The sequence below is a fragment of the Chanodichthys erythropterus genome, chromosome 12 (genome assembly GCF_024489055.1).
Source record: "Chanodichthys erythropterus isolate Z2021 chromosome 12, ASM2448905v1, whole genome shotgun sequence".
Classification (NCBI taxonomy): domain Eukaryota; kingdom Metazoa; phylum Chordata; class Actinopteri; order Cypriniformes; family Xenocyprididae; genus Chanodichthys; species Chanodichthys erythropterus.
The window spans coordinates 47,175,436-47,427,271 of record NC_090232.1 but is presented as its reverse complement, the minus strand read 5'-3'; the positions used below and the strand labels follow the sequence as shown (position 1 = coordinate 47,427,271).

Sequence of the window (251,836 nt, the reverse complement as noted above, 5' to 3'; positions counted from 1 at the left end):
GGTTTAGGAATTCCAGCCGCTCATGCTGAAATCAGCGGTGGATCAGTCACACTGGAACGCAACCTTCTCCGCTCGCGGACTGATCTAAAGACTCTGGGCGATCAGCGGCGACGTGACTTTGATCTGGGCGATCAGCGAAGGCGTGACGTTGCTCTGGGCGATCAGCGAAGGCGTGACGTTGCTCTGGGCGATCAGCGGAGACATGACTAGGTTCAGGGTAAGTAGTGCTGACCTGACTTGGTGTTGTTATAGTGGTGACCGCCATTTTGTGTGTCATCTGGTGCGGCGGCCATTACACAACCAGACGAGGGGTCGCATTCCTCCGCAACACCCACAGTAAACGGAGAGCCAATAGTCAATAAAGCAAAATCCATAAAGTTACTGAGTGATGAACGCAGTCCCTCTTGACGTAGTTTGTTCTGGAGTGGTTGGTTAACGCCATCACAGAAAAAGTCTATTAATGCACAGTCCGGCAGATCAGAATAGTAAGCAATGTCTAGATATTCACCAATATATTCCTCCAGGGAACGTGTACCCTGCGTACTCCACAACAACAGTTGAGTAATGTCCATACCGTGCAGATGCTCTCCGGGGAAGCTGCTGGATCGTAGTGGCGGCGAAGTATTCTGTAACGAAGCGGGACTGAGGCAGAGATCCATTTGCAGCTTTATTTAAAGTGAGAGTGGTCGTACAGACAGGGTCAAACAGGAGCAAAGAGGAACAGCAAGGGACAGGCAGAATCGTGGTCAAGGAACAAGCAAAGATCAGGACAGGCAGATATCACTCACAGGTCAGTATGCAAAGCAAGGATCAGGACAGGCAGCAACGGATCAAAAACAGGAACAGACAAGGTCGAGAACAGACAGGCAAACAGGGAATAAACGCTCGGAATTGTACACTGGGGAAACAATACTTCGCGGTGAGGTGATGTGTGTGGAAGTCCTTTATAGTCCAGGTAATGAGCTGCAGCTGGGTGTGGTGATCAGTGATTAGTGTGAAGTGTGTGCAGGTGAGTGACAGAGAGGATGATGGGAGATGTAGTCCAGGAACAGTGACAGGAACAGACGGTGATCATGACAATAAGTATATGATTGGAGAAAACATATATGTTGGTATTGAACATTGATGGAGCAACAGATTTTGTGATAATTCATACAAGTGGTTCATTTTGTTTAAAAAAGATTTTTAATGTTGTTTATGTGTATGTAGTGTTTTTAATATGCTTTAAGACAAACCATGTGCAAATTCATGAGTCAGCACCATTGCTGAGTATTTTATGTTTAAAACTGCAGTGAACCAAAGACAGTCTAAAACCCGCAGTTTGAAATCGTGGGTGTTTGTGACATCACAGACTACCTTGTAACCAATGACAACAATGTGGCGGCAGGCTTATCACATTCACTATTGCCAAAATGGAATAAACAATATATGAAGTCCAGGGACTTTTAATTGGAATGTACACACACACATATGTAACCACCCGTGCGGCTCGCTTATGCCCAGCGTGATGTGCGGCCAGCGATACCGGGTATTAAAACTTGGTCTGCGTTGTGTTACGTTGTGTTGAATGAAGAGACAGACACGGGACAGCAAGCAGCCGATTCACTGGATCTTTTTACTGTATCAATAGAGACAAATAAGCAGCCTCAAGTCAAAGTCAAGTCAAATTTATTTATATAGCGCTTTTACAATTGGTAATTGTTTCAAAGCAGCTTTACATATTAGAAGCACAGAAAAAAAGGGAAGTGGTTAAAACTGTACAAACAAGCGTGGTAATATGTAACATATACAAGATGGTGCTACATTAAGCCAATGTCGGCTGACTTCCAGGGGTGGAAAAAACCCCCTAGGAGAAAAACCCAGCGTGCTAGCACTGGGAAAAAAGTCCTAGGAGGGAAAAAACCCCTTGGAAGATATATATATGTAAATGTATATGGAGATCAAAATCTGAATTGTACATTTTTATTATAGAGATTAAAAATCGATTATATATAAATATATGTAAGCGGATACGGGGATCCTGGGCTACGTTGTAGTCAGGTCCAGACGCAGGTTCTCCATCTGACCTGGATACGGCCTGGATCCAGCACCCGGCAAACCTCAGGATAAGCAGAGAGACAGATATTAGCGTAGATGCCATTCTTGTTCTGATGTACAGGTATATCTAGTGTTATAGGAAATGTTCTCGGTTCCGGCCGACCTAATTATTGCAGCGTAACAATCCTTTAACGGATTTGAAAAATGTTAATGTATTGATAATGTGTTATGTGTATGCAAGAGCAAAGAGATGTGTTTTTAGTCTAGATTTAAACTGACAGAGTGTGTCTGCTTCCCGAACAATGCTAGGAAGATTGTTCCAGAGTTTAGGTGCTAAATAGGAAAATGATCTGCCGCCTTCAGTTGATTTTGATATTCTGGGTATTATCAACTGGCCTAAATTCTGAGATCGCAATAAACGTGAAGGACTATAATGCATTAAGAGCTCACTTAGGTACGGGGGAGCTAAACCATTTAGAGCTTTATAAGTAAGTAGCAAGATTTTAAAATCTATACGATGTTTAATAGGGAGCCAATGTAATGTTGACAGAACTGGGCTAATATGGTCATACTTTCTGGTTCTAGTAAGAACTCTAGCTGCCGCATTTTGAACCAACTGTAGTTTGTTTAAAAGCCGAGCAGAACAACCACCCAGTAGAGCGTTACAATAATCTAGTCTTGAGGTCATGAATGCATGAACCAACTGTTCCGCATTTGTCATTGAGAGCATATGTCGTAATTTAGATATATTTTTTAGATGGAAGAAGGCGGTTTTACAGATACTAGAAACATGACTTTCAAATGAAAGATTGGTATCAAAGAGCACACCCAGGTTCCTAACTGAGGACGAAGGTTTAATGGAGCACCCGTCAAGTGTTAGAGAGTATTCAAGGTTTTTTCGTGAGGAAGTTTTTGGTCCAAAGATTAGGAAATCAGTTTTTTCTGAATTTAATAATAAGAAATTTCTTGTCATCCAGTTTTTAATGTCAGCTATGCATTCTGTTAGTTTTGTGAATTTGTAGGTTTCGTCAGGGCGCGAGGAAATATAGAGCTGAGTATCGTCAGCGTAGCAGTGAAAACTAACACCATGCTTCCTAATTATCTCTCCTAAGGGCAGCATGTACAGAGTGAAAAGCAACGGTCCTAATACTGAGCCTTGTGGTACCCCATATTTAACCTGTGATCGATACGACATCTCTTCATTAACTACCACAGACTGATAACGGTCAGATAAGTATGATTTGAACCATGCCAAAGCAATTCCACTAATGCCAATATAGTTTTCAAGTCTTTTTAAAAGAATGTTATGATCGATAGTGTCAAAAGCAGCACTGAGATCTAATAACACTAATAGAGAAATACAGCCACGATCGGATGATAGGAGTAGATCGTTTGTAACTCTAACGAGAGCAGTCTCAGTACTATGGTATGGTCTAAATCCTGACTGGAAATCCTCACAGATTCCATTTCTTTCTAAAAAGGAACACAGTTGTGTTGAAACTGCCTTTTCTAGTATCTTTGACAGAAAAGGTAGATTCGAGATTGGCCTGTAATTTACTAAATCTCTCGGATCTAGTTGAGGTTTTTTAATAAGAGGTTTGATAATAGCCTGCTTAAAGGTTTTTGGCACGTGTCCTAGTGTTAAAGATGAATTAATTATATCAAGAAGTGGACCTACGACCTCTGGAAGCATTTCTTTCAGTAGTTTAGTCGGCATTGGGTCTAACATACATGTCGTTGATTTTGATGATTTGATAAGTTTAGATAATTCTTCCTCTCCTATAGCGGCGAATGATTCTAGTTTTACCTCAGGGACACTACAGTGCACTGTCTGAAGAGAAACTGTAGACGGTTGCATGTTTATAATTTTCTCTCTAATATTATCAATCTTGCAAGTAAAGAAGTTCATAAAGTCATTACTGCTGTGCTCTATGGAAACGTCAGCAGTTGAATCTCTGTTTCTAGTTAATTTAGCCACTGTGTCAAATAAATACCTAGGATTATGTTTGTTTTCTATTAAGAGATTTGAAAAATAAGTAGATCTAGCATTTCTTATGGCTGTTCTGTACTCAATCATTTTTTCTTTCCACGAAAGGCGAAAAACTTCTAGTTTTGTTTTCTTCCAACTACGTTCAGCTTTTCTAACAGCTCGTTTTAGAGCCCGAGTGTGCTCATCATACCACGGCGTTGGATTAGTTTCCTTAATCTTCTTTAGACGTAAAGGAGCGACCGCATCTAATGTGCTGGAAAAGAGAGAGCCAATAGTTTCTGTTGCAGCATCGAGTTCTTCTATGTTGTCAGGTATACTAAGGCGATGAAACTGCTCGGGGAGATTATTTATAAAGCAATCTTTAGTGGCAGACGTGATTTTTCTACAATATTTATGGCTGGGTGGTGGTTTTGTAGCCTTGGCTAATTGTATTATACACGAGACTAAATAATGATCTGATATATCATCGCTCTGCTGTAGAATTTCAACAGCATCAATATCTATTCCATGCGACAGTATTAGATCTAGGGTATGATTACGACAATGAGTGGGTCCTGACACGTGTTGTTTAACTCCAATAGAGTTTAAAATATCTGCAAATGCCAATCCAAATGCGTCTTTATTATTATCTACATGGATATTAAAATCACCAACAACAAGGACTTTATCCGCAGCCAGTACTAACTCTGATAGAAACTCAGCAAATTCTTTGATAAAGTCAGTATGGTGCCCTGGTGGCCTGTATACAGTAGCCAGCACAAATGTCAACTTACATAATGTTACATAAAGCACCATCACTTCAAAGGAATTATATTTGAAATTCTTTTGAATGATTCTGAATATATTACTATAAATTACAGCAACACCTCCCCCTTTGCCTTTCTGTCGAGGATTGTGTCGATAATCATAACCTTGAGGACTAGATTCATTTAAAGTAATGTAATCTGTAGCAAATTAGCTCAAAATAAATATGAATAATTAATCATAACTAGTTATAATTAATTATTAATATTTTAATCAGTCAATAAAATTAACTTAATGTAATAAAATTAATATTACAATCAATTAACCTGTTGTTCAATGAACACACAGTGTTAATTGTTTATTAACTAAGAAATGTTCATTTCCAGGTTATAGGAAATAACAATCTTATTCTACTAAAAGCCTGTAGTCAGGACCGACATGAATAGGGACTCCCGTACATGAGCGCAAAACACGGACAACCTTACGTGTGACATGAACAAGACTTTATTAACTAGACTAAACACTTAAACTACTCTAACATTCACACACATACATGCATACAGTTTACCAAGAGAGAGAGAGAAAGCAGAGTACAGGAAGCAAGAAGTTACAGCATTGTTGGACATTCAGCAGATCAACAGCCTTGAGCAAACCATCAGTTTAGTTTTAACAGGCCCTTCTTTAAAAGGGGTAAGGATATTCAATGTATCCGATAATGAGACTAAGTTTGATACTTGCATGTCTCTCCAAGTTGAATTAAAACTGTCCTGATGCAATTTGTGGAGGCTCCCGTTGAATCTTTGCTGATATTTTCTTGACGAAAGAGAACCGGCTGGATTCAGAGGATCTTTGGTGAATGGAAGGTCTAGGCCGAGGCCTGGCACAAGCTTGGGGTTCCTTAGAAGCTTCTAGCTTCTTAAAGCATCATCTTGACGTCAGCATTCATCAGTAAAAGAGAAGAAGAGGAGGAAGAGCAGGAAGAGAGGGGGTTCCTTGTGATCAGTGAATATAAGGGGTGAAGATGTCACACCCTCTTGAGGTGTCTGAGCCAATAAGGAGTTCCCCTTTCAGAGGGAAGTTTTACGAGTCTTTGTTCTGTAGCAAGATATTAGCATAAGACACTGGATTGGATGAATGAGAGAATAACCTTCTAGATTCTTATAATACTAATGTGTCACAGAGTTAGTAACATGTGACATAAATTACCAAATAGGAAATGAAAGTTGGAGTCCGTAGATACCAAGCATGCTGCCAATGTGATCTCAGTTAACTATACATTTGCAACTATGGAACATTAATACCAAAATAGTTCAAAAGAGAGAATTAATACATAGAATAAAGCCTATAAAAGGAAAGTCATGAGATGGGAAACTTGGATACATGTTTATACATTTCCCAAGTGGTTATATAGAGAATACATAGGATTAAGAGAGTTTATTTGTCCTTCTCAGGAAGAATGAGTCACTAGTCTCTCCAGAATTCTTCTGGATCATAAAAGTACCATATAACTGTAACAGGACACCTAGGTTGGCCTGTGTGCTAGCAACATTGGGATGCTGGTTACAGTTTTAGGGGGATGAGTTCAGAGAACTTTGATAGGGAGAGTGAGTTTATGGGTAATTCATTAAATACAATGAATAATTGTGTGGCTGATTGGTCCAGACGTTACAAATCGTCTGGTTTTAGCCAGGTTTCTGTCAAACACAGCAAGTCTAGTTTATTGTCTGTGATAATTTCATTTACAATAAGTGCTTTTGAAGAAATAGATCTAATATTCAGTAACCCAAGCTTTATCATTTGTTTATCTGATTTATCTGTGATTTTCATTTTTTGAACATCAATTAAATTTTTACCCTTAAAAGGTTTTGGAAGTTTTTTGTATTTACTAGTTCGAGGTACAGACACAGTCTCTATGTGATAATATCTAGGTGAAAGTGTTTCTATGTGCTGTGAATTATCTGAGTTCTGTGACGTGAGGCGGCTAGCAGACGGTCGGTTTAGCCAGTTTGTCTGCGTCCTGATCTGGGCCCTGGTTTGTCATGTTTCAGCTCTAAGACTATTTGCCAAATTTCTAGAGAGAAGAGCAGCACCATCCCGGGAGGGATGAATACCATCTCTTTTCAACAGATCAGGTCTGCCCCAAAAGCTTTTCCAATTGTCTATGAAACCTATATTATTCTGCGCACACCACTTAGACAGCCAGCCATTGAGTGATGATAACCTGCTAACTATCTCATCACTCCGACGAACAGGAAGAGGGCCAGAACAAATTACTTTTGCTGACATTGAATTTGCGAGTTCACACACCTCTTTAATGTTAATTTTAGTGATCTCCGACTGGCGAAGTCGAACATCATTTGTGCCGACGTGGATAATGATTTTAGAATATTTACGTTTAGCATTAGCCAGCACTTTTAAATTTGCTTTGATGTCAGGTGCTCTGGCCCCCGGCAAACATGTGACTATGGTGGCTGGTGTCTCTATTTTCACGTTCCGTGTAATAGAATCGCCAATTACTAGGGCACTTTCAACAGGATTCTCAGTGGGTGCGTCACTGAGTGGGGAGAACCTGTTTGATGTTCTAATCGGAACGGAAGAATGGTGTTTGTTCTTGCCATTATGCCGCCTCACAGTCACACAGTTAGCCTGCTGCGTGGCTTCTACAACCGGAACCGAATGTGTAGTGTTTACTAGGCTAGTCGCATCCAAAGCAGTATCTAAGGCCCTTTCATTCTCACTATCCTCAATTAAAGTTTGGATGCGTGTCTCTAATTCTGAGATTCTCTCTGTCAGCCTGACAATATCCCTGCATTTATCACATGTGTAAGTCTCACTGCTGACAGAAAGAGCTAAGCTGTACATGTTGCATTTACTACACATGATAATCGTCGGACATGACTGACCGTGTGTTTGATGAACGCCGTCCGAAAAACTGCAACGCACACGGGACTCGCTGGCTGGATGTCTCGGTCGCTTGCCGGTGCCTGGGGCGAGGGTGATGTGCGGGACGCTGTACCTCGCGGTGGATCGATGAATGCCGGGCAGCAACGTCTCCACAGCTTCCCGATCTGGCGAGGACAGATCAGAATAACATACATCGGATAAATCCGCCATTCAATCGACAAGGAAGGTTGGTTTAGAGGAAAAAAAGAAAGTAGACGGTAGCTAGCAGGCTATGGCTAACACTAGGTGATTACGCTGGTGGATTGCTAGTAATAAATCGTTCCGTTTAGTAATACTATGCAATAGGTTAAGTAATCTGGTGAAAAATAAGAAAGTTATATTATGCGAATAGGAATAAAGAGAAGGATTTAGGATAATCTCCACGAAGCTCCGAGCGTAGATCAGACAGCTGGCAGGCAGCAGCGTTGAGCAGCGTTGAACCGGAAACCGGAAACAGACCAATGAAATCAGATTGAGTGGCCCTTATAACACTCTCTTCCACTGAATCAGTTCAAAAGGGACGGAAGAAAACATGAACATAAAGGAAAATATATACAGAAAAACATACCTGTATCAATAGAGACAAATAAGCAGCCTCAGATTGAGTGGCCCTTATAACACTCTATAAAACAAATATGGTGTGCCTCCATTACCATGTGCTTGTTTCACATAAAAGACAGAAATATACCTCAAAGAATGTAAAATAACAAAAATAATCCCAAGGATAGATAAAACAGTACTTTACACATAAGTTTGGGTGGAAATACAGATATAAAAGATATAATTAACATAAGGATTAAATAAAATTAACAGGATGACAAAAGAAACCTACCTCTTCCACTGAATCACAGTTCAAAAGGGAAGAGGAGGAGACGGGACAGGAAATTAGGTCATACTGTGACCTCGCATCACTTAAAGGAGAAGCGCACCTTTAGATCAGGTATCATAAAACGTATAAAAGAACTATTTTGTGTGAATTATAACAATATTTAGTAGTATACTTTGTATACCTGTTACACACACACACACACATATATATATATATATATAGAGTATACTATAGTGTTAAGTCCCGACCTATCATGGACTCTCTCCATGTACGGCAACTGCCTACATATTTCTCACAATTTCCATACACTGCACTGCACTGAAGTTGTGCTGGCCACTGGAGCTAAATGCAGACACAATTTGCATTAAAGGTCATAAAGAAGTATAAGGAGAAAAGCTGTCAAACTTTCAAATAATAACTTTCTGTCCCTGTTTGTAGTTGTCAACTGGACATGACAGGCTGATTGAGAAGTTTGAGATGAACAAGCAGCTTTCAGAGCGAGGATCCCTCATCATCTACCTGGACAAGGTCTCTGTGTCAGTTTTACTCTGAAAACTACGGCTGTCAGTATAGTAAATATTTTTTTCTAGTCGACTTGTAGTCACTCATTAAAACTATTAGTCAACTAATTGCACATTTATATTAATTTTATTACTTAAATATTACAACACTTTGGTACATCAAGAGGCTCAAACAGTACTAAAGGTACTTGAATCTGTCTTAACACAACAGTGTTATAGCGACGTCTTGTGGACAACACAATATACTTTATATACCTTATATAGATAAAGCAAATACTCACTATACTCCTAATTACAAGAGGAAGAAAAAAAAAACTTGCTCAAACTGGGTGTGTGACAAGTATGGCTGTGGAATGGGGTTTGGCTGAGGAAAATTTTCAGTGAAAATATTATTATTATTATTATTATTATTATTATTATTATTATTATTATTTTTTTTTTGCTTTAGAGTCTATAATGTAATTAATATAGGCGTAATAAATAGCCTTTTCTGCTTAAAACACTGGCAAAAGTAATGATTATGAATGTGTCAGAAAATAAACAGCAAGGAGATTTAATTATTCATTAATAAACTAGTGTTTTTCTCACCATCTCCACAGTGCAGTGGATGTGCCTAAAGGGAGAAATTACACAATCAAAGAGTATTTGTTTTCGATGTTGTTTTTTAGACATATCAAGCTTTCTATATATGTATTTGACAGTAACATACTTTACCATTGCTATACAGCAAAATCCCCAGTATTAAATTAACACCCAAAGTGTACATACGAGTCGATCTTACCGGGTGTTAAAGCGGAACTCAGTAAGATTTGCGGAGCTCCCCCTACAGTTTCCTTTAGTGAATCACACACTGTCATAAATACTCCAGGCGCAGCTCTGGACTACAAGAAAGAGGAGGTTGGTAATTTGCAAATACAGTACACTCGATGGAAGTGGGTAATTTTCGAAATTGTCTTATAAAGTCATAATATTTTTAATTACTGTAAAGCATTCTGTCACTCTCGCGTGAACGTGAACATGAGGCGAGATTGTTTCGGGTCAATGCAGCTCAACTTGCAAGTGCTGTATTCTGGCGTAGACGTGCCAGAGGGGGTTAGTGCTCGCCTCAAACAAATCACTACAAGTCAATTAACCATCGTAAGGACTTAGAAAACTATTTATGAAGGTAAAAAAGTTACTTAGTTCTGCTTTAAAAAGTAACACTGAAGCAGTGTTAAAGTTAATGAGATAATTGATTGATGATTGAGTGATGATTGACAATTAGTGGAGACACCTGATGATAATAAGCAGAATCACTGAAGGAAAGAGAGAAAAAAGGTGTTAATTAATGATTTATGAATGTTTCATTTCAAGTCACCATGAAAGAGGTCAGCGTTTGCTTTAGTTGGGCTCTTGACTCTTTACCTTTTATTATTAATTATTCTCTTGCTGCTCCAACTTTGTGTTTGTAAAGCACATTTGTTATGGTCAGCGAAAATAGGGTCTGGTCACAATTATAATTTAATGATTACATAATCATCATGTGATGGCCTGATGTCATTTAGAGTCTAAATCTCTGACTGTGTGTTTGATGTGTAGCTTTAGTATTAATGATTGTAGTCCTGTGATTTTACAGCTTGAGATCCAACAAGAGTATGTTTCGTTTTTTTTTTTTTGTTTTTGTTTTTTCTTTTAAGAATAATACATTATGCACTGAAGCTTCAGCGTTTAAACACACACAGACATCAAGAATCAGCATCTGATTCTCAAGAACGGTGACGATAAATAAATACAAAATACTGACAAACAGATCAACTCTGAACATCACAAAACAAGCTACTGTCACAACAAAACAACAGAAAAATAAAAGCAAACATGAACAATCTACGAAAATTACAGGACAATTCAGCTGCATAATTTATTCATGCAGCAATGCATGATGGGAGCCATGGATGAGTTTTGATTGGTGGCTCCCATCATGCACTGCAACATGAAGCACTTTGTTTGATTGTCACCATTGTTGAGGGTCATATGCTGATTCTTGATGTCTGTGTGTGTTTCAAAACCCTTCAGATTATAAAAGCTCTGCTGGATTTCAAGCACAAACAGAGATTTACTATAGAAATAATATAACATCTATATCACCAGTTAATACTGGATGTTAGCAATAGTGATGTCTGGTTCGTGAATGAATCGTTCTTTTTAACTGGTTCACCAAATCGGTCTGAATCGTTCCAAACAGTTCGCATCTCCAGTAAGCAAACCTGAATCCACAAATTACTAAAGTGACTCACTTTTTGACTTGCCTGACACTACGTCTCGAAATAAACCAACATCCTGGAGTTATACAATTACTCCAACAGTACAGTGACTTAACCTGCTGTGAAGAGAGAACTGATGATGATGAGCACGAGCTGCAGAGCAGCTGATATGAGTGCGCATGCGCGGTGCACACGAACGAACATACACGGCCTGTCACCGTTCTTGTTCTCGAGTCAAGAAAGATTGAAAACAATTAGATCTATCAAACTAAACCTTTATTTGTTTCATAAATAATCCATGGACAGCTTATTTAATTTCTAAACAAGGTGATATAAAGATAAAAAAAATGACGTAATCAAACTACAGCGAGAGCAAACAGGCGACTCCTTTTGAATCGCTCTCGCGGTTCTCGAATCTCAATCTCGAGTAGAATCGGTTGCAACGGTTTTCGGATCATCAGTACACAACCGAAGAACCGCTTCTTTCGGACGTGTCTGATTTGAGAACCGGTGAGCTGATGATACTGATTACTGATGTCATTACATCAGAGCGTAAAAGAACCGGTGAACCGTTTTTTTCAACCGTTTATTGAATCGAACTTCTTGGAAAAGAAACCGAACTTCCCATCACTAGTCAGCAATGAATCTGGCCATTTCACAATGAGAAAACACAACCACTATGACTATGCTTCCCAAAGCATTGTAAACCTAAATTGATCAACTTCGGCTTGCAGCACTTTTGGGAAACACAGCTCAGATCAGAGTTTCTCTGGCCATAACAAATGTGCTCTACAAACACAAAGTTGGAGCAGCCAGAGATAAATTAATGTTAATAAATAGAGTCAAGAGCCCAACTAAAGGAAATGCTTTTCACCATCATGGTGACTTCAAACTAAACTTTCATTAAAACATTAACATCTAAACATCTGTTAATTCTCAATAAGAACTTTTGTTGATGGATGACAGAAATCAAATCAAACTGGTTAAAGGTGCCCTAGAACTTTTTTAAAGATGTAATATAAGTCTAAGGTGACACATCCCTGAATGTGTCTGTGAAGTTTCAGCTCAAAATACCCCATATATATATATATATATATATATACATACAGCTATGGATTTTTTTCCATAGCTGTATATATATATATATATATATATATATATATATATATATATATATATTGCCTTAAAGGAACACTCCACTTTTTTTGAAAGTTAAACAGTTGAGTTAAACAGTTGAGTTTTCGAATCCATTCAGCCGATCTCCGGTTCTGGCGGTACCACTTTTAGCATAGCTTAGCATAGTTAATTGAATCTGATTAGACCGTTAGCATCGCGCTTAAAAATGACCAAAGAGTTTTGATATTTTTCCTATTTAAAACTTGACTCTTCTGTAGTTAAATCGTGTACTAAGACCGACAGAAAATTAAAAGTTGTGATTTTCTAGGCTGATATGGCTAGGAACTATACTCTCATTCAGGCGTAATAATCAAGGAACTTTGCTGCCGTATCATGGCTGCAGCAGGCGCAATGATATTACGCAGCATCTCTCACATACGTCTCCATGGTTGCAAGGCACGTTCCCTGTGCAAGCAGGGGCTCACGGGCGCTGCGTAATATCATTGCACTGCTGCAGCCATGGAACAAAACCTTTTGTCCAGATTTCAATTCTCGGGCGTGTTGGTCGTACCATGTCTTCTGTGCCTTTTGTGCCTGTCTGAGGTTTTCTTGGGCTTGCCCCCTGTAGCTCTCCAGGCGGTCTCTCATCTCAAGGATGTACTGGACAATGCCCTTCTCAGACTTAGTTACCTCTCCAGACGAAGCGGTCTCCCAACTTTTACGTAGGAGATCCAGTGGCCCTTGAACCCGCCATCCATACAAGAGCTTGAACGGAGAGAAGCCCGTCGATGCTTGTGGTACCTCCCTGTAGGCGAACAGCATGAATGGTAGCCATTTGTCCCAGTCCCTTCCAGTGTCTGACACAAACTTGCGAAGCATGTTCTTGAGCGTCTGGTTAAAACGCTCCACCATCCCATCGGCCTGTGGATGGTATGGACTAGTCTTTATGGCGGTGATGCCCAGCTGTCGTTGCAGTAGCTTCATCACGAGAGCCTTGATGACCTTCGGTGTAGTGATGGAACGGAGAGGGAAAGCTTCGGGATACCTTGTCGCGTAGTCACTGACGACCAGGATATATTGGTTCCCTGCATTGCTTCTTTCCAGTGGCCCAACAATGTCCATGGCGATGCGCTGAAAGGGGACAGATATCACAGGCAGAGGATGTAACGGTGCCCTATCTCGTTGGCGTACAGCACTGGTCTTTTGACATGTATGGCATGTGGTGCAGTATGTTTGTACATCAGTGTACATGGAGGGCCAAACAAATTGCGAGCTAATGCGTGCATTGGGTCTTTTGCAGTGCCATGTGCCCTGCCCATGGAACACTGTGTGCTAGGTGTAACACAAGGGGGCGACAACATGTAGGGACAACCAAACGGGTAGAATCAGGTGTTTGCATGTACAATATATCATTGACAACAACATATTTTTCCCCACACAAGTCAGCTTGTTTTCCCTCCAACACTTTAGTAAACAGAGGTTTCAAAGACTTGTCAGCTTTTGCAGTTTTGCAATATTCTCTGGGACCTGCCAATCATGAATTCCCAGACCCTCGGTTTGGATCTTAGGAGCTGGTGTACCCAGGCCTTTTTCCAGTCGCCGTTGGCGACGTGTCTTCCTGGGGCCCTTGGTCCCGCCTTGCAGCAGACTATGATGAAAGTCTGGCAATGGCTGCAGACCTGTTTTAACCCGGGCTCGTGTCATTACCGGACAAGCAACTTTGACAGCATTCGAGGTGGACACACAAGTTTCAACAGAATGCAACAATTCAGTGAGCACTGGTAAGTCTCTTCCCAAAATCATATCAGCAGGTAAGTCATCTACAACTGCTACATTCAACAGGTAAGTTTGGTCTTGCACACATACATTAACTTCTGTTTGGGGGTACTGCTTGACATCCCCGTGAACACATTGTACATTGACCAAATTATCAAATGGAACATGTGACATATGACTCTTTTTTAGTAGTGACAAGGAGCTTCCAGTGTCCAACAAAGCATTCATACATTTTCCATTTACAGTCACTTGCACATTCTGGGTTTTGCGCACATTGTTCATACTGTCCTCTTCTCTTGGGACATAACAAAAGCCAGTCAGTTTAGCTTTATGCACTGGACACACTGTTGCTTTGTGACCCAGTTGTTGGCAGTAAAAGCAAACAAGTTTTTTCTCAGGAGCCACTTTCTGTGCCTGAGTAACATTAGAGTCTGTATTAGGTTCCCTATAACTACTGGGAGGGGTTTTAAAGTTACCTTTCATTGGTTGAGAGCGCTGACTGGCACGGTGAGCGTTGATGTACTGCTGAGCCAGTTTAGCAGCATCCAGTCCAGTTGCCGGCTCATGTTCCTTGACCCAGACTCAAATCTCATAGGGTAGAACACGCAGAAACTGTTCCAGGACTATTGTCTCACCGATCTCCTCCTTTGTGCGCAGCTCAGGTCTCACCCAGCGTCGGTACAAATTCTGCAGTCGATTGTACGTTTCCGTCGGTGACTCTCCAGCTGGAGTAGAAGTGGCCCGGAACGACTGGCGGTAATTCTCTGGCGAGATATTAAACTTTTCCAACAGTGCCTCCTTCAGGTCGTTGTAAACCTCCGCTCGGTCCTCGTCCATGGCCAAATAGACCTCCAGTGCTTGCCCAGACAGCAGTGGAACCAGATGATAACTCCATTCATCCTCTGGCCACCTCCAGGTTCTGGCCAGACGCTCGAAGCGGCGCAAGAAGTTCTCAATGTCCTCCCCCTGCTGGAGGACTGGCAACCTCGGCTCCGTTCGCGGTGTCGGCTGGCGGTCGGTGAGTCTCGATCTCTTTGAAAAGCGGTGCTTCTACGTTGAGCTGGTGTCGGAAGCTCCATCCATGGACTTTCAGCCTCACTCGACACCTCAGCTGGCCGGACAGCTTGCATAATCGACTCACACAGACTCCGTGGCTCCATTACATACCGCTGCTCTCTCTGCTCCTGTGCGCTCAGGAAGTAGCGCATCACTGCAAACATCCCACCACTAGATGTTGGAGCAGAAGAGATGGACTCTTGAGGCGATGTGGACTTGGGACAAACTGGTGGAGGGTTCTCCTCTCTCTCCTCCTCTGTCGACTCAGCAGTGTCCCAGGCCACATCCGACTCAGCGACAGCTTGGTTCTGGGACCGAAGCCCTGTCCTAGGCTTCCTGCCTCTCGGCACAGTTTTGCGAGTAGCCATCCCACTTCTGACACCATATGTGGGACAACGGGTCTTCGCAGGCCCGCTGTCAGGCGAAACTGGGTTTGCCCAAAAAAAAGTAATAATCCAAAAAAAAAAATATGGCAATACTCGCAGAGATGTAAGCGTAAAGAGATGTTTATTTACAGTGCTCAAGAGGTGAAACAGTCCCAGTAGACAAACAACCAAAGCTATTTACAAAAGTAACAAAAAACAAAAAAAAAAACAAATAGAAAAAAAAATGCACAAAATAACAAAGAAAGAAAAATATATGTATATAAATATATACACGCAAACTACATCAATGTCAAAGTGTCAAATAAATCGCTCACGGCACCACACTTGCTCACTTGCTCGCTTGCTCGCCAGGTTAACTGACCACATTTTCTTATTTGGGCTCCTTTTTATAGTCCAAACCCCGCCCATTTTGTTAAAACCATCTTCAACATGAGTGGGTAAGTATTCAGGTGAGTACACATTTTCACACCACATAATTATATATATACACATAAAGTAACTAAATATATATAAACCAAAAAAATAAAGTCAAAATAACAAATACACATGTAGACATAAATAATAATAAACACATAATAATAGTGCAACTTTGAAATAGTGCAACAGAAATAAAGTCAGTCTGGTTAGTAATAAGTGAAGCTGGTAATGCTGTTTGTGGAGTTGTTTAATCAGATCTTCAGAGATTTAATGTCTTTTATCTTCAGTTCATCTATGGCTGAAGAAAGTTATAGTTTGTGTTCTTATTTCTCTTCCTTTCAGTGGTTGTTCTCAGCAGGTGTTTGAATGATTGAAATCATACTAACCTTTAAAATCATGCTAACCTTTAAATAACATTCTACTAACATTAAGGAAACTGAACATGTTCATGTTCTTGGAATGTTACAAATCAACGTTCCTACAATGTTGAATTTTAGATCAAAATTAAGTTGAAGGAATGTTTGAGGAACATTATACCTTACAAAAACGTTCCTCTAATGTCAAGAAATCTGGACATTTTTTACGTTCCCAGAATCAACACTGAATATTTACAGAATGTTCTTATAACAAAATTATGTTAGCTAGGTATGTGAGTATGTGTGAGCCTTCTATTTGAGTACTTTTAAACTATTGTAAATAAGTAAATACTTAAAATAAAAAACTAATTTTGCCATGTGCATTTGTTGGCACTTTTCAAAAAAATAGACTACTGTACAAATAAGTGTTCCATCTTTTTTGCCTTTATTTTAATCTCATGTCCGTTAGACTGAGGACTGTTCAATATGTTGAATATTTATTTTGAAGGTAGACCAAATCAATTTCAAACCTCATTTAAAATATAATATATCATATGATAATATAATTGTCTGAAGAGTAGGCACTTTTTCACTGACCGTTTTTTGAAAATTTTTGTTCACTTTTTGTGGAAAGTACCAGTTAGCTTTTAATAAGATTGTAAAATGACAAATAATGACATTTAAATGTTTATCAGCCCAGGGATGTGGAAACTTATGGCGTGGCACCAGAACAGCCCACAGATGAACTTCTCCAGTGAGTTTGAAGTCAAGAAATACAGTAGGTGTCCTTTGAGAGCTATTATGAAACAACATTACACTGGATTGCAAATATCATAGGTGTATTGTGTAATCAACTCAGGTTCTTCCTTTTCTACTTGCAGTCCTGGTCAGCTTCGAGGTCTCTTTGAGACCACAGAAAGTCTTCTTCTATGTGAATGATGACAGTCTAGCAGTCGATATTGAAGCCAAGTACAGTGCACCAGTCCATATCCCAGCTAAGAGAATTTTGTTATAAGAACGTTCTCTAAATATTCAGTGTTGGTTCTGAGAACATTACAAACGTCCAGTTTTCTTGATGTTAGAGGAACATTTTTATAAGGTATAATGTTCCTTAAAACAGTTTGAGTCAGTTTTAAAACATCCTTTCTAAAAGTGTATACATACATTCACAGAATGGGTTACAACAGACTTCTACAAAGTAAAATCCCCAGAGTTAAATCAGCTCTGCTCAGAGAACATTTGGTCCCTCTCTAAATAGTGTTAAAATAACACTTAAACAGAGTTAATGTTAATGAGATAATTAAGCTATTAATTAAGTGATGATTGAACATTAATGATGAACACCTGCTGTTAACACGCAGAATAACTGAAGAAAAGAGGTGCTGAAGGAGAAGTGGGTGTCAGTAATACACCATGTTACCAACCGGCATGACTGGCCAGGTAACAGACATTAACACAGATGTGCTCATGAGCCCCCTTGATGAACTGAGCGAGAGAAGGAAGCTTTGGTTAAGTCCAGAATCTGAAGCCCACAAAGCACTGGTGAGGACAGTTAAAGACAAGCAACTTTTGAAAGACCTGGACCACTTGATGAATTGCATCCACACTACAACACTAGATGTATGTTTAGTTATAAACAGTGTTAGATCTAAAAATAATTTAGTAGTATTTTTCACACTCAATTTAATATTTTTAAATATTTGTTTTAGATGTACCACTCAATGTACCTCAAATACCTTCCAAAGAGAATACATTTTGGATATGATGTGATGGTCCATGCATGTTTGCTTCTCTGGATCATAACAACAATGCAAACAGCGAACAGGTGAGTGTTCTATTGACACAGCTCTCCCTTTTAAGCACTACAATCCAGCTAGTGATGTTAAAGGGTTAGTTCACCCAAAAATAAAGTTTCTGTCATTAATTACTTATCCTCATGTCATTCCACATGTTTTTGTGCACAAAAAGTATTCTCATCACTCATAACATTACAGGAAACCCTGGGTATCAAGACCTGTATGGCTTAAAATAAATTAAATGATGTCTCTTACTGAAATTTCTAGTAGAAAATTGAGACACCATGAATATGAACTAGGGGTGTCGCAGTATACCGGTATTGACGATAATCATGATATTCAAAGCGTGAAATATTGACATCATGTTAATTTAGGGTGTGACAAAATAACGGTACTGGCGATAACCAGAATGTTTAAAATGAATTGGACTCTTATGATATCATGACACGTAAATACTCCAGTGCCAATACCTGGTTGACCTCTCAGGTGGCAGTATTGCACCTAATGCTGACATTTGTCAAACAATAAGAAGACGCAGGTCACGCAACTATTCCGAGAAGAGTGTCGTCCAAGAGGGAGAATGAGAGGATCTGTCCACACCCGAATAAAGTAAGCTCAGCAGTATGGGAGTTTTGCAGCTTCAAAGAAAACACTCTGCAGGATTTGCCTAGCTACAGTCAGTGCGAAGGGTGGCAACACCACCAACCTTTTAGTCATACATTTAAATAAAGGGTGATTCTTTTAATAAGTACCGCGTTTTCTTTACTTGTCTTACTCAGTGTGATGTTATGCATGCAGTTCTATGCCCTCAAAATTTAAGATACATGGGCATTTATGCAGACGATTTTTTGTTATTAACTTATATAATATGATATGATGTACAATATCACACGAGCAAGAGTGAATCCGCGTTTTGAACGAATCAACTTAATTAATGATTAAATGACCCATTCAATAAAGACGGTCACTTGCTTCCTTCCTGAATGAATCAGTCATTTGAACAAATCGGTTGAATGAATGAATGAATGAATGAATGGATGGATGACAGTAACTTGCTGCCACCTACTGGCAGTTTAGTTTCATATTTAAAGTACATTATAATTAAAAAGTTAAAATATAAATAATTCCATATTTAAATATTGAATTAAATTTATGTAAATTTATTGTAAATGCTGTGTAAATATATTAATGCCACTTCTCATTCTGTGTCACCTCTGTATTGCAAAGATGGATTTTGTTGATAATGATTTCATTTGATTGGTAACAGCCATAATTTTTATTTCTTCAGGTCTTAAAAAGCCTTAAATTTGACTTTAATTTGTCTCATTAGCACAGTTGAGTACACTTAGATGTTCTTAAGTATATTAACTGCATGAAAATATAGCACTTTAAGTGCATTATGGAAGTGTACTTTTTTCACCTGGGTTGGTCGGGACTCGGTTGTGAAACATTTTGCGACACAGTGCTTTAACTCTTTTTCACCAGAAAAGGTCATTGTTGAGCTTTTTGAAAAGCTTTTGAATAATGAACCTTTTTCCTATACAATTGTTTTAAAAGCTTCACTTTACATCTTCTTGTGTCTCTGAATCCTCAAACTTCCTGACTATTTTTAAGTTTACAAGATAATATAACAGCTTTTATAGAATATTTTATAGCAATCTGCTCCTCTAACTTTTCAATTAATGTATATTTATATGTTCTATTTTAAATAGGCAGTGTTTAAAGATGGGGAGACTTTTGGTGAACCTAAGTTCAAAATCTCCTATAGCAAGGTTCAGAGCGGTTAAGGACTATGACTACATGACGGCAATGGTGGCAGATGATTTCTCCTCTGTGACAGATTTGAAGCAGAGCATGGACATGAGACTGGACAGAACACACATCATGGCTCCACAACAAAGACCATCCTGATCACAGATCATATTTCAGACACAACAATTGTCACGTTTCAAGTAGCTACATCTATACACATTGCATACTCACACTAGCATTCTTCTCTGTAGGGCTGTTTAACAATTAATCATGATTAATCATTTCCAAAATAAAAGTTTGTTTTTACATAATATGTGTGTACTGTGTGTGTTTATTTTGTATTTTTGTATTTATAGACCTGGGGCCCATTTCAATAAGGAGGTTCAACCAACTGTGAGTTAAAACTTGAACTCTGAGTTGACTCACCCTGAAATGGGAAACTCTGAGTTTTCTGTTTCAGAACAGTTGAATTGAGTTAGTTCAATCGACTCAGAGTAGGTTGACTCTGAATTAAGCGTGTGCACCATGACTATGAAAAGCCATCAATGGAGCTCCGATATTATGATTCACCATGGCAACAGCACATGACAAAAGGATGTCAGCGTTCTTCTGAGTCAATGCAAGTTTCATTTTTATAATTTTTATTCATTTTTATTTATGTTATAATATCAAAAGTGAAAACTGGCAGAACGGAAAGTTATTGAACTAATATTCATTTTCATGGTATCCCACATGAAAAAACTAAGAAGAAAAAAATAATAATTTAAAAGTATGCAATAATAACAGTGTAAAAGATTTTATCATTATTAAACACTCGTTAGGCAATTTACTTCCACTTTTAGAACATGTTCTTCATTTTTATTGAAAAAAGCCTTTCTGATGTGATATGTGATGGGAAAAGGGAAAGCTTGGCAGAAGGCAAATTTGAACCCAGTCATTCACATCACAAGTTAGTTCTCCATGCCCAACACGCTACTGCCTGCACCACTGCAGCCTAAAGAAAGTGCATTACTTTTAACCTGGTCCGACATTGGTGGGCGGAGCTACTGTAAATTTGCACTTAGTAATAGACACTCCAAATAATATTGTTTTCTGTTTGCATTAAAGGTGCCCTAGAATTAAAAATTTAATTTATCTTGGCATAGTTGAATAACAAGAGTTCAGTACATGGAAATGACATACAGTGAGTCTCAAACTCCATTGTTTCCTCCTTCTTATATAAATCTCATTTGTTTAAAAGACCTCCGAAGAACAAACGAATCTCAACATAACACCCACTGTCACGTAACAGTCGGGCTCATTAATATGTATGACCCCAATATTTGCATATGCAATGTTCAATGTTACATATATCATGTTCAAGGCATTAGACAAGGGCAGCCAGTATTAATGTCTGGATCTGTGCACAGCTGAATCATCAGACTAGGTAAGCAAGCAAGAACAATAGCAAAAAATGGCAGATGGAGCAATAATAACTGACATGATCCATGATATCATGATATTTTTAGTGATATTTGTAAGCTGTCTTTCTAAATGTTTCGTTAGCATGTTGCTAATGTACTGTTAAATGTGGTTAAAGTTTCCATCGTTTCTTACTGTATTCATGGAGACAAGAGCTGTCATTATTTTCATTAATAAACACTTGCAGTCTGTGTAATAAAAAAAAAAAAAACAACTTCATTCTTTATAAATCTCTCCAACAGAGCGCGAGCATTTAAAGGGGCCGCAGCCCTGAATCGGCGCATTTCTAATTATGCCCCAAAATAGATAAATTAATTTAAAAAAAAATCTATGGGGTAATTTGAGCTGAAACTTCACAGACACATTCAGGGGACACCTTAGACTTATATTACATCTTGTGAAAAAATGTTTGATGGCACCTTTAAGAGAATTTTTATTACCACACTGGCAGATATTGATAATTTTACTTAAATAAAATGCACTTAATTTAGATCCCCCCAGGAAACAAGACTAAATATCTTATATTATTTTCTTATATGCAAAAGCCATCTTGATTTAAGAATTTTTAGATATTTGTACTCGAAATAGGACAAAAAAATACTCAGTAAGAAAAGCATTTTTGGTAGCATGAACGAATGAATAAACTATTTAAACATTACTAACACTTTAAAAAGAGGGTGAAGACCGGAGGAAACTCTGGGTTTACCGAAGAAAACCTGCTCCTGACCAGGTTAGGTTCACAGAGTAAGTTACTAATGTAACTCACTCTGAGTATAAGTTACCTCTCTTTCAGAAACAGGCTTGACTTACCCTGCTTTCTGGGGTTCGACATACTTCCCATTCTGAAATGGAAAACCCAGAGTTTCCCTCATTTCAGGGTTAACATACTCAGAGTTTTCACTTAACCTCCTTTCTGAAACAGGCCCCTGGCATGGAGAGACCGGTAGCTCTTGTATTGTTCAGGTTAACAAAGCATTTCATCAACAGAAAGAATTATGTACAGGCATTAGATCAAAAAACTCATGTAAAAAAAAAAAAAAAAAAAAAAAAAAAAGTTTCTTTGTCAGATTTTTCACCTTTGAAAGTTTGATCTACAATTCAAAATAAAAGTTGATTAAAGTGGATTTGAAGAATGCTGGTTTGTGAAGATTCTCAATCATCCAGGTACAGTAATCTGGTAGTTGAGTCATGTCAACTGGACTTTTTCCATGTTGGATTGTTAGGGTTAGAGAGAAGTCCTGTTGACGTGACTCAACTACCGCTGTTTAATGATTAATCACATCCAGAAAGTTTGTTTACCCATAATATATGTGTGTACTGCGTATATTGATTTTGTATTTATAAACACATACATGTACATGTACATGTTATTTAATATAATATTTCATGTACATGTACAAGAAATATTAAAATGTTAATTTAATTAATATAATCTTAAATAATAAGTAAGTAATAAGTAAAACATTCTCAATTTTAAACTAGTGCTTCTCACCAGGGCTCTGATAAGTCAACATGCCAACATACTTGTTACACAGCTATGCAATGAATTGAGTGCAGACAGGAAGAGCTTTTTTTTTTTTCTTTTAGCTCAATTTGTTCCTTTGTTGTTTTGCTACATAAGATATTAATTGATCAGGATGTGCATTCATTACATTTGGACTTTCCAAATGATTGCAATCTTTTATTTTCATTATAAGCATCTACAAATCTCATTTTGTGTGTGTGTTTGTTTTGGTTCTGCTTAATAAAGGCAGTTGTGCACATCTGGGATAGCACCAGGGTAAATGAATTAAAGTGATAATTTAATGCAAGTGCTATTTTCTCTAGTTCACCCCAAAATGAAAATTCTGTCATCATTTACTCACCCTCATGTTGTCCCACACCCGTAAGACCTTTGTTCATCTTCAGAACACAAATTAAGATATTTCTGATGACAGAATTCTGTCAGATTTCCTTCCACTAACTGCCTTTATAACTACCACTTTGATGCTTCAAAAACCTTATAAAGAGATCAGAAAACTAATCCAGGTACTACATTTTTTTTTTTACCTTGTGTTACTTGTTACATTGAAAGTCATTGTTTGTTGTTACATTTAGATGGACTGCATTCTTTTGTTCTGTATCTTCCTTAGCTCTTTGTGTTACTTAGTTCTTCATTTTTTGTTTGTTATAATAAACCCTGCGTATACGCTCTACCCCTGCCGTCTGTTTTGTTCCTGCCAGTGTTACAAAAGTTAAATCTTGAGCAAAACATATTCATCAACAAACTTCATTCCAGTCCATCTTACATCTTTGGCACATTTCGACCATTAAAAGATCAATAGAGCAGCTGCCAGTTTACCAAAGGTTGTATTTACACACCAAGCACAACGATTTACGGGAAATGCGAAATGCACTGCTAAGAAACATCCAAACTCTTTATAAGTCTACTGTCTGATGCACAAAACTTCACTCAGTTCCACAACAGTTTGACCACAGCTCTGTTTCTACAGCTTTCTATGCAGAAAGGATGAGCACATGGAAATATGCTTTTTTCAGAGTACCATGAGTAAAGTGCATTTTCAGACTCACGAACACATAATGTCATAGTTGACACTTTGCCTAATAAATATTTTTATTTGGGACTTTTGAAATGTAGTCTACCAAGTATCTTTTTTAAGGGAGACAATTATGTCTATATTTAGAGGGTTCATGAATTGCAACCATATTATTCTGGGTATGTCGTTTCTTTGGTTTGAGTTTGCAGGGGATATATGTAAACATGTTTAAAAAATAAATAATGGTAGGTGACAAATGTGCATGATATTTAGGCACACAGCATCATCATAATATTTTTTAATACGTTTTCCTCACACACAAATACTAATAAACATATTTTAAGTGCAATTGTTGGAGCGTTTTTTTTTTATTTTGCAAATCCTGCAAAAAAATCTTTCCAAGATCCTCCCCTTCCCAAATGTGTTGCCTAATCACCATGGGGTGTCAGAGAGAGAGAGAGAGAAATAGCAGTTTGGACTCTGAGGGTCGCAGAGGCGGGTATAAATGTGAGCTGCTGCAGGTTCACAGACGCTCACAGGAAGAGACACACAGACAGACAGGATGGACGTGAAGCTGCTGTGGCTGACTGTTGTTCTTCTCTCCTCACCCCTCCTCACACTGTGTGACCCGCTGTGAGTATTAAACACACCGTTTGCTCATAGAGTTTCTTATAGATCTGTTTTTGATCTGACTTGATCTCCTCAGGTTTGTTCTGTCAGCTCCTAATTTGCTGAGAGTGGGTTCCTCAGAGAACGTGTTTGTAGAGGCTCAGGATTATTCTGGAGGGGCTTTTGATGTAAAGATCACAGTGAAGAACCACCCAAAGAAAGACAAGGAAATTCTGTCCAAAACAGTGACACTGACGGCAGACAACAATTACCAGATCCTTACCGATATAAAGGTGATGCGTTTTTTTTTTTTTTTTTTGCTTGTGTGAGCTCATCTGTGTGATTTATCATCTAAACTTGTACAATTTAGTTTGTAAATTATCTTTTTTTTCTATCTTTTTCTTTTTTCAAATTTGCAAAGGTCTAATTAATTTTCTGTTCTTTAGATTCCTGATGATCAGAACTTCTTCTCTGATGATCCTCTGGAGAAGCAGTATGTGTTTCTTCAAGCTCAATTTAAATCCAGCACTCTGGAGAAAATGGTCATGGTCTCATTCCAGTCTGGATATATATTTGTACAGACAGACAAGCCCATCTACACGCCTGCTAGCACAGGTAAGATTAAAATAATAAATTGCATTTTGCCTCAAGTCATCTCAAGCTAAATAAAAAAAAAAAACATATGTATATGTTGGAATATAAGCCATGCCGTCATAAAAATGTTACAAACCAATTGAATTTTGTTGCTATCATAGCTATAGGAAAATGCTAGTAATGCTTAGTAAAAAGTTATTTATGGTGTCATTTTTTAACACACTGAATGGCAAGGGTCTCAGATACGTATAATGAAACAATCAATTAAAACTTTCAAACAAAGTATTTCAGTTTTTGCTTTGACCTTTTTTGCAGTTCAGTACAGGATTTTCTCTCTGACACCCAACCTGAAACCCCTCAGTCAGTCTGGAGTCACGGTGGAAATCATGGTACACATTTATATAATTGCACACACACACATACACTTCCATACATCCATCCATCCATCCATTCAGTGTAAAAAATTGTCCTGTGAATTTACAGTAATATACTGGCAAAAAAATTGCAATAATTTAGTGTTAATTTTACAGTTACAATCTACATTACAGTATGTTGCTGTAAAAATGCCATGCACTCAATTAAAACTCGAGTCAACTAATTTCATTTGCAGAAATCAACTGCCTTAAATTGGCTGACTGCCATTTAAATTTATAAACTACTATTTATAACTACATGAACAATATTTCATTTGAGTCCACTAGAAATAATATTGATAAAAAAATAACCAAATTAAACAAAATAATTAAAACTAGAAACATCAAGTCAGCTTAAATCTCCTGCAGATAACTGCTAGCTAACAGCATGTGCAACTGAAATTAGCTAAGAGATTGTCACTGCATCAGCAACTACACACTTACTGCCTTTAAATAAAGCAACATGCAGCATAACATCAGTTTTTCTCAGCTCATCACTGACTGAAGCACAAGCTCTACTCATTACATTGCTATTTTTTCATGATTACGGTATCTACTGGCAACTCTGTTACATGTTAAATTACAATTTTTCTGCAGTTAATTTATTTTATTTATTTTTCTGCAGCAACTTAATTTTCAGTTTATTACTGTAAAAAAAAAAAAAAAAAGTTTTACTATGGGTGCTTATTCATCTTACACCTTTAAACCTTTAAACCCCACAACAAAATCTCCAGTGTTTAATGAACACTTATATGTGTCCACACAGACTAACACTGAAGCACTGTTGAAGTTAATAAGATAATTCAGTGATTAATTAAGTGATGATTGAGCATCATTGATGAACACCTGCTATTAACAAGTAGAATCTCTGAAGGGAAGAGATAGAACAAAAATAGAAAAAAAGAGACGAGACCAACAGAAACACAAGAACTACAACTACTTCAGCCACAGCCTTAAATGAAACCAACTGACGATAAAACATTAAATCTCTCAAGATCTGATTACTCCACAAGCAGCATTACCAGTTTTACTTATTACTAACAAGTTTGACTTTATTTGTTAAACATCTACCAAAGTTCCTATTGAGATTTAACAGAGGTTTAGATGTTGTTTTATTGTTTCATTTGACATTACCATGATGGAGATCAGTGCTTGCTTTAGTTGGGCTCTTGTCCCTTGACTTTTTGACTTTAGTTTTTATTTGGCTGATGTAACTGTGTGTTCTTTAAGATACATTTGTTATGGTAAAAAAGCCAAGAAAGTGATCAGTTGTTGTTAATTATGTTTTGATTATGACATAATCATGTAATGTTTGATTCAGAGAATTCATCCAGTGTCTAATCTCTCATCAATCATGTGTTATATTTATACACCTTAATTTTACATTACCACCAACTACAGCAAAAAAATCAAGCAATGCTGAGTCAATTATGAAAAATCTTTAAACTCATCATTTGCAAAAAAAGGTTTGATCTACAGCAGCAACTGGACATATGAATCTCAATGTTGACAATCAACAAAAAAGAAACGGATCAACTCTGAGCATTACAAAACGTCTCAGGTTACGTATGTAACCATAGTTCCCTGAGAACAGGGAACGAGACTCTGCGTTGCCACACTTTGGGGAACGTTACACGTGACTCGGTGTCTGAAAAACCAACTATCCAACAACGCCAATGCTCATTGGCCGGCGACAGCCTATGACGTCATAGGGGCGCGACCCGGATGTATAAAAGCGCGCCCGCGGGAGCAGTCATTATCCATCGTCTTGAAGGGACTGCCCAGCAGGCCGCCTGAAGCATGGCAAAGGAACGCAGAGTCTCGTTCCCTGTTCTCAGGGAACTATGGTTACATACGTAACCTGAGACGTTCCCTTTCGAAGGGAACTCAACTCTGCGTTGCCACGCTTTGGGGAACGATATACCAACGCCGCCATGATTAAGGAGAGTGCCTGCCAAAAAATATGGCTGAGGCAAAGACCTCAAGGCAGTTCTCAAACTGCCCAGCAACTCCCCCTCGGGTCACACCAGGCTGTCAGTGACAGCATTCCCTTTGGCCAACAGCCCAAGCTGAACTTCCAAAAGACTACTACCTTTTTCTTTCAACAAATAGAGCCTAAAGAAATCGCTAAGGCGTCCGGGACCCACTTTCCTGAGGGAAAAAGTGGTCCCTTTAAGGGAATGTGGCCAAGGAACCAAAGGGAACCTCGGCCAGCCACTCTTGAGGGGAACGGGGTCACCCTCATTGCCACCAGGGAGGCCGACCTGGTCTTCTATGGGAACAGACTTAGTCCAGGCCAACCCTGTCTGAATACAGAGCCTCTAGAATGCATTCTTGAAGAAGAAAATAGGTAAGAGTGACTGCAGAAAGGCAGAAACCAGCTCAGACCCACGCGTAGAGACGGGCATCCTGGAGAGCAGAACTCAGCTGAATGCTATGAACCCTCATATCGAGGGGAGATAATCCGCTCACCTAGGATCTACCCAGTGCTTAATTAACGCACTGAGGAGGCTGTGTGCTGAAAACCCTGAAAGGGGAGCACAAACCAGCCTAGGGCTGATTCTTAAGATGGGGCCTGATGAAGGCCTAACCATCATAACCAGCTTAGGGAGCTAAGCACTATTACCAAAACCAACCCCAAGGGGGAAGCGCAGAGCTCACCTAACAGGTAGACTATGCCAAGAGCACATAATCATGGAGGCCCGGGAGGGATTTACAACATGACAACAGAAGTACACTCCAGAAACGACCTGATTTAGTAAAACGCCTTTCTGAACACCTGTCTAACGTACAGAGACAGAAAACTTCCATGGCAGCCGTGGGAAAGCTGCACAGTGCTCCTTAATAATCCACCCAACACAATCCGACAAGCAGTGTACTCAGTAGAAAACACTTTTTACTCTTTAAACAAGAGGAGTACAGCGTACGCCAACACGTATTAAGGAAGGCCTGGAAGGCCTATAACCTCAACAAACACGTGGCATCAGCTCGTGGTAGTGTTTAGGTCCCAAGCCAGGTAAACAACCCGCAAAAGAGGGGGTTGAATCTACCACTTGGGCCCCTGGCCAGCGAAAGTGTATATGACTAGTTCTCAGAGAGAAATACACCCAAAACAAACACCAGTATGTCCAATAAAGGCGGCCCGCAGGCTTAGCATCCTTCAGGACACACGGCGTAAGTCTCGTGGCCGTTTCCAGGAGCACACAGATCCAGCCTAAGCGCTAGGTGGCTCTTAGCTCAACTAGAATAATCGACTCAGAGGCAACAATAGGTTAAACCAAACCTCAGTAAGGTTTCACTACTGACATCTCATCCAGAGCCGCACAGAAAAACACAATCTGTGCCAACATGTAAACTAAAAAGGAGGCCTGAAGGTGCCTGCCGATTCAATGACACGTGGCTTCAGTTCGTGAATTTTCAGGGAACCAAGCTACAGGGAACCAGCTCAAACCCAATTAACTACGGGAAGCTAACTGCTACCTGTGCTAGGCTACACTTTCCAAACAGGCAAAGTACCCTAAGTTCTGTGACTAAAGGGAACCATACACAACCAACATGGCTTAAGGGAGGCTAGTTGAGCCTGCTACCTCAAACAAACATGCTGCAGGGCCTGAAGCAGTGTAAAAACCAAAAACAGTATGTGAGCAGACTGAAATCTATTACACAGCAGTATAAAACTATTGCTAACTAGAAGGAGGCTGAACAGTCTAGCCTACAATCACCGTTATATGCAATATAGCTGAAAAACAGATAACTGAAAAGGGAGCTGACAGATACTAACTTTTCTCAAAAAGCGATCTAGCTACCCTGAGTATGCAATCCAACAGGTGATGCACTCAGTAACACTGGGGAAAGGATTCACCAGCACTTACATAGAGGCCGCTTTCAAGAAGGCCTACTATCATAAGCGGGTGCCAACCTGTGGCAGCATATCAAGCTCACATACCAAATGTAGGGCAACCATCTAGAACTCAAAGGAAACTATTGAAATACATGCCATTTGACAGAGAGAAAAAATAAAATCATTGCTACAGATTCTCAAATCTGTTCCAAGCCTTAGAGGACAGAGCCAAAATGCTGGCATAGTCAACTCAAACTTGAAAATATCAAGTGGCTCGGAAGAAAATATATATATATATAAATTTTTTTTTTTTTTTCTCTCAGCATGAATGTTCTAGAGAGTGGGGCCTAGCAACATTAATAGCATAAACTTATCTACGCAAAGATAAGGTCCTACCACCTGAGAAACAGCATCAGGTCTCTAACAGAGCAGTCTAAAAACCTAGCTGTTACACTCATCGTTGCACCTACATAAGCAATGGGATAATCTGGGCAAAAAATTCAGCCACTCCCTCAGGAGAAGGCCAAAAACTAAAATACATATGGGAAAAATTTTATGCATACACCATACATACACTTAGTTCTAGCCTGGCCAAAAACATACAGGCCTATTCAAAATAACAGGCGCTATAATAAGCCTGATCTCTACCTAGAAATTTCAGATAAGAAATACAGCAAAGATCACAGCCATCGCGCTGGGCGGCCAGTTAGGATCGCCACAAACGCATAAACTGAAGTGATGAGCGCCAGCTCAAACTATACTGACAACAGTCGAACGGCAGAACATACAGAGAGAAAACTGAACAGCAGCCATTCTGTGGCTCGCTCAGTCAGTCTCAACACTCCAGATTTTGCCCAAAAAACACCTATTACATATTTACTGTTACACATTCAGGAAACAATACAGGAATAAAAACAAGGTCGAACATTTAAGCGATTAAATCAGACCTTGTCTTACCTTCCCACGGCTTGAAGACCAGAGATTCCTTCCACGTTCTTTCATCATAGAAGAATGATATCCCCGGTTCCATAAGCCTACGAACCTTTTCACTATCAAGCCAGAAGGCGGGCCTTCAGAAAAAGTTTCATCATGGGCCGGCCACCGGCCTGACTGTTCCAAGGTGTTATCCTGAACATGCACAGATTAGAATTAAAAACATATCCCGGGAGGACGAAGAAAAGGGGCGAAGGAAAGTACCAAATCTTCCCTCGCCCAGAGAGGAGAGCAATCAGCGGCGTTGATCACGCCGCCGATTGATCACCTCCCTCAGATCACCTCTCCTTTTCTTCGCATCCCGAGGCGAAGTCGAGGCGGACCAGAGCCTCCCGGTTGTCTGGGCCCAGAATCGGACCTGAGCGGTATAAAACTCTTAAACGCTGCTGAGCGCGCCCTCGCCTCCCTAAACTTTCCAACGACCGTCTCAACGGAACCGCCGAAAAGTTCAGATGGCGAGACCGGGGCATCGAGGAGAGAGCCCTTCTCTTTCTCCCCGATGTCCGCCATGGTCAACCAAAGGTGCCTCTCCGTAGCCACCATAGCCGCCATCGATCTCCCAATCGAGGCGGCTGTTTGCTTAGTGGCACGGAGAGCCAAATCCGTGGTTTGGCGCAGCTCAGCCACCGCATCAGGGGACAAACCCTGCCCCTGATCCAGATCCTTCAGCAGGTCAGCCTGGTACGCTTGCAACACTGCCATAGTGTGCAAAGCAGCACCAGCCTGGCCCGCAGCAGCATATGCTCTGCCGTTCAAACGAGATGTCATCTTAAGGGGTTTGGACGGCAGAACCGGAGCCTTCAGTGTCGGCGCGCTACCCGTGACGAGATAGTTAGCAAACGTCTCGTCAATAGGGGGCATCGACACATACCCATGCTGGCCCAATTCCTCCACATCAGCGAAATTACCCCGCTGATGCAAATGAATCCTAGCCGAGTATGGGTTCTTCCATGCCTTCCCCACCTCAACATGTAGGTCGGGAAGGAATGGAAGGCTCGCAGGAATTATAGGGTTGTGGTCGGAGAGAAACCGTTCGTCCAATCTGCCACGAACGGGCTCTTTCCTGACGCGCTGCCACGGCAGCTGCAGCCTGCCTGCAGCGTGTTCCACAACCTCCAATAATTCCACATATGCTGGACAGGGAGGCTTGGAAGGGAAAGAAGCAACCTCAGTCACTTCTCCCTCTTCCAAAGCCATCTCCTGCTCTCGGGGGCTCTCAGCCAGAAGAGCACTCGCTCCTGGATCCGATGATGTCAAGGAGATGGCATCATCGTCATCCAGAAGCTCATCCCCGCCAGCCGCCGCTTGAGGTTGAGAGACCGTGACACCTCTCTCAAACTTAGCGGCGAGCTCCACCTGCGACCCCCAAGAATGCAGCCGCCGCTCGGCCTCAGCACGAGCAGGACCAGATCCTCCGGGCACAGGTGTAGACGTCTCTCCCCTCGAGAAGAGCGTCAGCTCAAACTATACTGACAACAGTCGAACGGCAGAACATACAGAGAGAAAACTGAACAGCAGCCATTCTGTGGCTCGCTCAGTCAGTCTCAACACTCCAGATTTTGCCCAAAAAACCCCTATTACATATTTACTGTTACACATTCAGGAAACAATACAGGAATAAAAACAAGGTCGAACATTTAAGCGATTAAATCAGACCTTGTCTTACCTTCCCACGGCTTGAAGACCAGAGATTCCTTCCACGTTCTTTCATCATAGAAGAATGATATCCCCGGTTCCATAAGCCTACGAACCTTTTCACTATCAAGCCAGAAGGCGGGCCTTCAGAAAAAGTTTCATCATGGGCCGGCCACCGGCCTGACTGTTCCAAGGTGTTATCCTGAACATGCACAGATTAGAATTAAAAACATATCCCGGGAGGACGAAGAAAAGGGGCGAAGGAAAGTACCAAATCTTCCCTCGCCCAGAGAGGAGAGCAATCAGCGGCGTTGATCACGCCGCCGATTGATCACCTCCCTCAGATCACCTCTCCTTTTCTTCGCATCCCGAGGCGAAGTCGAGGCGGACCAGAGCCTCCCGGTTGTCTGGGCCCAGAATCGTACCTGAGCGGTATAAAACTCTTAAACGCTGCTGAGCGCGCCCTCGCCTCCCTAAACTTTCCAACGACCGTCTCAACGGAACCGCCGAAAAGTTCAGATGGCGAGACCGGGGCATCGAGGAGAGAGCCCTTCTCTTTCTCCCCGATGTCCGCCATGGTCAACCAAAGGTGCCTCTCCGTAGCCACCATAGCCGCCATCGATCTCCCAATCGAGGCGGCTGTTTGCTTAGTGGCACGGAGAGCCAAATCCGTGGTTTGGCGCAGCTCAGCCACCGCATCAGGGGACAAACCCTGCCCCTGATCCAGGTCCTTCAGCAGGTCAGCCTGGTACGCTTGCAACACTGCCATAGTGTGCAAAGCAGCACCAGCCTGGCCCGCAGCAGCATATGCTCTGCCGTTCAAACGAGATGTCATCTTAAGGGGTTTGGACGGCAGAACCGGAGCCTTCAGTGTCGGCGCGCTACCCGTGACGAGATAGTTAGCAAACGTCTCGTCAATAGGGGGCATCGACACATACCCATGCTGGCCCAATTCCTCCACATCAGCGAAATTACCCCGCTGATGCAAATGAATCCTAGCCGAGTATGGGTTCTTCCATGCCTTCCCCACCTCAACATGTAGGTCGGGAAGGAATGGAAGGCTCGCAGGAATTATAGGGTTGTGGTCGGAGAGAAACCGTTTGTCCAATCTGCCACGAACGGGCTCTTTCCTGACGCGCTGCCACGGCAGCTGCAGCCTGCCTGCAGCGTGTTCCACAACCTCCAATAATTCCACATATGCTGGACAGGGAGGCTTGGAAGGGAAAGAAGCAACCTCAGTCACTTCTCCCTCTTCCAAAGCCATCTCCTGCTCTCGGGGGCTCTCAGCCAGAAGAGCACTCGCTCCTGGATCCGATGATGTCAAGGAGATGGCATCATCGTCATCCAGAAGCTCATCCCCGCCAGCCGCCGCTAGAGGTTGAGAGACCGTGACACTTCTCTCAAACTTAGCGGCGAGCTCCACCTGCGACCCCCAAGAATGCAGCCGCCGCTCGGCCTCAGCACGAGCAGGACCAGATCCTCCGGGCACAGGTGTAGACGTCTCTCCCCTCGAGAAGAGCGTCAGCTCAAACTATACTGACAACAGTCGAACGGCAGAACATTCAGAGAGAAAACTGAACAGCAGCCATTCTGTGGCTCGCTCAGTCAGTCTCAACACTCCAGATTTTGCCCAAAAAACCCCTATTACATATTTACTGTTACACATTCAGGAAACAATACAGGAATAAAAACAAGGTCGAACATTTAAGCGATTAAATCAGACCTTGTCTTACCTTCCCACGGCTTGAAGACCAGAGATTCCTTCCACGTTCTTTCATCATAGAAGAATGATATCCCCGGTTCCATAAGCCTACGAACCTTTTCACTATCAAGCCAGAAGGCGGGCCTTCAGAAAAAGTTTCATCATGGGCCGGCCACCGGCCTGACTGTTCCAAGGTGTTATCCTGAACATGCACAGATTAGAATTAAAAACATATCCCGGGAGGACGAAGAAAAGGGGCGAAGGAAAGTACCAAATCTTCCCTCGCCCAGAGAGGAGAGCAATCAGCGGCGTTGATCACGCCGCCGATTGATCACCTCCCTCAGATCACCTCTCCTTTTCTTCGCATCCCGAGGCGAAGTCGAGGCGGACCAGAGCCTCCCGGTTGTCTGGGCCCAGAATCGGACCTGAGCGGTATAAAACTCTTAAACGCTGCTGAGCGCGCCCTCGCCTCCCTAAACTTTCCAACGACCGTCTCAACGGAACCGCCGAAAAGTTCAGATGGCGAGACCGGGGCATTGAGGAGAGAGCCCTTCTCTTTCTCCCCGATGTCCGCCATGGTCAACCAAAGGTGCCTCTCCGTAGCCACCATAGCCGCCATCGATCTCCCAATCGAGGCGGCTGTTTGCTTAGTGGCACGGAGAGCCAAATCCGTGGTTTGGCGCAGCTCAGCCACCGCATCAGGGGACAAACCCTGCCCCTGATCCAGGTCCTTCAGCAGGTCAGCCTGGTACGCTTGCAACACTGCCATAGTGTGCAAAGCAGCACCAGCCTGGCCCGCAGCAGCATATGCTCTGCCGTTCAAACGAGATGTCATCTTAAGGGGTTTGGACGGCAGAACCGGAGCCTTCAGTGTCGGCGCGCTACCCGTGACGAGATAGTTAGCAAACGTCTCGTCAATAGGGGGCATCGACACATACCCATGCTGGCCCAATTCCTCCACATCAGCGAAATTACCCCGTTGATGCAAATGAATCCTAGCCGAGTATGGGTTCTTCCATGCCTTCCCCACCTCAACATGTAGGTCGGGAAGGAATGGAAGGCTCGCAGGAATTATAGGGTTGTGGTCGGAGAGAAACCGTTCGTCCAATCTGCCACGAACGGGCTCTTTCCTGACGCGCTGCCACGGCAGCTGCAGCCTGCCTGCAGCGTGTTCCACAACCTCCAATAATTCCACATATGCTGGACAGGGAGGCTTGGAAGGGAAAGAAGCAACCTCAGTCACTTCTCCCTCTTCCAAAGCCATCTCCTGCTCTCGGGGGCTCTCAGCCAGAAGAGCACTCGCTCCTGGATCCGATGATGTCAAGGAGATGGCATCATCGTCATCCAGAAGCTCATCCCCGCCAGCCGCCGCTTGAGGTTGAGAGACCGTGACACCTCTCTCAAACTTAGCGGCGAGCTCCACCTGCGACCCCCAAGAATGCAGCCGCCGCTCGGCCTCAGCACGAGCAGGACCAGATCCTCCGGGCACAGGTGTAGACGTCTCTCCCCTCGAGAAGAGCGTCAGGCGGGAACGGAGCGTTCTCATGGGAAAACGCTCACACAGCTCACAGCCAGTGTCCTCAAACGCTGACCGTGCGTGCTCTTCTCCCAGACATAATACACATAGGGTGTGAGGATCCTCCGGGGTCAGAAACCTCGGGCAAGGATCCGCACACTTCCTAAAACTTTTGCCCTCAGACATAGTCTTTAGATACTCACAGTTTCGAATTAGAGAAATCGGACAGTGGCAAGACACAGGCAGTCCCTGAAAGACGAAAAGATAATGACTGCTCCCGCGGGCGCGCTTTTATACATCCGGGTCGCGCCCCTATGACGTCATAGGCTGTCGCCGGCCAATGAGCATTGGCGTTGTTGGATAGTTGGTTTTTCAGACACCGAGTCACGTGTGACGTTCCCCAAAGCGTGGCAACGCAGAGTTGAGTTCCCTTCGAAAGGGAACACACTACTAAAAGTCAACACAAAAACAACTGCAAAAATTAAAGCAAATAGTAAAGAGAAAAATAACAGACAATTCAGCTGCATAATTTATTTGTGCTGCAATGCATGCTGGGAGTCATGGATGAGACTTGTATTATGATGGTACCGAGCATGCATTGCGGCATGAAGCTTTTGATCATCACCATTATTGAGATTCATTTAAATTCTTTAAAGTAGAATGTAGATTTGCGAAGCTCCCCCTACAGGTTCCTTCAGTGAATCACACTGTCCTAAAAACTCCAAGCGCAACTCTGGACTACAACTACAACACTCACCAGCACAGTAGTTTTGCAAATACAGTACAAGAAATCTCGATGGAAGTGGGTAATTTTCGAAATTGTCTTATAAAGTCATAATATATACATTGTTTTTGAATTACCGTAAAGCAATTTGTCACTCTCGCGTGAACGTGAACATGAGTCGAGATTGTGTCGGGTCGGTGCAGTGCTGTTTTCTGGTGTAGATGTGCCAGAGGGGGTTAGTGCTCACTACAAGTCAATTAACCATCATGAGGACTATTTATGAAGGTAAAAAAAGTTACTTAGTTCTGCTTTAAGTGTCTGTGTGAGTCTGAATGACATTAGCACAAACTGTTTTCAAAATCCTTAATATTTTCTGGTTGCCACTTCACTGATAGATCTTATTCTATAAAATCACTGGGTTACCATAATTAAAAATATAATAAATCACCCATATAATCATAGATTAGACTCTGAATAAGACTTGTGCACTAGGACAATAAATGATGATTGTGGCCGTTAATAAACAGCCAACATCATCTAATCACATTTTCTTTTTGCTTCTTTCTTTCTTTTCTATTTTTAATTTTTTAATTTTATTTTATTTTTTGCCATAACAAGTGTATTTTTAAGACACAGTTACAGCAGCAAAAGAAAAAAACAGTGTTCTAAAGTCAAGGGTCAAGAACCCAACTAAAGCAAACACTGATTTCCAACATGGCAAACATCAAACGAAACAATAAATCATCAACATCTAAACCTCTGTAACTTTTTAATAAGAACTTCTGTAGACAAGTCAATCTGGTTAGTAATAAGTGAATCTGGTAATGCTGTTTGTGGAGATCTTGAGAGATTTTATATTTTCTTTTAACTTAATTTGATTTAATGTTTTTTTTTTTCTGTTCTTCTTGTTTCTCTTTCCTTCATTGATTCTGCTTGTTAACAGCAGGTGTTCATCAGTGTCTGAATTCACACACCTGTTTTCATTCACTCTGTCAAGTGGACTATATTAGTGAACTAATGTAGGGAATAGTGAACAAGGGTATAGGTTGTGATTTGGAACACAGCCTCGGAGTGTAGACTTTGAGTGCTGTTAATTCACATTGTATTGCAGTAAGCTACTTTCTCGAAAAATGTCAAATATTACCCAAAATGCAAGGTATATTACTGTTTTAATGGAAAGCAGCATGTTACTGTTGAAATGTGGCTGTTTTTTTACAGGAATTTTTCACAAGTGTTCATTCATTCATTCATTCATTCATTCATTCATTCGTGACCGCTGTATTGAGCATCATTGCACTGATCTCAGTAGACACATTGGTAACAGTGATTTCTGTGTTTTTTTAAGAATCCACATGGCATCACAGTTTCATCAGAAAAGATTTATCCAACGAAAGGGATGAAGTCCGGACAATACGCCATTCCTGAGGTTTCCAGGTGTGTAAAACACTGATAGATGTATAAGACCTGAGTGTACAGATCAAACATTTTTATCTGTCTATGGTAGGGTTCCTCAATAGGCGACCCACAAGAGACAAATGTTTGGTCTGAGGGCCTGTGCTGAAGCTAAATGTTTCTGTTAATGTAACGTTACTGTAATCATGTTGCTTGTGCGAAATCACTGAAATTCTTAAGCAGTGTCATTGACAACTTGCAACACATCTACACCAAATGCGAACAGCACTACACGATGGGTCAAAAGCAAATATAACAAACAAAAATTAGTGACATTCTTCACATTGGATGTGGCACGGCGTGATTTGACGAGTTGCCAAGAGTAAACAAATACCCCGTTCTATTTCTGATGTACTCATCATGTTTGTGCTACTTTGTTCATTTGTTTTAATGCCTCCAGTGTAGAAAGCCGACAACAGTTGAGCCTGGTGTCAAATTTTAATTCGAAATTCGATTTGATTAATTTGGATGAATATCAGGTACAGTACATGGCAAAAATTCTCGCTAAAAAAAAAAAAAAAATCTCTCAGCTAATGCTGTAAACTATACAGGGAGTCAGTTGGTGCTACATTAGTAATATTGAAGGTTAAAATTAAACTGATAAATTAACAACTTACACACAAAGAAGTTTTTTATAATAATAAAGATATAATAATTACATAATTATTTTTCTATTCTAATTAGTTTTTTTTTAAATAAACTTTTAAATGTGGCTTTCATAAAAACTTGACAGATTTATTTAAAAATACATTAAATACTGAACAATAAAAAACTTTTCCACATTTTCGAGCTGACTAATGAGTTTATGGTCACTGAATGGCTTTTCTGAGGTAAAATTAAACATATTGTACTTTTTTATTGATGTCTTTTCATGGTTAAAAGATTAATTGAGTGAGTACATAAGACATGATATGGATTTCGGTAAGTTGTACTGTGTCTTTTAACATACCCACGGATGTAAATTCATGTTTATTTCACACTGTAACTAGTAGTAAAGCGGAAGAGATGATCCTTTCATGTGTTTTGTGCGCTGCCATTTCACTTGATCTGAGGAGGCAACTGTGATCTCCACATTAAACCATATCAAAGAGCAACAAAAAGGTATTTATTGTTTGAATTTCATAATAAACAGGGACAGAATTTGACAGCTGAGACTTTGTTTCATATCAAAAATAATAAAGCACAAAGCTTAATGTAATTTATTGGAAGAGAGACACACTATAAATTTCTGCTCATTCATCAGCTGTAAACAGCATAGACTAAAATAATTATTTTAAAACACATTATAGTTCCCATGCTAGTTTCTGATTGGTTGACAACCAATCAGAATCCACCCTGCTTTAAAGATCTAATTTAAAGTGGAAGAAGACATTATTATTGTTGTCACAGTTCCCGTCCGTGTTTGGACTCAATTTCCCATCATCCACCTTGGCTGGCTCACTGTGCACCCTGTCACATGACTTCAATCACACACACCTGCATCTGATCAGCACTCATCACCAACAGTATAAAGGACTCTTACTCAGACACACTCATTGTCTGGTCCCTTTAACATGTCAGCATTGTACCTGTATGCTCACCTCAAGGACCTCACTGTAATACTTCCCTGCTTCCCCGTTTGTCTCCAGTCTTTTACCTGTTACCTCGTTGGATGTGTGTGAAGTCCCTCAGCATTCTACTTTTGGAATCCTGCCTTCATCCACCATTTCATCCTCTGCAAAACAAAGGACAGTATTCCCATTCCATTTTCAACTGAATTTCTATTCAACTGAAGATTTGCCATATGCTCACCTGCTTGCTGTTGTTTTATCTGGTTGTGAAAATAAACACCGTACCTTTATACATCCTGTGTCTGCCCTTCTGTGATTGTAACAGAAGACCGGACCAAAACTGAATCATGCCAGAGTAACAACACGGACCTATTCAGAGTCAAACATGGGAATCTTCCTTGTCCCTAACTCCCTGGCTGGCCAACCATGATTTGCTTCACCGGTGGACTGTCTTTGTGGGCTTCGGCAGGACGGTCGGCCGTTGGAGAGGTATGTGGAAGAATTCGCCGAGCTTTATTGCTTGCTGGGCTGGCCGGATGCCTCTCTTAGCGCCTGTTATCTGATGGGCTTGGCGAGGACACGATTCGCTTTAGTGAACCTGCATGTTTTGTTTATTCATCCACAGAGCAGTCCAAGTCTCTGGTGAATTCTGCCATGATTGAAACACTCACAACAATGCCAAGTCAAGTCACAGTTGATCTTCGTGAGTCAAGTCATAATGGTCTTCGTGAACCCAGTCAAGTCACAGTTGATCTTCGTGAGTCAAGTCAAGTGACAGTGGACCTCCTAAAGTCACGTCACGTCTCCACTGATCGCCCAGAGTCATGTCACATCTCCGCTGATCGCCCAGAGTCATGTCACGTCTCTGTTGATCACCCAGATTCATACCACATCCCTGGATCCATCTGAGAGCAAAGAGGATTGTTTTCCAGTGTGGAAGATCAATCAATCAATCAATCAATCTTTATTTCTATAGCACCTTCCAACAACCGAAGCTGAACCAAAGTGCTGTACAACATTAAAAACAAGATAAAAAAATAATAATGATAATAACAAATAATAATAAAAGTACAAATGGGTCAGCAGAGCACATTCCAACATTAAGATAAAGAGAAGTGTCACAGGGACACTAAGTGTTAAAAGCTATTCTAAATAAGTGGGTTTTAAGTTTGGATTTAAACAAAGGCAGGTCAGTGATGGAACGTAAGTCAATGGGCAGAGAGTTCCAGAGTTTTGGACCGGCCACTGCAAAAGAACAGTCACCCCACTGTTTGCACCGGGACCGGGGGACCTCCAGCAAATGATGCCCATCAGATCGTAGAGCTTTGCTGGATCGGTGAGGGCTCAAAATCTCACACAAATAGGAAGGTGCAAGGCCATTGACTGCATTAAAAACAAATGTCAAAATTTTAAAATGAATTCTGAACTGGACAGGGAGCCAGTGCAGGGAGTATAGGACAGGTGTGATGTGCTTGTGTTTCCGACTGTTAGTGAGCAGGCGGGCTGCAGCATTTTGCACAAGCTGCAAACGGTGAAGACCAGCTTGGTTAACTCCCACATAGAGTGCATTACAGTAGTCTATGCAGGAACTAACAAAAGCATGGATAGCTTTCTCCAGGTCACAATGGCTCAAGAAGGGTTTAACCTTTGCAAGGAGGCGGAGCTGAAAGAAGCTTTCCCTGACCACAGAATTTTAGACTGCTGTCTAATTTCACCCCCAAATTTTTCACAACGTGGTTAAAACGGGGGGTCAATGCAACAAGACCAGGAGCTGAAACGCTGGGCAGGTTGGATGTGCCAAAAACAATACATTCTCTGATCCACCTCTGACGTCAGCACGAGCAGCTGGCATTCCAAGGCCGCCATGCACTTAAGCCCACCGGCTGCTAAGCACTCAAGCCCGCCGGTTGTTACGCACTCAAGCCTGCCAGTATCTATGGACAAGATGCAGCTCCAGAGCCCAAGTCATCTCCAAACTACACCCCAGAGCCCGAGTCGGCTCCAGACAGACCCTCCATGGCTGCCCACGGCCCCTGACCCGCCATGGCTGCCCAAGGCTCCGGATCTGCCCTGGAGACCTCTGTATCTGCCTTCACTTCCTTCACTCAGGGTTAGGTCTCCAGGGCGCCCACCCCCCCTCCCTGGTTGTTCCATCTATGGCGTGGCCTATGGGAGGGGGAGGTAATGTCACAGTTCCCTTCCATGTTTGGACTCAATTTCCCATCATCCACCTTGGCTCACTGTGCACCCTGTCACATGACTTCAATCACACACACCTGCATCTGATCAGCACTCGTCACCAACAGTATAAAGGACTCGCACTCAGTCACAGTCATTAGCCGGTCCCATTAACAACTTCCTGTTAACACGTCAGCATTGGACCCATATGCTCACCTCAAGGACCTCACTGGAATACTTCCCTGCTTCCCCATTTGTCTCCAGTCTTTTACCTGTTACCTTGTTGGATGTGTGTGAAGTCCCTCAGCATTCTGCTGAGTTTGGAATCCTGCCTTCATCTGCCATTTCATCCTCTGCAAAACAAACGACAGTATTACCATTCCATTTATCTCTATTCAACTGAAGATTTGCCATATACTCACCTGCTTGCTGTTGTTTCATCTGGTTGTGAAAATAAACACCATACTTTTATACATCCTGTGTCTGCCCTTCTGTGATTGTAACAACTGTAGTGTGCGCTTAAAAATAAACAGAATGTTATTGTATGTTGGTATGGACGCCAATAATAATAATAATAATAATAATAATAACAACTTATGCTGTTACTGTTATGATCACCGTCTGTTCCTGTCAGTTCCCGGACTACATTACCCATAATCCTCTCTGCCAATCACCTGCACTCACTCCACCAATCACTATCACTAATCAACACACCCAGCTGCAGTACATTAACAGCACTATAAAGGACTTTCACTCACACCACCTCACCGCGAGGTCTTGTTTACAATTGTAGCATTTCTGAGCGTTTCCCTGTCTGTTCTGCCTATTACCGTTTGGACTGTTACCCTGTTTATCCCGTTACCCTGTTTATCCCTGTCTGCCGCCAGCCTCGACCTCTTGCTTGTATCCTGACTACGATTCTGCCTGTCCCTTGCTATTCCTGTTTATTCCTGTTTAACCTTGCCTGTACGACCATGCTCACATTTGATAAAGCTTGCAAATGGATCTTACCATGAGTCCGCATCCGTTACAGTTACTACCGGTATGAATAACGGGGGCGCTTGAGGAACACGTCATCCTCTTCTTTGCATCTTATAAGCATATCCAGCTTGCTGGATAAGTCATTCCAATTACTACTGAAAGTGACTTGTAAGAAGCATTGTGCTTCTTTTATTCTTTCTTGAGGGATAGTAGTCAATGTTTGCACCAGTGCATTTGGCTTTCAAGGGAGTTAAAGACACTCATAGCAATGCATTTATAGCAGCAGACCCTGTTTTCACTTATTTCTTGATAGAGCGATAAGAATCTAGTGTTGAACGGAGCATGTTTGGCTCTTGAGGGAGTTGAATGCATGCTTTGTGATGTGGTCACAGTGAGAAGCTCCACCCTTGTTAGCATTTTTATGAGCTGAATGAATTCTGTGGAATTAGATGCAGAGTGAGATGAGGCAGATGTTATTAATAAACCTGCCCCCTCTGCTGTCCATACACAGGTGAAGGTTATACTATCTCCTAAAGAGTTTAGAGTTCCTTTCTAGTTGAGCTCTCTTAAGTCTAGCATGATTTATACTCCCCTTGCTTAAGAGGGTCGTTATACTGAGTACTCAGCTCCCTAGAATTTGGTGTACTTTTGTATTTAGTACGGCTCTTTGCAAGCCTCCTTGATAAGTCTAGAGAGTTTGCTTAGGGGGTCATTATGCAGAATACTACGCAGTATACAGTACCCTACCTTAGGCTTTCGGTAAGCCTCCTTGACATACAACTGTAGGTTGAGTTTGCCACTCCCCTCGTTTTAGAGAATGTCTTGCTCCCTAGAGCCCTTACAGCAATATTATCAAGTGACTGGATTTATGTCCTGGAGAATCCTTTATCAGACTGAGTTACTCCCCACATTAGAGGGTTGATATGTTGAGTCTCTGCTTTCTAGGACTTCCGTCTCAGGAATTCTGTATGAAGTGCTTATTGCCTGTTGCATTACCTTCTCATAGGAGGCCTCTGTGAAAGTGCTGAATCTAGAAATTCTGCTTAGGCAGACAGATTGTTGGCTTCTTCTGCTAGGATAGCGGAAGTCAGCCTCCCTGGTGATTTCTAGGGGTTGATGCTCTTATGTCTCCCTGAGGTGACAGGCCATTGTCTCTTTTATGCCTGACCATATTCCCTTAAATGAATCTTTTAATTAGGTAAATGATTCCCAGCTTTTGCACTCAGCCCTTGGGCCAAGCTCTACTGCTTGGGGACTTTCCTCATTTAGGGTATGTAGCTTGGCCAGTGGCCAACTTGCTGGTGCGTACCTTTGGGAAATATGACTCTGACAGTGAGGTCAAGAGAGTCAGATTTTCGAGTGCTTAGTCACCGTCAATAAGGCATGCATTCCACTTGGCCTGGCAGAGTGGGTATTTGTTCTTTATAGCGTCTTGTTGGCATGCTTCTGGGATGCCTGCCACATCGCCTTTATAGTTATCCTAATAGTTTTTGTTCTAGGTTTGAACAGGCCTTTAATCTGACAGCAAAAGCATTGCAATTGCGAAGAAAATAAAAGTAGACACTAAAAATAGACAATTCAAAAGTGGATGGACTGTACAATTTTGTTTTATCTTGCCTGGCCATCACAACATAAAGCGAATGTGTTGTTCATGCAGCCAGACCGTGACTGTAAAACTGATAACATCAAATGGCATTTCTTAACATTGAGGTTTGTGGCCCTTGGCTATGCAATGCTGAAAAAATTTGGCCCTTTGGTAAAAACTAATTGAGGAACCCTGGTCCTTAAGTACATACCACAGACATTACTTACTAATTTATCAATAAACATCAGCAAAACCCTGTTCATGGTCTATTATCATCTGTTTTGATGTCATGAATTCAGACGTGTATGTTCCTGGATGTGTTTTGTATTTTTCAGTCTTGGGATCTGGAAGGTGGTCACATGGTTCACAAACACTCCTCAGAAGCAGTTTACTGCTGACTTTGAGGTCAAAGAATATGGTAAGTGTAACATAGTCCACTGGAGAAGAGCATATAGAGAACCCAAGTGCAGTTTATTATAAGCCAAAACATGAACAGAATACAAAAACAAAGACATGATTTTTGACTTGACGTAAACTTACTCACCGAACAGCAGGTTATGCAAACAAAGCTAAACAAGAAAACAATGAAGCATGAGGACTATCTATATAGGACTAATGACAAACAAGGAACACCTGTGAACAATCAAGACAAAGACCCAATCACAAAACAGAACTGATTAACCACTTGACTAAATCAATAGGCTTGTTCAACTTGATGCAGCGCCGCACAGACGGATCAGTGGCTGTCTTGAAGCAGTGCATGCTGGTAATAAATTTTGTCCGACTTGAGGTAGCTCCAACGCCATGTGACTGTGATCTGTGGCATCAATGTACCACAAAAGCGATTCGAGATCAGCTGCCTGAGTCAGTCATTGTAGTTTATCAAGAGGAGCTGCATGCACGAGCATGTGTGTTTCGTGTTTATTGTCACTCCTTCAGTTCTACTAATGCTCACAAATCTGTATTTTTAGAACAGTTAAAGCTCTTTTCATGTAGTCACGATGTTTTGTTGTCATGTTTATCAAAATAAAACTGATAAAAAACGTAAACCCCACTACATTGGTATTTAAATAATATATGCTTATGTTGAACTTTATTCTTGTACAGACGCTGTTAGCAGTACATAAAGTATTGAATGAAAATGTCTCTGAAACATCTGTGTATTAGTCAAATATTAGTCATGAAACACATGATTGTTGTCATGCGGTGAATAACTCAGGTGGCTGTTGTCGAACACACCTATTTACAAAGGGAGCACATGGCAAGATCACATGAGGAGCAAGGAAATGACATGACAACAGGAAGCACATGAAAAACAAAACAAGCACAGCAATGAAACAAGAAGAATTCACATCAAAATAAAACATGAAACATGAACCAAAACAAGACATGACAATAAGATGTGTATCAGAAAACTGAATGTTGTGTAAAAAATGTGATAACTAAAATAATGTATTTATATATTTGTGTGTCTGTCTTGGTTTTAGTGCTTCCAACATTTGAAGTGAAATTAAAACCCAGTCAGTCGTTCTTCTATGTGGATGAACAGAGTCTGACAGTCGACATTGAAGCCAAGTAAGACAACATATGTTCTGCTTCACTGTATTGAAAATAAATATATGATGTGTGAATTTTAGATAATTATTATGAATAAAATATATATATATGAGAGAGAGAGAGTGTATTTATTTATCCTGCTTTATTTTAATACTTAAATACAATTATATAGTGCTATAGTATATAGTAATATATTATCCAGAATGTGCATAACCTGTGTTAACTTTGAAATGTATTGTGTTATTACCACATGTGTCATTACGTGTCACGTGTCATTACCGATCAGTTTTTACAGCAGAAATTGTATGTGTTTTTATAGGTACCTGTTTGGACAGGAGGTAGAAGGAAACGCATTTGTGATGTTTGGTGCGATTAACGGTGAGAAGAAAACAAGTATTCCTGCATCTCTTCAAAGAGTTCAGGTGAGAGAAATTAAACAGTTTACAAGTTGGGATCAATCTAATTTATCTTCACCTAGAGGATGATGTTAATAAAACGTTAAATAGATTTTTACTGCGTCTTGTAGATTGATGTCTTTCTCATATATGAATAGATAATGAAAGGTGAAGGTACTGCAGAACTGACCAGGGAGATGATCACTAAGACCTATCCAGACATTAACCAGCTGGTTGGACAATCAATCTATGTTTCAGTCAGTCTTTTAACAGAAAGTGGTAAGACTCAACAGATACTGTACATCTGTATACACATTTACATGCATATATGTGAGTGTATATGAGAGGCTGAACATGTGTGTGTGTGTGTGTGTGTGTGTTTCAGGCAGTGAAATGGTGGAAGCAGAAAGGAGAGGCATTCAGATTGTGACGTCACCGTACACCATCCACTTCAAAAAAACACCACAATTCTTCAAACCTGGAATGCCCTTCGATATATCGGTAAAAAAAAAAAAAAACATTGGCTTTAAGAACCTGAAGGGTTATAGGAACTGAGGATCAATTTTACCAATATATTAATAGACATGATGATGGCTAATGTTTTTTTTTTTCTTTTTTTTTTTTTTTTTTCTTGGTCTTGGTTTTATAAAAGGTATATGTAACAAATCCTGATCAGACCCCTGCTGAAAATGTGGAAGTGGAGGTCAATCCTGGAATAGTCAAAGGTCATACAACAGCCAATGGCATTGCAAAAGTAACTGTCAACTCTGTAGGAGGATCTTCCAGTCTGGAGATCACTGTAAGACATAGAATGCATGATGTAGAACAAGATATTTGTTTACAGTTATTTGTAGATGCTATGAATCAGCAGGAATATGTATTTATTTATTTCAGGCTAAAACCAAAGATCCACAATTAAGAGCTGGACAGCAGGCAGTGAAGACGATGACAGCTCTGGCCTACGTTCCAAAAGGCAACTCCAAGAATTACTTGCACATCGGCATTGATGCAGCAGAGCTTGAGATCGGTGATCAAATGAAAGTCAATCTGAACACTGGACAAAGTCCAGGAGTTAAAGATCAAGATTATACATACATGGTAAATATTATGGTTATTTGTTATTCATTGGTACCACCAATGCATCAATTACATCAGTATTTATTTTCTACAACAGCTTTTGTTTGAAGCTGTACAAAGTGCTTATCTTTTTTACTTGTTACTTTTTTACTTCTCATTTTCAGATCTTGAGTAAAGGTCAGATCGTTCAAGTAGACAGGTTTAAGAGGAGAGGACAATCTCTGGTGACTCTGTCTCTACCTGTAACCAAAGACATGGTGCCGTCCTTCCGCTTCGTGGCTTATTACCATGTGGGCTCATCTGAGGTGGTGTCTGATTCAGTCTGGGTCGACGTGAAGGACACATGCATGGGAACGGTGGGTCAACTATCACAAGAAATGGTTGACATACCAGTCAACTAGGTCTGATTCAGTGTCTTTCATTTTTAACAGCTCAAGCTTCAGGTGAAGAACAAGTTCAATACCTATGGCACAGGAGATGAGGTCAAGCTGCAGATAACTGGAGATCCAGGAGCTCGAGTTGGGCTGGTGGTGGTTGACAAGGCTGTGCATGTCCTTAACAAGAACAGACTCACTCAGACTCAGGTGAAGTATGTTCCTCAGACATAATGGCACAATGAGCTCTGATTTAAAATGCATGTAACTAGTGTATTTTTGTTCCTCTAGATCTGGGACAGAATAGAGAAACATGACACCGGCTGTACGGCAGGAGGTGGAAGGGACAGTATGGGGGTTTTCAGTGATGCAGGTCTGATGTTTGAGTCCAGCACTGCAGGAGGAACCAACACCAGAACAAGTATTTTTTTTCCCCCATTTCTTATTCTACAGTTTAATTTACTGAACAAACAGATTCATTAGGGTTTCTGTCGTTGGTCTGATCTTGAATGTTGTACAATGAATTTCTTGAGTTGTTTGGTTCCTTGTGCCATGGTTCCACATTTTCCTTACTTGATTTAATAATAAAAGGTTCTTTAACATCATTTAACATCATTTTTACAATATATACTAATTCATTCAAATTAATTGTCCTCTAGTGCCTGAGTGTCCCGTCCTTCCGAAGAGAAAACGAAGAGCTGAGAGTATCCTGCAGGTCACTGGTACACTGGGTGAGATTTTACTATTGCTATTCAAATCAGAAAGTTTCTTCTGGACTTTTTATTACTGTGTTAAAGATCCAGAGCCCTTCTAGTTTAGTTCATGATTTATGTTTTAGGGAATCAGAATCAGAAAGATCTTTATTGCCAGGTATGTTGTTTACACATACTAGGAATTTGTTTTAGTGACAGAAGCTCCACAGTGCAACAGAGTAACAGCGACAAGACAAGACACATAATAAAAAAGAATAAAATAATAATATACAAGTTTACAAAAAAGACAAAGTGCAAAAAAAGCAAAAAACAATATATATTATAGACAACTGTATGTACAATTATGTGTGCAAATTGAGATATAAATAAGTGTTCATGAGATGGATTGCTTGAGGGAAGAAACTGTTCCTGTGTCTGGTCGTTCTGGTGCTCAGGGCTCTGTAGCATCGACCGGATGGCAACAGTTCAAAGAGGGAGTGTGCTGGATGTGAGGGGTCCAGAGTGATCTTCTTTGCCCTTTTTCTCACTCTGAATAAGGACAGTTCTTGGAGAGTGGGGAGGGGGTTGTGCCAATGATTCGCTCAGCAGACCGGACTACCCTCTGTAGTCTTCTGAGATCAGATTTGGTAGCTGAGCTGAACCAGACGGTAATTGAAGTGCAGAGGATGGATTCGATGATGGAAGAGTAGAACTGTTTCAGCAGGTCCTGTGGCAGGTTGAACTTCCTCAGCTGGCGAAGGAAGTACAACCTCTGCTGGGCCTTTTTCACAATGGACTCAATGTGGTTGTATCACTTCAGGTCCTGGGAGATGGTGGTGCCCAGGAACCTGATTGACTCCACTGCAGTCACAATGCTGTTCATGATGGTGAGTGGGGGAAGAGCAGGGGCGTTTCTCCTGAAGTCCATGGTCATCTCCACTGTCTGCACCAGACAGCCAGCTGTTCAACCTCCAGTCTGTAGGCAGACTTGTCACCGTCCTGGATGAGGCCGATCAGTGTGGTGTCATCTGCAAACTTCAGGAGCTTGACAGAGGGGTCTTTAGAGGTGCAGTCTGTTGGTGTACAGGGAGAAGAGCAGTGGGGAGAGAACACAGCCCTGAGGGGTGCCGGTGCTGATGGTGCAGGTGCTGGATGAGAATTTTCCCAGCCTCACTAGCTGCTGCCTGTCTGTCAGGAAGCTGGTGATCCACTGACAGACAGAAGTGGGCACGGAGAGCTGAGTTAGTTTGGGCTGGAGGAGTTATGGGATGATGGTGTTAAAAGCAGAGGTGAAGTCCACAAACAGGATCTTCACATAAGACCCTGGTCTGTCCAGATGCTGGAGAACATAATGCAGTCCCATATTGACTGCATCATCCACAGACCTGTTTGCTCGGTAAGCAAACTGCAGGGGGTCCAGTAAGGGTCCAGTGATGTCCTTCAGATAAGCCAGAACCAGTCTTTCAAATGACTTCATGGCCACAGACGTTAGAGCCACAGGTCTGTAGTCATTTAGTCCAGTAATTTTGGGTTTCTTTGGGACGGGGATGATGGTGGAGCATTTGAAGCATGAGGGGACTTCACACAGCTCCAGTGATCTCCAGTGACCACAGCTTTGCCACTCGGATCTCCTTAATCAGAGTGGCATTTCGTCTTTCCCCCAGTAGTTCTCCTACTCACCTCATTGTTCTACACTATCATTGTCTTTTCAGCTGGTAAATACTCTGGTGAACAGAAGCAGTGCTGCATTGATGGGATGAGAGATAATAAACTCGGCTACACCTGTGAACGAAGAGCCACCTACATTATAGATGGGCCAGAGTGTGTCAAGGCCTTCCTGCACTGCTGCAATGAGATGAAAACCCGCAAAAACATGAAAACAGAAGAGGAGGAGCTGATTCTGGCTCGAAGTAAGCATTAACTGTTTAAGGTTGTTCCAATATCTTAAGCTGCTGGATGGCTCCACCATCTTGTGCAGTGCTCTGTGGCAAAATGTGAAGGTTTTACAGTGTTTTTACCTCAACTGTAAGTAGCACTTTTAAAACTACCATGTCCATTTTTCCACATTTAAGTCAATTCAGTAGTGCTTTATACAATAAAGATTGTTTCAAAACAGCTTCATTACTCTGAAGCTGCTTTGAAACAATCTTCATTGTATAAAGAAGGAAAATAAGTGCAAAGTTCATCAGTTTTGAAATGACTTAAAGGATAAGTGTATATGACTTTCTTCTTTCTGATAAACACAAACGGAGATATATATATTAATAAATATCCTGTGTCTGACACATCCGAGCTTTATAATGGCAATGAACAAGACCAACGAGTATGAGCTGAAGAAAATGCTTCCATCCGCATCCATCCATCATACAGCCAGACCTCCTTCTGTATTCAAAATTCAACTTATGAACAAAGTGTAAACTGACATTTAGCCAGTTTAACTTGGCGTTTTAAACTGTCTGTTAAGCTTTTTCTGTAAGTTGAATAGGGAAGGCGTAGGAAGTAGCGTATGGTTTTTTAAGTGTGAGAGTTTTATGCTGTGTTCACACCAAACGCGAATAGAGCGTCTGGCGCGAATGATTTCAATGTTAAGTCAATGTAAAGACGCGTTTACGCGCATCTGGAGGTCTCGCGGCGCGAATGAGGCGTTTAGCGCGGCGCGGAAGACGCGAATTCGCCTCATTCGACGCGAATGTTACGCGCGAATGGTGCTTTTTGTGCATTTATGCTGTGTTCACACCAGACGCGACTTGCGCGAATAAATCGTGCTATTCGCGCGTAGTTGGACGCTTGAACATTTTGAGTTTACTCGATTCATTCGCGCGTGAAAATCCCTTCACAACAGACGCGAATTCGCGTCATGAGAGGGGCTCTCCCGCTCCTTTATGTGTCCCAGACTCTCCAACTGCTTTCTGCACACTTCCTCTGAATAAACACAACTTGTCAGTCGGGAAATAATTGTAAATTACAGCGAATAAGCTCAATTGGTCGTCTTTAGTTGGCTTGTAGTCTTAATATGTATGTATATATATGTATATATAGCTCAAATTGAGTAAAGACCGTTTTTTACAACTTATCAGATTGTCCGACCTCCTCACTCACTTTCTTTCAAACACGATCCTTTTTATTTCTGTTTCTATAAATGTATGAAGATGTACAGCGACGATGATTTTGTCCTCCGTTGTTGTTTCGAATTTCTGCCTCAGCTCGCTACGTCACGTCACTACTAGAGCAAGCTCCTGATTGGTTAACGCGGCGCGGAAATTCGCCAAAGTTCAGATTTTTCAACTTGCGCGATTCGCGCGAATCGCTCAATTCGCGCCGCGTCATTTGCGCCGCTTCATTCGCGCGAATCGCGCCGCAGGATGTCAATTCGCGTCTTTGCATTGACTTAACATGTAAATCACTCGCGCTTACTGCTTCATTCGCGTCCGGTGTGAACGCACCATTAGCGTTTGACGCGAATTCGCGTCTGACGCCCGAGTTGAAAAATTTGAACTTTGGCGTAAATTTGCGCCGCGTTAACCAATCAGGAGCCTGCTTGCTGCTGTGGCGGCAGGCCCGCCCGGAGTCACTCATTCAAAATGGAGGAACGACTGATATTATCAGTGAGCAGTCACCCAGAGATTTATGACACAAGTTCATACTTCAGACAGGAATAAAAAGGAGCTCGCTTGGAAGAGTGTCGGTGAGGAGATTGGGCTACCTGGTAAGTTGTAAATACACATTTCACTATTAAATCACGTTACACGTTTATCGACCCGCGGCCTTCCCGCGACGCTGACTCCTACGCCGCTGTTCTGCTCTCCAGAGCAAATACAAAGTGGTAGCTCTCTCGATGAACGCACGATCAACATCAGCCATCTTGCAAACAGACAACCGCCTAGCACTTGCCCCTCCCACTCGCCTCGGACGCGCGTCAATTTCGCTTCAAACTCTTGTTTTTTACGCGCGTCTATTTCGCTCTAGACGCGCGAATGCATTCAAAATATTCAAGCGGCAAACTAGACGCGGTAGACGCGAATTTGACGCTCTATTCGCGTTTGGTGTGAACGCAGCATTACACTTTAGGTGGTCTGGCGAAAGCTAGATATTTTAATTAATTATTTTTAATTTATTTATTTATTTATTTTTTACACAAATGCATCGCTTCTGTAGGCCTTTATTAACCCAGATGTACAAAAGACAATAATATAATTATATCTGTGTTTGGTGGTTATATTTCATGGATTACACATTTAAATTCGTTAAAAACTATAATGTCTGGTTTCTGCAGAGGATAATCTGTAAGCTTTTATTTTTCTGGATTCATTAAGATAAAGCTGACTTAATTCAATAAGCACAGAATGAAGAAGTCACAAAGTCACAAAAAAAATTTTGATGAAATTTATTTGATTATCATTATCTGATGTGCTATTGTTTTTATCTATTACAACAGGTGATGATGATGATGATGATGACTATTATACAGACTCGGATGAGATTGTTTCACGTACTCAGTTCCCTGAGAGTTGGCTTTGGGAAGAGATTGATCTATGCGAGAATTGGTGAGTATTGTAAGAGACTTTTGGAAAAAGGCTTTAAATTAAGCCTTATTCACAAAACAAAAAACAATTATTCTTAATATTCTGCATTTTATGCACTGATCCCCACTAGAAAGTTTAGTTTTAGCTGCAAGGAAACAAATTGCATCCACTAGTATCGTTCATAAATGTTAAAGGAAAATAGGGCTGGGTATTGACACAATTTTCACAATTCGATTCCGATTACAATTTCAATTTGATATTGATTATTTTGGATGTAGTATTTCAGTTACAGTACATGGCAAATTTTCTAGAGGAAAAAAATCTCTCAACTAATGCTGTAAACTACACATGTAAGTCAGTTGGTACTACTATAATAATATTGAAGGTTAAATTAACTTATTTATATACAAACACTTAAATTACACTCAATGAACTTTTTATTATAAAGTTTAGAATTACATAATCATATTTCTACTCTAATTCATTTTTTATTTTTAAATATAAACATTTAAATCATGGCTGTCATAACTGATTTATTCAAACATGCATTAAATATTGAAGAACATTAAAAATTATAATGAATATGTAACGGTGCATAGCTATATTTATCAGAATGCTGCTTTCTAGAGTTCATTTTTCTAGCTGACTAATGAGTTTATGGTCACTGAATATGTTTTTCTGAGGTAAATGTGACGCTACGTGAAATTGTTTACAAGATGTCTTTCATTGTTTAAAACCTCGTCTTTCCGAGGTTGAAACACAGATTGAGCGATTACACGAGATGTGATACTGATTTCGGTAAGTTGTACTGTATATCTTAACATACCTTCAGATGTTTATTCATGTTTATATTGCACTGTAACTGGTATTAAAGCGGAGGAGAGGATGTTCACATGCTTCTCTTTAACTGAGGCGCTACAGCAATCTGTGAAATACATTAAGCAGCGCCAAAACGGTATTAATTTTTTGAATCTCATAATAAGATGGACGTCATTTGAAATCTGAGACTTTGCTTCATATCAAAAGTAACAAAGCACAAAGATTATTGCGATTTAATGGGAGGCACTATACATATTCTGCTTTTTCATCAACTGAAAACAGACTAATCGAATCTTGGGAATTAAGAATCGATATTGGTTCGTAAAAATGAGAATCAATTAAAATCAAGAAATCGATATTTTTTACCCAGCCCTAATAGAAAACCAGTAATGGGAACTTCTAGACCAGTGAGGAGTTTAGAGTCTGACTAAATATTAGAGCTGGAGACAGTTTCAAAGTAATGAAAATAAGTGCATAATACAATTTTTTTTTTTTTTTTAAAGACAACAGTATTTAATGTGCTTTCTTTATTTAGAAAACACCTGAATCTTGTTTTCCTGGTACGACATACATGGAATGCTTTTAGGTTGCCCGGCTCATGAAGCTTTTTAGCCTGATATGGATTTAAATGGTAAACAACCATTAGAAGAGTACTTCAAAATTTCTCATTTTAAAACGTAATTTTCTCATATTCCAGTCCAGCACCAGTCACAGAAAAAAGGCTCTACCTGAAAGACTCTATTACTACATGGCAGATCTTGGCTGTCAGTCTGTCACCAACACTTGGTAAGGAGTTACCAAGAAGCTGCAAATGCAGAATACATGGTCTGAAAAAACATCATTATCATCATCATTATCACTGTTGTTTTAAATCCTTCTGTGTTTCTCCTCAAAGGCATCTGTGTGGCAGAACCTGAGGAGATTATCGTTTTTAAACAACTTTTCATTGACCTCAAGATGCCTTATTCAGCTGTGCGCGGAGAACAACTGGAAATCAAGGCCATTATTCACAACTATACACCAAACAAGCAGAGGGTAGATCAGATTTGATATTAAATACAGTCAGATTTATGGTATATATTAAAACCATGTGCATAATAATAACCATTTTGATTGAATCACATAATTTACTAATGACAGCATACATCGGTTCTGGGAGTCATTTCATTTTTTTACGCTGCTTGTGACCAAAAAAATTGTAGGATACTAATCATTGCTAAAACACAAATGTCCTACATTACACTTTTCATATTTGATTTACTTTGGAGGAAGTTTCTTCTAGATGTTGAAGTGATTTGTGTCTCTGTCTCCTGTTTTCTCCAGGTGCGAGTGGAGTTTATGGAGGCACCAGATGTTTGCAGTTTTGCCAGTAAGAAAGGCAAATACAGAACAACAGTAAACGTTGGTGAAGGCTCCAGCATAGCAGTTTCATATGTGATTATTCCCATGACACTGGGAAATCACATGATTGAGGTGAAAGCTTCAGCATATGATTCTGTTCACACTGATGGAGTGAGAAAGAGCCTGAAGGTGGTGGTACGTCTGATGGGAATACTTTTTCATTTGGCCGTTTGTTACAAATAATTATCAATAGGTGATTGTCATATTTTGAAACTAGAGCATTACAGTTAGTTAACTTACTCTCTCTCTTTCTCTCTCTCAGTCGGAGGGTGTGCTGGTTCCATTACATACCAAAAACGTGGAGCTCAATCCTGTTAAGAATGGTGAGATTTACTGTGAACCATGGAAACTTTATTCTTCATCATAAAATAATTTAATTAATGTCAGTTTACCTCTGTCTAGTCAAGACAAAAACATCTACGAATATCATTATAACTCCAGCCAATCACCTGATCTTCTTCTTGCTTAATACTCACCAGAAGTGTGAAAATCTGATCAGCACATGACCCATAACCCTTCCTTCATCCTGTTCTTCTCTGTTTCTCATCCCAAATGAAACAGGGGAAAAACCTATAGTCGTTAAAGCAGAAATACCATCTGATTGGATTCCAGGCACACCTGCTAACACATTCATCCAAATTACTGGTAAGGAAAAAGACGCTTTCATTAATGTTTAATGACTATTTCTTAAAAGTTGTTTGCATGTTTTGTTTAACTAGAGTTAAAAAGCCTTATATCTACAATCATTTGGGTACATCTGTGTATTCCTCAGTACACAACAAATGTTGTATTATTTGTTGTCAGTGTTGGGTAAGTTACTTCAAAAAAGTAATGAATTACTAATTAGTAATCATCAATGTTGTATTTAAAATACTTTTCTAATTACTCTGTCCGAAAAGTAATTTAATTACTCAATAAGTAACTTACTAATTCTAAAATCCCTATAAACCTTGACTGGATAGACAATGGAAAGGAAACTCTTTTAACAATTTAAGCTGGGTTCACACTGTGCTATTCTAGCCGCGATTTGGTCGTCTGAGACAAATTTTGAGAATCCTAAAAGATTCCTGTAATCCTAGGCTAAAATCTGTAGTCTTCGACAGACAGCCGATTAATGACCACTGCAATCAGATTTTACCTCAGACGAAATTCTGGCACAGTCCTGCAGTGTGACTTCTCCTACAACGAATGTCAAATTGTCTTCGCTTTTCAAGATAAGCCATGATCAAAATCAACGCTGGAGATATCTTTGTTAGCCACCATTTCAGTCCCGTGTGTAATGCAGCTCACAGTCACCGAACATGTATGTGAAATTTTCATGCCTGCGTCCGTTTTAACATGTCTTGTCTGTCGTACAGTCTGACATAAATGACAGCTGAGATCCCACAGTGTGACATGAGGATAATGTTCGTACAGTCTGACAAGCCTTAATCGCAAAGGACTATTATAAATCGCAGAGTGTGCACCCGGCTTTAGTCAAACAAATATACTATAATTTTATTTACTTTATAATACTTTTTTTTTTTTTACACAAATGGGGATGTCACTATACAAAAAATCTAGTAATCGGTACTGATACCACCAAAAGTGCACAATCCTCGATACCACAGTAAAAAATATATAAAAATACAAATAAAACAATGCTATATAGTTGTTTTTGTTTTTCCCCAGGCAGGTCTAATAGTAGTAAGTAAAAATAACACAGAAATTGAATAATCAAATATAAAATAACTCATAAGTCATAACTGTATAAATTAAATATAGATTAATCCTTATTAAAGCTTTTCTTTTGTTGTGTGGTTATCATTTATAATACAGACAGCCAATAGTAAACAGTAGCCTAGCATGTTTTAAAGGCTGCTGTCACCTAATGGACGGAGACAATATGATGTTACACATGCTGTTCAGTGTTCACATTCACATAACATGTACACCAAGATGGGTATTTTGACATAAAGGTCATAGCTTACATTTTACCGTCATTTTCTTGCCTACCTGTGTCAAAAGTGAAGTAATTGGAATATTTTCCATTTGATTCTGCCGACATTTTCAGACAGCAGCCAACTGGTGCGAAGTTGTGAACTCATGTGCAACTGCACAGCTAATGAATTTAAAGAGGCAGCATTCACTTTTATCTTTAGAAGACAAATTTAGATTTTAAATTCAATATTGATTTAAACAGAACTGGAACTAATTTACCGTACATTATAAGTAACTGTAATTAAATTACCTAAAAATGAACAGTAATCCTTTATTTTACTTTTTCAGTAGATAAGTAGGCCTAATATAATTACAGTAACGAGTTACACCCAACACTGCTTGTCGTGTATAAGGATTATATCGCAGTACGGCATGCTGAGGCTGGTTTGTAATAATTGAAATGTGCCTCATCCGATTGAGTTTGCATGTTCCACTTACGTAAATGCGTCTCCACAAAACAACTTCTTCAGTCTCCAAGCTATAAGGAAATTCAAAGAAAAAAAGCAAAAAGCTGTAGTTGTGCATTTTATGTATCATTCATTAGCTTAATTCAAGCTGCTTTCTATCAATTTTGCAGATTGCTAAAAACTTCACTTCTGATTCCCATAAACACATTTCACTGTGGGACGTGGTTTTAAAGTAGGGTTTTACATTACTCATTTGAAAAACTTTTATATTTAGCTAGTGACAGAGTATGTTTTGTAAAGGCAACATCTGTTTAAAACATTTTAATTCGGCGTAACCGTTCCTTCATTTTCTTTTTTGTATTTCTTAAGTCCTGCCGATTGAAATGCGTCGATCTTGAAATATGACTTCAGTCATTTGTTTTGGACAACTGTTTAAAATGGCGATTCAGTAATACAATATTTAAAAATATGGAGTATTAATGGAAACACTGCTCTGCCTAACATGGCACTGCACTTCTTTATCTTTATAAAGATAAATTCTTTATCTTTATATTTTAGCTAGCTCTCCCTCACATGAGCTGCGTCCCAATTCAGAGGCTGCATCCTTCGAAGGCCGCATCAAAAAGCTGATTGCGTAACCACAGCGTGACGACACTGTAGAAACCTTTCAAAATTAGAATTCCTGCCCTGTCATGTCTCCCTGTAGAAGCTGAATAGGACGAAACTCTGATTAACATGGAAAAGATAGCCTGCCTTTTATCGTGTGTCGCGTCTGGTTGGGACATGTTGTGGGCAGAGGTGTAAAGTCCAGGGGTCAGAAAGTAAAAGTCCTGCCATATTTTTTATTCCACCCACTGAAGCAGTGTTAAAGTTAATGAGATAATGAAGTGATTAATTGAGTGATGATTGACCATTATTGAAGACACCTGATGATAACAAGCAGAATCACTAAAGGAGAAAATCCTAAATATTTAAGTCATCATCATGGAGATGAGTGTTTGCTTTAGTTGAGCTCTTGACCCTTGCCTTTATAACATTAGATTTTGTTTGGGCTGTTGTAAAAGCTAGTCAAGCAAACAGAAAAGATGATCAGGTGTTGGTTATGTTTTCACATAATCATTATTTGATCTGAACTCATTTAGAGCCCAATCTCTGTGTTAGATTTACATTATTGATTACAGCAGCACTGTGATTCAACCGCAGAAGTTTTTTCCATATAATCTGGGAAAAAAAAAAGCTTAATTGAGAGACACAGACATCAAGAATCAGCCTGTGAATCTCAACAGTGGTGACCATCAGAAGCATGTTGCAGTGCATTCTGGGAGCCACCAATCAAAATTCATCCTTGGCTTCCATCATGCATTGCTGCATGAATAAATTATGAGCTGAAATTGTCTTAGTAATTTCCTTCATTGTCACTATTTTTTCTGTTTTTCTGTGACTTTTTAGTAGCTTGTTTTCTAATGTATGAGTTGATCTGTTGATCAGAATATGTCGCTTGCCACCGTTGTTGAGATTGACAGGCTGATTCTTGATTTCTGTGTGTGTCTAAACTATATATTTTTTTTGTTTTATTCAGAACAACTTTTGTGAAATCCTTCAGATTATATCAATAAAGCTGATTTTCTACTGTAGAATCACAGTGCTGCTGTAATCAATAATGTAAATCTAACTCAGAGATTGGGCTCTAAATGAGTTCATGTAAAAGTATAATTATGTGACAACGTAAGAAACACCTGATCACACAACTCAGTTAACAGTTGAAATAAAAACAAACATTAAATAGTCAAGGGTCAAGAGCTCAACTAAAGCAAACACTCATCTCCACGATGGTGGCTTAAAAATTGTGATTTTCTCTTTTGGTGATTCTGCTTGTTATCATCAGGTGTCTTCAATAATGGTCAATCATCACTCAGTTAATCACTTCATTATCTCATTAACTATAACACCGCTTCAGTGGGTGGAATGAAAAATATGGCAGGACTTCTACTTTCTGACCCCTGGACTATACACCTCTGGTTGTGGGTCTGCTGATCTCTCCTCAGGACGAGCACTGTCCCGTGGCCACTACTGAAATAAAACAAGGAAATATGACAGAATTTCAATTGGGCTTCCTGACTAGTTTATGATTTTTGATTTTTTTTTTTTTTTAATGGAACACACTATAAATGTGTTACATGTAATGAATTTCCAGATCCACTATAGGGGATGTTAAAAGTTAAATTTTTCCTCTATGGAATATTGCAGTATTTAGTGTAAATTATTTATCTGTGCTGATCATTATTGTTTTAAATTAATATGCCCTCATAATCTTTAAAGGTCCCCAAGAACGTTCTTTCACAAGATGTAATATAAGTCTAAGGTGTCTCCTGAATGTGTCTGTGAAGTTTCAGCTCAAAATACCCCATAGATTTTTTTTAATTAATTTTTTTAACTGCCTATTTTGGGGCACCATTAACAATGCACTGATTTACACTCAGCGCCGCCCCTTTAAGACGCGAGCTTCCTGCCACACGAGGTGTCGACTATATTACAGTGCATTTACAAAGTTCACACAGCTAATATAACCCTCAAATGGATCTTTACAAGATGTTTGTCATGCATGCTGCATGCATGCTTCGAATTATGTGAGTAAAGTATTTATTTGGATGTTAAAAGTTTTATTCTGAGTGAATTTGAGGCTGTCCTCCGTGGCTAACGGCTAATCCTACACTGTTGGAGAGATTTATAAAGAATGAAGTTGTGTTTATGAATTATACAGACTGCAAGTGTTTAAAAAATTAAAATAGTGATGGCTCTTGTCTCCGTGAATACAATAAGAAACTATGGTAACTTTAACCTCATTTAACAGTACATTAGCAACATGCTAACGAAACTTTTAGAAAGACAATTTACAAATATGACTAAAAATATCATGATATCATGGATCATGTCAGTTATTATTGCTCCATCTGCCATTTTCCGCTGTTGTTCTTGCTTACATAGTCTGATGATTCGGCTGTGTGCAGATCCAGACGTTAACTGGCTGCCCTTGTCTAATGCCTTTTCATAATGTTGGGAACATGGGCTGGCATTATGCAAATATTGGGGCGTACACCCCGACTGTCACGTAACAGTTGGTGTTATGTTGAGATTCGCCTGTTCTTCGAAGGATGTTTAAACAAATTAGATTTATATAAGAAGGAGGAAACAATGGAGTTTGAGACTCACTGTATGTCTTTACATTGTACTGAACTCTTGTTATTCAACTATGCCAAGATAAATTCTATTTTTGAATCTATATCAGTATTTAGTGTAAATTATTTATCTGTGCTGATCATTATTGTTTTAAATTAATATGCCCTCATAATCATTAATCAAATTAAATTGCATCCTTCTTGCAATGCATCTCTGATGACGTGTTACGGCAGGACAACCTGTCACTCACATGAGATCGACCAATAGCAAACCACAATGATCCAATCAGTTCAGCTCATCATAACAACAACAACAAAATCTCAGCCTGAATTTCCTCTTTTATCCTTTCAGGTGAAGAGGTCTCTCAGACAGTCGAGAAGGCCATCAGTGGAGACTTAATGGGTAATCTTATTTTCCAGCCCTGGGGATGTGGAGAGCAGAACATGTACCGTATGACTCTACCTCTCATTGCTACTCATTATCTGGACAGCACCAATCAGTGGGAGGCTGTTGGCATAAACCGCCGTAATGATGCCATTAACCATATCAAAACAGGTCAACAGAATAACAGATTTAAAGAATTTGACTATGATTTGAAATAAAAGAAAAAATAGAAAAACAAATAATAATCAAATAAATCTATTTTTTCTTTATCTTTGTTGTATTAAGGTTATCAAACGCAGCTGAAGTACCGTAAATCAGATGGATCCTATGCTATTTGGATAAATACGCCGAGCAGCACATGGTATTTTCATTTCAGTCAATTTCATTTATTTTTATTTATTTTCATGCCCAGTTTCTCCTCTCATATATATTTTTTAATGTTTTTATGATTATTAGTAACAAATTAATATTTGCAAACAATTTGCATTTGTTTCTGTCTATTAAAGGCTGACAGCGTATGTGGCTAAAGTCTTCGCCATAGCCAATAACTTTGTTGCTTTAGAAGACAATGTGATCTGCAGTGCCCTCAAGTGGCTGGTTCTCAACAAACAACTGCCAGACGGCTCCTTTAAAGAGGATTCAGCTGTATCTTCAAGTCATATGGTGGTAAGTTGAACATCACTATGACTGGAGTTGGGATCAAATGAAAATTTCGATTCTGCTAATTGATTTCTGTGTGCGCAATTGACAGTTTTTCTCAATAGTTTTGACACATTTCTCTGTAAACTCGGATCACTGTTCTTAAAACAGTTAACTCAGAGATCTGAACACTTTGTAATTGTCCTAAACAGATTGTACGTTTTCATTTATTTCAGACAAATTGCAGATCATGTGACTAATTTTCTCAAAACACTACGCACAAAGTTCTCAAATGTTTTCAGAATAGTTAATGCATCCAACCAAAACTTAATCAGGAAAAAACAATCACAGCTTCTTTTTTTATTATTATTGGCTTCACACAATTCACAAACATATATACAGTATATATACCATTTGTCCAAACACAATAAACAAAACTCTGGAATTTGTCATATTATCAAATGCACTTGGTATGTTTTCAAATGACCCCAAAATTATAACTGCTTGGTTAATAATAGACACGACACAAGAAATGCAGTTTACACATTTATCACAATCTAACAGGGAAAGTATGAAAGGGAAATTATACATAGAGAAAGAAAAGAATAAGCATAAAGGTGGTGGTGTGGGTAGAGGAAGGGGTGTAATGAGAAGGAAAGGAGGAGTGAAACATATAGAAGGAGAACATATGAGGAGAGAGGAGGATGTAAAAAAGGAGGAGAGGAGAAGAGCTGAGAACAGTGAAGGACACTGGCATAGTGGAAAGAGCAGAGTTTAACATTGTTTGATGTTGATGTTGCTATGTGGGTAACTCTTTAACTGTTAAACTCTTAAGTGAATGTAAACAAAATGCATATGTAATAGTATATTGGATCTGTGCATTAGATCTTAAACTGAAAGCAGTATTTTTGCTGTACTTTATTCCAGGGTGGCATACGAGGCAAAGATGCTGATACCTCTCTGACTGCCTTTGTTGTGATTGCCATGCAAGAGGGCAGAGAGATCTGTGCTGGAGCAGTTGGTGTAAGTATATCTCTTCCACTGTTTTTCATCAAAAATATTAAATTATAAATTAACAGCAGATTTTTTTTCTCTTGGGTTTAACCTGTCACACACACTTTTATAGAGTCTGCATGAAAGTATCAGGAGGGCTGTTGTCTTCTTAGAAGGTCGACTTCCAAAACTGACCAATCCTTACGCTGTTGCGATGACGTCCTACGCCCTGGCCAATGCTGACAAACTCAATAAAGACATCTTGATGAAACATTCCACCCAAGGAGAAGGTCAGTGACAAGTCATCAAAAAGTGTTGTACTTTAATTCTAACCCAAACCCAAGTGTAAATAATGGAAGAATTATCAAAGTTTTGTGGTGTAATGATAGCTGCCTGTGTGTCAATAACAGTAATGGAACGAATAGAGAGGCAACAGCAACACACTCCTGTTTCTATTCCTGATTTGTGTTTGAATCAGCCGGCAGGTTTTGGACTGTCGCTGGACAGCATTATCACTCACTAGAGGCGACGGCCTATGCTGTGCTGGCGCTTGTGAAGGCCAAAGACTTCGATAAAGCAGGAGAGGCAGTGCGCTGGCTGGGCAGACAACAGTCTCATTATGGCGATCATGGCACCACACAGGTACACTAACATCTCATCATTTTACCGTGGTAAACAGGTGTAGATCTTGTCTTTGAAAGCTCTTCTGTGCTTTCTAGGCGACCATCATGGTGTTCCAGGCCGTGGCAGAGTATCGCACACAAGTGAAGGACCAACAAAACTTCAATCTGGACGTGGAGCTGGCAGTGGCAGGAAGAAGCAAACCTTCCAGATGGACGATTGTCAGAAAAAATGCACATCTTACACGATCAGACAAGGCAAGGAATAACTCATCTACCTGCTTCAAACTGTGTGCTGCTCATGTCAGTTGGATGATTTTGTTGTATCATAATAAGTGAGGAATTTTTGGATTCTGTCAATAGTGTCGTTTGGTCAATAAATCAAGTGGTGATCACTGCAGAGCCAAATGATGTCCATCTCGAGCTCTATCAACATAATGGGTGGAGCTTCACCTAGTCCAGCTCCACTTATGTGAACTGAATGAGTAGAGCTTAATGTAATTAGGTTTAGGGACAGGATAAAGTTAGAGTTAGGGTGTGAATGGACCTTCAACCCAGAAAGCAAAATTGTGTCCTTGTGAGATCTGGCCTACATCTGGCACATGTGGCATGATGATCTGGCCCACATGCTGCAATGAATTACGGCCCTTGTGTGGACCGCTTCTGCTTGCCAGATCTTGGCCACAAGCAGGCCACAGCAATGCCAAGAGCAAAGAAATAAACCTAAACCAGTCAGTCATCTGAGCCTTAATAAGCCTGTTAACAAGCAGAATCACTGAAGGAAAGAAGAGAACAGAAAAAGAGACGAGCAGAAACACAAGAACTACAACTGACTTCAGTCACAGCCTTAGATGAAATCAACTGAAGATGAAAGACATTAAGGCCCAATCCCAATTCTATTTTATACCCCTTGCCCTTACGCCTTCCCCTTGCCCCTTCGAACAGAGTGTCAAGGGGTAGGGCTGAAAATATTCCTCAAAGAAATGGGACACCACTACTAGACCGTTACACGTCATCATAAGTCGTCGCTAGCTCCTATGTCATAGATGCGGCGATGTTTATCACACACTTCTAAAGGCCAATTCACACCGCACCGACAACAGCCAACAAGCGCCAACAAACTCGTCTGTTGGAGTTTGTTGGATCGGTGTGATACCCCTGTTGGCATTGGTCGGAGTCGATTTTCACCCGACTGAACATATTTAATCGGCGTTTGTCAGGTCGTGGAATGTCTTCGCGGTGTGAACAGTTTTCCAACAGACGGCAACAAACTCTGACGTAATCTGACCTGGCCACGAACCGTTGCCATGACGATGAGGCAAGTCCCCTGCAAAGACAGCTGTTTGATCGCGCCCGCACCTCACACACACACAACAAAGCAGTGGAAACGTGACATCGCATCTTGTTCATTATAAAAAATAAAATACTGTAAAAAAAAAAAAAATATATATATATATATATACATATACAAAAGGTACAATAGTCCATAGTGCAATCCGTGCCATTCAGCAAGGGCAGCTGCTCCACTTCACCAAAAGAGAGAGGTAACGTTAACCACTGAAGGTTTACCTTCAGTTTTGTTTTTAATAATTCGTTTTGGCTTGTTTAGCTACATGGTTGTATATGCTTATGGGTCTCGTTAATAAAAAGGGTCGCGCTAAAAAAAATGTTTGTTGGTGCGGTGTGAATTGGCCTTTTAAGATGCCCTCGATAGCTGTAGTGATCTCTGTTGCTTGGGCGACAGCTATTTTTTTGCATTTGTCTTCAGTTCTTCGCATAAGACAAAGGAGACGAGCCTGCGTGTTTCCTCAGGAGTCCCTGGTTGATACAGAACATACAATACTGATGAATAAGCACGCAAACTGATTGCACTTTTTGTTTATATCATGTAACGTACACGTATTTATGGACGTAACCACAACAAACAATAGCCTACATTAATCAGGCATGCGGCAAAAAGACAAGTTAGCTGCCACCGGATTTGAATTTATGTTGTCAAATTAACGCGGGTTTCAATAAAATATAAAAAAAATATGCTGTGGAACTATCATAAAGTAAAAAACATTAGCGAACTGTTTTCATACCGATTTTAACAAATCTTTTTTTCGGAGAACATAACCGTATACATGAACACAAGATTAAAGGCAACATAAAACAAGTGGTTATTTATTACTAAAATACTGTTTACCATAAAAAAAATACTTACATTTATGGGTCTCTCTGCTCGCTTGGTCGGCCATGTTGGAAATTTATCATACCCCTTCGTCTGAAGTGTGGTCCCGAAAAATCTTCGTTTGAAGGGCTACCTGGCCCTTCCCCTCCAACCAAATGAGAATTAAGACACCCCTACCCCTTCACGTGAACGCGGGAAACAGAGGGGAAGGGGAAAGGGGAAGGGGTAAGGGGTAGAATTGGGATTGGGCCGTATTACTAACCAGATTGAATTTATTTATATTAAAAATCTACAAAAGTTGTTATTGAGAATTAACAGAGGTTTAACTCTGTGTTTCAAGAAGAAACAAGAAGAATGAACGAAGGAAAGAAACACAAGAACAGAAAAAATTTAAAACACTAGAACTACAACTGACTTCAGCCGCAGCCTTAGATAAAAGAAGCCTTTAAATCTCTCCAGATCTCAGCAGAGGATTAAACAACTCCATATACAGAAGCTCTTATTGAGAATTAAGAGATAGTTTTTTTGTTGATGTTTTATTGAAATTTGTTTGAGGGTTTTTATGTTACCATCATAGTGATCAGTGTGTTCTTTCGTTGGGTAGTTTGACTTGTCTTTGTAATGTTAGAGTTTCTCTGGCTGTTGTAGCTGAATTAGTTATAGCAAGAAAAACAAGAGAAAACATAATCTGATGTTGTGACTGCTTCATGATATGAATATAATGATTGTGTAGTGGCTTAATTCACTGATCTTATGACTGAATTTAATATGAACAAAGTCTTACTAAGATTGTTTTATTGTGATTTGTGTAAAAACCCAGCACAGTTTTAATCAGAAAATCTGAGTTTTAAAACAGATTGTACACTAAACACTTTTAACTACTGTGAGATTTACTCACAAACATACATCAAGAATCAGCGTATGAATCTCAACAATGGTGACATGCTTAATGCTGCAATGCTGCTTTTTTTTTTTTCATTATGCACCCAGAATGCATTGTGGCATGAAGCATGTGTTTAGTGTGTAAATTGTTTAGTGTACAAAGTGTTTTAAAATTCAGCTTTTCTGATTAAAACTGTTCCCTTTCGTGGGAACTATCGACGCTACGTCAATGACGTGATGGGAATCCTCTGCATTTTTGTGTTCGTGAAGCACTATTGTATCCAACCAATGAGAGAACGTGACGCCAGAGGCGGGCGACGTCGCGGACCGGAACCTATAAAGCATGCCCAGAAACAAAGAACGCTAGCTTCTGTTGTCTTCAGTAAGCGCTATTTGTATCTTGTCTGTCTTATTTATTGTTGTCTGTCTACCATCTCGCCAGAAAGTGATCTCTTTGTCTGTGGACAAGAGTTTCCAAACAAGTGAAATAAGCATAGACATATATATATATAAAATGACGGAGAAAGGCCAGCGTTTCACTAAGTGTGCACCTCCTTGTCCGCGATTCATCGTGGAGGGAGATACACACGAGATGTGTGTGAAATGCCTGGGAGTTGAGCACGCACAGGCAGCTCTTGAGGGGGCTGTCTGTGTGCACTGTGAGCGGCTCACTCTCAGGGCGCTGCGCTCACGCCGGGCGCTCTTTGAGGAGGGCGCCGCGGCGAGTGTTCCCCGCGGGTCTGGTCCCGCTGCTGCTGAGGCACAGCGAAGGCTGCACTCGTGGGGTTCACAGATGGATCTAGCAGAGGGGGGAGAGACGGGCTCTGCCTTATCGCTTCCCTTACCTGCTAGATCTAGTGTCTCTCCTTTGGTGGTGGAAGCACGCGCTGCGGTTTCTTCCCCGCAAAGGGAGGCACCGACACTGAATATATCTTCCTCCGAGGAGGTTGATGTTGAAGGTGTCGAGGGTGGTGATGAGGGACCGTCATCCTCATCTCCAGCCCATGAGGAGCTTATGGAGGTAGTGACCCGGGCAGTAGAAAAACTGAAAATAAGCTGGCCCGCGGAGGAGAGCGTTCCTAAAATAAAAAGCAAGTTAGATGAACGCTTCCTCCCAGATAGGTCACTACCCCAGCGTCGGGGACTGCCGTTCTTTCCCGACCTCCACACCGAGGTGTCGAGGTCGTGGAATAGACCCGTGCAGTACCGTGTCTTCAGCCCACAAACGACAATGTATAGTAATATTATGGGGCTGAAGCAACACGGTTATGGGGCGATGCCTCGGGTTGAGGAGACGCTTGCGAGCTATCTCTCGCCCGAGTCTGCATCGTCCCTGAAATCCCCGACGTTGCCCACCAAACCACTAAAACAAACATCGAGTTTGGTGGGCAAGGCTTATTCGGCAGCGGGTCAGGCTGCGGCATGTCTGCACACAATGTCTATACTGCAGGCATACCAAGCTGATCTGCTGGGGGAGATTGAGGAGTCTGGGGAAGCGACTTTTGATACAATTCAGGAGTTGAGAAAAGCCGCAGATTTAGCTCTCCGTGCCACCAAGGAGACGGCCAAGTCAGTAGGCCGTTCTATGGCAGCCATGGTGGCCACGGAGAGACATCTGTGGCTCAATCTCGCAGATATTAAGGATAAAGACAAACATATCCTTATGGATGCGCCGCTTTCCTCCGAGGGCCTGTTCGCTGACGCAGTTGCTACTGTCGTCGACAGGTTCGAGGAGGCGAAAAAACAGAAAGCGGCGTTCCAAAGATTCCTTCCCCGGAAATCTCATCCCCCTGAGGCTGCTGGGCGGGAGCAGCCTCAGCCGATAGCCGGCTCCTCGGGATACAGGTCCCAGCAGAAAGCTAGTGTGGCCGCCCGTGCTCCCCCGCGGAAAGCTTGGGGACCGGTGCGCGCTGTACAGCAGAAGCCTTCTGGGGGTAGGGCGGATCTGAGGACCGTCATTATTTCCCGGAAGGCTTCCCAAAAGAAATCCTGACGGTCATGGGTCAGGGTTTCTGAGGGCAGTCCCCTCCGAAGGGGTTCGACGATTAACATCTATCGTTCCCCATCGGTGCCCTCAGGGGGCTGTTCTGCCAACCCTGCCACCCAGTGTGCGACAGGGCGCAGCAGTCCCCGTCGATCCTTCGAGGAGGGTCGGCCAGCACATGATTCGCTTATCTGCCGGTGCGCCGTGCCAGATAAACGAGCCAAGTGCTCAAAAAACACCAGAGACCAGTCTCGAGAGGCTGGTTCCCTTAGTAGAATTTTTGGGGGAATGGAAACTTCTTCCGAATATTTCGAAATGGGTGCTGCTCATGGTAGAACAGGGTTACAGAATTCAGTTCGGTTCTCTTCCGCCCAGGTTCAGTGGAGTGATTCACACAGTGGTAGCTCCAGAGCAGTCTCTGGTAATGGAACAGGAGGTTACGACGCTTTTGCAAAAAGGGGCTATAGAACGGGTTCCCTCTCCCAGCAAAATGTCGGGCTTTTACAGCCGCTACTTCATTGTTCCAAAGAAGGATGGGGGGTTGCGTCCGATCATAGATCTTCGTATACTAAATCGATCTGTAAAGAAGTTGAAGTTCAAGATGCTTACACTCAAACAGATTATTCCACAGATCAGATCCGAGGACTGGTTTGTGGCGATAGATCTAAAGGACGCATATTTTCACATTTCCATCCATCCTTCTCACAGGAAGTTCCTCAGGTTTGCTTTCGGGGGCGAAGCATACCAATACAAGGTTCTTCCCTTCGGCCTATCACTATCACCCCGCACGTTCACGAAGTGCGTGGATGCAGCCTTGGCTCCGCTGAGACTCCAAGGCATCCGCGTGCTGAACTATATCGACGATTGGTTGATTTTAGCTCAAACAGAACGTCTGGCAGCTCAACATCGAGATGTTGTGTTGTCGCACATGAAGAAGCTTGGGCTGAGGCTCAACGCCAAGAAAAGTGTGCTGGTTCCGAGTCAGGTTGCCAACTATCTTGGGGTAATCTGGGATTCCATCACGATGCGGGCGCAATTGACTCCCGCTCGTGTGACTTCCATTCTCGGGGCCGTGAATGGGGTGAAGTTAGGCCGGTCACTCACTGTAAAACAGTTTCAGAGACTGTTGGGTCTGATGGCAGCTGCGTCCAACGTTGTTACTTTTGGCCTTCTGCACATGAGACCCTTACAGTGGTGGCTCAGGACCAAGGGATTTTCTCCGAGGGGAAATCCTTTCCGCATGATCAAAGTCACGCGGCGGTGCCTTCGTGCTCTGGTCATGTGGAAAAAGCCTTGGTTCCTGTCCCAGGGACCCGTGTTGGGAACTTCATGTCGTCGCGTAATGCTTACGACAGATGCGTCCCTCACGGGCTGGGGAGCGATCATGAGTGGTCGCTCAGCTCAAGGTCACTGGGAGGTACACCAGCTCTCCTGGCACATAAATCGGCTGGAGATGCTGGCAGTGTTTCAGGCTCTGAAGCACTTCCTCCCCGACCTGAGGGGCCACCATGTGTTGGTTCAGACAGACAACACTACGGTGGTCTCCTACATAAATCACCAAGGGGGACTGCGGTCTCGGCCACTATGCAAACTGGTCAGTCACATTCTCCTGTGGACCCAGGGGAAATTACTCTCGCTAAAGGCGTCGTATATTCCGGGGTATTTGAATATGGGGGCGGACGCTCTGTCGAGGCAGAGCGCGAGTCCGGGGGAATGGAAGCTTCACTCAGAGGCAGTGGAGCTCATATGGAAAACATTCGGTCGAGCGGAAGTCGATCTCTTTGCCACAGAGGAGTCAACTCAATGCCCTCTGTGGTACTCTCTGAGGCACCCAGCTCCTCTGGGGTTGGATGCCATGATACAGACGTGGCCGAGGCGACGTCTGTATGCTTTTCCCCCAGTCTCTCTGCTCCCGGGAGTTCTGGACAAAGTCCGTCAGGAAGGGGTAAACCTGATATTGGTGGCTCCTTTCTGGCCAACAAGAATATGGTTTGCGGACCTAGTTTCGCTTCTTCACGGCTCTCCTCTGGAGCTTCCAGTCAGACAGGATCTCCTGTCCCAAGCGGACGGCATGGTTTTACATCCCCGTCCAGAAATGTGGAAACTGTGGGCCTGGCCCCTGAGGGGGCAAGGCTCATAGAATCTGGTCTCCCAACCGAGGTTGTGGAGACCATCCTTCAGTCCAGAGCTCCATCTACAAGGAAGCTTTATATGTATAAGTGGAAGGTTTTCGCTACATGGTGTAGCCATCATAGGGTGGACCCGGTCCACTCATCTGTCAGCTATGTGCTTCAATTCCTCCAAGAAAAGCTTTCAGAAGGCTTAACTCACTCCACATTAAAAGTGTATGTGGCTGCGATTTCAGCCTATCATGTTCCTATGGGTGGTGTCTCGGTAGGTCGAGACCCCTTAGTTGTTCGCTTCCTTCGTGGCGCACTGAGGCTCAGGCCTTCAGTACGCCCAAAATCTCTGACCTGGGACTTAGCCATCGTGTTACAAGGGTTGGCTGAGGCGCCCTTTGAACCTTTGGAAGATGTGTCAGATAAAATGCTCACATTGAAGACTGTGTTTTTACTGGCCATCTCATCCTTGAAAAGGATAGGTGACCTTCAAGCTCTTTCGGTTTCACCATCATGTTTAGAGTTTGCACCAGGGATGGTTAAGGCCTTTCTACATACAAGGCCTGGTTACATTCCTAAGGTCCCCACTAGGGTCCCAGGTCCTATCGTTCTGGAGGCTTTTTATCCCCCTCCGTTTACTGATCCGGATCAGGAAAAACTTAATCTGCTGTGTCCTGTGAGGGCGTTGGACGCTTATGTTCACAGAGCTGCCCTGTGGAGAAAATCAGACCAACTATTTGTATGTTATGGGTCCCCGAATCGAGGGGGCCCAGCGTCCAAGCAGAGGATGAGTAAATGGGTGGTTGAGGCCATCTCATTATCGTATAAAGCTCTGGGGCGTCCATGCCCCTTGGATGTTAGGGCACACTCAACTAGAGGTATGGCTGCTTCAAGAGCTCACATGTCAGGAGTTTCCTTGGCGGATATTTGTGGTGCTGCTGGATGGTCATCCCAGCACACCTTCATCAGATTTTATAATCTTAATGTGAGTAGTACTCCGGGTGCTTTGGTGTTACAAGATAGCAGCCAGGCACTCAGAGGCACGGCGTAGTGGGGACAGCGTTCCCATCACGTCATTGACGTAGCGTCGATAGTTCCCACGAAAGGGAACGTCTTGGGTTACGAGTGTAACCCTTGTTCCCTGAGTAAGGAAACGAGACGCTACGTCACGTTGCCGTACCTCCAGCATGCCTGGAGCGCTTACTTCAGACATATCACAGAAGCTAGCGTTCTTTGTTTCTGGGCATGCTTTATAGGTTCCGGTCCGCGACGTCGCCCGCCTCTGACGTCACGTTCTCTCATTGGTTGGATACAATAGTGCTTCACGAACACAAAAATGCAGAGGATTCCCATCACGTCATTGACGTAGCGTCTCGTTCCCTTACTCAGGGAACAAGGGTTACACTCGTAACCCAAGACGTTTTATCATTGTATTTCTAGAAGAGGTTCAACACAAACTTAATATTTTATTCATATAACGCTCAGTCATTAGATCAGTGAATTAAGCCACTACGTGATGATTATATTCTTATCATAAAGCAGCTGATCATATTTTCTCTTGTCATTATTGCCATAACAAACAGCTACAACAGCCATAGAAAAAATAACACTAAAAAAGTCAAGAGTAAAACTGCCTAACTAAAGCAAAGACTGCCCTCGATCACGGTGACATCAAACAATATTATTATTTTCAACAAATCATCAACATCTAATCCTCTGGTAATTCTCAATAACAACCTTTGTAAATGTGTGTCAGAAATAAAGTCAATCTGGTTAGTAATAAGTGAAGCTGGTAATGCTGTTTGTGGAGTTGTTTGATCAGATCTTGAGAGATTTAATGTCTTTTATCTTCAGTTGATTTCATCGAAGGCTGTGGCTGAAGTCAGTTGTAGTTCTTGTGTTTCTGCTCGTCTCTTTTTCTGGTCTGTTCTTTCCTTTCCTTTAGTGCTTTTGCTTGTTAACAGCTTATTAAGGCTGAGATGACAGCAGAAGTGGCCCACACAAGAACCGTAATTCATTGCAGCATGTGGGCCAGATCGTCATGCAACTTGTGCCAGATGTGGGCCGGATCTGGGCAGACACAATGTTGCTATCTCGGAAGCTCTACCCATGTTCAGAGAGGGGGAGCTCTGCAGTGAGCAGCCTCTCCAATAAAGACCTCAGGTATCTTTGTTACATCATGGATTTGATTATTCTGATGATATTCACTCAACAGGTGGACATAAACAAGGACTTCAATGTGACGGCTAGAGGAACTGGATCAGCCACTCTCTCTGTGAGTGTTCATGAGTGTTTTTACGGTCAACAGCGAGATTAAAACAAGGGTATAAACATCTGATCTGCTGATTATGTTATGGCAAATTCGATGTTCCTTCAGTTTTGGTCTCAAAGAAAACTCTCAGAGTCTAATCTCTAGGTCCCAGATGGTTAATATGCTTAAAATATGCTTAGTGGCCAAAATAACCTCTCAGATACATCTGACCCTTGTAATCACAGGCCATAAGGCCTCAAAACACTTCTGGCTTTTATAGTAAGCAAACTAATTCTACAATTGTTTTCTATAGGATAGATAAAATACTTTGTCATTTTCAGGTTTTGACGCTATACTACGCCAGACCTGTTGAGAAGAAGTCTGACTGTACATTCTTTGATCTGACTGTTAAAATGGAAAAAGACTCTGAAAGTAAGATTGACAAAGAGTTCATGGACTTTCCATACATTCAGAGCTAAAATGAAATCTGCAAGATACCCAAATGTGTGTTGTTGTTTTATTTTAATTATCTTTTTTTTTTCACTTTAGCAAAACAACAAGGAGCCCTTGAAACTTACAAGCTCACTATGGATTTCTTGTACGTGAACCAATTTCCAGTAACACTTTATTTCACAGTGTCATTGTTACATGTGTTACATGAAGTTACTATATTAATAACTATAAATTATGCATAATTACAAGCAACTAAAGGCTGATTTATACTTCTGTGTCGAGTGTACTGTGTGTAGCACACATAACCTGATGTGCACTTTTTCCAAAATGTAACAACGCGTCAATTCCACGTGGACCTCAAGCACTGCGATTGGTCTGATAGAACCCCTCCCCCAGGTTAAAAAACTGTCGTGGAGCAATCGGAGAAGAGCGAGCGTTTTCAACTTCCATAGGAATGAAAAAATGCTGTTTCAGGGGACACATGAAGTCAAACTGCAACAAAAATCGTTACCTGTTTGCTGCATCTCTGCCGCTTCTATTTGTAAGCTTCTCTGACAACGTACATGACAAGCTGCTTCTTCTTCGGCTTTTGCCTCCTTGATACTCAACATGACCATGGACACTGCCTACTAGTGGTCTGCAGAAGTATGAATGAAATCAGACGCATAGCCTATAGTATAAATTAGCCTTAACCCTGACCCAAACCAAAATAAACCCTACTCTTGACCCTATAGTGAGTTCATGTAGTTAATTTATATTACTCAGTACTTACATTGATACTTACAGTGTAACAAAGACACCTTAAAATAACCAAAATTTCCTAATATGTTAATTTTTATGTCAAGAAACTATTTTTATTTGTAATTAATCAGCATGTGCTCATTTAGGCTGTTTTCACACTTGGTTTGTTTGATCCTGTGCCACATTTTCCCATAATGCAGATGCAACTTGTTCTTCAAAGACAGATCATTCAGAGACAAGCAGCTCTGCGTTATGCTACAATATAATAATTCTGGCATCAAATGGACTCGGATTCGCACCAAGAGCTCTAGTGTGAAAACAGCCTTAAACGCAGAATCAGTAGATGAAACAAACCTGAAGACCTACAAAACCTGTTAATAAAATCTGCTCTTGATCTGTCTATTTTTACAGCTACAAAAGAGATGAAACCGATGCCACCATGACTATTCTGGACATTGGCATACCGACGGGATTTACAGTGGAAAGCAGAGATCTTGTAGAGGTATCATGATGATAAACTGATGCAGTGTTACCTCACATTTACAGTATTTAGCAATGAATAATTATTCCATTCTAGAAACAAAAACTCACAAGCCTTGTGGAGCGTCTCAGTTCTAATAGCATAAATGTAAATAGAAGAGGAATCTAATAAACATCTACAGACATTTTGATCATATCATGTATTGATTTTTACTTCTTGTTTTCTTGTCCTCAGTTGTCCACAGGGAAGGAGAGATACATTCAGAAATTTGAGATGGACAAAGTGCTGTCAGAGCGAGGATCCCTCATCCTCTACTTAGATAAGGTATTTCACCAGACTGAGTTGACTGATCATTTCATCTCATTTTCTTTTGTCCTGCTGGAAAACATGAACTTTGCTTTATATGTCTATAAGGTATTGTTGAATTCTTGATTCTGATTGGCTGACAGATGTTCCAAAGTGCTCATTAATATCCAATAACTGCATGATCATGTGGTTCTTTTTCAATGTTTACAAAAAAAAAAAAATAATAATAATAAGATTTGCATATAAAATAAGATTTGCATTGCATATAAAATTTTCATCAATTTGAGTTACACAGTTTTAACATAAATTAATAAACCGAATGTGATTAATATCTGTCAGTTATACATAAATGAAACAGGTAAGATGTATGTAATATTGCACAGCAAAATGCCCATGATAAATTAGCACTGCTCACTTAATGATCTCATTAACTTCAACACTGCTTCAATGGTACATTAACTCTGTAGTGTGCACACACATGAACACTAGGCAGTGTTAATTTAACATGGACATTTTGCTGTACTATTACATGAATCTTACCTGTTTCATTTGTGTATAACTGACAAATATTAATCACATTCAGTTTATTAATTTATGTTAAAACTATCTAACCCAAATATTGTACACAGCTTCACTGTACAATATATGTAATATCATACATTTGCTTTGGTTTCTGTATTTTTAGGTTTTGCGTAAAGAATCACAAAGAATTGCCTTCAGAATGCACAAGATTCTTGATGTGGGTCTGCTTCAACCTGCTGCAGTCACAATATATGAATATTACTCACCCAGTAAGTTTTTGGTGCACGTGAATTAACGCATACATATACTTTTATTTAATTAAACTGGAGCTCTCAAATTAACTTAATTTTTCAGTTCCAAAGTCTGTCCAATAATTTAGTCATCTGCCGCAATAATTCTTTTGAATAATCTTCATTTGGGAGCTTTTCTCAGAAAATATTGTAACCTATCACTGTATTTTCCAGAAAATAATTCACACCAGCTCAAAATTTGCATTTGCATATCATGAAATTAATTAAACCCATGTATGTTTTTTTTCTTCTTTTTCAGATGCACGCTGTACAAAGTACTTCCACCCTGAACGGAAAGAGGCTGTTATATACAGACTGTGTAAGGGAGACCTGTGCCAGTGTGCAGAAGGTATTATCACAAACACACATAAGAACACTGCTTCAGGATATGATCTCTTTACACTGTTCCTGCATTGTAGCATTGTATTTTAAACTCTGTCCACTTGTACTGTTAGTCAAAGTGTCAGATTTAGTACTAAATTTAGTACTTAAAACAGGCCTGAACAGACTCCTGAGGTTGGAGTGAAATCTTCTCCTTCACATCTAGATTTAACCCTCTGAAAAATTTTAACGTTCAGTAATGATTTACTGTTGAATTTGAATGAGGGGGGAAAAACAACAACTGATGAACTGTCAAATTCTCTTAACACAGAAAACTGCAGTTTCCAGAAGAAAAATGGCGTCGACGAGGATGAGCGTTTGGTTAAAGCCTGTGAAGCTGGCATGGATTATGGTGAATGCATTCAATTATCTGTGTTAATTCATGCTCATGAATGTCATACTTCAAGAAATTAAGATTCATTATTTACACATTCTCATGTTGTATAAATGCAATTTTGAAAAGTTTGACCTGAGCCTTACAGCTCTACATGTAGATAACAATATAACATGTATATTTGACAGTTTATAAAGTCTCAGTGGTGGGGATGGATCTGGCACAGGACTCTGACATCTATCACTTGAAGGTGGACCTGGTGCTGAAAGAAGGTACGGTTCAATACTTTCTCCACTGATCATGAAATGCATTTGAAATGTGTCTGATTCCAGTTAAATGATGTTTCTCCTCTCAAACACATGTTCAACATGAGGCTACATTGCATAATGAAAGTGTTTCCTAAACACTGTTCTGTCCTGTAGGCACTGATGAGGATGTTGAAGGGAAAGTCAGACCATTTTTGGCTCGTCCCAGTTGCAGGGAAGATTTGGGATTGGTTAAAGACAAGTCATACCTCATTATGGGCAAATCCACTGACCTGCCAAAGCTAGGAGGGAGGTAAGTGTCCACTATGTGTCTGTAAATAACAGCATTTGCCTGAGCATTTTGTATTTAAAGTATGTACAATGTATGTTGTTAACTGCTCAGTGATATGATGCTCCAATTTTGTTCAAATTTATTCAAAGTTTTGTGTTATTTAAAAGACGCATTATGAAATATAATATATATAAAAATTGCTTGGATACACATAAATAATGAACAACATTTCTGATTTCATTTTAATGATTTTTGTGAGGCTTTAAGTCAAAAATTGTCTTATGTGGTGTAACTGTCTAGAAACTGGAGAAAAAAGCTGAAATTATTTGTATGGAATTTTAATGGCATAACCATCGTGCAGGAAATCCATTTGACACTGAAAATGTTTATGGAAATTTAGTCATTCTGAGAAAATCTGAGAAAAATATTTGTTATAAAATGGTAAAAATGTTTTTCAAAAATGTATGAAACCAACATTAATGCAATGTTTTTTACCACCTTGGACATCGTTATTTGTCATTGACCATTATACTGGAAATTATTCATGTGTAGCCAAGTCTTTTTATGTCTTCACTTTTTTGTTTTTTAGTCTGCAGTACATCTTTGGAGAGCAGACCTGGGTTGAATACTGGCCCACAAGAGAGGAAAGCCAAAATAAAAAATACAGGGATCAATACATCGGCATCTCTGAACTCGAGAATAGCCTCCTCAAAGAAGGATGTGCTACATAATTATACATTTGTTTATCACAAAAAAATGTAAACATCCCTTGCAAACTTTCAGTAAATCATCATAATATTGTTTTGTCCAAAATACTTGTTGTAATTTTATAAAGAACACACTGACTGAATAAAAAATGAAGAAAAAAACAAAAATGTTCTCCAATTGGTCCAAATGGACTCCAATTATTCAGTGCCTGGCAAAAAACATCCATTCTTTTGTCACTCTGAATTACAAATCCAAAACTATCACTTGTTTTGTGTGATATTTTAAAATTGTGTCTCAGTATAATAATCATAAAAGACATTACAGTACTTTTTGGACTGGGCATTGTAAATGGGCATTCTAAATACTTCAGAGCTCAACTGCCTTTATGAAGTGATCCTGGCAGATTTATACTCTGTACCAGTGTACCATTTATATAGCCAACAAAACGCACTCGGTTGCTAACGTAACCTTGGTTCTCTTAGATATGGAACTAGTGTTGCGTCTATGTGTAGCTAGACTTTACAGGGGAAACTAATTTTTCTCCGATTTGTGAAGCATTTTTCAATCGCAGTGTAGCATCTGGACAAATCAGGCACACAATTATTCATTATATTTAATGAATTACCCATAAACTCACTCTATCAAAGTTCTGTGAACCCATCCCCCTAAAACTGCAACCAGCATCCCAAATGTAGCTAACATACAGGCAGAACTAGGTGTCCTGTTACAGATGCATGGTACTTTTACGATCAGAAAGAATGTTGTAGAGACAAGTGACTCATTCTTTCTGAGACGGACAAATAAACTCTCTTAATCCTATGAATTCTTTATATAACCACTTGGGAAAATTGGATACATGTTTATACATTTCCCATCTCATGACTTTCCTTTTATAGGCTTTATTCTACACTGTTAGACCTTGCCAGGCTTTTTTACAGTATAATTTACTATTGATTATACAGTTATTTACTGTAATCTACAGTATGTTACTGTAAAGATACCATGCACTAAATTAAAACTTGTTACCTCGTTTAATTTGCAACAGTGTTGCCAGTATATAACCATTTTAACTTACAGTTTGTAACTGTTAAAATACATTTTGTGGGTGTGTCTTTTTAATCTTACACCTTTAACCCTTTCAACCCCACAGGAACATCCTCTAGTGTCCACACTACAGAGTAAAAGTAACATTGAGGCTCTGTTGCAATGAGATAATTAAGTTATTTAAGTGATGATTGAGCATTAATGATGAACACCTGCTGTTAACAAGCAGACCCACTGAAAAGAGGAACAAGAACAGAAAAAAAATGAGCAGAAACTTCAACTACAAGCAGAACTACAACTGTCTTCCAGCCATTACACATTATTACACTTATTACTGACCAGATTAACTTTATTTCTACAGAAGATCTTATTGAGAATTGACAGAAGTTTGATGTCACCATTGATGCGATCAGTGTTTGCTTTAGTTGAGCTCTTGACCCATGACTTTTCACACATCAGTTTTTCTTTTCTTTCCTCTGGCTGATTAAACTACTTTCGCAAGTCACATTTGTTATGACAGAAATAACAATTTTTTCTCCACATTTAAGAGCTAATAGTTATGTGTTGGTGAAAACATAACCATCTGTTACATCCTCCTTTTGTCTAGGGGTGGTGGGAGAGTAACATATAGAAATAAAGACCCCTTTTAAAACACAGGGCAAAAATGAGAGAGAGAGTTGACTCAGTCAGCACTCCCAGAACTCACACAAACACAAAATAACTCTTCAAAGGTTTATTTAATGTAAAGTCTCTTGTAACAAACAGGGATAAGGCAAAACAATAGAGAAACTCAAATAAGTAATGATAGACAACAAGGCGCTTCTAGCTTCAGGAGGGGGTTCAAGCCAAAATAACAAACAAAAGGAGTAGGCTAACTGGAGTAAGGGAGTCTAAATAACCTATCAAACAAAAATATCAAATAAACAACAAATCTCTTACCTGACTGCCTTACTAACCAAAAACAGGGGAAAACAGGGGTTAGTAAAAACAAAAGGCACCCACCTCCCTACTGCGTCTGCAACAATGATGATGGGGTGATTACACACTGCCACATCAGCAAATACAACAGGTTTCTCTTAAAGAAGCTTTCACAGCAGCAAAGACAACAAAAGTTCTGGGAGGGAAGACAGGCCACACTCTCTCTGGGGAAAAGTCAGCTCCCTCTGTGTAAATACAAGCTCCTCTCCATACTCTAACGAGGAACAGGTGGCATCAATTGGGCTCCTGCAAGAGGACAGGGAGGAACAGAGGAAATAGGGGAAAAAAACTACACTTTCCAGCAGGCTGTTGGGCATCAGAGAAACAGTGTCACATGCACATTCACAAAATTACAAAACAATGAACGATATACATCCTGGGATGCAACACCATCACATAGTCTCTTGATTCACTGAATTCATACAATGTTTTATCCATTGTTACATTATTAACAGACTAATTTTTACATTATCACCACTGTGAAACTACAGCATGAGCACCAACAACAATCAGCTAAAAAGAGTTTATTTTTAACCTCTTAACTGTCACGATCCCGCTGGTGGGACGCCTCTCAGCCAGCACACCCATGTAGGGCCCACATGGTTTAGCCCAGATGAAATGAACATTGTTCAGAGTGCACACTACAGGCTGTTAAATGTATCACTGAATCAGTGTTGGATTTAATGAGATAATTAAGTAATTAATTGAGTGATGATTGAGAATTATTGAAGATAGCTGCTGTTAACAAGAAGAATGAACTAAAGAAAGAGAAACAAGAACAAAAAAAAAATTGAAACACTAGAACTACAACTGACTTCAGCCACAGCCTTAGATGAAATCAACTGAAGATAAAAGAAGACATTAAATCTCTCCAGATCTCAGCAGATGATTAAACAACTCCATATACAGAAGCTCTTATTGAGAATTAAGAGAGAGTTTTTTATGTTGTTGATGTTTTATTGATTGTTTTTATGTTACCATCATGGTGATAAGAGTTTACTTTAGTTGAGTAGTTTGACTTGTTTTTATAATTCAGGATTATAATTATAATATCAGGATTTCTCTGGCTGCTGTAACTGAATTAGTTATAGCAAGAAAAACAAGAGAAAACACAATCAGATGCTGTAACTGATTCATGATAAGATTATAATCTCTGCGCAGTGGCTTAATTTACTGGTCTTATAACTGAGTTTAATATGAGCAATATCTTACTAACTGTGTTTTAATGTGATTCATGTAAAGATCCAGCACAGATTTAATCAGAAAATCTGAATGAGTTTTAAAACAGATTGTACATTAAACACTTTGATCTACGGTGAGCTTTCCTCACAAACATACATCAAGAATCAGCGTATGAATATCAACAATGGTGACATGCTTAATGCTGCAATGCATTCTGGGGTCCATGGATGAGTTTTGCATGATGCACCCAGAATGCATTGTGGCATGAAGCATGTCACCATTGTTGAGATTCATACACTGATTGTAGATGTCTGTGTGTGAGGAAGCTTTGCTGGAGCTTTAAAGTGTTTAGTGTACAATGTGTTTTAAAAATCATTCAGCTTTTCTGACTAAAGCCGTTTTATCATTGTATTTCTAGAAAAGTCAACACAAACTTAACATTTTATTCATATAAAGCTCAGCCATTAGATGAGTGAAAAAAGCCACTACATGACAGTTATATTCTTATCATAAAGCAACTGATCATATTTTCTCTTGTCAATGTTGTCATAACAAACAGCTATAACAAACATAGAAAAACTAACACTAAATAAGTTAATAGACAAACTGCCTAACTAAAGCAACGACTGACCTCGATCATGGTGACATCAAACAAAACTATTATTTTCAACAAATCATCAACATCTAAACCTCTGGTAATTCTCAATAAGAGCTTCTGTAGATGTATGTCAGAAATAAAGTCAATCTGGTTAGTAATAAGTGAAGCTGGTAATGCTGCTTGTGGAGATGTTTAATCAGATCTTCAATGATTTAATGTCTTTTTATCTTCAGTTGATTTCATCGAAGGCTGTGGCTGAAGTCGTAGTTCTTGTTGTTTCTCTGTTCTTCAGTGATTCTGCTCGTTATCACCTAATTATCTCATTAACTCCAAGACCAATTCAGTGTTACATTTAATAGCCTGTAGTGTTCACACTGAGTAGTGTTCATTTCATCTGGGCTAAACCATGTGCTAAACAAGGGTGTGCTGGTTGGGAGGCGTCCGACCAGTGGGACTGTGACAGTTAAGGGGTTAAACACCATACACAAAAAAAACAGCTCCAACATTATTTAGACTAAACACAGAAAGGTCAGTGATTTAAGCAAGTCCAAAATGATTACAGCATCATTACAACAGCCAAAACACCTGATTAGCTTTTTCTGCCATATCAAACATGTTTTATAAACACTCAGTACAGCAGCCAGAGAAAGCTAGTGTAAAAGAATCAAGAGCTCAACTAAAGCAGACACTGGTCACTACGATGGTGACTGCACAATTCAATACATTTTTATTTTCAATAAAACATCAACATCCATATCTGTTAATTCTCAACAAGAACTTCTGTACATGTATGAAAGAAATAATGTCAAACTGGTTTGACACTCAGTGTGGCTGAAGTCAGTTGTAGTTCTTTGAGCGATGTTAACTCACAGTATATTCCTGTAGGCTATTTTCTCGAAAATGACAAATATTACCCAGAATGCATTATTTTCTACAGTATATTACTGTTTTAATGGAAAATGGTTTGTTACTGTCAGAATTTGGCTGTTTTTCTACAGCAAGGTCTAACAGTGTATGTATTAATTCTCTCATTTGAACTATTTTGGTATTAATATTCCAGAGTTACAAAAGTACACAGCAAAAACTGCAGTGTTAAATTAACTCTCCTGGGAGTACATGTGAGACCATACTCAAGAGTGTTAAAGTGTAAAAATAAGAGTGTTAAATAAACAATGAAGTTTAAGTTAATGGGATAATTAAGTGATTGGTAGTGATGATTGAGCATTATTGAAGACACCTGATGATAACAAGCAGAATCACCAAAGGAGAAAATCACAATTTTTCTTGACTTTTTTTAAATAAAATTTAGTTTGGGCTGTTTTAACTGAGTTATAACATCCAGACAAACAAATGGAAAAGATGATCAGGTGGTGTTGGTTATATTTTCACATAATCATTATTTGATCTGAACTCATTTAAAGCCCAATCTCTGAGTTAGATTTACATTATTGATTACAGCAGAACTGTGATTCTACAGCAGAAGATCAGCTTTCTCAATACAATCTAAAGGATTTCTCAAAAGTTGTTCTGATTTAAAAAAAAAAAAAAAAAAACTTTTAGGCACACACAGACATCAAGAATCAGCCTGTGAATCTCAACAACGGTGACAAGCAACATATTCTGATAAACAGATCAACTCTGAACATTAGAAAACAAGCTACTAAAAAGTCGCATAAACAGAACAAGATAAAATATGAGAATAAAAGAAATTACTAAGTCAATTCAGCTCATAATTTATTCTAACTCAGAGATTGGGCTCTAAATGAGTTCAGATCAAATAACGATTATGTGAAAACAAAACCATCACCATTATTATTGATTATCTTTTCCATTTGTTTATCTGGATCTTATAACTCAGTTAAAACAGCCCAAACTAAATTTTATTTTAAAAAGTCAAGGGTCAAAAGCCCAACTAAAGCAAATGCCGATCTCCATGATGGTGGCTTAAATGTTAAATTGTGATTTTTCTCCTTTGGTGATTCTGCTTGTTATCATCAGGTATCTTCAATAATGCTCAATCATCACTGTTAATCTCTTAACTCTCTACCGCATAGTGTTGCCATATGGCAACATACACTTTGTGTTCATTTCCTTGCCACTGTCTCTTTAACAGAACATTCTCGTTTTTTTTGTTGGTAAGAGAAGACCTTAGTTTAGCCAATGATGTGCTTTGGTTAAGTGACATGACATGCATTTTTTTTTCTGTGGCGTGATTTTCGGACAGGCTGCCGTCTCTTGTATGTAGTTGCTGAAAGCAAATTAAAACATCAGTAACAAACAAGGACCCACCCATGTCACATTCACAAAAAAATTGTTAACATCATCTCAGGTAAGTTATGATAACATATTCACCACTCAAAAAAAAAAATTATGAAATTAGTTTTTGGTAAATCGATAAAATGTCTGTGTTGCCATATGGCAACACTGTGCAATAATGGAATGGCTTTATTATAATAGGTTAGCTAGCTAGTAAAGGCCAGCTGCAGTCTGTTAAGCTATAACAATAACAACATTAACCCCTTAACTGTCACGGTCCCGCTGGCCGGACGCCTCCCAACCAGCACACCCATGTTTAGCACATGGTTTAGCCCAGATGAAATGAACACTACTCAGTGTGAACATTACAGACTGTTAAATGTAACACTGAATCGGTGTTGGAGTTAATGAGATAATTAGGTGATAACGAGCAGAATCACAGAAGGACAGAGAAACAACAAGAACTACAACTTCAGCCACAGCCTTCGATGAAATCAACTGAAGATAAAAGACATTAAATCTCTGAAGATCTGATCAAACATCTCCACAAACAGCATTACCAGCTTCACTTATTATTAACCAGACTGACTTTATTTCTGACATATATCTACAAAAGTTGTTATTGAGAATTAACAGAGGTTTAGATGTTGATGATTTGTTGAAAATAATAGTTTTGTTTGATGTCACCATGATCGAGGTCAGTCGTTGCTTTAGTTAGGCAGTTTTACTCTTGACTTTTTTAGTGTTAGTTTTACTGTGTCTGTTGTAGCTTTTATGGCAACAATGACAAGAGAAAATATGATCAGTTGCTTTATGATAAGAACATAACTGTCATGTAGTGGCTTATTTCACTGATCTAATGACTGAGCTTTATATGAATAAAATGTTAAGTTTGTGTTGACTTTTCTAGAAATAAAATGATAAAACGGTTTTAATCAGAAAAGCTGAATGAATTTTAAAACACATTGTACACTAAACACCTTAAAACTCCAGCAAAACTTCCTCACACACAGACATCTACAATCAGCGCATGAATCTCAACAATGGTGACATGCTTCATGCCACAATGCATTCTGGGTGCATCATGCAAAACTCATCCATGGACCCCAGAATGCATTGCAGCATTAAGCATGTCACCATTGTTGAGATTCATACGCTGATTCTTGATGTATGTTTGTGAGTAAATCTCACCGTAGTTCAAAGTGTTTAGTGTACCATCTGTTTTAAAATCATTCAGATTTTCTGATTAAATCTGTGCTGGATCTTTACATGAATCACATTAAAACACAGTTAGTAAGATATTGCTCATATTAATCACAGTTATAAGATCAGTGAATCAAGCCACTGCGCAGTGATTATATACTTATCATGAAGCAGTTACAGCATCAGATTAAGTTTTCTCTTGTTTTTCTTGCCATAACTAATTCAGCAGTTACAGCAGCCAGAGAAACCCTGACATTATTAAAAACAAGTCAAACTACTCAACTAAAGTAAACTCTGATCACCATGATGGTAACATAAAAAAAAATTCAATAAAACATCAACAACAGTCTCTTAATTCTCAATAAGAGCTTCTGTATATGGAGTTGTTTAATCCTCTGCTGAGATCTGGAGAGATTTAATGTCTTCTTTTATCTTCAGTTGATTTCATCTAAGGCTGTGGCTGAAGTCAGTTGTAGTTCTAGTGTTTCAATTGTTTTCTGTTCTTGTTGTTTCTCTTTCTTTCATTCATTCTGCTTGTTAACAGCAGCTATCTTCAATAATTATCAATCATCACTTAATTAATTACTTAATTATCTCATTAAATCCAACACTGATTCAGTGATACATTTTACAGCCTGTAGTGTGCACTCTGAACAATGTTCATTTCATCTGGGCTAAACCATGTGGGCCCTACATGGGTGTGCTGGCTGGGAGGCGTCCCGCCAACGGGATCGTGACAGTTAAGAGGTTAATGTCTTTTATCTAAGGCTGCGCTGAAGTCAGTTGTATTTCTAATGTTTATGTTTTTCTGTTCTTGTTGCTTCTCTTTCCTTTGTTCATTCTGCTTGTTAACAGTATCTATCTTCAATAATTCTCAGTCATCACTTAATTAATTACCCAGTTAGGCAGCCCAGGTGACACCCATCTGGGCAGAGGTGTATAGTACAGGAGTCAGAAAGTAAAAGTCCTGCCATATTTTTCATTCCACCCACTGAAGCGGTGTTAAAGTTAATGAGATAATTAAGTGATTAATTAAGTGATGATTGACCATTATTGAAGACACCTGATGATAACAAGCAGAATCACCAAAGGAGAAAAATCACAATTTTTAAGCCACCATCGTGGAGATGAGTGTTTGCTTTAGTTGAGCTCTTGACCCTTGACTATTTAATGTTAGATTTTGTTTCAACTGTTAATTGAGTTGTATGATCAGGGGTTTGTTGTGTTATCACATAATTACACTTTTACATGATTTCATTTAGAGCCCAATCTCTTGAGTTAGATTTACATTATTGATTACAGCAGCACTGTGATTCTACAGCTTTTATAATATAATCTGAAGGATTTCACAGAAGTTGTTCTGAATAAAACATCAACAAAGTTATTTTAGGCACACAGACATCAAGAATCAGCCTGTCAATCTCAACAACGGTGGCAAGCGACATATTCTGATCAACAGATCAACTCATACATTAGAAAACAAGCTACTAAAAAGTCACAGAAAAACTGAAAAAATAGTGACAATGAAGGAAATTACTAAGACAATTTCAGCTCATAATTTATTCATGCAGCAATGCATGATGGGAGCCATGGATGAATTTTGATTGGTGGCACCCAGAATGCACTGCAACATGCTTTATTATCCTCACCACTGTTGAGATTCACAGGCTGATTCTTGATGTCTGTGTCTCTCAATGAAGCTTTTTTTTCCAGATTATATGGAAAAAGTTTTTGCTGTAGAATCACAGTGCTGCTGTAATCAATAATGTAAATCTAACTTGAAATTGAGCTCTAAATGAGTTCAGTGATTCAGATCAAATAATGATTATGTGAAAACATAACCAACACCTCTTATCTGTATTATTCAACAAAGACAAGCAATAAAGCATTGCAGGGGTGGGAATCTTTTGGCACCTCACAATCCGATTCTGATTCAGGGAGTTGCAGTCTGATTCCAAAATTATTCTTGTTCTTTTTTTCTTATTGATTAGTCTTATTAATTAAACGTTTTTATTATTAAGCATATTATTACTATTAAGAAAAAAAAAAAAAAAACATTACAAGCAATAAACAAACAGTGCTTTCAGTATTTAAGAGTAGGGCCTATCCTTTTTCCTTTCAAGACAGCTAACAGAATTTTGTTATAAGAACGTTCTCTAAATATTCAGTGTTGGTTCTGGGAATGTAAAAAATGTCCAGTTTTCATTACTTTTGGTATTGAAGTTTTAATTGAAAAGGAAATGATAAACTCAAAAATGCGATAGAAATCATTTTTAACACTGAACTGATTTATGTTGGATTGTCCAAAACTATTTAGAAGTTAAAAATGACGCACTAAGACATCAGCACTCATCATACAAACATCAACAATGGTGACAATAAAAATAAATAAATAAATAAATAAATAAATAAAAAAATCAGCTGCAATTTATTCATATCTCAATGCATGCTGGGAACCATGAATCTGTTTTGTATGCTGGCATAAAGCATGCCACAATTGTTGTGTTTCATATGCCGGATGTTGATGTCTGTGAGTGTATAAATGACACAAAACAATGTTTTAAACAAGAAGTTAACAATGACAGTGTTGCAAATTATATTTTCACTAAAGCAACAACCAACCTCCATGATGGTGACCTCAAACAAAACATCTAAACTTCTACTAATTCTCAGTCTGGGTAGTAATAAGTTTGTGGAGTTGTTTAATCAGATCTTCAGAGATTTAATGTATTTTATCTTCAGTTCATCTAAGGCTGTGGATGAAGAAAGTTGTAGTTTGTGTTCTTATTTCTCTTTCTTTCAGTGCTTGTTCACAGCAGGTTTTTGAATAATTGAAAGAATGTTTCAGGAACATCATACTAACCTTTAAATAACATTCTACTAACATTAAGGAAACTGGACAATTTATGTTTTTGGAATGTTACAAATCAACGTTCCTAGAATGGACGTTTTTAATGTTCCCAGAACCAACACTGACTATTTAGAGAATGTTCTTATAACAAAATTCTGTTAGCTGGGAGAGCTGTTGAGTGATTTTTCTCTTTTTCAGAGAAAAAAGATCTCCCAGTTTTAGAGAGTGGGAGATTTAATAAGCTGTATTCACATTAATGCACAGGTATCTTTTGAAATATAAGATGTAGTTTGTACTGTTTGTTTGATCCCCTTAGACATAACTGACTGTGTTTACATTACTTTTGCGTAATTAAAGCATTTTGAGATGCAAGTATTTTTAACCACTTAAACGGAGTCGTGCACAGCCGCATATGCGAGCGCTCTTCACAAAACGTTTGTCAACATTTGAATTTGACATAACGACATAGCTGAGGCAGCATTCATAGAGCATTTGTATGGAAAATACCGGCAGGTGAGACAACACACTGCAAACATAAGCAAAGCAGGTGTTTCTTATGGTGCATTGCCCATTGGCCTTCTAATCATCCCTGTACACTGACTGGCTTCATTGCATAGCGAGCCAAGTTGATGCTTCCTCTGCAGACCGCTTACTCTCGTGTGTCATGTGATGAGCAATTTAAATATTGCATTTTTTCATATCGTGATATTAACGCGAATGCGATTAATCGTTCAGCCCAACTAGTGATAAATTAACGATATTAAGATGAATTAACGATATTAAGGAGAGGATCTATGATCTCTGGAAGCATCTTTTTCAATAGCTTAGTTGGTATAGGGTCTAATACACGTTGATTTTGTTGATTTAACAAGTTTGGACAATTCTTTCTCTCCTAAAGCAGTGAATTAATAGAATTTTTCCTCAGGGATACTACAATGCACTATCTGACGCGATACTGTAGTAGACGGTTGCATGGTTATAATTTTTTCTCTAATACTGTCAATCTTGCAAGTAAAGAAGTTCATAAAGTCATTACTGCTGTGCTGTTTGGAAACATCAGAAGTTGAAGCTTTATTTCTTGTTAATTTAGCCACTGTATCAAATAAATACCTAGGGTGGTGTTTATTTTCTTCTAAAAGATTTGAAAAATAAGCAGATCTAGCAGTTGGTAAGGCTTTTCTTTACTCAATCATTCTCTCTCTCTCCACAAAATGCAAAAAACTTCTAGTTTTGTTTTCTTCCAGCTGCGCTCCATTTTTCTGGCTGCTCCCTTAAGGGCCAGAGTGTGCTCGTTGTACCACGGTGTTGGATTAATTTTCTTAATCTTTTTTAAGCGCAAAGGAGCAACTGAGTCTAATGTGCTGGAAAAGATAGAGTCAATACTTTCTATTGAAACATCGAGGTCTTCTAAGCTGTCTGGATATGCAAAGACAATGAAACTGATCAGGAAGATTATTTATAAAGCAATCTTTAGTGGTAGAAGTGATGGTTCTACCATATTTGTGGCAGGGAGGCAGTTTACCAGCCTTGACTAAATGTAGTGGGCTAGAAGATAGAAAATATCAAATTAAACAATATACTGATTTAGATGAAAAACTTTGCCATTTAACCCTCATGAGCATATAAATTTTACTTTCATTCTTCAGAATTGTTCTGTAAATCCTTTATTTTTTTTACACAGTCTTATGACTTTTATAGTGTACGCATTTATTACTGTAGCTCACTTTTTAACTGGTGATAACAGAAATGACCTACTAAGGTCTAATAATGTTACAACACCTCAACTTATATTTTACTCCCTGGAGAAATCAGACACATTCAAAAATAGCATTAACATTTATTTTCATGTAGTAATACAAAGAATATAGGTGTATGATTTTGGGGGGGAAATATAATGTTGCTAGTTAACTCCCTGAGGTCCGAAAACGCGTCGGCGCGTTTTGCAGGATTTTTTTCACATTGCAGCAAAACAGACTTAAAATACTCCGTCATTTCTTGTCATAGAGACATAAGTAATACATCAATTGAAACTATAGAATGTCTTCTTTTATTTGTGTACACTCAGAGTAAAAACACAATGTTGTGCTTTTTGTATATATAAAGAAATATAGAGAAAACTAACATGATGCGTGATCTCTCCTCTCCCTGTGAACAAAGTCCAATCTGATAGTTCTCAGAAAATGAACTGTAACTTATGAATACTAATCACAAAAATAATGACACTTATGTCTAAAAAAACGTTGAAATGTCATGTTTTAAATCGTGCAAGTCAAATCGAAAAAAAAAACATTGTGTTCATGTAATCTGTATGAAAAGAGAGCCATGTCAGAAGTCCGAGATTCAGCTCATTATCCGCTAATGTGGCCACGCCCGTGGAGCGAGTGCTATTCAGACGCAAATTCTGAGTCAATGCATGCATTCATCGTCTCAATCATGTATTTATTGTTTTGAAAAGTGTTTATTTGGATGTTAAAGCCATGGTTAACGATCTCTAGAAGACATGACGTTAGTTCCTAGTTCCTTTTCTTCTTTATATGAATTTGTGGCCTAAAGGTGTACAGAGCGCCCTCCGGCTGCAAGTATGAATTGAAAACACAGTATCCAGCACTCATAGTGATGACAATAAATATTACTTCTCAGTATAGAAAATTGACATAAACATATAAGAATCCATCAATATTTCTCCAAATGTGCATGCTTTTAAGCTTAAAGCCTATATGAAATGCCATAGAGGTAACATAATTGTTCAGACACTTTGCATCACAGAAATACATTATATTTTAAAGAATATAATAGAATACCATTATTTAAAATTTTACCATTATTTTAAATTTTTTCACAGTATTGCTGTTTATGATGAGCTGAGACATTATGAAGGAGTAGGTAGCATAATTTTTACATAATTCTGAAGCAAATCTCTAGTCTACAACCTCCAATAGCCAGAAGTCTTGTGAACACGGATTTAATATACTTTTTTTGGCCTTATTTCAGTGACTTAAGTTTTTTGTTTTTTCAATAACCATGCATAATCATTGTTCCTTCAAAAATACAAACATGTACATACATGTTCCTCACATATTATGGTAGCCTAGTTTGTGCTGAATACAGTGTAATGACACTTTTGTCATTTATATGTTTATGAACAACTGAAAAAAGGACAATGGCATGTCAAAACTTCTCCAAGCCCCAAATCAGCCTCAGACACAACAAACACACAAACACACAAACACTCCAGAGGGTTAATGTAAAGTTGTCATGATTACTGTCTTGTGTTGTGGACTCTTATTTTGAAGTACTGTATAGTTTTGTTTGCATTGTTCCTGTATTCTGACTTCCTGTGTTTAGTTCCTGTTCCCTTGCCCTAACCCCAAAAGGACAACGTCTCCCCACCACACACACACACACACACACACACACACACACACACACACACACACACACACACACACACACAAATACAAACACAAACACAAACACACCTTCCCTTCCCCCTGACTCAAGTCACTGAAAATTCTTCAAGACATATAATGTAACTTGTTTATCTATTGTTTTTCTCTTTTTATGTTTGGTATCTTTTTAAATGGCTCAGTGCGATTGGTAAAATGGTCTCAATTTCACGGCAGTCACTGGTATAATGAAGAAGATTGAAAACTAAGGAAAATTCTGTCCTCTTTTTGGGTGGTGCCTTTTGCGAAAACCCACTCCTCTTTCCCCAAAACAGGTATTGGTGTAGTAAATATTTATAACCTGTTTGTTCTGGTCCTGGTATAAAAGGTAAATCGCAAAGAAGTCTGGGGATTTTCTGTAGCCAGAGACCCCCACACAGTGATGGGCAAGTGTCTTCAAACACTAATCCACCACTGTGTGTATATGCATTTCAATTGATGTTATGCATTCATTATTTCTGAATTGGCTTCTAATTGTCCAACTATGAAATTGACATTTTTACTTGACAAATAAAATGTTATATTTGATTTTACTCTGGATTCTTCTGAAATCATTATGACCAGTAGATTACTGGAGTCTATATTTCCACAAATCTATGTCAGGATAGATTAAAACTAAAGGCTCAATGAAAGGAGCATGTTGCACATCATGGAACCTTTTGATTTTTGTCTGTCAACTGGCTTAGCAAGTTGCAGTATTGTGACTAAGAAAACTGTGTTTTTGTATGAACAAGCATGTGGCGGTTTGACTCAAATGCATTAGTAAACTCTGCACCCTCTGACTAAGATCAGAACTGGCGAGTTTGTGAGCGTAAAAAGAACTTAACGTTCAAAGTGACTTTACTAAGTCATATGGGTCCATAATGAAAGAATAATTGAAAATATGAGATACCCAGAATAATCAAATATCTAAATTAATACATAACAAATGATTCATTTGTAATTGGAAACACAACCTAAGAATAAGAATCATTTGAAATTGGAGTCAGATTAAACGAGTGAAATTAAGTGAACTTCACAGAGGCGATGAAAAGGCATACACGAACCTTCGACCCATTCCGTTTTTGGGCTGATGGGGGGTTCCTTACAAATTGGTGACATTCCCTCCATGATCTCCCATATCCTGTTGGCGAGTGTCTTTTCAGTGGAAAATTGGGATTTGCAACAAGTAAGAGGCTTGATCATATTCTCCTTCAGCTGTTGTGGTAAGTCCATTCTTATTTGCCTTTTAGAAGTGTTGAGGGAAAGATAGCTGCATCTTGTATAGACACATTTGTAGAATGGGTCGGCATACTCAGATTTAAGACCGGAGACCGAAATCCGGTGGGGCTGTTGAATTAGACAACCACATTTTATCAGGGACATGATAGCGGCAGCGTAGGTGAGAAATGATATCCCTTGCTTTAAACTTTAAAGATCTCCTTGTTTGCCCACGCAACAAGAGATTAACCTTAAATTGGAATATCATCCAAATTTTATTCTGGTATTCAACAGAGGGCTGTAAATTAAAACCTAAATTCTGAGGTAAAGAATGCTCAGCTGCATATTTATTTGTTTTGCTCCAACGATGTGGCAACATTGAAAAATAAGCAAATGGTCACGTTGTGAAAAAATCTTTGTGATTAGATAAACCAAAAGAGATAACAAGGGAGAGAGAGTAGTGAAACTAAAAAATTTCAAAAGAAAAGATTTGGGTATAATTCTGTCTCAGTCCTGGAGAACTGCTGCCATGCAGAAATTCTAGAGACTGCAATTGGGAAAATACACTAAATGTTAAAACTGATGTATATAATGATAATTATGATGTCACTGAGAGACTTGTAACCAAGCCTGAGGATTTTATCCATTCAGAGGACATGCTCAGCTTGTTTTTGTTTCATAAAAGAAATTTAGCCATAGAATAAGCATCACTATACTTTGAAATTGTTCAAGAGGTGCTAAGAAGGTTTACGACTGAGGCATAAATGGTGTACACAGCACGGGTTAAGGCTCAGTCTTATAATACATATCTTTTACCTTGGTCTTAGTTCAGAATTAAAAAAAAATACTGCACTCTTGTATGTTGTTCAGTGTCTTAAAAGAGACTTAAAAAACACACAGATCAGATGCCTTCTAAAAAGATCAGTGAGTCACTCTTGACAAATTATTCAGCCAAGACCCTCTTGATACCAGCAAATACAATTATTTTTTAATGTATACTGTTTTAATATAATATAATTTATATGATGATTCAACAATGTGCTTCACAATGCATTAAATAAATTGTTAAAGAACTTCTCTATCTTCTATCTGTGCAAGGATCTTTAATGAGAAAAATTACAATGCCCAGTATTTATCAACTAAAACAATCAACCTGATTGTCATATCTTGAATAGGCTAAATCCATTCACGATCAAAACAGGAATTAAAATTTGATTCTATTGATCGTAACCCAGTGACAAGGGGAGGTACAAGTTTTGATTTTCCTTTGCAACAAAACCACAAAGAAAGTGGACAAGTGTTAGCAAACTCCTCTCTGGAAGTGTTAGATCATATGGGATCTGATCAGGGAAGTTATTTTACTGGACATGTAATTAAAGTTGTGTGGAAAATGTTAATATCAGGCAGAAACTCTTCTGTTTTTACAGATGACAGAGGTCCAAATGGTCAAGTATTTGAATGACACCATAAATACCAATTGCTAAACAAACAGCACAACACCACGAAAGGTGATCTGGTGCCCTAATCACAGATCTAGCTAATGTGAGATTCCCCCAGGAGACCCGGGTGTCATTATGCTCAAAACACAACAGACTGTGTAAGCACAGCTGCAATAGCAACTCAAAGTGCAAGATTCTCTGACCATGCTTAAACACCAGCAGTCAGATCTGACCACTAACATTCAGTTTATCTGGCCTTTTCTTTGCAGAAACATAATCATAATAATGATCTATGTCTCTGTAAACTAAAACAAATTTTCTTCTAATGTCATAAAATCTTAACAGATGAAAGCCATTTGCAACAACTGTCTGGATAAGACCATTTAAGAAAAATTCACATAATGCAAATCTAACATACATCATTCACCTTCATACATATAGGACATATTTTAATTGTGTCAATTTTGAGGTGTTATGGAAGCACTGTAATATGCAGGACATGTGCATGGCTTTAATCAAACATCAATTCATAGAATTTCTGATCATTCAAATTACAAATTCAAAATCTAAATGAGACCTATTCAGTAATACAATTGGTCTCTTTGGACAAAATGTTTATTATGTCCAGTCATTGGCATTGTTGCAAACTAGGAGGGTCCCCTAGTTTCCAACATATGACTAATGACAAATTGAACTAAACAGTTAGAACTGAAGTGCAGGCATTTCTATAAATCAGGGGCCGTATTCACAAAAATCTTAAGGCTAAAAGTAGCTCCTAACTTGCCGATTTAGGAGAAACTCCTAAAAATAATGGGCGTGTCAGTCCTAATTTTAGGACTCCTAAATTTTTGCTCTAAGAGTATTTCACAAAGCATTTTTGCGCTAAAACTAGCTCCTAAATCTGTGAAACGTTAGGAGTAGTCAAGAGGACTCCTAAGTCACTACCCCGCTAGAAATTGTACGTTCCCAGAACGTTCAGAGACGGTCACTATGTAGAGTTCTTTTAAGGTTTGGGGAACGTTATTTGGTGGACCTTCAGGGAACATTCAGGACGTTTTGGGAATGTTTAGGGGACTATCACTATAGGACGTTCTGATAACTTCCCAAATTATAACGTTCTTGCATGACCATAAAACAACCAAAATGGAAAGTTCCCCTAAACTCATATCGGGAACGTTATTAATTGATCAACAGAGGACCGTGTGGGAACGTTCTGTTAATGTCCCAAATCTCCTATTTGTAAAGTTCTTTTTTTGACCATAAAATAACCAAATTGGAATGTGCCCCTAAAGTCATATAAGGAACCTTGAACTGCAGCACTTTCATTACCAAAAGAGGACGTTTTAGGAGCGTCCCGAATGTTCTGTAAAGGTTCAGAAATTGTATCACCTTTTGAGAACTTTTAGGGAATGTTGCGTAAGGTCCTGAGAACGTTTCCTTCTACGTGGGTAAGATCAAATCACAAACAGTCCTAATCCACCCAAAGACACTGAACACCATTGAGGCAATAGCGACAGAGCCTTGGGTGCTGAACCTTTTCTTCATAAATGCAATACATTCTGATTTATAGATTTGAATCTACGATGAGATGCCAAAAAAAAACTTTAACAAATAAATAAAGATTGTCTGATTACCTGTGGCAGTGGTTTTCATTAGTTCACACTTACAAATGATCAAATAGAGTAAAAACACACACACACACGCACACACACAAACACACACACAACCACACACACCCACACACACACACATATATATATATATATATATATATATATATATATATATATATATATATTTTTTTTTTTTTTTTTAACTGTATATACTAGTTTAATTAGTGACACTTAGCCTATATTTTAAAACCTTTATGGCAACATTTTATTTTGAATAGGGCAACATTTGTATTTTTAAACTTTTATTTTAATATGGAAACATGACACCTCATTCTACAATTTTTCTGTGATTAAATCACTGACTCCTCCCCCATCAGCCAATCACTGTGTGTTTACTCCATAGCAACGAGGTCAACCCCGCCCTTACTCTTAGTTTAAGACTTCAAGTTGGTCTCAGCAGGTTTGTAAATAGGTGTTAAGAGAAAACTCTTAGCTAAGAACTTTTACTGCTATTTAGGAGAACTCTTAGTGGTAAGATAAAATGTTTTGTGAATACAGCCCCTGGTACTCATTTTTCAGACCTCTATTCTTGAGTGTGACGTAGCCTGTACATCAAATGCACAGATGATGGTTGTAAAAGCTAAACAAGAGATTTTAAATCTATGCTTCTGTAAATTCCATTCTCTAATTGACTTGATTGAAACCTTATTTTTGCATTAAAGATTTGCAGTTAAAACAACTATTATAGACATTTTTATAATTGTAATTATGAAATTGTGTATTTCTATGTTTAAGTATGTGATATATTTAATTATGCATACCACTGGTAAATATACTAGTTATTTAGACTCTTTGCTACTTGCCTTTAACTCATCCAGAACAAGTCTAAATCCCACTATTATATAACAGTGATAGTGAAGAATCTGTTGATTAAATGAGCTGCTCACTAAAAATAGGACTCTGAAAGGTAGACCTTCTTTACCACTCGCACTTTTGACGTTCATCATGGTGTTATTTTGTGTTATTCTGTTTTTCCAACAACCCTTTTTCTCATCTTACAATAACACCAAGTTCATCAGTGTTCAAGTATTGAATGGTCACTCAGAGGTTGTTCAGGTGTCCTGCACGCAATGGAGCATCATCAGTGGAATGAATTCTTCACCCATGGAAATTTTACCTGCCCGGCAAACCAGACCTTCTACTTGAAGGTAACTGAGGACTTCTCTCAGGATTAATTAAACCTGGGGCAGACACAGGTGTTTCATTTGTGAGAAAACGAAAAGTATTTATATCATTTTTTAACCTCTAATACACCACTATGTCCCACTGCCTTGAGCATCCGGTGTGACGTCTGAAAACATGCTCTGACGCCGTGTGTACATCATTGAGTGCGAGAGATCACTTCCGGAGTCAGAGTGCATTCAGATAAACATCAAATTTTAATTTTTTTGGGTGAACTATCCCTTTAACCTTGTTTCACCTTCACCTGTCCCTTGTTATCTTGTGTATAAATACCCCTTGTGTTTCTTGTTTCTTTGTAAGTCATTGTTTGTTGTTACTTTTAGATGGACTGCATTCTTTTGATCCGTATCTTCCCTAGCTCTTTGTGTTCCTTAGTTCTTTATGTGTTGTTTGTTTGTTATAATAAACCCTGCATATCCGTTCTACCCCTGCCATCTCTTTTGTTCCCGCCAGTGTTACAAAAGTTAAATGTCGAGCAAAACATATTCATCAACAAACCTCATTCCAGTGCATCTTACATCTTTGGCACATTTGCATGAAAGTAAACAGTTCAATAGTTCTCTTGACCACGAAAGATCAATAGAGCAGCTGCCAGTTTACCAAAGGTTGAATTTACACAACAAGCACAATGATTTACGGGAAATCTGAAATGCACTGCTGATAAATCTTCAAACTCTTTATAAGTCTACTGTCTGATGCACAAAACTAACATTAACATTAGTTAGACATTAGATAATGAATTAACTAACATGAACTTACCATGAGCAATATATTTGTTACTGTATTTACTAATCTTCGTCAATGTTAATGAATTAAAATACAGTTTGTTAGTTCACAGTGCATCAACTAATGTTAAAAAGATTTTAATCATGTATTAATACATTTTGAAATTAACATTAACAAAGATTCATAAATGCTGTATAAGTGCAGTTCATTATTAGTTCATGTTAACTAATAAACCTTCTTGTAAAGTGTTGCCATGTTGTCTATAGTTAGACAGGTTCATGAATTGCAACCATATTAGTCTGGGAACATGGTTTATTGGTTTGAGTTTGCAGGGGATGCATGTAGACATGTTTAAAAAAATAAATAATGGTAGGTGACAAATGCACTTGATATTGAGGCACAAAATTTTTACTAATGTTACTAATAAACCATTTTTTTGCAATTACTGGAGCTTATTTTGTAATTTTGGAAGTCCTGCAAAAAAAGCTTTCCAAGATCCTCCCCTTCCCAAATGTGTTGCCTAATCACCATGGGGTGTCAGAGAGAGAGAGAGAGAGAGAAAGAGAGTTTGGACTCTGAGGGTCGCAGAGGCGGGTATAAATGTGAGCTGCTGCAGGTTCACAGACGCTCACAGGAAGAGACACACAGACAGACAGGATGGACGTGAAGCTGCTGTGGCTGACTGTTGTTCTTCTCTCCTCACCCCTCCTCACACTGTGTGACCCGCTGTGAGTATTAAACACACCGTTTGCTCATAGAGTTTCTTATAGATCTGTTTTTGATCTGATTTGTTCTCCTCAGGTTTGTTCTGTCAGCTCCTAATTTGTTGAGAGTGGGTTCTTCAGAGAACGTGTTTGTGGAGGCTCAGGATTATTCTGGAGGAGCTTTTGATGTAAAGATCATAGTGAAGAACCACCCAAAGAAAGACAAGGAGATACTGTCCAAATCAGTGACACTGACTGCAGACAACAATTACCAGATCCTTACAGATATAAAGGTAATGCCATATTTTTATTTATTTATTTATTTATTTATTTTTGCTTGTGTGAGCTTATCTGTGCAGATTCATCATCTAAACTTGTACAATTTAGTTTGTAAATGTTAAAATTCTTTTCATTTTTTTTTCCCTTCCAAATTTACAAAGGACTAATACATTTTCTGTTATTCAGATTCCTGATGATCAGAACTTCTTCTCTGATGATCCTCTGGAGAAGCAGTATGTGAATCTACAAGCTCAATTTCCATCCAAAACTGTGGAGAAAGTGGTCATGGTCTCATTCCAATCTGGATATATATTTGTACAGACAGACAAGCCCATCTACACGCCTGCTAGCACAGGTAAGATTAAGTGAAAACATGGCAAATATAGAGCACATTAAAGCACAAAGTGAAATTTAAATGTTACATCAGCATGACATCATAAATATTCTGTACTTTTGAACATATACTAGCAATTAAATATAGTACAGATGGAGTGTGAATGGCATCTGGTTCGTTCCACAAAATGGCTGCATTTGCTTTTTGAAAGTTTATTATTATTATTATCACTTGTATGAAGTTGTCAGACAAGTAGTAATTGCATTTTGCTTCAAGTCATCTCAAGCTAAATTAAAAAAAAAGCATGTGTATATGTTGGAATATAAGCCATGCCTTCATAAAGCCGTTACAAGCCAATTGGATTTTGTCGCTATCATAGCTATAGAATGCTAGTTACGCTTAGTAAAAAAGTTGTTTATGGCATTATTTGAATTTATGGCATCATTTGAACACATTGAATGCCAAGTGTCTCAAATATGTATGAATAAAACAATCAGTTAAAAATTTCATACAAAGAATTTCAGTTTTTGCTTTGACCTTTTTTTGCAGTTCAGTACAGGATTTTCTCTCTGACGCCCAACCTGAAACCCCTCAGTCAGTCTGGAGTCACGGTGGAAATCATGGTACACATTTATATAAGTACACACATACACATACACATCCATCCATCCTTCTGTTCATTCATTCATTCATCATTGCACTGATCTCAGTAGACACATTGGTAACTGTGATTTCTGTGTTTAAGAATCCACAAGGCATTACAGTTTCATCAGAAAAGATTTATCCAGTGAAAGGGATGAAGTCTGGACAATATGCCATTCCTGAGGTTTCCAGGTGTGTAAAACACTGATAGATGTATAAGACCTGAGTGTACAGATCAAACATTTTTATCTGTCTATGGTAGGGTTCCTCAACAGGCGACCCACAAGAGACAAAGGTTTGGTCCGAGGGCCTGTGCTGAAGCCAAATGTTTCTGTCAATGTAACATTACTGTAATCATGTTTCTCATACAAAATTGCTGATAATTCTTAAGCAGTGTCATTGACAACTTGTCAAGTCAAGTCAAATTTATTTATATAGCGCTTTTTACAATTGGTAATTGTTTCAAAGCAGCTTTCCATATTAAAAGCACAGAAAAAAAGAGAAGTGGTTAAAAATAAGCTGTACAAGCAAGCGTGGTAATATGTAACATATACAAGATGGTGCTACATTAAGCCAATGTCGGCTGACTCCCAGGGGTGGAAAAAGATAGATGCAGCCAGAACTGGATCTGTAGGCCCATTGTCTCCTGGGCTACGTTGTAGTCAGGTCCAGACACAGGTTATCCATCTGATCTGGATATGGCAGAGAGACAGATATTAGCGTAGATGACATTCTTATTCTGATGTACAGGTATATCTAGTGTTATAGGAAATGTTCTCGGTTCTGGCCGACCTAATTATTGCAGCGTAACAATCCTTTAACGGATTTGAAAAAATGTTAACTTGCACCGTGTCTACACCGAATACGAACGGCACTACATGATGAGTCAAAAGCAAATATAACAAACTAAAATCAGTGACGCTCTCTACATTGGATGTGGCACAGCGTGATGTGACGAGTTGCCAAGAGTAAACAAATACCCTGTTATTTCTGACGTACTCAACATGTTTGCGTTACTTCATTAGTTTGTTTTGATACTCCTGTAGAAAGCTGACAACAGTTGCGCCTGGTGACAAATTTCAATTTGAGATTCGATTTGATTGATTTGGATGAATATCAGGTAGTTTACATTAGCTGAGAGATTTTTTTTTTTTTTTTTTTGTGAGAAAATTTGCCATTTACTACATAGGGATTCAGTCAGTAATATTGAAGGTTAAAATTAACTGATAAATTAACAATTTACACACAAGGAAGTTTTTATAATAATAACGTTATAATAATTACATAATTATGTTTCTACTCTAATTCATTTTTTGAAAATAAACATTTGAATATGGGCTTTCATAAAACTTGACAGATTTATTCAAACATACATTAAATACTGAACAGTAAAAAAATATAATTATGTAATATAGTGCAAAATTCACCTCTCTAGAGGTGACTAATGAGTTTATGGTCACTGAATGGCTTTTCTGAGGTAAAAGTAAACATATTGAACTTTTTTATTGATGTCTTTTCGTGGATAAAACACTGATTGAGCGATTACATAAGACATGATATGGATTTTGGTAAGTTGTACTGGATATTTTAACATACCTTATTTGTTTCCCACTGTAACTAGTAGTAAAACGGAAGAGATGATCCTATCACGTGCGTTACGTGCTGCCGCTTCACTTGATCTGAGGAGGCAACTGTGATCTCCACATTAAACCACATTAAAGAGCACCAAAATGGTATTTATTGTTTGAATTAGGTTAAAAAAAAAAACAAAAAAAAACTTGAGACTTTGTTTCATATCAAAAATAATAAAGCAGAAGCGTAACGTGATTTATTGGATTAGAGACGCACTATAAAGTTCTGCTCATTCATCAACTGAAAAGAGCATAGACTAAAAGAATGATTACAAAACGCATAGTTCCCATGCGTGATTCTGATTGGTTGACATCCAATCAGAATCCACCCTGCTTTAAAGATTTCGATCATTTAAAGTGGCAGATGACATTATTGTAGTGTGCACTCACAATAAACAGAGTGTTATTGTACGTTGGTGTGGATGCTAATTTATAATATAGTTCCCTTTTGTATGGGAACTCACACTGCATCTGAACAAGACGTGTCTGAAGAATGTGTCTAAACATGACAATTGTATTGACCGATGACAGCCTATGATGTCACTACCAGCATGACTGTAAGAATAAAGGGGCACTTGAAGAACACGTCATCATCTTCTTCATCTTTAGGAGCGTGTAAGATGTTTGACCATCCATCAAGCTGGATATGCTCATATGGTGCTTTCCAATGACTACTGAAAGAGACTGGAAAGAAGCTTTGTGCTTCTTTTATTCTCTCTTGAAGGATAGTAGTCAGCATTTGCACGAGTGTGTTTGGCTCTCAAGGGAATTAAAGGCAGATGGCAGCTTGCTTGTTTCTTGATAGAGTGATAAGAACCTACTGTATTGTTGAACGGAGCATGTTTGGCTCTCGAGGGAGTTTAATGCATGCTTTGTGATGTGGTCACAAGGAGAAGCTCCACCCTTGTAAGCATTTTTATGAGCATGTATGGCTCTCAAGGGAGTTGAAAAACACTCGTAGCGATGCATTCATAGCAGTAGACTAGTTACAGAGATAAGAATCTAGAGTTTGAACAGAGCACACAGCTCTTGAGGGAGTTATGCTGTTTGATGTGCTCGCTATGCTAGACTCTCTATTGACATTAAGTGCCTGCAAGCTGTGGTTTGGGTCCCACAGTCACAGTAGCATCATACGAGATCGATCGTGGGCGTTGTCAATGGAGTGTGGGAGGAGTCTAATGGGAAGTCATTCTTTTTGGGACTCTTCCTGCTCTGATTGTTGGAATGTCTAATTTTGTGGAATCGGATGCAGAGTGAGATGAGGCAGATGTTATTAATAAATCCGCCCCCTCTGCTGTCCATACAGAGGTGAAGGTTATACTATCTCCTGAAGCAGATCTAGCTATCTGTGTCAAAGCACACGTATAATGAAAGTGGGTGTTTATGGATGCTTATCAGAGCTGTGAGTAAATAAAAAAATAAATGGGTATACATGAGTAATTACAAGAGTGTGCTTTTCGGCTCTACAAGCCATTTCACGAGTTCGTTTCCTCATAAAATCTTTAAGCTAATAAGGTTAAGCATATTTGGCTTGCTGTCCGCTGTGGAGGGGCTCGAGGAAGCAGCTTCAACTCAAGCTTGGATATACCCCCAAGGGACTACTATTGCATGAAAGAGGAGTACGATAGATGAGATGCTTAATTTATGTGGTGGAGTTGGGGAGGTAGAGGGATATCGAAACAACTGATGCCAGAGCAGGGTGAGTAGCTGCTTATATGCTCTGGATGTAATTGAAAGATTAGGGTTCCCTCCTCTTGAGATTATGTTTGAGTTTCACTAATTGAAAGATTAGATGGGTTCACTCCTCCCGAAATTACGTTGTGAACTTCACTTAAACATTAGTGTCTTGTTAAATGGCTCTCAGTTATCCTCCTTGATAAGTTGATATTTGGCTGAGTGTGTTTAGCATGTTTAGTAATCCTTCCCTAAGAGCTTAAAGGGTTAGTTCACCCAAAAATAAAATTTCTGTTTTTAAGTACTCACCCTCTTGTCGTTCCACACCTGTAAGACCTTTGTTCATCTTCGGAACACAAATTAAGATATTTTTGATCAAATCAGAGGGTATCTGATCCACACATAGGCAGCAACGTCATTGCATCTTTTGACATCCAGAAAGATAGTTAAAAACATGGTTAAAATAGTCAACGTGACTACTGTGGATCAACCTTAATGTTATGAATGTTCATTAATGTTAATGTTCATTCCTCTAAGCCACGCGGGTTAGCAGTGTCTGGTGCCAAGGCTCTCTGTGAAACTCCTTGATAAATCTGTTTTTAGTTTAAAGGGTGATTAGACCTCTCATTTTAAAGAGTCATTCTACTAAGGCATTCACTCCCTAGAGTTCCACCTAGATCATGTTGCCAAGTGGTACAGCTCTCAGTGAGTGCAATTAGTGGGGCTGCTTTTTTTGTAAAATGGTGTAGTTATGCTCTTCTCATTTTAAAGAGTTATCTTATTGAGGCATCCACTGTCTAGAGCTCTTCCTTCTAGACAGTAGCACTAGGGCTCATTATTAGTGTTCTTGGTCAGTGTCCTTAGGCTAGAGTGTTGTTAGGCTCTTTCTCCTCTCACTTAGCTGAGGCCTCTGCCCCCCTGAGCTCTGATAATCTGTCCTTAGTATAAGGGTTTGATTACCTCCTCTTGTTTAGAGAGTTATTCCACTTATTAAAGTCCCTTTCTAGTTGAGCTCTCTTTAGGTACTCCCCTTTCTTAAGAGGGTCGTTATAATGAGTACTCTGCTTCTTAGAATTTGGTGTACTTTTGTATCAAGTGATGCTTTTGCAAGCCTCCTTGATAAGTCTAGCAAATTGGTTAGTACTCCTCTCACTTAGTGGGTAATTATTCACAGTACTGTGCAGTCTACAGTATCCTATGTTAAGCTTTTGATGAGCCTCCTTGACATACAAATGTAGGCTGAGTTTGGCACTCCCCTCGTTTTAGAGGGTCAGTATGCAGAATGCCTTGCTCCATAGATTCCTTACAGCAGTATTATCAAGTGATTGGCTTTAAGCCTCCTGGATAAGCTGTCTTTGTGCTCCAGCCTCTGTAATACGCCCCTTATTTGAAAGGGGCCAGTGTGCTGAATGCTTCGCTACCCAGTGCTAGGTAATGGTAAGTTTCCTTTATGAACCACACTTTAGTGTCAAGTTGAAGGATTTTCTGTGGGCTTCCTTGATAAACTTACTACAGTGAGTTGGTTAGTCATTATGCAGAGTACTCCGCTCCCCCAGAGCTACGTTTAGTGCTCTGCAGGTCCTGGAGAACCCTTTTTCAGGCTGAGTTACTCCCCACATTTGGAAGGTCGATATGCTGAGTCTCTGCTTTCCAGGACTTCCATCTCTGCAATTCGGTATGAAGTGGTTATTGTCTGTTGCAGTATCTTCTCATTGGAGGCCTCTGTGAAAGTGCTCAATCTAGAGATTCTGCTTAGGCAGACAGGTTGTTGGCTTCTTCTGCTAGGGTAACGGAAGTCAGCCTCCCTGGCGATTCTAGGGGTTGATGCTCTAATGTCCCCCTAAAGTGACAGGCCATGGTCTCATTTGTGCCTGGCCATATTCCCTTAAAGGAATTTTCTTCATTAGGTAAATGATTCCAAACATTTGAGCTCCGCCCTTGGGCCAAGCCCTACCACTTGTGGACTTTCCTCGTTTAGGGTATATAGCTTGGGCAGTGGCCTTAGGGGATAGTGTCACTGACAGCTTGCTGGTACATACCTTTGTGAAATATGACTCTGACAGTGAGGTCAGGAGAGTCAGCTTTTTGAGTGCTTAGTCACAGCATGGCAGAGTGGGTATTTGTTATTCACAGCGTCTTGTTCAGATGCAGTGTGAGTTCCCGTTTCAGAAGGGAATGTCTTGGGTTACAAATGTAGCTTATTGTGATGCTTCTGGGATGCCTACCACACCTCCTTTATACTTATCCTAATAGTTTTGTTCTTGGTTTGAATGGGCCTTTAGTCTGGCAGCAAAAGCATTGCAAGTATGAAAAAAAATAAAAGTACATTTACATTTACATTTATTCATTTGGCAGACGCTTTTATCCAAAGCAACTTACAAGTGAGGAATACAACAAACGAGTCGTCATAACTAGGCAAATAGACAAGAAGTGCTCACAATAAAAGTTATCGGCAGTGCTCAGAGTATTATAAGCTACAATAGAGAGGAAGTGAAAGGATAGGTATAAGATTTTTTTTTTTTTTTTTTTTTTTTTTTTTTTTAAAGATGAGGTTAAGTGCTCACGAAAGAGATGAGTTTTCAGCTGTCTTTTGAATGTTGCCAGGGATTCAGCATTCCGGATGAAGGCAGGAAGATCATTCCACCAGCAAGGGACAGTGAATGAGAATGTCCTGGAGAGTGATTTCGTGCCCCTCTGTTACGGTACCACAAGCCTTCGCTCCTTTGAAGACCGTAGGCTTCTGGTAGGAGTGTAGACTCATAAGAGTGAGTGGAAGTAGGAGGGTGCTGAGCCTGTGGTAGATCTGTAAGCAAGCGTCAACGCCTTGAATTTGATGCGAGCAGCAAGTGGTAGCCAGTGTAGAGAGATGAAGAGAGGTGTGACGTGGGCTCTTTTGGGCTTGTTAAAGACGAGACGTGCTGCAGCGTTCTGAATCATTTGTAGAGGCTTGATTGTGCATGATGGCAGTCCAGCCAGAAGAGCATTGCAGTAATCAAGACTAGAAATGACCAGAGCCTGGACAAGAAGTTGTGTTGCATATTCTGTTAGAAAGGGCCTGATTTTCCTGATGTTGAATAGTGCAAATCTGCATGACCGAGCTGTCTTCGCAATGTGGTCTTTGAAGGACAGTTGGTCATCAAGGATTACTCCAAGATTTCTGTTCCTGTGTGTGTGGAGCGGAGAACTGACTGCTGATGGTAGATGTTTTGTCAGTGAATAAGTTAGCAAAATTATCAGCAGTAAGAGATGAGGTGGGTGGTGGTGGAGGGGGACAGAGGAGAGAGTTGAATGTTTTGAAAAGTGTGCTTGTGTTTGAGGCACTGTTGAATTTGTTGTGGAAATAGGAAGATTTAGCAGCATGAATTTCAGCAGAAAAGGATGAGAGCAGAGATTGATAGCTACTTAGGTCAGATTGGTCTTTTGATTTGTGCCATTTCCTCTCTGCAGCCCTGAGTTTGGTCCGATGTTCACGAAGAACATCGGATAACCAGGGATTAGAGGGAGTAGCACGTGCAGGCCTGGATGACAGAGGATAGATACTATCAAGAAATGAAGTTAAGGTGGAACATAAAGTGTCTGTTGCTGTATTCACATCCAGAGATGAGAATTGTGTGGGTGAGGGAAGGGAGGATGACATGACAGAAGAAAGATGAGAAGAAGAAAGAGAGCACAGGTTTCGTCTGAAGGTAACTGGTAGAGGGGTTGGTGGTGAACAAATGGGGAGTTGTAGATTAAAAGTAACAAAGAAATGATCAGAGATGTGCAGAGGTTTTACCAAAATGTTGTCAGTGATGCAGTTGCGTGTGTAAATGAGGTCAAGCTGGTTGCCAGATTTGTGTGTACTTGTGGTGATGAGCCAATTGAGATCGAATGAGGCTACAAGAGAGAGGAATTCTGAAGCATATGGCTTCTCTAGATGAATGTTGAAATCGCCAAAAACTACAAGTGGGCTACCATCCTCTGGGAATGAGGACAGCAGCATGTCCAGTTCCTGTACAAAGGTACCCAGTTGGCCTGGGGGGCGATAAATTACTACGATATGAATTTTGACAGGAATTGAGATTGTAATAGCATGAAACTCAAATGAATTGTAGCTGCAAAGAGAGGAATGAGTCGAGTATTTCCAATTGTCAGAAATTAGAAGACCTGTGCCCCCACCCCTCCCAGACTGGCGAGGGGTATGAGAGAAAGTGAAGTTGTTAGAGAGAGCAGCAGGGGTTGCTGAGTCCTCTGGACGAATCTAGGTCTCAGTCAAGCCCAAGATATTAAGATAAGAATTAGTAGCAAAGGCCGGGATGAAGTCAGCTTTGTTAACTGCTGACTGACAATTCCATAGACCCACAAAGACAGAGAGGATTGTTAGTGTTACAAGAGGAGTAAACAGGGCACAGGTTAGAAACATTGCGCTGCCTTTTACGTGGGTTAGTGGAGCGTTGCCGAGAGACAACAGGAATGTGTTGAAAGCACATGCTGAGGAAGAAGGAAAAGTGTGAAAGGAAGGAAAAAAACTTAAGTGCCTACCGGTATTGTTGCTCGGTGGAGTCGCACAGGTAGAGTCGAAAATCTTTACCCGAGTCGGTCTTCACACGAGGAGGCTGAACGCTCCCGCTGACACTTCCGCGACAGCGCGCACACACAATTAATATACTGCTATATAATATCACTGCAAACACGTGATTGAAACGAGCCAGGCCTGCCTTGCAAATTAGCACTGCAAAAGCCTAAACCCATGAATGGCTGCAAACCGAAACTAACTAATGCTTAAGTGCAGGCACTAACACCAATAAAGTCTGCAACAGATACTAAATAAATCCTTCCTAGCAGCAAAGAATAAACGAATATATTCAATATATTGATTTAGTTTTTGTAAGACACTTTTTGCCAAGAAACACAGTATGCATGGAGGCGTGAATCACCACTGAATAATGGGCCATTCTCACCTGAGAAGACAAAAGAATTGCATAGTAATGAGCTGAAATGACTTGCATATTAATGAGGCATTTCAGTCAGGTAGGCTGTGAAAAAAACCTTCTGTGATGTTTTTAAAAGCATGCACATTTGGAGAAATATTGGATTCTCATATGCTTATGTCAATTTTCTATACAGAGGAGTTATATTTATTTCATATTCATTGTCATTACTATGAGCGCTGGTGTTTTCAATTCATACTTGAAGTTGGAGCATTTTTAGTCCACAAATTCATCTAAAAGAAGAAGAGGCTATTCCATGAATGGAGTTTCCAATTCATACTGCAGCCGGAGGGCGCTAAAGAAACAAAAACTCATCTAAAATTCATCTATAGAAGAAAAGAAAACAGGAACTAACTGCATGTCTTCTAGAGCTCGCTAACCATGACTTTTACATCGAGATAAACACTTTTCAAGACAATAAATACACGATTGAGACAATGAATGCATGTATTGCCTCTGAATTTGAGTCTGAATAGCGCTAGCTCCTTGGGTGTGGCCGCATTAGCGGATAATGAGCTGAATCACGGGCTTCTGACATGGCTCTCTTTTCATACAGATTACATAAACACAGAAGGTTTGTTTTCGATTTGACTTACATGATTTAAAACCTGACATCTTAACGTTTTTTTAGACATAAGTTTAATTTTTCTGTGATTAGTATTCACTAAGTTACAATTCATTTTCTGAGAACTATCAGATTGGACTTCGTTTAGAGGGAGAGGAGAAATCACGCATCATGTTAGTTTTCTTTATTTTATTTTATTTTATGTTTTTACTCTGAGTGTATACAAATAAAAGAAGATATTCTATAGTTTCAATTGATATATTACTTATGTCTCTATGACAAAAAATTGAGTATTTTAAGTCTGTTTTGCTGCAATGTGAAAAAAACCCTGCAAAACGCGCCGGCGCGTTTTCAGACCTCAGAGTGTTAAGCAAAACACTTACGCGCTATTCCCGTCACCACTGCCAGCCCGCTAGTCCTGCTCACTTCTGAATTACACGAGTTTAAGAATGCTTTCCCTCGCCAGGCCCACCTTGAAAATTAGCACTGCAAAAGCCTAAACCCGTGAATGACTGCAATCCAAAACTAACTAAAGCTTAAGTGCGGGCACGAACACCAATAAAGTCTGCAAACGCGCCTGTTATTTTTAACAAGTACAATTAAAATACAATTATAGTCAAGATAGAAAATAGGACAAACACAGATACGAAATAAATCCTTCTTAGCAGCAAAGAATAAACGAAGCAACTGACCCAGAACAGATATTAAGCAAAACACTTATGCGTTATTGCAGTCACCACTGCCAGCCCGCTAGACACTAAAAATAGACAATTCAAAATGGATTGTACAATTTTGTTTTATCTTGCCTGACCACCACAACATAAAGCCAATGTGTTGTTTATGCAGGCAGATTGTGACTGTAAAACTGATAACATCAAATGGCTTTTCAATTTTTTTCAAATAAATTGAAGAACCCTGGCCTAACCTGGTGTGTACTTCAGGACATTATAGCAACATTACCTACTAATTTATCAATAAACAGCAACAAAACCATGTTCATGGTCTATTATCATCTGTTTTGATGTCATTAATTCAGACGTGTATGTTCCTGGATGTGTTTTGTATTTTTCAGTCTTGGGATCTGGAAGGTGGTCACATGGTTCGCAAACACTCCTCAGAAGCAGTTTACTGCTGACTTTGAGGTCAAAGAATATGGTAAGTGTAACATAGTCCACTGGAGGAGAGCATATAGAGAACCCAAGTGCAGTTTATTATAATCCAAAACATGAACAAAATACAAAAACAAAGACGTGGCTTGACTTGACGTAAACTAACTGAACAGCAGGATACACACACACAAAAAAAAAGCTAGCCAAAAGAACAATGAAACATGAGGGCTATCTATATACAAGGACTAATGACAAACAAGGAATACCTGTGAACAATCATGACAATGACCCAATCACAAAACAGAACTGATAAACCACATGACTAAATCAACCAATGACAACATGACATATTCACAAGGTGAGCACATGGCTGTAGCTTAATTATGAATATGTAAATCAGTTAATCAGATTAATCTTAATGTAGCTACATCCAGTTAATGTTACAATCAATTAACCTGTTTGTCCAGTGGACACTCAAGTGTTGAATGTTTATTAATTCTAAGAAATGTTCATTTCCAGGTTATGGAAAAACAACGTTCTTATTGTACGTGTAATGATGGGTCAGTAAAGAGTGGATCCATTTGCAGTCTTTATTAAAACACAGTATAAACAAACAGGGAAAAGACAATACTGTAGTCGGGGACAGGCAAGGGTCATGGCTGGCAGCAAGAATCATAAACGGGTCACAGGCAATGGTCGAGACTCCGGGTGACTCCGGTAAAGGGTTTTCTAAGAGAATTCTGCATGTACTCAGCCCATATGAGGAAGCGGCTCCATTCAGCTTGGTGCTATTGACAGTATGTACGTAGGAATCGGGTGAGCTCTTGGTTGAGACGCTCGGTCTGTCCGGTAGATTCAGGGTGGTACCCGGAGGTGAGGCTGACGTTAATGTTGAGCGCTTTGAAGAATGCCGCCCACACTCGGGAGGTGAACTGGGGCCCCCTGTCGGAGATGATGTCCTCCGGGAGACCGTACAGACGGAATACGTAGTTACATGGAACTTCGTCTGTTTCCATGGCTGTGGGGAATTTGGGAGGTGGTATGAGGCGACATGCTTTGGAAAAGCGATCAACAACTGTGAGGATGGTGGTGTGGTTTTGTGACGGAGGAAAGTCAGTTACAAAGTCTATAGCAATATGGGACCAGGGTCGGTGAGGAATGGGTAGTGGCTGAAGTAGTCCTGCAGGTGCTTGATGGCATGATTTGGAAGTCTGACAGGCAGTGCAGTTGCGTATGAATTGGGTGGTGTCTGGTAACATGTTCTCCCACCAGAAGCGATTTTGTAACAAGTTGTGTGTGGCTGTGATACCTGGATGACCGGAGCTGGGCAGATTGTGAACGTGATGGAGTACTGTGTTACGTAGTGGTGCTGGAACATAAATGCGATCGGCTGGGCAAGTTGCTGGAGGAGGTGATTGTTCATTAGCTTGTGCGAACTCGGTCATTATGTCCCACTGGACTGGGGCTAGAGATTCAGGAATGATAGATTTGGGAGCGATGGGTTGTTCTGAGCTTTTGGTCTGTCGTGATAAGGCGTCAGCTTTAGTGTTCTTTGACCCAGGCCTGTATGTGACTTTAAAGCTGAATCATGTGAAAAACATGGCCCACCTGGCTTGTCCTGGATTCAGACGTTTGGCTGCACGAAGGTACTCTAAGTTTTTATGGCGGGTAAGTACAGTGAATTGATGCTGAGCCCCCTCTAGCCAGTGCCGCCACTCCTCCAACGCCGCTTTCATGGCGAGTAACTCCTGGTCCCCCACGTCGTAGTTGCATGCAGCAGCAGACAGTTTACGAGAATAAAAGGCACATGGATACCTTTTCTTTTAAGGGTCACCCTGGCGTTGTGACAGGATCGCACCTATGCCTGTGTTGGATGCGTCAACCTCGACAATGAAGGGAAGTTCTGGATTAGGATGGCGGAGAATGGGTGCTGTTGTGAAACGTTCTTTTAACTCACAGAATGCTAGATCGGCTGCCGGTGTCCAGCTTAAGCGATTGGATGTACGTTTGGTCATGGCTGTGAGAGGTGTGGCCACGCTGCCGAAGCCTCTAATGGATTGTCGATAAAAGTTAGCGAAACCCACGAAACGTTGTAACTCCTTTAGAGTACGGGGTTTGGGCCACTCGAGCACAGCTTTCACTTTTCCGTCATCCATAGCCACTCCGTCTTGACTAATGACGTACCCCAGGAAGGACGTGGAAGTTTGATGAAATTCGCATTTCTCAGCCTTGGCATACAATTGGTGCTGGATGAGTCGTTGGAGGACTGCTCTGACGTGTTGAACGTGCTCGGTGAAGGAGGTAGAGTATATTAGAATGTCATCAATGTATACTATGACCCAGCGGTTCAGCATGTCCCAGAAAACATCATTGATATACGACTGGAAGACAGCTGGACTGTTGGACAGGTCGAACGGCATCACGAGGGTCTCGTAGTGGCCGGAGGTGGTAGATAATGCTGTCTTCCATTCGTCCCCCTGACAGATGCGTATGAGATTGTAAGCACAGCGGAGATCGAGTTTGGTGAAGTATGTAGCTTGTCTTAATTGTTCCAGGGCGGCAGGTACAAGAGGCAATGGATAACGGAACTTAACAGTGAGATCATTCAGAGCCTGATAGTCAATGCAAGGTCTTAGTCCCCCATCTTTCTTTTTTACGAAAAAGAAGCCTGCAGAAGCGGGTGAAGTTAATGGCCGGATGAAGCCTTAGCTAGCTCCTCTTCTATGTAGGCTTTCATCAAGGCTGTCTCAGGCTGTGACAAGGGGAATATTCTGCCCTTAGAGGGCGTAGTTCCAGGTAACAGGTCAATAGCGCAGTCACTGGGGCAATGTGGAGGTAATTCAGTGGCTTTTCTTTTACTGAAAGCGATGGCCAGGTCGGCATATTCGACAGGAATGTTGAGTTTTTCGGACTCACCCTCTGGAATTCCACTGTTCAGACAGGCATGGGAATTATGGGCTGAAGACAGTGTTCATGGCAGTGATCGTCCCAGTGCAGAATACATGAGGATACATGAGGATTGTGGGTGCGAAGCCAGGGTAAGCCCAGAATGATGGGGTTGTTAGGTGAAGGTATGATGTAGAAATGGATTATCTCTTGATGCAGTGCTCCGACGTGAAGTGTGAGTTCTTGGGTGATGTGAGCCACTTTGCCCCTGCCGATTTTTCCGTCTAGTGCTTCCACTGTTAATGGAGAATGATATTTGGTTAGCTTAATGTGATGGGCTTGTGCAAAAGAGTCCGACATGAAGTTCCCAATGGCCCCTGAGTCCAGCAGAGCATGAGTGGAAATGACTTGATCGTTGATGGTAACTTGAACGGGGATTTTCAGAGAATTGAATGGATAATCATAGTGTGGGGAAGAACTCACCGATCTGGAGCTTGAGGTGCCTGGGCGAATGGGGCAGTTGCTCTTGTAATGTCCAGCCTGACCACAATATAAACACAGATGTAACTGTCGCCGTCATTCTCTCTCCTCGGGTTGTAATGGAGTACAACCCAGCTGCATTGGTTCTGAACTGGAACTGGCAGTCGTGATGCTTCGGGTAGTGCGGCGAGAATGGAGCAAATTGTCGATATGGATAGCCAGCTCGATGAAGGAGCTCAGTGACTGACCCTCGTCACGGCAAGCAGGCTCAGCCTGTAATTCCAAGGAGAGACCCCGACGAAAGAGTAACTTTAACGTATCCTCAACCCAGGTGGTTTGAGCTGCAAGCATGCGAAACTGAAGTGCATATTCCACAGCCGTGGATTTGCCTTGACTCAAGGAAAGCAGTTGTTCTCCTGGATTCTGACCTCCCGCTGAGTGTTCGAACACCTCTCTGAATCGTTGCTGGAACTCCGTAAACATGGTGAACGCTGTGCCATCCTCTCTCCAAATGGCCGTGGCCCAGTCTAGTGCTTTGCCTTTGAGCAGGGAGCAGACGAAAGAAATGCGGCTGGAGTCTGTGGGGTACAGAGAAGGCTGTTGGTTTACGTACAAAGAGCACTGCAAAAGGAACCCCTTACATTTTGCTGTCGTGCCATCAAACTTTTCAGGGAGAGCTAATCGTGGATTCACAGCAGGTGGACTGGGCGTTGGCGTGGTAACTGGTGCTGCGGCCTGCAGCGTGGCAGCCTCAGTGGGAGTGAGGTGCAGGCCCTGTAACGTCTTCACTAGCTCTTCAGTCAATGAGTTGAGTCGTGATAGCTGATGGTGATGCATGGCGAGTTGGCTGGCTTGTACGGAAAATTCAGTGGAAATCTGTGCAAGAGCTGCTGGATCACAGAGTGGCGAAGTCTTCTGTAATGATGGGTCAGTGGAGAGTGGATCCATTTGCAGTCTTTATTAAAACACAGTACAAACAAACAGGGCAAAGACAATACCGTAGTCGGGGACAGGCAAGGGTCAGGGCTGGCAGCAAGAATCATAAACGGGTCACAGGCAATGGTCGAGACAGGCGGCAAGCAAACACAGATCAGAGTTCAGGCAAGGTTCAAGGTAGGCGGCAGAGGTTCTCAGGAGATAAACAGTCCAGGTAGGAATGGGTAAACAGTCCACAGAAATGATCACCTTAGCAAATCAAGACTTTGCGATGTAATGCAGTGTGTGAAGCTCTTAAATAGTGTGTGTGTGTGTGTGATGTGGTGCAGGTGCATGTGTAATCAGTCCCAGGAATGAGGGCCTATGGGAAATGTAGTGCAAATGTGAAAGTCAATATTCCAGTGATGGCTCCCTCCGATGGTCAGGAGGACGAGTCGAGGGAGCCTCATTCATGACAGTACGGTACTACTCAGAGCATGTAGTCAAGATCTAAATCACTTAAGGGGCAATTTATCAGCAGACAGAGTCAGAACCAAACATGTATTGTGCACAATTCTTTATTAACTAACTCAAAAACACATAACTAAACAAACACATAACATACACGCAGGTCGCACACATACGTAGGTAAGAATGAGCAATGATACTGTTGAACCGGAAGGGGAACCGTTAATGGAGCTATAGGAAATCTGGAAAAGAATCATCAGTTTCCTCAGTAATAAAAACACCTTTGCTGACAAAGGTAAGTTTTACAAATAAATACTAAATCGCTGTTTAGTGTTCAAATGTACAATACTTGCAAGATGCCTTTAGGCTGAGGAGCATCGGATCTGCAGGCTGAGGAGAAATCTTGATTCAGTCCGAAGTTGTTGCCAGTATCTTCTGCATTAGATGAAGTACTATGAAACAACTTATATTTGAGCACATGGCTGGGTTGTAGGCCGAGGCCTGCAGGCCTGCAGCAAGAAGAGCGTCTCTTCAGTCATCCGAGAAGCAAGGAAAGAGAGGGAGTGGCATTATTCACTGGCTTTTAACCTCTGGTGAAAGTCACACCTCCTAGTTGTTGACCGGACCAATGAAGATGATGTATTTCTGGGTGACAACACGCCTCCTGTCAGAGCTTTTACGACAGAGCAAGATTAACTGGCTGAGTTTTTGAAGAAGAACTATTAAAGATTATTGTAATACTGATGCGTTGCACAGGCATCGACAGATCGCATACACAACCATTTAAATCTTCTCGATGCAAACCCATAGACACTAAACATGGCATAACTGAAGTTACCTTAAATGTATCATAAAACATGTGAATACAATGATTGTAATACAGCAACGGTAATAATGGATACCATTTCCTGGGGATGTGCATGTTCATTTATAGAACAGTCTGTCTATACATTAATGCAAGAGAGTCTGTGTTATGTGGGGATAATGCAAGAAAGATGCATGTTTTCATGTGTCTCTTCTCTGCTCTCAGTGTGGCAACCGCATTCTTTAGTGCAATAAAACTTGTAACTAAGAACTTCTCGGGGGATGGGGGACAGGCCCCAGAGTGCTTTAAACAATTATTGGTTAACTATAACAAATAATTGTGTCTGAATTGTCTCAGTCATTACATGGCAAACATAACAAACATAGCAATGAAACATGAAGCATTAACATCAAAATGATAACATGAAACATGAACATGAACACCAAAACAAGACAGGACAGAATCCCTACTCTAAGGACGGCTCCTGACACCCAACATAAACCAAAACAAGACATAGTCCTGGAGGGTGGTGGAGTGGAGGCGGTCTTGGGGGAAGGATGGAGTGCCTGGCCCGTGCAGGGTGCAAGACCTGGACCACAGCATGGCATTGGCAGGCCTGGGTCAAGGAGCAGAGGCGGATCAGGTTCATGGAGCAGAGGTTCTGGGTGCACTGGCAGACCTGGGCCGTGGAGCAGAGGGTCCTGGTGCACTAGCGGACCTAGGCCATGTAGCAGAGGGTCCTGGTGCAATGGAGGACCTGGGCTGTTATGCAGTGGTAGGCCAAGTTCCGCAGGTACTTGGTGCCTTGGCTGAGGGCTCAGGCGTAACAGCCATCTTGGCTGAGGGCTCAGGTGTGGCAGCCATCCTGGCTGAGGGCTCAAGCGTGGCAGGTATGACGTGAACAGGCTCAGACTTGGAAGACATGACGTGAACAGTCTCTGGCTTAGCAAGCATGAATTGAACAGGCTCAGGCTTGGCAGACATGATGTGAACAGTCTCTGGCTTAGCAGGCATGACATGAACAGGCCCTGGTGTGGCAGACATGGCGTGAACAGGTCCTGGTGTGGAAAACAAATCCTGACATGACAGTGGGGTTGTGTAAACACTCTGGTGTGGTGGGCACTGTAGGATTGTGGGGCCCCTCGTCCACAAATTCAATAGCAAATGGGGAACCACTTAGCAGAAGGGCATGGTTGAAGTATTGAGCACCGTGCTCCCAGGCATTAGATCATTCCAATTGTCCTCAAGTCCATTACAAAAAATACACTTGAGGGCTATATCATTCAAGTCCAACAAGTGAGACCATTCACAAAAGTTCTGAACATAATCCTCCAGGGGATGATTCCTCTGGCGTAGTCACAGTAGACAAACTGCTGGGTTCATTTTTTATGGTCTAGCTTTCTGTAGCAAAGTCCCAGTGGAGGTAAACTTGAAGAACCCAGGTGCAGTTTATTTACATTACAGACATGAATCCAAACATAAACAAAATACCAAACAAACAAAGACTTGGTTTGACTTGACGACTTGAAACATGAACATAGCACTCACCAACGAGCAGGTTACAAAGCTACAAAGCTAGACAAGAGAACAATGAAACATGAGGGCTATCTATATACAAGGACTAATGACAAACAAGGAACACTTGTCAACAATCAAGACTGTGACCCAATCACAAAACAGAACTGATAATCCACATGACTAAATCAACCAATGACAACATGACACATTAGTTGTGCTGACATCGGCTCCGGCTGGATGTAACTGATCGGCGAGATTAGCCATGTGCAGGCGGGGAGGAGCTGAAAACGGAGATGTGAAGTGGGACTGCATACTTCATCACAGCTGAAGTGAAATAAATGCAACATTTGACTAATACACTGATGTTTCAGAGACCTGTTATTCAAAACTTTATGTATTGCTTACAGTCTGTTTTTACAAGAATAAAGTTCAACATAAGCATATGTTATTTAAATAACAATGTAGTGGGGTCTTTGTTTTTTATCCATTTTATTTTGATAAACATGATACAATACAACATCGCGACTACATGAAAAGAGCTTTAACTGTTATAAAAACACAGATTTTTTAGCATTAGTGGAACTGAAGACGTGACAATAAACACGAAACACACGTGATCGTTGTCATGCGGTGAATCCGGCCAATCATGAAACAGCTGTGTCGTCATCAGGGCTCGTGCAGTTCCTCTTGAGAAACTGCGCTGGCTAACTCAGGCGGCTGATCTCAAATCGCTCTCGCGGTACTTTAAAGCCATACTTCACAGTCACATGACGTCAGCGCTGTCTCAAGTCGGACAACATTACTGGCATGCACTGCTTCAAGTCAGCCACCGATCGGTCTGTGCGGCGCTGCATCAAGTCGAACAAGCCTATTCACGAGGGGAGCACATGGCAAGATCACATGAGGAGCAAGGAAATCACATGACAACAGGAAGCACATGGCAAACATAACAAACATAGCAAAGAAACATGAACATGAACAAAAAACAAAACATGATAGTAAGATGTGTATCAGAAAACTGAATGTTGTGTAAAACTGTGATAACTAAAATAATGTATTTATATATTTGTGTCTGTTGGTTTTAGTGCTTCCAACATTTGAAGTGAAATTAAAACCCAGTAAGCCATTCTTCTATGTGGTTGATGAGAGTCTGACAGTCGACATTGAAGCCAAGTAAGACAACATATGCTCTGCTTCACTGTTTTGAAAATAAATGTTTGATGTGTGAACACACTGATTTAAAATAGATTTGTATATAAACTGAAATAATGTACAATGAGCAACCAAAACTTGGTCCTGCCATTCCAGTGTGTTTGAGGTAGTATAACTTCCAAAGTGACTAAAACATTTATCTTAGTCTAAAAAGACTAAAACATTTATCTTAAAACATTTATCTAGTATTAATACAGTATTGTGTCAGTCATATCCCAGTAGATCTGCACCATAAAATATGGGGTGAATTTTGTAGATAATTATTACATTAGGTATTAGTAACTAAAAACAAAAAAAAGGTGTTTATTAATCTAGCTTAATCTTAATAATTAAATACACTTATATAGTCCTATAGTATGTGGTAATATATTATCCAGAATGCATAACCTGTGTTGGATCAAGCACAGTCGTCGTCACCATTCAGTTTTTACAGCAGAAATTGTATGTGCTTTTATAGGTACCTGTTTGGGCAGAAGGTAGAAGGAAACGCATTTGTGATGTTTGGTGTGATGGATGGTGAGAAGAAAACAAGTATTCCTGCATCTCTTCAAAGAGTTCAGGTGAGAGAAATTAAACAGTTTATAAGTTGGGATCAATCTATTTTATCTTCTAGGATAATGTAAATAAAACATTAAATAGATTTTTACTGCATCTTGTAGACTGATGTCTTTCTCATATATGAATAGATAATGAAAGGAGAAGGTACTGCAGAACTGACCAGGGAGATGATCACTAAGACCTTTCCAAACATTATCGAGCTGGTTGGACAATCAATCTATGTTTCAGTCAGTCTTTTAACAGAAAGTGGTAAGACTCAACAGATACTGTACATCTGAATACACATTTACATGCATATACGTGAGTGTATATGAGACGCTGATCGTGTGTGTGTGTGTGTGTGTGTTTCAGGCAGTGAAATGGTGGAAGCAGAAAGGAGAGGCATTCAGATTGTGACGTCACCGTACACCATCCACTTCAAAAAAACACCACAATTCTTTAAACCTGGAATGCCCTTCGATATATCGGTAAAAAAAAAACACTGACTTTATGAACCTGAAGTGTTATAGGAACTGAGGAACAATTTTACCAATATATTAATAGACATGATGATCGCTAATGTTTGTTTTGTTTTTTGGTCTTGGTTTTATAAAAGGTATATGTAACAAATCCTGATCAGACCCCTGCTGAAAATGTGGAAGTGGAGGTCAATCCTGGAACAGTCAATGGTCATACAACAGCCAATGGCATTGCAAAAGTAACCGTCAACACTCCAGGAGGATCTTCCAGTCTGGAGATCACTGTAAGACATAGAATGCATGATGTAGAACAAGATATTTGTTTACAGTTATTTGTAGTTGCTGTGAATCAGAAGGAATATGTATTTATTTATTTCAGGCTAAAACCAAAGATCCACAATTAAGAGCTGGACAGCAGGCAGTGAAGACGATGACAGCTCTGGCCTACGTTCCAAAAGGCAACTCCAAGAATTACTTGCACATCGGCATTGATGCAGCAGAGCTTGAGATCGGTGATCAAATGAAAGTCAATCTGAACACTGGACAAAGTCCAGGAGTTAAAGATCAAGATTATACATACATGGTAAATATTATGGTTATTTGTTATTCATTTGTATCACCAATGCATCAATTACATCAGTATTTATTTTCTACAACAGCTTGTGTTTGAAGCTGTACAAAGTGCTTGTCTTTTTTACTCATTTTCAGATCTTGAGTAAAGGTCAGATCGTTCAAGCAAACAGGTTTAAGAGGAGAGGACAATCTCTGGTGACTCTGTCTCTACCTGTAACCAAAGACATGGTGCCGTCCTTCCGCTTCGTGGCTTATTACCATGTGGGCTCATCTGAGGTGGTGTCTGATTCAGTCTGGGTCGACGTGAAGGACACGTGCATGGGAACGGTGGGTCAACTATCACAAGAAATGGTTGACGTGCCAATCAACTAGGTCTGATTCAGTGTCTTTCATTTTTAACAGCTCAAGCTTCGGGTGAAGGACAAGATGAATACCTATGGCACAGGAGATGAGGTTCAGCTGCAGATAACTGGAGATCCTGGAGCTCGAGTTGGGCTGGTGGTGGTTGACAAGGCTGTGCATGTCCTTAACAAGAACAGACTCACTCAGACTCAGGTGAAGTATGTTCCTCAGACATAATGGCACAATGAGCTCTGATTTAAAATGTAACTAGTGTTTTTTTGCTCCTCTAGATCTGGGACAGAATAGAGAAACATGACACCGGCTGTACGGCAGGAGGTGGAAGGGATAGTATGGGAGTTTTCAATGATGCAGGTCTGATGTTTGAGTCACACACCGCAGGAGGAACCACCACCAGAACAAGTATGTATTTTTTTCCCCCCCATTTCTATTCTACAGTTTAATTTACTGAACAAACAGATTCATGAGGGTTCCTGTCGTTAGTCTGATCTTGAATGTTGAACTATGAATTTCCTCGAGTTGTTTGGTTCCTTGTGTCATGGTTCCATTTTTTTTTGGAAAATCCATACTTGATTAGATTTAATAAATAGTTATTGCTGCTCTTGGGTTCCTTAACAGCATTTTTACAATATACACTAATTCATTCAAATGAATTGTCCTCTAGTTCCTGAGTGTCCCGTCCTTGCAAAGAGAAAACGAAGAGCTGAGAGTATCCTGCAGGTCACTGGTACACTGGGTGAGATTTTACTTTTGCCATTCAAATCAGAAAGTTTCTGGGCTTTTTATGACTGCGTTAAAGATCCAGAGCCCTTCTCATTTAGTTCGTGGTTTATGTTTTAGGGAATTTGTCTTTCCCCTAGTAGTTCTCCTTCTTCCCTCATTGTTCTACACTATCATTGTCTTTTCAGCTGGTAAATACTCTGGTGAACTGAAGCAGTGCTGCATTGATGGGATGAGAGATAATAAACTTGGCTACACCTGTGAACGAAGAGCCACCTATATCGTAGATGGGCCAAAGTGCGCCGAAGCCTTCCTGCTCTGCTGCAATGAGATGAAAACCCGCAAAAACATGAAGACAGAAGAGGAGGAGATGATTCTGGCTCGAAGTAAGCATTAACTGTTTAAGGTTGTTCCAATATCTTAAGCTGCTGGATGGCTCCACCATCTTGTGCAGTGCTCTGTGGCAAAATGTGAAGGTTTTACAGTGTTTCAATGATGTTTACCTCAACTGTAAGTAGCACTTTTAAAACTGTCATGTCCATTTTTCCACTTTTAAGTCAATTCAGTACTGCTTTATACAATAAAGATTGTTTCAAAGCAGCTTCACAGTAATAAACAGGAAAATAAGTGCAAAGTTCATCAGTTTTGAAACGACTTAAAGGATAAGTTCACTTTCAAATAAAAAATTACCCCAAGCTACTCACCCTCAAGCCATCCTAAGTGTATATGACTATCTTCTTTCTGATAAACACAAATGGAGATATATTAATAAATATCCTGACGCATCCAAGCTTTATAATGGCAGTGAGTGAGACCAACAAGTATGACCTGAAGAAAGTGCATCCATACATCAAAAGGCCAGACCGCTTTCCATATTCAACTTAAGAAGAACGTGTAAACTGGCATCGCTGTCAGTTAACATTAATGAAATTTATTTGATTATCATTATCTGATGTGTTATTACAGGTGATGATGATGATGATGATGACTATTATACAGACTCGGATGAGATTGTTTCACGTACTCAGTTCCCTGAGAGTTGGCTTTGGGAAGAGATTGATCTATGCGAGAATTGGTGAGTATTGTAAGAGACTTTTGGACAAAAGCTATAAATTGTGCCTCATTCACAAAACAAAGAACATACATTGTTTCTCAATTATTCTTAATACTCTGCATTTTATACACTGATCCCCACTAGAAGGTTTAGTTTTATCTGCAAGGAAACTGGTTCAAAGTCAACAACATGAAATTATATCCACTAGTGTCATTCATAAATGTTAATAGAAATCCAGTAATGGGAACTTCTAGACCAGTGAGGAGTTTAGAGTCTGACTAAATATTAGAGCTGGAGACAGTTTCGAAGTAATGAAAATGAGTGCAGAATACAAACAGTATTTAATGTGCTTTCTTTATTTAGAAAACACCTGAATCTTGTTTTCCTGGTAAGACATACAGTGATGCTTTTAAGTTGCCCGGCTCATGAAGCTTTTTAGCCTGATATGGATTTAGATGGTAAACAACCATTAGAAGAGTACTTCAAAATGTGTCATTAAAAGTAGTTTTCTCATATTCCAGTCCAGCACCAGTCACAGATAAAGTGTTCTACCTGAAAGACTCTATTACTACATGGCAGATCTTGGCTGTCAGTCTGTCACCAACACTTGGTAAGGAGTTACCAAGAAGCTGCAAATGCAGAATACATGGTCTGGAAAACATAATTATCATTAACACCCTGAAGCTGTTGCTTTAAAACCTTCTGTGTGTCTGTTTCTCCTCAAAGGCATCTGTGTGGCAGAACCTGAGGAGATTGTTGTTTTTAAACACCTTTTCATTGACCTCAAGATGCCTTATTCAGCTGTGCGCGGAGAACAACTGGAAATCAAGGCCATTATTCACAACTATACACCAAACAAGCAGAAGGTAGATCCAATTTAATATTTAAAATATAGTCTGATTTATAGTATATATTAAAACATTGTGCATCATAATAACCATTTCGTGGCCATATCCTGAGAGTTATTTAATTGTTTAAGCTCCTTGTGACTCAGACTGAAAAAAAATGTAGGATACTAATCATTGCTAAAACAGAAATGTCCTTCATTACACTTTTCATATTTGATTTACTTTGGAGGAAGTTTCTTCTAGATGTTGAAGTGATTTGTGTCTCTGTCTCCTGTTTTCTCCAGGTGCGAGTGGAGTTTATGGAGGCACCAGATGTTTGCAGCTTTGCCAGTAAGAAAGGCAAATACAGAACAACAGTAAACGTTGACAAAGGCTCCAGCATAGCGGTTTCATTTGTGATTATTCCCATGACACTGGGAAATCACATGATTGAGGTGAAAGCTGCAGCATTTGATTCTGTCCACACTGATGGAGTGAGAAAGAGCCTGAAGGTGGTGGTACGTCTGATGAGAAATCTGTTTCACTTGATTTGGTCATTTTTTTACAAATAATTATCAATAGGTGATTGTCATATTTTGAAACTAGAGCATTACAGTTAGTTAACTTACTCTCTCTCTTTCTCTCTCTCAGTCGGAGGGTGTGCTGGTTCCATTACATACCAAAAACGTGGAGCTCAATCCTGTTAAGAATGGTGAGATTTACTGTGAACCATGGAAACTTTATTTTTCATCATAAAATCATTTAATTAATGTCAGTTTACCTCTGTCTAGTCAAGAGATCACTATCACCTGATCTTCTTCTTGCTCAATACTCACCAAAAGTGTGAAAATTTGATCAGCACATGACCCATAACCCTTCCTTCATCCTGTTCTTCTCTGTTTCTCATCCCAAATGAAACAGGAGAAAAACCTATAGTTGTTAAAGCTGAAATACCACCTGATCGGGTTCCAGGCACACCTGCTAACACATTCATCCAAATTACTGGTAAGGAAAAAGACGTTTTCATGAATGTTTAATGACTATTTCTTAAAAGTTGTTTGTATGGTACTAGAGTTGAAGCCTTGTATCTACAATCATTTGGGTACATATGTGTATTCCTCAATGTCCACAACAAATGTTGTATTACTTTTTGTATGAAGATTGTATCGCTGTACGTCATGCTGAGGCTGGTTTGCAATAATTGCAATCAAGCTTTTGTCACTGCATGTGCCTCATGCAATTGAGTTTGCATGTTCCACTTACGTAAATGCGTCTCCACAAAACAACATCTTCAGTCTCCAAGCTATAAGGAAATTCAAAGAAAAAATGCAAAAAGCTGCAGTGGTGCATTTTATGTATCATTCATTAGCTTAATTCAAGCTGCTTTCTATCAATTTTGCAGATTGCTAAAAGCTCCCTTCACTTGTGATCCCCATAAACACATTTCACTGTGGGACTTGGTTTTAAAGTAGGGTTTTACATTAGTCATTTGAAAATGATTAAAAACATTTTACATTTGGCTAGTCACAGAGTATGTTTTGTAAATGCAACCTCTGATTAAATTTTTTTAATTCAGTGTAACGGTTCCTTCATTTTCTTTTTGTATTTATTACAAGTCCTGCCGATTGAAATGCGTCGATCTTGAAATATGGCTTCAGTCATTTGTTTTGGACAACAGTTTAAATGGCGATTCAGTAATACAATATTTAAAAATATGGAGTATTAATGGAGACGTTGTGCAATACGCGCCCTCACTGCACTGCCTAACACTGCACTTCTTTATCGCCCATCACAAGATTGATTGGTCAATAATCAGTTTAAAAAGGCTATTCAGTAATGTAGCATACAATATTTAGAAATATATTTAAGGCCGCATCCGAACGCTGATTGCATAACCGCAGAGTGACGACACTGTAGAAACCTTTCAAAATTAGAATTCCTGCCGTGTCGTGTATCCCTGTAGAAGCTGATTAGGACAAAACTCTGATTAACATGGAAAAGATAGCCTACCTTTTATTGTGTGTCGCGTCTGGTTGGGACATGTTGTGAGTTTGCTGATCTCTCCTCAGGAGTAAGGACGAGCACTGTCTGTCCCGTGCTCTAGTTCGAACCACAGCGTGGGCGTGGCCACTACTGAAATAAAACCAGGAAATATGACAAAATCTTAAAAACTGGGCTTCCCGACTTTGAATATCATAATAATATCTGTGCTGATCATGATTGTTTTAAATTAATATGTCCTCATAATCTTTAATCAGAATAAATTGCATCCCTCTTGCAATGACATCTCTGATGATGTTTTACTGGCACGAGGGCAGGACAACCTGTCACTCACATGAGATCGACCAATAGTAAACCACAATGATCCAATCAGTTCAGCTCATCATAACAAAGATAACAAAAACTGAGAAAAAAAATCTCAGCCTAAATTTCCTCTTTTAATCTTCCAGGTGAAGAGATCTCTCAGACAGTTGAGCAGGCCATCAGTGGAGACTTCATGGGTCGCCTTATTGTCCAGCCCAGTGGATGTGGAGAGCAGAACATGATCTACATGACTCTACCTCTTACTGCTACTCATTATCTGGACAGCACCAATCAGTGGGAGGCTGTTGGCATGGACCGCCGTAATGATGCCATTAACCATATCAAAACAGGTCAGCAGTATACAACAGATATAAAGAATTTGACTATTTTTTGAAATAAAAGAAAAAATAGAAAAACAATTAATAAACATATAAATATTTTTTTCTTTATCTTTTTTTGTATTAAGGTTATCAACGGCAGCTGAGCTACCGTAAATCAGATGGATCCTATGCTGCCTGGATAGACAGGCCAAGCAGCACATGGTATTTTCATTTCAATCAATTTAATTTTTTATTATTATTATTATTAATTTTTTTTCATGCCCAGTTTCTCCTGTCATTGTTTTTATTTTACTATATGTTTTATGATTACTAGTAACAAATTATTATTTGCTACCAATTTGCATTTGTTTCTGTCTATTAAAGGCTGACAGCGTATGTGGCCAAAGTCTTCGCGATAGCCAATAACTTGGTTATTATAGAGGAAAATGTGATCTGCAGCGCCCTCAAGTGGCTGGTTCTCCAGAAACAACTGCCAGACGGCTCCTTTAAAGAGGATTCAGCTGTAATTCATGGAGAGATGGTGGTAAGTTGAACATTACTATGACTAGGGTTGGGAATTGAAAATCGATTCCAGAATACCTAAGGTCAGGAATTGGATACTTGTGATCAAATGAAAATTTCAATTCCGCTTATCGATTCCTGTGTGCGCAATTTACAGTTTTTCTGTAAATTGATTTAACACATTTCTCCAAACTTGACTTGACTGGACTTGGTATGTTTTCAATTGGCCCCAAAATTAATAACTGCTTGGTTAATAATAGACACAACACAAGAAATCCAGTGTTCCTATCTGTTTACACATTTATCACAATTGCGTAATGTAACAGGGAAAGTATGAAAGGGAAAGTATACACAGAGCAAGAAAAGAATACGAATATGCAAGAGAAAGGGAAAATAAAGAGGTGTAAGCATAAAGGTGGTGGTGTGGGTAGAGGAAGGGGTGTAATGAGAAGGAAAGGAAGAGTGGAACATATAGAGGGAGATCATATTAGGAGAGGAGAAATTAGGAGAAGAGAAGAGCTGAGTATAGTGGAGGACATTTGTATAGTGGAAAGAGCAGGGGCACTGAAGCAGCACGAAGTGGAGTCTGAGTGTGCTGAGCAGCACTTACCTGGTTCCAGGGTGGGACAGAGGGTGTGCGAGAAGGCTTGGTGGCAATCTCGAACCACACACTGCTGCCCAACTGGGAAAAGAGCAACCTCCCCTGTGTGCAGAGGATCTCTTTTCTTGGTATAGAGTTGGACTCGGTTAACTGGACAGTCAGTGTTGAACTGCTTGAATTCGTTCAGAGTCAGGACAGCGGCCCCACTGAAACTTTTTCAGACACTCCTGGGGCATATAGCATCTGCAACCACAGTAACACCGCTCAGGTTGCTTCATATGAGGCAGCTTCAGCACTGGCTTCACGGCCGTGTCCCAAGATGGGCGTGGCAGAGCAGCATGCACCGGTTGTCCATCACCCCATACTGTCACCAAACCTTCAGCCCGTGGTCAGACCCTTCATTTCTATGGGAGGTAGTCGCCCTAGAACAAGTGTCCAGGCATGCTGCGGTATTCACGGATGCCTCTGCCATGGGTTGGGGGTCCACATACAATGGGCACGCAGTGTCGGGTCTGTGGACAGGGCCTCAACTGCATTGGCACATCAACTGCCTCGAGTTGCAAGCAGTACCAGCTGGGCCACCTCAAGGAGCTGCTACATGGCAAGCATGTGCTGGTCCTTATGGACAATACTGTGACCGTTGCATACATCAACCACCAGGGTGGTCTGCGCTCCCGCCGCATGAGCTTCAGGACCTCAGATCATCTCTTACGGAGGCCAGCAGAAGGGAAAGGCTGTCTCCAAGCAGAGGTTAGCCCACTGGATAGTGGATGCTATTGTCTTGGCATACCAATCCCAAGACATGCTTTGCCCATTCGGGTTGCGAGCACACTCAACTAGAAGTGTTGCTTCCTTCTGGGTGCTGACTCAAGGCCCTTGAGTTGCGGGCTGGATGACTGAACACGTTTGCTAGATTCTATAGTCTTCGTGTAGAGCCGGTATCTTTCTTTATATTCTCCCCCCAGTGGCCAGTAGCACGAAGGATACTTCATCTATTTCTCCAGTAGAGTTCCCCAGAAACTGTCTATTTCTCCAGTAGAGTTCTCCAGAAATGGCTAACCCTGTCTGATGCCAGGCCTACACTCGTATGCATTACGGAACCTGTGTTAGGCTGGGTGTCCATATGTAGTGATCACTGCCGCAATCTCATATGGGCATTCTTCCATGGTAAGGCTACCCAGTCCGGCTCGCCCGTGTCTTTCCCTTGACAGAGCCCGCTCTGTCGTTTCTGCAGGTGTTCTTTCCCCCTTAGAACTAGGCTGGAACCACCCCAGAGACTTCCATATGTTGTACTACCCTAATTGGTTAGTCCATATATGTAACCGTCACATTTCACCTTCCTACAGGCAGGATGTGGCCTCCGCACCATCCCCTTCCCTTCAAGGGCATGCTTTCCCAGCGTTATCCAATAATCACACTGAGTGAGTCTTGCAGAACAGCAGTGACTGACCTTCTCTGCTTAGAGCCCTGACTTCCACTCCAGCAGTTGTTGGCAGACCAGGAGTCTCAAGCAAAGTGCTGAAAGGGCCAGTGACAGTGGCGTGTTGTTAGATATCCCCAGTTCCCTTTCATGTGTGTTTATCTTCTTGCGATTGAATGGACAAATGCACAAAATGATCTCAAAATATCCTCATAAACACAATCAGTTATGTCTTAAGTGAATGTAAACAGTTGAAAAAGAAAACATGCATGTGATAATATATTGGATCCGTGCATTTGATCTTAAAGTGACGGCAGTAATAAACCTGCTGCCATCTGTGTCATTAATGAACGAAAGAAAAAGAAAATCACTCACTGATCTCAACTGAATAACTTTTTTTTTTTTAACTTTAAGGATTGATCTTTATTTTATTTATGAAAAGGAATCGCTAAAATTCAAATGATACCCTAACCCGAACTATGACTTATTAACTTAACCACAATTAATGTGTAAAATGCAGTTAATACGTTTACATACTGCTTGCACAATCTGTAATAAATGGAGCCCCTATGGCAGAGGTGGGCAACTCTGGCCCTCTGGCCCCCTTAAAACACACAAAACTAGCTAATCAATGTCTTTAGGATTACTAGAAAGCTACAGGCAGGTGAGGTCCCTAAGGGGACATGGTGATGAAAAATATGAGATGGGAGGGAAAATCATATTTCAGTGCTTTTGCATTCAGTCACAAAACTTTTGTGTTCTCTCGCAAGACTACTGCTTTCCCCCGAGAATCTTTGCATTCACTTGAAAAATCACTATAAAATTAATATAGCCTTTCCTCCGCACCTCATTATTTCAGTTACAAAGTTTTTCGAGTGAATACAGAGTTTCTTAGGGGAACTTTTTTTTTAATTGAGTACTTCCCTGAATAAGGTATTTCAAAGGAAAGATGTTCGCCAAGTAACAAATGCCCAGCTTGAGATCATGCATTTTCATTGTTTGGAAAAGAGCAGAAATGACATGGAGAAAAATGTTGTTGCATCCAACCCCACTGTGATAGTGACCTTAAATTTGTCTTCCATCACTGTTTTTACTGTGTTCATACTGTTCCTATGCATTTTATAATAGTTACATGGGGTTTGCTGTTTTATATTTCCTGTGTTAGCTGAGTGGGAAGGGCCTAAAAAAAAAAGCATAGACTGTATGGGAGCACTCATTTTAGCTATTTATGGAAATGTTTGTGCAAATGTATTAGTTGGTTTTATCCGTCCTATTTATTGTATTTATTGATTTGTTTGAAGTCATTCTTAATCATCTTGTGTATATATTTATTAATCATATGGTAAGGCAAGAGATAATTAAAAAATGATAACATGTTTTATTTCTTTTAACCATATTTATTTGCACATTTTTGCACATCTGCTGTTAATAAACATCTTTTTGGATGCTAACATTGCCCCATGTTTTTCGTCCTGGTGTGATTCTCCTGATTCTCCTCGGGTCCTTATCACACCCACTTAAAATTATATTAAATATTATTATTTATTATAAATCTGTGCTTGTGTAATACGCTTATGAATACAGAACCAAATCAAGATACATTTGAAATGCCTAATACTGTCACAGTTTGTTAAATTTGCATTTTTTTAGATGACAATGTTGTCAAAATGATCCCTGTTCACACGGATGCGCGAAACGACTAAAAGCGTTGTGCTCTGCTGCCAGGCCAGTAGTTGGCGATGTCACTTTGTAAAGAACAACTATGAGCCTATAGACTGAACACGTAACACACATGTGCATGACGTCAAATGTTTTTTTACAAATTCAATTGCACCGAGATGGTATTGTTTTCAGAAAAACGTGCACTTTGAAACCTTTTTTCAAAAATTGTGTTTTCAGTTCCCCAAAACATCATTGGCATGTAAATGAATGGCCAAAATGCATAAAATGTTTTCCGGTTTTTAGTTGAAAATGTTGTGTAAACTTCCCTTTAATCAGACAAAACACATTTTTGTGATGTTGTTTGTGCTTTATTCCAGGGTGACGTACGAGGCAAAGATGCCGAAGCCTCTCTGACGGCCTTTGTTGTGATTGCCATGCAAGAGGGCAGAGAGATCTGTGCTGGATCAGTTGGTGTAAGTACATCTCTTCCACTGTTTTGTTCATCAAAAAGATTAAATTATAAATTACCAGCTGATTTTTTTTTTTCTTTTCCTTTTTCTCTTGGGTTTAACCTCTCGCATACACTTTTATAGAGTCTGCATGAAAGTATCAAGAAGGCTGTTGTCTTCTTAGAAGGTCGACTTCCAAAACTGACCAATCCTTACGCTGTTGCGATGACGTCCTATGCCCTGGCCAATGCTGAAAAACTCAATAAAGACATCTTGATGAAACATTCCACCCAAGGAGAAGGTCAGTGACAAGTCATCAAAAAGTGTTGTGCTTTATACCAGCGGTTCCCAAACTTTTTTTCCTGCGCACCCCCTTCTATGTCCCAACCGGGTTGGCGCACACCCAATCCCCACTTCAAAAAAAAAAAAAAAAAAAACGCAACAAAGCTTTGTTTTATCGCCATATAAAGACTCATGTTTAATCATGCGCAAATAACCAGAAAACACATGACAATAACAACATCAACAGAGTTTCAATATAATGCAACAAAGCTACCCTTACGAAAAACTAGTATACTTCAAGTTCATTTGATCAAGTATACTAAAGTAATGTTCAAGTATAATATCAATGTACTAGTAGTAAATTTGTAAGTGTACTATTTTAATATCGCTTGGGACTAAATTGGCCCAATTGAAGTATACGTTTAAGTGTACTATAAGTGTAACAGTAGTAAACTTTAACTAGGTCACATTTGTACTGCATCTGTACTAAAAGTGAACTTATACTAGTATACTAGTAGTTTACTATTTTAATACTAGTAGTAGCTACATTTTTAGTATACGAAAGTACACTTTGAAATATACTCTCAGTAAACTGCTAGTTTAGTGCAAGTATACTTTTAAGTTTTCTGTAAGTGAACATGAAATCACACTTATAGTTTACTTTTTATATATTATTTTTGCACTTTAAGCATACTTCTATGTTCCTACACAGCAAAAACTGCAGTGTTAAATTAACTCTCCAGGGAGTACATGTGAGACCATACTCGAGTGTTAAAGTTAATGAGATAATTAAGTGAATTATTGAGTGATGATTGAGCATTATTGAAGACACCTACAAGATATAGTACTTTCAATGCCCTTAGATGGTGACATCAAACTGCTGCAGAAAAAGCTAGGTGCCATGCAAAATGTAGTGTCTAATTGCATTACTCATCACAAATGTAGTAGAGTACAAAGTACATTTACAAAAATGTAGTCAAGTAGAGAGTAAAAGTTGCCAATATCTTTGATACTCAGTACAATTAAAAAGTAACCAAAAAGATACTTGAGTACAGTATCTAATTACATTTACTCAAATACTTTACACCTCTGGAATTATCAAAGTTTTGTGGTGTAATGATAGCTGCCTGTGTGTCAATAACAGTAATGGAATGAATAGAGAGGCAACAGCAACACACTCCTGTTTCTATCCCTGATTTGTGTTTGAATCAGCCGGTACGTTTTGGACTGTCGCTGGACAGCGTCATCATTCACTAGAGGCGACGGCCTATGCTGTGCTGGCGCTTGTGAAGGCCAAAGACTTCGATAAAGCAGGAGAGGCAGTGCACTGGCTGGGCAGACAACAGTCTCATTATGGCGGTTCTGGCACCACACAGGTACACTAACATCTCATCATTTTACCGTGGTAAACAGGCGTAGAACTTGTCTTTGAAAGATTTTCTGTGCTTTCTAGGCGACCATCATGGTGTTCCAGGCCGTGGCAGAGTATCGCACACAAGTGAAGGACCAACAAAACTTCAATCTGGACGTGGAGCTGGCAGTGGCAGGAAGAAGCAAACCTTCCAGATGGACGATTGTCAGAAGAAATGTGCATCTTGCACGATCAGACAAGGTGACGAATAACTCATCTACCTGCTTCAAACTGTGTGCTGCTCATGTCAGTTGGATGATTTTGTTGTATCATAATAAGTGAGAAATTTTGGGATTCTGTCATTAGTGTCGTTTGGTAAATAAATCAAGTGGTGCTCACTGCAGAGGCAAATGATGTCCATCTCGACCTCTATCAACATAATGGGTGAAGCTTCACCTAGTCCAGCTCCACTTATGTGAACCTAATGAGTAGAGCTTAATGTAATTAGGTTTAGGGACAGGATAAAGTTAGAGTTAGGGTGTGGATGGACCTTCAAGCTCCACCCATTATGTTCAGAGAGGGGGAGCACTTCAGTGAACAGCCTCTAAAAATAAAGACTTCAGGAATCTCTGTTACATCATGGATTTGATTATTCTGATGATATTCACTCAACAGGTGGAGATCAACAAGGACTTCAATGTGACGGCTAGAGGAACTGGATCAGCCACTCTCTCTGTGAGTGTTCATGAGTGTTTTTACGGTCAACAGCGAGATTAAAACAAGCATATATACATCTATTGTGCTGTTTTCAGGTTTTGACGCTGTACTACGCCAGACCTGTTGAGAAGAAGTCTGACTGTACATTCTTTGATCTGAGTGTAAAAATGGAAAAAGACTCTGAAAGTAAGATTGACAAAGAGTTCATGCACTTTCCATACATTCAGAGCTAAAATGAAATCTGCAAAATACCTAAATGTGTGTTGTTGTTTTATTTAAATTATCTTTTTTTCACTTTAGCAAAACAAGAAGGAGCCCTTGAAACTTACAAGCTCACTATGGATTTCTTGTACGTGAACCAATTTCCAGTGTTACATGTAGTTACTATATTAATAATTATAAATTGTGCATGATTACATGCAACTAACCCTAAACCAAAATAAACCCTAACCCTATAGTAAGTTAATGTAGTTAATTTATATTACTCAGTACTTACATTGATACTTACAGTGTAACAAAGACACCTTAAAATAACCAAAATTTCCTAATATGTTAATTTTTATGTCAAGAAACTATTTTTATTTGTAATTAATCAGCATGTGCTCATTTAGGCTGTTTTCACACTTGGTTTGTTTGATCCTGTGCTACATTTTTCCACAGTGCAGATGCAACTTGTTCTTCAAAGACAGATCATTCAGAGACAAGCAGCTCTGCGTTATACTACAATATAATAATTCTGACATCAAATGGACTTGGGTTCGCACCAAGAGCTCTAGTGTGAAAACAGCCTTAAACGCAGAATCAGTAGATGAAACAAACCTGAAGACCTACAAAACCTGTTAATAAAATCTGCTCTTGATCTGTCTATTTTTACAGCTACAAAAGAGATGAAACCGATGCCACCATGACTATTCTGGACATTGGCATACCGACGGGATTTAGGGTGGAAAGCAAAGATCTTGTAGAGGTATCATGATGATAAACTGATGAAGTGTTACCTCACATTTACAGCATTTAGCAATGAATAAATTATTCCATTCTAGAAACAAAAACTCACAAGCCTTGTGGAGCGTCTCAGTTCTAGTAGCATAAATGTAAATAAAAGAGGAATCTAATAAACATCTACAGACATTTTGATCATATCATGTATTGATTTTTACTTCTTGTTTTCTTGTCCTCAGTTGTCCACAGGGAAGGAGAGATACATTCAGAAATTTGAGATGGACAAAGTGCTGTCAGAGCGAGGATCCCTCATCCTCTACTTAGATAAGGTATTTCACCAGACTGAGTTGACTGATCATTTCATCTCATTTTCTTTTGTCCTGCTGGAAACCATGAGCTTTGCTTTATATGTCTATAAGGTATTGTTGAATTCTTGATTCTGATTGGCTGACAGATGTTCCAAAGTGCTCATTAATATCCAATAACTGCATGATCATGTGGTTCTTTTTCATTGCTGACACTCTCTGTAGTGTGCACACACATGGATACTAGGTAGGGTTAATTTATCATGGGCATTTTGCTCTGCGTTATTACATAAATCTTACCTGTTTCATTTGTGTATAACTGACAAATATTAATCACATTAAGTTTATTATTTTGTTCATATTGTCACACTATAACCCAAATATTGTGCACAGCTTCATTGTACAATATGATCTGTAATCATAAGTTTGCTTTGGTTTCTGTATTTTTAGGTTTTGCGTAAAGAATCACAAAGAATTGCCTTCAGAATGCACAAGATTCTTGATGTGGGTCTGCTTCAACCTGCTGCAGTCACAATATATGAATATTACTCACCCAGTAAGTTTTTGGTGCACGTGAATTAACGCATACATATACTTTTGTTTAATTAAACTGGAGCTCTCAATTTAACATAATTTCTCAGTTCCAAATCCTGCACAAAGTCTTCTGACACAATAATTCAAAGTCATCTGACACAATAATTATTTTGAATATTCTTCATTTGGGAGCTTTTCTCAGCAAATATTGTAACCTATCACTGTATTTTCCAGAAAATAATTCACACCGGGTCAAATTTGCATTTGCATATCATGAAATTAATTAAACCCATGTATGTTTTTTTTCTTCTTTTTCAGATGCACGCTGTACAAAGTACTTCCACCCTGAACGGAAAGAGGCTGTTATATACAGACTGTGTAAGGGAGACCTGTGCCAGTGTGCAGAAGGTATTATCACAAACACACATAAGAACACTGCAGGAACAGTGTAAAGAGATCATATCCTGAAGCATTGTAGCATTGTATTTTAAACCCTGTCCACTTGTAATGTTAGTCAAAGTGTCAGATTTAGTACTAAATTTAGTACTTAAAACAGGCCTGAAAAGACTCCTGAGGTTGGACTGACATCTTCTCCTTCACATCTTGATTTAACCCTCAGAAAAATTTTAACGTTCAGTAATGATTTACTGTTGAATTTGAATGAGGGGGGAAAAATAACAACTTATGAACTGTCAAATTCTCTTAACACAGAAAACTGCAGTTTCCAGAAGAAAAACGGCGTTGAAGATGATGAGCGTTTGGTTAAAGCCTGTGAAGCTGGCATGGATTATGGTGAATGCATTCAATTATCTGTGTTAATTCATGTTCATGAATGTCATACTTCAAGAAATTAAGATTCATTATTTACACATTCTCATATTGTTCTAAACCTGAATGAGTTCTGTTGAACACAAAAGAAGATATTCTGAAGAATGTTGGTAATCAAACGGTACGGAAGCCATTGATTTCCACAGTATTTTTATTTTTTTTTTCCTATTATAGAAGTCATTGGCTTCTGTCAACTGTTTGATTAGCAACATTCTTCAAAATATCTTCTTTTGTGTTCAACAGAAGAAAGAAACTGATACAGGTTTGGAATAACATGAGAGTGTATAAATAATGAATCTTAATTTTTTAAATTGGACTCATGTACTGGATTCCAAGTCTCCTGTGTGAAGAACAGACACAAGTCTATGTTGTTATTCACTGAATATACTACCTTCCTCTGAGCTGTTCACTCAAGAACCTCTGTAACTGAATAGTCAGTGAGCAGTGAACAGGGGGCGTATAAATGCAATTTTGAAAAGTTTGACCTGAGCCTTACAGCTCTACATGTAGATAACAATACAACATGTATATTTGACAGTTTATAAAGTCTCAGTGGTGGGGAAGGATCTGGCACAGGACTCTGACATCTATCACTTGAAGGTGGACCTGGTGCTGAAAGAAGGTACGGTTCAATACTTTCTCCACTGATCATGAAATGCATTTGAAATGTGTCTGATTCCAGTTAAATTATGTTTCTCCTCTCAAACACATGTTCAACATGAGGCTACATTGCATAATGAAAGTGTTTCCTAAACACTGTTCTGTCCTGTAGGCACTGATGAGGATGTTGAAGGGAAAGTCAGACCATTTTTGGCTCGTCCCAGTTGCAGGGAAGATTTGGGATTGGTAGAAGGCAAGTCGTACCTCATTATGGGCAAATCCACTGACCTGCCAAAGCTAGGAGGAAGGTAAGTGTCCACTATGTGTCTGTAAATAACAGCATTTGCCTGAGCATTTTGTATTTAAAGTATGTACAATGTATGTTGTTAACTGCTCAGTGATATGATGCTCCAATTTTGTCCAAATTTATTCAAAGTTTTGTTCTGTTATTTAAAAGACATTTTTGTGAGGCTTTAAGTCAAAAATTGTCTTATGTGATGTGACTGTCAAGAAACTGAAGAAACAAGCTGAAATAATTTAAATGGCATAAACTTTAATGGCATAACCATCGTGCAGGAAATCCATTTGACACTGAAAATGTTTATGCAAATTTAGTCATTCTGAGAAAAATATTTGTTATAAAATGGTAATAATGTTTTTCAGAAATGTATGAAACTAACATTTTTTTTTTTTTTACCACCTTATACTGGAAATTATATTTATATTTATGTCTTCACTTTTCTGTTTTTTTAGTCTGCAGTACATCTTTGGAGAGCAGACCTGGGTTGAATACTGGCCCACAAGAGAGGAAAGCCAAAATAAAAAATACAGGGATCAATACATCGGCATCTCTGCACTCGAGAATAGCCTCCTTAAAGAAGGATGTGCTACATAATTATACATTTGTTTATTACAAAAAAAATAAACATCCCTTGCAAACTTTCAATAAATCATCATAATATTGTTTTGTCCAAAATACTTGTTGTAATTTTATAAAGAACACACTGACTGAATAAAAAAAAAAAAAAAGAAGTTTGTTTTGGACTCTAATTATTCATTGTGTGATATACAGTGATATAAACATCCATTATTCTTTTGTCACTCTGAATTACAAATCTAAAATTATCATTTGTTTTGTGTGATACCTTAAAACTGTCTCAGTGTACACTCTCAGAAAATAAAGTACAAAATTGTACCTTTAGGGGTACAATGGCTTGTCACTGGGGCTGTACCATCAAGAGTACAAATTTGTACCCTTGTGATTTGTACCTTAAGAGACCAGTTTTGTACCTTTGGAGACAATTTTGTACCTTTTATTTAACAGTACAAAAACTGACCCTTCAAAAAGGGTACAAAATTGGCTAAATTGACAATTTTTTTCTTTTCTCCCAGTGTGTTTAAGATTTTAATTCAAAATGCCTGATCTGTTGCATGAAAGTGCTGTTGTTAAAATAACTTAATAACGAATGAACAACCAATGAACTTTCAGTCAGTGATGGGATTAGATTTTATTATTTATGGTGCAAACGCTATCACCAGACTGCTCTTATCTGATGTCTTATTTGTATACATTTATATGTTTTTGTAAAGTGTTTAACATAATCTTAACATAGAGACCAAGAACAACTGCCCAACTAAAGGAAGCACTGATCACCATAATGGTAACCAAATATTTTCAATCAAACCTCTGTCAATTCTCAAAAAGAACTTAACTGTTAATAATAATAATAATTATAATAATATCAAAATCCGTAGAAAGACATTAGGGGTCAATCACCTTCAGAGTCAGTCACATGCTCTGTTTAATCTACTTAACATTTGTCTACTTGTTTTAGACTTTATCATGCATGCGGTTTTTATTTTAATTAACACTCTCAGAAAATAAAGTACATAATTGTACCTTTATGGGTACAATGGCTTGTCACTGGGGCTGTACCCTCAAGGGTACAAATTTGTACCCTTGTGATTTGTACCTTAAGAGACCAGTTTTGTACCTTTGGTGACAATTTTGTACCTTTATTTAACAGTACAAAAATTGACCCTTCAAAAAGGGGACAAAATTGGCTTTGACAGCGTACAATCGTTGACTATAATGATATATATATATATTACACAAACACACGCTGAATTAAAATCAGAATTTATTAAATCCTTTTCATTTTCACATTTTACAACATTTCATTTTTAACACATTTTTAAACATTCCATATGAGTCCATCTTGCCGGGTGTTAAAAAGTAACACTGAAGCAGTGTTAAAGTTAATGAGATAATTGATTGATGATTGAGTGATTATTGACAATTAGTGGAGACACCTGGGGCCCTATCTTGCACCCAGCGCAATTGACTTTGTACACCGACGTATGTGTCATTCCTATTTTCCACCCGCGCAAAGCGCACTTTTTCCTCCACAGAAGCACGTCGCTAAACTAGTGAATGAACTTGCGCTCCCTGGGCGGTTCAGCGCAAAAAAGGAGGCGTGTTCCGGCGCAAACAATCCCTGGTGCTATTTTGCTGTTCCATTAAACACTTGCGCCACTGACCAGAAAAAAACAGTCTAAAGTCAGTGGCACGTTGCGCGTTGTTCATTATGCTATTTTAAGGGCGCATGCTTGACCATAATGTATAGCCTGCACAACGCGCATACACTTTGCTCATGTAATCTACACAGATGCAACAGTTATTTTTGCAAATCATAAATTGTTACATTAAAAAAATATTAACACATGAGATGACGGAAATCATTGTGGTGTGCCACGAAGATGTGAAAAAACCTGTTTAACCGACGCTATTTTGGGTGGGTTTCTCCCATCCCCATACAACACAACTTCTCTGTCTTTCACTGCTCTTACAAGAACATCAGTCTCCTTGGCTGTGAACCGCTCCTGGCGTGCGCCTGGTAAATACGCCATAATAATAGCAATCCATAATGGAACTTGCGCACCTGCTTTTAAAGGGAATGTGAGATGACGCTCTGATTGGTTTATTTCACGTTACGCCCAAACCACACCTATGAATAATGAAGCTACTTCAGACCAACCCATTTTAGATTTGCGCCTGGCGCAAGAGTCATTTATCCCGCCGGGAAAATAGCAACAGCGCCGAGACCCACCCACAAAGTTACTTGCGCTTCGTGCTTTGACACTTGCGTTTCAGATCGTTAAAATAGGGCCCCTGATGATAATAAGCAGAATCACTGAAGAAACAACAAGAGAAAAAGAGAGAGACACAACAACTACAACTGACTTCCAGCCATTAAACATTATTACACTTATTATTAACCAGTTTGATTTGATTTCTGTCACACATCAACAAAAGTTCTTATTGAGAATTAATAGATGTTTAGATGTTAATGTTTGAATGAAAGTTTAGTTTGAAGTCACCATGATGGTGAAAAGCATTTCCTTTAGTTGGGCTCTTGACTCTATTTATTCACATTAATTTAGCTCTGGCTGCTCCAACTTTGTGTTTGTAGAACACATTTGTTATGGTCAGAGAAACTATGATCTGAGCTGTGTTTCCCAAAAGTGCTGTGAGCCAAAGTTGGTCAATTTAGGTTTACAATGCTTTGGGAAGCACAGTCATAATGGTTTTGTTTTCTTATTGTGAAATGTCCAGATTCATTGGTGACATCCAGTATTAACTGGTGATATAGATGTTATATTGTTTCTTTATAATAAATCTGTTACTGCTTGAAATACAACAGAGATTTTATAATATGAAGGGTTTTTTTTAAACACACACAGACATCAAGAATCAGCATATGACCCTCAACAATGGTGACAATCAAACAAAGTGCTTCATGTTGCAGTGCATGATGGGAGCCACCAATCAAAACTCATCCATGGCTCCCATCATGCATTACTGCATGAATAAATTATGCAGCTGAATTGTCCTGTAATTTTCATAGATTGATCATGTTTGCTTTTATTTTTCTGTTGTTTTGTTGTGACAGTAGCTTGTTTTGTGATGTTCAGAGTTGATCTGTTTGTCAGTATTTTGTATTTATTTATCGTCACCGTTCTTGAGAATCAGATGCTGATTCTTGATGTCTGTGTGTGTTTAAACACTGGAGCTTCAGTGCATAATGTATTATTCTTAAAAAAAAAAAAAAAAAAAAAAAGTTCATGCTATTGTTAGATCTCAAGCTGTAAAATCACAGGACTACAATCATTCATACTAGAGCTACACATCAAGCACACAGTCAGAGATTTAGACTCTAAATGACATCAGGCCATCACATGATGATTATATCATCATCAAATTATATTGTGATCCTATTTTCTCTGACCATAACAAATGTGCTTTACAATCACAAAGTTGGAGCAGCCAGAGAATAATTAATAATAAAAGGTAAAGAGTCAAGAGCCCAACTAAAGCAAACGCTGACCTCTTTCATGTTGACTTGAAACGAAACATTCATAAAACATTAATTAACACCTTTTTTCTCTCTTTCCTTCAGTGATTCTGCTTATTAACTTCAGGTGTCACAACTAATTATCAATCATCAATCAATTATCTCATTAACTTTAACACTGCTTCAGTGTTACTTTTTAACAGCCGGCAAATGATATATCATTTATATCATTTATATATCATTAAAATCTTTAAACAACAACTTTTACAAAAAAGAAAAAAAAAAAGGCTTAGCAGAGGCTGTCTCTTGATATTGTACCTTAACCTTTAAAAGAAACGGTACATATATGTGCCTTTTAATGCTTGGGAACATATATGTACCTTTTTGACCCTCAAAAAGGTACAAACATGTACCTTGAGGTCCAATAATAAGCCCTATGGGGTACGTTAGTGTAGATTGTACCTTGGGGGACAGAAATCGACTCCTACTGTACCCTTATTTCTGACAGTGTAATAATCATAAAAGACATTACAGTACTTATAGGACCGGGCATGGACAAATTTCATGATAAATGCATCTTTCTACTCCAAATAATTTTTTGAAATATAAACAGTGGTGGCTGTCATAACATGTATTTATGAATGATTTATTCAAAAAAATGATTATGTAATATAGTGCATGCTCCTTACTACAGATCATTTTTATAGCTAATGGTCATTGAACTGCTTTCCTGAGGTGAATGTAATATTATGTGACATTACAAGCTGTTACTGACGTCTTTCCATGGAGGAAAAACTGAAATGGAGAAATGGAACAGATTTCGGTAATTTGTACTGTATCTTTTAACATACCGTCTGATGTTCATTCATGCTTATTTTGTGCTGCAACTAGTAGTAAAGACGAAGAGATTTATAAGGGATATATACCCCAAGCCCTGAAAGAATCATCATTCAGATTGTGAATCTGGAAGACATCTGTGCAAATAAAGGCTAAATTATTCCAAAGTAAAAGAAGAAAAACACAAATTAGCTCTATGGCAATATTATTCTAATTTAACTGTGCTGAAGTACTGCAGTAATAAATCATCCATAAAATCATCAAACATAAAAATTACACTGCAGATGCCAGAAGACCAATCAGATTAGATTTAGGGCTGGATTTACTAACTGTTTGTGCCAGCGCAAACACTATTTTGGCATTAAAAATACTGTCAGGATTTACTAAAGACACGCAGTTAAAAATTAGAGCTGAAAAGGCATGGACACATTTATTTTTGCAGCTGACCTTATGCATTTGAAGGAGTTTCTCTTTTTTACTGTCAAAAGTGACCGAAGCCTTGAAAAGTAACTTTTTTGTTCTTCAGGGAAACCAATGTAATATATTTTTGTTCAATAATATTTATTACATATATTTTTCCCCATTGAAAATAATACACTTTTTTTTTCTAGTATAATTTTAAATTATTTTTCAATTAAAGCAGTATTCCATGTCAAAATAGAGACAAGGCATTTAAAATCCATTTTTTTGAAGGTAGATTATTGCCATTTGGTGGGAGTAAAAAAAGAGAAACTTATGCAATGCCATGTTGTAACCACTAGATTCATATATAGTTCTAGTTCTAAGTGGCTTTTAAATTCTCTAGTGGTTTGTAGGCAAAATATTTAAGTTTTGAATTTGGATTGATACTTAAGCCATTCTCAAAGACTACTTTTTGTCAAGGTTTAGATTTTTTTGGGTTTGAAATGTTGATTTGAAGTGTCGGTTTTTGCATGAATTTTACTACAGTCAAGCCTGAACACAGAGGAGGGCATTTTGTCACACATAACATCAAAAGTAAAAAAAAACAAAAATGAACAGGTATACTTTTTTAAAGCTTAATAAATCTGGGTCTGATCTTATTTTAACCTCTTATTTGAGTTTTGGCTCAATTTGGCTCAACCGGTTATTTTGTGTGTGTATAATGGTGTGTTGTGTGTTTGTGTCTGTGAGTGTGTGTTTGAGTGGGTGTTTCCGTTTTGTACTCTCAATGTTTTTGTGTGTAACCTCTTTTTTGCTGTTAATTTTTTACTGCTTTCTGGCTGAATTATTGATTTTATTTAACACATTTGTATAAACTTGCTCTGTCTTATAGTTCATAGCTAGTTCATATATATGTGTGTGGGGGGAGGGGGGGAGGGTTGGTTGTGTCTATTTTGCAATATTTACATTTTACTGTGTCACTCCTTCATTGCTGTGCACTTTTTTTTTCTTCACAGTGCGCGATTTGTAGTTTGTCCCAACAAAAGATCCTCGGAGTTTTCGTATTTCCCATTCATTTCCTATGTCAGTCATTTTTGACCGCAAAGGTTTTTTTTACAACCCTTTAAAATGTCTGAATAATGTCCTTGATTTTTTTTTTTTTTTTGTGTGTGTGTTTATATTGCTAATGTGACAAAAGTCACCAAGTGTCATCTCATTCTGATGAAGCTACAATTTTTAACATTTCAAAATCTAAAATTTTATGTTAAAAAATGAACGAATGGGGCCAGATGGTTAAATGAATCATGCAAGGTGATTTACTAATGATAATTTACTGGTATTTGTGCCATTATTTACACCCCCTTGGTGATTTCACCACATACAACATATTCCTGGATCAACATCTCTGATCCTGGAACAACATTCCAATCAACCAATCAGATTTAAGGGACAAGTTTACCATTATGTCAAGTTTAGGCTTACAACCAGGGTTAGGTGCTTCCACAACAGTGCTATTCAACTATCATTTCCCTCTGATTTTAGGGATAAGTTATGGGTAGGGTTAGGTTTAGGGGTTGGGAAAAAGTTAGGACTAAATTTTCGGATAGGAATGTTGTTCCAGGATCAACAAAATATGTTGATCCAGGAGCATGTCTTACTTGGCAAAATCACGGTGACCGAAAATGATCAGGCTGCATCTGTGTTCTTTAATTTACACGTCGTCAGTAGATCACGCTCAGAACTTTCCACTCCCATTGGCACTTTTTTGGAATTGCGCTCTTACACTAACTTGCCCTGTTTAGTAAATCTGGCCCATAGTCATGACATCATTCTAAGGCAACCCACTCACCCAGTGGCACGGAAAATGTGAGAGTTCAGTTCAGTCAGGATAACAAGTTCAGATTAAATCTCATTGAACTGGTGATAAATGTTGAGAAAACAAAATAACGAATATTTAAAAAAAAAAAAAAATAGTTTGAAAAAGTGAAGAAATACATTATACTGAATGCAATTTGGTTATCTTATAAGAGAAGAAAAAAGTGGTCTGTTAAAGATCCATTACTTGTCTACACTGTTAGACCTTGCCAGGCTTTTTTTTTTTTTACAGTATACTATTTTTTTTTTTTTTTTACAGTATACTATTGATTTACTATTGATTGTACAGTTATTTACTGTAATCTACAGTATGTTACTGTAAAGATACCATTCACTAAATAAAACGTGTTACCTCATTTCATTTGCAGAAACCAACTGCCTCAGACTGCCATTTAAATTTACTAACTAACTTTAATTATATGCTAATAACATAATCATATTATTTCTATGAACTTATTTCTTTAGAGTTCAAAAAAAAAAAAACACATTTCAAATAAAAAGATTTTCACTGCACAGCTACACAGTCACCATCTGTTAAATAAAACAACATGCAGCATATCACCAATGCCTTTTGATCTTCTCCTGAACTTAAGCACAGGCTTAAACTACAACTAACAGAAACTGCAACTGTCTTCCAGCCATTACACATTATTACTGACCAGATTAACTTTATTTATACAGAAGATCTTATTGAGAATTAACAGAAGTTTAGATGTTGATGTTTTGCTGAAAAAGTTCGGTTTGATGTTACCATTGAGGAGATCAGCGTTTGCTTTAGTTGAACTCTTGACCCATGACTTTTTATACATCAGTTTGTTTGTTTTTTTCCTCTGGCTGCTTAATCTGTTTTGCAAGTCACATTTATTATGGCAGAAGCAAATGTGGAGAAAAAAATCGTTGAGTGCTGAGAGTTTTGTGTTGGCGAAAATCTAGCCATCACATAGTCTCTTGATTCACTGAATTCATACTGTGTTTTATCTATTGTTACATGATCACCACTGTGAAACTACAGCACAAGTTCCAATAACAATCAGCTAAAAATAATTTATTTTTAAACATCATGCACAAAAAAACAAATAACAAAAAAAACAGCTGCTTCGTTATTTAGACACACACAGATATCAAAAATCAGCACATCAATCTCAACAATGGTGGCAGTAAAGCTGCATAATTTATTCATGCTGCAGTGCATGCTGGGAGTTTTATTCAATGCTGGCACCCAGCATGCATTGCAACATTAAACTTTTGGATGTCACCATTGTTGAGATTCATATTCTGATTATTGATGCCGTCCAAGTTATGCAGAAGCTCAAAATATTTTATACACTATAAGACTTATATATTCTCTTAAATAAATAATTACTGAAGCGTTGCTGGTTCTTATGCTGTTGAATCACAGATATAGTATAATCAATAACAATAAAATACCCATTAAAAGACTAAACACTGAAAAAGATCAGTGAATTAAACAAGTCCAAGATGATTACAGCATCATCACAACAGCCAAAAAACCTGATCAACCCTATGAAACATGTTTTATAAACACTCAGTTACAGCAGCCAGAGAAAACTAAAGTCAAAGAGTCAAGAGCTCAACTAAAGCAGACACTTGTCACTACGATGGTGACTGCAAACTTCAATATATTTTTTTTTATTTTCAATAAAACATCAACATCCATATCTGTTAATTCTCAACAAGAACTTCTGTACATGTATGAAAGAAATAATGTCAAACTGGTTTGTAAACTGGTTTGACACTCAGTGTGGCTGAAGTCAGTTGTAGTTCTTGTGTTTCTGCTCGTCTCTTCTCTTTTTCTGGTCTTGTTTCTCTGTTCTTCAGTGATTCTGCTTATCAGGTGTTCATCAGTGTCTGAATTCACTCTCTTCTTTTCATTCACTCTGTCAAGTGGACTATATTAGTGAACTAATGTAGGGAATAGTGAATGAGGGTATAGGGTGTGATTTAGAACACAGCCCCTGAGTGTCGACTTTGAGCGATGTTAACTCGGAGTATATTCCTGTAGGCTATTTTCTCGAAAATGACAAATATTACCCAGAATGCATTGTTTTCTACAGTATATTACTGTTTTAATGGAAAATGGTTTGTTACTGTCAGAATCTGGCCATTTTTAAATACAAATTTTTAAAACTCATACTGTAATTGTTACTGCTTGTCTGTGCTGTATGGATGCTGTAAATAGTGTTCCCATTCAGTCAGTCACGTTCGACGTTACGTCGATACTGACGTAATGGGGTCTCGCTAGGGAGCCCAATCACCTCCAAGGATACAAAACAAGCCAATGGGAATTGGCCTGTGAGATTTACATGCCGGGCCCCTCCCCCGGCATCCGGGTACAAATAGGGCCGGCATACTCACCTTCATTCATACTTTTGCTTCGGAGCCGATCACATCGGATCTGCGCACTTCATCTCCAAGAGAAGAGTGAATTTCTAAGAGCAAAAAACAGCAATTATAATTGCTACAAGGACACGGTCCTGAAAACAGCAATTTTAATTGCTATCTCGCTGTTCTTTGTTCTGGTGGCCTGCTCGAGTCTCTCCAGCTGGTGAGAAGGCACGTTCAGCGGTGGGGGTGACAGCGCGCTGCCCACAGGACGGCGCTACGCCCATCCCTGGGTGCTTCGGCTGGTGAGGTTTTCTGAAAGAGCAAGCACGGGCGATGTCTTTTCGTCCGTGTGTTTCTGGATGCGGTCGTTTCCTGGCCTCCTCTGACGGCCACGACCACTGTCTCACGTGTCTGGGAGATAGACCGCACGCTGAGTCAGCGCTCGTGGATGGTACATGCCCTCATTGCGAGGGCATGTCCATGTTGGTGTTGAGATCGCGCCTCTCCTTCTTTAACACGGAAGCGAGAGGCCCCTCTGTCACTACCCAAATGCCGGCGGCTGTAGCGGCTGTAGCGGCCGCTGGCCCGGTTAGTGCTCTGGGAGATCTGAGGATCACAGTGGGAGCCACTTCGTCGGGTCCGTCCCCACGAACCTCCCACTCCTCCACAACACCATGTGACGTCGAGCTGCCGCCTGCTGTCGCGGGGCCCTCTTCGGGGGTGCCCCACGTCACTTTCGGCGCTCCGGAGGAGGATCGGATGTCGATCGCTGCATCGGGGAGTGGGCTGAACGGTTCGGAGTCTGACGATGACTCTGAGCTCCCGCCTTCAGGGGTGGCGGCTCAGTCAGAGGCAGACTCTGAGCTTACAGCCATGCTTGCCCGGGCCGCCGCGAGCATCGGGCTTGAGTGGAACCCTCCACCCTGCCCCGAGCGCTCGCGGTTGGACGTTTGGTTTCTGGGTTCGGGGCGCGGCACTCAGCCGCGTCCCGCCCCAGTGCCATTCTTCCCGGAGGTGCATGAGGAGCTCCAGAAGACCTGGCTGGCACTTCATACTGCCAGACTACGGTCCTCTGCCTCCTCCACTCTCACTACCCTCGATGGCGGGGCCGCCAAGGGGTACGTGGACATTCCGCAGGTGGAACGTGCGGTTGCGGTGCATTTATGCCCGCAATCCGCGGCCACCTGGCGGAACCGTCCGCGTCTCCCGTCCAAGGCGGGTAAGACCACGGCCGCCCTCGCTGCCAAGGCTTACTCCGCTGCTGGCTTACTCCGCTGCTCCGCTGCACACCATATTCTGCAGGTCCATCAGGCGAAAGCGCTGAAGGACCTGCACGAGGGTAGTGCTGACCCAGGGGTGCTGCAAGAGCTGCGCGCCGTGACCGCCCTCGCCCTCCGGGCGACGAAAGTCACGGCGCGCGCCCTGGGTCAAACGATGTCCACCCTGGTGGTCCAGGAACGGCATCTTTGGTTGGACCTGGCTGAGATGAAGGAGGTCGACAAAGCTCGCTTTCTCGACGCCCCCATCTCCCAGGCCGGCCTTTTCGGCGACACTGTCGAGGACTTCACTCAGCAGTTCTCGGCAGTGCAAAAGCAGACGGAGGCCATCAAACACATCCTGCCCCGGCGTGATGATGCCACCCATCCGCCACGGGCTGCGCCTCCGTCTGCTCCTCGCCAAGGGCGTCCTCCTGCGGTTCAGGCTCCGGTGAGGTCAGGTTCGTCCCACCCTCCCCCAGCCACCCGCAGGAAAGCGACGCCCCCTGCCCAGGCCGCCAAGCCTTCTTCTAAGAAGAAGAAGGCTAAGAAGCGGCCCTGAGACAGGAGACCCAGTGGTGAAGGAGGTTGCTCGACAGGAAACGGTGACCGCACCGCTCCTTCCCCCGGGAGAGGGCCCGGGGGTAAATCCTGTGTTCCTTTTTGTTGTACCCACATTGTCAAAGAAAGAGCAATTTCCAAACCCCTGGGTCATATAAGAGGGTCTGTGCTGAGGGTGAGCGAGCTTTCGCTCCCTCTCTCTCAGCCATTCCTTCCTTCGCCACGGGCAGGGTCTTGGCGCCCCGGGAACGCAATGCCTTCCCACGCCACCCTGCCCACTCGGAGCCATGTGAGCGGACTCCACTCACAGCCTCGACTTTGGGGCGCACTGCCTCCCGAGTCGGGCCACAGTGCTCCATGCTGCCCCCCCGTGGGTACTTCTGTTGTCCAGATGGTTCCACTCGTACGGTGCTTGGAGGCGTGGCTACGCCTTCCCAACCCGTCCCGTTGGCTCATTTGGACAATCAGACTCGGCTATGCGATTCAGTTCGCCAGGCGTCCCCCCAGGTTCAGCGGCGTTCTGTTCACCTCGGTGACAGGTCCCAACGCCTCTGTCCTGTGGGCGGAGATTGCGGTCCTTTTGGCGAAGGACGCAATAGAGCCTGTCCCTCCAGCTGAGATGAAGTCTGGGTTTACAGCCCTTACTTCATAGTACCCAAGAAAGGCGGGGGGTTACGACCAATCCTGGACCTGCGCGTCTTGAATCAGGCCCTTCACAGGCTCCCGTTCAAGATGCTCACGGTGAAACGCATTCTCACGTGCGTTCGCGCCCAGGATTGGTTTGCAGCTTTCGACCTGAAGGACGCGTACTTTCATGTCTCGTTCCTTCCTCGACACAGACCGTTCCTACGGTTTGCGTTCGAGGGGCGGGCATATCAGTACAGGGTCCTACCCTTCGGGCTGTCCTTGTCTCCTCGCGTCTTTACCAAAGTCGCAGAGGGGGCCCTTGCCCCGCTCAGGGAAGTGGGCATTCGCATCCTCAACTACCTCGACGACTGGCTCATTTTGGCCCAGTCGCGAGAGCAGTTGTGCGAACACAGGGACCTGGTGCTCAGGCACCTCAGCCAGTTGGGGGCTTCGGGTCAACCGGGAGAAGAGCAAGCTCTGCCCCGTGCAGAGCATCTCTTTTCTCGGTGTGGAGCTGGACTCGGTCAATATGACAGCACGTCTCACCAACGAGCGTGCACAATCGGTGCTGAACTGCCTGAATTCGTTCTCGCGGAAAACAGCGGTTCCACTGAAACAATTTCAGAGGCTCCTGGGGCATATGGCATCCGCAGCCGCGGTCACGCCGCTCGGATTGCTTCATATGAGACCGCTTCAGCACTGGCTGCACAACCGGGTCCCGAGGTGGGCATGGCACCGTGGCTCACTCTGTGTGGTCATCACACCGAGTTGCCGCCACACATTCAGCCCGTGGTCGGACATTGCTTTTCTACGGGCCGAGGTGCCCCTAGTGCAAGTGTCCAGGCATGTTGTTGTCACAACAGATGCCTCTGCCACCGGCTGGGGTGCCATATGCAGTGGCCAGTCGGCGTCGGGGTCCTGGACAGGATCCCATCGCCATTGGCATATCAACTGCCTCGAGTTGCTGGCAGTACTCCTTGCGCTGTGCCGGTTTCGACCGCTGCTGCAGGGCAAGCATGTACTGGTCCGGTCGGACAACACATCGGCGGTAGCGTATATCAACCACCAGGGTGGTCTACGCTCCAGTCACATGTCGCAACTCGCCCGCCATCTCCTTCTGTGGAGTCAGCGCCGACTCAGGTCGCTGCGCGCCTCATACATCCCGGGCGAGCTCAATCGTGCGGCCGGCGCGCTCTCACGACAGCTCACGCTCCCGGGGGAATGGAGACTCCACCCCCAGGCGGTCCAGCTGTTATGGAGCCGGTTCGGGGAAGCACAGGTGGACCTGTTTGCTTCTCTGGAATCCGCCCATTGCCAGTTGTTTTATTCGCTGACCGAGGGGACCCTCGGCACGGATGCACTGGCACACAGCTGGCCCCTGGGCCTACGCAAGTATGCGTTTCCCCCAGTGAGCCTCCTTGCACAGATACTGTGCAAGGTCAGGGAGGACGAGGAGCAGGTCTTGCTAGTTGCGCCGTACTGGCCCAACCGGACCTGGTTCCCGGAACTCATGCTCCTCGCGACAGCCCATCCCTGGCGCATTCCCCTGAGGCAGGATCTCCTCTCTCAGGGGCAGGGCACCATATGGCACCCGCGTCCCAACCTGTGGAACCTCCATGTGTGGTTCCTGGACGGGACGCGGCAGACTTGAGTGACCTACCGCCCGCGGTAGTCGACACCATCACTTCGGCCCGAGCCCCCCCCGTGTGCTTTCTACTCGTAGTTAGCCATGGGTGTTCGCTTGCTGTGCCATTTCCCTCGGGAGAGGGAATGCGAGCACTGTTTCCGCTCCTCAGTTCAGTTCCCCGTAACGGCGAACCCTGTGGAGTTCCTCCTGCATCCTGCGTCAGGCGCCAGGTCCAGTACTTGCGTGTATGCCCAGTTGGTCTGCCCTTGTACTGGGCTAGATGCCCATATGCTGTGATTCCCCTCGGGTAATCCCATATGAGATTCTCCATGGTAAGGTTTCCCTGACGGTAAACCCGTGTCTTTCCCTGGGCGGCTTCGTTTTGCCCCGTCTCTGATTGCTAGTTGTTCCTCCCGGAAGGTAGGACCTACATCAGAGATCTTCCATATGCATTACTGTTCTCAGACCAGTCCATATGTGTCTTCCACACGTTACCTCCCTTCGGGCAGGGTGTGGTCTCCGTAGCGTTCCCCTCCTCGGGGAACGCTTTCCTGGCGTTTTTGTCGTTGCTGGAAAACGAGGGATTGAGTTCCGAAGCACTCTCCCCCGTGGGGTAGGAACAGCGGCTTCGACTTCTCCACGGTAACGCCCTGTCCTCTCCATCCCACCGGTATGGAAGACATTCCTGGGCTTACTCTGGGCGCTGGAGGGTTGCGAGTATGGGCCGCATTTGCACTTGGCACGCCTCAGCCTGCCAGCACCTGCCTCCCTAACACTCATAACGTGGTTCAGTTGCTATGGCTCCCTAGCGAGACCCCATTACATCAGTATCGACGTAACGTCTCCGTTCCCTCCTTCTGGGAACGGGGGTTACATTAGTAACCTAGACGTTCAACACTATTCTGTATTCAAGTTCACAGGTTGAGGTACCTCTTGGATGAGGTACAGGTTCTCATGTTTTAGCATCACCTAACTCGCCAAATCAATCCCCATCTAAATGTTTTCATGAGCTTAAATTTGTTTAGTAATCGATAAAGGCCTTAAATACAGTAAAACAGAAACTTGCTTTCAATTCTCATGAGACGTTTACAGATAGAAAGCATCATATAATATTCTCAGTCCAAGATTGTTCAAATAGTGTTTGTAAAAAAAAAAAAATAGCAAGTGAAATACTGGAGGATGATTTCATTTTGCATGTCAACCAAGCTAAAAAGGTACTTTTTCTCATATGGTGGAGAGCTTCTTTAACATGAACGATTATTGCATATTTGTATTATTTTTTATATTGAGCAATTGTGGTTTCCAATTACAAGTTTACTATGAGTTTGCATATGAAGGTACAAGCCCTTTTGTGAAATAACTGGGTGAAGAAATCAGGAAGTCAGCAAATTCTAACCTGCAAAAAGTTTGTGTGGCTGACATCAATATAATAATAATTTATTTTAAAATGAAGATATTCAAGAAGCCAGTTACAAAAATAACTTATTGCATGTTTAATGTATTTTAGACATGTTCTTATAACATAACAAAAGCATAAGAAGATTTTGTTGGGTGCTTCTCAATATCCAAACCGATGCTTCCTTGCACCTTTGTCTTCCAGCAAAGAAAGAGAAGAAGAATGTGCAAATAAACAATTGAAGCAAACATTATCTTTGCCATTGCAGGATTTGGTTTTGTCACCCTTTGTCTGAAGATTATAGACACAAGCATCCTTTGTTGTGAAACTGGGTTTTAGGCAACCAAGAATGTAAACGCTTTCTTTTGAAAAGAGTTGCACAACACAAATGTGCACCAATGCTCTTCTGCTTGATCATACTTCAGTTACTCAACAGTTAGCTTTGAGAACAATGATGATATCTTGAAATGAGGAGGGATGTAGATGAATTATAAAAGTCGAAACAATGCTCTCATTTTAGTCACTAACAGAGACAAAGGTGCAGGTGAACATGATGCATGTAAACGTAGTGACACTGACTGCCATCGCTCTGTGCTTTCCTTTGCTCACATTATGTGCCCCACTGTAAGTAATTAATTTTCAAAATGTCCAAAAAAGGATTATTTATTGTGATAGACAAATATAAATCTTAATTTTCACTTCCTCAGATATGTTTTGTCAGCTCCTAATTTGCTGAGAGTGGGTTCCTCAGAGAACGTGTTTGTGGAGGCTCAGGATCACACTGGAGGAAACCTGAACGTAAGGATCATAGTTAAGAACCACCCAAAGAAGAACCTGGAAATACTGTCCAAATCAGTGACACTGACTGCAGACAACAATTACCAGATCCTTACTGATATAAAGGTGAGAGCTCTGTAATAACAGTGCAGTGATGTCTTTTTTAACAGAGATTTTATTAACAGATGTAATTCAGGTTGACTGATTTTCTGATATTCAGATCCCAGGTGATCAGAACTACTTCTCTGATGATCCTCTGGAGAAGCAGTATGTGTATCTACAAGCTCAATTTCCATCCAGCACTCTGGAGAAAGTGGTTATGGTCTCATTCCAGTCTGGGTATATATTTGTACAGACAGACAAGCCCATCTACACGCCTGCTAGCACAGGTAATATTAAGGTTTATTTTGTGGATGGGTCATAACCCAGATAGCAAGCAACCATTGAAATAATGTTAAATCAATGTTGTGTCAATGTTAACTTCATTGAATCAACATCACATTTGCACCCGTAATTAATGTTGAAAAAAATGTTGAAATGTAAAAAAAAAAATAATAATAATAATAATAAATAAATAAATGGTAATGGCACTGAAGCAATGTTACATTGTAATGTTCATTCAACATCATGCTTGCACTCTCAGAAAATGAAACAATTACAACTGACTTAAAGCCACACAGCCTGAAATCAACTTAAGATAAAATAAGTCGATAAATCTCTCAAGATCTCAGCAGAAGTTCTTTTTGAGAATTAACAGGTTTAGATGTTGTTTTGTTGAAAATGTTTGGTCACCATTGTGGTGATCACTGTTTCATTAAGTTGGGCAGTTTGACTCTTGGCTTTTCATGGGAGTTTGTGGTCTTTGTAACTGTGTTTACTAAAACATCATTTTTTGCAAAAGAATGTCAGAAACAACGATGATCAGATTGTATAGTTTCCATCATCATAAAACAGAATAATTTACTAATCTTATCCCTGACCAAACATGGTTGTTTGTTACTTTGTTATGCATTAGATTTTTACATAAAATGAAGCTTATGAAGTAATATTTGACTATTTATTTTCCAGTAAATTACAGGGTCTTCTCCTTAACTCCTGATCAACATCCATTTGATGGAGTTTCTGTCTCAGTCGATATCATGGTACTCAGTTAAATACTTTACACTCATAGATGAAATAACTGAACCATAACAAGCACCTTTATCGTCTTATCATTGTTTCCAATTGACAACATAACTAAATTTGCGTTGCATTTTTACTGTTTAACAAGAATCCTCAAGGCATCACACTCGACAGAGATAAGTTCCTTCCAAAGGGAGGCATCAGGACTGAAAACTTTCCTTTGCCTGAAATTGCCAGGTTTGGTGCATTACTCAGTAAAGTTGAATTATCAGTTATCATAGTGCAGACAGTCTCTGTGATTAAGACTCTTGTGTTTTCTGCTGGTTTTGTTTTGAAGTCCTGGGGTTTGGAAGTTGATTGCAAAGTACTCAAATACACCACAAAAGAACTTCACTACTGAGTTTGAAGTTATGGAATATAGTAAGTTTACTGCCTCATCTAGAGAACAAAATATTCTATTGTTAAAGTTGTATGAAATATTGAATAATCATTTTATTTAATTTTTATTTTTGTAGTGTTGCCGAGCTTTGAAGTGACCTTAAATCCAAAAAAACCCTTCTTCTATGTGAATGAGCGCTCTCTGACAGTAGACATATCAGCTAAGTACGACGGGAGATTAGTTGTTTATTTTCCTGTTTCACTGTGCAAAAATCTAATCTAGTACTCTTCAGTAGTACTTTTTCTAGTATAATCCATGTGTATTTTTAATTTCTGTGACATAAGTTATTTCAAGATTTTTCACAAGGCATGTTCTCAAATGTTTGACATTATATTTGTTTTGTTAGGTACCTGTTTGGTAATAAGGTTAGAGGAAGTGCTTTTGTGGTGTTTGGTGTGATAGACAATGACAAGAAAATCAGCATTGCTGCCTCGCTGCAAAGGGTTCAGGTGAGTCATGATTATACATTTATACATTGTAATCACAGATAACACAAACATCTTAATTTGGAGACAAAAATGCATCACTTGTTCAAGTATGTTTGTAGTTCACCATAACTGCAGTTTCAGTATGAATATGCCTTTTTCTTAATCAACAGAAATATGAGATGTAAAATTCATATCGCAACCTAACATAATTGCAAAACAGGGTTTGTGAGTACTTTTACAGTACTGCTGTAAAATAGTAAAAAAAAAATAATAATTTTATATATACAAAAAACATAATTTATAAAATATTAATAATGTGTATGTCACATGAGGTTACTGTTTAGTGGACTTGTATAGTTTGTACTTCCTAGTTTTTCCTGTGTTAGTTCATGTTTCCTTTGTCCCAGTCCATTGGTTGCTATGGTTACTAATTTGTTTATTGATTAATCCCACCTTTTTCTTGTTTTCTCCCTCCCTTTAGTCTGAGATAAATAGCCTTTATTATCAGTTGAAATTTGTATGTTGTTGTCGATATTTAGTTTGGTAGTGTTACCTTACTCGGTTACTAATGTAACCTCGGTTCCCTGAGATACGGAACGAGTACTGCGTATGGGGAAAAGTCTCCCTTTTTCCACATCACTGAAGCCTTTTTCAATAAGGCAGTGTAACTGCATCGTCATTGGTTCACTCATGATAAGTCGTTGAACCAATGACGGCGTGGCATAGCTGCGCGACCTATGGCAAGAAAGCGCGCGAATATTCCCGCCGAAAGGGGCGGGGTTTAGTGCTATATAAGCGGGCGTTTCGCCATAGGATTTCAGGCCATATCGACTGAAGCGACGACCCTGAAACCGCAGCCTTGTGGCACGGCAAGTAACGCAGTACTCGTTCCGTATCTCAGGGAACCGAGGTTACATTAGTAACCGAGTACGTTCCCTTTCGATACTTCACTCGTACTGCGTATGGGGAACGAATTCAACCGCGCCGTGCCACGGCAGGGAACGACTGGACAAGTTTGGGACGCCTAGGGGGGTCCACGAAACTAATGAGAAGGCCGAAGCCGTCGAACCCATAGTTACACTACAAGAGGAGATCACTCCTGAACCGGTTGAGGCGGGGCTCGAAGAGGCCGCTGCATCACACCGATAGGACCCGAGCTTGCAAAGTCAGAACGTCCAACTGGTAGAATCTGACAAGGTGGACGACGAGGACCAGCCGGCCGCCTCACAGATGTCTTTGACAGAAACTCTACTGGACCAGGCCCATGAAGAGGCCATACTTCTAATGGAGTGAGCTCTAACTCCTATGGGGCATTCTGAGCCCATGGAGGAGTAACAAAGAGCTATGGCGTCGTCAATCCAACGCGAGAGGCGTTGCTTTGAGACCGGAGACCCTTTGGTGCAGCCGCCAAAGCAAACAAAGAGCTGATCTGATAGCCGAAAAGGCTGTGATCGCTCTACATAAGTTCTCAATGCCCTAGCAGGGCAGAGCAACTCCAGCTCTTGCTCTTCTGACAAGACAGGGAGCGCAGAGAGGGAGATGACCTGTGCTCTGAACGGGGTCGAGAGCACCTTGGGGACGTAGCCATGCCTGGGTTTCAATACGACCTTAGAGTCGTTGGGCCCAAATTCAAGGCAAGCAGGGCTCACAGAGAGGGCCTGCAGATCGCCGACATGCTTTACCGATGCTAAAGCCAGTAGCAGAGCGGTCGTCAGGGGCTTGAGGTAAGCTGAGCACAGCAGCTCAAAGGGATGTCCTTTGAGAGCCCTAAGGACCATAGATAGGTCCCAGGTGGGAACAGTGAGGGGGCGAAGAGGATCCAATCGCCTAGCACCCCTCAAGAAATGCACCACTAGGCCGTTTCTCCCCACCGACTGGCCAGCGATAGGAGAGTGAAACGCTGCGATGGCTGCTATGTAGACTTTGAGCGTTGAAGAGGCTCGCCCTGAATTCAAACGCTCTTGGAGAAAGGACAGTATCGTCTGAGGAAACATTGCTCCGAGACAGCATATCTGCTCCCAGATTGGTTTTCCCAGGAATGTGTGTTGCCCTGAGCGACAGAAGCCTGGGTAGAGCCCATTCCAGAAGACGCTTCGCCAGTGTGCATAAGCAGCTGGACGACCTCCCTGGTGATTTATGTACGACACCACAGTCATGCTGTCCGATTGGACTAGGACGTGGCGTCCCGTCAGGTGAGCCTGAAAGAAGTGAAGGGCACGTATCACTGCCTCTAGACAGTTGATATGAAGATGGCTCTCCTCGTGTGACCACGAGCCGAAGGCCGGACTGCCCTCGCAAAGACTTGACTTGACTTGACTTTTATTATTCGTCACGTACATGGTTATATGGAACATATGACCAGCAGTGAAATGTAAAACAGGTCCGCTCCACAGGCAATGCAAATATTAAGAGTACAAACAAGAAAATTATACAAAAGAATATGAAAAACCAAATAAAAATGATGAACTTATAAATAAATTATACAAGACAATATACTATAGACTAATAAATATTATCAAAAGCAAAATGTACAAAGAAATATAATGTGCAACAAATTGTGCAGAGTTTATACTTGACAGCATCACAATCATATACAAGTTAAAAACGGTGTGCTTGAATTTAGAAATCTGATGGCCTGGGGAAAAAAGCTCCTCCTAAATCTTTCAGTTTTTGCCATCAAGCTACGAAAGCGCTTACCAGATGGCAACAAAATGAAAAGAAAGTTGCCAGGGTGTTTTGTGTCCTTAAAAATTTTAACAGCTCTACTTTTACAGCGTTTAAGATAGATGTCCTCCAAAGAGGGAAAAGCAGAGCCTGAAATGCGCTCAGCTAAGCGCACAACTCTATGCAGGGCTTTACAATCTTGACTAGAACTGTTCCCATACCACACTGAAATACCCTGAGTCAATACACTTTCGATGGCCCCTACATAGAAAGTTTTCTGAATCGCTGGTGAGACTCTGAATTTCCTCAGCTGTCGCAGATGGTACAGTCTTTGTCTGGCTTTCTTAACCTGAGTTTGAATGTGGGTAGTCCAAGTCAGATCCTCGGAGATGTTTACACCAAGGTACTTGAAACTACTCACCCTCTCCACAGGGGTCCCATTAATCATAAGAGGAGTGTAAGGCTGCTGATATCTCTTCCTAAAGTCCACAATTAGCTCTTTAGTTTTACGCACATTCATAGAGAGACAATTGTCCTGGCACCACGATGTGAGTTTCTCTACCTCATCCAAATAAGCAGCTTCACTATTATTGGAAATAAGGCCCAAGATCACAGTGTCATCAGCAAATTTAATAATAGATGTAGAGCTATGGGAAGACACACAATCATGCGTGTAGAGAGAATAGAGCAAGGGACTCAGGACACAGCCCTGTGGAGCTCCCACGTTCAGTGTGATGGAGTTAGAGGTATACTGACCGACCTTTACCACTTGAGGTCTGCCAGTGAGGAAATCAAGAATCCAGTTGCATAGTGAGGAGTTCAGGCCAAGGTTCATAAGTTTAAAAACTAGCTTAGTGGGAACAATAGTATTAAAAGCAGAACTATAGTCAACAAACAGCAGCCTTACATAATTCCCCTTACTGCTGTCAATATGCTCAAGGGAAGAGTGCAAGATGTGAGAGATGGCATCATCAGTGGATCTATTTGAGCGATAAGCGAATTGAAGAGGATCCAGAGTGTCAGGAATGGAAGAACAGATATTGCTCTTTATAAGTTTCTCAAAGACCTTCATGACTATTGACGTGAGGGCAACCGGACGATAGTCGTTCAGACACGAAGGGTTATTATTCTTGGGCACAGGAATAATAACTGATTTTTTAAAAACAGTGGGAACTACTGAGGTAGCAAGGGACTCATTAAAAATAGATGTAAACAAACCAGCGAGCTGGTCAGCACAGGTCCTTAGAACACGGCCAAGAATCCCATCGGGACCTGCTGCTTTCCTGACATTCACTCGCTTTAGGGCCCTCCAAACCTCATCCTCAGACACGGTGACCACATAGTTATCACATAGTTATTTCAGTCCTTTCTCCTTCAGCGACGACTACACATCGCTCAAGGAGAAAGGACTGCGCCCTCGTGGACTACTGCCCCGAGCGCCATCTTCATGACGCCCGCCGCCTGCTTCCTGTTCTGTCCGCCGACTCAGCCGTCTCCTGCCGCCATCCGACGCCCCCTCAGAGAGAATTTTTCCTAGCGGATTTGTCCGCTCTAAAAGAGCTTCCGCGGCCCTCGCCGCTCTAAAAGAGCCCCCCTCTGCAGCCAGTACTGCAGAGGCCGCATCCGAAGAAGGCCGAGCTGTAGAACTGGGGAGGCGGAAGTGCGTGCATGTGCGGGCATGAAGCGTCAGTGAGCGCCCCAACCCGAGTTGGATGCGTCCGTCGAGAGCACCGTCCTTCGCGACGCCGCCTGAAGGGGTACGCCACGCTTGAACCACTCGGGGTTTAACCAGGGCTTCAGGGCTGATAGACAGGCCTGATTGACCTTGAGACAGAAGCGGCCATGCCGCCAGGCGTGGGGGGGGGACCCAAAACTTCAGCCAGTACTGCAGAGGCCGCATCCGAAGAAGGCCGAGCTGTAGAACTGGGGAGGCGGAAGTGCGTGCATGTGCGGGCATGAAGCGTCAGTGAGCTCGGCTTCCGCATGGGGCTTACCCAGGCATCCAACGCACTCGTCAATGTCCATCGTTGTCCTGCAGAGGGGCTCTGCAGGTGTCACAGGAGTGACACGGCATTTAAAAATGCTGGCGCCGTGAAAACGGCGATTGGGGGGCTCTTTTAGAGCGGCGAGGGCCGCGGAAGCTCTTTTAGAGCGGACAAATCCGCTAGGAAAAATTCTCTCTGAGGGGGCGTCGGATGGCGGCAGGAGACGGCTGAGTCGGCGGACAGAACAGGAAGCAGGCGGCGGGCGTCATGAAGATGGCGCTCGGGGCAGTAGTCCACGAGGGCGCAGTCCTTTCTCCTTGAGCGATGTGTAGTCGTCGCTGAAGGAGAAAGGACTGAAATCCTATGGCGAAACGCCCGCTTATATAGCACTAAACCCCACCCCTTTTGGCGGGAATATTCGCGTGCTTTCTCGCCATAGGTCGCGCAGCTATGCCGCGCCGTCATTGGTTCAACGACTTCTCATGAGTGAACCAATGATGATGTAGTTACACTGCATTATTGAAAAAGGCTTCAGTGATGTGGAAAAAGGGGACTTTTCCCCATACGCAGTACGAGTGAAGTATCGAAAGGGAATCCTGTGTTATCATGCGCTATATTGTTTATAAAAGTAACTGCTGCGATTAGATCCTGCCTCAAGATCTCTTCTTCACTGTAACTGACTGTGACAGAATACACATTATAGTTCTATAAAGTAGTAAAAATGTAAAAAATAAAAAATAAATAATAATAATAAAATAATAATAATAAATACATTTATAAATAAAATTGTATTAAATAGTAAACCATTTGTCTCTCTGTAGATATTTGATGGAGAAGGAGAGGCAGAGCTGACAAGAACAATGATCAAGGAAAACTTCCCAGACATCCTCCAGCTAGTTGGGAAGTCTCTTTACATTTCAGCCAGTGTTTTAACAGAAACTGGTAAGAAAATTTAACTGAGAGGCTGCAAACTTTAGATTTGTGTTTGAGAGTTGCTATAGGTTTTTAGCAGCACAAATGTGACTTTTCCATTGTTGACTTCACCTTGAAAAATGTCTAATGACTGTGTGTGTGTGTGTGTGTGTGTGTGTGTGTGTGTGTGTGTGTGTGTGTATGTTTCAGGCAGTGAAATGGTGGAAGCTCACAGGAGAGGCATTCAGATTGTGACGTCACCATACACCATCCACTTCAAAAGAACCCCACAATTCTTCAAACCAGGGATGTCCTTTGATGTCTCGGTATAAAACCATGAAAAAAAATAAAATAAAATAAGAATGGGATCAAGCCAACAGAATTTTGTTATCAGAACATTTTCTAAATATTCAGTGTTGGTTCTGGAAACAATAAAAACTTCAAGTTTTCTTGACGTTACAGGAAAGTTTTTAGAAGGTATAATGTTCCTCAAATGTTCTTTCAACTTAATTTTGATTTAGATTAAAACATCGTAGGAACGTTGATTTGTAACATTTCAAGAACATAAAAAAGTTCAGTTTCCTTAATGTTAGTAGAATGTTATTTAAAGGTTAGTAAGATGTTCCTGAAACATTCTTTCAATCATTCAAACACCTGCTGTGAACAAACACTGAAAGAAAGAGAAATAATAACACAAACTACAACTTTCTTCAGCCACAGCCTTAGATGAACTGAAGATAAAAGACTTTAAATCTCTGAAGATCTGATTAAACAACTCCACAAACAGCATTACCAGCTTCACTTATTACTAACCAGACTGACTTTATTTTTGCCACACGTCTACAGAAGCTCTTATTGAAAATTAACAGAAGTTTGGATGTTGATGTCTTATTGAAAATGTTTAGTTTGAGATCTCTGTTACGGAGATCGGTGTTTGCTTTATTTCAGCTCTTGACTTTTGTTGAGTTGTTTTTGTAGTTTTGTTTCTTTCAGTGTTTGTTCACAGCAGGTGTTTGAATGATTGAAAGAATGTTTCAGGAACATCATACTAACCTTTAAATAACATTCTACTAACATTAAGGAAACTGAACATTTTCATGTTCTTGGAATGTTACAAATCAACGTTCCTACAATGTTGAATTTTAGATCAAAATTAAGTTGAAAGAACATTTGAGGAACATTATACCTTATAAAAACATTCCTATAACGTCAAGAAAGCTGGAAGATTTTAAGTTCCCCGAACCAACACCGAATATTTAGAGAACGTTCTTATAACAAAATTATGTTAGCTGGGATACTACCCTCCGCTGGCCTCAGATACATGATGCTATTGTTTAATGTTTCTTTTTATTTCTTAAGGTCTATGTAACAAATCCTGATCAGACACCTGCTAATGTGGAAGTGGAGGTCAATCCTGGAGGGGTCAGAGGCAAAACTAGAGCCAATGGCATTGCGAAGGTTACCATCAATACTCAGGGAGGATCTTCCACACTGGAGATCACTGTAAGATCTGAGCTTCAGTGAAAAAACTCAAAGTCTCAATGACTTTTCAAATTTTGCAAACCTGCAAAATAATTGTTTATTTCCAGGCAAAGACCAAAGATCCACTATTAAGTGATGATCAGCAGGCCACAAAAAAGATGACGGCTCAGGCATACATGCCCAAAGGCGGCTCCAACAACTACCTGCACATCGGCATTGATACTGCAGAGCTTCAGATCGGTGATCAAATGAAAGTCAATTTGAATCTGGGAAACAGCCCTGGAGTAATAAACCAGGATTTCACCTATATGGTGAGGATCACATGATGCAATTGGTGCTCATACACTAATTTGTATATCCTAGATGTTTGATATCAATATTTTTACATCTATTTAGGAGTGAGTTACTATGCAAATTATATTCATACATGTGAATGTATTACATTTTTTTTTTTTTTTTTGAAAACCTACATCATTGCTGGAGTGTAAGTGACTTAAAGGGTTAGTTCACCCAAAAATGAAAATTATTCCATGATTTACTCACCCTCAAGTCACCCTAGGTGTATATGACTTTCTTCTTTCAGAAGAACACAATCAGAGATATATTTAAAGGTGCCATAGAATGAAAATTTTAATTTGCCTTGGCATAGATGAATAACAAGAGTTCAGTACATGGAAATGACATACAATGAGTTTCAAACTCCATTGTTTCCTCCTTCTTATATAAATCTCAATCTCAATCTCAATTCGCCGAAAAACAGGCGAATCTCAACGTAACACCGGATGTTATGCAACAGTCGGGATCATTAATATGTACGCCCTCAATATTTGCATATGCCAGCCCATATTCTAGGTATTAGACAAGGGCAGGACGTCTGGATGAGCACAGCTGAATCATCAGACTAGGTAAGCAAGCAAGGACAATAGCGAAAAATGGCAGATGGAGCAATAATAACTGACATGATCCATGATAACATGATATTTTTAGTGATATTTGTAAATTGTCTTTCTAAATGTTTCGTTAGCATGTTGCTAATGTACTGTTAAATGTGGTTAAAGTTACCATTGTTTCTTACTGTATTCACAGAGACAAGAGATGTCACTATTTCCATTATTAAACACACTTGCAGTCTGTATAATTCATAAACACAACTTCATTCTTTATAAATCTCTCCAACAGTGTGTAATGTTAGCTTTAGCCACGAAGAATCAAATGTAAACATCCAAATAAATACTATTCTTACAGGAATCGATGTATGCATGACGAACACTTTGTAAAGATCCATTTTGAGGGTTATATTAGCTGTGTGAACTTTGTGTTTGCTGTTTAAGGCAGTCGAGAGCTCGCGGGGGTGGGGAGCGAGAGATTTAAAGGGGTCGCGCGCTTAATCGGTGCATATGTAATTATGGCTCAAAATAGGCAGTTAAAAAAAATTATTAAAAAAAATCTATGGGCTATTTTTAGCTGAAACTTCACAGACACGTTCAGGGGACACCTTAGACTTATATTACATCTTTTGAAAAGGGGTTCTAGGGCACCTTTAAAAATAGAAGCTAGTTGTTTGAATAGATATATATATATATATATATATATATATATATATATAATAGGGATAGTTCACCCAAAAATGAAAATTTGATGTTTATCTGCTTACCCCCAGGGCATCCAAGATGTAGGTGACTTTGTTTCTTCAGCAGAACACAAATGATGATTTTTAACTCCAACCGTTGCAATCTGTCAGTCGTATAATGCTTGTCAGTGGGAACTTAGTCTATAAGGGTAAAAAAAAACAAAAAAAACATGCATATACAAATCCAAATTAAACCCTGCGGCTTGTGATGACACATTAATGTTCAGTTTCTCGCACAAACCGATCGTTTCGTGTCTTATGGACATCGATGTGTCGTCACAAGCTGCAGGGTTTAATTTGGATTTGTCTATGCATGTTTTTTTTTTTACTCTTATAGATGGATTTCCTATTGACACACATTATACGGCTGACAGACGGCAGCGGTTGCAGTTAAAAATCATAATTTGTGTTCTACTGAAGAAAAAGTCACCTACATCTTGGATGCCCTGGGGGTAAGCAGATAAACATCAAATTTTCATTTTTGGGTGAACTATCCCTTTAAATAACATCCTCCTGTTGAGGAGTTAAAACCATTTATCACATTTAATTTATGCTGGCTATATTTATCTTTATTCCTACAGATCTTAAGTAAAGGTCAGATCGTTCAAGCAGACAGGTTTCAGAGGAGAGGACAATCTCTGGTGACTCTGTCTCTACTTGTAACCAAAGACATGGTGCCGTCCTTCCGCTTCGTGGCTTATTACCATGTGGGCTCGTCTGAGGTGGTGTCTGATTCAGTCTGGGTCGATGTGAAGGACACGTGCATGGGAACGGTGGGTCAACTGAGAAACCATGACCAGGAAAAGTTCTCTCACTACTATCAACATTTCTGAGTATCACTTTACTGTTTTTAATCGCAGCTCAAAGTCGAGGTGAAGGACCAAGCACAATTTGGCCCAGGAGATCAGTTCAGCCTGAAAATATCCGGAGACCCCGGAGCTATAGTTGGGCTGGTCGCTGTAGATAAGGGTGTATATGTCCTTAATGACAAGAACAGACTCACTCAGACTAAGGTAATTAACCTCATGTGCAAAAACTTCAGCAGTTCCAGGCTTAAAATGACCTGATCTCTTTCCTGCTTTAGATCTGGGACATCATAGAGAAACATGACACCGGCTGTACGGCAGGAAGTGGAAGGGACAGTATGGGAGTTTTCAGTGATGCAGGTCTGATATTTGAGTCCAGCACTGCAGGAGGAACAGACACCAGAACAAGTATTAATTGTTTGATTCCTTTAGTTTCAACTGAACAGTTTTCTTTTGTGCTCTATATTTCTAAACAAATCTTTGATGTTCTTGTAGATACCGAGTGTCCTGTCCCGTCTAAGAGAAAACGGCGAGCCCAGAGTCTTCTGCAGCTCACCACTACTTTGGGTACACTCTCAAAAAGGATGTGTTAATTAATAACACATTTTTTGTGTTATGGCTATTTTAACACATTTTGTGTCAATTTAAGTTGATCATGTGTAGAGAGAGAGAGAGAGAGAGAGAGAGTGTTAACTATCATCCAATCACATTGCTGCTACGTCACTCCACAAGCCATTAAGCAAATTTGCATGTGCTCTACTTGTAAAGAGAAATGCTGATGAGAATCAACAAAAGAGAAGCTTTAAGGCAAGGATGGACAACTCCGGTCCTGGAGGGCCAGTGTCCAGCAGAGTTTAGGTCCAACCCTAATCAAACACACCTGAACCAGCTAATCAAGGTCTTTAGGATTAGTAGAAAGTTATAGGCAAGTGAGTTTTTATCAGGGATGGAGATAAACTCTGCAGGACACTGGCCCTCCAGGACCGGAGTTGTCCATCCCTGCTTTAAGGGCTCCCTGCGTTTTTCCATCAAAATAAATGTTGAATGGCTATATCATTTTTCTTAAATACTCAATTTGTTGTGTTTTACAGTGAAATATTTCTTATTTAGTTTTGTTAGTGATTTTTATATTTTTATTTCGTAGTAATAATAATTTTTATATTATTATTTTATTAAAAACTTTAATTTTGTATTTTACAACAGTGAAATATTTATTTTTTATTTAATAATAATGACTATTAATAATTACTATTATTATTATTAATTTATAGCCATATTATTTTGGGTCTTTTTTATACAATAACACATTTTGGCCAAATTGTGCAGCCCTACAAACAAGCACAGGAAACCTGGATTTTTTTTTTTTTTTTTAAATCACATTTCCCGTTTTTATCAGAAAATTTGCAGTTAGATTTCCTTCCAATTTGTGCAGCCCTATGTTTTATTGAAGATCATATTATGTAGTTTCTTTCCTTCTGCCCTCATGGTCTGCTCTCCATCTGTTTGATACTAACATTGTCTTCTCAGCTGGCAAATACTCTGGGGAACTGAAGAAGTGCTGCGTGGATGGCATGCAAGACAATTACCTTGGCTACACATGTGAACTGCGAGCCAGCTTCATCTTAGATGAAGAAGAATGTGTCCAGGCCTTTCTGCATTGCTGCAAAGAGATCAAAGACCACTGGACAAAGTACTCTGGCGAGGATGAGATGCTTCTGGCCCGCAGTGAGATTTTAGCCTCATTTGCAAATGTGTTCTCTCAACTCTCAAGCATGCAGTGATTTCAGCAAGAGAATTTTCCATTTGTGTAACTCTCAAATGCTACTTTCTTGATTTATTTTTTTTTTTATTTTTTTTTTTTTTGTGCTAAATTTCATATACGCATTATTATAATATGTAGAAACAATTGTACACTTTAATAATGCATGTGGGGTTAATTATAGCTGTTAGTCATCTACAATATCGTCGGTGCCCGATGAAACTCACGTATGTCCAAAACGGTTACTTTTCAGGAAGTGAAAAAAACACTGTATTTCAAAAGCAGTTGAATGTAGCGTTGTCATACTTGGTACGGCATCTTTACATGTAACCATATTCTTGCCAGTGTAATGATATAATCCACATTTGACCAAAATTGAGTTTAAATGGACATACGTGCATATTTTACAGTAACGGTGGTCGATACGCGTTCTTCCGATAATTAAATAGAATGGCCAAGTCGCGTTTCAAATTGACAGATGAATACGCTCAGTTTATTAAATAGACTACGTCTTAGTTTATTAAATACGCTTAGTTTATTTAATATTAATTATACATGTATTAAATGTCTCTTGCAAACTATGAAGGGACAATGAATCAATACACTGACATGGTAATGCTAGACAGATACTTTGTTTGCACAGTCCTCCCGTAATTTTGTCATTCCTAGATGTACGTCTGGCGTCAGGGGGGAAATGTTTACCTCGATAAAGGAAAGTCATTGTCTCACCAGGCTATGTTTATTTGGCAATGTAACCTCACAGTGTTATTCGGCTATCCAGTGCTGAGCTTCGATGAAACTTCAGGAGACCGGCGAAATGCTTCCACAGGGCGGGAGATACGCGGCGTGATTGACAGCTTTGACACCAAATGGATATGTGCGAAAATCAGATGACATGATTTCACAACTTTTCATTGGCCATTTAGATATGTGAAGCATACTGTATACGGAAATGAACCTGGACATTCAATCCGTCGAAAAATCTAAAAATCGGCAAAATGGACATACGTGGTGTTCATCAGACAGCGACGATATTATGATCACAAATTCTCATTTTATTACAACCCAATAAACTTATCATTAGTGCGATTTATAGATTAATCATTATAATTTTTCTCCAATATTAGACTCTCATCTAATTCTTTTTTGTAGCTTAAAGGTGCTCTAAGTGATATCTTAGGCCAAAACATTTTTTGTCACATACAGCAAACATCTCCTCACTATCCGCTAGCTGCTTGTCCCCTGAACACATTGTAAAAAAAAAAGCGCGGTCTCTGTAGTCGCCACAAGCTCCGAAAATGGCAATAAAAACAAACTGGTGCAGCCTCGACCATGAAACATAATAAACATGCTCCAGCCAATAACCGACAAGAATGATTTTAAATGCACGTTCATGACTGTTTCAGGAAGCACGGAGGGGAAGGGGAGGAGGAGGAGGAGGGAGGGTCTAGCTAGCCTCTGTTTTGTTTGACAACACTTCGAACGTCAACAGGAAGTTACTCCTTCCAGGATCACTTAGAGCACCTTTAAAATTGAAGTAATTATATAAATACACTACCATTTAAAAGATCAGTAAGATTTTCGTTTGTTTTTGAAAGAAGTCTCTTTTGCTCACCAAGACTGCATTTATTTGATCAAATATACAGTAAAAACAGTAGTATTGTAAAAAAAACAAAAAAAAAAAACAAAACCTTTTCTATTGTATTATATTTTAAAATGTCATTTATTCCTCCATTCAAAGTTGAATTTTCAGTTTCAGTTCTCTAATATGCATTTTCTCACTATTATCAATGTTGAAAAAAGCTCTGCTTTTTTGTATTTTTGTGGAAACTAAAATACGTTTTTTTTTTTTTTTAATTATTTTTTGATAAAATAATTTTCATTTAAATAAATAATTATGTGCTTAGTTGAAATAGAAACCTTTTGTAACATTATAAATGTCTTTACTGTCATTTTTGATCAATTTAATGTGTTCTTGCTGAATGGTCCCAAGTCTTTAAATGGTAGTATACACTAGTTTGCTTGTTCAGGTGAGGAAGATGAATTTGATGATCAACCAGATGACGTGTTGGTACGTACACAGTTTCCTGAAAGCTGGCTCTGGGAGGAGATCACTCTACCTACTTGTCCTTCAAACCAGTTGTGGTGAGCGAAATAATATATAGCTAGTTAACGAATCAATTGAACTTGACTTGAAAATATTTTGTGGAACTGCAACTCTGTTCTTCTTCTTCTTCTTCTTCAAAAAAAGAGGCAATGCTGGACACACTTTTATATGTCTTAAAAATCAATCAGAAATCAGCTTATAATTTCTATGGTAAATGTTAAAATGAAAACTAAAGTGTCAGTGAGCAAATAATGCAGGAGATTAGTTTGCAAAATCCTGAAGGAACTGGCTATGTAACGTGTGTAACGATCATGTTCTGTTTGGTTCGTTCCTGTTGTTTCTGTATTAGCTCTCGTTAGTCTGTATGGTTACTAATCAGTTAATCCTCGTCCATTGTCTATGTTTATGTGCTTGTGTTTAAAGGATTAGTTCACTTTCAAATAAAATTTTCCTGATAATTTACTCACCCCCATGTCATCCAAGATGTTCATGTCTTTCTTTCTTCAGTCGAAAAGAAATTTTGATGAAAGCATTGCAGGATTATTCTCCTTATAGTGGACTTCAATGGACTCCAAATGGTTGAAGGTCAAAATGACAGATTCAGTGCAGCTTCAAAGGGCTTTAAATGATACCAGACGAGGAATAAGGGTCTTATCTAGAGAAACGATCTGTCATTTTCTAAAAAAATTTAATTGTATGTGCTTTATATAAACAACTGATCAACTTACGGAATGAACACAGCGCCAGTTCCATTTTTTCCATAAGTAGAATTGAGAAGGTGTAGGACATACAGCGTAAGCCTTTTTGAAAAAAATAGTGCAGTTTTGGCAGAACCACTTGGCAGGCGAACATTTGTTTATATAAATCATATACATTTAAAAAAAATTTTTTTGAAAAGTTAGTGTCTTTGTTTGTGTCTAGTGATGAAACGACAGCCTTAAGGACTGGAATATATCTGAAAGACTCCATCACAACCTGGCAGATCACAGCCATCAGCCTGTCCAAGACCCTCGGTAAAAAGCACAGATCTTGTTCATTTGTTATCCTGTTTATTATTTGCTGTTTTTTGACACTCCCTCATTTTATCTGCAGGAATATGTGTGGCAGATCCTTATGAGATCACCGTTAAAAAGGATTTTTTTATTGATCTAAGGATGCCTTATTCAGTGGTGCGGAATGAACAAGTGGAAATAAAGGCTATTGTTCACAATTACAGCAATCAGAAGATTAAAGTATGTGCAGTTTACTAACAATGTACATTGTATTAACTCTTTAAAGTCTACTTGATATGCAAATTTATAAGGCCTCTAAATGATCAAAACATGCCTTCTGACATCTGACTGATAATTTATACTTTTTTAGCAAGTAAAAGGCTTGCTTATAATACAAACGTCCACCTTAAGCTCATGGTTCATATGTCTTTTTGCTGTGAAAGCTTTACTGATTTTTATCAAGTAAACGTAAGAATAACTTTGATATTGTTAGTAATATATCAAGAAGAACACATACTGAACTGAAGAATCTTAAATTTATGTTTTGTTTTTTGTTTTTTTAATAGAAAAATGTATCAAATATGATCATCTGGCTTTTGAGGAACGTTTATTTGTTAATCTCTCAATCATCATTGTGTTGCATTGCATTATCCTGTATGTTTTAAAACTACAGAGCTTTGATCATAAAATTAAGCATTTAAACGGTTAGTTCACCCAAAAATTTTAATTCTGTCATTTGTTACTCACCCTCATGTCGTTCCTCATCCGTAAGACCTTCGTTCATCTTCAGAACACAAATTAAGATATTTTAGTTGAAATCCAATGGCTCCCTGTGGCCTCCATAGGGAGCAATGGACACTTCCTCTCTCAAGATCCATTAATGTGGATCGGTTCAATACAGTGTACAGTGGTTCAATATTAATATTATAAAGCAACGAGAATATGGGGTGCCAAAAAAACAAAATAACGACTTATTTAGTGATGGTCAATTTCAAAACACTGCTTCAGGAAGCATCGGATCATAAATGAATCAGTGTGTCGAATCATGATTCAGATCACGTGTCAAACTGCCAACGGCTGAAATCATGTGACTTTGGTGCTCCGAAAAGCAGATTCGACACACTGATTCACTGTGCTCCGATGCTTCCTGAAGCAGTGTTTTGAAATCTGCCATCACTAAATAAGTTTAGTTTTTAGTTTTTTTGGCGCTCGTTGATTTATAATATTAATATTGAACCACTGTACTCACATGAACTGATTTAAATATGTTTTTAGTACCTTTATGGATCTTGAGAGAAGAAATGTAATTGCTCCCTATCGGATTTCAGCTAAAATATCTTAATTTGTGTTCTGAAGATTAACGAAGGTTTTACGGGTGTGGAACAGCATGAGGGTAAGTAATAAATGACAGAATTTTCATTTTTGGGTGAATTAACCCTTTAAATATTATCTTAGACATGTTATTGGCAGATATAGAGTGGCAACTAATATTTATATGAGTATCTGCTATACTGTTATAATTGATTTTAGATTACAATCATCAGAATTTTTGTCCATAAATATCAGCAACTGCTACAAATTGCATATTTTTGTGGTGTTTGTCTGAGTATTATTTCATATGTCTGGCTTTATGATGTTAAATTGTCCAGTTGTTTCTCCCCGTGCTGAAGACCTCGTTTTGTCTTACCAGTCAGTGCGTATCAAATTCAAGACGTCAGAGGGTATTTGCAGCAGCGCCAGAAAAAAGCAAAACAGCAGGATAACAGTTTCCGTCGGCCCCATGTCCTCCATAGCCGTTCCTCTCATCATCATCCCCATGGATATCCATGAGCAATGGATTGAAGCTGAGGCATACAGCTCCAATCGCAATGACGCGATTAGAAAGAATCTGAAGGTGGTGGTGAGTCTACCATGTCAACATTTAGAGGAAAGCTCTAGTGATTTCTACAGCAATCTGTCCTCAATTACTTATTTCAAGATTTTCAATGCGTCCACCAAGTTGTGTTCGATTTTCTTTCAGTCTGAAGGTGTGTTAACCGAAGTGGAAGAGCGAGTTGTGGAGATCAACCCCTCTGAGCACCCAGGTGCAGGTTCTTGAGAAATACATGCTGAATATGGAATGAAAATGATGGTTGAAATTCTCTTCAAACACCCTATACCATCTTTATCGAACAGACGGCGTGCAGGTCGTGGCGATGAGGAGTGACATCCCACGTCGAAGGGTTCCCAACACACCTGCTTCCACACTGATCACAGTGATAGGTGAAAATCTTATTGCAATTTCATTCTCTGAGGGACCTATGAAATCCATTTTATTTTTTCCTAAACTCTTTTGTATCTGATGTATCAGTTTATGCATGCCAACATGGTGCAAATACGACTTTCAAAAGCCAATCACAGTCATTTGCCTTCCACGCTCGCAGGTGAAGAGATAACGCGTACAGTCGAGCAGGCCATCAGTGGTAATTTTATGGGTCAACTCATTGTCCAGCCCCATGGATGTGGAGAGCAGACCATGATCTACATGACTCTACCTCTCATTGCCACTCATTATCTGGACAGCACCAAGCAGTGGGAGGCTGTTGGCATGGAGCGCCGTAATGAAGCCGTTAAACATATCAACACAGGTCAGCCTCAACATTAACTTTAATGTGCTCCCAATCGTTAAATTGAGTTAAAGTGCTGAGCACGTGCCACTACGTCATCAAATTTTTATTTTTTTTTTCTTGTGAAGGTTATCAGCTGGAGTTGACTTTCCGTAAATCTGACGGGTCCTATGCTGCCTGGTTACACCGGCCGAGTAGCACATGGTGACATAATGCTAAAAAATAATATTTCAGTGTTCGCAAAATTCAGCACTGATTAAACAACTTTAAAGCAGCTCTACAGAAGACAATAGTGTCATTATTCATATCACTTCAGTTCAGTGTTGGTTCAATTCAGTTCAATAACTGTAAACATTGCGAAGCTTATCAATTATGAACAAATACTGAGCGATAATAATTGCGTTTCTTGCATTATACTTAATCTTGTGTCCATTTACAGGCTGACAGCATATGTGGCGAAAGTGTTCGCTATGGCCAGCGATCTGATCGTCATAGAGGAGAATGTGATCTGCAGCGCCCTCAAATGGCTGGCAATGAACAAACAGCTGCCAGACGGCACATTTAAAGAAGATGCCCCTGTGTATCACAGCGAGATGGTTGTAAGTGGGAATTTTTTATAAAATTCCTCTCAAAAATAAAGTACAATAGTTGGAGCCCATAATTTATTCTGGAACATTATAAGAACTAACAAGTACATTGTGTGAAAGTCAGCCAAACCGTGGGCTTTTCCTGGCTGTGTGTAGCACCTAAACCTGTGCACTTCAGAATAATCCCAACATTCTTATAATATCAGTATACAACATCTTATTATTTGAGTGTATGTTAATTCCAGGGTAACGTACAGGGAAAAGACGCTGATGCCTCACTAACTGCATTTGTCCTAATTGCCATGCAAGAGGGGCACAAGATCTGTGCTCGATCTGTCCAGGTAAGTGTGATTCCTAGAAACAAACAGCACAACAATATGTCACATCAGCCTCACTGAGGCTGCTTTCACACTAGCACTTTTGGTGCATTCCCAGGTTCGATGGACGTCAAGAGTTCTGTTCGTTTGGTCTGGTTCATGTCTAGTACAAAAATACTAAACTGTGTTTGGTGTCTCGCTCACTTTCTTGACAAGCGTGCACTGCAAGCAGAGAGAATGTATACTCCGGTGTTCTTTAGAACATTTGCAGTACATGCAATACAATCGAACTCTGATTTGAACCAGGTAATTGAACCAAGTATGAAAGCACCCTGAGTCTCACTGAGTCTCTCTCTCTCTCTCTCTCAATACTAGAGTCTTCAGAACAGCATAAACAGAGCCGTTAATTACCTGACGCTGAGAGTTCACAGTCTGACCAGCACTTATGCTGTCGCTATAACTTCTTACGCTTTGGCCCATGCTGGAAAACTGGAAAAAGACATCCTGATGAGTCATTCCACCGAAAGCAAAGGTAAGTAATGTTACAGTCTGTCAATGATTTTACATGATTGTTTAAATTAAAAAAAAAGTTGTTTGTGTCAGTTGTTTTCCAACAATTCTTAAACTTTTATAACTTTTTGAATCACTTTTGTATAAAAATGTGTGTTGTAACCCTTACGAAAAACTAGTATACTTCAAGTTCATTTGATCAAGTATACTAAAGTAATGTTCAAGTATAATATCAATGTACTAGTAGTAAACTTGAAAGTGTACTATTTTAATACCACTTGGGACTAAATTGGCCCAATTGAAGTATACGTTTAAGTGTACTATAAGTGTAACAGTAGTAAACTTTAACTAGTTCACAGCTACGTTTCTCATTTGTACTGCATCTGTACTAAAAGTGAACTTATACTAGTATACTAGTAGTTTACTATTTTAATACTAATAGTAGCTACATTTTTAGTATACGAAAGTACACTTTGAAATATACTCTCAGTAAACTGCTAGTTTAGTGCAAGTATACTTTTAAGTTTTCTTTAAGTGAACATGACATCACACTTATAGTTTACTTTTTATATATTATTTTTGCACTTTAAGCATACTTCTATGTTCCTACACAGCAAAAACTGCAGTGTTAAATTAACTCTCCAGGGAGTACATGTGAGACCATACTCAAGAGTGTTAAAGTTAATGAGATAATTAAGTGATTAATTGAGTGATGATTGAGCATTATTGAAGACACCTGATGATAACAATCAGAATCACCAAAGGAGAAAATCACAATTTTTAAGCCACCATCATTGAGATGAGTGTTTGCTTTAGTTGGGCTCTTGACCCTTGACTTTTTAAAATAAAATTTTGTTTGGGCTGTTTTAACTGAGTTATAACATCCAGACAAACAAGTGGAAAAAATGATCAGGTGATGTTGGTTATGTTTTTACATAATCATTATTTGGTCTGAATATCTGAACTCATTTAGAGTCCAATCTCTGAGTTAGATTTACGTTATTGATTACAGCAGCACAAGATCCGCTTTATCAACATAATCTGAAGGATTTCCCAAACAGTTGTTCTGAGCTATATATATATGAAGAGTTTGGTTCCAAAACGCGATAAACGCCATTTTCAAAAAATTTGAGTTTCCGCCAAAATCAGTATTGTATCTGGTCGGTATTGAAAAGTCATTTATTAATTTTGCGCAAAATGCGATATCCGTTGTGTTATTCTGTCATGTTTTCTCCCTTTCTTTCCAAAACGCGACAAACGCCAGTCTCCCTTCTCTGCAGAACGCGATATATCCGCTCAACCAATCACAGCGCACCATTCCATGCACTGTAAACAGTAATGGCGGCGCTCTGAATACACCCCGCATCCTTTATCTACTTTGTACTTTGTGATCAACAAAAACAGAAAAATGAATAATTTCGATGAACATTGCTGAACCTGTGGTGCTTTCTGCGGTGGGGAAGAAACGCAAGCCATCGAAATCATTTACGTGAGGAGATTAAGAAGGCGAGGCACTCGAGTCGGGAGGAGGAAAAATGCCGGCTGTTGCTTGTTTCACGACAGCATCAAACTTCTATCACGCTCCCTAAACTGAACTGTTTATTTTAACCATGCGGTGACGCCAGATACGCCTTGATCGGTAATGACAAACAGAGACATAATTCATTTATAAGATTAACAAGATGACTCGTTGAATTCATTTTGGGAGCGACGAATGAATGTATTTTTAGTCAAATGCATGTACATACGATTAGTATTGACAAAGTTCAGAGGCTGTCATATATGTGAATTAACTTACTTTCAATATGAAAAATAACTTTTATATTGATGGATTAAGTGCATTTTGAAAAAAAAAAAATCAAAACAAAAAAACGTGTCATGCATTTATTGCATTTTGGGGAAAAAATAATAAATTTTTATAATAAACCTTTGAAAATCAAAATCTAGATTTGAATTTTTAATGTTTTTATAACCAAAAGATGCTATGTGAAAGTTTGAAACAGAAAAGAGTGGTTTTCATTTTGCCAATTTCTTGGTAAAGAAAACACCTTTTTACTCAAATTAATCAAAATGGATTTATAGCGTTTTGGAACCAAACTCTTCATATATAGCTATATATATATATATATATTTCTCTTAGACACACACAGACATCAAGAATCAGCCTGTGAATTTCAAGGACGGTGACAAGCAACATATTCTGATCAACAGATCAACTCTGAACATTAGAAAACAAGCTACTAAAAAGTCACATAAACGGAACAAAATAAAATATGAGAATAAAGAAAATTACTAAGACAATTCAGCTCATAATTTATTCATGCAGCAATGCATGATGGGAGCCATGGATGAATTTTGATTGGTGGCTCCCAGAATGCACTGCAACATGCTTTATGATGGCCACCACTGTTGAGATTCACAGGCTGATTCTTGATGTCTGTGTGTACCTAAAAGAAAGACTTTTTTTTTTTTTGTGAAATCCTTCAGATTATATCGATAAAGCTGATCTTGTGCTGTAGAATCACAGTTCTGCTGTAACTAATAATGTAAATCTAACTCAGAGATTGAGCTCTAAATGAGTTCAGTGATTCAGATCAAATAATGATCACGTGAAAACATTACCACCACCACCTGATAATTTTTTCCATTTGTTTGTCTGGATGTTATAACTCAGTTAAAATAACCCAATCAAAATTTTATTTTAAAAAGTCAAGGGACAAGAGCCAAACTAAAGCAAACACTGATCTCCACGATGGTGGCTTAAAAAATGTGTTATCATCAGGTGTCTTCAATAATGCTCAATCATCACTCAATTAATCACTTAATTATCTCATTAACTTTAACACTCGAGTATGGTCTCACATGTACTCCCTGGAGAGTTAATTTAACACTGCAGTTTTTGCTGTGTAGGAACATAGAAGTATACTTAAAGTGCAAAAATAATATATAAAAAGTAAACTATAAGTGTGATTTCATGTTCACTTACAGAAAACTTAAAAGTATACTTGCACTAAACTAGCAGTTTACTGAGAGTATATTTCAAAGTGTACTTTCGTATACTAAAAATGTAGCTACTACTAGTATTAAAATAGTAAACTACTAGTATACTAGTATAAGTTCACTTTTAGTACAGATGCAGTACAAATGTGACCTAGTTAAAGTTTACTACTGTTACACTTATAGGACACTTAAACGTATACTTCAATTGGGCCAATTTAGTCCCAAGCGGTATTAAAATAGTACACTTACAAGTTTACTACTAGTACATTGATATTATACTTACTACATAAAGTATACTTGAACATTACTTTAGTATACTTGATCAAATGAACTTGAAGTATACTAGTTTTTCGTAAGGGAACACATATTATTATCAAAAAAATCAAGCTGTGATATTACGATTTCTTTAGATGGCATATATTGGCAAGTTCCTGGGCAGCACCATCACTCTCTAGAGGCCACAGGTTATGCAGTTCTTGCCCTGGTGATGGCAAAACATTTTGAGAAAGCCGGAAAGGCCGTGCGTTGGCTGGGAAAGCAACAAACCCGCTACGGAGGTTATGGCACCACTCAGGTATTTCATCAATTGACTAACAAATGAATGTTTTTTCTTGACTGACTGATTTTTATAGCTTACAATTTACATTGTCCTCTTCATTTTGTTCCTTGTGTCTGGATTTCTTCACATTTGTTCACCCCTAGGAGTTATTTTATTTAAAAGGATACTGCATTTTATTGATATACCAAGGAAATGTCACTTAAGTGGCTTATAGCTGTACGCACACCCACATTTTCACCCAGACTGAGAAATGCTCCAGAAGTTTTGAATGTCTGAACGATTGCGAAATTGTGAGATTTTAGTGCCCACTTTCAATGTTTGGAAGAAAGCAGCTTGGACATTCTGTGAAAAAAGTAGGTTTTTCTGTTAGAAAACCAGGTTTCAAAAGATTCATTTTAATGCTAAAAGTTCAGTGTTGCGTAAACTAATGGGAGCTGAATACTACAACATAGAGCCGCACAATTGTGGATAAATTGAGAATTGTGATTTTTTTTTTTTTTTTTTAAATCACGATTCTGAACAGACAACTAAACAAAATATGTAATTTACTAGAGGTTCTGACAAAATGTTAAAGGGTTAGTTCACCCAAAAATGAAAATGATGTCATTAATGACTCACCCTCATGTCGTTCCAAACCCGTAAGACCTCCCTTCATCTTCGGATCACAGTTTAAGATATTTTAGATTTAGTCAGAGAGCTTTCTGTCCCTCCATTGAAAATGTTTGTACGGTATACTGTCCATGTCCAGAAAGGTAATAAAAACATCATCAAAGTAGTCCATGTGACATCAGTGGGTTAGTTAGAATTTGTTGAAGCATCGAAAAAACATTTTGGCCGAAAAATAACAAAAACTACGACTTCATTCAGCATTGTCTTCTCTTCCGGAATCCTTTCCATTGAATTGATTCCATTTAACTGATTCCATTGAATCCTTTCATCTGGTGGCGTTGGTAAAGCACTTTTACATCGCCGTGGTTGTTTAGGACATCCACGACATTTTGAAGCATTGAAAATACATTTTGGTTCAAAAATAACAAAAACTACGACTTTATTCAGCATTGTCTTCTCTTCCGGGTCGGTTGTCAATGCTCCGGAGTGTGGTTCGCGACTCCGCAGTGACGCTGCTGACGTAAGGCGCTGCTGATGTGTTATCCGGTGCGCCCGAGCTTCGTTTACAGTCTGAGGGAGACGCACGCTGTACTCAAGCTATTCTACATTGTTTGTATTTTGGTATTGCTATATTTTTTAAAACGGTGCATAAGTGTGCATGTCGCGGATGTCCTAATCGCCAAAAACAACCACGGACGACGTAAAAGTGCATTATCAACGCCGACAGACGAAAGGATTCAATGGAATCAGTTCAATGGAATCAATTCAATGGAAAGGAAGAGAATACAATGCTGAATAAAGTCGTAGTTTTTGTTATTTCTGGACCAAAATGTATTTTCGATGCTTCAACAAATTCTAACTAACCCACTGATGTCACATGGACTACTTTGATGATGTTTTTATAACCTTTCTGGACATGGACAGTATACCGTACATATATTTTCAATGGAGGGACAGAAAGCTCTCTGACTAAATCTAAAATATCTTAAACTGTGTTCCGAAGATGAACGGAGGTCTTACGGGTTTGAAACGACGGGTGAGTCATTAATGACAGAATTTTCATTTTTGGGTGAACTAACCCTTTAATTGATGCTGTCTATTTAAAGGATTAGTTCATTTTAAAATGAAAATCACCCCAAGCTTTACTCACCCTCAAGCCATCCTAGGTGTATATGACTTTCTTCTTTTAGAGGAACACAATCGGAGTTATATTAATAAATAAATTTGTATTTAATTTGAATTATTTAAAAAAAAATGGTTTGAATGAATGATTCAGTGACTCACTGATCCATTACTGGATGAATCTGTGTTTGAACGAATCTCTTGAATGAATGATTCAATGACACATTTATTAAGTCACTTGTCGCCACCTACTGGCTTAACGATGTAATCAATGCAATCGTTATCTGAAGCGCAAAATTACTTTCAAAAGCTGCTTTACTCTATTTTAATCGCTGCCATAGACATAAGTGTTTACATAACTATAAACTTTTATCCCAGTATGTCCGTGATCATTTGAACATTTGTGTCACAGAAATAACAATACTGTGTGGTTGAAAAGCACACAAAACACAAATTTGAATGTTACGGTGTTATCAACAGACAGCTGAATCGCTGTCATTTAGTAATGAGATAGCTTGGTGTTTGAATCAAGATCACATTAATCGTGCAGTTCTAATACAACAGAGAAACTACTTGGTAGTGGAGGATAAAATTCACTGGAATGACACTTCCTACAGACTATTTGGGAACATTATGATAAAAAAAAATAATAATTAAAATAAAATACAAACATGCCTAAATGAAGTGGTATGTATTATGTTAATTGGCCAGGTCTTTTAATTTGATACCCCAAAACATTTTTGTTCTGTTTTGTTTTGTCTCATTACCCATTTGTTTAGGCAACAATCCTGGTGTTCCAAGCCGTGGCTGAGTATCGCATCCAGGTTAAGAAGGTAGACATTAATTTGGACCTGGAGCTCGCTGTGCAGGAGAGATCAAACAACAAGAAGATCGCTATAAGACATTCCAACCTTAATCTTGCACGCTCTGACAAGGTCTGGAAAATGACTGAATGAACTAATGTCTGTGCTTAAAAACAGCACTCAGTTAGCAATAGTATTGTTGAGAAATAGAAATTAAATGCATACAAAAGTCTGATTCACATGTTGATTGTGTTAAACGATTCACCTAAAAGTGTGTTTTCTTTATCGGTCTACTTTATGGACTGAATGCCACAGTTTGACATTACGAAGAGCTTCAACATCACCGCTCAAGGGACTGGGATGGCCATGCTCTCGGTATGTGTGCACGGACACGCTCGTGAAATCTTCATCAGAAAATTGTTTTGTGTTAAAAACTTTTGTCCTTTCCTCGCAGGTGTTTTCTCTGTATTATGCTCTGCCTGAAGAGAAAGACGATGACTGTAATGTGTTTGATCTCAGTGTGAACATGGACAAACAGGACGATGGTAGTATTGAGCGTGAGAATGTGACTAATTTGAACTGCTGTGTTGTAAAATAAAGTTTGATTATGATGCTTTCTCTCTATATGAAGTGTCCTATGATGGAGCCACTGAAAGTTATCAACTTACCATTGAATACATGTGAGTACACAAATATCCTAACTTTAAACAAGATTCACAGACCATTTGTCCCATTTGTCTTTTCTGAAATGTACAGAAATAACATTTCTAAATTTATCAAGAATGTTGTGGCATCAAACTTTGTAATACTTCTATAAAAAGGGGCGAAGCAATGTTAAGTGATGCACAAGCGGAAGCTGCAAAAGCAGGAAATTGAAAGCGACACTGATGGTTAGCGCCAGTGTCATCAATCGGTCTGCATCACGTGTGCCTCCTTTGCAGTTTCAAGGACCCATTAAGAAGCTCAACCATGTCTATTTTGGACATTGGCCTGCTGACAGGGTTTAAAGTGGATGAACGTGATCTTTCAAAGGTAAATAAATAGTGTCAAGGAATGTGAAAGTTGAAATAGTATAAACACAGAATATTTACAAGTCCAACATAATCTTCCATTATAAATGCTATCAAATTCATTTAATTGATATTTTATACTTGATATCACACCTGTTTTTTGTTTTGTTTTTTTTGCTCTCATGATTTTCCATTAGTTATCTTCTGGTAAGGATAAGTACATTCAGAGCTTTGAGTTGAACAAGGAGCTGTCAGAGCGAGGATCTCTTATCATCTACATAGATAAGGTACAAGAACACTATAATGTGTTGCATTTCTCTTTTTGTGATCACAACTGAATTCTTTCTCCTTTGTGAGCAATTTGGTAAATTGCTGTTTGGCATAGGTAATGCTTTAATAATCTTTTTAGGTTTCTCATAAAGAGACAGAAAGAATTGTTTTCAAAGTTCACAAGATCAATGAAGTGGGAATGCTGCAGCCTGCCGGTGTCACTGTGTACGAGTACAACACTCCAGGTACATTACAGTTGCACACATCCAGCATACCAACATTTGTGTCAAGAGGAATAGAAAAGAAAGCATCTAACTAGGGGTGTTAATGCTAATCTGGGTATGCAATATGCGCCATTTCACCAGATTTGTAACACAATGATGTATATACGTACACAAACACGGGAGAATAACCCTCAAACAGAGTTTGCAGGTTTTGATGTACAAGTTCATGTTCAAGAAATTACAGTGGCTGTAGAATTTCTATCATAAAGAAGTGGCCAATATTAAATATAAAGTGGACATTCAAATTAAACTGTTAGTTCACCCAGAAATGAAAATAATGTCATTTATTACTTACCATCATGTTGCTCCACACTCGTAAGACCTTTGTTCATCTTCAGAACACAAATTAAGATATTGTTGATGAAATCTGATGGCTCATTGAGGCCTCTATTGAGAGCAAAGCCATTGAAACTCTCAAGATCCATAAAAAAATATTTGAAAAAGTTCATGTTGTTCATGAGTTCAGTGGTTCTATCTTAATACAAACCCAATTCCAAAAAAGTTGGGACACTGTACAAATTGTGAATAAAAACAGAATGCAATGATGTGGAAGTTTCAAATTTCAATATTTTATTCAGAATACAACATAGATGACATATCAAATGTTTAAACTGAGAAAATGTATAATTTTAAGGGAAAAATAAGTTGATTTTAAATTTCATGGCTTCAACACATCTCAAAAAAGTTGGGACAAGGCCATGTTTACCACTGTGTGGCATCCCCTCTTCTTTTTAGAACAGTCTGCAACGGTTTGGGGACTGAGGAGACAAGTTGCTCAAGTTTAGGAATAGGAATGTTGTCCCATTCTTGTCTAAAACAGGCTTCTAGTTGTTCAACTGTCTTAGGTCTTCTTTGTCGCATCTTCCTCTTTATGATGCACCAAATGTTTTCTATGGGTGAAAGATCTGGACTGCAGGCTGGCCATTTCAGTACCCGGATCCTTCTTCTACGCAGCCATGATGTTGTAATTGATGCAGTATGTGGTCTGGCATTGTCATGTTGGAAAATGCAAGGTCTTCCCTGAAAGAGACGACGTCTGGATGGGAGCATATGTTGTTCTAGAACTTGGATATACCTTTCAGCATTGATGGTGCCTTTCCAGATGTGTAGGCTGCCCATGCCACACGCACTCATGCAACCCCATACCATCAGAGATGACAGGACAATCTTATACACTTAAATTGTCAGTAGTGGTGTTCAGACAATGATGCCTACAGAGCCAGAGAATATATGCTGCATGGAGATATAACAGGTATAGTTTAGTGTAATTACATTCATAACTTGCGTTCATGTTGTCATCTTGCTTTTATCCACTATTAGTACAAGCCAGTTGTAGCGGAACCCGTCCGAATGATGGCCAAAACTTTACTGATGAGTTTTATAAGGTTTATTGTACATCACACAAAAGACGAAGCATCCGTTTTTACTCCAGAAAACCACCTTACAAGCTGAAATAAAGTACATGCTCTCCCCTTCATTACTGCCGTAACTAGTATTTAGTAGTAACAACTTTCTAGCAAAACCTGTTTTCTGTTGTCCCTTTGTATTGACCCTGGTTCACAAAGCAAAATGATTCACGCAGACATTAACGAATTTAGGTTTATTGGAGCACATTCCCTTCAAAGATAAAAATTAATCCAATGCATTTTCAGCGGCTCGGGAGTAAATGAAGGCTGTTATGTTCACTCTTACATCCAAACAACAAAACACCTGAGTTGCTTACGAGACATTCTTGTCTCTACAGCTGCTCCTGGAGAAAATGGCAGACAGTGTACAACTCACTGAGGACAGGGTCAATGCTAATATGGCAGAGTTGTGGGTGGTGCCTTATTTGTGATGTCACAAAAGCTACAATCTGTATTCTCTTCCCAAATATTTTGTATGATTCAACTAAATGACAGTCACATCAGTGCTCACACCTGAAAAACTCAAGAATACGCACTGTTATCAAAATTGCGCTTTAATTCTATGGAAATAAAAGAGTAAATTACATTTATAGGAACATTGGACCTCTTCCCTTATGCTTTATGTACTTCAGGAGCAGAGACTTAATTTTTTTGAGCAGTGTAATATGACTTTTGATTTGATTGATTATGATTTTTCTGTTTCCTGAAAAGTAGCGGGTTTAGACATACAAGGTTTCCGCTTGACAGTGGTGATATGCTGCACTTTAATCTTACTTCTTCACTTTAATATTTTAACAGATAAGCGTTGTGTGAAGTTCTACCATCCTCATAAGAAAGACGGTGCATTGAACAGACTCTGCAGTGAGGAGCTGTGCCAGTGTGCGGAAGGTATGTACACTTTCATTCGTTAAATGCAAGATGAACATACAACATGCTTTAAAAATATAATTTCATGAAGTCTCCATGAGAAAGAGTAAATGAATTAAATATTCTGACAGAGAACTGCAGTTTGCAAAAGAGTGGAAAGATTGATGAGGACAATCGTGAAGAAAAGGCTTGTGAACATGAAGTGGAATACGGTAAACAGAGCTTATATATATATAAAATGTTCAGAGCTGTTTTGTAGATGATCATGTAACACATTTATCTTATAGTTTATAAAACCAGGCTGTTGCAAATGAGCTTCTCACTGCATGCAGACATCTACAACATGACAGTTGAACAAGTGCTAAAGGAAGGTATGGTTTGAAATTTTCTTGTGCAGTTTGTTTCAGATTTACTGTGTCAGTGACAAACTGGACATGAAAGATGTCAGCTGTTTCATGACGTGCTCCATGTGTGTCTGTTTTCAGGCACTGATCCAGATGCTGAAGGGAGTATGAGGTCATTCTTGGCTCATCCTTACTGTAGAGACTTTCTGAAATTTGAAAGAGGCAAGACGTACCTGATCATGGGCCAAACCAAGACCCTTCCGAAGATTGGTGGAAAGTATGACATTTGGAAGATGATTTTAATTTGGTTTATGTGGAAATTGACCGATACTGTTCTTGGCGCTCCAGTTATGAGATGTTTGACAATAATGCATTTGCATTTTGAGCAGAAATCTTATTATGGCTATCTGCTGTATGGATGCTCCTAATGAAAAAAATTCTCAATTATCTCAATCATCTCAGGTTGCGGTATCACTTGGGTGAAGACACCTGGATTGAATACTGGCCGTCAGACAAGGAAGGCCAGACGGCCGAACATCGAGCAAAGTATATCGGCCTCACCTCGCTCGCCAACAAGCTCAGCCGATTTGGATGCTCCACATAAGCAGTTTCATGAGCTGAAATTCATTTACTAATCTAAAACAGCCTTACAGCCACAACTTAACAAGCTTTTAATTCTAGTAGGCCTATATTTCCAGATTTTTGTTTTAAAGTTTATGCAGTTCAACATAATGTCTATCAACTGAAATAAAATCATTTAAAGCCATTTGTCAAATAAAATTTGCAAACATACAACAGTCTGTATTAATTTCTTTGCAATTGGATGACATCAATATAACAGAATTAACTTCATGAGAAGGATTCACAGTCACTTTTATGAGGGATTCAATTGGAATTTAAATGGATAGTTTACCCAAAAATGAAAATTCTGTCATTTACTCACCCTCAAGCTGTTCCAAATCTGCATAAATTTCTTTGTTCTGTTGGACACAAAGGAAGATATTTTGAGGAAAGTTTGTAACCAGGCCACTTTTGGCCACCATTGAAACTATGAAAGTCAATGGTGCCCCAGAACTGTTCAGTTTAATACATTCTTCAAAATATATTCCTTTGTGTTCAACAGAACAAAGAAAATTATACAGATTTTGAACAACTTGAGGGTGAGTAAATGATGATAGAATTTTCATTTTTGGGTGAACTATCCCTTTAAGTATGTGCTGATTGTGGAAAGGAAGGATTGGGTGAAGCAAAGTGAATTTTCATAGCATAGCATTTTACCAAAAGTGAATTTTAGTGTAAACTGACAATAAAGTTGTATTGCATTAAAATAAAAATCTGCAAGTAAGAGCACAGCTATTTGTTTCATTTAATAATGGCTAATTAGTAAATAAATACCAAACCAATGGCAATGAAAAACAGTTCATTTCCAAAACCCAATCAGAGGATTATATGTGAGGAAGCAACAAAACCAAAGCACATTACTACAGTGATACTGCACAGTATTTATAAATAAACAGTAGGCCTACATGTTTTTTATCAGGTCAATGATGCACTATAATAAGATGGATCAAAGTAAATGGCAACAAAATACAAAATAGCGAGAGATGGTCTTCAATGCAGAACACAAGATCTAGGGGGTGAGGTTGGATCCAGATCCAACTCCTCCCACTTTACATATCCCTAAACCTACCCGTCTCCACCCCCTGGATCTCATGTTCTGCAGTGAGGGGCTACTGGATATCTACACTCTAAAAAATACTGGGTTAAAAACAACCCAAGTTGGGTTGAAAATGGACAAACCCAGCGATTGGGTTGTTTTAACCCAACTGTTGGGTTAAATGTTTGCCCAACCTGCTGGGTAGTTTTATTTAACCCAACTATTGTTTGAAAATGACTATATGGCTGACTTAAAATTAATCTAAAATGAAATTAAATTTCATATTAATACATGTTAATTTTCAAGATTTTTTGGGTTCATTTTAAGTAAGCAATACTGTAATTTGTAAACAAAGTTGAGTTAAGTAAAACTACCCAGCCGGTTGGGCAAACAATTAACCCAACTGCTGGGTTTGTCCATTTTCAACCCAACTTGGGTTGTTTTTAACCCAGCATTTTTTGAGTGTAGGGGACAGAAACCTCATGTGACATTTGAGAGAACCTACAAACACATTTGAGAGCAAATTGTTTACTGCTTTCATCTGGTTGATTTCTGAAGGCAGTTGCTCATTTATTTCAAGTTACAAAATATTTTTTGGTTTTATTTTAAGCTCATTTGGAATTCTATAATATGCTAGAAGTCCAAATTCTAGATCATTAGGTGTTATGGTACTTTGGAAGTCTAAAAGCATTTTCCTCAGGAGCTGTCTTCATACACATGCTGTCTCTGTGAATTCATTTGATGGGTTGGCCAACAAGGCTTCAGTGTTTGAGAAAAAAAGAAATGGAGAGAGCATGTTTGTGTCACTAAACTGTTGCTAGAGAAATTGTAACTATTCCTAAAAAGAGTTTTATTCAGCAAAATCTGTTTTGGTTGTTTTTTCTACTAGTTTTGAATCTTGCTGTAAAAGTAAATCACAGCATAGGCTATCTGCCATGTATTTCAACACCGACAATTTCTGAAAACCCCAAAATAACGTTATAACTTTGTAAATACTGGGATGTTTTCCATCCTGGACTGATCAATAGATGAGCAGCAGACTTACCAAAGGTTGAATTTGCACAACATGTTTGTGTAGATAATTTACGGGAAATCTCACTGCAGTGAACTGTTTTCACCCCATAAAGCTTCGTAAGAATCTAATTTCTGATCAAAGTAACCTGTTAGATTTGACGACGAGCTCAAGTTTTAATTTAAGGTTCGTCCACACCAAGAACGACAATTACTCTATTAGCATTCACACCAACAGCAGACAATACTGATTCAAAAAGTTACCTCAGCGTCAGCGGCGTGCTTTAAATTGAAAATTCTGTCATTTATTAGCCTACTCAACCTTATGTACGTTGCATCTATTACGTAAATAACATTAATATTACTTTCATATACACTGTAATGTAGAGCGCCCTGGTGTTTTCGCAGGTTGTTATGGGAGTTTTACATCAGAGCTGCACAAACATGAACAGACACACACACACACACACACACACACACACACACACAGACAGGATGGACGTGAAGCTGCTGTGGCTGACTGTTGTTCTTCTCTCCTCACCCCTCCTCACTCTGTGTGACCCGCTGTGAGTATTAAACACATCGTTTTTAAATATGTTACTTATTTTTGGGTGATACTGGGGCTATAGGTTCATTAATATAAAGTGCCTATATTGAGTTACAACTCATTTGTATTTCATGTCCGCGATTTTTGGCCATCTAGCGGTTAATAAACAGAACTGCACGCGTCTTGCGGAGGAACATTCTAGCCGGAGCTACTTCACGCAGTTACTGTGATACTCTGAGGCGAGTCCTACGGTCCTACCAGTCTGGTCTGAAATAGTCCGAATATAAACACTTATTATAAGTGTACCATAATGATTCAGGATAAGACAAAGACACGGTTTGGAAAATGGATTCTTGTTGTATATTCTCATTATATCATTTTTGTAAATTTTTTAACACAAAAAAAGTTGCGGACTGCAGCTTTAAATATTGAATAAATATCCTTTTTGGCGGGCAGATTTCGCTGTGACAACTTGCCCCATATAGTGAGACAGCTCTGTGCAATGCAGTTGGGGCATGTTGTCACAGAATCAACATGTGTTCATTGTATTTCTTTTTCTTTTTCTGCATAGCAGTGACATTTTAAGATATACCTCAGAGAGTGACTTTCAAAAATAAACCTACCACGCAAAATATTCACTGGAATGAAAAGTGACAACTAGCCCCAGAGTCCTTTACATAGCCTATGTTCAGGATTTACAGCTGTTTGATTTGATCTCCTCAGGTTTGTTCTGTCAGCTCCTAATTTGCTGAGAGTGGGTTCCTCAGAGAACGTGTTTGTCGAGGCTCAGGATTATTCTGGAGAAAACCTGGACGTAAGGATTGTAGTAAAGAACCACCCAAAGAAGAACCTGGAGATACTGTCCAAATCAGTGACACTGACTGCAGACAACAATTACCAGATCCTTACTGATATAAAGGTGATGCCACTCTGACTTTGTCTGTATGTAAGCATGTGTGTGTCATTAATCAGAGGTCAAACTTCAGACTTGTACAGTCTGCTACTTTATTTACAGTTAGTTTGTTTTTATGCATGTTGTAGATCATTATTTGCTGTTGTTCAGATTCCCAGCGATAGGGACTACTTCTCTGATGATCCTCTGGAGAAGCAGTATGTGTATCTTCAAGCTCGATTTCCATCCAACACTCTGGAGAAAGTGGTCATGGTCTCATTCCAGTCTGGATATATATTTGTACAGACAGACAAGCCCATCTACACGCCTGCTAGCACAGGTGAGAAAAAGTATGGAAAAACTTAAAGCTTCAACATTAGATGCCTCCTTGAATGTAATGATGCAAAGCACAAAATAAACTATTTCTCTTAAAAAATGATAAAATATCCTTTATCCATTCTGCAGTTCAGTACAGGATCTTCTCACTGACGCCTGGTCTGAAACCACTTGAGCATGCTGGAATATCAGTGGAAATCATGGTACTCTTAAAAGAAAAAATCAAAGCTGAATTTTCAGCATCACTACTCCAGTCTTCAGTGTCACATGATCCTTCAGAAATCATTCTAATATGATGATGTGCTGCTCAAGAAACATTTCTTATTATTATCAATGTTGAAAACAGTTGTGTACTTTTTTTTTCAGGATTCATTGTATAGAAAGTTTAAAAGAACAGCATTTATCTGAAATAAAAAGCTTTTGTAACATTATACACTACCGTTCAAAAGTTTGGGGTCAGTAAGAATTTTTATTTTTATTTTTTTTAGAAGAATTTAAAGAAATTAATATTTTGTTCAGCAAGGATGCATTAAATCAATCAAAAATGGCAGTAAAGTCATTTAAAATGTAACAACAGATTAGATTTCAAATAAATGCTGTTCGTTTGAACTTTCAATTCATCAAAGAATCCTGAAAAAAAATATATATATTGTACACATTAACTGTTTCTTTAGCAGCAAATCATCATATTAGAATGATTTCTGAAGGATCATGTGACACTGAAGACTGGAGTAATGATGCTGAAAATTCAGCTTTGCCAACACAAGAATAAATTACATTTTCAAATATTTTCAAATAGAAAACAGTTATTTTAAATTGTAATAATATTTCACAATATTACTGATTTTACTGTATTTTTAATTAAATAAATGCAATCTTGGTGAGCAGACAAAACTTCTTTAAAAGACATTAAAAATCTTACCGATCCCAAACTTTTGAAAGGTAGTGTAACTTATTAACATATTAAGAGGTTTTTAGTATAGCATTTTACAGTCTTTCACTTAAATTGTTGCTACTGTATATTTTTGCGGTAAAGTTCTGGCAGCTGCTATTTTTCTGTTTTGTTTTTACTTTGTACAGTCACCCCCCAATCCCCCCCCCCCCCCTTTCTGAATGTTGATAATTAGCTATATGACAGTAACTAAACAAACAAATATTACAATTAAAAATATTGACTATATAATTATTAATGATAAGTTCTTTTGTTTTTTCCTTGAAGGATCCTCAAGGCATCACAACTATTAGAGAAACCATATTTCCACAGCAAGGGATGAGATCAGGAAAATATGCAGTACCTCAGCCTGCCAGGTGCATTCTTGTTGAAAACTGAGACCTGACGTATCTAGACACAAGTTAATTGACTGGATTATCACTTGGTTTATCTGCTGAGAGGAGAAGGACGTTCATGTTGTCATCGTCTGTTTTTGATCTGCTTATATTTGTAGCCCAGGGATCTGGAAGGTTGTCACAAGATTCACAAACACGCCACAAAAGAATTACACTGCTGACTTTGAAGTCAAAGATTATGGTAGAAGCTTTGTCTATATTTATTGCATCTTTGTTGTGTAGCACAAATGGCATATTGCATATATACTGTACAGTATGACCCAAAATATGAAACATTTCTTTCACATTTCATTTTTTTAAAATTATTATTATTTAATCATTTGAGAATCTCTTTTGCTTTAATGACAACAGCACTTGAACTGATCAGTGTTATTTTAGAAGTATTGTAGTATTTATTAATATTTTAGTTTTTATTTTTATATTTAATTTTACAGTAGGTTAAGTTTTAGTAATGTTATGTTTTTTTTGCCATTGTTTTACTTTGTTTTTCTTTCAGTTTTAGTTTTAAACTTCAACTTCAAGCTTTTCTTCTATTTTTTTTTATTTTATTTCATTTACCAAATATGCTTTTAATAGTTTTAGTTAACAATAGCAATGAAACCGACATGAATGTTTCCAGATATTTCTTTTACATAAACAATTTATTCATTTTTACATAAACTATTTACAAGTGTCAGATTTTGCAGTATGACGTTTGATTTTGGAACCAACAGCATACATACTGTATGATCATCTATGTAGTGTTCATTATTGTCATGTGGGTTTATTGTTATAGTGCTTCCCACTTATGAAGTCACATTATCACCCAGTCAGTCGTTCTTCTCTGTGAAAGATGCTAGTTTGACAGTTAGCATTGAAGCCAGGTAAGTCAATTGTTTTGTCACTTGATCTACTTCAGTATGTTGTATTATTCTCTCCAAGTATTGATATGTGTTTCATTTCATATTCTCTCACATTTGCTGTTTTTACGCCATAAAGCTGTATAACTACCAAAACACTTTAATCCTGAAGTCACAGATGAAGTCTGCTTTTTCTAGGTACCTGCATGGAAACAATGTAAACGGACATGCGTTTGTGGTGTTTGGTGTGATTGAAGTTGAGAGGAAAACAAGTATTCCTTCCTCTCTTCAAAGAATTCAGGTGAGCTTCACAGACGAGAACAAACCTGAGGTATTAAAGTGATGTAGACTGATGTCAGCATTTACATAAACCACAGATATCAGATGGAGAAGGTACTGCCAATCTGACAAAGGAGATGATACTTAAGACCTTCCCAGACATCGGCCAACTGGTTGGAAGATCAATCTACATTTCAGCCAGTGTTTTAACAGATGCTGGTAAGAGACTTGTTTAATTAAATGTGCAGTGCCAAACTACTGTAAGTCATGCACTTCTGAACCATGTCACAACAAATAGAGCATAAAATCTGATTGAAATTTTTTCTGAATGATGCACACCAGAATGCAAGGATTTCAAGATGTATTTTTCAGAACTACTGCTACTATTTTTAATTTTACACCGAAAAAAAATAAAATAAAAAATGCAGCACTAATGGCGTGAGATGCTGAAAAACAACTCCAACTGCCAAACGATTATGTACGGAAGAGGATTAGGGTCAAGCAATAATAAAAAAAATAAAACCATCTCGAGATTAAAGTTGTTAAATTTCCATAAATAACTTGTTAAATTTCGAGAAAAAAGTCGAAATAAAATGTGAGAATAAACTCCTTAAATTTCGAGAAAAAAGTCGAGATAAAATGTTGAGAATAAAGTCATTAAATTTCGAGAAAAAAGTCGAGATAAAATGTTGAGAATAAAGTCATTAAATTACGAGAAAAAAGTTGTTAAATTACGAGAACAAATTCGTTAAATTATGAGAAAAATGTCATTAAATTTCAAGAAAAAAAGTCGAGATAAAATGTTGAGAATAAACTCATAATCTAATGAGTTTATTCTCAACATTTTATCTCGACTTTTTTTCTCAAAATTTAACGAGTTTTTCTCATAATTTAATGACTTTATTCTCAACATTTTATCTTGACTTTTTTCTCGAAATTTAACGAGTTTTTCTCATAATTTAATGAGTTTATTCTCAACATTTTATCTCGACTTTTTTCTCGAAATTTAACGAGTTTTTCTCGTAATTTAATGACTTTATTCTCAACATTTTATCTTGACTTTTTTCTCGAAATTTAACGAGTTTTTCTCATAATTTAATGAGTTTATTCTCAACATTTTATTTTGACTTTTTTTCTCTAAATTTAACAACTTTAATCTCGAGATGGTTTTATTTTTTGATTATTGCTTGGCCCTAATCCTCTTCCGTAATTATGCTTTAAAAATCTAATAAAATAATAATATACATTTTTAAAATATTATTTTGTTTTATATTAATTTTAAATATTATATTATATAAAATTATAGTCACAATTTGGTGTGTGTTTCAGGCAGTGAAATGGTGGAAGCTCAAAGGAAAGGCATTCAGATTGTGACGTCACCGTACACCATCCACTTCAAAAAAACACCACAATTCTTCAAACCTGGAATGCCCTTCAGTGTCTCGGTATAAAATATTTCAGTTCTTACAAAAAGAATAAGCAGTCTATATATTCATAAAACATAAAAAGCCTCCAGCTCAGAAACTCTGGGCTCAAAGAAAATCTTGACTGGATTTCCCCACTTGTTATTAAAGTCCACTTTAAAATAAAAAAAAATCCTGATAATTTACTCACCCCTATGTCATCCAAGATGTCCATGTCCTTCTTTTTTCAGTCGAAAATAAATTAAGGTTTTTGATGAAAACATTCCAGGATTATTCTCCTTATAATGGACTTCAATGGGCACCAAACAGTTGTTGAAGGTCAAAATTACAGTTTCAATGCAGCTTCAAAGAGCTTTAAACAATACCAGACGAGTAATCTATCTTTTCTAAATAAAAAAAAAAAAAAAAAAAATTAACCATAGACGTTCATCTTGAACTAGCTCTCTACACTTAGCAGCGTCTACACTGAGTTCTAATACCGAAGAAGAAGAAGAAGAGAGGTATTTCAAGATGAGCGTCTATGGTAAATCTTATATATTTTTTTTATTTATTTAGAAAATGACAGGTGGTTTCTCTAGATAAGACCCTTATTTCTCATCTGGGATTGTGTAGAAAGCTTTGAAGCTGCACTGAAACTGACATTTTGACCTTCAACCATTTGGAGGCCATTGAAGTCCACTATAAGGAGAATAATCCTGGAATGTTTTCATCAAAAACCTTAATTTCTTTTCAACTGAAGAAATAAGGACATGGACATCTTGGATGACATGGGGGTGAGTAAATTATCAGGATTTTTTTTAATTGAAAGTGAACTAATCCTTTAAGATTTTGTGGTGCCGTTCATGTGCTCCCAACTTATAAATACTGTCTATCCAACAATTAAACACACCTTTAAACGGCATTAAGAAACAGTTAATCAGATTTCTAGCAAAAAAATAATTGATGTTTTCACAGGTTTATATAACAGACCCTGACCAGATGCCTGCAGAAAATGTGGAAGTAGAGGTCAATCCTGGAGTGGTCAGAGGTCGAACGAGAGCCAATGGCATTGCGAAGCTTACTGTCAATTCTCACGAAGGATCTTCCTCACTAGAAATCACTGTAAGACCTGCTGTCGGATTTACTACTGAACTGCCGAGTTTGATGTGTCTCAGGCTTACTGGAAGAAAAAAAAAAAAAAAATCTTGTCTCATAGTTTGGCCAAACTGGTCTTAACTGCTTTAAGTTGGAATAACACTGGAATAGCATCAAATTATCAATCGCTTTACTTCCAGGTACAAACCAAAGATCGAAAATTAGACGACGACCAGCAGGCAGTGAAGAAGATGACGGCTCAGGCCTACAAGACCAAAGGCGGCTCCAACAACTACCTGCACGTCGGCATTGATACTGCAGTGTTTGAGATCGGTGATCAAATGAAAGTCAATCTGAACCTGGGCAGAAGTCCAGGAGTCAGAGATCAAGATTTTACCTACATGGTGAGAAACAGTCATGTTTTAGTCTTTGGTCTAATTGAAATTATCTAGCATCATTATTCTGCTATCAAATTAGAAATGCTGGTGATTAAACAATCACAAAAAACAGTCACAACAAATATACAGCATGATTTTTTTCTGAAAAGTGCCATGTTATGTAAAAGTGAGTTACTATAGCATTTAAATACTGTACATACTGTAGATCAACAATCCAAAAATAGCACAGATTGAACTGGTGCCAAAGTCAGACTGAATTACAATATACAAACAATACATCGACTTGTAAAATCACTTTCTGTAACGCCCATTCAATAATCGTTGATTAATCAAATAATTAATAAATACTGGTTTACTAGAAGAATACTAGAAGAACCTATTGCATGAATGTCAAGTTTAAATGACAAATTTCCCTCTTATGTTCAGATCTTGAGTAAAGGTCAGATCGTTCAAGTAGACAGGTTTAAGAGGAGAGGACAATCTCTGGTGACTCTGTCTCTACCTGTAACCAAAGACATGGTGCCGTCCTTCCGCTTCGTGGCTTATTACCATGTGGGCTCGTCTGAGGTGGTGTCTGATTCAGTCTGGGTTGATGTGAAGGACACGTGCATGGGAATGGTGGGTCAATCATTATTCATCTTTTAGATATCAAGAACTGAATCTATGCTGCAAAAATGGCTCATTTGGAAATTGGTGGCCTCAGAAGTTCAATTATATTAATGCATGATCAGCAGGAATATAATACTATTAGGATCTTGTAGATCCTCTTATAATTCTTGTGTTTCACAGCTGAAGGTTCAGGTGAAGGAGCCTCGACCGATATACGAGCCAGGAGAAGAGTTCAGCTTGCAGATAACTGGAGATCCTCGAGCTAAAGTTGGGCTGGTGGCGGTGGATAAAGCTGTGCATGGACTGAACCAGAACAGACTCACTCAGACGAAGGTAAAGGTCCTTCAACACATCAACAGTGAGTGAACACTTGGAATTGGCTTATAAATGGTCCGTTTGTTGCTCTAGATTTGGGACATTGTAGAGAAACACGACATCGGCTGTACGGCAGGAGGTGGAATTGACAGTATGGGGGTTTTCAGTGATGCAGGACTGATGTTTGACTCGCACACTGCAGGAGGAACAAACACCAGAACTGGTATTTATAAATAATGTTCTTTCAGTTTTCTCAAGCTGTATGAAGTGTCTTAGCCTGTCATTCAAACATCCTCTAGTGCCAGAGTGTCCTGTTCCTTCAAAGAGAAGAAGAAGAGCTGAGAGTGTTCAGCGGATCACCACTATACTGGGTGAGAAACTGGAGCTTCTTTTATTTGACAGACAGTAAAGGATGAAAGGAAATCATATATAGAGAGAGGATGAATGAATAGCTCCAGTGCTTGTTCTTCAGCAGTTCTTCTCCTTCTGATTGTCCAATATTGTCTTCTCAGCTGGTCAGTACTCTGGTGATCTGAGGAAGTGCTGTGTGGACGGCATGAGGGATATTAAACTCGGCTACACATGTGAACGGCGAGCCACGTACATTTTAGATGGAGAGGAGTGTGTCCGGGCCTTCCTGCACTGCTGCAATGACGTGGTGGCTCATAGTATGGAAGCTGGAGAGGAGGAGATGATTCTGGCTCGGAGTATGTATCTAAATATTGTTCTGCTGATTGTCACACTCATGAGCTTATCAGCATGTGTCATGTTTCTACAGGCTAACAACCCAATTTTCTTTATAAGATATAAGATGCTAAAAAACACTGCAAGTCTTTGATCTTCATAAACCCCTCCTTTCCAGGAGACTACTATGCTTTGATTGGTCAGATGCCCCAGTCTGTTGTGATTGGTCTACTCTTCACAGATAGGTCATATGGCCCACCCTGTTGTCATTGGTCTACTCTTCTCTGAGTGGTCAGATGCCCCAGTCTGTTGTGATTGGTCTACTCTTCTCTGATTGGTCAGATGGCCCAGGCTAATGTGATTGGTTGACCGCTTGTTTGACCACCAAACAGCCATCAGCACTTGATATACAGTGACATGAACAGTAACAATGCCGCCATTTTACCGTTATCTGTTGCATCCTTTGGAAGTGAATCAAAGTGGATTTGCTTTGGAAGCAAAAAGTAGCATCTTCTTGACATGATGACAACACAAATCAAACTCCAGTCTTTCAGACTACAGTGTTTGAGGATAAAAATAGACATTCTTCACAGCCATTCAATGGTATCAATTCCTTCATCCTCCAGGAACTGGCTGCATACTCTCGCCACATGAGGCCGGGCATTGTCAGACCCACTGCACTAGCGTAGGGTCTGACAATGTGCCCAAGGATTTCATCCCGATATCTAATGGCAGTCAGGGTGCCATTGTCTAGCCTGTAGAGGTCTGAGCGTCCATGGATATGCCTCCCCAGACCATCACTGACCCACCACCAAACCGGTCATGCTGAACGATGTTACAGGCAGCATAATGTTCTCCACAGCTTCTCCAGACCCTTTCACATCTGTCAGGGTGAACCTGCTGTCATCTGAAAAGCACAGGGCACCAGTGGCGGACCTGCCAATTCTGGTGCCAATCGAGCTCCACGGTGCCGGGCAGTGAGCACAGGGCCTACTAGAGGACGTTGGGCCCTCAGGCCACCCTCATGAAATCTGTTTCTGATTGTTTGGTCAGAGACATTCACACCAGTGGCCTGCTGGAGGTCCTTTTTTAAGGCTCTGGCAGTGCTCATCCTGTTCCTCCTTGTACAAAGCAGCAGATACTGGTCCTGCTGATGGGTTAAGGACCTTCTACGGCCCTGTCCAGCTCTCCTAGAGTAACTGCCTGTCTCCTGGAATCTCCTCCATGCTCTTGAGACTGTGCTGGGAGACACAGCAAACCTGGCAATGGCACGTATTGATGTGCCATCCTGGAGGAGTTGGACTGCCTGTGCAACCTTTGTAGGTTCCAGGTATCACCTCATGCTACCAGTAGTGACACTGATCATATAGCCAAATGTAAAACTAGTGAAAAACGATCAGAAAAGATATGTAGGGAATAAACTCTCAGTGGCCTCCACCTGTAAAACCAGTCCTGTTTTGGGGTAATCTCATTGTTGCCCATCTAGTGCACCTGTTGTTAATGTTATTAACACCAAAGCAGCTGAAACTGATTAACAACCCCCTCTGCTACTTAACTGACCAGGGGAGCGTTTCCCAAAACCAATTTTGTTGGTTGCAATACAATTTCCCATTGGCAACCAACTAAGTTGCTAACAGGTTAGCAACTATGCTTTTGGGAAACGCACCCCAGATGAATATTTTTTTTCCTGTTAACTTGGACAGGTGAGGATAGCGACTATTATGAGAGTTTTGATGAAATCACATCACGTACACAGTTCCCAGAGAGCTGGCTTTGGACAGAGGAGATTCTGCCGTTCTGCCCAGCTAATAACAAGTTATGGTGAGTATGAGACAAATATTATAGAGTTTGAGTGATTTTAAATGTTTTTTAGTTACTAGTTACTTATTATCTGTAGATAGTCACATGCACTGCCAACCTTATGAAGTAAATGTGCATGAAATTGAGTTAAAAAAACAAATGTTTACACTGTGTTTAAAATTATTATGCAAGTGACATATCAGTAGGATTTTAGTACAATAAACATACAGATTTTAGTTTTTAAAAGAAAGCGTTTGTTTGTTTTATTTCTCCATAGGTCTACTTAGGTAAAATGGAAACTCTACTTATATTGAATATAGACATAGACATGATCCTTCAGCTTGAATGCACCAGTGTAGCTTTTCTATTCTGTTCAAACTTTTGTTCATGGTGGCAGGTAGAACACTGACTGATTTTATACATATGCATCTTTTATGTGGGTATTTAGCTGTTTTAACCCTTATCTATTTCCTCCTGTCCCAGTAAAACAACATCAGTCACAAGAGAGAGAATCTATCTGAAAGAATCTATCACTACTTGGCAAATCTTTGCTGTCAGCCTGTCAAAAACTCATGGTAAAAACATTTTATGTTAGGATGAAGTACACTTATATAGTACACTTTTTTCACCTTGTTTTAGACCTGTAGCATCATGCTAATACTCCGTTACTGTTTTTTTGTTTGTTTGTTTGTTTTTTCCCCTAAGGCATCTGTGTGGCAGATCCATATGAGATGATAGTTTATAAGAGGTTCTTCATTGACCTGAAGGTGCCGTTCTCAGCTGTGCGCAATGAACAGCTACAAATCAGGGCCATCCTTCACAACTACACCAACAAGAAAGTTAGGGTAAACAGTCACACAGACATTTTGGTCCTCGATAAACACCTAATGTAGTGTCAGATACTTTATTAACAACAGGATAAAAGTGCCAATGAGCCAAATTCACAGGTTTTACATGGTTGTAACCAGGGGTGCATTTCCCGAAAACATTGTTAGTCCGCTATGGTCGTAAGTTAGCCTGACGTGGTCATACTCAATTCTAGTTCGAATATGAGTCTGATACTGCTCCATTGGGCTTTGATTATGGGGGCGTATTTCAACCGATCCAGGAAAGACCTCAATTGGATAGACCTACAACCAATCAGAGCTACAGAGTAAGTGACGTATGTTGAGCATACGTGAGCTACAGAATACGAGCATACATAGAATACGAGCTACAGAGTAAGTGACGTATGTTGAGCATAGTTGTCAACAGAACTCTTCTTAGCGACCATCGGGGCCAGCTGATAAATCAAACTTTTGCCGAATACCGTAGAAAGGACGGCAACGACATATTTCCCATCGACAAATGCCTTGATCGCGGTCCTCTGTTCCTCTTTTAAAATTAATGCGCTGTCGATATCTTCTATAACGGACGCGATGGCGGAATCTACACATCTCAGTTCTTCAACAACAGCCATCATTGTTGTAAACTAATTGACCTTTCGCAAAGACTCGCCCCCCTTAGTTACTGTTGCTTTGTCCGACAAGCCGTGGCGCTGTCACGCCATACAGAGTGGAAAATACATCGCAGAGCAAAGAGGATACTGACGACACATCGACAGACAAGACAGGACAGGTTACTTATGATATTAAACAGAGCCCCAGCTTTCAAACTGTGTAGTTATTAAAAAAAGTAAAACAATAAAAAACGTTTTGTGGCTCTTTAATGTGTTGTGACCATGATCTTGACAGATTGCTGTAGCGCCTCAGCTCAAGCGGCTCGTTAACCGATCATCTCTTACTACTAGTCCATTGATAGCATCAAATAAATATGAATGAACATGAGAATGAATGTTGTTTCAATGTTGTGTCAATATGCACAATTTTTCAATTTTTAACTCCACCGATGTTAATCTTCTAACTCATGACTGCTTTGTCGGACAGAATAGCGGATGCAGCGTTCTGATTGGTTAGGTCGCTTGTCAATCAAACTCCCCAAGCGCTCTTTGGTGACGTGACTGATTACGTTTCTGGTGATAATCTGTCAATCATCGCCCTGACAATGTGATTGGTCCGAACAGTTTCTGTTCGGGCATAATTACTCCTCTACGGATCGAGTCCAGACCGAACTCCCCGACCTCAAAATGTTGTGGGCGGGGCTAAGTTCGGCTGGCATCCAGGCTAGTCGTAAGTCCCATTGAACTCTACTGGTAACAGCAGAACTTGCGATCACAGTTCGCTTTAAGAAATGCACCCCAGGCTAGTACAGAAAGGACTAGATATAGGTGCTAAATCTTCCAAATATTATTATTTTTTTTTTTGAGGTGACAATTAAACAAGGTATCTTTAAGCACAAATGCGTATTGCACCTTCTTAATTTTTGAACAAATGGTAAATGTCATACAAAGCACACATTCAAAACATTTTCAAACACAGCACAGTAACACATCAGTTAATTGGTACATTTGTTCAACTGTTGACTTCAGGCACGGCTTGAGTTCATGGAGACTGAACATATTTGCAGCTCCGCCAGCAAAAAGGGCTCATACCAAATAGAAGTGGAGGTCGAGTCCATGTCCTCCAGGTCCATCCCGTATGTGATTATTCCCCTGGAGTTGGGCAATCACTGGATTGATGTGAAGGCAGCAGTGTATGACTCTGTCTACAGTGATGGAGTGAAGAAGATCCTGAAGGTGGTGGTGAGTGAAGTAAATTAACAGATCAGAGCTCTTTTTTATATTGAGCTCTACTTTATATTGCTATAATTTATACTTGAGACCCAAAAAATGGACTTTGAATCACAAAATGAAATCAAACTTCTATAATGACAGTAAATGAATGGTTGTTAACGCTTTCCATTTTTCAAACACCCTAAATAGATCAAATCAAATCTCTTTGTTTCAGTCTGAGGGTGTGCTCACTATGATACAGGAGAAAAACGTCAAGCTCAATCCTGCTAAGATGGGTGAGTTATTGGAGTCTTTCCTCCAAAATAACAAAAAAGGCCCCTCCAATGACAATTCAAACCTTTTGTTCACCTTTTTCTTCTTTCGATCTGAACCTGTGCGACAGGTGGAGTACAACAAGTGTCTGTCAGGAGTCTCAAACCAGACACTCAGGTTCCCAACACACCCGCTAACACGTACATCACAGTGAAGAGTAAGGAGAAATCTTTACACTTGTTTATTCTGCTTGTCCATCTGCTCGTCCCGTCCTGACCGCTGTCTGTTACTCAAGGTCAGGAGTTCAGTAAGATGATCGAGCAGGCCATCAGTGGAGACTTCATGGGTCAGTTTATTGTCCAGCCCAGTGGTGATGGAGAGCAGACCATGATCTACATGACTTTACCTGTCATTGCCACTCATTATCTGGACAGCAACAATCAGTGGGAGGCTGTTGGCATGAACCGCCGTAGTGAAGCCATTAAACATATCAACACAGGTCAGCTGACTGCTCTCAACTATATAAAAACATCACTTTTAATCTGATGCATTTATGAGAGATACATGATATTTAATGAGTGAAAATGAAGGGCAGGGCATAGCTTTATCCTATGGAAGCCCATTTCCACCACAGAAAAACAAATCACACAGCTCAATTTTGGTAAATTAGCAAATTAGCTCTTAATCTTAATTATGACAAAAAGACATAATTCTGACATTAAAAAGTCAAAATTGAGATCACTTTTTTGTAATGTCAGTTTTGCCTTTTTAATGTAATTTATTGTAATTTTGAAAAACGTCGAAATAAAATGTTGAAAATAACCTTTTTAAATTAGGAGAAAAAAGTCGTTAAATTATGAGAACAAATTCGTAATTTAACAATTTTTTTTATCTCGTAATTAAATTACTTTTTTCTCATAATTTAATTACTTTATTCTCAACATTTTATCTTGACTTTTTTCTCGAAATTTAACAACATTTTTCTCATAGTTTAACAAATTTGTTCTTGTAATTTAACGACTTTTTTCTCAAAATTTAACGACTTTTTTTTCTCGTAATTTACCAAGTTTATTATCAACATTTTATCTCAACCTTTTTCTTGAAATTTAACGCGTTTTTTTCTTGTAATTTAACAAATTTATTCTCAACATTTTGTTTAGACTTTTTTTCTTGAAATTTAACAACTTTAATCTCGAGATGGTTTTATTTTTTTATTATTGCTTGGCCCTAATCCTCTTCCATAGAAATGGGCATCCATATTGTCCACTAGGAAATGACTGCATCATTGAAAGTGGGCGTTGCAGAATGGAGTCAGGTGATTGGAGAGTAGGCACTGTTTCTGATTTATAAAAGGAGTATAAAAAAGGAGTGGGGGGGATTTTTATCATTATAGGGTGGTTGTGTACACGAAACTGCCAACACACATTTATGTTCAAAAAACATCTAAAATTTAATTTTGAACCCCTTTAATGGATCCCTCAGAGACAGAATATTCTCTATTATGCTGACAAAAGCTATAAAGTCATAAGATATTTACTCTACCATTCTTGTCAAGGCTATCAGCGAGAGCTAACTTTCCAGAAACCAGACGGGTCCTTTGCTGCCATGATGAGCACGAGTAGCAGCACATGGTGAGATGAACATCCTTGCCATATTTATCTGCTCATTTAGTTAATATGTCATTTCTAACCTCTTCCTTTTGTGGTTTTGTTTTCTCTGGTCGCTGCAGGCTGACAGCATATGTGGCGAAAGTGTTCACGATGGCCAGTGATCTGATCGTCATAGAGGAGAATGTGATCTGCAGCACCCTCAAGTGGCTGGCCACAAAACAGATGCCAGACGGCAAGTTTAAAGAAGATGCCCCTATTATACATGAAGAGATGCTTGTAAGTGACATTTTGATTAAGGAAACAAATGTTTATTATTTAATGACAAGGTTTTGCTATTAATAATACTGTTTTATCTCTGTTATCTATACTGTTTATTTAATTTTGATTTTTCCATAGTAGTATGCAGCCATTTACAAAAACATATTTTGAATGTATTTAAATGTATGATTCATTATTATTATTATTATTATTATTATTATTAAACAATAAAGCAATATTAATAATAATAAAAATAATATTATTATATATAATAATATTTTTAATTAGATTTTTTTATACATAAAATGCTAGAAAAAGAAGTCATTTTATCCCAAAAATGTGTCTAATGTAATTTCCAACAGAGAATGGTGTCAAACACAATACAGCACTTGAAATTGTCAAAATGTTCATTACAAAATTACAAAAATTACTTATCTTGTGATGTTTGTATGTCCATTGCAGGACATTAATAGTATAAAAATTGAATAAACTAGTGAGAATGTGAATAGTGTGTCCAAAAGGCCGGACGTGTCGAAAGAATAATTTGAATATATAATAATTTTTAAATAATTTGGATCAAAAAAAGCTCTGAAGGAAGTCATCAGTATGATGCAGTAGGCAAACTAATGTTCGTGTTGTTCCTTACAATTGTTTGGGATCTCCTTTATTTGAGTGCATTTTAATTCCAGGGTGACGTACAGGGGAAAGACGGTGATGCCTCACTAACTGCATTTGTCCTGATTGCCATGCAAGAGGGCAGTGAGATCTGTGCTCGATCTGTCCCAGTAAGTGTGATTCTTAGAAACAAACAGCGCTATGATACATCAGCTTCACTGAGTCTCTCTCTCTCTCTCAATACTAGAGTCTTCAGAACAGCATAAACCGAGCCGTTAATTACCTGACGCTGAGAGTTCACAGTCTGACCAGCACTTATGCTGTCGCTATAACTTCTTATGCTTTGGCTAATGCTGAAAAACTCAATAAAGACATCCTGATGAGTCATTCCACCCAGAATGAAGGTCAGTAACATTAGAGACAAATCAGCAGCTCAACTTCAGCGACTGTATGCATGAAATAGGGAATTCGAAAAGAAATAAATAAACCTAGAAAATAAATTTCCATATAAAATAAAATAAATATCTGACCAATCAAACCTAGAAAATAAAATAAGTCCCTACATAGGACAAGCGGTTTTGAAGATGGATGGATGAATGGACAATAAATTACAAATGGAAAACAAAAAAACTAATAAAAAGTCTTTAACTCAGTAATATTATATTTTCAGTTAACCTCCCAAGCCTTTAGACTATCAGTGCATTACAGAAAGAACCAATCAGCTGTCAGACTGACATGTAAAACAACCAGCCACTGTTCACATCCTGCATTTTCTGATAAAGTGTCAGTTGTGTTGTTATAACCAGATGGAACAGTTTGTGGTTTGAGTTATAAGGGAGGAAAAACTAGAACTGATACTTAAAATATACAAAATACAATCAAAATAAAAATCATTAAAATCGGCATGAAGCGGAAGTTGCGATTAGTCTTTTCTTCACTATTGTGACGTATATCTGAGAGAAATGGCTTCTCAAACAAGAACAAATGTAGGGCGGAGCTTGATTTTGTCCATGGGGAATTGACTGGATGGTGGTGGATCTCATGTGAGTGACAGCTTGCCCCGTCCTCGTCATCAGAGAAGAGAAGAAGTATCGCTGCAAGAGGGAGGGAAAGTTATTTTGATTAACGATTATGAAGGCATGTGAATTAATGTTCACAGATAAATCATTTAAAATAAATACGGTGATGTCAATTTTGATTTCATAGTGACTTATACAAATAAAACGTGCTAAAACTAAACTGAAATGACAATCAAATTATTAACCGATTTATTGATTTAAAAAATAAATAAATAAATAAAATAATTGCGACATTTTGCAACTATAATAACCCATGTCAAGCTTTTCCGTTTGTGTCTTCAAAACAGTCGGTACATTTTGGCAAGTTCCTGGAGTGCGTCAGCATTCTCTGGAGGCCACAGGTTATGCACTTCTTGCCCTGGTGAAGGTGAAGGATTTCGAGAGAGCCGGAGCGGCTGTACGCTGGCTGAGAGCACAGAGAGTTCAGTATGGAGGCAGTGGAACCACACAGGTACACAAATCATTACTGCATGAAAATAAACCCTGCTCACAAGCTTTAATAAACAGTGCGCCACTTTAATGGCCAGTTCATTGGTTCAACAATTGGAAAAGTATGCTAGCCGCTGAAAAAAAAAAAATGTTTTGGTGGACACACGTCCTAAGGATCCATTTGTTAAGTTAGTAACTATAGTAGTAAAAAGTGTTTTTATTTGTTAGCTAATTTTAACGCATTTATTAAATTCATATCATGTTCATTTCTATATTTATTATATTTATTAATACATTAGTAAAATTAAAATGATCTGTTATTGTAAATTAATATTAGTTACATTTTATTAACGCTTTTTTTTTTTTTAATTTGTTTCATAAATAAAGGAATGCTGTATATTTTTCTGCCTTGTCTATTAGGCGAGCATCATCGTTTTCCAGGCCGTGGCTGAATATCGCATGGAAGCGAAGAAGCAGGACGTGACTCTGAACATTGAACTCTCTGTGGAGGGAAGAAAAACGCATAACAGATGGACTTTCACTCGATCCAACACGCATGTGACGCGATCAGACAAGGTGAACGAGCAAATATGAGTGAACGGTTCACAGTTCGTCTCTTCCCTCTTTATGTTTAATTTTTATTAATTGTGCGTTTCTCTGATTTCAAATCATACAACATAACTATGCCAAATGTTTCTGTGTTCTCACAACAGGTCAAACTGACACAGAAATTCAACATCACTGCTCATGGGAACGGCATGGCCACCCTGTCGGTGAGTATTCGTGAAACGCTCACGACTTCAGTTACATGTTATTTACAATACAACCATGGAAACAAATGACAGCTGTAAAGGGACTGTATCTGTCTTCTCTCAGGTGTATTCTCTGTATTATGCTCTGCCTGAAGAGAGAGAAAATGACTGTAATGTGTTTGATCTCAGTGTGAAGATGGAGAAACAGCTTGACGGTAGGATTCACCATGCGTTCATCTGTATTTATGTCTTCAGTGAATACATTTGTTCACAAAGACCTCACTTATTAGTGACGTTTAACAGTGTTTTATCTTCTCAATCTGCTCTGTTTCCAGTGTCCCATCCAGGAGCCATTGAAAGTTACCTGCTCACCATTGAAACCTAGTGAGTAAAAGCTAATGTACAGTATAAGCTGATGCTGATCATTTCCGTCCATCCGTATGCCAGCTGTAAGACATGACTTGGATTTGCATCTTCAGCTGAATGTGAGCATGAATTGAAGGAACGTTGGATCATTCTGCATCACATGCATTTTTTTTATCCATCTGTGCAGTTTCAAGAACCCAGAGAGAGATGCTGCCATGTCTGTTTTGGATGTTGGCCTGTTAACAGGATTTAAAGTAGATGACACTGATCTTTCGAAGGTAAAAATGATTCAGAAATTGAATAATACCAACAACTTCAAAACAACTGTTGCAAAACAGCAAGTAAATAAGTCTGTACAGATAACAGGAATTGTTCTCAGAAATGGTTCTTTTAAAGTTATGAACAAACCTACTTATTCTAGTAATGTTAATAGAATGTTTGTTCAGCGTTATCTGGTCTTTAATAATGTTCTCAAAACGTTAGCACAAAAATGTTATTTATAGATCATTCATGGAATACATTTTTTCAATGTAACTACATGTTTCAGAATGTTCTGAGGAAACAATTCACTTTTGAATGTTTGCAGAATGATAAAATGGAATGTTTTTAAAACATATTTAAAAACTGGACTTTTGAACGTTCAGAGAACATTGAGAAAATGTTTTTGTAACTTAGGGTACGTTTACACGACAAGGATGTACTAAAAACAGAAAAGTTTTTCCTTTGTGTTTTTCGTGTACAGACGAAAATGTCAAAACGATCCGCGTTTACACGGATCCGCGAATATGGTTAAAAACGCTGCATTCTGCTGCCAGGCCACTAGTTGGCGATGTCACTTTGTAAAGAAACACTATCGACTGAACACGTGGTACACATGCGGATGTCACTGTTTACACAAATTCATGTTTTTGTAGTTTACACAGAGAGGATAAAAGTATCGTTTTCAAAAGACTGTTGTATAAATGAGCGGCCAAAACACATAAAAATTCCCGTTTTTAGTTGAAAATGGTGTCGTGTAAATGGCCCCTTAATAAATGTTAGCAAAACGTTCTTAGAACATATTTTTGGTAACTGTGTGCTACTTGAAACTCAGTGAGCCACAATCAAATGTCATTCATCCACACCATATATATATATATATATATATTTCATCATAATGAATCATTTTCTCAGTGTTTGAACTTTCTGATTTAATTCCATTAGTTGTCTAAGGGGAAAGAGAAGTACATTGAGAGATTTGAGATGAACATGGAGCTTTCAGAGCGTGGATCGCTAATCATCTTCTTGAATAAGGTACTGATAACTAAACCTTTAACACCAATAAGAGACTCGCACCACCAAACAAGTGAATATCTAGTGAAACTGCTTTCTGATTAAATGTGATATGATGTTATGATCCGTATGATTCCATAAATAACATATCACTGCCACATAAACAAAATGATGTGCATTGAATTTATAGACATTATTCAATTTAAAAATAACATTTACCGGTATGGAGGGTCAGTACAACCTGTATGAATCTCTTTAAAATGATGGCTGATAAAAAAGTTATTACCTATTATTTGTTTGGAAATACTTGGACTGCATAACTTTTTTGTGTCACAAGTGCATGTCTCTCATTAGATTTCTCATAAAGAGAGGGAAAGGATTGCCTTCAGAATGCACAAGATCAATGAAGTGGGAATGCTGCAGCCTGCCGGAGTCACTGTGTACGAGTACAGCTCTCCAGGTGCATGCACACATGGACACTCACACACATTACACAGTGTACAGTGAAATCAGTGTAAGAAAGTAGAAAAGGCAAGATGTATTCATGCTAAGAACAGAAAAAAAGTCTTTTTCTTTACTATTGTGACGTGTATCTGAGCAAAGTGGTGTCTTAAATAAGATCAAATGTAGGAAGGGCTTGATTTTGTCCGTAGGGAATTGATTAAATGGTTGTGGATCTCATGTGAGTGACAGGTCCCGCCCTCGTCATTAGAGAAGATAAGATATGTCGCTGCAAGAGGGAGGGGAAGTTATTTTAATTGAAGATTATGAGGCACCTAGATTTGAAGGCATCCTTTTTTACTATTTAAATTTTCTTTAGTGTGTAATGTTGCTGTTTGAGCATGAAAAGATACTGCAAAGATACAAATCCCTCCAGCGAGCGTTATTCTCTATATCAGTATCTGAACTCCCTGAAATGCCTCAATGCCTAAAATTTAAAATTGATAATTTATCCATTTAAATAATTTCCGCCCAAAGTATAGGGCAAAAATGGGTGGGCCTGGTTGAGTTAGTTAGTAGTGTGTTGAAACTGGTGGTTATGGTAAGGGGCGGGACATTTTCCAAGCGTGCTTGAAGCGTTTGACCAATCACAACACACTGGTCCAGTCAACCAATCAGAGCACATAACGCTTTTCAGAAGGAGGGGCTTCATAGAGACAGAGCGTTACTGACAGATTGGGTAGAGAGGAGCTGCAACAATGGAGAATATGGGGGAAAAAATATATTTTTTTTTTTTTGGTTTGTTTTTTTTAACATTTAAGCATGGAAATCTATTCTAGCAGAGCCCAAAAAAAAAATCAAGGCTTTGTAAAAGGGCATAATAGGCCACCTTTAAAAAATGCGTACAGATAACTCATTTATAATAAATACTGCAACATTACATATAAAAACAAGATTTCATTGTGACTTTAATCTAACACACAGATGATCGGTGTGTGAAGTTCTACCATCCTCATAAGAGAGACGGAGCGCTGAGCAGACTCTGCCATGAAGACCTGTGCCAGTGTGCTGAAGGTATGTGTATTTATGAACTGAATACTGTTATTTTGTGTGGCTCGTGTGTGGGTGTGTCTGTGGGCACTTTTGATAAACTTGTCTGTGTTTACAGAGAACTGCAGTCTCCAAAAGAAGCATCAAATTGGAGAGTCTCAGCGTGCTAATAAGGCCTGTGCGCATGGAGTTGAATACGGTAAGCACACACGGCTTTCTGCTTTTGTAAATGTGTTTGTCTGTGCGAAAAGCTGGCATTTATATGCTGTAACTCACTTCTTTTATAGTTTATAAAACCAGGGTGGTGGGCAAGGAGCTTTCACTGCAAGCAGACATCTACAACATGACTGTTGAACAAGTGCTGAAGGAAGGTATGATGACTTCTGTAATCTGCAGAAAACAAGTCGCAATATCAAATAATCAACCTTTGTGGGCGATTGGAAATACAGTTTCAGTTGTGAAAGTATGAATATGCAAATATGACAAATGAATATGCATGAATTTGTAAATAGTGCATCAGCTTTTTAAAGGGGTGGTTATGATTTCACCTTTTTAACTTGAGTTAGTGTGTAATGTTGCTGTTTGATCATAAACAACATCTGCAAAGTTACGACGCTCAAAGTTCAATGCAAAGAGAAATAGTGTCTTTTAAAGAATTTTTAGTTTAAGGACTACAACAAACAGATGATAGGGACTACAACAAGCTTCTTCCTGGGTTAGTGACACCACTAACCATAAAATTTACATAAACCCCGCCCTCGAGAACACACAGCAAAGGGGGCGGGGCCATGTTGGGCTGCTTTAGAGAAGAGGAAGAGTTGTTGTAGTAGAGTGTTGTTATCATGCCGTCATCTTATGCCAGAATGCTTCACAAACGAGGGTCAATTCAACGCTGGATTTGAACAAAAGATGAACATGACGGCACATGCTAGTCAACTCGACAGCAACTACATAAATTTATCCACTAACCATTCAGAATCGTCCAGTTTCATTCTAAAAGTTGTAACTTCTTCCTGAGTCTCTCCATCAGTGTCGACTCCGGTTTGAACAACGTAAGGCTGAACACCGTTACTGACAATCCTCATTTTGGCTGCGTGAGATTCTCCAGCTTTGTTGTTGTTGAGCGACCGAAACGCGAGCTGTTAAAGCTCCACCCTCTTCTGGAAAGCGGGCCGGGAGCAGCAACTAATTTGCATTTAAAGGGACACACACAAAAATTGTGTGTTTTTGCTCACACCCAAATAGGAGCAAATTTGACAAGCTATAATAAATGATCTGTGGGGGATTTTGAGCTGAAACTTCACAGAAACATTCTGGGGACACCAGAGACTTATATTACATCTTGTGAAAGGGACATTACAGGTTACCTTTAAATATTTATATTTAAATATATTTAAATATGTTTTTATCAGTAATTTTATTGATTCTGCCACTGTTGCCATTAAAGGGTTAGTTCACCCAAAAAAATGAAAAAAATATCATTTATTACTCACCCTCATGTCGTTCCACACCCGTAAGACCTTTGTTCATCTTCAGAACACAAATTAAGATATTTTAGTTGAAATCCAATAGCTTCGTGAGGCCTGCATAGGGAGCAATGTCATTTCTTCTCTCAAGATCCATTAATGTACTAAAAACATATTTAAATCAGTTCATGTGAGTACAGTGGTTCAATATGAATATTATAAAGCGACGAGTATATTTTTGGAGCGCCAAAAAAACAAAATAACGAGTTATTTAGTGATGGCCGATTTTAGGATGGCCGCATCCGAGCATAAATGAATCAGTGTGTCGAATCTGCTGTTCGGAGTGCCAAAGTCACATGATTTCAGACGTTGGCAGTTTGAAACGCGATCTGAATCATGATTCGATACACTGATTCATTTATGCTCATGAAGCAGTGTTTTGAAATCGGCCATCACTAAATAACTCATTATTTTGTTTTTTTGGCACTCCAAAAATATTCTTGTTGCTTTATAATATTAATATTGAACCACTGTACTCACATGAACCGATTTAAATATGTGTTTAGTACATTAATGGATCTTGAGAGAAGAAATGACATTGCTCCCTATGGAGGCCTCACGGAGCCATCGGATTTCAACTAAAATATCTTAATTTGTGTTCTGAAGATTAAAGAAGGTCTTACAGATGTGGAACGGCATGAGGGTGAGTAATAAATGACAGAATTTTCATTTTTGGGTGAACTAACCCTTTGAATTCTATAATTTTATAATTATAGAACAGAATGCAAAATTGTTTGGCATGTAAAAACATAAAGGGAACAATTTGCACAGATTTTTTTTTTTGCACAACTCAGAAATGTTCATAGAGTCACTTAATCTACACTTAATTTTAATTGTAACAATTAAGAAAAAAAATATTTGTAGCAATTTGACATTTTACCTAACTTTTTGAAAATAATTTATTTAATTGTATTAACATTGCATTTTTTTTATAGTGTTGGCTGAATTATGCAGTCAATGATATCAAAGCAGCTGGCTTGTATGTGGGAAATCTTGAAGCAGAAGGTCTTAAAGGGTTAAAAGGGTAGCAGAGGTGCAATAGCATTATGATACTGATCGTTGAAAATGAATTAACATAGACTCTCTGATGAAAAAGTAATGTAATGTAAGCAAGCATTAATGAATGCATTGTTGGAAGCAAAAAAGTCTCATATTTAAACTTTGGCATATTATTTGCTTGTTATGTGCTATAAGTTACTATAAAGTAAATCTAAAACACATTTAACACTGTATGGTTTTCAGGTACTGATCCAGCTGTGGAAGGCCAGACCAGGTCTTTCTTGGCTCATCCTTACTGTAGAGAGTTTCTTGAATTAGAAGAAGGCAAAACCTACCTGATCATGGGCCAAACCACATCACTTCCTAGGATTGGTGGAAGGTAGGAGCATTACCAGAACGATCTATCTTACTTACATACAGTTTTTTGGTCTGAACTCGAGTTTAGTTCCAGATGCTCCAAACTACATAATCTATGAGACTACCTCAATGAGTTTTGAGATAACACACACAGTATGGATTGATCTCCATGTGTTTTGTGTTTTTTTTTTTTTTTTTTAGACTGAGGTACAACCTGGGTGAGCAGACCTGGATTGAATACTGGCCGACACAAGAGGAGGCCCAAACCGAAAAATACAAAGACAAGTACATCGGCATCGCTGCACTCGCTGACCAGCTGTTCAACTTTGGATGCACAACATAACGATCCTAATCATGTGTGAAATCTGTAAACTTTGCTGTATCTTGTATTTCTTCTCCAGATTCGCTGAAAGAAATGATCAATGTACTGACATCAGCCTTTCTGTAATAGGGAAAACTTGTCACAGATTTTACTGCAGTGAACATTTCTCAGGGTTTAATTCTTGAAAGAAAAAGAAAAAAAGAAAAAGTATTACCTTGAAGAATACAGTTAATTTAACACATTTTCCCTTTGTGATAGCATGCTCCAATGGCAGGGTATGTGCACTGAATTCACATGAATTATTGTATTGACAAATGTCTTAATGTTTTAATCTGCAATCACTGCTATAGTAAAAATACATTAGTGTAACGGTACTAGACTGTGATATATTCATATGGACAGCTTTCCTCACGTGACAACTCTCCCCAGTCTATGTGTACCATTTGTACTTTTTGAAGTTAATTATGCTTTGAACAAATTATTCAAATAAAATTAATATGTTCTCAGTTTTCATCTCTGGTTGTGAAACCAGACACCACACACAACAGCAAAATGCAGTGGCTATGAAAGACAGACATGCATGATGATAAAAGTCTCTATCAACTGCTGAACTTTAAGATCTTTGCAAGACACATGTGGCCTTTAGAGCTACAATATAGATATCGTTTAAAGCTTCAACATTACAAACACTTCAAGCAGCTTGACCTGTTGAGCAATTGTGGTTTTCATGTCATGCTCACTATGAGTTTGCATATGCAGGCTGGTAACGGGGTGCTGGATGTTTGATAGAGGCTACTGGACACAAACCTGCTTTCTTTATATAATATATACTCTGATTGATTGATTGATTGATTGATCAGTCTGTTTAAAGGCACATCATTCCATGCCAGCATGATGCTGCACTGATGGTCTGAACCAGAGGAGAGGAAAGCAAAGATGTCGTAACTTCAATCACACAGGATATTCTTCTACTGAATCATAGTGCAGGTTCCTCCACCCATGTTACCCAATAACTGACATCCAGAATGATGATGATGCTGATGAAGCTGTTTTACTGAGGGAGGGACTCAAACGAGGCTGAATATATTGTGAATGAGCGTCTGATAGTTCAGAGTCAGATACAGACGGGCAAAGATGCGCGTGGACTCTGTGTGGCTGGCGGCTGTAGTCGTCTCATTACCGCTCCTCTCCCTCTGCGCCCCCCTGTGAGTATAACACACACAAGTGTTACAGGTTGAGTTGTGATAATAATGAACTGGATTTAAAAAAGCTGTTAAGATCTTTCTCTGTCATTAAAGGGAAACCCCAAAAATGAAAAATCTGTCATTGCTTACTCCACCTCAAGTTATTTCAAACTTATATAAATTTCTTTCTTCTGCTTAACACAAATGAAGATATTTTGAAGAATGTTGGTAATCAAACAGTTAAATTAGAGCAATTAGAGCCAGGATTCTTCTTGTTTATCTGCTTTTGCAAAGAATTCTAATTAGTTCAACCAAATCACTCAGAACAGAATGAGATCGTTGTAGGTAAATGTTTAAATTTAACTGGTAAATGGTGTTCAACATACAGTACTGTCTTTAATTAATTTTCAGTAAAAAAATTAATTATTTAGTGCTGTATCCTTTGTAAAAGTGCTGTGTGAAATGAGACTATTCCTGCTCGTCCTAAATGAACCTGTATTGTTCAGCTACATTCTCACGGCCCCGAACCTGCTGAGAGTCGGGTCCCCCGAGAAAGTGTTTGTGGAGGCGCAGGACTATTCTGGAGCCAGTCTGAATGTGAAAATCTCAGTGAGAAGCTCTAAAGATAAGCGTGAAGTGACGAGTACATCAGTTTCTCTGACATCTGCCAAGAACTACCAGGATCTGGTTGAGATAGAGGTGAGGTGAAAATCTGTGGTTTGAGAGAATGTTGTCTGTGTGTCAAAAAATGTCTAAATGTTAATGCATATCAGAGAGGATATGTTTTACAGTGGACTTTGTTTGCTCTGTTGGGCTGTGGGTGAACACTGTTTTTCAGCGTGTTTGTTCTCAGTTGTCAGTGTATCTTGTGTCTGTAGGTACCCGGGAATAAGTATTCCTTTGAGAAAGGAATCCAGCAATATGTGATCCTGCAAGCTCAGTTCCCACAGAAGGTGCTGGAGAAACAGGTCATGGTGATTTTTCAATCGGGGCACATAGTTTTACAGACTGATAAGACCATCTACACTCCAGACAGCACAGGTGGAGATCTTTGCTGTTCTACATTTGATTATTATTGAACCTGTTTTGTCTCTTAATACTTGAGATCATAGATGCAATGGCATTGATGTTTGTCTTCTCCTTGTAGTTTATTACAGGGTGTTTTCACTGAGTGCAGGCATGACACGGCCTGTAGAAAGTGGAGTCCGAGTGGAGATCTTGGTAAATGTGCCCACCGTCTGTGTATTTGTGTGTATTAAAGTATAGTTGTTTGTTTGTGCATGTGAGTTCAAATTTGCTGCACACAAATGTTCATATTTGTTCGTCTAACAGTTTTGATGCAACAAGAGAATAATTATTAATCTTCAATGTTCACAGACACCTGATGGCATCAGCCTACAGAGCAAATCTGTTTATCCCGGTGGAGGAATGGTGTCAGGAACATTCAGCCTGACTGATCCAGCCAGGTGAGTATGTGTGAGCCTCCTAATAGAGTACTTAAAGATACTTAAAATGAATACCTGAGTCAGTTTGTTGGCACTTTTCAAAAAATAGAGTACTGTACAAATTGGTGTTCCATCTTTGTGCCTTTATTTGAAAGCAGTAAAGGTACAAACCTCATGTCCTCTAGAGTGAGGACTGTTCAATATGTTGAATATTTATTTTGAAGGTAGACTAAATAAATTACAAACCTAATTTAAATATAGTTTTCTGAAGAGTAGACACCTTTTTCACTGACCATTTTTTGAAAAAATGTTCTCTTTTTATGGAAAGTACCTTATCTTGAATAATTTTGAATAATCCTAATCTTGAATAAGATTGTGAAATGATAAATAATGGCATTTAAGCCCAGGGATGTGGAAACTTATGGCGTGGCACCAGAACAGCCCGCAGACGAACTTCTCCAGTGAGTTTGAAGTCAAGGAATACGGTAGGTGTCTCTGGTTGGGTCTTTGAGAGCTATTACCAAACAACATTACACAATACACCCATGATATTTGCAATCCAGCGTTATCAACTAAGTTCTTCCTTTTCTTCTTGCAGTCCTGCCAAGCTTTGAGGTCACTTTGAGACCAGAGAAAGCGTTCTTCTATGTGAACGATGACAGTCTAGCAGTCGATATTGAAGCCAAGTACAGTGCTTTTTTTGTACTGAGTATTAAGACCATATGCATTTTTTTTAATAGCTAGCAAATACAGTAGCAATATTTTAGAATACAGTAGTTAAAAATGTATATACGTGTGTGTTTGTGTATTCTAAAGGTATTTGTTTGGGGAGGCAGTCAATGGTCATGGATTTGTTGTATTTGGTGTGATTACTGAAGATAAAGGGAAGATCAGTTTACCAGGCTCCTTACAGAGAGTGAAGGTACTACACACAAACACACACATGCTTTTTTGATATTTGTATAAGCTTAGATTTTAGGATTATTTGCTCCATATATGAATAATTTCTGCCTTCCTCATGAATGAAAAACTTGTATCTTATGTGTTTATAATTTTTACTTAAATATATGCAGACACACAATGATTCCATATATGGAGAAAAAGTGTGAGAAATACACCAGAAATTCCACAGATCTGATAAGTTTCTCTTGTTTCCGTGTTGAATGTCAGATCTGGGATGGAAGTGGAAGAGCAGAACTGAGAAGAAGACACATCCTAGAGACCTTCCCAAACATCATGCAGCTTGTTGGTCAATCACTGTACATTACAGTGAGTCTGCTGACCGAGTCTGGTAAGAAACAATGTGGACATTTTCAGGCCTCAGAAACATAAGTAATGTGCATGTGCTTATTTCCAATTATTATTGTACGTGTGTGTTTTAGGCAGTGAAATGGTGGAAGCTCACAAGAAAGGCATTCAGATTGTGACGTCACCGTACACCATCCACTTCAAAAGAACACCACAATTCTTCAAACCTGGAATGCCTTTCGACGTCTCGGTATAAAGCATAGACTAGAAGCAAAAAAACTAACTTAATAACCTTAAGTGCAGTGTTTAAGCAAATATTGCTGTGTTCCTGATTTTCTGTTCTGGGTTTTGTGTAAAGGTCTATATTACAAATCCTGACCAGACACCTGCTAAAAATTTGGAAATGGAGGTCAATCCTGGAAGGGTCAGAGGTCAAACAAGAGACAATGGCATTGCAAAGGTCACCATAAACACTCCAGGAGGATCTTCTAGACTGGAGATCACTGTAAGACCTGCCATCACAACTGCACTGATGTTCAGTCAGATTGAAAAATCATTGGAGTATATTGTACGCAGTACATCAGAAAACAATGTATTGATTCTTTCCAGGCAAAGACCAAAGATCCACAATTAAGCGATGGACAGCAGGCAGTGAAGAAGATGACGGCTCAGGCTTATGTTCCCAAAGGCGGCTCCAACAACTACTTGCACATCGGCATTGATACTGCAGAACTTCAGATCGGTGATCAAATGAAAGTCAATCTGAACATGGGAAGAAGTCCAGGAGTCAGAGATCAGGATTTCACCTATATGGTGAGAGACAGTCATGTCATGATTCAAGCTGATTTTTTTTTTTTTTTTCATAAATGTATTCAGTGTCTTTCATCTGCCTCATTTTCAGATCTTGAGTAAAGGTCAGATCGTTCAAGCAAACAGGTTTAAGAGGAGAGGACAATCTCTAGTGACTCTGTCTCTACCTGTAACCAAAGACATGGTGCCGTCCTTCCGCTTCGTGGCTTATTACCATGTGGGCTCGTCTGAGGTGGTGTCTGATTCAGTCTGGGTCGACGTGAAGGACACATGCATGGGAACGGTAATTTGGCCCTGGTCATACAACACTATGAACCCATCATCATTTGTTTTATGATCTATGTTCTTTGCTCTCCCAGCTTAAAGTAGAAGTTCACGATCCAGTAAATATCTATGAGCCTGGTGAAGAGTTTGGCCTGAGAGTAACAGGAGACCCTGGGGCCAAGGTTGGGTTGGTTGCTGTCGATAAAGGTGTTTACGTTCTCAACAACAAGAACAGACTAACTCAAACAAAGGTTGGTAGATCAGAACTGAATCTTTCCATTGTACCTGGAAAGAAGCAACATTTTACTTAATTGAATATATTGACTTCATCCACTTCACTGTCATTGATTCCTCCAAAAGATCTGGGATGTTGTTGAGTCACATGACACTGGCTGCACAGCAGGAAGTGGAAAAGACAGTATGCAAGTTTTCAGCGATGCCGGCCTGTTGTTTGAGTCCAGCTCTGCTGGAGGAACTAGCATCAGAACAAGTACTTTTTCCTATTCAAAATGACCTATGTACAAACTTCACTACTATCAATGATTGCATCTTTTTTTAAAATTGGTCTGTTCCAGATGCCGCTTGCCTTTCTTCATCTCGAAGGAAAAAACGAGAAGTAACCATAACAAATCTCAGGGAGACTCTAGGTTAGAAAGCTACATTCCTCCATTTACAAATTCTGACACATGAAAAGAAAACCTCAAATTTCACACTGGTGATGAAGATGGTACGAAGATAGCTCTAGGATGAGTTTGAGAAACTACATATTTGGCATTCAATTTGGCATGACCTAAGGAATCAGAGGGGAAGGAATTTCTAACCTCACAGTTCAAATATTATAATGAAAATTGCAAGTTCAACCTTGAGCTGCTGATGGCACCATGTAATTTGAGATGGACAACTCAAATTTGCCACAATTATTGTGCCATCTATGACATATTTTTTTTTTTTACCATACAGTTCTAGGGGTTCATACAGTTCACCCTGTAAACAAACCTGAGAATTTGCTCATTGGCAAAACTTTGGCCCCTTAGCTCTGGTCCTGCATGGGCAGCCCTAATTTAGCCTCCAGGAAGCCTTAGCGCTGTTTTAATAAAGTTTGAAGTCACCGTTATGGAGATAAGCACTTGCTTTAGTTGGGCTCTTGACCCTTGAATATTAAGCAAATTAATTACACAGACAAAAATTCATGCAGTGGTATTCTAAGACTACTACAATGTGAAATTATTGAATCTAAATAATGTTCTCAGAGATCAGTGAATCAGGCCACTACATGTCATCAGATCAGTTTTTCTTCTTCAACTTTTGTTATAACAAATGTGTCAGAAACACACAATTACAGCAGACAGAGAAACATGAAAGTTAAGAAGTCAAGGTTCAAGAGCCAAACTAAAGCAAGTACTTAGCCCCATAATGGTGACTTCAAACTTTATTATTTCCAATAAAACAGCACTAAGGCTTCATGGAGGCTAAGTGAGGGCTGCCCGTGCAGGACCAGCGCTAAGGGGCCAAAGTTTTGCCAATGAGCAAATTCTCAGAGGCCCTGCGCTGGCAGGCCTAAGTAGACCCGTAAAGGGCCAGTGCAGGAATTTGTTTGCTGGGCATGGGCTCCCAGACAGAAATTAAGACGATGACCAGAAAACTAACAGAACCAATATGTGCCTATGTATCCTTGGTGCTGGCCCTCACTTGAATAGACATTTGTAATCAAAAGATGTCAAAGCAAAAAAGACTTACACAATTTAATGTATTCTTGGGTTTGCAACATAATTTGTTATCATTCTCTGTCCGTTTCTCATTTTTTTCATGATCTACTTCTAGTGAACAAGTACTCTGGCATTGAAAAGGAATGCTGTATGGATGGAATGAAGAATATGGCTGATTTGAGCTACACTTGTGAGTATCGGGCAGGATTCATCCAGGATGGAGAGGAATGCAGACAGGCTTTCCTGCACTGCTGCAGTGAGATGACCACCCGCAACAAAGAGTCGGATAAACAAGGAGAAGAGACTCTAGCCCGCAGTAAGAGCATTCTCAATAACAGAATACACAGTTCAATTTAAACACTCACCTGGAGTCAGATCCGGCTTCAGGTGTGTCTTGAGCAGGATATTTTAACCCTAGCGCTGTTACAAGTTGTGGTTCTGCAATTGCAGGAACAGATCCAATTGGAAAATTACCTAGTTTAAGGGTTGCTCCTGTTTTGTGAAAATAAACCAAACACTCTTTCACTCACAGGTGAAACTGAAGAGTTTGTGAACTCAGATGACATTGTGTCACGTACGCTCTTCCCTGAAAGTTGGCTTTGGGAGGAAGTGGTGTTGCCCAACTGTCCGTCAAATAATCGCCAGTGGTGAGTGTGACTTGCAGTTTCCAACAGTCAGTGCTCAGCCAGTGATGTCCCTGTTTTAGTAAAAGATGATCTCTCTTCTAGTCAAACAACCACCGTACCCAAGGACGGCCTCCAGTTGAAAGACTCCATAACTACCTGGGAAATCACAGCTATCAGCTTGTCCAAGACTCATGGTACAAACTGTTGATGTAAACACAAGTGATGTAAACAAGTCGCTTATCAATATTAAATGAATATCCTGGGGAATTTTCCAACCTTATGCATTGCATTTGTGGCATGCTGATTGCCCCAGACAATAATTTCAAAGCATTGCTCCTTTTTCTATGTTCTGTTCGGTCATACAGAGGGGTAACAATGACTACGTTTACATGGACAGCAGTAATCCGATATTAATATGATTAAGACAATACTCTGATTAAGAAAGGACCATGTAAACAGCAACGTTTTATTACCTTAATCTGACTAAAGTCATACTCGAAGTAAACACAAATCGAATTAAGACAGGTGGAGTATTCCTATTTTAGTCATAATATTGGAGTGCATTGTAGACATGTACACACCTTATTCACACTATTAACGTCATGTGGGAGTTTTCGCCACATTTTGACACAGGACACATACACACATGGAAGTGGTCAACAGTTCTGACGGCAAACAAGAGAGCAAGCTTCAAGCAAGAAGCCACAAATCAAATTCCTCTCACCTCATCGCTCATCCAGTACCTCTGAGTTTGTCGCGGTGGCATGAATGAAAGTTGCCAAATTAAAGTACAGGAGGCCTGTTGCTGGAGAATTTGTATCCACCGTTGTCTATTTACAGAACCCCACACATGAGAGGGAAAATAAATAAATGCCTAGGCTAAATCGTGCGAACGATTTACTTATTTGCTCCCTCAATTTATAAATCATGCACATCATTTAAAAATCGAGGGCGAATTAGTAAATCTTGCGCATGATTGATTTATTTATTCTTGCATGTCAAATAATTAACTGCACTTGAAGCTTTTATAAGATTAAAAATGAAACACCCAAAACTGTATATGGCACGAACTGTGTGGTGTTACGTGAAATTCTGTAGAGAACGTTGGACGCCGTGCCGTGAGGACGTAATGACGTTTACCATTAATCGATCTATGTTCTAGAACATATAAAACGGGAACATGAAATGAATATTCTAAAAGCAACTCATGTAAACACCTTAATCATAATATTGTCTTATTCAGAATTACTGCTGTCCATGTAAACATAGAAATTAACTCTCAATTAAGTGTTTAATTGATTGATGATTAATTGAATCACCAAAGGAGAAAATCACAATCATGGAGATCAGTGTTTGCTTTAGTTGAGCTCTTGACCCTTGACTTTTTGATATTAGATTTTGTTTGAGCTGTTGCAACTGAATTAGCACATCCAGACAAGCAAAGATAAAAGATGGTCAGGTGGTGTTGGTTATGTTTTCACATAACCATTATTTGACCTGAATCACTGAACTCATGAAGAGCCCAATCTCTGAGTTAGATTTACATTATTGATTACAGCAGCACTGTGATTCTACAGCAGAAGATCAGCTTTATCAATATAATCTGAAAATTAACGTTCTTAAACATTTTTCTTATTTTCTTTAAAGTTTCTTTTAGGCACACACAGACATCAAGAATCAGCCTGTGAATCTCAACAGTGGTGAGAATAATAAATCATGTTGCAGTGCATTCTGGGTGCCACCAATCAAAATTCATCCATGGCTCCCATCATGCATTGCTGCATGAATAAATTATGAGCTGAATCTTAGTAATATCCTTTATTCTCATATTTTATTTTTTGCTGTTTTTATGTGACTTGAGTTGATCTGTTTATCAGAATATGTTGCTTGTCTCCGTTGTTAAGATTCTTGATGTCTGTGTGTACCTAAAAGAAAGATTTATTTATTTATTTTTAATCAGAACAACTTTTAAGAAATTATTTGGATTATATAAAAAGCTAGATCGTCTGCTGTATAATCACAGTGCTATTAAAAAATATTAAAAAGTCAAGAGTCAAGAGCCCAACTAAAGCAAACACTTATTTCCATGATGGTGACTTAAAATTGTGATTTTCTCCTTTGGTGATTCTGCTTTTTATCATCAGGTGTCTTCAATAATGGTCAATCATCACTCAATTTATCACTTAATTATCTCATTAACTTTAACACTTATTCAGTCTTAGTTTAACACTCTTATTTTAACACTTTAACACTCTTGAGTGTGGACTCAAATAAACTCTGATGAGAGTGGAGTGGAGTTTTTTTATTGTGTAGGCCTACAGTACATCGCATGTTTGTTTTTTTTTTTTTTGTGACAGCTTGCTCTCTTTTTTCTCTACAAAGGTATCTGTGTGGCAGATGTCCATGAGATGACAGTGATGAAGAACTTCTTTATTGACCTAAAGATTCCATATTCAGCTGTGCGCAATGAGCAAATTGAAATCAAGGCCATTATCCACAACTTCTACAGCAGAAAAGTGAAGGTAAGATGAATTACTTTGGCAAATATCGGACAGGCGCTCAGCATTATTACAGAATATGCTTTGGCTATAACCAGTCTTCCTTTCCTCATAAGGAGTATGTTATTTTCATTTCCTGTTGTAGGTGCGTGTGGAACTGAAGGAAACCAAGGACATCTGCAGCCCGGCCAGTAATAGAAAGAAATTCCAAACTGTAGTGACAGTAGATGCTAAATCATCTTTTTCTGTACCTTTTGTCATCGTCCCAATGGCTTTGGGACATCACGCCATTGAGGTGAAGGCATCTGCCTCGGGACGTGGGAGCGATGGCGTGAAGAAAGATCTCCTAGTGGTGGTAAGAAAGAGAAACCATAACAAACAAAGTGTTACTTTAACATATGGTAAAGAAAATGTCACAGGTTACACATGTAACCATGGTTCCCTGAGAATAGGGAACGAGATGTTGCATCCCCTAGGGGTTGCTATGAATTCCCTTTAAAAAGGGATCTCATCAGATACCAAAACATGTAGATTTCCTTGCAGTGACATGCATTAATAAAATGGATGCATTTTCCACAGAATTTCTCAAAGTTTAAACTCTAGCAACATCAATTGAGTAATAAAAAACAGCAAGATTTCCAAGAAGGATTTATCATACAAATATGAACCATTAATGTTAAAATGTCTACTGTGTTTTTATTTCACACTGTGAAGCACTTTGGGCAACGAAGTTGTGTATAAATGTGCTATAGAAATGAATTGAAGTTGAAGTTGAAGTTAAAAGAAAATATTACTTAAAAAATTGAATAACTAACTAAACAAATTTGACAGGTTTTTACTGAACACAAACTTTGATTTCTCTCTTCTTTTCATGTTTCTCCACCTGGTAGTCTGAAGGTGTTTTGAACAAACTTAATGAGAATCTCCAATTGAGTCCTTCTAAAAGAGGTAAGAGGATTCCAACAAAACAGGCATAGACACAAGAAATTGTTATAGTCATCATAGTCTGATTTATTGATCTCATCCTGCATTTAATAACTGATTATATAGATGATGTTTAAATGTTTAATTATAGTAGTTCTGTGCTGGATCTGAAGCTGTAACATCAGTTCTGTTATAATCTGAAGAATTATTAAAAAAAAAAAAAAAAAAAAAAACACGCTACATCATCAGCATATGAAACTTAAAGGGGTGGTTAACTTTTTTTTTTCCTAGGCTTGATTGTGTTTATTGTGCCCTGTGTTTTTTTTTTGTTTTGTTTTGTTTTTAAAAAGCCATATTTTTCATATATTTAACCTTTATTCTACACGGCTGTTTCCCTTTTCCTAAAAACACTGTTGAGTTCCTGGTTCTATGAAGCCCCTTCCTCAGAAATGAATCGTTGTCATGATTCACATTGTCTGGAAATGCCACGCCCCTTACCATTATGGGCAAACGTTGCATGTGCTTCGGTCAAAGTCCAAGGCAAGGCAAGGCACAGAAATGTATAGCACATTTCATACACAATGGTAATTCAAAGTGCTTTACATAAAGAAGAGTCAAATACATAATACTAAAAATGGACTGCTGTCTAGCTCTACTTAAGGCACTTCGAACTGATACACAGAGTTTCAATCTCCCCTTTTGCCAAGACACCTCAAACTGCGCCACACAGCCCCAATCCCCCTTCCGGAGATATCTTAACTATGCACCACAGCTCAAATTTCCCCTTTGAAAAGTGCCCCAACCAACGTGTTTTGATTTCCGGAATGTGTTAATCACGTTGCCTTTGCAAGTGATCGCAATTCCCCTTAGAAACCCCTTTCCCGTACCACAGAGTCAGATAGTCCAACCATCATGGTTTGTCCCCTTATCCAAATTTACCAAATTTTAACCTAATCACAAATACTTTCTTCCTAATTCTCCCAGCTCTTTCAATCAGACAACAAGATTTAAAATGCATTAAAAGTCAGAAATAACAAGATGATACATAAAAGATTTAGAGGATAAAGAATTAAATGGATAAAAAAGATAATACATATAAAATAAAATGCAAACAGGTCGGACATAGCACAGTGCCCAAGTCCAGTCCAGTGGAAGTGTAAATAATGACATCAATATGGCATATCAATTTGAGCCCAAATCAGACCCAGATAGTAGTAATGATGAAGAGGGTCAAGCAGAACCTCTGCAAGCACGGCTTTTAAGGACGTTTGTGAATGTTAAGTATTTTTGTTTGTATTTGTGTAAAAGTGTTTAGATATGCTGTCACTTATAAATGTCACTGCTGCCCCATAGTGTTAAAGCTTTACTTTTTGTAAAGGTATTGCTTAATTTATAGCATGAAAGAGCATGTGGGTAAACACAACATAAAAACCGTAATGAAACAACGCTGTACACTGTTAACAGAAACGCCAACAAACACCAACAGAAGTTCACTGGTGTTTGTAGAAGTTTTTAGGCATTTGTCGGAGAGGTACTGCTTCTGTTTTAAAGTGGGAACTGCCTCCATCTTTCAGTAATAGCATTGGTGCAAATCAAGCATTGAACTCCTGTAAATTCTGGAAGCTGTCTTCAGTAAAATATGCAGCACAGACAGCTAAATTAGCATTATAATTGTTGGAAAAGAATTAAACATAAATTTTAAACATTGTTCCCGAAGTCCAGTGTCCCTCCCTAGGAAGAAGACTTGTATGGACGTGACATGGCCTCGCCTACTTTTTTGCATGTTCCTGGGGCAGTGCAATGTTAATTGCAGATGTCACCAACCCGGAAAGAAGCTTGTTGTTGTCCAAAACAGTAGTTTTTGTAGGCATTAAACTTTCAGCGCTGTAACTTTGCAAATACTGTTTATGCTCAAGCAGCAACATTATACACTAACTAAAGTTAAAAAAGTGGAATCACAATGAACCACCCCTTTAACAATGGTGACAACCAAAAAATAAATAAAAATACTTCATGTTGCAATGCATGATGGGAGCCATAAAGCAAAACCCATGGCTCCAAGCATTAATTGCGGTACAAATAAATTATGCAGCTGAATTGTTGTATTATTTTCATTAATTCTTAATATTTGCTTTTATTTGGCTGTTGTTTTGTTTGCGAATTTAGTAGCTTGTTTTGTGTTCAGAGCTGATTAGATTATCAGAATATTTTGTTTATTGTCACATTGTTGCAATTCATATGCTGATTCTTGATGTCTGTGTGTGTGCATGGAAACTACTGCATTATTTAGACAATTTATTTATGAAATAGTTCAGTTTATCGCTGCTGGATCTCAAGCTATAGAATCACAACACATTTGAATTACAGGTTCATTAAAATTGCACATCAAGCATATAATCAGAGCTTTACAAAATCTTTGAAATTATCAAAATCTAACCATCATGACCAGGTTATAGTTTCATTTGCCATAACCAAATGTGCTTTATAAATACAAATTTGCAGCAGCCAAAGAAAGAGCTAAAGTTAAAACGTCAAGGGTCAAGAGACCAACTAAAGCAGACACCAATCACCATAATGGTGACTTTCGACAAAACATTCAATAAAACCTCAATATCTAAATCTCTGTTAATTGTCAATGAGAACTTTTGCAGATGTATGACAGAAATAAAGGCAAACTGATTAGTAATAAGTACAATAATATGTATTGGCTTGAAGTCAGTTGTAGTTCTTGTGTTTCTGCTCATCTCTTCTCTTTTTTGTGCTTGCTGTTCCTTTTTCATTCAGTCTGCTTGTTTACAGCAGGTGCTCATCACTAATGCTCAATCATCACTTAATTAATCACTTAATTATCTAATTAACTTCAACACTGCTTCAGTGTTATTTTAACACTGTAGTGTAGACACATATGAACACTGAATGGTGTTACTTTAACACTGGGGATTTTGCTGTGTACACTACATCTGAGATGGGTTTAGTAAAAATCTACAAAAATCCACAATCTATAAAATCTATCACAATCTATTTAATTTTTTCCCTAAGTTCTGTTAATTTGTGACCTTCACTAGTAATTCAAATTTCTGTCCTGCATGCACAAAGAAAAGAAAAGAAAAAGAAAAAAAAGTAAAGCATGACTGAACAGATGCTGTCTTTTCGGAACAGGTGGTCAACATGCGAAGGTGATCAAGAGCCTTATACTGAAGGACCAGGCACCCAACACACCAGCCAGCACATATATATCTGCAATAGGTGACTCCTCTAACATAAGTTTGTAACATAATACTATGTGTGATGTTATTTTACTGGTATGACTCTTTACTAGTATACAAGTATAGTATTTACTAATATATATCTTTGTGCACAGGAGATATAATTAGTATAACAATAGAGGCGGCTATTAGTGGTCATGCCATGGGGTCCCTGATTTTCCAGCCTGGTGGCTGCGGGGAGCAGAACATGGCTGGCCTAACGATGCCTGTCATTGCAACGCATTACCTGGATAAAACCAATCAGTGGCACACTGTGAAGGCTGGGCTTAGGCAGACAGCTGTTTACTATATCACCAAAGGTAAACTGAATTTAAGACTGGAAATGACACTCTTCTGCTCCTAGACTTCAGGCATTTTGTTTCATAGTCTTGTCTTGTACAGAGTCTGCTCACCTTTTTTATGTTAACCAACAGGTTACAATCAAGAGCTGGCGTATCGTAAAAGTGATGGCTCATATGCGGCATATATCCGTCGGCAAAGCAGCACCTGGTAACTGATGTGTTTCTTCATGGTTCTGTTTTTTCTTACCTCTCCATAGTCCCTCAGGCATCTGACCAGAAGACTTAAAGGTGCCATCAAACTTTTTTTTTATACGATGTAATATAAGTCTAAGGCATCCCCTAAATGTGTCTGTGAAGTTTCAGCTCAAAATACCCCATAGATTTTTTTTTTTAATTAATATTTTTAACTGCCTATTTTGGGGCATAATCCAATTCAGGCTGCTGCCCCTTTAATTGCTCGCGATCTCCGCCCCCTCCCGAGCTCTCAACTCTATCATTGCATAAACAAAGTTCACACAGCTAATATAACCCTCAAAATGGATCTTTACAAAGCGTTCATCATGCATGCTGCATGCATACATCGGATTATGTGAGTATTGTATTTATTTGAATGTTTACATTTGATTCTGAATGAGTTTGATAGTGCTCCGTGGCTAACGGCTAATGCTACACTGGAGAGATTTATAAAGAATGAAGTTGTGTTTATGCATTATACAGACTGCAAGTGTTTAATAATGAAAATAACGACAGCTCTTTTCTCCGTGAATACAGTAAGAAACGATGGTAACTTTAACCACATTTAACAGTATATTAGCAACATGCTAACGAAACATTTAGAAAGACAGTTTATAAATATCACTAAAAATATCATGTTATCATGGATCATTTCAGTTATTATTGCTCCATCTGCCATTTTTCGCTGTTGTTCTTGCTTGCTTACCTAGTCTGATGATTCACCTGTGCACAGATCCAGACGTTAATACTGGCTGCCCTTGTCTAATGCCTTGAACATGAGCTGACATAGGCAAATATTGGGGGTGTACATATTAATGATCCCGACTGTTACGTAACAGTCGGTGTTATGTTGAGATTCGCCTGTTCTTCAGAGGTCTTTTAAACAAATGAGATTTATATAAGAAGGAGGAAGCAATGGAGTTTGAGACTCACTGTATGTCATTTCCATGTACTGAACTCTTGTTATTTAACTATGCCAAGGTAAATTCATTTTTTTTTTTATTCTAGGGCACCTTTAAGATTAAAGGGATAATTCATCAAAAAATAAACATTCTGTAATTAATTACTCACCCTCATGTCATTCCAAACCCATAAGATGCTGGTAAACGTTTGAGCAGCATGTTTGAGCTTCCGCAAGAACCAATGAGGTTCATTCTCGTGTTACGCAGCACATTTGAGCTTCTGCAAGAGGTTTGTTCTCGCATGTCAAACAGTTTCTCTTTGCTGATCAGTGTTTATATGTGAATGTTGCAATCCCAAAGGATCACCACATATAAGGAGAGGACGAGTGCAATATGTCAGAAGCATTTGAACTTTTATTTGGCATACATTATCAAAATTTATCAATATTAAATTCGACATGAGCCAAAAGGTATGGACACAAGACTGGGCCGTCGCAAAGTCCAACACAGGAACAGAGGCCCCCACCAAGAGGAAGAGGCTGTTTTTGTAGAGAGGGAAACCAGCGTGCCAGTGTTCCCAATTGCGCAACAATCAGCATATCCCATATCCCACAATCTACCCCATAAGATAAAACCCCAAAGATTACTACAAAATTACCAAAATCACTTTATCAGCACATAATGGGTTTGAAATGACATGAGGGTGAGCAGTTAATGACAGAGTTTTAATTTTTGGGTGAGCTAACTCTTTAAGAAGTTTTGTTTTCTTTCTCCTAAAGGCTGACAGCATATGTTGCGAAAGTATTTGCTATGTCCAGTAACATCATACACATAAACCAGAATGTGATCTGCTCAGCTCTCAAGTGGCTCATACTGTACAAGCAGTTACCTAATGGCATTTTCAAAGAAGATGCGCCTGTAATGTCTGGATCAATGACTGTGAGTAAGACCTGTTTCAAACACTATAACATCAAAGGGTTAGTTTATACAAAAAAATAAAATTTTGCTATCATTTATTCATCAGCAATGCGTTCTTAGTATGTTTTCAAAAAATGCACGTTGTCAAGCCTTGCATGAATTCTTTTAATGTAGAAGCTAATATTGCATTCAAGTCATGTCGAAAAGATTGTATTTATGAGTTGAATGCACATGAATGCCACCACAAAGTCGTAGAAATGAGTGGGAAACGTCTCGGTTATGTATATATCCTTAGTTCCCTGATAGGGAACGAGACACTGCGTAATCGCTATGGGAACACCTCTGCGTGATGTCGTCATGAAGCACATATGAAATCTGTCCAATCAGGAGATGGAACGTCATAGGTGGGTGACGTCACTGACCAGGAACTATAAAACCCGCCCGAAAACCACTGTCATTCAGCTTCTCAAAGTCTGAAGCAAGTCGCTTATAGGGCATGTAGGGAGTATGGCAAGGATACGAAACGTCTCATTCCCTATCAAGGAACTAAGGTTATATACATAACCGAGACGTTCCCTTTCAAGGGAACTCGCGCTGCGTAATCGCTATGGGAACTCCTGGAGTGGACTGGAGCCGAGGTCTAGTTCATAGAACTTAACAAAAGTGTGCGGTGAGGACCACCCTGCCGCATCACAAATGTCATTAAGGGAAACCCCTGAAATAAATGCCTTGGAGGCAGCCATACTCCGGGTAGAATGAGCCCGGACAGCCAAAGGTGAAGGCTGTCCAACTGACTCATATGCAAGTGAGATAGCCTCAACCACCCACTTGCTCATCCTCTGCTTAGATGCTGGCAGACCTTTTCTTGGTGCGCCCAAGCAAACAAATATCTGTTCAGAGTTTCTCCATGAAGAAGCTCTATGTACATAAGCATTCAAAGCCCTAACTGGACATAGCAGACTCAGTCTTTCCTGGTCCGATGACGTAATTGGAGGAGGACAGAAGGCCTGCAGTACAATAGGTCTCACAGTATTAGTGAGAACCTTAGGAACATATCCCGCTCTGGGATGTAGAAAAGACTTAACATTACCAGGCGCAAAGTCCAGGCACGATGGAGCAACCGACAGGGCTTGAATGTCACCATTTCTCTTTAGAGATGAGATAACAAGAAGAAACACTGCTTTTAGTATTAGAAAGTTTTCTGCAACCTCTTCGATATGTTCGAAGGGAGCCATAGAAAAGCCCTGAAGCACAGTGGCCAAATCCCATGCCGGAACTCTAGTGCGTACTGCAGGTCTCAACCTCAAAGTGCCACGAAGGAAACGAGTAATCAGCGGGTGTCTCCCCAAAGAAACCCCACTTAAAGGAGCGTGGTAAGCAGCTAAGGCTGCCACGTACACCTTCAGCGTGGAGGGGGATAGCCCTGCATAAAATCTATCCTCTAGGAAGCCCAGCACCACGCTAACCGGGCAGTTATTCACTTCCTGGTGTGAAAATCACCAGTGGGATCCAGTTAATCTCCACTTTAAGGCGTAGAGTTTCCTCGTGGATGGAGCTCTGGACTGAAGTATGGTCTCAACAACCTCAGTTGAGAGACCGGAATCTATGAGACGTGCCCCCTCAGGGGCCACACCCACAAATTCCACAACTCCGGGCGGGGATGCAGTATTAGACCGCCCGCCTGTGATAGAAGGTCCTTCCTGACTGGAATCTCCATCGGAGAGCCATCTAGGAGAGAGACCAGGTCCGAAAACCATATCCGAGTTGGCCAGAATGGGGCTACTAATAATAGACGCGCCCCGTCTCGGCGAACCCTGTCCAGAACTCCTGGGAGCAGAGCGATCGGGGGAAATGCATACAGCGGTAGCCTCGGCCACTGCTGTACCATAGCGTCCAGCCCAAGAGGTGCTAGGTAATTCATGGAGAACCACAGTGGACAGTGAGTCGTCCCTCGAGACGCAAACAGATCCACCCTGGCTTCGCCGTAGTTCTCCCAAAGGAGCTTCACCACATCCGGGTGAAGTCTCCATTCCCCAGGCCTCGGCCCCTGCCTCGACAGGATGTCTGCTCCCACATTTTGGTACCCAGGGATGTAAACTGCTCTGAGGGATAGCAGTTTCCCCTGAGACCACAGGAGGATCTGATTCGCCAGCTTGTAAAGCGGCGTGATCTCAGACCCCCCGTCGGTTTAGATATGAGACTACTGACATGTTTGTTCCTGAGATCTGGGAGGAAGTATCTCAGTGCTAGAAATACCGGCATCATTTCCAGACAGTTTATGTGCCATGTAAGATGATGGTCCTGCCACAGACCCCATGTTGAGCGACCACTCATGACCCATCAGACCCAACAGTTTTTGAAACTGTTTTACAGTGAGTGACTGGCCTAGCTTCAAGTCCGAGACTGAATTGAGGATTGATGTTATTCGAGCCGGAGATAAACGGGCTCTCATAATCACTGAGTCCCATATCACGCCCAGACAAGTGATTCTCTGTACTGGAGAAAAAAAACTTTTCTTCGCGTTTAGTCTCAACCCCAACTTTTCCATATGAGCGAGAACAACACCTCGATGTTGAACCGCCATCTGCTTTGATTGAGCGAGAATCAACCAATCGTCGATGTAATTTAGAATGCGCATGCCCTGCATACGCAAGGGCGTTAGAGCCACATCTACACATTTGGTAAAAGTGCGGGGTGACAGCGCTAGGCCGAAGGGAAGAACCCGATATTGGTATGCTTCGCCCCCGAAAGCAAACCTCAGGAATTCTCTGTGATGCGGGAGGATTGACACATGGAAATACGCGTCCTTCAGATCTATCGTCACAAATCAGTCCTCGGATCTGATTTGTGACACAACATGCTTTATTGTGAGCATTTTGAACTTGAGCTACTGTTTGATTCAGTTGTCGTAGATCTAAAATCGGACGTAATCCCCCGTCTTTCTTTGGCACAATGAAGTAACGGCTGTAAAAACCTGACTCCTTGCTGGGAGGAGGAACCCTTTCTATTGCTCCTTTTTGCAAGAGTGTCTGAACTTCCTGTGCCAACACCAGAGCCTGCTCGGGATCTACCACTGTGGTCAGAATCCCGTTGAATCGGGGTGGGCGTGTTCGAAACTGAATTGCATACCCCTTTTCTATAGTTCGCAGGACCCACTGAGATACTTTTGACAGATTTTTCCACTCTGACAAAAAATCTACTAAGGGAACCAGCCCCTCGAGGCTGGCCTCTGGTGGAACATGAGCACCCAGCACAGTGCCCTGTAACGGCTGACCGGCAGGGAACAACTGATCTGGAAGACTCTGGAAGCACTGCGCCCCGGCATAGCGGCGGGGTTGGCAGAGCACTCCCCTGAGGGCTCTGAGGACACACAGGCACGATCGGCAACGCATGTTTCCTGCCTCCGGATAGATATACTTCCGGATGCAACAGGTGAGGACAGAGATAAGGCTGGGCCCATCTCTAACCCCTCTGTTACATCCATCTGCGAACCCCAAGACATAAGGCGCTGCCCTGCCTCAGCAGAAGCGGGACCCAAGCCTTGAGGAACGCGAGCCGAGCCACCCTCCTCGAAGAGGGCTCGGCGGGAGCGCAGCGTACGCAGCGGCATCTGCTCACAATGCACACAAGCAGCCCCCTCAACAGCTGCCTGGGCAAGCTGCACTCCCAAACAAACAACACACATTACATGTGTGTCCCCGTCTGGGATAAAACGCAGACAAGGGTGCACACACTTCCTGTAAAGTTGTTTACTCGCCATTTCACAAAACAGTTTTGCAATAGACAGACAACAATAAATAGGACAGACAGTATCACACGAAGCGCTTGCTGAAGACATGGAAGCTGAATGACATTGGTTTTCGGGCGGGTTTTATAGTTCCTGGTCAGTGACGTCACCCGCCTATGACGTTCCGTCTCCTGATTGGACAGATTTCATACGTGCTTCATGACGACATCACACAGAGGCGTTCCCATAGCGATTACGCAGCGCGAGTTCCCTTGAAAGGGAACTTTCAGCCCCGATCTTTACAAGTTGGGGTCATGTCAGTGAGAAACGTGTTTTTTTTATTTATTTATTTATTTATTATTTAGCAGTGACATTTTCAGGAGCAACTAAATAATACATAAATAATTCCTTGCACAAAATATAATACATTATAATATAACCATATAATATGTAATGATTCATATTAGAGCACAAATTTTGAGTATGACACACCATACTTGGCCACACACCATGTCCCTTTTAACTTTTTAAGTCATTACAGGAACACTGATTTGTAACATCCCAAAAAAAAAAAAAAAACATAAAAATGTCCAGTTGAACAGAACATCAATTAAACATAAGTATGATGTTCCTGAAACATTAGTTCGCATTCAAACACCTGCTGTTAAAAAGCAGAGTCACTAAAGGAAAGAGAAATAAAAAGAACATATATTGAATAGAAAGCCACCTTAAAATTGATAATAAACCTAAGCATTTACTTCACTACACAAATACACAAATTCTTTATCTTCACAGTCTTATTTGTGCATTAATTCTGATATAACTGTGACACAGGGGAATGTACATGGGACAGACACAGAAGCCTCGATGACAGCATTTGTGCTCATTGCCCTTCAGGAGGGGAGAAACCTTTGTGCTGGCCAAATCTCAGTGAGTCCTGCTACTGTGTAAATGTGTTTGAGCATCATTGATCTAAAAATCAGCAATGTTTACAAGTATCTTTCCTCTCACTCTATGTAATTTACTCACTTCAATCAACTGTTTTCTTGTTTTTTATTCCTCTTTAGAGTCTTGACAGCAGCATATATAAAGCCATCGCATACCTTAGATCTCGGATATATGGTCTGACGAATCCATACTCCGTGGCTATGACATCTTATGCTCTAGCCAATGGAAACGCACTTGACAAACAAGCCCTGTTGAGAAAAGCCTCTGCAGGTAAAAATACAGCCTTTTCTGCTACATCCATGAAAAAAAGTTCAGCTGTAAATCATGTATTTCTGGCTGTTAACACTGTAATTGTTGTCTCTTTATTTGTTCTTAAATGTTCAAGGCTGTATTCCTGTAGCTCAAACAGTAGAGCATGGTGCTAGCAATGCCAGGTTCATGGGTTCAATTCCTAGGGAATGAACTGATCAAACACGTAACTTGAATGCAGTGTAGGTTGGTTTGGATAAAAGCAACTGCCACATGCATAAATGTAAATGAACACACACTTATAATGGAATGAATGAACAGCCATTCATGTAAGCAAATCAACAATGATGACATATAAAACTATAAAGTAAATGAAAATGAAACCATAATATAGAAAGAAAAGCATGAAATGTGATTTAAGTTCATTAGCAAAATATATTTGTAAATATATACACAAAAACCTCTAGTTTTTTATATGTATAAAAAGCAGATGAGTGCAAAGGAAAACTGATTTAATTATGTTATTTGCAAGGGTTTATAAAAAGTGTGTGATCACTGTCAGGGCAATCCCTATTTCCATGGTAGTAGCAACTTCCTAATTGGTGGAACTGTCTTCAGGATTGCTGGTAGTGTGAATAATGCAAATTATGATACAATAAGTAGTGAAAAAGAACTCAATGTGGTGCATACGCTGACTAACACACAATGTAAATGTGCAAACAGAAAACAGCGTCTCTCAGCATTTGATCGTAAATTCACTTCTCCCTCACATCTTATTGTGCTTGAATGGTTGAATACACATGCAATGATGTCAAAATGCCCATTGTGTGGAGTATTCGTATAAACACAGCCGGCTTTGTCTCAATTAAAGGTTGAATTGAATTGACAGTTGGGTATAATCCGGATGTGTAACAATATAATGGATTCATGCTTTTGGTCTTAAAGTGACAGCAACCTGTGTCATTAATGTGAATCATACAAAATAGAAAATAACTTACTGATCTTGAGTGAATAACTTTTTTTTTCAGCTTTAATAAGAATACATTTATATTTAACTCACAAAATGAAACTATGCACAAAGTGCAACTATACAACTAATTCACAAAGTGAACATGCAATTTTACGTTTGCTTTACACATTTAAAAAGCATTTAAGTATTTAAATTTTAGATGTTTACTAAGATCCTTTTATTATCTATTGAATCCCACAATAATATTTAAAATATCAGTAAGCTTAACTTAGTTAAACTTGTGAAAATGATGTTGAAATAATCTTTGCCATTTTTTCCTTTCTTGTTTTTAAAAATATCTTTTTGATTTTTTTTTTTTTTTTTTTTAAAGTGAAGTTAAAAAATATATTATTGTATATTTTATTTTTAAATAATGAAACAATGTAAAAAAAATGTGTTTTTAAAAATTTGATTTTAACCACACTTCTACATTTTTGATCAGGAAATATTCCTGTGTCACTCCCTCTAATAGCCTCTCTTTCATAGTAGATAGTAGATAGGTTTTGAGTTCAAAAGTCTGAAAATCTCTATAACTTTAAGGCACATCAAACCAAACACCCTTTTTCTGCAACTAAGCAAACTTGTTTGGGTGTTATTCCATAAAACTTAGTTTTTGTGTGTAAAACTGTTCAGAACTGTGCTAGCTAACCATGTGCTGATTAGCATCTCAAAAGTATCTAAAAATGTCACTGAAATTGAAACTTCACTACCTTTTAGTAGTGAAATCATTATTTTGGTAGTGACAAAAAGGAACACATAAAAATGTTTTAAACAAAATTTTAGTACAGTTATGCAAATCATTAGAATTTTAGTATGTTTTATTGTGCAAATCATTAGTGTTATAGAATGTGAGTGAATATTCTGTAATGTTATGTGGTCGCTACCAAAACATCACTGTCACTACCGAAAATTTGCAGTCATGACCAAAACATGGATGTTTTGTCAAAAATAAAGTATATTGAATTATCAACTAAGATGTTATTCTACTGTTTCGTTCAATGTATATTCAAGGTAATTAATCCTTCACTTTGAAATCAGTATGATAAACATTATGCCTTTTACAAAGAAATATACACTTGAAATATTGTTAAAATTGTAATTGTTATTGATTTACCTGTGAGAACTTTAAAAAAAAAAATAGCAAAAAAAAAATATATATATATATATATATATTTACAAGGTAGATGTAAACAAAATCTTAATAGGTCAATGTAAGCCTTCTTATTAAATTACTTATTATTGTGTTTTGGTAATGTCAAATTTGGGGAGAGTCCAAAAATTTCTAAAAATACAATATGAGAATTAACTGCACAATTACTTGAAATGTGTACTTTGGAAATTATACAGTTTTCATACAAACAAAATTTCAAGACATTTCCAAATCTGACTTTGCACCAATTCTGTAGAGTGCCCCATATATTGTTATCATGAAACAAAATGTCTAACATCATGAAATAAGATTTTGGTCATATCACCCACCCCTATAAAGATGCTTATTCTATCACTTAAACTCATAAATTGTATGATATCTATCCTGCATTATTTATATTTGATCGGTATAAAAATCTACTTAAAGTCTGGGGTTGTGAAAGGAGTTCAAAAATGTTTGAGAAACCCTGAGATAGAATGTGGATGTTTGTCTTTGTGATGTCTTGAATTTCATATCTACTTTTCATTCAGGCAACTATTTAAAAAAAAAAAATAGTTGTACACTGTAAAGCTGTTTTGAAACACTTTGTATGGTAAAAAAAAACAAAAAAACAAATACCAATAAAGCTGAACTTATTTAATTCCATACAGATAGGAGTCACTGGCCCGTCTCTGGAAACAGTTACTTTACTCTTGAGGCTTCGGCCTATGCGCTTCTGGCTCTTGTTAAAGCTAAAGATTTTCAGGCTGCAGCTCCCATTGTAAACTGGCTCAACAGCCAGAGGAAGTCCAGTGGAGGATATGGCACGACCCAGGTTTGTAGTGAACATTAAACATGCACATCTGCTTTGCATATCTGTCCACGTGTTAACTATGCAACATCTGGGAAACCAAAATATGGCTTTGAAAACTAGTTAAAGCCTCGTCTCCTCCCTCCCAGGCCACCATTATGGTGTTTCAGGCTGTTGCTGAGTACAGGATTCATGTGAAAGACATAAAGCAGTTAGACCTGGAGGTGACGATCCGAGTGGAAGGCAGCCGGCAGCCGATTGTGTGGAAGTTCAGCAAAGAAGACGCTCATCTCGCAAAAACAACGAAGGTGAGTTTGAGCTGAATTAAAAAACCTGTGTACAAATTGTGAATAAAAACAGAGTGCAATGATGTGGAAGTTTCAAATTTCAATATTTTATTCAGAATACAACATAGATGACATATAAAATGTTTAAACTGAGAAAAAGTATAATTTTAAGGGAAAAATAAGTTCATTTTAAATTTCATGGCATCAACACATCTCAAAAAAGTTGGGACAAGGCCATGTTTACCACTGTGTAGCATCCCCTCTTCTTTTTATAACAGTCTGCAAACGTCTGGGGACTGAGGAGACAAGTTGCTCAAGTTTAGGAATAGGAATGTTGTCCCATTCTTGTCTAATACAGGCTTCTAGTTGCTCAACTGTTTTAGGTCTTCTTTGTCGCATCTTCCTCTTTATGATGCACCAAATATTTTCTATGGGTGAAAGATCTGGACTACAGGGTGGCCATGTCAGTACCCGGATCCTTTTTCTATGCAGCCATGATGTTGTAATTGATGCAGTATGTGGTCTGGCATTGTCATGGAAAATGCAAGGTCTTCCCTGAAAGAGACGACGTCTGGATGGGAGCATATGTTGTACTAGAACTTGGATATACCTTTCAGCACTGATGGTGCCTTTCCAGATGTGTAAGCTGCCCATGCCACACGCACTCATGCAACCCCATACCATCAGAGATTCAGGCTTCTGAACTGAGCGCTGATAACAACTTGGGTTGTCCTTGTCCTCTTTAGTCCGGATGACATGGCGTCCCAGTTTTCCAAAAAGAACTTCAAATTTTGATTCGTCTGACCACAGAACAGTTTTCCACTTTGCCACAGTCCATTTTAAATGAGCCTTGGCCCAGAGAAAACGCCTGCGCTTCTGGATCATGTTTAGATATGGCTTCTTTTTTGACCTATAGAGTTTTAGCCGGCAACGGAGAATGACACGGTGGATTGTGTTCACCGACAATGTTTTCTGGAAGTATTCCTGAGCCCATGTTGTGATTTCCATTACAGTACCATTCCTGTATGTGATGCAGTGCCGTCTAAGGGCCCGAAGATCACGGGCATCCAGTATGGTTTTCCGGGCTTGACCCTTACGCACAGAGATTGTTCCAGATTCTCTGAATCTTTGGATGATATTATGCACTGTACATGATGATAACTTCAAACTCTTTGCAATTTTTCCTGAGACACTCCTTTCTGATATTGCTCCACTATTTTTCGCTGCAGCATTGGGGGAATTGGTGATCCTCTGCCCATCTTGACTTCTGAGAGACACTGCCACTCATGTTGCCAATTGACCTAATAAGTTGCAAATTGGTCCTCCAGCTGTTCCTTATATGTACATTTAACTTTTCCAGCCTCTTATTGCTACCTGTCCCAACTTTTTTGGAATGTGTAGCTCTCATCAAATGTTGAAAGAGAGACATTTTGAAATGTCATGCCAAATATTGTCTCATTTTGGATTTCATATGTTATCTATATTCTATTGTGAATAAAATATATAAGTTTATGAGATTTGTAAATTATTGCATTCCTTTTTTATTCACAATTTGTACAGTGTCCCAACTTTTTTGGAATCGGGTTTGTATATTTGCTAGTCATATTGTATGAGCAATAATTCTGGATGTATACTTGGCTTAAGTGGAAATAATTTAGTTCTCAGTCTGATATTAATCAGCTACATTTGATACATTTTATCAAGATGAGTATTTCATATTAAAAATGTACATTTTATTATTATTTTCATCAACAGATTCCATCTAATAGGGAGATCACTGTCAGTGCCAAGGGTGCTGGAGAGGCCTCTGTAACTGTGAGTAACTGAAGAAAGCAATAATCAAAACAGCAAACTGAGAATTCACTAATAACAAAACCAACTACTGACCTCAGTTGATTTTGACTGAAAGCAAATGAGCATCTACACTAGCTTTTACTCCTAAATCTTCTTGTATTTAGTCTGCATTCAAGAAATGACTTTGTGATATTTTCTTCTCTGCAGGTTGTGACTGAGTATTATGCAAAACCAAAAGAGAGCAGTGGCACCTGCAAGAACTTTGAGCTTGATTTGACTTTTGAGAGGGACGATCAAGGTAAAATTTAGTCTACTGTTTTGTGTCTTATATTCTGAAAGGGAGACATGATGATCATAAATACAAAATATGTCATTTCAGTACTTCCACTGGTGTCATATGGTGGAGAGTGAAATGTCAAAATATATTGCATAATGAAAGATTGTTTGCATTTTTCATTGTTTAATTGTCATAAATAATTTTACAAGGTACAAAAAAAAAAAAAAAAAAGTAATGGTCCAGACTTAATACAATTAAGTAAAATAGTTTTATTTTGGTTTTGGGGTGAACATTTTTTGAGATTCACACATTACTGGTTTAATTTTCTCTTTCTTTCTCTTTAGTAACATATCACGGTGCAACTGAGAGTTATAAACTCACTATCAATACCAGGTGTGTGAATAAGTGCCATTTTCATCACAATGTTTCTGTTCTAACCAGCTAAATATCAATTTAGTAGAACTTTCAAATTTCACTTTACTAAACAGTACCTCAATACAGTGAATAATCCTTGACAATTATAAAAAATATAAAATGTAAGTTTAGTTTAGCCTCTAACATTTTAACATTTAACACTGTGACCAGTCAAAGGTTTTGGCTGGAATTACAGTACTTTATTATGGCCTTTATTCTATTCTCTTGCCTGAACCACTTATTTATTGAATTCTGTTAATGCATATATAGTGCTATAGAAAGCTAACATTTGGATTGATGACTCCACAGGTATCTGTCCGCTGACAAGGATGCCACCATGTCTATATTGGACATTTCATTACTGACAGGATTTGTTGTGGATGAGAATGATCTGAAAGTGGTAAGTATCAGCTTTTCTTTTTCATCACATTTGCTATTGCCAAAATGGAATAAACAAGTCCAGGGACTTTTAATTGAAATGTGCATATAGTGTTAAGTCCGGACCTATCATGGACTCTATACTTGTACGGCAACTGCCTACATATTTCAGCTACAATTTCAATGTTACACAATGTTTGTGCTTAATTTTCTCACAATTTCCATACACTGCACTGCACTGAAGTTGTGCTGGCCACTGGGGCTAAATGCAGACACAATTTGCATTAAAGGTCATAAAGAAGTAGGCTATAAGGAGAAAAGCTGTCAAACTTTCAAATAATAACTTTCTGTCCGTGTTTGTAGTTGTCAACTGGACATGACAGGCTGATTGAGAAATTTGAGATGAACAAGCAGCTTTCAGAGCGAGGATCCCTCATCATCTACCTGGACAAGGTCTCTGTGTCAGTTTTACTCTGAAAACTACGGCTGTCCCAGACAAAATATTTTTTTCTAGTCGACTTGTAGTCACTCATTAAAACCATTAGTCAACTAATTGCACATTTATATTAATTTTATTACTTAAATATTACAACACTATGGTACATCAAGAGGCTCAAACAGTACAAGGTACTTGAATCTGTCTTAACACAACAGTGTTATAGCGACATCTTGTGGACAAAAACATTTTCAGTCTAAATATATATATATATATATATATATATATATATATATATATATATACAATTTTTTATTTATTTATTTATTTATTTTTTGCTTTAACACCTGTTAATATAATCTTTATTATAGAGTCTATAATATATTTAATATAGGTGTAATAAATGGCATATTCTGTGTAAAACACTGGCAAAGTAAAGATTATGAATGTGTCAGAAAATAAACCACAAGCAGATTTAATTATTTAATTATTTATTAATAAACTAGTGTTTTTCTCACCATCTCCACAGTACAGTGGGGAGAAATGCAACTTTCAAATGGATTACACAATCATAGTGTTTGTTTTCAATTTGAATTTATTTATTTATTTTTAAGACATATCAAGCTTTATATATATATATATATATATATATATATATATATATATATTTATATATATATATATATATATATATATATATATATATATATATAATATGATTTTAATAAAGCTAATCTCACCCATGAACTGCTTAAATGCAGACAGAAAATCACATGCCCCATCAGGGACAGTAACATACTTCACCATTGATACACTGTTTTAAAGGATGCGTATCACTCTGTCCCTCGAGCGGCTTTGGGACCCTCTGATCACAGTTTGGTTTATCTTCTCCCAGCCTATAAGCAGAAACTTAAATCAGTCAAGACTGTAGTAAGAGCTGTAAAGAAATGGACCAATGAAACAGAGCAGAATTTACAAACCAGTTCAACTGCAGTGATTGCACTGGGTGACTGAGGTGCTGCAAGCAGAGAGCTGTAGTGTAGCCTTTCTCATTTCTGCTCGCCTTCAGCGTTCTACATTAGCGGCAGATAGACGCAAGTGCACTCTCACGGAAATATACACGTGCACAGAAACTTGTTGTTAGCACTGCCCCACGACTTAAAATAGTTTCTAACCTTAAAAGCCACATTTCTCAGTAAACGGGTAGTAGCATCACTGTTCTTGAAGCAGATAAACTTGCAGTTTCACTATTAGTAGAGATTCTACTGCCAAACATTTTTGAGAGATGAACAGACTCAGGTAAATTAAAACACACTTAATCTCTCGCTCAAGCCTCTGTTACTAACTCTAAAATTACATTATAGCAACAGAGATGTGGGATGAGATGCAAAAGAAATTAGTTCTTCACACAAGAGCGTTTTAAGGACAAAAACAAGGCAAAAACGATTAATCTTGATTAATTACAGAAAACAAAATGTGATTAATTAGTTAATTTTTTATCTACATTTTATATATAGGTGCATGGTGATATAGGGGTTTTCTGCACAGTCACACAAGGCTGTTTGATTCTAATACTTGTTCCCTTTCAGTCGGTCACGTTCGACGTACGTCAGTAGTGACCGACGAATTGGGATATCGCTTAGAGAGCCCTATCATCTTCGTGTAAACTAAAACAAGCCAATGGAATTGGCGTGCGATATTTGCATAATGCGCACCGCCCCCGACAGGTGTATATAAATAGGAAGCAGATGCAATCGCACTCTGTCTTTCGCTTCGGAGCCATTCACTGGTGTCCTGTTTTAGAAGACTCCTTTCTTCGTTTGTTTTATTCTAAAACATTGCCTCAGAAGAGGATTTACAGCGAGCTTTCAGTGCTGGTGAAAGGGCACGTTCAGCGAGGTCGCGAGTCTCCGAGGAGCTGAGCTATAAGCTCGAAAACTGCTGTTTTCACAGCAACACAAAGAGCGTGTGCGTGTGTAGCGATTTGGGCCGGTTCCTCGGTGTGTCAGGGAGTGGTGTACCTGACACATCGCGTCGCTCCCTGGGTGCTTCAGCACGAGTGAGTTGACTTCCCCTTCTAAAAGAGCTTTACAGACGAACCCTGACAGTATGTCATTTCGTCTGTGCGTTAATGGGTGCGGTCGTTCCCTGGTCCCTGCTGATGGGCACAATCGTTGCATCTCGTGTTTGGGCATTCTGCACGCTGAAGCAGCTTTTGTGGATGGTTCATGTTCCCATTGCGGGAACATGACTATCGCGATGCTGAGGTCGAGACTCTCCTTCCTGAAGTCTCAGGAAGCGGGGGTCCCCTCTCCTATGCCGCGTACGACCGTTTTTTCCGGCCCCGGGAACCGGAATGACGGTACGGCGCTGTATAGGAAGGGTGACCGGAGGATTTCGGTCAGGGCTTCCCCGCCGAGCGGAAACGCTCCTCGGGCCCCTGCCGCCTCATCAGCACCGCAACCCATCGTGCCACCGTTGGTTTCCGCTGGGCCCTCTACGGACTGTCCAGCCGTTACCTTTGGTGTGCCGGCGGCGGATCAGATGTCGATCGCTGCATCGGAAGGTGAGCCTGAGTCCTCGGGGGAGGATTCGGACGCGCTGCCGCCCGGGACGGTAGCGTTGCCCGAGTCGGATCCCGAGCTTACGGCTGTGCTCTCCCGGGCCGCCTTGTGCGTCGGGCTTGAGTGGAACCCTCCACCCTGTCCCGGCCCATCTCGGTTGGACGATTGGTACTTGGCGGGGGTCGCGCTGGTCAAATCCAGCGTCCCCCCAATGCCTTTCTTCCCGGAAGTACACGATGAGGTGACCAGGTCTTGGCAAGCTCCGCTTGGGGCTCGTACAGTGCCTGGTCCCTCGTCCGCCTTCACCTCCCTGGACGGCGGGCTAGCCAGGGGGTACGCGAAGATCCCGCCAGTCGAGCGGTCTGTTGCGACGCAGTTGTGTCCAACGGCCGCTGGCTGGCGCGGTGAGCCGCGTCTCCCGTCCCAGGCCTGTGAATTCTCAGCCGGTCTGACTGAGAAAGCTTACAGTGCCTGTGGGCAGGCTGCCTCTGCCCTGCACGCGGTGGCCCTTTTGCAGGTCTATCAGGCAAAAGCGCTGTCGCAGATGCCCCAGGAAGGTCCTGACCAACAGCTGCTTGGGGAGCTGCGCGCTGCCACTGACCTTGCCCTCCGGGCAACGAAAGTGACAGCGCGTTCTGTTGGCCAGGCGATGTCTACTCTGGTAGCCCAGCAACGCCACCTCTGGCTGACCTTGGCAGACATGAGGGAGACCGACAAACATCGGTTCCTGGATTCCCCCGTGTCTCCGGTCGGCCTTTTCGGCGACGCGGTGGAGAGCTGTGCCCAACAGTCCTCCGCTGCACAGAAGCAGGCTGAGGCTATCAGACATGTCATGCCACGGCGGTCCGCTGCTGCCTCCACCCAGCCGCCCGTGGCTCAGCCTCAGCCCGCTCGTCGCCGAGGGCGCCCGCCTGCGTCTTCCTCCGCCCCTGCTAAGTTGGCAAAGCAGCAGCCTACACCAGCCAAACAGCAGGGTGCCGGGCGCGGACGTGGTGCCCAGCCCGTCTCTGCCAGCCAGGTGGCAAGCGGTCGGGGAAAACTCGGCCCTGAGACGGGCGACCTGGAGCGGAAGGTTCCTGCCCTTTGGGAGAGTATTCCATCTGCTCTCCCACCCCCAGAGGAGGGCCGGGGGGATTTTGTGGCGGCTGTCCATCTACCGCCGCTGGCTCTCCGGAGTCCAGCGGTACCCACTTTGCCACAAAAGGAGCAGTTTCCTCAAACTCCAGGTCACAACAGGGGGTGTCTGCCAGTGTGCCAGGCTCCGCCTCGCTGCTGTCAGCTCCCTCCCCATTCGCCAGCAGGTGGCAGTGTGATGGTGCAGACCGCGTCCCGTGCGCCGTCTCCCATGCACACTGCTGCCTCGCAGAGTCTGACCCCACTCCGGGCCGCCCCCAAGCCGTCCGGGTCGGGTCCCTCTCTGCCTTGCTGCCCCACCCCCGGTGCGTCTGTGGTGCCTTTGGTCCTGCTGGCTCAGTGTCTGGAAGCATGGAGCACGCTCCCCAGCCTGTCCAGTTGGCTCATTCGTACTATCAGACTCGGCTATGCGATTCAGTTCGCCCGGCGTCCCCCGGTCTTCAGGGCTGTCCACTTCACTCCGGTGTCGTTGGACAGTGCTCCTGTTCTCCGGGTGGAGATGGCTGTCCTCCTGGCGAAGGGCACAATCAAGCCGGTCCCTCCAGCCGATATGAAGTCGGGGTTTTACAGCCCCTACTTCATTGTACCGTAAAAGGGCGGTGGGCTACGGCCAATCCTGGACCGTCCCCAGGATTGGTTTGCAGCAATAGACCTGAAGGACGCATACTTTCATGTCTCGATTCTGCCTCGACACAGACCCTTCCTAGGTCGGTCTGCGTTCGAGGGTCGGGCATGTCAGTACAAAGTCCTACCCGACATGGTTGTAGCTCCCAACCGGTTGGGTCTTCAGGTCAACTGGGACAAGAGCAAACTCGCCCCCGGGTAGAGGATCTCTTGTTTCGGTCTCGAGCTAGACTCGGTCGCACGGACTGCGCGTCTCACCGAGGTGCGCGTCCAGTCGGTGTTGAACTGCCTGAGCTCGCTCAAGTGCAGGACAGCGGCTCCACTGAAAGATTTTCAGAGGCTCCTGGGGCATATGGCATCTGCAGCCGCGGTAACACCGCTCGGATTGCTTCATATGAGACCGCTTCAACACTGGCTCCGCGGCTGGGTCCCGAGATGGGCGTGGCAGTGCGGCACGCTCCGTGTCCCCGTGACACCGAGCTGCCGTCGCACCCTTATCCGGTGGTTGGACCCTTCGTTCCTGTGGGCCGGAGTACCCCTCGAACGAGTGTCCAGGCACGCTGTGGTCTCCACAGATGTCTCTGCCACGGGATGGGGGGCCACGTACAACGGGCATGCAGTGACAGGTCTTTGGACGGGGCCTCAGCTGCATTGGCATACCAATTGCCTCGAGTTGCTAGCGGTTCGTCTTGCGCTGGCCCGCTTCAAGGAGCTGTTGTCAGGCAAGCACGTTCTAGTCCGCTCACTAAGCATTGCGGCCGTTGCGTACACCTACCGTCAAGGTGGTCTACGCTTCCGTCGCATGTTGCAACTCGCCCGCCATCTCTTGTTGTGGAGTCAGAAGGATCTGAGGTCCCTTCGGGCCACTCGTGTCTCAGGTGTGCTCAACCGTGCAGCCGACGAGCTGTCACGGCAGCATCTACTTGCGGGCGAGTGGCGGCTCCACCCCCAGGCGGTCCAGCTGATTTGGCAGCGTTTCGGCGAGGCCCAGGTAGTCCTGCTTGCCTCCCCGGAAACTGCCCTCCGCCAGTGGTTTTATTCCCTGACCGGCGGCACGCTCGGCACGGATGCCCTGGCACACAGCTGGCCCCCGGGTCTGCGCAAACATGCGTTTCCCCCAGTGAGCCTTCTCGCACAACTCATGTGCAAGGTCAGGGAGGACGGGGAGCAGGTTCTGTTAGTGGCTCCGTACTGGCCCACTCGGACCTGATTCTCAGACCTCATTCTCCTCGTGACAGCACCTCCCTGGCCGATTCCTCTGAGGAAGGACCCCCTGACTCAGAGACGGGGCACCCTGTGGCACCCGCGTCCCGATCTGTGGAACCTCCACGTGTGGTCCCTGGACGGGATGCGGAGGTTCTGAGTGATCTCCCGCAAGCGGTCGTAGACACCATCACTTCCGCTAGAGCTCCTTCCACTAGGAATCTCTACGCGCTGAAGTGGAACCTGTTCGTCGAATGGTGCGCCTCTCGCCGAGAGGACCCCCGATCATGTTCGGTCGGATCCGTGCTTTCCTTTCTGCAAGATGGGTTGGAGCGAAGGCTGTCTCCCTCCACCCTCAAGGTGTATGTTGCCGCCATTGCCGCACATCACCATGCAGTTGAGGGTAAGTCCCTGGGGAAACACGATCTGATCGTCAGATTCCTGAGGGGGGCCAGGAGACTGAATCCTCCTCGCCCTTCCTCCGTACCCTCTTGGGATTTGACCCTGGTTCTCACAGCTCTCTGGGGTCATCCCTTCGAACCTTTGCAATCAGTCGACCTGAAACTAATGTCTCTTAAGACGGTTCTTCTGGTTGCATTGGCTTCCCTGAAGAGGGTAGGGGATCTGCATGCATTTTCGGTCGACGAAACGTGCCTAGAATTCGGGCCCGGTGCTTCTCACGTCATCCTGAGACCCCGGCCTGGATACGTGCCCAAGGTTCCTACCACTCCCTTCAGAGATCAGGTAGTGAACCTGCAAGCGCTGCTCTCGGAGGAGGCAGACCCAGCCCTAGCTTTGCTCTGTCCCGTCCGCGCTCTGCGCGTTTACGTGGACAGAACGCGAAGCTTCAGGACCTCAGATCAGCTCTTCATCTGTTACGGAGGCCAGCAGAAGGGAAAGGCTGTCTCCAAGCAGAGGATGGCCCACTGGATAGTGGATGCCATCGCCTTGGCGTACGAATCCCAGGGCGTGCCTTGCCCGCTCGGGTTGAGAGCCCACTCCACCAGAGGGGTGGCCTCTTCCTGGGCGCTGGCTCATGGCGCCTCGCTGACAGATATCTATAGAGCTGCGGGCTGGGCGACACCTAACACGTTCGCTAGGTTTTATAGCCTACGTGTAGAGCCGGTATCCTCGCGTGTACTCGCATCCACTAGTCGGTAGACGTGTTGTACCCACTCTAAGTGTCGGCTTGCAATGCCATTCCCGCCACTGGCCGGATACGTGCATACTTTCACTCCAGTCGTGTTCCCCGCTTGGTGAACCCTGTCGAGTTCCTCCGCCTCCCCCTTCGGCTCGGACATTGCGGAGTGTCTGATGCCAGGCCTACATCCGTCGCTGACGCTGTCTGTTGGCTGGGGCCCATATGTCGTGACCCCTCTACGTGAGCGGTCCCATATGTGTATTTTCCACGGTTTAAAACTCCCTACGGGCCGAGTCCGTGTCTTTCCCTTAGCAGAGCCAGCTCTGCTGTCACCTGTCAGATGAGTCTCCCCCTAACCAGGTGGAGCCATCCCAGGGACTCCATATGCGTACTGCCCCTCCGGGCCAGTCCATATGTGCATTCCCACGTAAACTCCTCCCCCATTGGGTAGGTAGTGGTTTCCGCAGCGTCCCTTACGGGTTCGCTTCCCCAGTGTGTCTAGTTTACTTAGTGGGTAGTGGTTAGACAGCAGTAGACTCTCTCGGTGTAAGCTCGCCCCCTTCACCGCCAGCCGGTGCTATGGGCGGCTGAGCTTGTGCTGGGCACTGGAAGGGGTTTCGTAACTGTGGCGCTTTAGTTGGGATCCCAATTCGTCGGTCACTACTGACGTACGTCGAACGTGACCGACTGAAAGGGAACGTCTCGGTTACGTATGTAACCCTCGTTCCCTGAAGGAGGGAACGGAGACGTACGTCCCGTCGCCACAGTTTCTGTACCCTCGCTGTAGTGCGGACACCAGTTGTCTCCTCAGCGAAAAACAGAGTGCGATTGCATCTGCTTCCTATTTATATACACCTGTCGGGGGCGGTGCGCATTATGCAAATATCGCACGCCAATTCCATTGGCTTGTTTTAGTTTACACGAAGATGATAGGGCTCTCTAAGCGATATCCCAATTCGTCTGTCACTACTGACGTACGTCTCCGTTCCCTCCTTCAGGGAACGAGGGTTACATACGTAACCGAGACGTTTTATTTTGTTTTTTATTTATTTTAACAGTCATTCCCGCATCCCTAGTCTAAAGTGTCTGCTATTTGCGCTTGAACTTGCAGATTTCTCATAAAAGGAAAGATAGGATCACCTTCAGGCTGCACAGGGTTATGAACGGAGGCTATATTCAACCAGCAGCAGTGACTGTATATGAATACTACTCTATAGGTATGAAACTGATGTACATGCAAACACTCCAGTAACCTGACATAAATTGCATATACTTTTATCAGTTCATCAGGAAACAAATTTGTTTACCAGACCCAACCATAAATGCTTCTGAATATTGATTTGTTTGATGTAAAACTACAGATGTATGTACTACAGATACTTGCCTCAATGAAGTGCACTCATTTAGAACATTAGAAACAATGTTATTTTATTCTTCATATATATATATATATATATATATATATATATATATATATATATATATATATATATATATATATTTTTTTTTTTTTTAATATATAAATATATATATATATATATATATATATATATATATATATATATATATATATATATATATATATATATATATACTTCAAGCATAGCATCAAATACTTTGACAAATACTAGCATCTATATCAATAGTCCAGTGTTTTGTGACCTTATTTTGCTATTATCTGGTTTAATCACAATCAGATTTTTTCCAGATCCCTTAGTAAACATGTTATTTTCCTCATTATTTAAGGAACAGACAGAGTCTCTATGGAATGGGCATATAGTGTCATTTTATTACAGTGTTTTATATATATATATATATATATATATATATATATATATATATATATATATATATATATATATATATATACCACTGATGAACAACAAGCGGTCCCAGCCGGGTTCATCACTTGTTGGGATCCCCTTAACCGTGGTCTGTGCTATTTGCAGCACATTTCTGTATTTGGTTGCATTATGCAATGTTTTCTTAATTTGCTGGTGTTTTTTACACTTGCAGCACGTTGAGCTTCTAATTAAAGTTATTAAACATATATCTACTGAATCATAGTTAATACAATTTATCTTAAGGTTAAATTCTTGTTACATTCGCAACATACATTTCTCAGGGTTCCACTGACACAAATCTAACAACTGAAGAATTTAGTTGAGATTTGCACTAACTTTGAGCTTAACATCATTTAAAATAAACATAATGATTACTGTAAAAGATGTTGTATATGTTCATTGAATATTTTATCTATTTGGAGATTATTTCCATGGCTGACTGCTATATCTCTGATGCTACAACACAATAAACACTGTATACAGTACCTGTGTGACCATGTGATTCCTGATTCCTCCATGTTTAGAAAATCGCTGTGTGAAGTTTTATCATCCGACCAGGAAGGAAGGAGCTCTTCAAAAAATCTGTAAGCAAGATGTCTGTCGGTGTGCCGAAGGTAATGTGCATTTTGTTTTCATATAGAAAGTTTAAGTAAGAGTTATATGCTGTTAATCCACAGCAGGTTTATTTCTCTGTCTATTGCTGATACAGAAAACTGCAGTCTTCAACGGAAGGAGAAAATTATCGAGGCTCAGCGTAATAAGAAAGCATGTGAACCAAAAATAAATTACGGTAAATTATCATGCGTGTCTAATATATATATATATATATATATATATATATATATATATATATATATATATATATATATATATATATATATATATATATACATACATACATACAGTGGGTACGGAAAGTATTCAGACCCCCTTAAATTTCTCACTCTTTGTTATATTGCAGGTATTTGCTTAAATCATTTAAGTTAACTTTTTTTTTTCTCATTAATTCTCATTTGCTCTGACATGCACTGTGAGCTGTAAGGTCTTATATAGACAGGTGTGTGGCTTTCCTAATCAAGTCCGAATCAATATAATCAAACACAGCTGGACTCAAATGAAGCTGTAGAACCATCTCAAGGATGATCAGAAGAAATGAACAGCACCTTTGTTAAATATATGAGTGTCACATGTGATGTTTCAGTTTTTCTTTTTTAATAAATATGCAAAAATGTCAACAATTCTGTGTTTTTCTGTCAATATGGGGTGCTGTGTGTACATTAATGAGGAAAAAAATGAACTTAAATGATTTTAGCAAATGGCTGCAATATAACAAAGAGTGAAAAACTTTAAGGGGGTCTGAATACTTTCCGTACCCACTGCGTATATATATATATATATATATATATATATATATATATATATATATATATATATATATATATATATATATATATAAATTAATTAATGATGTGATAAGATGCTAAATCAAATTTATCAATTTTTACAGTTTATAAGGCTGTTCTGCTGAGGGCAGATGATGACGCTTCATCAGTTTATTACAATATGAGGATTGAAAGTGCCCTCAAAACAGGTATAATTCTTCACTCAAACCACCATGTATAAATTCTGTCAATTGAAAGATTAAGTTTCCCACTTATTTCAGCAGTAAGATGTAAAGTGTTTACAGATCTTCTGCTAATATCTGGTTTAAGTTTAACCCACAGACTATAAGCTACCCACGTCTGGTCTCAAAGGGTTAGTTCACCCAGAAATTAAAATTAGTCATTTACTCACTCAAACCTGTACGAGTTTCTTTCTTCTGTTGAACTAAAAAGAACATATTTTAAAGAATATGGGAAGCCAGACAGTTCACTGTTGTAACTGACTTACATTGTAGGAAAAAAAAACTATGTAATACGATGGCTATCGTCAAATGTTTGATTACCAGTGTTGGAAATCTCAGAAGCGAAGACCAGGAGACTTGGATGTCTAACTAAGGCAGTGTACATTGAAGTTTATATACATTTTAGGGGGCAGTGTTTATGCAAATGAAGTATTCAGGGATAGGAACCCGCCCCAGACTCTAGAGTGTCGCAAGTCCTAATCCAATCAGCATACCTATTCAAAGAATGGGACAGGGGCTACGAGATAGCCTGACTACGTCAGACTTCCTACTTCCGCTCAATTTCATTTCGCTTCTGTACTCAGTCTGAGACAGCGTCAGAGCTTTCTGTTTACCACCGGTCTGGAAACAGCCGGGCCAATCAACGAACAGAGGGCGGGCTGAGAGCCGTGACGTAGATGCTAAGCGCAGAGTTTTACATTGTAGGTTAGAGAAATCGAAAACCGAAACGACCGCGGAAATGGGAAACGAGACACGGGATGCAATTCGCTCTGTTATGGAGAACATTTAACTCTTTTTCAAACTGAAGCCAGAACAAGAAGAGTGTTTGATAAACATTTGTTTTATCATGTGTTTACAACAGGTTTACAGTGGAAGTTCAATCATAGATTTGAGTTCGATGCATGCATGATGTCTGTGCTTCGATGCGGCTGTACAGGCACATAACATACGTCATAACTAAACGTATCTGATTGGCTTACGGGGAACCAATGATTTTAAACTTCAGACAAGCGCCCCCTGGCGAGAGAGAAAACACTTCTCTATTATGCCATTCCAGACTCTGTCTACGAAGCAAAGTGAAGTAGCAGAGTCTGGTATTACCAGGCTAGCTCCGAGAGCCATTAATGACAAAAGGTGAGAATTTCAGTAATCACTCATTAGACATACAATAATGAGAACAGGATCTGGCAGAAGACTCTTGCTGGAAACTTTGCTAAACAGAATCATGAATCGGATGTCGTCGTCATACAGTGTACTTCACCTTAGTATTTCATGTGAGGTTATGTCAGGATGTAGGATCAGCAGATTTTCAACAGATTCTTAAATTTGCAATCACACACCAGCATTTTTCAGAATATCTTCTTTTTTAGTTCAACAGAAGAAAGAAACTCATACAGGTATGGAACAAACTGAGGGTGAGTAAATAATGACAGAATTTTCATTTTTGGCGGAACTATTCCTTTAATGGTCTTTACAGTGTTTTAGGAGAAACAAAGATTATTTTAGTTGTGTTGTGCCAATACAAACTCAATGTCTCAGAGAGACAATCAGACATGTCAAGATCCTTGTGTGATTGTGATTTGTGTTCGATACAGTGCAGTGCTTCCCACACATAGACTTTACTTGGGCGGGCCGCCCACGTATAATAACGGCCGCCCAAGTGTATTTGGAGACACATTTTTGCTTTTATTATTTTTATCCTCTTATACTTTTATATCCTCGCAAGATAATGAAACCATCCGCGATCGATAAACTAGTCGTTTCATACCTGCTCGTTACGTGTGCGTCAGAACTGTTTACATTCTGACATTCCTACAGGCGCTCCATTTTGCAAAGTCACTAGGCGGCACTGTTGTGCTTTCTACAAGCTCGTGCAACAGCGCTTCAGTCTGCTTCAAAGTGATTATCAATCAATGAAAAATATTTATGCTAAGCGATTGCTAATGAACTCAAGTTGATGAATTATTACAAAGTCTACTTCATGGCCTTTATATAAAATGTTTTAGACGACTGTAAGAATCTGAAGGATCAGCCTGCAATAGTGCAGACATTTCAAAATAAGAGTCCCTGTGTATTTCGGGCTTGTTTATAATTAAAAGTCACACGCTATTTTTTTTTTTCTTTTTCTTTTGGGCATTATTGGTATTTTGGTTACACAATAAATTGTATTTAATTTGATTTCCATTTAATTCATAGTAAATTATTGTAGTCTCTCCCACAGGAAGAAAAGACTAAGAACATTATTTGACACATGTATATTATTAATTTGATAAATTTTACTAGTAAAATCTGTGTCCCATTCACTGAGAGAGACACTATATGACAGCAAGGAGAACATAGGAAAAGGTGACCCATTTAAATGCTGTAATTTTGCATAATTTACAATGCATAATAATGCATAATATTAGTATGTAATTAAATGTAATATGCTATGTAATGAAAATTTATTTCAATGAATAAAAATACTGTTAAAAATCACACATTATTTGTTTGTCACATGTAGTAGACCATTTTTGTGCCGTGGGTAATAGGAGGATTTTTCGCCCGGCTACCACCGCAAATATATTTCAAACCTGTGGGAAGCACTGCAGTATATTGTGTTAATACAGTATTTAAATGTTGCATATTTGTGTAGAAACGGAAAACAATGTGGTGGGGAAGCAGCGCATTTTCACTGTACAGATCTCTTGCAAAGAAGCTTTGGATCTGAAGCGGGGTGAGAGCTATCTGATCATGGGCCAGTCTGATGATGTCCAACTGGAAGGTGGAAAGTAAGTGCACTTGAACTGTGATCCAAAGTGTGTGTGTGTGTGTGTTGTGATCTGTGAATGTACCTCTGTATTCATGAGAGAGTGTGAGATACTGTATGTGTATCTGCTGACGGTGTCTGTTATTTGTTTGTCTGTATTGTTTTTGTGTCTAATTCACTGAAGGAAGTATGCAAACTGAAAAATTACTCAAATATCTCTTTTAAATAAAATTGTTTAAGCATGCTTAAGTGGAACGTATTAGTACAAATAGCACTGATTTTTCTTAAAATGCTGCATTCTATCCCTGACGGCAACATAGTGTCGGCCCAGATCTGGTCCGTGTCTAATCCACATGTACCAGATGTGGACCGGATCTGGGCCAGATTATGTTACTGTCTGGGATCAGAAACCTCATTTACAACAAAAAAGAAGCATGTAAAATGCAGAGTTTCTCACTGAAGTAACACTCAAAGTGGTGCAAATGTTTAGAGAATGTGTCCATGTTTCTTTTACACACTTACTTAGAAATGTCCTTCCTCTGATTCCTCTTCAGAATTCAGTACGCTCTGGGCGAGAGGACGTGGGTGGAGTTTTGGCCCAGCTTGGAGCAGAGCAAGATAAGTGCTGAACTCAAAGAAAAATACAACGGCATGTTGAGTCTCCAACAGGATCTGCGCTTCGGCTGCGGCTAATCAGTCAAAACGGCCCTAATGCCAGACTGATGCTTTGAGATGCTCAATGACATAATTAAATATTACAATTCAGAAAGTCAGTATAGCTTGCTTATAACTATTAAACATAATTGCATAAACGCAACTGTTACTTTTTTCAGTAAATATAATTTTACTCTATAATAAGCATTACTTGATTGCAATGCCATTCCAAAAGAAATGTTACATGTTTAAGCTGATTTCCATAATAAAAAAAAATTCGAAGTTGATCAAAAGAGTGTTCTGATCATTACATTTTTCACTAACCCAAAATAATAAACGTATGATTTGATATGTTTAGAGTAGTTGATTTTTTTTTTTTTTTTTTTTTTTTTTATCTATGATCACAAATCAAGTATATTGTATTTCTGAATTCCAGTTATATTTACAGTTAACTCAATGGTAATATAAAGCTTATGAACATCAAACAAACATATACTTAAAACTCTTACCCCAGGTTTCACAGACAAGGCTTAACTGAAAGCAACTTGTTCTGACATATCTTAAAATATGTCAATGGCATTGTTTAGTCTCAAGATGCATATCATTTTTTTCTAAGGCACATTTATAAAAGCTGCTTAAATGCCTTAATTGAACTAAGGCCTAATCCTGGCTTAATCTAAGCCCTGTCTGTGAAACCAGGCCTTAGACATAACTCATTAGACTTGGAACTTAACAATAATTTCATTAGACGGGAGATTCTACAATGCCCGACAACTTTGTTATAAGTTTGGCCTTAAAGATGGAGTGTGTAGCTTTTCATTTGTAGGAAGACACATCATAGCCATATTGCAGAATGACAATGCCAATATTCACCAGGGTTAAAATTGTGAAAGAATGGTTCAGAGCACATGAAGAATCATTTTCACACATGAATTGGCACCTCTGAGTCCAGACCTTAATTTCTGTAAAAGTCTTTGGGAACTGCTGGATACAAGTCTTGACTAAAAAATGATGCACCATTTGATAACAAATAAATAAATAACATCACATTTATTTCCTTTGCGAGGTGCATCATTTTTTGGTCAAGATCTTGTATTGACAATGCAAGAGGTGAGCACTCTGTAAAGTCTAATCCAGCACATCCCAAAGACTTACACTAAGGTTAAGGTCAGAGCAAAATCATGTGTAAAAATGATTCTTCATGCTCCCTCACAACAATTCTTTCACAGTTTGAGCCTGATGAATCTTGACATTGTCATCCTGGAATATGGCCATATGATACATCTTAATACATGGTTGTTTAAGAAATGAAAAGCTACACACTCCATCTTTTAGGGTTAAAAGAACTGTTCCCAAACATATAACATGCTAGAAACATAATAATCACTGTAAAAATACGTATTTGCCTATTAAAATCCAAACAGCATCTTTTTTTTTTCTTTTTTGGCCGGGCAGTGTATTTCACTGCTTTTATAAAAGTTTGTGATTCATACAGTAGCTTTTACTCCAGTGAAAATGTATTATTCTTAAAAGTTAGACATATTTCTTAAGGACTCGGCTACAAAAAAAAAGAAAAAAAAAAAAAAAGAGAGAAACCACTGCCCAGGGATAAAAAAAGACAAACAACAACAACAGTTAATTTAAAACTCATTGAACTTTTATGACAATATGCCTCAAAAGAAGAGCATGTGTAAAGAATTAAGATGAATTACTGTATTAAATACAGTTAAGTTTGAAACCAACACAGTGGGGTTATGTGCAACTTAACTTCCACATTCTGTAAAACAGATCACATCAAATATAAAGCCGTATTACTCAAGATACATTCAAAGAAGCATAACCGATGTCTCTCACATATGCAGATTGAAATCTAAAAGGTTTTATTTTTCATCTTCTCACCAACATTTTGATATTTATATTGAATAAAATGTCAACAACTAAAAGAACTAGGTAGGTTAAAAGTAGTTTACCTTAAAAGACCGTAGATATCGCCATCAGTTCATACTGCTGTTGACATTTTCTCTGACAAATGTATGCAATGAGACCAGTTTTCCGGTTTAGTCATGTGATGTTTGACATATACCCTAAACACAAATTTGTGTAAAGGCACATTTGACTCAAAACCTGAGATGTAATCCCAAGTGACAACTTGCCCCAGTCTCCTCTACAAAATTAAAATCTGACCTAGACCGAATGTCTACATCAACTTCTCAACTTTCAAACCCTTAATAATTGTAATATCTGTTTAAAAGAATACTTGTGAGATGGCACGTCTTTCTTCTAGCAATGACTTTACTTCTTTTTTTTTAACTTCTGCCAAACTCACGCCCAAACAATTCTCAACATTCCTAGCATG

At 39.6% G+C, this 251,836-nt stretch overlaps 5 protein-coding genes across 8 annotated transcripts; all 5 read left to right on the top strand.

The window, feature by feature from the left end:
- Positions 1 to 24,470: 24,470 nt before the first annotated feature.
- Positions 24,471 to 77,118, top strand: LOC137031478 (complement C3-like). The gene is made up of 41 exons (XM_067402455.1): positions 24,471 to 24,590; positions 24,664 to 24,859; positions 25,013 to 25,181; positions 25,476 to 25,549; positions 37,330 to 37,418; positions 44,066 to 44,148; positions 45,218 to 45,305; positions 45,607 to 45,709; positions 45,841 to 45,961; positions 46,068 to 46,183; positions 46,335 to 46,481; positions 46,577 to 46,780; positions 46,924 to 47,115; positions 47,191 to 47,343; positions 47,425 to 47,554; positions 47,793 to 47,864; positions 49,538 to 49,735; positions 52,261 to 52,369; positions 53,865 to 53,953; positions 54,063 to 54,202; positions 54,491 to 54,703; positions 54,831 to 54,891; positions 55,130 to 55,213; positions 60,484 to 60,687; positions 60,802 to 60,877; positions 61,023 to 61,182; positions 62,083 to 62,178; positions 62,282 to 62,438; positions 62,627 to 62,790; positions 62,868 to 63,026; positions 72,143 to 72,202; positions 72,520 to 72,610; positions 72,728 to 72,776; positions 73,784 to 73,874; positions 74,088 to 74,177; positions 74,845 to 74,950; positions 75,231 to 75,320; positions 75,624 to 75,704; positions 75,875 to 75,958; positions 76,109 to 76,244; positions 76,813 to 77,118. Exons 1-41 carry the CDS (start codon positions 24,520 to 24,522, stop codon positions 76,952 to 76,954), a joined length of 4,938 nt encoding a protein of 1,645 aa, XP_067258556.1. The 5' UTR covers positions 24,471 to 24,519; the 3' UTR covers positions 76,955 to 77,118.
- A 20,169-nt stretch (positions 77,119 to 97,287) lies between these two features.
- LOC137031475 (complement C3-like) lies at positions 97,288 to 135,326 on the top strand. The gene is made up of 41 exons (XM_067402452.1): positions 97,288 to 97,437; positions 97,511 to 97,706; positions 97,879 to 98,047; positions 98,576 to 98,649; positions 98,772 to 98,860; positions 108,581 to 108,663; positions 116,775 to 116,862; positions 117,359 to 117,461; positions 117,588 to 117,708; positions 117,811 to 117,926; positions 118,055 to 118,201; positions 118,297 to 118,500; positions 118,626 to 118,817; positions 118,893 to 119,045; positions 119,123 to 119,252; positions 119,515 to 119,586; positions 119,759 to 119,956; positions 120,537 to 120,645; positions 121,146 to 121,234; positions 121,351 to 121,490; positions 121,757 to 121,969; positions 122,103 to 122,163; positions 122,373 to 122,456; positions 123,902 to 124,105; positions 124,222 to 124,297; positions 124,460 to 124,619; positions 128,658 to 128,753; positions 128,874 to 129,030; positions 130,224 to 130,387; positions 130,465 to 130,623; positions 131,038 to 131,097; positions 131,175 to 131,265; positions 131,380 to 131,428; positions 131,956 to 132,046; positions 132,261 to 132,350; positions 132,777 to 132,882; positions 133,179 to 133,268; positions 133,572 to 133,652; positions 134,227 to 134,310; positions 134,461 to 134,596; positions 135,042 to 135,326. The coding sequence occupies exons 1-41, from the start codon at positions 97,367 to 97,369 to the stop codon at positions 135,181 to 135,183; spliced, it is 4,938 nt and encodes a 1,645-aa protein (XP_067258553.1). The 5' UTR covers positions 97,288 to 97,366; the 3' UTR covers positions 135,184 to 135,326.
- Positions 135,327 to 149,237: 13,911 nt separating this feature from the next.
- On the top strand, positions 149,238 to 181,905 carry LOC137031474 (complement C3). Of its 2 annotated transcripts, XM_067402450.1 has the most exons (41): positions 149,242 to 150,194; positions 150,278 to 150,473; positions 150,568 to 150,736; positions 151,416 to 151,489; positions 151,618 to 151,706; positions 151,807 to 151,889; positions 151,985 to 152,072; positions 152,255 to 152,357; positions 157,807 to 157,927; positions 158,108 to 158,223; positions 159,257 to 159,400; positions 159,487 to 159,690; positions 161,591 to 161,782; positions 161,870 to 162,022; positions 162,094 to 162,223; positions 162,311 to 162,382; positions 163,343 to 163,540; positions 165,605 to 165,719; positions 166,603 to 166,694; positions 166,774 to 166,913; positions 168,364 to 168,573; positions 168,694 to 168,757; positions 168,849 to 168,935; positions 169,097 to 169,300; positions 169,408 to 169,483; positions 169,719 to 169,878; positions 170,112 to 170,207; positions 170,559 to 170,715; positions 174,104 to 174,267; positions 176,763 to 176,918; positions 177,102 to 177,161; positions 177,241 to 177,331; positions 177,418 to 177,466; positions 177,728 to 177,818; positions 177,994 to 178,083; positions 178,206 to 178,311; positions 180,555 to 180,644; positions 180,755 to 180,835; positions 180,911 to 180,994; positions 181,109 to 181,244; positions 181,430 to 181,905. In XM_067402450.1, the coding sequence occupies exons 1-41, from the start codon at positions 150,121 to 150,123 to the stop codon at positions 181,569 to 181,571; spliced, it is 4,947 nt and encodes a 1,648-aa protein (XP_067258551.1). In that variant the 5' UTR covers positions 149,242 to 150,120; the 3' UTR covers positions 181,572 to 181,905. The 2 variants fall into 2 exon arrangements, with proteins under 2 accessions (XP_067258552.1, XP_067258551.1); XM_067402451.1 differs by lacking the exons at positions 180,555 to 180,644; positions 180,755 to 180,835; positions 180,911 to 180,994; positions 181,109 to 181,244; positions 181,430 to 181,905 and adding an exon at positions 179,254 to 179,571 and having other exon boundaries at positions 149,238 to 150,194.
- Positions 181,906 to 183,117: 1,212 nt separating this feature from the next.
- Positions 183,118 to 208,624, top strand: LOC137031473 (complement C3-like). 3 transcript variants are annotated; one of them, XM_067402449.1, is made up of 42 exons: positions 183,118 to 183,822; positions 184,044 to 184,201; positions 184,906 to 185,101; positions 185,246 to 185,414; positions 185,540 to 185,613; positions 186,630 to 186,718; positions 186,856 to 186,938; positions 187,533 to 187,620; positions 187,795 to 187,897; positions 187,974 to 188,094; positions 189,205 to 189,320; positions 190,254 to 190,400; positions 190,574 to 190,777; positions 191,198 to 191,389; positions 191,561 to 191,713; positions 191,789 to 191,918; positions 191,995 to 192,066; positions 192,208 to 192,402; positions 194,083 to 194,200; positions 194,663 to 194,754; positions 194,885 to 195,024; positions 196,647 to 196,859; positions 197,065 to 197,125; positions 197,233 to 197,319; positions 197,398 to 197,601; positions 198,658 to 198,733; positions 198,832 to 198,988; positions 199,660 to 199,755; positions 199,833 to 199,989; positions 200,952 to 201,115; positions 201,514 to 201,669; positions 201,807 to 201,866; positions 201,970 to 202,060; positions 202,181 to 202,229; positions 202,399 to 202,489; positions 203,415 to 203,504; positions 203,838 to 203,943; positions 204,909 to 204,998; positions 205,093 to 205,173; positions 205,262 to 205,345; positions 207,743 to 207,878; positions 208,058 to 208,624. In XM_067402449.1, the coding sequence occupies exons 2-42, from the start codon at positions 184,050 to 184,052 to the stop codon at positions 208,197 to 208,199; spliced, it is 5,025 nt and encodes a 1,674-aa protein (XP_067258550.1). In that variant the 5' UTR covers positions 183,118 to 183,822; positions 184,044 to 184,049; the 3' UTR covers positions 208,200 to 208,624. The 3 variants fall into 3 exon arrangements, with proteins under 3 accessions (XP_067258550.1, XP_067258547.1, XP_067258549.1); XM_067402446.1 differs by having other exon boundaries at positions 183,118 to 183,962; XM_067402448.1 differs by having other exon boundaries at positions 183,118 to 184,201.
- A 349-nt stretch (positions 208,625 to 208,973) lies between these two features.
- On the top strand, positions 208,974 to 249,761 carry LOC137031476 (complement C3-like). Its single transcript, XM_067402453.1, has 41 exons — positions 208,974 to 209,383; positions 209,869 to 210,061; positions 210,241 to 210,403; positions 210,510 to 210,583; positions 210,740 to 210,828; positions 211,210 to 211,292; positions 211,406 to 211,493; positions 211,624 to 211,729; positions 211,978 to 212,098; positions 212,190 to 212,305; positions 212,414 to 212,560; positions 212,665 to 212,868; positions 212,957 to 213,148; positions 213,225 to 213,380; positions 213,490 to 213,619; positions 213,705 to 213,776; positions 214,951 to 215,151; positions 215,368 to 215,482; positions 215,564 to 215,655; positions 217,844 to 217,983; positions 218,105 to 218,314; positions 218,850 to 218,907; positions 222,043 to 222,129; positions 222,245 to 222,448; positions 222,563 to 222,638; positions 224,346 to 224,505; positions 229,046 to 229,141; positions 229,279 to 229,429; positions 232,218 to 232,381; positions 232,507 to 232,665; positions 234,400 to 234,459; positions 234,646 to 234,736; positions 235,060 to 235,108; positions 235,439 to 235,529; positions 235,871 to 235,960; positions 243,721 to 243,826; positions 244,978 to 245,067; positions 245,163 to 245,243; positions 245,961 to 246,044; positions 248,713 to 248,848; positions 249,381 to 249,761. Exons 1-41 carry the CDS (start codon positions 209,313 to 209,315, stop codon positions 249,517 to 249,519), a joined length of 4,935 nt encoding a protein of 1,644 aa, XP_067258554.1. The 5' UTR covers positions 208,974 to 209,312; the 3' UTR covers positions 249,520 to 249,761.
- Positions 249,762 to 251,836: the final 2,075 nt, after the last annotated feature.

Bases quoted from the DNA above. Each gene is read 5' to 3' on its own strand.
- LOC137031478 (XM_067402455.1), top strand. From the start codon at position 24,520: ATGGACGTGAAGCTGCTGTGGCTGACTGTTGTTCTTCTCTCCTCACCC. The intron at 47,116-47,190 runs GTGGGTCAACTA...CATTTTTAACAG, and splicing joins AGGACACATGCATGGGAACG to CTCAAGCTTCAGGTGAAGAA. The intron at 60,878-61,022 runs GTATTTTCATTT...TGTCTATTAAAG, and splicing joins AATACGCCGAGCAGCACATG to GCTGACAGCGTATGTGGCTA.
- LOC137031475 (XM_067402452.1), top strand. From the start codon at position 97,367: ATGGACGTGAAGCTGCTGTGGCTGACTGTTGTTCTTCTCTCCTCACCC. The intron at 119,587-119,758 runs GTGAGATTTTAC...TTGTCTTTTCAG, and splicing joins GCAGGTCACTGGTACACTGG to CTGGTAAATACTCTGGTGAA. The intron at 119,957-120,536 runs GTAAGCATTAAC...GTGTTATTACAG, and splicing joins GGAGATGATTCTGGCTCGAA to GTGATGATGATGATGATGAT.
- LOC137031474 (XM_067402450.1), top strand. From the start codon at position 150,121: ATGATGCATGTAAACGTAGTGACACTGACTGCCATCGCTCTGTGCTTT. The intron at 150,474-150,567 runs GTGAGAGCTCTG...TCTGATATTCAG, and splicing joins AGATCCTTACTGATATAAAG to ATCCCAGGTGATCAGAACTA. The intron at 162,023-162,093 runs GTAATTAACCTC...TTCCTGCTTTAG, and splicing joins ACAGACTCACTCAGACTAAG to ATCTGGGACATCATAGAGAA.
- LOC137031473 (XM_067402449.1), top strand. From the start codon at position 184,050: ATGGGAGTTTTACATCAGAGCTGCACAAACATGAACAGACACACACAC. The intron at 187,621-187,794 runs GTAAGTCAATTG...TGCTTTTTCTAG, and splicing joins ACAGTTAGCATTGAAGCCAG to GTACCTGCATGGAAACAATG. The intron at 187,898-187,973 runs GTGAGCTTCACA...CATAAACCACAG, and splicing joins CCTCTCTTCAAAGAATTCAG to ATATCAGATGGAGAAGGTAC.
- LOC137031476 (XM_067402453.1), top strand. From the start codon at position 209,313: ATGCGCGTGGACTCTGTGTGGCTGGCGGCTGTAGTCGTCTCATTACCG. The intron at 212,306-212,413 runs GTATAAAGCATA...TTTTGTGTAAAG, and splicing joins GAATGCCTTTCGACGTCTCG to GTCTATATTACAAATCCTGA. The intron at 213,381-213,489 runs GTTGGTAGATCA...TTCCTCCAAAAG, and splicing joins ACAGACTAACTCAAACAAAG to ATCTGGGATGTTGTTGAGTC.